The sequence below is a fragment of the Lichenostomus cassidix genome, chromosome 5 (assembly GCF_008360975.1).
Source record: "Lichenostomus cassidix isolate B80296 chromosome 5, HeHo_3.0, whole genome shotgun sequence".
Taxonomy (NCBI): Eukaryota; Metazoa; Chordata; class Aves; order Passeriformes; family Meliphagidae; genus Lichenostomus; species Lichenostomus cassidix.
Genome location: NC_139486.1, coordinates 46439482 through 46720693, shown reverse-complemented (window position 1 = coordinate 46720693; position 281212 = coordinate 46439482). Strand labels below are relative to the sequence as shown.

The following is a 281212-nucleotide window of genomic DNA, read 5'->3' as shown; positions in this document are numbered from 1 at the left end:
GCTGCAATTAAGAAAGGGGTCATTTAGTCTATGTAGACAGTTCAGATGCAGAAGTAACTGCACTCCAATGAACACAAACCCCTTGTCAATTATAACTAATTAGCCCTTCAGTGATGCTGAACCCCAGGGCACCAACTTTGCTTTGAGATCCCCATTAACTGTGCCTTCTCTCTCTCTCCTCTGTCAAGCATCTCTAGAAACTTACATTCATGCTATACTCAGTCACAAAAAAAAAAACCCAACCAAAAAAACCCCCAAAAAAACTGAGAGACTGATTTGCTCTCTGGACAGGTCAGGGAGAACAGACTAGAAAGGCACACAGGTGACTTACCCAATATCCCACAGGCAGCCAGTGGTGAAGCTGGTATTAGCTCAAGCATTTTCCACTTCTCCCATCCCAAGCTCCAGCCCTTTCCTGCTTGATTTTGCATTCTCCACCCAGCAGTCTTTACTGAGCAGGCTTCCTACAGTGCCTTTTAGGCAGCTGTCAGGTTTGGATGAGTGTCTCCACTCCATGGAATGGGCTCCACTCCCTCTGTGCTGTCCCTGTGTGCTGTTAACCCTGATTTCCCACTGAAGTGAACAAGGAAAAACAAGGCACATAGCTCCATGGCAGCTGGATATGAGCTCACCTTTCCCTGTCCCTACAGGAGATAATTTTCTCCTCCTTTTCCCCTCTCCACTAACAGCTTTTCTAGAGACCCTTTTGTCTTCAACTCCCTCCAGGGGAAAAAAGATCCTTGTTTTCCCTCTATCCCTCTAAAAAAGGAGCTAGTTCCCTTCCTTCCAGGTCATAATCCCTCCAACAAGCTTCAGACACAGGGTTAACCCTAGAGAGCGGTGGACAGGTGACAAACAGGTCAGCCCTTATTTCTACTTTCCTCCTTAGAGGGAAAAAATAAAATTTTTAAAAATCAGTTCTACCCATTCCTTTAAGCTGCTCCATCTTAACACAGATATTTCCCCTTCCTCAGCCCCTGAACACCCTCTCTGCCTGCTGCTTGCCTCCTCTAATAACATCCCAGACTAAACAACTCTATCCCCCTTTCAGTGGCCCACCTGCCTGCTCTGGCTACTGCCTGCCTGAGCTCAGGGAAGAGACACCAGTTTCTAAGCTGTACAGGGCTCCCAGAGGGGAAGAGAAAAAAAAAAATCCTGGGAAGTGAAAAGAAAGGAAAAGGGAAAGGATTCTGTAGCAGGCTGAGAAATGGACCTGCAGATGCAGGGGAATGCAACCCTAGCAGACGAGGGCCTTATAAAAAAACCTTAACCATGCTGGCTCTTGGCAGAGGAGTGCCTGCCATCCTCAGATTTATCTCAACATCTCTGCAGCAGTAACCTCTCCAGCCACATCTCTCTCTCCCTTTACCTTACAACAGCACAGCATCTTTGCCTCAGGATCCCAAGCAGTAATGTTTAAAAAGCCTTCTGGCCCGGCTGTTGGATGCCCAGGACAAATGTAGAAACAGAGGGGAGACTGCCTGATCCCAACACAAACCTCACTCTCTGCTCAGCATTGCAGTGTGTCAGACTAAATGACTTTGTGATCTCTTCCGGCCATGAGGATCCAAGCACTGAGGGAGGTGATGGGAATCCATGCAGGAAGCTCACAAAGCATTTGCCTGAAGATACCCAACTTGCAATTCTCCAAAACTTCACAAGCAGAAAACTGCCCTGAGAAATACTAAAACAACAAACCTCAGGCTCTGAGGTTTAAATAGTAAAGGTAGGGCTAGATAAAATTTTCCTTGGTGTTACTCCCCATGGTGGAGAATGAGGCTAGCTACCTGGTGGATGCAGGGGAAAACTGCCTCCAGAACTCAACTGTGACAAAACCTGGGGCTGGATCCAAGAGGAGGGCTGTACAGAGTCCTCTGCAGGAAAGGAAGGTTTATCAAGGTCTTTTCTGTCTGCTCAGAAGCTGGTTTAGATTAAAGAAAGAATCGCCACCAGCTCCCTTGACTTACCCCAATAACACATAACACACCATCCCCATTTCCTTCCCTGCCAGTTTGCTCTAATAAAAAGCAGAATTGTGCCTGAAAAGCATGTTGCGCAAAGATGGCCCCGCCAAGCAGTCCAAGAGATGCACTCGCCAGCAGCCAGTCAGACACATGCATACCCAAATCCCTTGCTCGCCTGTAAACAAGACAGATCGCTTTCTCAGCTGCTGTATAGGAATTCCAAGCTGCTGTGGAAGAAACGTCTCTCCTCCTGGGTTTTAGTGCTGTGTGCAAGGTGATCTGGAAGGGCAGCCTTGCAGAACTACCTGTCTTTGCAAATCTGAGGTCCTGATGCCTCCTGGTCTGTGAAAACTTCTCATGGATGCCAGTGTTTTAATTTCAGACTCTAAAATTTGAATGATCTCCCCCTGAACGACCATGCAGGTCAGCACCAAGTGGAGGTCATCTCAGTGACATTCATGCGACACCTGCCAGAGCCACCCCAGTACTAGGACACCTCAAATGGTGCAGCAAGACCTTGCCATCATATGAAGCAGGCTTAGTTAAGTTAAGCACTTAAAATGTCATGCTTCTCAGACACCAGCTATTTAACACATTTATTATACCAAGAATTACAAAGGGGGCTGAAAGGAAAGTGAGGGATGGTTTCCTTCAGGGCTCTCCTGAGTAACTACCAGCAAAAAAGCTTTGACAGAGTCAGACAGATAGAGTAAAATCCTCGACAACAGCTATTTACACCATGCTACAAGTTTACAGCCCAGGGAGTAACATTTGAAAACCATTTAGTAGCATCTGCCAGGGAGAAAAGAGGAATAAATTCTATTGAATCCAGACCCAATGCCACTGCAATGCATGACAGCAAATCGATGAGACAGAGAACAGCCTCTAAATTATTTGTAACGATACGGGACACAAACATGAAGTAAGACAACCAAGTGGCATGATACCTGCCTTGTGAGGAACACCTGCACAGACAGTGGCAAGCAGCAGGAAAACTTGGCAGGACGATGAGTGCTCCTGCCCCAGGCGGGCAGAGGGAGAGGAGAGGGCTGTGAGCCATGCACACTCCCAATCACTGCTGTCAGCCCAGAGCAGTCTGCTCTCTCCTGTCGCTAATGGGGCTAGAGCCACTTCAGCAATGCAGAAGAGATGCTCCAGGAGCACAGCTGCACAGCACACAGACAGGGTCACAAAAGCTGTGTCCTCTCCCTCAGGGCAGCCAGCAGCTCCTTGTCCCTCAAGCAGAGGGACACCAGCAGAGAAGCAGCCGCCCATCACTTGGAGGTGGGGACAGTGGCTAGGAGGGGCAGAGGCTGGTGTGCAATATAATGGCGATGCTAGGGAATATCCAAACCAGCATAAAGTAAATAATCAGATAATTTGCTCTGATCAACGCTCCTGCCCTGGACCTCAGAGCCATGGCAGGCACAGCCCAGCCATGGCCAGGTGAAGGCTAAGGGAGGAAGGTTGGGGCAGCCCAACTGCAGAAGCAGTGGGGATCCAGAGTAGCCTGAGAAATTGTCACATCTTTCCTTTCCCTCCAATCCTTTCTGGCTTGTCTCCCCACTCCTCACCAGCAAGCATATCTCAGTGGTCAGGAGAAGATAAAAGTGGCCCATCCAGCAAGTTGGCTCTCCTCCCATGGGACAAGCCCCAAGGCACACTGCAAAGGGCACTTTTCCCCTTCAGCCACCCTCTGCTGCAAGCAGGCAGAAACACTGGCTCTTCTCGGTCTTTCATCTCCCTGTTTGATTTTCCTTGCTCTGGTTCTTAGAGTTTGAAGTCAGGGGACAGTTTGTTAAAAGAGAGGGAAAACAAGCCATCCCAATTCTTGAATAGCTTTACGATTAGATTCCCTTCTGGAAAGCATGACTGAACATAACAGGAAAGGTTCTCCCCAAGAGGTTTTTAATCTAGCTTTGAAACATGGGTTTTATTATATTGCCTATAACAAGGAGTGTTCTAGGGAGCAATCTAGGCATTTTATAGGTGCCTGCTCACTTTCACCAGTTCCACCCATCCAAGTATCACAAGACACGTTCAAAACATTGAGAGGCCAGCTTTAAATAATCACAAGCCCTCTATTATTTAAAACCCCAAAAGACAGACCTTCCTTTCTTTGCCATCTGTTTTTCTGAGGTTTTAAGATTTATGCCATCAAACTCTGTGTGTATAAAGGCGCGGTTTGGTTGCTTTTTTTCTGAACTCAAACGTACAGATTTCATATAAATCCTTTGACCCCAGGACCTTGGTCTTTTGAGAAGAAAAAACATCAAATACAGGAAGATTGCCCCAGAATTGACAACCCTTGTTGGTAGTTTCCTTCCCAATAAATTTTTTTGCATCTTTCTGACAGCAGGTCACAGGTTGCTCTAATCATACGGCCACAGCTATCTAGGAGGGGAAAGCATCTGGGACAAGATTTTGAAGAGGAACACTCATGGCATACACCAGAATAACAAAGTTGACATGTTCACCCAAAGTGTATCTCTCCTTCCGCTATTTTAAGACACATCAGGCATGATAAGATTATGTACAACCCATTCATGCTCTTAGTACTTGGGTGTGCCCAATTTCCTCTCAGCATTGCAATTGCACCACAGATAACAGGAAAAGTCAAGCTGGGCTCTGCTCTCACTTCTGGTACTGTGCACAGCTCCACAAATTGCCCAGCCTTACACTGGTACAATGAGCATAAAATCCACTCTGCCCTAGGTAACACTGCCAAACTTGGCCAGAAGCCTTAAACAGGATTAAGCATCGCCTAAACTTTGCAGTCTGTCTTCAGAAAGTTAGAGAAAAGCGTTGTAACAAGACCTAGACACCACCAAGGAGATACATAATGCTGCCTTACTCCATAGGTCGAGGATCATCCCAAAAAATAGAAACTAACAAGGCATGGAGTCTCTGGGATACCTAAACTTAGTATCAGCCACAGAAAAGAAAAGAAGCTGTGGCTGAACTGTTTTTTATTTCTCTTTGATCTGTGCCTGACTCTCCAGGAGTCATCAGTAACCAGAAGTAATTTATAATAAGCTTTAGGCTGCTCTGATTTGTTCTGGGAGCTGAAGCCAGGTGCAAGGAAATTCAATAGCAAGCATTTCTTGGCTTTTATCGGGGGGAGCAACACACTAAACATTAAAAATCCCCAGTGTGGCATACTGTGGGCTTCAGTACAATGGGCAAAGACAGCATATTCAGACAGCACGTAAAAAGGAATCAGACTTTTCACAAGTAGGATGAATTAATTGCTTATTGAGAGCCTTTTTTCTAGCTGCAAATCCTGACTCTGGAACAGCACTCAAATCATGCTGTGGCATTAGGAACAGAAAAATAAAAAACACTGACAAAATTAAGGGTAGAAAACAATAACCTTGATGACTTTCAAAAGGAAGAGAATGAGGTGGGGGTTCCCCATCTATTTCTTATTTCTTGACGTGATGTGCAAAAAAAAATGGACAATCCAGAGTTTGATTCAGAGAGAAGAACTTCCATTTACAAGTTGTTCATAAACAGATCCTAATTCTTCCCAAGTGAATCTACAAATTTCAAAGCTATAGCCCTGCGGGTTAGGAAGTCCACAAACATAATGGGGCCAGCAGCACCTACCTCCCTTTTACTTCCTTGAATAACTCAGACTTCACCAGCCCATTGAACAAACCCAGCTGCTCTCTTGGAGCTACCCACATGTTTTCCACATGGATTTTCACTTTTTGCTATTTAGGGCATATGACTGCTCATCAGCACTACATGGTTTGATTCTACAGAGTGAATGGATGACCAAAGATTTTTAATATATGAGAGCGAGCAAGGCTAAATGGTGAAGTTACTTACAGTTCACATTTTTTGGACAAAACAAGCTTTTGTGCTAAAGTTTGCAAAGCCTTTTAGATTCATAAACATTTTCCCCCCTGCCCAAAGGTCATCCCCATACTCATAAATAACCAATAATATAATGCTTTGGAGACCAGCAAAGCCAAGTCAAACTGAGAGTTTGCCAACATGTCCACAATACTGTTTACTCCATTAGTGCACCAGACCCTGCAATGGAGCACTTGACTCTGTTGCTTTAAAATTAAATGAATGAAAAAAAAAACAGCAAAGAGAAACCAAAATCCATCTGAATGAGTCAGAACACCATGTGATGGCTGTCCCCTTGCAGACCACTCCACAGCATGTGCTTCCACCAGCCTGTATATGAGATGTCAAACCATTTAGTCTATAAACCCACTTTATTATAAATACTAGCATCCTGTCCCGAAGGATTTGTTGATTTTTTTTTTAAGTTTTAATTCAAGCCTACTTCCATCAAAACAGAAATGTTACAATATTTCAGAAGCAAGTGGGTTTGATTTCAATCACTCCAAAAGGCAGAGGGAGAGAGACAGTAAAGAGGAACAGCTAAATCTTTTCGCTTTCTCTCCTCAGCACCATTGCGAAATCTTTCTCCAAAACATAAGAATGAAGTCATGTTTCCATGTTTTAAACAAACCATGGTGTGTTATTGTACTACACTTCTGCAACAGGGAATATAGGTCAAGAACTTTTGGACCTTTCAGATTTTAAGGTATACAAACTCTGGCAGCATCACTAACTGTACTTTTCCTTTTCCTTTCTTCCCCTCACCTTTTTTCTCTTCACCCCTGCTCTTTTCCCTCCACTCTGTACCTTTTACCCTCGCCTCTTTCCTTCCTCTTGCCTTCCCTTCCTTCTTTCCTTTTTCTCTCCATATCCCATCCTAACACTGGAAAGTTGCTACAAGATACAGCTTCAAATCAAAGGCCCTGAAAAAGCTCCCTTATGTTTATCAACCCATTTTCCACTCTCGGGTTTTCATCCGGTAGGATACAAGTATCCAAAAAATGCTCATGTGTGTGCAGATGAGCATGTATAAATGTCTGCATGCACATGTAGTGTGTGAAAACACATGAAAAGCATGCTTGCGTGCATGTCCTAATGCTTGCATGCTATTTTTTCGCCCCTTCTGCAGCCTTAGGGAAATTTGCAGGCTGGATGCCGCAGGCTGGCTCTGTGCATTACGAAGCATGTCAGGATGAATAATGGGGGCGAGCGGCTCTGCCAGCGGGTCAGGGAACAGCAAGTGCGTAAAAAGGCGGGATTGTCCAAGAAGTACACGCAATATCGGCCGGGGCTCGAAACGCACGGCCAGACGGACACCAAGATCAAGTTGTAGGCTCCAGGGCCAGGAGAAGCACGTTGCCCATTTCTGCTGACCCCTTGCAGGGGCGTGAATTACAGATTGCCACCCAGGAATACCACTAACTTTCTCCCAGCAATTCAAAGTACAAAAGCACTTAAGCAGATGTTTAAAATCAAACTGTACCTTGGACCTTGTAACAGATTGCTCTTGGTGTCTTTGAGCCACATGATCAAGTCTTCTGCTCGTAAAACCCCCGGGATTTTAACCATTTGCTCGATAATCATTTAGATGAAGATCCAGGCACAATGCTGACACCCAGTACAGGGCTATCAACTGGAAAGGAATGACTGTCTTCTGGTAAAGAGGTGACAGGCTCTTCCTGAGACTTTCAAGTGTATTTTTCCTGGAAATCGTTTTCATATATACCATTACTCCAGTTAATGAAAGATGAACACACTTCACTCAATATTTCAAACCATTTGAATAGCATATGTGTGAGAGTTCAGCATAAACCTTCTTGGGCCCAAAGTTTGCACATGAAAGGCTGGAAAAAGCAGTAGAGGAAAACACCAAGGAAAGGTTAGCACAAGAAATAGAGCAGAGAGAAAAATCCAGATGAAAATATACATTCAGTCTATACAGTACTATACCCACAAAGAATGTTACATGTCAGGAACTAGAAGTCCCATAAGTGCCAAAAACCAGGTTGTTCACGTTGCAGTAACGGGTTCCCCTGAACACGGTGGTTGTGACACAGTTTTTTCCACAGGACATCCCTGATCATTCTTTCCTGGTTCCCATCCAAGTCCTAATTTTTCTATCTGTCCCCCACCACCTGTCTTTGTTCTGCCTCATTCTATTCAGTTGCCTCCACAACTTAGTTTCTTGTCCTGTAGGATTTGGTCTTTTTTGAATTTTGAACCTGTGCTTACAAACTGGAGTTCCTTGCCCCATCAACAGCCTCAGTTGCCTTGACTTCTCACATGTGCACTCCACACCTCTCATCTCACTGTCCATCCATACAGCTCCTTTCCTGATATCAGTCTCTTCTCTTTTGGCTTTCAGTAGCATTTCAAGTTCCAGGCCTCCTGCCAGTCCTCACTTCCCCCTTTGTCTTCCCATGCCACACTTGTGTCCAGCTGCTCCCTTTGCTGCCTTCCAGCTCCCAGCATTCCTTCTGCATTTGAGCTTTGATTGCATACCTCCTCCCTGCCTCCTGGGCACTACCAGAACTGAAGCCACCAAGACTGCAGGAAGGACAGACAGCTTTTTCACCACCTCTCTAGAATCATGGTGCCATGAGAGTCATTAGGAAGGTTCAGGATGAAATATACTCTCTTGCTTTTGGGATAAGCACCACAGCAAGTTCAAGTGAACTCATCAAAGCATTTACCAGACTCTCACCACCACAAGCAGATGAGATATATTTTTGGTTTTCTTTTCTCCAAAACATATAACACAGCTGAAAACAATCAGCTTTTTGTAGGAAAAACAGCAGGCTCTTCCTCAATATCAGAGAGCTGAACTGAGACATCTGTCTAAAAATGAGGAGTCTGTTTTAAACAATTTTTCTAAACTACCTCTGTCATTAACCCCCAGGATGCAATTCATTTCACTACTATTAGGAACCTATTTTCAGGTGGGCTGATTGAACACCCTCATCTTTCTCCACAGAGGATGGAGAAATCTTAGTTCACACAAATTACCTGGGAGGAATGCCTAATAAATGGCCAGCACTAAAAAAGAGATGAGTTCTACCTCCTGGTGATTCCTCAATGACATCTCAGGCTCTTTCAGAAAGAAGAAATCAGCTGCTTTGGCAAAGTAACCCAAAAAAAAAAAAAAAAAAAAAGTATTGCATTTTGTCTGCACAGAAGGAAGAATAATGGAATTTTATCCTCATCTTGTTCCTGGAAATGAGTGAACCATTTCAGATTACACCATCCCAAGAAAACTCTAGCCTGAGTAACACGTGTAGCACCATAAACGACAGTGAGAACATTTTGAGATTGCCAAAATCATAAGCAACTGAATACAGGGTCTTATGGTAAGTGTTGAACAACTTCCCAAGAGATACTAGTCCCATTTACACCTCAAGTAGGATACAAGGAGGCAACTCTCTCGTGCTTTGATTTGCAATTTTTCTTCAATAGCACCTCCATTTCTCTTCAGAAGGTGGTGTGAAGATGGTTTCATCTTCCTTTAAACAATTGTCCCTTTTGAGAGGGGGATGGGGAAGAGAAAGGGGAGGCAGATTTGCTAAAAAACTTGGAATTCAGTTACAGGAAAAAATGTGCCTGAAAAGCAACTTTCCAAAGCCAAGAGTTTCACAGGATTCAACAGTTCTTCCAGGGGTATAGGATATACAGATACATATCACTCACAGTAACATTCTGCAGGCTCCAGACTCCACCAAATTATCAGGCAGGCTTTCCAACAATTAATGAGGGGGCTGTCAAATATTTAAAACAGAGTACAGTGACTCCTTCCAACACAGCCTGCAGAGGTGCACAGCACATCTGCATGTTTCAGCACAGGGAAAAGGGTGAATTTTGTTTCTTATATGAAACTAAAAGATAGCAAGACCAAGGAAACAACATTCCTCCTTACTCCCTTCTGGAGCTAGGTCAGTGCAGCAAGTAACAAAATGCAGCAGTGCAGGCCCACCCCTGCCTTCAGCTTCACCAGGAGAGGAGTTCTGGCCTTAACCTCAGGTTTCTCACTGACAATGGCTTTGCCAGATACGTGGTATTACTCTGCAGCACTTTAGCACATTGGCAGCACAAGCACTAGCCAAGAGAAGCCATGGGAAACCTACCCCTAGAATCAACTCAAAAGAGACAAAGAGCAAGAAAGAGCCCACTTTGCTGCCTTTCTACATATGGAGTTGGCACCAGGGACACCCCCAGAAAAACACCCAGCCATGGTGGCAAGTCTTATCCACATCTTCACTGGGTATCCAAGCCTTGTTACCAGTAGGAAATGGAAAGTCCACAACACTCTGGGCACTTCTGGATGCTACCAGACAACATCAGCTTTACACATGCCTTGCCAAGGCAGGACAGCCCTGACCTTCAACACCAGCTGCCTACGAGCTGCTCTGACAGCCAAGATTGGAGTCCCAGCCTTCTTAGCCCCACAATTGGTCTCCTTCAGTAGGAAGACCTCTTTTACAAGAAGGGACACCCAACAACATTACAGGGGAAGGTGGAGAGCCCATGAAATCCTTAGATGCTAGCTCACAGCAGGTTTGAAATACTTTTACTTCACAATAACAGAGCAAGACAATAGGTGTGTGGATAAAAGTCCAGAGAGCTGTGTTGGGTGAAAGCAGTAGATGCCAGGGAGAGAGGAACATCCACCAACCTGACAATCTTGCAACTAGTGAGAAAGCCTTGGATATAGCCCTTGCCAAGAAATCCCGTTTGGAGGAATAAACCTGTTCTGTTAGCAGCCTTCCCCTAGCAACCTTGGCTCTACACTCTGTGGCTGGTCCAAAGCATTTGCCTTGGAAGATACAGCCTTTGACAATCAAATTACCAGACACTTCAGGTTTTATTACAAGCCCTTCTGTCTTGGAAAGAGCTAATGAAGATCCCACTGTGCTCCTGGGTCTCTGAGCTCCAACACCTCATGCTTGTGGCTTGGTGGAACGTAGGTCTGCTTATAGCAGCCATGCTCTGCAGCCTTTCCACCCCCACCCCATAATCCCATAGCCTCCAGGGGAACCCTCTTTCTGACTTACAGCAGACACTTCTTTTTCTCCCTTCTCTCCCTCTCTTTTCCTCTGCATAGTTTACTCACTAACATTCAGAAAAGGGGTTTAACCTCCCAGAAAACAGGCATTTCCAAGGGCTGCCAGCTGCAAGCATGGGATAACTTCCACTCCTGTCTCGACAAACGGTGACAAGGTGTGGGTGTGTGGGAATAGGGTGGAAATCACCAGAATACCACAGCTATTCTTCAGACAGTGGAGCAAGCTTTCACGGGCTGTGCCTGGGAGGCACATGCAGGCACACATGGTGGGATCTGGGACCTGACCAAGCCCTCACAGGGCCACCAAGAGGGTGTCTCCATTTCACAGTTTTCAAGGTACCCTCCAGGGCAGCACTGTCCATCCCTTTCCCAGCTCTGCTGGACAATTTTCTCCCTGGCTTTGGGAGAGATGCAAAAAAGCTAGATCAGCACTTACCTTGCTCAAAGGCACTGGTCACTCACCTAAAGTTAAGCCCAGATCTCCCTTCACCATGCTCTTAGAGTTGTCTGGAAGCAAAAGAGCCATGTACTAGGTCTATGTCCTACTTTTTGACATCTTCAAGCCTTCCAGTCCCAGATCTACTCTGGCTTTTATGTTCTTCTACACTTCCCTGAAAGGAATTTCCATTATGCCAGACCAGGGGGCTGTGGGAAAAGCCAACACACTAATTTTAAAAGGCAAGAGCAACATCTTTAAGGTGCTGGGTTTTTTGGGAATCACTCCAAACTCCCCTTTGTATGAACTTGGGCTCAGAGCCTCCCTACTTCACATTGCTGAAGTCAGAGGACCCTCTTCATCCTCCAGAAACTGTGCAGCTTGTTCCCCACACCAGTGTTGGGAAAACTTGCCCAGTGGATCCTTGCTGAGGATAAAAACCTCAGCAAGGGCAGAACTGCTAGGGGAACTCAGGGAGTTTTGCAGCCAAGCTCCACCTTGACTGTCACAGGGGCAGGTCACTGTCCTGAAGGTTTCTGGATTCTGTCCTATTCAGAGCATACAATGAGCTGGAGGCAGAAGGACATCTCTATCCATTCCTGAAGGGGCTTCATCCCAATCCCTGCACTACCCTACTAGAGGAGCACAGCCTGCAAACAAGAGGCTGTTGGGAGAGGACTCCCCAGCCACACAGTGTGGGCATCTGTACCACAGGGAGGCTGTTCCTCCTCAACAACAACCACAAAAAAAAAAAAGGTCATTTTTCTTCTTCTCCTTCTCCCCCCACTCCTCCCTCCTTCCAGAAAGTCTTGGTTTAATCCCACTGTGGAACAAAAACAAATGCTCTAAACCGCAACATTTTTCACAAACCGGAATTTCTTGCAGTCTGGCCAGCCTTGGTGGATCAATACCAGGCATTTCTTTCCTCCTCTGCTCTGGCCTTTCCCTTCCAGCCTCCTTCCCCCCCGCCCCACTCACCGAAGGGAATAAGGGAGCCGGAGGTGTCGAATGGAGGAGTCAGGAACACTCCAGCTTGGTTTTAAAAGGGACAGAAAAAACACTGGCGTCAGCCAGAGCACCAGGGCAGGCGCTGAGACCTTGTTTTGGATTTTGCAGACACTGTCCCTGGGGAGAGCTGCCTCTTTTTTTTTTTGCTTTTTTTTTTTTTTAATGCATGGTTTTGTTTGTAAGTTAAAAGTCTCGGGATTTGCAGTCTTTGAAGCATGGTCAGCCTGCCAGATGGAATTAGTCAGTGCCTTTCTGTCGGAAATCCCAGGCAGATGAAGCAGGATGGAAGGACAGCATTTTTCTCATTTACCAGGATACCCCCTGCGCTGACACTCACAAATTCAGCCAGAGAACTCTGTGGGACCTGAAAAGCAGGCAGGACTGAAGGCAGGAAGGCAAGCAGAGGCCCAAACCTTTCACATGCATAGATCAGTGTGGCACCACTGAAGGCAGTGGCCCCCAAGCAGATTTACACTGCTCAAGATCTAGCCCAGATGTTTGTGCTGGTCCTTGCCTGAAGCTATAAGATGTCAGTGGAGTTTCCTCTGCTTAAAAGGGGTACTGAATTTGGCTGTTCCTGCCTCTGACTCACACCATCTTTCCATTTCTTCCCCCCATGACCTGTTTCAAATCTTCCTACTTGTGGACTCTGCACAGTGAGCACTCTCACTCCCAGGTGAGCAGTCTCCTTTTCCCATATATCTGAGTGAGCTTTTGCCTTCCTTCACACACACCCTCAATCTTGCAGCTAAGCCCAAGAACCCAAGTGTCATCTCTGGCACTTTACCAATTTCTCCTCTCCTATTTATATCTTTCCTGAGCCCACCATCTCAGCAGGGCTCAAATATTCAACTACTCAGTCTCTTTCCTGAGCTCCCCATGTCTCTTCTAAAAGCTTTGGGTCATTCCTCAGGCAGTCCCCTGACAAAATTACACTTGGAGAACATCCATGTATTTCCACATCATCCAAAACACCACCCAAGAGGAGAGTTACTACCACTTGTTCTAAACATGAAATGTATGGATGACAACCCATCATAAAAACATCAATGGATGTGAAAAAGTTTATGAGTGCTAGACTGGAACTGACAGTCTCCTTGCAAGAGAGCAGAGCTAATCATTCACCATCTGAGACCTCAGCTTCAGTTCTCACAAAGGTTGGAAGGGGCAGAGAGGCTTGCTGTGATGTTGGAGCACAGTGGTGCTATCAAAGTTAACCATGCAGACAAATGCAGAGACACCACATTTCACCTTTGAACTCTCCAAATCTCTCAGCAGCACGATGGTTACAGCATCAGGGTGATCCAAGAAGTACATCACTTAATTGACTACAGTGCTCAAATACTTGAGGAATGGATGGATCTCTATGACTGAGGGATGGACTTCAGTGTATGGATCTCTGAGCAAGGTCTTTTTTAACTATGCAAGAGGCAGTATCTCAAGAGCAACAAGCATGAGGCAACAAGCATATGCAGTTTATTACTGGTTTTATCATAAATTAATGAGCAACCGAAGTCAAGGCCAGTTGTTGAAACCTTTTTTCAAAAGCCTTGCAACTTCACCACCATCACACCAGCAGCAGCAGCCAACCTGTGGGATAAATGCTGGCTATCTGCAGGGATGAGCATCCTCCTTCCAGCTCCTATCACTCTCTGTACGAGGTCCTCTGAAACCCCCAGTAGATCCACAGAGTAACAGTGCCCTGTGGTGATTTAATACAGTTCCAGCCACCTGAACATCCACATCACAAAGTCCCCTGCACCACATAAAGGTAAAGAACAATGCCAAAGAGCTAGAACCAACTCACAGCCATTGCCAGCACTGTTCGTGGTACTGGTGAACACCATTAAAAACCGAGACCAGCCAAAACAAACAAAACTTATTTCCACCACTCAGAATACATGGCAGATCAACAGCTCCATCCACCTTATTCCATCAAGTCTATCCATGAGCCCAAGCTGCTGCTTCTTCAATTCCTTGCTCCACATGGTGCCTTCTCTGGGCCCCTGCTGTGCCACTGCCAGAGCCTGACTAGTTCTGCATCTTTAAATTCTGACTCAGAGCACAAACAACTGTCTTAGGAAGCCTCAAACTCCAGAAACACCGAAGCAGATCTCCAAAGGAGGCAACAGTGTGCAGCTGTCACCTGTGCTATTTGTTACTACAGGAGTAAGCTCTGAGGCTTGCTCAGCTGAGCAAGGAATGCATGCTCGGGGTGGGGAGAGCAGAAGCTAGACTCCTGCCTTTTGGTTACATTCTGGCTGCTCAGAAAGACATGCCACTGCAGAGCACAGCATTTGGCTTTCACCCACCTCACACCTTCCCCTCCACCTTGCAGCCTCCCAAACAGCCTGGCCTCACCTATACAAGGAGTCACAGAAGCACAGAAGGAGTAAGGCTGAAGAGACCACAGAGGGTCAATCTGGTCCAACCTCCCTGCTCAAGCAGGGTGACCCCAGAGCACATTGCACAGGGATGGTTCTTGAGTATCTCCAGTGAGAGAGACTCCACAATCTCTCTGGACAATCTGTTCCAGTGCTCAGTCGCCTGCACAGGACAGAAGTTCTTCCTCATGTTCAGGTGAAGCTTCCTGTGCATCAGTTTCTGCCCTTTACCTCTTCTCCTGTTGCTTGGCACCACTGAACAATGCCTGCCTCCTTCTTCTTGCCACCCTCCCTTCAGATACTGACAGACACTGATGGGGTACTCTCAGTCTTCTCTTCTTGAGGCTGAATGGGCCTAGCTCCTTCAGCCTTTCCTCATAAGAGAGATGCTCCAGACCCTTAATCATCCTTGTAGCCCTCCACTGGACCCACTCCAGGAGCTCCATGTCTGTTTTGTACTGAGGAGCCCAGAGCTCAGCACAGTACCCCAGGTGAGGCCTCACCAGGGCTGACAGAGGGACAGAATCACCTCCCTCAAACATGCTCTTTCTAATGCATCCCAGGATACCATTGGCCTTCTTGGCCACAAGGACACACTGGTGGCTCATGGACAGCTTGTTGTCTACCAAGACCTCCAGGTCCACATGCCTGCAGTGGGGAAAGCCACCCCTGGGCAGGGGCTGCCCTTACCAGCCTGCAGAGGGGCCCATATGGGCTTTGTTTCATGGCTGCAAACAGAGAGGGACCACAGAGACCACGAGTGATTTAATTTACTGGAGGTCTGGCCCCATTAGGTACTACTTTGTGCATATTTAAGGGATGCTGTGAAGCTGCCAACAAGGCCCATGGCTGGGCAGAACATGAGTAACCCTAGTTTAGAGGAAGAGGCAACAAAAGAACCTAAGAGAGGACTGAAACCAGGAAAACAGTCTTGTTTACGAAGCCAAAAAGAGAGTGCAGCATATTCCAAGACCAAGGGAATTTTTCTCGCAACATTACTTTGCCTTGGCTACCTGGCCACTCTCACATAAACAATGGAGACACACCAAGAAAGCAGGGAGACTTCACAGAGGTTATAAAAATATCACTTGTGTAATTAGACTGAATCAAAACTCATGACTTTGTGGTTGGAAGGAATGCATGTGTTTCCCCTCTCATTTCTTTTTCTCCTCTTTTCAGTTTTTTTTCCTCATAAAAATCTAGATAAACAAAAGCCCTAGGATATTGGATGGTTCCTTGCATATTGTTTTAAAAGCAGAAACAACAACAGCAGCAACAACCATGGTGAGGAGGAGTCTGTGATTGACACTGCACAGCCCCTGTTTTTCTCTGTTTGCAGGAGCTCTTCTCACCCTTGCTCTGTCCCACAAAATGTCCATCCACATGTCCATCCTGTCCCAGGACAGGATGAGGTACCTTCCCATTGCTCCATGCCTTCCCACTCTTCCCACAGCCACGGCAGCACTCCATCCATGGGTCACATGTATAACTAACTGCGCCAAATCGGATTTACATTCCTCCCTCTCTCATCAGCTTCACGGGCAATTCACTTCCTGCCTCCTTATAGACAGATAACTGTAAACAGAAGAGGGGAAAATACACCCCTCTAGACACCCTTGCCTGCCATGACTGGTTCATGAATTCTGCAAGGCAGGAACTTCCCACTGCTATGCACAAGGAGCCCACAGGCCTGCGAGACACCTCCTGGAAGATCACCCCCACACATTCTCATTCACAATAGCCACCAACATTCACCCACTTTCTAAAATGCTTTGGATAAAAAGCATGAGTGTTGCCAGCTTTCAGCTTCAAAAATGTTGTGTGTGGCTCTAGAACAGAATGATATAGGCTTCAAAATAATAAGACTTAACCAACCCAAAAGTATTTGGAGTATTTTTCATCTGTTTTCTTATTTGGACCCTCGAGGCTTCATATTTTCAAGTGAAGTTGTTTTCTTCCAGGATCAAGAGAGCTGGAAATGCTAGTCTGAAAAAATAAAAATAAATAGAAAGCTGAGAATCTCATTCAGCCTCTTGATTCCAACAGCTCAAATGAAGACCGCAAGTCTCAAATAAAATCCACAAACATCATAAGCTTCACAATGATATTCAACAAGAGATGCCAATGTTTATAAGCATGAAATGATAATTCCCACCTCACTGGATCTGGTTTTATTTTCTTTTTCTCACCTCAAATTCAATGACTGTTTTTCTGTTCCTATAAGGACTCTATTTCTAGACAAACAAATCAATTTCTTGCCATACATCAGAGGGTGTAATCCTATCTGTCTGCTAATTGCTTTTGAAATTCTTTAGCCCTTGATCCTTCATGAAAACAAACAAATAAAGAGAAGAAAAAGAAAAAAAACAAGTAATAGTCTTAATGAGAAAAACTGCATCAAAAGTCCCACAATTATCCTTTCTGTTAGTTTACTACTGCTCAGTCAGCTCTTTTGAGCCCCTAGGTTTCTGTCTCCTGAGCCAACATAAGATGGATATAGGGACAGGGTACTGGAGGGCAAAATCCTAGTAAAAAAGAGACCCTGAGCAGGAGAAACTCCAAGCTCTTCTGCCCTCCCTACCTCTGGGGGCTCAGAAGGCAGCGGCTTTAGCAGGAAGCTTCAGGGTTCCCAGCTCTGCTCAAAAGATTTTTTTCGTTTCTATTTTTTTGCCCAACTATCATAGATAAGGAGAAAAAAAACCACAAAACAATTCACATTTAGAACAACGAACATCCTGGTTTTTCTATCATCAGAGTAGCAAAAGCTCTCTCTTAAAAAAAGGGCTTAGAAAACTGGTGATCCCTGCCTTCCTTATACATTTGCTGTAAACACACTCTAAAATCATGCTGTGTTCCTTTGGGGCACATCTGGCAGTATACAGATAGAGGACCTCCATTGAAAGGGACGTAGAGACATACACTTCAGCTGGGTGACTGTATGTAGACATATCATCACTGCCTTCTAGAGGTGAAACCAAGAAAAGATAGCAGTGTGACACTGTCTCCAGCTATTCAAATTCAAGCAGCTTCAACAGCTCACAAAAGGTGTTGATCCAAAGAAAACATGAAATAGAAGTCAATGGATCTGAGTGGAAAATATTATAGCAGTCAAACAGGCTGCTCCAATAACACTACCTCTACCCACAGGTATGTTTGAAGGGGATGGGGAGAGAAGGGGAAAAGAGAGAAGGATCTGTACTGAAGATCTGAGAAATTTGGGCTTGTTTGGGGATGAGGTTTTTTCCTGCAGAAATCCCTACCACTACTAGGGAGCTGCGCAAGTCCCAGAATGCCAGAAGCTAATGGGAAATGGAAATATCCATCATGAACTGCTACAAGCAGCCACAGGACCTTCCCATAAACCACTGAAAGCTCAGAGTAGGGTCATTCGAAGTAGGGTCATTAACATATAAGAAGGTCACAGCACAACCACTTCTGAATGCTCATGGCAGAGCTGTGATGGGTAAATTCCTGCAGCATCACACTCCACCACTGGTTATCTATGCCCACCAATACCTAGCCTACTGCCAAGGGGCATGCCTCTGGGTAAAACAGTCATGTGCAAAAAAATTGTTCCACAAACAATTCAGAACAAATTTTAGACCTAAAAACTTTTTACAGGCTCTCTCACTCCAGGGAGCAACAAAATCAGTTTTACAACCAGTAGAAGGCATCCTCTTTCTAATATCTTCACACACATTCACAGAAACATCCACACCAAGCCAGACAGCCCCCAGCACGTGCCATGTGTTTGCATGAAGACATCCAGAGAACAACTCTGCAACAACCTTCGGGATCCATCAGCCAGCAGAGATGGCTGAGACACTTCACAAGAAGAAAAGCTCTGCCTGTGCAACAAGGAAGCACAGCTGCTGTGACAATGGCATTTTAGCAGGTCAGATCTGAGTCTGGAAAGCAACATTCCATCTTGACTCATCCCTGCCTGGAGGGTTAGCAGTTCACAAGAGGCTTGGTAGCATGAGGCTGCAATAGTCATGCAGCACATCTCCTCTGTTATCACAACACATGGACAGCTCCCACTAGTATGATCCACCCCTTATTTTTATATCCACCAAAATACATTGAATTCCTGCATTCCCCCTAAGAAATCCAGAGCTGGCCTAGCTCACCACCTTCTTGTTGGACAGCTCAGTCACTCCAAATTCATCCCGCCAATGCTGGTGAGAGACAAAACCAGATCCTGGGGCTCCACAGGCAAAAGCTGGTTCCCCTCCAGGTCCCTGAGAAATCCTTTGCGGTTGCAGGGACGTCACTGCTGAGGTGGGATCTACCTCAGACTGAGGAGGCTGCCTCTGGTTGTTATTAGCTGTACTAAGGATTCGAAGGACACAGAGGCATCAAGCCAGCTTCTACTCCAAAATGCAGAGATCCTACATTTGCAGAACATGCATCTGGCCTTCATTAATTCTTAAATGGTCCAACGTGGAATGCAATTGGGGGGCAGGGAGGGAGCTAACACACTCCACACTGAACAGGGGACATTCAGGCAACAGGATGTTTTGCTTTGAAGATGTTTCTGATCGAGGCGTGTCTTATCCAACAAGCACACAGCGCAGCATCAGTAGGACTGTATATGGCCCTGGGTGCTTATGTAGGACAGATAGCCTCCAGCAAGGGCTCAGCCTCAAAATTTATCATGGTGGTCATCACACACTTTAGGATGGTAGCCAGGGGGATAGGATAAGCAAGGAGATTGGAAACTCAGCCATGAAAAGGTGATGAGACGGTCTTTCATCCTGCCTAAAGGAGGAACTGGACTCAAACATATTGCCAACCCTTCAAAAGCAGATCTCAGAGCATGGGTAGGCTGGAGAAATGAGGTGTCAACATTCATCCTTTCCCTCCACATGGCTGAAGGCACGACCATCTTTTTTCCCAGGACCCAAGAATAAACGGGTAATTAATTAAACAAACACACTACAAAGATCTATGTTTCCTCCAAGAGGGAAGATCATCCCCTGACTGGAAGACACAGGGGTGGCAGATTGAATGAGAGTTTCAGTCTGGCTCACGAGAATCAGAGTCCATCTGCGAGCGTGGCTATGAGTGTGCATGGAAGGGTGATTCAGCACATATGAATATCTACATAGGTGGGTCGCTGAGCACGCAGCTGAGCATGCTTGTGTGGGCAGCAAAGCACATGGCAGAATACCAGGACACAAGCAGCCTGTGGATAAACAAGTGTGTCAGAAGTGAAAGGACACAGCAGAGCAAGGGGTGTGTTTGGAGGAAGAAGTCAAGAACTGTGCCAGCTTCTATCTTCCATTAAATCTGGAACATACCCTCGCTGTGCTGTGGCACAGCAGCCTACAGGGAGAAGCATCCACTAGCCTATATCTCGTTGGTGGCATCAGATGGTGGCCCTTGCACTGATTTGGTGCTCAGAAATGGGTCAGACCTTGGGTTGACCTGACCTCTAAATGAGCAGAATGGGAGCTGTGGGAAATGACGCTATAAACAGGAAGGCATGAGATAAATAAGAGATGGGGACGGAAGAGATCCATTTAAAGCAGCAGCTGCTTTTTAGCTTAATTTCACCTCTTCTGCTCAGCTAGAAATCAAGGCCCCCACCCTTTTCTGCTTGCCTATCAGAGCAACGTATCCTTACAACTCTTCCCTAGCTGATGCAAAGCTTGCTGCATGCCCCTGTTAACACCACAGCTGAGGTTGTCCAGGAAACTGGGGAGAACATGTCTACATGCTCCAGCAACTTGAAGGAGAAGAGTGGGTATAAGGTTTCCAGCCAGCTCCTGTCTTTAGGAGAGCCAAAGCTGTTATATACACCACAACAATGCCAGTGATCTCCTCTCCACCTCCTCCAACTGAGGTTGTGCTAGGTGCTGGACAATCACATTATGCAAGATGGGGCCTCCTCCTAAACATTTAGTGCAGTTAGAGGCAACAAAATACATCCAGGAGCAGTGACCAACTTCAAGTGATGTAGTCTAGTAACAGAGGGAACAGACAGAAGAAGAGGGAATAAGTTCTTTTCTAGTTCCATCCAGGGTTAGGTGTCTTAGGAACTGAACCTTGCTCAGCATCAGTCCAGCCTCAGCTGCTGCAGTCTGTGCCTTTTAGGGACAGTACTCTGCCCTGGTAGTCTCAGAAGAGAGACCAGTCTTTAGCATCTGCAGCTCTAACTTTAAGCCACTTTTAACATGGCAAATCTACATTTAGATATTAGACATCCACAGTTCTGTGTTCCTACTCCCAGGTCAAAAACACACTTTTCCCATTCTGATGACCTAAAAACCCGTAAAAAAGCATGGGGAACCTTTTGGTCAGCCTAAGCATTTTTGTTTCCACCTCAGAACTGGATGTTTCTTGACTAGAACAAGATTTTAGCCCTGCAATTTCTGATCACTCCTGCTGGCAACTGCCTTTCCCTTCACTCAGCTCTCCCCTGATTTCTTCCATTAGGGAAGTGGCAGAAGGCTGCACCCTATATTTCCGGGGCAAAATACAGAACTGTCACAGGACAGTGTAGAAGGGACCAGCCCCATTTATCTGGAGTGAAAAAAAGAGCCAAACCCAACCAACTCAGCCCTGTTACAGAAACCCAGTTAAGTACACAAGCTAAACAAAACACAATTAGGTTTCCTTTGGCCAGCCTGGAACATATGGTATTCGTCAGCCAGTCATGTTCCTCTCTCAATTCTGGCAGGAGATAGCGAACTTGTTCCAAGCACTGAGAAAGCTCCTGGAAAGTCAGCATGCTGAGCAAACTTTTGGAGGGGGGCTAGCTAGGGATATAATAGCTCACACAGACACAGATTTGACAGCATTTCTTCCACATTGTTCAGTGCAGCTCTAGGTTACAATGCCTCTGGCTTTAGTACATTCCTGGTTCACATTGTTCCCAGTGGTATTGCATCTGTAAGTCCTCATTTGCTAAGCACACACACAGTTTGGGGGCTGAGGGCTCCTATCAAGTAGGAAGACAGGTGTGGAAGGAAGAGAGGTTCCTGTGGATTTGGGCTCCTAAAGAAATCCTCAAATGATGAATTGCTTCAATGAACAGCACAGCAAGGCCTTTTTTACACTACCTTTCCAATGTAGGCTGAAAATGGCTGCTGCCATCCCCAGATGGATTGGTGAGCAGTTCCCCAGCAAGAAAATGACAATAAGTACTGTGGTGTCACAGAGGTTGGTGGCTGAAGAAAGGAATAGCCTCTGAATTTGGTAATCAACCAGAAAAGTGCTTGAGGAATCTGGCTCTGTGCTAGGAATAGTCTGCTCTGCTGCAGTTTACAAAGCAGTTAGCAAAGAGCTGATTCACAGAGAAATGAGCCCATGTTTTAATACAAGGAACTGGAAACCGTGCTGCGGTACAGTAATAACTGCAAAACAACTGCCACAGCAAAATCAGTTATGTCTATGGGAAAAGGAAGCTGATAAAGGACTATTGATTTATTCCAGTTTCAGACTGGAAGTAAGCAGAGCACTTCACACCTCACAGTCTAGGCCTGCATGAGAGTTTCAGCTGCTTTTTGAGTCCTCATAGTTCAGCCTCATCATTGCCAGGGCTGGTCTGACATCTCTTGCATAGGTTTGCTTGGCCTGCTGGAGGCCTTGTGCCAGCAAGGAAGCCAATTTATTCCCTCCAGTGCAGTTACAAGCCAGCACTGCCTCCAAGTTTCTGCACTACCTTTTATCTTCCCATACACAGTTGGCCTTACTGCATATCTGTTTCTCCCCTATCCTTGTTGATGGACAGCCTGGTTGGCTCCAGTCACTACAGACTCAGCCTAGTTTTCTTCAGGCAGAGAAAAAGTGGGAAATGTGTAAAGTAGAGCAAGAGGATTTCTTCTGATCATTTCTGTGCTCTTTGGCCCACCTGTTTGCTGCCAGAGTCCAGCTTTCTTCCTCATTTACCTGCTAGGCACAGCCATTCTTGTTCCTTCATTGCTGAAGACCAAGGTACTCCAACTCCCTAATACATGGCTTTCCAGTGACATTCTTGCACTGAAAAGGAGCATTTCAGTGCATCAGGAGCACTTCAGAATTACATGAGCTTTTTTATGTGCTCCTTGTAATCCTATGCTCTTTGTAGCAGGAGGTATTCCCTCATTCTATTTCCACCTTTTTGCCATCCAAGATCTGGCTAAGGCAATAAGCTTTTGTATGTCCTCACTGCATTCACCACTGACACACTTGTCAAGTTTACTGGAATTAAATGCATTGGGAAAGCATTTTCCACCCTTCTGGGTTGCTATTATGAACCAGCCACACTTGCCATGGTCACCATTTATGTGCTGAGGCACATCAAGAACTGAAGCGTTTGCTGAAAACCTTGCATCTGTTTTTTTTTTAGAGGACTGCTTAGCCCCATCACATTCAGAAATTTTGCTGCAACTCACAGCTCTAATGTGGAATTTCTTTGGGATTATCCATGTGCCCTCGGTCAGCTCTTCCACACTCTGGCGTAACAGATGTGTTGCTCTTGCTCTACCTTAAATAACAACAGGAGTGATTCTCCACTGAGGTTAATGGGCATAGCACACGGCTCACAATTATTTTTGGCACAAGCTTCACCAATGCAGCCAGACAAGCCACCTGCCCTTTGCAGGGAGAGACCAGCTGAATTATGGTCTCAGGAACTGAAGAATCTACTGCAGCTTCATCCTTCAAGAACATCATCTATCACCCCCTTAGGAGCTCTGTGGAGTGAAGCAACAGTGCATCACCATCCCCTCCCCACAGCAAGGAGGCGAGTGTGGCTGGCTTTTGTTCTTATCCACATCACAGACTTCAGTGGAGCCTGGTCACTGAAGGCCATTCATCTCTTTTGCGCTCAGGTCCTGCTCTGCAATACCCTCCTGGGCTTTCCTCATCCATCATTACTGGCAATTTCATCTCTGTCCCTTGCTGGGCACTTCCTCCCCTTGCCTTTGAATCAGAGGGGGTTTTTTCCCCTTCTTTAAAGGAGCTTGTAACATTTACTGCATGGTATTGGAATCTCTGAACTGAACAGAGTCACAGTTCAGCAAAATTAGACTGCTTCCAGCTTCCTCACAGTAGGAAACTGGTCATACTGCAGCAGTCTCCGTTTTCCTGTTTAAACCACCCCATCTTCCTAAGACTCTGTCCTCAGTGCCAGAGTAGCTGAGGCACATGGCTTCTGAAACAGGAGATGGCAGTTGCCAAAGGTTCTTTGCAAAGCCATTCAAAGCAAGAGGGGACTTCACAGTGTTTCCAATCAGTGAGCAGAGTTATAGCATTTGGCTCCTTCCTGCAGTCTCCCAGTATCTCTCATTAACACTGCTTTACTACCGCTCCTCTGGGAGCTGAGTGAAATTTCCCTGGCTTCCAGGATGGAGCTTTCTAATGCAAACCTGGTGCAATGTCCCTGCATGCCCTATTCCAGGCTATATGACTTCACCAGAGCCACAGTAGACCACAGCACCCCCTCGGTGTGCTACTTTCAGCACCATAGGACTTCTTGTATTATTTAGGTTATCTCACATGTTGGAAAGTCTCACACAGTATTTTACAGGTCTCCAAAACTGTTCAACAGATAAACAATGAAACCACACATACACAGAGATCTCAAAGGGCACCGTTATGTTGCCTAAGCCTGTGCTAACAGTTTTCAACCTGCCATGCATCCAGAATTCCTCCCCTTCCCTGTTAGCTCCTTGAAGCCACACAATTTTACATGAAAGAGCATGGTGCCAAATATTCAGGGCTGCCCAGCACGGGTTGCTCTTTGGCACGACCCAGATAGGCACAGCAGACAAGCTGCTCTTTCATGCAGCAGTGAGAGGAGCTTTCAAAGATGGACATGTGCAAACATATGCCACGTTTGTTTTCTTGTACTGGCATTACTCAGTAGTATCTGCTGCGGGGGCAGCACTTCTATGCTGTGAAAACACCTAAGCATGAACATTACTTTTATGTACATGAGCAGAAGAATTTGAAGAGCCTGTGTTAGCCACTTGTAAATGAGTGTGCCCACCTCGCTTGAAAAGCTGGCGCAGCATGCAAGTAAACGTAAGCATAATAAAAAATAATAGGAAACAGACATGCAGTAGAATTAAGAGCAGCAGCCAGCTGGGATCTTCTAACCAGTGACATCAAGGGATTGCTGAGGTAATACACTGATGGGTTTTAAATTAACTGTAACCACTCAGGAAAAAGATCTAGGCGTCACTGTGGACAGCTCAATGAAAACATCTGCTCTGTGCACAGAGGCCATCAGGAAAAAAAGAACCAAAAATGTTAGGTTGAATAGGATAAAGAACAATACCAAAAATGTTATAAATGCCACCACATAAATCAATGACACATTCACACTTTGAGAATGAGCTGAAGCCTGCTCACCCATTTCAGAGCAGGGATAACAGGAACAGAGGCCAGAGAAGGATGCCAAAAAATCGTTAGAGGCACAGAAAGGTTTCCAAGGTTGTTAGGAGGAAAGATTAAGGTCCAAAGGGTTCAATAACTTGCATTAGAAGTGTATAAAATGATGAGTGAGACAGGGCAAATGGGAAAACCTTCACTTTCTTATGCTAAAGAAATAGTGGCCACCTAAAAACACTCCGAAAACATTACTACAACAGGAAAAAGAAAGCTCATCAATATTTTGCAGCTTGCCCAGTTAACATGTGGAGCTTGATGCCACATGGTGCCAGAGAGTTAAGATCTCACCACACTGCAATCACACAACAGTGAATGAAATCTATAGGATACACACATGATGCTGGCTCAAGTGCCTGGGCAGGCACTGAACTCCTGGGCTAGAAAAAAACAGAGATACCAATGGCAATGAAGAAGGCCAGGGAGGAACTTGATACTGGCAGGACTGCAAGGAGAAGGTGGAGGAGAACAAGGTCCCTGCAAAAGGAAAATGGGAGATAAACCTCATGTAACAATCTGGAAAAAGGTATGGGGGTGTGTTGCTGTTGAGCAGCTAGCAGAGTAATGAATGCATCGGTTCTCAGTGGCAAGAAGGAATGACCTTTATTGTTTTGATTTCATCACATTTATAGAGTTCTCAAAAGTCACCCAGATTGGTCAGTCAGAAGCTTTCCCCAGGCCTGATTGGCCAGGCCTGCACTGCCCAAGTTCTGGGACACTGTTCCAAAAACATCCAAACTTTATCTTTATTTACAAAACACAAGAAAACTTCTCATGGGAAAAACTGTGCTAGCCACAGGGGTGAGGTGTTTTGTGGGATTTTATCCTTCACTCTCCAAGTAATAGAGGGGAAGTTTTTTTAAGGTACTGCTAGGCTGTCAGAGCATATGCCCCAATCCTCTGACAAAAGGAAAAGTGGAAGATGCTGACCACAGGTGAACGTTTACAACTGCAGCCAGCTGGGCTGCAGACAGAGCAGCCAAGCCATGAAGAGCTGCCCCATTCAACCCTGTTGTGCTATGCTCTAAACACCAACATCCTGGTCCATCCCCAAGTACTGCATTCCTTTTGCATCCCAGTTCACCATACAAACTTCCAAAATAAACATCTGAATATCCTGCAGATGGGGAATTTCAGGCACTATTGAGTATTTTCAGTCTATTATTTGATTCAGACAGGCATAGAGAGACCAGCTGCAGTGGTGCACATTTTGAGCAGCATGAGGAAAAAATTTTTCTTCCTAGGTTATCCACTGTGCCTCCAGTTCCACCATCCTGGAGCCTCAGAGTGTAAGTGTATCTAATAGGTAGAAAGCTGGGGTTTTCTCCATCAGGAACTTAGGACAGCACAAAGCCTCATCAGGTGCCTGCAACTCAGCAAGTACTTCTGCTATGGCAAAACTTGCACATCACTGTGCACAGTCCAAGCAGGTACTTAACTACAAGGGCCAACCAACCTCATCAGACAGTATGTTTGTTATAAGGGTCATCCTGAGCTGCACATGGCTCTGATTTCCTTTTCAAGAGTGAGCATATAGACAAGGACAGCAGAAATGGACCCTTATGGACCCACTGAAATAGAGCAATTTTTCCTTCATGTTCAAGGATTTCACTCAAGTTCTCCCCAGCTGCAGTAAGAAGAGCAGTTGGGGTAGTAATGTGAACGCATGGGAAGCATTAAAGCACAACACCACACAGCACTGAGGCCCATCCAGATTGCTCACATATTACAGAGCACGAGGTCACCTGCTCCTCTGTCCATCAATGTGCCCATGGGATGCCCATTGCAGGGCTTTCCTGTGCTTATACAGGCCTGACACTGGGGTTTTTTGCTCCACTGGGCATGGCTGGTGGTGTGGATGCCTAGTCAGGCACACCACCATGGGCCTGACCTGGAAATGTGTCACCAGGCAAGCCATTCCACAGATTTATGGTAGTGGATGTACTGGCACATGCTCATCAAGCAGCAGTCCTAGTCCTGGAATGAGACCATCCATCCCCAAAGCCATGGCACTTGCCAGCCTTTAGCCTTGGAAACAGCAGATGGGTAAGAACTTGCCCTATAGTCCCTACAGTTCTGGGACTGTGGGACTTTTTTCCTCCTTCTCCTCCCACGTGTTGCCCTCCACCTACCCTTCTCCCAGGAAGCGCAGAGCATCACAATCAGAAATAAAATCAATAACAATGCAAAACACCTAGATAATCCCCTGGCTATTCACACAACCTTTGACTTTAAGCTGCTCGTTCCTGGCTTCCCTTTCCAGCCTGGGAAGCAGGAGCCCCAGCACAGCAACCACATCACATATCACCCATTTCTCCAGCTGCTTTCCTCCACACCTCCTACTCCTAATCCCACCCGCCCTCCCTGCCCACCACTGCTCTTCCAGTGGGGAACCCCACCATCAACATGCTGTGCACACAACATAATAAAGCAACAGAGTCCAGTGTTAAGCAAGGCTTTTATGTGCAGCCAGCATTTCAAAAGACACAGTACATGCTGTATGCTCAGTGCCGTCAGACTCCAATACTGAATTCTCCAGTGTTTTAGGAAAAAGGTAAGGCAGGAGGAGAGTGTGAGAGGGGGGAACAGACCAAGCTTTGTGGAATTCTTTTTAGGAGTGTATGCATGACTGTATAAAAGGACGTTTTTTTCCTGACCTCAAAGAGACAATATTATTTCACACAGACCTGTTTCCAAGAGCAGCCAAGATATTTCTACATGAACCAGTGCCTGGTTGAGGCAGTGACTGTGAAGGGGAAACCCTCTCTCCAAGTACGACATGGAAATTCCTTGACCTCAGCTGCAAAGCCAATCAACACGCGTGCAATGGGCCAATGAAAAAGAAATTAAAATACCAGAGTGGCCACCACAGATGAGGGCAGGTGTGTAAGGGAAAAGGCACAGCCTGCTTTTTCCAGTCAAAAGGCCTGACCAAAAAAAAAAAAAAAAAAAAGCCCAGGGACATGCCAGGCTGGGAAGGCTGGGAAGAAGAGGAAAGCAGGGCAAAACCAAGGGCATTGAGACATTGGTTAGAAAAGCAAAGATGTAAAATGCCAGGCAAACAGGTTCTGAATCATATTCTACAGCCTGAAGGTAGAAAGGCAGGGCAAACAGGCACAGAAGGCAGAAATAAATATTTATTTTAGGCCATGCTATCATTTGCTGTGCTTTACGGAAAAGTTTGGGTGTTCACGATGAGCCCAGACAGAGCCAAATAAGCTCATCATCAGTCTAGACCTGGTCACACCAAGTAGTGACTACACCACAGACCTGTGCCCTACTCTAAAGCTGTGTTTGCTTCCTCCAGGCCACCGGAGAAAACACCTCCAGAGTGAAACTATTTTTCCTGACTGACATTAAGGACACACCAACATACTGTCTCCAGAAAGAGTCCCACAAACAAGTCTCCACTGGATAGAGAGCTGAATAGCAACAACTGACCCCTGTTAGCTTTCAAGTCAAGAGAGACATAGCCCTTTACTTCTTTCTTGGAGAGCTGGATATCTGGAAATAAAGCATCTGAACCCTAGAAAACGCTTGTGATCAGAGCTGAACCCTTTAGGATAGGCAAAGCAGCATTTCCCACCACAACAGCAAACTGATGTGTACCACAACCCCTCTGTGGCTCTGCAATGGGATTAAACATGCTCCACAGTCAGGTCACTCGGTGTGAACATGAGCTCACGGCACTCCTGCAGCACACCAGATGCACAGTCTGCTCACTCCATGGGATAGATGTCAGTCAGAAGGGATCTCCCACTGCCAGAATAATTTGTCTTTTTCATGGCCTGCTCCCAAGTTAACAGCAGGAAAAATGACTGCAAGGTCTGGGCCACAGACCTTCCAAGCAACCTGCATGAAGCAGAACAGCAAACACAAGAAGTACTAGTGGCATCCATAGGTCGGTTAAGGTACACACAGGGACAGGGATACACAGCTGTGCCAGGGCCATGAGCCTCTTCTCAGACCAGCCATGGATACAAGCTGCAGCTACAAGCCTTATGACAACTGTGTCTGCATTTAGAAGCAAGAGCAGTCTATATACTTTCATCCTTTTCAGAGTCCCAAGAAACTCCACTTTACAAGAGTGACATGCACTGCAGGCAACAAGTTTGCTGGTGCTTAGCTCCTCTGCATTAAAAGATAAAAGCAATCAGGTCAAAATGAGCCCTGTGCTCCAAGACCTAAAACTGTGTCAAAACCTAGTCCATCCTCAATGAGTTCTTAGAGACCCCACCAAACTGCTGTAGTTTCAGTACCTGCAGGGTTTTTCCAAGGAAAGACAAGCCTTTGAAAAACAAGAGTGACATCAAAGGAATTTGATTCAAACTGAATTTCCAACATGGGCTTCTCTGAACACAACACCAGTTTGGAATATATGGCCTTTCCTATTAGACATCTAGAGGAATTGTGGATACCGATGCAGTCTCTCCTCTTCTCCCCTGGTCACCTGCCCCTCTCCTGCTAACGTCAAACTTTCCAAGGTCCCCCAGTGCTCGTGGTCTAGGACAGAAATGTATTTATTAGGCCAAAATGAACAGAGTGTTCATGAATTAGAAAATGAGACCAGTCTGTTCAACTAGGGTTGGGCAAGCTTGTTTTGCCTGATTTAGAGGCCATTCAAACATTGTGGGTTTGAACATTACTGCATTAGTGTTTCACTTAGGAAAAACTGTGAAAAAAATAAAAGAAAGGTGAAGAGAAGGGGGAAAAATCCAATGGAAACATAAATAGTGTATAACGTATATGGGGTCTCCTCTAGTGCCAGCACAGATCTTCTAAGCCCTAACACATTGCACAGGCTTCCCGTCAGCTAGAAGTTCCCTTGGTATACACAAGAAAAAAAAAAAAGAAAAAAAAAAGTCCTGAATCACCACAAAGAGGTAGAACTGGTCAAAAGAGATGGATATACATGCCACCAACAGCTAGTCCTAAACTCTGACCTGTTTTCATTTAGACATCAAAATCAAGATCATGTAGATCAAGAACAGAGAACTAATTTGCAAAGCTCCAAGTCCCTCAGACCACCTTGGCAGAATCACAACTGCCTTCTGCATCAATAGGACATGCTGCAAACTCTCCACAGCTCCTGCTGAAGTCAGTTCATTGGCTTTCTCCATCCCTCAGCTGCACTTGGCTGCATGTAGTACTCCCAACAGCCCAGCTTTCTGGAGATAATTAGCATTAGCCATTTTACATCCCTCTGGGCACAGGATCCCCTGGTAGGTGATGTTATATTAGTACCCATCAACTAAAGAACAAGGCCTTCAGGTTCAACAGATAACCCCATCTGAGAGGACAGCTGGTCTCTTCCCAAACTTCACCTCAACGGAAGCAGAGGGGAAAGGTGTGAGACATTCTTAGTGCAGGGACTAAAAGCAAGCAGAGGACACATGATGAAAGAGAAAATTGGGCACCAGGGGAGAAATTTAAGTACTGAAGGAACAAGGCAGCAAGGCTCTCCTTGTCAACCTGACCACTTTAAACCACTTCCTCTGTCACACATCTCCATTTCAAAAGAAAAAAAAACCACAAGGAATCAAGGGGAAACCAAACTGAGAGTAGCCTACCTCCAGAGTCATTTTCTCCACATCCTAAAGGTTGATTTAGATGAAAACAGAGAGAAGAAAGAAAGAGGGACGAGGCTGGCAATGGACACTTCTTACCTGCCTGTGAGCGAGATCCAGTAGCAGAGAGCATGGCCTGACTGAGCACTTCTCCCCCATCAGCAACCTGCAGGCTTCATCATGAGATGTGCCAGCCCCAGAGACCTAGCTCAGGTGATTAACTCCACCTAAACCACCCTTCCTTCCTCCTCCCCGTTCTCCACCAAGCACTTTAAAGCCCCACAGCTGTGTGGGTTCACCCTCTGCTCCCACCTACACCTGGGCTACATTCCTCCTCACTAGCAGGTCCCATAAACTGCACCAATGAGAGAGAGGTTGTGTTTGTACCAAGAAACCACAGATAATGTACCATCACCATGTTGGGCCATCTTTTCACCCTGGCTCTGGGCCCCTTGTGCCCAGAGGATACTTTCAAGACAAGCACAGTTACACAGATGTCAGTGGGACTGCCCCAGCCCTGCCCTTGCCTGCAGTGCAGAGAAAGATGCTGTGAGCCCTACATGGCGATGACCCCACACAGGAGGAATCCCTTTTCTTCTCCATAACATCTCTGACTTTCCCCCCACCTAATCTATATTTTTTTTCCGGCCCATGTATACTTTCCAGCTCGTTTCCTCTTGCGGTTCTCATTTCCCGCTCCTAGGAGGTGAGCTCATGCGTTTCTCAATTACCAGCCAAAGAAAGAGAGAGGGAGAAAGCAATCTTACGGAAACAGATGAAGTCATGCCTGTACAGGGCCACATTACAGCTTGTGCTCACAGAGCCATGATGCAGACATTGGTGCTCCCCAACCCTGGCAGGGCAGCCCAGCTTCCCAGTCCATAGCTGAAGTCATTCTCTTTGTGCTGAGGGAAGATGCTCCACCAACATGCAGGGACTGTGGAGCATGTTTGTCTCACTGTTTTTCCCTCTCATCCCCCCTTCACCCCTGCTTTCGATCCTACCGCCCTTTTGTCCACCCCCAGTGATCCCCATGGATCTTTGACTCATTCACAGCACGCCACTGAGTCAATAGTGAGCCCACAGACCATGTGCAAGGCTCCCAGCACCGTGCGCTCTGCCTACGGCTATGCGGACGCCAGAGAAGTTACACTTGGGAAATCTAAAGGCAATTAAAAGCATAATACAAGTGGTTGTTTAGAAAAGGTGGTGGGGAGGAGAGAATAAAATTAAAATAAATAAAGGAATGTTTTAATGAGTGCAGCAGTGAAAGCAGGATTAGAGGTGCCTGAATGGCATCTCTATATTTCCCGTATGGAAGGGAGGGCCGCCTAGCGCAACCAGAGCTGACAAAAAAAATTAGCTGGGCCTCAGGCTCAGAGAAACATTTGGCTAGAAAGGAAAGAAGGTAATTGCTGCAAATGTAGACTAATTCAGGAAGCAGCCAGCCCTACACGGGGCCGGTTCTTGTGCTGTTAGAGTGCTATGGACACTTCATGAGTGCTGGCTTAGGGGTGAAAAAAAAGCACCGGGAAATACAAGGAAAAAACAAAACAAAACAAAACAAGACAGAAAACAACAAATTTCTCCTTCCCACAATACACAAGTGCTTAGTGTTTTTCTTCCCTTGCTTCTTGCCCCACAAGGACATTTAGAATCTGCTGGGGGTCCTACTCAACCTTGCCTTCACCAGCCTATCTGACAGCCATGGAGGGAGCAATCTCAGTGGCTCCCAAAGCATGGACCATACCCCTCCCTTCCCCCTGCCCCAGGAGAGGAGCAGGCTGGAAGGTGAGGCGCAGGGCACTGAGGATGTGTTTACTCTCATAACACCCCTGTGAGGTGGGGAAGTCATAGCCTCATCTGACAGATGAGGAACAGAGGCAAAGTGAGATTAAAGGATTAGCCCAAGGTCACACAGGAAAAGTTTGCAGCAGAAGTGGAAATTAAACCCAGGTCTCTCGGTCCAAAATCAGTGCCTTAAGCGCAAGACCAGACTTTCCTAGAGCTGGTCAACCTTTTATATTTGATAGTTTAATTTCAAACAGAAAAACAGTTTATTTTCTAAATACATATTTTCATAGAAAAGGGAGATGGAGGAGCTCATTTCCTGGAGGCAGGAGCTGCTTAACATCTTATTTATTTCTGTTTAACTTAATTTCTTTTAGGTTTTAGCATTTCTAATGGTGAAAAAAACACTGCAAAAATTTCAAAGCACAGGAACACATTTCTTTTCATTTATAATTCATCATGGGAAATATTTTCCACTTTCCAACCAGTTCTGCCCTGCCTCTCTTTGCCTTACCAGGTTTTCAATACCTTTTTATTATTACTATTTTTTCATAGCATTGACTAGCTTAGAAAGCTCACATCTAAACAGAGGCCTTTGTTGGACAACTACCATCACTAAAACCCTGTTGATCAGAAAGGTATTTTGCAAATGAAAACAGGCAACAGGTCCATGCCCGCACATATGTAAGCTGTAGGACAAATTTGAGTTAGACCCTAGCTGCTGCTGACTCTGCTTATCCAGTCCCTGCCCAGACCATGCCTCCCTCTGTTTCTGGCTCTGAAACTCCCTATTTTCTTCCTTTTTATTGTGCTGCCAAGTCCAGTCCTTCCAAAACACATCTTCCTCTTGGCTCTGAAAGCCCCTTGGCAGGGGAAGGCAGTCCCACGCCTCCGTACACATGGGCCAGCTGAGGTCCATGGAGGAGCAGCTACTTGTCCACGATCAACTAGACCATCAGCAGAGCTGGGGAAAGTAGATGGGTTTCATTAATACAGAGCCTCTCTCCGTTTAGACATGAGAAATTCAGCCCTCAGAGAGGCCCCTAGGAATTTACCATCACAATCCAAAAGGGGAGGTTTTTCACCCCGAGACATTAAACAGCAAGAAAGCTACATGAAACAAACATGACCTGAGGCTGGCATATTTAAAGGTGACTTGAGGACCCAGACATTCAATCCCCATGAAAACAAATGAGAATCAGTAGGCAGAAAAGGGCTGTCTTATATTCATGCCAACCAAACGGTTAAAATTAGTTACAATTGGTAAAGCATTTTGAAGAAAATGTGGAACACTTATATAAAAGCTGAGTGTTGCTCAGAAACAAAGATCTCTTTTCCTGTAATTGTGTTTAATGATCTCTGAAGAACAAGCGGACAATCCACAAGGATGACTACCACCATCACATATGTTCCTGTGACAATGAGGGAATTAGGCTGAAACAAAGACTAATATGCTATCCTTACAAGGCAGTTTTCACTTCTAGTTTGGCTCCCTCTTTACTTAAATACTTACTTACACAAGCAGGCAAACTTTTTGCATCAATGACTAAGTATTTCACCAGCAGAAAAGAAAATGTATTATGACTGGTATCAGTCCAGTTTGCCCTGAAGATATCTAAACACCTACCTACCACACACAAAAAGATTTCAGTCCCCTCCCTGACTCCCAGCTGGGCTGTCTGGTCCACAGTATGTATCCACTTCTCTCCTCTGAGCTGGGGAAGGCCAATCTAATCACAGAGCTTCAGCAGCATTGCAAGGACAGGTCCTGGATCATCTAACTACCTTCATGCACTGAAAACTCAGCTCTGAGCTCTTTTTTTTACTTTTTTCAGTCCCAAGGAAGGACAGTTTGTCCCCTCTGGGACAAGCTCCTTGAGGCTGGCTGACTTCTGCAGCACTCCAGAGAATCCTGCCAAATGAAAAGCTCACTCACAAATTTTGACTCACCTCAGTCGGTGCAGATAAGAGCAGCATAGACCACCATGTGCTACCCAAGACATGTTCAAGACCACCTGGATATTTTTGCATCTGGGCTGTGACTGCACTCTCTCTTTTTTTCCACTGCTTCCCCCACTATCACCTTAGTTAACAGTGGGTGAGAGACTAAATTTACCTGTAAGTTCATGTGCTCACATATAGGCAGCACAAGGGCAGGGTTCTTCGGCAGCTCAGTTGATTTGTTGTGGTCTGTGCCCCATGGTCAATGTTTGTTGGCTTCCTGAGGATATATGCCCACAGGGAAGAGGTGCAGAGAGGCCTGAACACATTCACAGGGCTGGAAGCTTTGGGTGCAACTGGTCCAGAGAGAGACAGGCAGGTGCTAATGAGCTGGTCTTCATCCTATTTTGAAGGTCCTGTCTGGATCTAGGACAGAAATACCCAGAGCAAAACTTCTCTAGACTGCAGCTAACATTATACAGGCAGAATGTGGTTTCTACTTCTTTGTCCCAAGTTCTGGGTAAGGTGAAGTGAATTCCTGGAAACTGAAGGGTTTGGACGCTAGAGTTGTAGGCTTGGAAAAATACTACTTCTGGCTACGATGATTTATTTATAGTTGCAATTAAAGACAAAAAACCTCTTCAGAGAGGGAGGATGAAGTGGAAACAAGGGCAGGCCTAGAAACCTAAGACTACAGGGATTCCCAGAGCAAAATTAATCAGGGAACTGAGTTGTTTTCTATTTATTTTTTTTTCCTAAAGGGTTATCTCTTTATTCTGATTATCTGGCCCACAGCTTTGCAACAAACACATTTCTGGACTTTCCCCATGAGCTTTGGAGACAGGCCAAACACTAGAATTGAGACTGGGGATGGGTCTCAAACTCACAAGAAAGACTTGTGAGCCTTCAGGCACAAATGCCATCCTACACCTCACCACTGGAGCTGTTCTCCACTCAGCCACAGCAAAGGTAGTGACAGCTTTGGGATGTGGCAGTGGAGGGAAAAAGGAGAGCCCAAAAGCACCAACTGCACAAAAGAGCAAGGAAGTACAAGGAGGCAAGAAAGAGGCCAAAAGTTCTTACATCTACAAAAAGAAATGTGTGTGGTAGGATTTTCTCTGTACCGGCCTTTGATTTACCGCCTGCCAGGGTATATATTATTCCAGCTCTTAAAAGAGTGGGTGTGGTGCAAACCCCCAGACAAACTTTTGAGATGGAGCTCTGTAGATGTCTCTCCATTTCTTTTAGGTCCAATTTTTGGCCCTGCAAATATCCCCTGATGAATAAAAGATTTGGCTCCAGCCACCATGACTTGGATAAAAAATGAGGTGGGGAACTGTAGATCAATTCAAACAGCAAGACAAGTCAAAGGTGGTACTTCTTTGCTATCCCAGTGCTTCACAACCCCTTCACAACCCCTGACCAGGGGCTTCAGTAGAGATTTCCAAGCTAGATAGGACCTCTGATCACTGCAGCAATCAGAAAAGTGCCCAGGCAGACCAAAACTCGGGACAATCTCTCACACAGAAAAGCCATGGCTGCTTTACTGTAAGAGACACTGAAGGCAGCTCTGTCTGTTCATTCCCCAGTTTGGACTCTCAGGCCTCAGCTTCCCTCTCTGGAATGGAGCAAGAGCCCTAGACAGTCTCTCTTGTCATTACCATGTGGAAGCACCTTCAGCTAAAAGGCTGCTACAGGTTTTCCCTTCAACCTGCATTGCCCTGTTTACTTATTGCATTCCAGCCTGGAAGAAGAGGCCGCTTCTCCCTGTTTATATACACTTTGCTCCAGGAGATGTTTTTTCAGTCTCTTAGAGCTGCCTGACTTCCACACTGTGACACTGCATGCACCACATCTCTGCTACTTTTCATGCACCTTTCCCCACACACTGCATCCACTGAAACATGTGTGGACTACCAGCAGCAGTTCTCTCTAGACAGGTGCAAGACACACTGCTAAAACCCACGGCAGAAAGGTAGAAGAAGCAAGACTGGATGGTCTTTAACTCACAGGATTTATAGGACTGGCTGAAACAATTAGCAATTACCTATGTGTCTCTTATCAAGCATGTCTGAGGTGCACAACTGAGAGAACAAAGCAAATTTTATGCCTAAAATTAAGTAAGCCTGTGGATTGCAAAAAGAAGAAAAGTCAGGTTAGCTACAATTCCCAGGGAAAAAAGTCTGAAACATAAATAAATAATGAATAAATACCAAAAGTATTCGTAAGCACAGAAGATAACAAAGCAAAGTCTTAAGCTAATATGGATTTAATCAGAAATAATTTGGATCCAACTAAGCTAATTTCCCTCTATGACAGGCCACATAGATAGCAGAGAGGCCGTTACATGTCTTGACTTATAAAGCTTCAGATGCATAACATCCTCCTAAGAGATGAAATAAATGCTCTCAAATAAACTTTCACAGAGCAGATGCAAAAGTGACTGGAAATATGATATTTGGACGCTAACTATCAATGGGTCACTGTCAAAATGAAGGGATTAACCCAGCAGAGCTGTACTGTGATTGTTGTGAGTCCAGATTTCTTCAAAGTTTTCTCTAACAACTTGGGCCATTATATAGATTGCACGCTTGTAAAACACACAGCTGCTATGTAGCTGGGAAGAACTGCCTGAAGACAGGCTTGAGTTCTGATCTTGACAGTTGGGGAAAATGTCTGAAAAAAAATTGGACCCCATTCAGTACAGATAAGGATAGGGAAAAACTGTCCACAATTCCTCAGAAAATTATGGAGAGCTTTGAGATGGACCGCAAGCTTAATAGGAGTCAGACATGTCTCATGGCTACAGACAAAAGACAAATGCTGTCCTGGGTTGTACAAACATGAGTCCAGCCTGTAAAACATATGGAGAAACCGTTCTGCTCTGGTCCACATGACAAGGCCTTAGCCAGAGTGTTCCATCTAGTCTCAGGACAGTGAACTCCAAAAAGATGCACATTGACTGAAAATACTCTGAAGGAAAGCAACAGGAACAAATGAAGATTTAAGACAACCTCACCTGAATGGAGAGCTTTGAACAAAGTGGGGTTGTCGTTCACAAAAGAGAAACCATCAGGAGATAATATACAGCAAGAGTTTTCAGATTCCTGAAAGTCTCACCTGCCTTTCCAAGCCCAGGCACTGGACACCCTCCACCTCAGAAACACGGAGCAGGTAATCAGTACACACTTCAAGAAAATATGGCATGTGATAGAGGGTGGTCCAGTGAAGACCACAGTGTACGCAAGAACTTTTGGCCCACAAAGAGCAGGAGCTACTGAATACCCTTTGCCTCCAACAGCCCACCCAAAAAGCATCACAGTGGAAGGCAGTTTGTACATCCTGCGAGAGCAGCTGGGCCAGAGTGCGTGTGAGACCTTGATTAAAAACAGGCTGCTGTTCACATTTCAGCTCTGCTTCTGGCGATCTGTGAGAACTTCCTCATTCCTAGAGGGTCTCCTCATCCCAGATGAGGGAGCTGGTGTCTGGGGAAGACCTTTAGTATTCATTACAAAAATGCTTCAACCCCCTTGTCAGTCTCTCCTCACTTCACCAAAGCATGCAGACAATCTTATTTTTCAGAAGCACCCACCAGCTCTCCCTTGACTGGCTGCTACTCGAATGCCTGACTCACCCCTACTGCTGCCAATGGAAAAGGCTTCCACTGAAGTAAAGCACTGCACAGGTTTCAGTGGAACCTGTACAGGACCCCAAAGCAATGGTACCAGAATGTGAGGAACCCACAGCTTCCACAAGTGACTCATGAGACTGAAGAGTAGGGGGAAAACGCTGAGATACAAGTGGAAGAGCATTACACTGGACCAGAATCATGCAGAAGGCACAGCAAGACCAAGCCACACAGCTCTGTGGGTTTGGGAGTGATCTCCCCTCCCCAGGCACACCAAAATGAAGAGGCAAAATGGCTGCTCTCCTGGGGAAAGGATGGAATGCCAGTCCCTGGTGGAGCTGGAGATTCCCATCCTCAGTCACAGTGGATGAAATATGCCATGCTCCCAGCTAGAGGGAGAGAAACATCCCCGAACACCAAGGGAGGAGCATCTCCAGTGCTTAAAAAGTCTAGAGGAAGGTCCAGACAACAAGAACAGCAAACAGTCACCAAAGCTCTGTGGAATATGAAAGGAAGAAATAAGTAAAAGCAGATGTAGTTGTGCCACAGAGGGCTTTTCCCTTGCATCTCCAGCATTCCGAAAATGGTCACCTCCCCTGCCCAGATGGTCTCTGTCTTCACTGAACTGGGTAACTCTGCTGTCAGCTCTGTCTGGCAGCCCTTGTCCATGGGGAACGCTAAACCTCAAAGCCCCAACACACACATTGCAGACAAATTTTTAACCACTTCCCTTGCTCCAAAGCAAATCCAACTGCACTGGAGTCTCAGCACAATGAAAGCATAACACAGGTATAAAGCTTCATAACACCGGCCAAACACCTTTGAAATTTCATAAAGTTTGTTATCCCCATTGCTTTTCCAGGTAGGTTCAAACATGGTCGCAGGTATTCTGGTCTAACCATTAATTTAATATCACTTAATGCAGAAGTTCACATTGGCTCAGTTATATCAGGGCAAAGACTGATCCAAGCAGGGTCCATTTGGCCTGAACCATTTTCTGATTCATCCACAGAGTATTGATCAGGGATGTGACTGAGTTCCTTAATAATAACTTCCACTTAACAAATGCAAGTTTTTGTACAGGTCAATTCTAACCAGTGGCTGGGCTGGACTGGAAAGGTCTCTGTATGTTGTATGTTGCTGTAGATGTGTTTCTAGTACAATAACAACATCCCAAGCAGACACAGACCACGCCTGTACTCTCAGTGAAATACTGGTGTTACTGCATCATGACAAGAAGTTATATTGCTTTAAAGGCAGCAGCCCAGAGCAGTATAAATTTTTTGCACAAACTCTCAGATCTTTCCCTGAAAGCAGGGGACAGCAATTATTCCTGAACCAAAACAACCATGCAACAGTGGCAGTGAAGGATTTGATTTGTTTTCTGGAAAATGCTGTGTTAAAGCCAGGCCCATAAAAGTGATCCAGTATCCAAGGCATTTTTGCCATTTGTTAAAAATGCCGAATAGTCCTTCCAGCTAATTTATTAGCATAACATTCAGTACATTTTAATTGCTGACTAATTTGCAGAGATCTTACTGGGCTTGTGTCTTAGGTACACTCTGAAGAAAGCAACTATCATAATTGTCTGGGAAAGACCAAGATGGCCTGCAGCCATGAAGGAAACACCTCACCAGCATGAGAAGTTTGGCTGTATCTCATTGGCAGCTGATGGAAGTCCATGTAGAAGCAAGTGCACTCATAAATGTATCTCCACACTAGTCATTGCCCAGTTGAAGGTGAGGAAACTCTGCTGCCCATTGCAGAGCTGAGAGTCTTCTTCAAAGAGTAGACACACATAATTTCCCAGCTGAGCATTTTATATGCGCGCAGCATTGCAAAGTCCACTATTGTAATTTGATTTGTGTGAAAACAATGGCTTCTGAGGGATATAGATATGGGCTCAACAAAAGACACTAAACAATTCTCCTGGTCTATTAATCATCTTTAGTAGATTTTAGGTGAAGATTCTTCCAGTCATGACTTAACACCCTTATACCAAATGTCTGGCTAGCACCAATTGCTGTTGTTGTACCACCTTTGGTGCTGATCCCTGCTAACCATCAATACAGCATGATGTTTTTAGGTAGCTGCCCTATGCAAGTAGCTGCCTTAAACAAAGTTTACAAAATAGGCATACAGAGAAATTTCAGGTACAATTTAAGGTTATCATGACAGTAAAGGGAAATGACACTTCTGATGTTGCTCACTGCTATGCAGATGTGGAAGAGACGAGTCCAGGTGCATCAAACCTAGCATATATATGTGTCTGGATGACAAAGTCACAAAATAAACAGCCCAGGAGAATCACCTACCACCTTCTGGCCACCAGAGATTCACATGCTCAGCTCACGGGAGCAACAATTCCTCATGGAGATTCCCTGAGCTGCCTCCAAACAAGCTGGGACATCCAGCCAGGGTGGTAGAGGCCTGTGTGGAGAAGACCAGATTATTCTGAGCCACATGAGCATGGCCCACAACCAAGCCCAGCCAGCCTCCTGAGCTGTCTGGCTCAGCTGTGGTATCACACTGACAAAACTACAGCCCTCCAAGGGCTGGAGCCACCCTGGGTGCTGCATCACACAGGGCAGAGGTACTCAGAGGGATCACATGTAACAGACAAAGGACAGGAAAGAGAACAGAGACTTGGAGTCCCTTAGCTGAGGTTGCAGAGCAGGTCAGCCACTGAGACAGGTACTGCACCCAAATCCAGCCTGCTGTCCACTTGCCCATGCTGTCAGTCTGCCAGTGGAGAGTTCAAAGCACAGTTTCAGCTGCTCACACACATATGGTTGCTGGCACGTGGCTCAGGAGGAGGAAGATAATAACAGATCATCTAAGGATAACATAACACTGTATATCAGATCATGCTGAAAGGGGCCCAAGCCAAGTAAGCTTTTTTTTCCCCTCTTCCATGGAATTTCCTCGTGTATGCATGTTTTATTCCGAAGATGACATTTGTTTGCCTAGAAGAGGGGATTATTCTGCAGACTATTTTCTTTGAAGAAAAGAAATAGAGTCTTCCAGATCCCTAGAAAAAAATTACAAGTTTCTTTTAAAAAAGAGACAAAATGCAAGAAAGGCACACAGTGCGCATAAAGTGAAATAAAAGAAATAAATTAATCCTTTAGGTTTGCAGATTACCCATGCATTTTCTCAGCCATGCTTAAGTCATGTATCGTTTAATATCCTGGTTCTCTTCTGCATCTAGGTCCACCTGACACTGCCAGAGAAGGTCCTTCCACACTTCCCCTGAACAGAAACATGAGTGAGCAGTTGTCATGGGTTTTATATTTTCAGCCAAGAGCACACCTTCTACTCTTTCACCTCTATTTCCTGTCCCCATAGTCAAATCATGAACTCATCAGGGACAGACATGTCCATAGAAAAAAAAAAGGACTAAGAACAGTCTCCCCCACAGCACTTTACAAAGATCATTTCAGCTGCATGTTCACTGTTTCTCAGCCTGAAGAGTCCTACTCTTTGTTTCAGCCCTTTTTGACTGCTAAAGGTTCTTCCAGTAGATGCATCCTCTGCAAATGGAAATTCACAGACAGTATATTTACTTTTCTTATCAACCTTTCACCCCTAGACTGTAGGCTTTTCAAACACTGGTCAAAAACTACTTATCTAGTTTCTCTCCCTCACATCCTTCCAGCACTCAAGCAATTTAATCCAATTCATCATGCTTGTCAAGCATGTCTGAACCTCGTATAACTTTGCAATCAAATACTATTTTAGTTTCATCACATTCTTCCCCTACACCTCAAAAAGTGGTACACCTTAGTATCAGAGACCATTACAAGTCACAAAGGACCTCCTGAAATCATCCAGTCCCACGTCCCATTTGAAGCAGGGCCAACTAAGTGCAGTGTGGGCTGGACCTTGTCCATTCAGGTTCAGAATATCCCCAAGGATATCAGTCCCACAATATCTGTGGGCTCCTCATGTGTTCCACAGTCCTCACAGTGACAGGCTTTTTTTTCCTAGTATCTAATACAAATTGCCATTTTTGGAACTTGTGTCCACTGCCAACCCTGTCACTGTCCACCTCTGAATCAAACAGCCTGGTTCTCCAGGCTCCTTTTGGGTACTTCTAACATGTATAATGCTCACACAGCAATTTCAGTCTCAGAATTGGACTTTGATTAGGAAATGAGAGCAGTTCCTTCCACATCAGCAAAGGAAAGCTGAATGCTAGAAGAACAATGCAAAAGAATTCCGAACCAAAATTTAGTGAAATAACTGGGAGTCTTCCCATCACAATCAATAAGCTTAGAGTTAAATCCTGGAAGTGGAGTGCTAGCACAGTGAGAGAAGGTTTAGAGATGCATTTTCCTAATGGCTTAAGGCAAACTGGTTTTAAAATTTGTCCCTGCAAGCATGGATTGTGTATCAGAACCCTTTCTAATTCCTATCTGCAAAAGCAAGCAATAAAGAAATTTCTCACAAATTTGTCATTTGGTACTCAAAGAATGCTTGACATAAGTTGGAGAGGATATGGTAGAATTTTTCATGAGTAATAAATGTTTAAGTCATGCCTGAAGTGCAAAATTCAATTCAACTTTAATTAGAGAGGCGTCACTAAAGCTCTTATTATGATTTTATGGGCCACAGAGGAGAGCAGATCAAATTCTCAAGTTACACTGAATGGGACAGAGAAGGCAAAGGAGAGATCATATGTGGGACAATTCAGCTGATCAACACTGCTATTTATGTGCTCCTCTTATAATCTACCTGATCCAGAAATTACTCCTTTTTAAGGACTCCTGGTACAGGCTGTGACATTACTATACAGCAGGGCTTCAAAAGCACTGCTCCCTGGCCTACACCATGCCATGGATTAAATCTTTTGGAGGAGCTGGGACATGTTGGGCAAACACTGCTCAAATGCCTTTCCAGCTGCAGCAGCATCAGCTTTGCCATAGCCTAAGGCTGTTGGTACATGTGCCTCTTTTTTTTTCCACTCCCCCAAAAAAAAGGACACACCTGCAGAGCAAAGCCAGTAACTGTTGAGATGGTGAGCCAGAACCCCAGCAACTGCTGTTGAGGAAAAGATATGGAAAATATATCACAATGCACTATCTGGACTGTTTGCTGAGATTAGGAGATAGTATTTCTGTTTAAAAATAAAGTGCTGGGACAACAGGGACACAGCTGCAGGTATGACATCTCTGGTGACCCCCAGAATTCATGTGTTAGAGGGACATAAGGCTCCACCATTTTTTCTTTTCTTCTGCCACTTAGGCCATAATTAATCTCTTAACACTGGCTGAAGACACATGATTTTATGGGAAACCCAAATCAAGACAGTGCGGGTTTTAAAGGCTGACAGGATTACTTTTTTTTTAATATTAAATAGTTTTATTTTGAAAATATTTGCAGCAAAATGGCCTTGTACCCACATCAAGTCCTGCAATAATTTTTGTTCACTTTTTTGCAAGTGTTGCAAGAAGAGCTGTAGTATAGGGGGAAAAAAAGAAAAAGAAAGCAGAGAAATGTACAGTAAACCATAGAAAAAGCAGAAAAATGATGGTACAGAAAATACACCAGTAGGTGTAACTGTGATGCAGTCAGGCCAGATAGGATAAGAAACCATACCTTGGACATGTCCCTGTAAAAACAGACAGGTTCATGTTGCACAGGCCTATTCTGCAATTCCTGAGAAGTCAAGCAGCAAAGTGGGTTCTCCCTGGCTCCTGGGCTCCAACAACAGGACAGCTGAAACAAAAGAAAGATTGAAGGAAGGGAAGACTGGAGAAAAAAAAAGAGAGAAAAACCACACACTCTTTGCTATTAACGCCTTACAAAACACTGCATTAAGAAGTGGACTCGTCCACAGGTAAAATCAGGGAATGACAGATTAAAACCCTTCCCTTCATGGTAAGTAAAGGCAGACTCCTGGGAGCAGCAGTAGTAGCATAGCCATGGAGTTTAGAGAGCAAGGTGTGGGAGGTGATAAAATGACCTTATTTTGCATATAGGTCCAACCTGCACAATTATGTCCACTATCTCTACTTTGAAGAAGCTATCTACAAGGAGAAGACAATGAAGAGCATTACCATACCAGGAAGGATGCTTCCTCTCAGTTATTCCTCCTTTCTCATTATGTGCCTTTGCAGTTAGTGTTTGCTCAGCAGCAGAATCCCTAGCAAGTAAGTATTGACAGCAATAGATCAGGAAGGTTATTCCCACCAATATTCACCTTGAAAGAAGCTGGTCCCTATGCTGGAGTTGCCTTGTCCCATTCCACACACAGAAGGACGTATGCATGTTCAGCACATTTCCTTGGCAAACTAAGATCTGCACATTTTTGCCACTAAAATAGGTAGTAAGGCTCCAAATGCTATCAAGCACTAGAACCAGGATGAGAACTTGGTACTTTGATCCCTCTCACCCATCTAGATCCCATTGCAACTTACCACAATTTGTGGTGACTTCCTTCTCCCACCACACATCACATTTTCCACCCGGTTAAATGCTGTGCTCCTACATTCCCTCTCTGTTGCTTATATGAGAACCAATTAGTTAAAGCAATGCACTGAAACAATTAGGCAACTTGCTCACCTAATCCAGGAGAGCTGGCTAGTAAAAGAGAACTACTGAAAACTTTGCAGACAGATATGTAAGAAAGATCAGTGTTTCTTACCCAATCTTTCTCCTGGGATCAGAGAGTATGGTTGTGAAATATATCAGAATTCTGTTTTCTTCTTTCCTTTCCTAAGTTTCTGTCTCAGGGCTTAATTTTTATTGGGATGGTGTTGCAAACAAGCCAGCCAGGGGCTTCAGAAAATGTCTCTATCCTTGATCCTTCACAAGTGTGTCCAAACATTCTTCAGTTGGTCTTTGGAAATTATCTGAGGCAAAGGGGCTCTAACTCTGATGTGGACATGGTTAAAAGCTGTAAGAAGCTCCCTGGGCTGGAATGGCACCTACAGGCTTAACGTATTTACATTAATCAAGATTCAATCAAAGGCTTATTGGCACTCTCAGTCTGTATGCCTGCATTACAAATAGCAATCCAGATTTCTGGGAAGGTTTAGTCAAGGCCTTAGCATAACTTCCAGCTACAGTACAAAAATACATAAACCATATAAGGTTACACAGTTCATTAAATGTTAGCAATATGCTTAAAACTAAAACTAAGGCATGCACTTTATATACAATTTTGATTGTCTATAATCCGTGTCAACACAGCTGTGCTACAGACCTCCTAAGTCACTGTTAGCAAGTCCATCTGCTTCACTGAGCTGTGTCTAGTTTTCAAATAATGGCAATTTCTTTAACATTTTATGATTCCTGACTGTGAAAACTGCCTCTTGCGTGAGCCCGTGTCAAAATCTGACTAATGTTGCAAACTGTGTGGTGCAATGAGATTTTGTTGGCAGTTGGAGAAACATAAAAATGTTAAGACACTTCGCAAAAGTTTCACAAAGGAGTCACTGAATAAATCTTTTAATCTCAAGTAGCACGTACTTCATTACATCAGCATTTTTCAAGGAATGTTCCTATTGTCAATGAAAATTAGCTCCAAGAATCTGAAAGCAAGAGGACTTAACAAGGGAACCAGAATCCCAGAATTATGGCTTGTGTGTCAAGCATTCTGTAAAAAAACAGACTTCTGAAAAGCCGGCTCTTCCGCTTTACAAACACAGGCCTTTACTACTCCAATAAGACCAAAGCAGATGATCTTTACAGGAAGATTTGTGATAGTACTCACTTAGAGAAATGTCATCATTCCCATCTGTTTTGCTGTATACTATTTCCACGGAAACTTCCCATCACTGGTCACAGGACTAGCTCTGGGACCTTAACTCCCAGCCTAGATTTCCTACATGCCCTGCAAGAGTGAGTGTTTATAATGGTGCTCAGGATTTTTGTATTTTCCTCAGCAGTAGTCACTATCCAAGTTATTGAGGAGATTTAACTATGCAAAGACTTTGAAGAGCTGATGATAAGTTGTTTCTGAGTAGAATAAACACATATATCAGATTCCTAAATCAGAATAATTTTTCATAACTTAGTGATCAAAGAGCTATTTTCTTCCCTCCCTTGACTTCCTTGAAGTGTTGTCATTTGCCCTCAGAATGGTCTGGCAAGTCTAAAATCAAACCTAGGTTTCCCAAGGATAGATAAAAGCTGTAACAGAACATTGCATAGAAGCAGGTTGCAACTTGCCTTAAAGTCAGCATTTCCCCCTACCAACAAGGTCTTTAAATAATTCAGTCACATAAAACAAGAGGCCACGTAGCTGCCACCTCTTAAAAGTAACCTTTATGTGGCAAACAAAACAACAAATCCAACCTATTTGCAGACTCAGCAATGGCTGTGGACGTTCATTCTGCCTGATGTATGGGCCCTGGTCAGTGCTGTAGGTGTGCTCTCAGAGACAATCTGTTGCCTTTTGCCTTTTGGACTTCATCTGTTCCTTTCAGGAAGCCTAGACATTTATACCTTCAGTAGAAATCTCAAATAAAATTAATAATATCTGGCCAGCTCACTGCTGCAATAAGAGAACCAAGAAAAGCAATGTGAGTGACTCAGCAGCTACAGCTAGTGCTCGTATGTGGATATGGTGTCTACGCCTGAGCCCAGGGTATCACATGCATGGAGGGAGGTCTGTCTCTCTGTGCCATGTGCATAGTGGGCTGATCATTACTAAAAAGGCCTTTCCCCTTGCCAAGGACTAACTTGCAGGGCGACAGAAGTTCTCTTGGTGTGAAGGCCAAGATGATGCTGCAAGAGCTTCACAGCTTGGCAGGAGGTACCATCAAACACAGCAACTCTGGGCAGAGGGTGTTTCAATCACCCCTCCAGTCTCTCCCCATTTCCCTGTTCCAAAGAGAAAGACTCCATTGCTTCACTGTTTCATGCAAAACAGCTCCCCCCACCTGGGCCTCTGCTTTTCTCCTTGGGAACAGAGGGGTAGAGCAGGCAGAGCAGAAGCCCTTTTCCCTCCTGCACCCACCTGACTCACTGCCACGAGACATCCTACCCTTCAAGCTGTGCTGTGACCAGCCTTGTGCTCAGAACAGGAGAGCAGAGGGAACGACTCACATGCTGCCTTTCTGGCACAGCTGTCAGGTGTGCCAACAGAGCTTTTCACAATATCTGCTTTGTCACACCCTAATTTCTTCCCTGAGTGCACACAAAGACAAGCTAGACCATTAAAAAGGGATTTTTCAGGGAACAAATTATTTAAATGTCAACCTCTCTTCTGCTCTTCTACTTTCTCCACCCTTCTCCCATGGGAATAAGTTCACCTATAACTTCCCCTACCCTGGCTCTTTGGACACCGAAGGCAAATATCTCCTGGGAGATCCCAGGAATGCTGGGAAAACATAAAGCACCCCACTCCGTCACAAACCATAAAACCACCTCATCAAATCGCTTTTGCAGTTCTCAGAAAGGGGACGTACTTGGAGTAACTGGAAAGACCTTGACCTGGATGCAATGGCCCAGTGGTACTGCTCAGGCTGAGATCAGAGAGAGGCAGAGGCAGCACTCCAAGAGGACTGTGCTGCAAGCCAAGATACACACTGAGACTTGGGACCTGTTTTAATTATTGTTTCATTTCTTTCACTGCTCAGGAACATGTAACAAGCTGAAATGTGCGTTGTGCCTGTAAACATTTACTTTCCTTTGGTCTTGTGCAATGCTATGTCTCATTCTCTTGGATGGTGCCTGGAATGCAGGAATAGCCATAACAGATCAGCTGAATGACTGTCAACTCAACCGTCCATCTCCGACAGTGACCAGCACAAGCTGCTTTGAAGGAAGTTGCTAGAAACCCCACATCAGGCAGTTGTGATTAAATTGCCTCCAAGGGAAGTTTCTCCTTTCTGCCATGCGATTAGTGTTTGACTCATGCTCTAAAAAAATCAGGAAAGTCTGCCTGCCCATCCAATAACTATTTTTTTCCCATGCCAATTCATGCACACTCAGGGTGCTTTCCACTGGTGCGCCTGCCAGCTCCTTTTGGTGGAGCACGACACAGGGCTGTGCAGGTTAATCACGCCCCACTCGCAGAACTGCGGACCTCGCACGGTCAGACACGTGGGGCTGCAGTTGCCGTAAGCCTGATGGCTCACAGACACAGAAATCTGAGTCAGTGTCGGCACACTCTCCGCAGATGCACTCTGGCCCTTTGTACTCAGAGCCTGTGAGCATGAGGCGTTTGGGGATCCTGCCCCTCTTGCTTGCAAGAACAGTTGTTTTTGAACGGCGCAAGAGAAGGGGCATGCACGCCATCAACAACTTGTGATCTTCCCCAGGCCTTTGGCAGAGAAATTATCTTGCAATTTGGCAAACCTCACCAGATGCACAAGAGGCCGGCTGGGGCCACAGCAAAGAGTAGGCCAGTCCGGGAGCACCAGCCTCCCCCAGCCCTCCGGCAGGGCTGTCTGCCTCGCACTGAAAAGGAAAAGAACCTTTGCCCCTTCTTCTGGGTCCGAAGGAGCATCTGCAGGACTGAAACCAATCAAAGCCAGCTGTGAAAAATGAAGGGGAGAAGGCAGGGAAACACTGATTATTATGACTAGGAAAAACGCTATTAAAAAAAATAAAGAAAAGGGAAAAACTGATCCCATATGGGAGGCAAATGAAAGACAAATTCAAAACAGGCCATTACGCAGTGTCTCCTGTAAGGCTGCCGCGCTGTGGGCTGTGTTCACGTGTCAAGATGCAGTGCCCCTGGGACCTCTGCAGACACCCCTCCGGTCTGCAGCAGGATTAGCGTTTCCTCGGAGCATCCTGGGCTGTGACTCGCATGGGACTGTTGATCAGACAGCCCCTGCACACTGACCAAGGAGTTATTCAACTCCCCTGCAGATACACACATAGAGTAACCTCAGGTCTAATCATTCCACCAACCCTTTTCTGCCTCAGCCTCAGCCTCATATTCCAGGCAACTTTGCTGCCAGTTCCTCCCTTCTTTTGAAATGAGTTCTTCCCCTCCTCCACTCCCACGGGGTCAACCACACAGCTGCACTTTTGTCACTCCTCTTCTCATTCCCCACTTCCCCTTCTTCAGCAGATCATCTCCATCACCCGTTCCATCTGCCTACCCAACGTGTGCCTTTCAAGCTGTTTCTGAGCTACTGCCAAGCCCCCGAAGCCAGGCGCTCGGGGGCAAACTGTCTTCACTGACAAGGAGGCTTTTGGGGTGCAGTCCAAGCTCAATCCCCTTTTACATTCCCAGGAGGGAGGGAAATGCCCACCCTGTACCCAGGCATACTGTGAGGCTCATTCACAATGTTACTGGACCAAGGGGACCAAAAGCCAGCTTTTGCTTCTCATGTGTTTCTTCCACTGCTCTTGAAGCACAAGGAGATTCAGCACAATGGAGGCTCATTTCTTTTGGTAGTGGTGGTGACAATCATTCACCCACAGAAGGAAAACTGGAGGACAGCAACATGACTTCCTATATCTGTGGGCTGTGCTCTTCAAAGATAAAAGACTCTCCAGATCTTGAGGGACAGATGGTTAAAGGGTGGGTTGCTCAGTCTGCCCTGCTCTTGTGATTCTGTCAAAGACACAAAATATTTGGTACTTACTTCTTTTTTCTTTTCAAGAGGCCCCTGCTCATAAGTGAGTCTCAGTGTCTATTTAAAAGACAAAGAAAGTAATTTCTTGCATACTGTAATGGAGAGAAAACATACAAAAATGTGAACTTCAGAGTTCAAACGACAGAAGGATAAATGAGTCTCTTTAAGAAAATTCGTAGGAAACCCTCCCACTATAAGCCAATCTCACATTTTTGGAGTCCAGCTCAGATGGAATAAAATCCCCATGCCTGCTAATATGAGGATAGGAGGCACTTCAGCTATTCAGAGGCACAGTTCTACAGACCTTCCCAAGCCTAGCTTCTTTGCCCACTCTGTGCCAGGGCCTGGGCAACATGGACCTGCTTTTTGAGAGCTGTCTCTCTGGTGTCTGGATCTGGGGGAGAAGCAGGAAGAGAGGGGGCCCTGAAGGCACTCCATTTTCTCAGTACTAGAGTGCTCCACAACATACCCAGGGCCACAGCCAAATGCATTAGACCACAGCACTCCCAGATCCTACTCAAGAGTCTTCATAATTCCTCTTCTCAAGCCAAGAAAAACAGCAAGCAGAAAACAAATAACAGTGGGCAAGGAGCATTTGTCCCTTACTACAATGGCCTTAAGCAATCAGAGAGGTAGGGCTGATGAACCTTTAATTACTTGTGCAATAATGACCTCTGTTTCCAGCATTCCTTGGCAGGCAGGAAGTGGCTGGAGCAGTCACGGACCTGTTATGCTCTTTTCTCCACAGGCTTGAAATTGATACGAAGGCCCCTCGCCCAGCTGGTCACAAGTTTCAAGATACGCTCCTCACAGAGGTTGTTTATAGCTATTAAAAGCAGTGAAAATACAATAAAAACAAAACAGCTCTTTTACTGAGTAGTTGTTACTGAATACCATGACTCTACAGCTAAGGTGTTCAAAGCTCCTCTGCTACTTTTTCCAGATAGCTAAAAGAGTGGGGAAAAAAAAAAAGCAAATTATGAAACAGCTTTCAACCTCAGTACATCAATATTTTCTGCAGTGTGTCATACTCTACCAAAGAGGGAAAGGAGGGGGCACTTTTCACTAAAGATGCTTAGATATTAGCTAGAAAGACAAGTGGGGTACAGAGGAGAGTGATCACCATTAGATAATTTCTATGACACAAAATGAAGACAGAAAGAAATGTTATGGAGTTGACCCAAGCTCAGCTGAATACAGTTTGGGAATTCACTCTCCTGATTCCCAGGCCACAGAAATGAGCTTTCTTTTGGGGGCAGGGGGAAATCAAGACATTCCCAACTGGCAGCTGAAGAACGCAGAAGGGTGCTCTACCTCCCCACAGGGTCTACCACACAACTGGGCATACTGTAGCTGAGACAGCTGCCAAACCTGATGTCTTTCCCAAGCTCCATCTCGGCTGGGATTCTGCAACACAACAGAGGCTGATCCAAAGGTCAGAAAAAGAAACCCTGTAAGAGACAGCTCACAGGCGATTTCACTTCCGAAATAAGTAAGTCTCTTCCTATCCCCATCTCCATCTGCTGGAGTCGGCTTGCGCCTTGACGCATGTGGCACTGACAACTTCCCAAAACTCTTGTTCTTTTAATATTACCATTAGCTCTCTGATATCTTGGTTATCCACAGAAACAGTCAGAGTGTGTCTGCATCCAGCAAAGTTCTTGGCCCTGATATTTTGTGGCAAAGAATTGCACAACACTAATCTAACCCTGTTGAGTGAAAACATTTTATGTCAGTTTCTATCTTGCCTTCTTTTTTGTTTCTCTGACAGTCCCCATTCCCATATATCATAAAGGGAGGTACTTCTGCGTAGTCCATCTCTAATTATATTGCTTCTCATTTCTCCCTCTTCTAGAATTAGTATTTTACAGGCTTTTCAATGTCTTATCACAACGGGTCTTTCTCGATACAATCACAGCTGGTTCCTTAACTCCCCCTCCTCTTGGACACAAAGTGGCCAAAAAACCATGGTGGTCCCAGTATTTAAAGGAACATTTGCAACACAGAAAGATGTCCTGGGATTGCTGAGCAGCTTTCCCTTCAATTAAAACAGGGAACAGAGAGATAAAAGGAGACACCTCCTTCTGTTTATTGAAATTTCTCTGTTCTGTGATGCCATTAGGGCAATACAGAAGTGACATGGGTTAGGAAATAGCTGCTTTGAACACAAGACTGAGGCTATAGACAGACCCATCAGTCCCTGCCCGCTTTCATCAGTCAAAAATCATAAGAAAACTCCAAATGGCAGAACACTACTTAGCTCCAAAGTCTGAACCAGAGGAATTATCTATTGCTTTCATTAGCCATTCCCTTGCCCTGCCTCACACTGTAGAACTCTGCCTCCCACATGCCACTTCTCTCACTGCCCAGAACCTAGAAGAATGCACATGCAAGAACTAACCACAGGGATGTGCCCATTTGTTAATCTAAAGACATTCACCCCACCTGTGCAGCACCCTTAGTTTCCTTTTTAGTTGTTTCAGCATTGTAAGATATGAAGAAGATCCAGCTGGACAAAGCTGCCTCATCCATGGAGATGCCAACAAGCGTAAGTAATGCAGATCTCCGCTTTCCCTGCTCTGTTGGATCTCCAGTCAAGTCACAATCACTATTAAGCCCATCTGGAGAAACTGAAGTATTCAGTTCACTGAGTCATCAAAAGCAACAAACAGCAGCAGCAGCAGGCTGCCACACAGCTCTGGAAAAGTCCCCTTCAAAACACTAAATCCCTGGAATGAAGGGCTGCCTTGGCTCATCCATGAGATTATTTTAATGGCACGTTCATGAATTCATCCCAAACTTCATTCAGAAGAGTCAACTGGGAGGTGCTGGGAGAGAGGAGCACCATCTCCAGTTTGAAAGCCACCTACCAGGAGAGATCCCATGGGCAGAGTGGGGGCCGTCACAGTGTTAGAGAGCTATTCAGAGTTTCAACATCAAGTCTTAGGGCTTCTTAGGCCTCCTCACACTGATCCTGTAAAGATTTGCCTGACCAGCCCTAACAACCAGACCCATCTTTGAAGTCCAGGGCCCAGCTACGGCTGCACAAGCAGTAGCAGCATCAGGCCCAACATAGATTGGGCAAAGAAGCAAAAGAAACAGCCCACCTCTGTTTCAAAAGGCTTGAAAGTTCCAGCCCTTCTCTTCCTCTAGCCCCTTCCATAAAAACTTTGCATGCAGAGCAGTGTCTCTTGGGTCCCTCATTCTCTTGAGCAAAGTAAACAGACCTCCCATGCAGCGACAAATGAACAACAAACAAGAGGGAGAAGAAGAAAAAAATCTTGCTGCCAACTTGAAGACTTTTTTCTTGGCATGTTTAATTTAAAAAAAAATAAAATATGCAAGCTGTGCCCGCAGGGTGACCCTGCATAAAGCTTTCTGGCAGCTCCAATGTCTGCCATTTCCTCCTCACATCACCACAGACACCCCATCTCTTCCTGCGCTCTTACCCTGATGCACATACACACATACAAAATCCTAAGAATCCTGGCACCCAGACGTCTTTTTTCTTTTTCAAGCATGCCAAAACAAGCTCAGCTCCTAAATCCCTTTTAGAATTTGGGCTTGTGTGGAAATGTGTTTGCCTCCATCCTATGTTTATTTTCTTTTGTTTTCAGGTTTGTTAGCCCAAGGGCAAATGTTGTTCCTAGCACCAGTTTTGGGGCTGGGTTTTGTTTTGGTTTTTTTTTTTGGTATTTATCTTTCAATCAAGTGTTCCTCCTTGCAAGGATAAACAGGATGTTTAGAGACTCTGGGTATGACGACCAGTCTTTGACAGCTGTTGTGAGACACCACACACTGGGTTTGCCATGTGTGCAAGCGCTGGCACGGCTCAATCTGCAGCAGGCTCTCTTCACGACCTAAGAAACCTTCAACAGCTCTGTGTTTTCAGCACAGGCTCACAAGCAATGCACCACACAGACATGATCCAGAACAACTCCCTGGCTTCTCCCTCTATTTAGGAGGATAACACCTGCCCACCCCACAGCCATTCCCTTTCTAGTCAGCTCATCTCACTTGTTTAGGTACACTGAACTATCCCCTGCCTCTGAGAAATTTTTCTTTTCCTAGTATATACTGACAGACAAGAGTCAAAATACTTCTAAATCACAAATCAACAGAGGGAGTTTCCCAAGCCTTTTTTTAGGAACGGAAGTTTTCCAAGCCTTGAATCACTGGCATTGGTCTGACTCCTAAAACAAGAACTTTGGAAAATGAAACAGAGACAGCCCTAAGGGCCAGATCCCAAACAAGACATACCTGTCTAGAACACCATATGTGACATCTCCAACATGCCAGTCACAGAAGAAAATGCACTGCCTAATTCTGCACTGTACAAATTGTCCAAAACCTTAATCACTTTTCATTTGCACCATTTTCTAACAGCAGACAGCAGGAAAAGTCAAGAGACTGATAATTAGTCCTGTTTTGTAATTAAAAACAATTAATTTTGCACCAGGCCTTAATTACTGTGTTCTTAAGACAGAGAATAAGTGACTGTAATATATTTCCCAAATTCTACAAGCTGGGCGTGTCCACAACAGCAGCACACACTTTGATAAGCCATACTATACACAAAGAGCTAAATGCTGTCTAAACAGTCATAAATCACTTGAGAAGAAATTGTTCAACCACTATGTCATCTTATCTAGTCTAAAACTTTTTGCATTTAAAGAAAATAATATTTACAGAAATTACCTCTTTTCTCTACAAAAACACATGATTCCTGAGCAGCGATGCTCAGTTTTCCCCATTACAGCCACTTTGTGTACGTCACAGGACAAATGACATGTTGGTGACTTTCATGCTGTTTGGGCCCAGCTTATTCAAGGAAAATGACTTGGTCCTGCAATGCTTGTCAAGTTCAAGCCTTGAAATCTATTCCAGGTAACATTCAACCACAAGCTTCTGGTCTATGCACAGAAAGTACAGCATGAAATTTTATGGTGTGTGTCATTCAGGAGGTCAAAAGGGATTATCACAATATTCCTTTTTAGCCATGGTAGTTACAAGCCTGGCATATAAGCCACCCTGGAAAGTCATTCTCAGACAACTGCTTTAAATTGGACTCTGAGCAGTCCTTGAACTCTACTTAAGGAGAAAGCAGCATTGTCAAGATAAAGGTTTTATAGCTTTCAGTCCTCCCAGGAAAAATAGTGCTTGCTTTGTGTACTTTTCTCTGTTGCACACACTGAGCAGACGTCATCTATCCAAGCCTCACCACTCTCTGTGAGCTGTTCCACAAATAGGCCAGAGCTGAAGAAGCAACAGTCTGTCCTACAACCTGAAAATTCAAGTAAGTAAAATGGTTTTCCTGAAATAAAAACCCCAACTTTGATGTTATTGGGATAACCTGGATGGAGCAGAAATTCCCCAGCCATGAAGACATTTTCCACAGCAAATCCACCTTGGATAAATTAAGCCAAATTTTCCTACTGCTTCATTCATTCAGCACTGCTAATGGCAGTGGGTCAACAGTGGATCAAATCACTAAATACGTTTTTCTGTCACCCAATGCATAATTTGGAGGTCCCAGTATGGGAGCAGGTATCAGAAACTCTGGATTACCCCTTCTCAGGCATGTTCAGCCATGAAAGCCAGCCATCTACCTTCCCTGTGCTTTGCCCTTCCTTTGCCCAGAACAAGATCATTTGTTAAAGGGATTAGCATACTCCTTTTCTGGATGGAATCTACTGCAGGGTTATACTTACTTCTTCCTTTAGCCTTTTCTCTTTTAAGCACCAGTAGCCTGACAAACAGGGAATAATGTCCAGCACTGTAAAACTGATGCCACCAATGTGCAGGTCACATCTAATCTTTAACATAGGGGGGTTAACATCTTTAACATGTTATGTAATCTTAACATAACATCTTTAACATAACATCTTTAACACAGTCCCTCAGGGGTCTGTACTGGGACCAGTTCTGTTCAATGTCTTCATCAGTGACATAAACAGTGGCACCAAGTGTGCCCATGGCAAGTTTGCAGAATAACACCAATCTGAGGGATGCACTGACACACCCAAGGTATGAGATGCCATTCAGAGGGACCTGGACAAGATCAAGAAGTGGACCTATGGGAACCTTGTGAGATTCAGCAAGCCCAGGTGCAAGGTCCTGCTCCTGAGTTGGGGCGTGAAGATGATTAGAGGGATGGAACACCTCTCCTGTGAGAAAAGGCTGAGAGTTGGCGTTGTTCAGCCTGGAGAAGACTCTGTGGAAACCTTATTGCAGTCTTTCAGTACTGAAAGGGGGCCTATAAGAAAGGGATAGATTTTTTAGCAGGGTCTTTTACAATTGGACCAGGGATAATGATTTGAAACTAAAAAAGGGTCAATGTAGATTAGATTTAAGGAAAATTTTCACAATATGGAAGGGAAAACACTGGAACAGGTTTCCCAGAGAGGTGGTGGATGCCCCATTCCTAAAAACATTCAAGGACAGGTTGGACTGGGCTCTAAGCAATGTGATCTAGTTGAAGACATCCCTGCTCACTACAAGATTGTTGGACTAGATGATTTTTAAAGGTCCCTTCCAATCCAAACAATTCTATGATTCTAAATTTTGGGTAACACAGAAGACAAAGTTACCAGAGCTTTACATCTAACAACTTACCAGCTCAGCTACACTCTCTGAGGTCACATAGCAAGGCTCAGGTGGTGACAAATGGTTACAAGACTCAGTAATTTTGTTATCTGCAGGAACCTGTCCCCAGCACCCACCAGACCACTACCTACAACACAAAACTCATTTCTAAAGTGTAACGTTAGGGGAGTCAGATAGTCACCTCTGCACTTGTCTCTGCAATTCATTTTGGTTTGTTTCAAAAAAACCAGAACCAATTGTGTGCTCCCTCTGAAGTGTCCTGGTATTGCTGGGACAGCGCTCATCGTAGCTGGATGGTATTGCTGGCATAGCACTCCAGATGATATTGCTGGGATAGCACTTACCATTAGCCAGATGCTTTTCTCCACCAGACCAGCCAGCACAGCCAACTGCACATCCGCCGGCTGTTCAGCACTTTACTCTCTTTGGGAGGGTTGCACACGTTCAGAGAGGAAACAAACTGCATTCAGCATCTCCCTTGCACGTCAGAGAAACCAGCAGCTGCAGAGCTGTGCATGCCAAGTGCAGGACGTGGCTTCTCCTGCACCACAGTGAACATCAGTTTCTTCAACCAAGTCATTACTTTGGTCCTTGGAGAAGTTATTCACGTGTCATCCACATCCTTGGCCCACAGGTATGGCCCCTGACATAGCCAAGGACAGCTCGACACCTCTGACAGCAGGGCTAGAGGGGACTTCACAGGAGCTGCTGATCCATTACATCACCCAAAACAAACACAGCACACTGAACAAAACTCAGAAAAAACTCTGAGTCTCTGTCCTAGTTTCAGCACTCGTTTGCTGTACTTCTCTCTGGTACCTCTGATACCAGATGTACCAGATCTGTGCCTTCATATTAAAGTATCATCTCTGTTATCTTTTAGCCTACCCATACAGCTTGGGAGATGGGATTTGTGAAGCAGTGAAGCACCAAATCATATTAACCACTAGCACTTCCTCAGAAACACTGCTCAACAAGGGACCAGGAAAGACTCGAGATCTTTTTAATCCCACTTCCACAGCAATCAGGAGCGTTAAAGCAAATAATGTTGGGTCAGGGACATTTTTTTCTTTAATCTTACCTTACAGTAACAGAAACAGTATTCACAGGAGTACTGTTTTAGAGGTAGCTGGTAACATTGAGGAATGAGTCCTGGCCCAATAACAGTGGCTTGGAACTAGGTGATCTTCTAGGTCACTTCTAATTCAAACCCTTCTATAGGATTCCATGATTGCTCTTAGCATCATAGCTTTAGCATCATAGAATGCCAGAATTTGGTTACAGCGACTTCACAGATCGGGTGTATTTGTATCTCTGTTTCTTCCCTTTTGTGCCACTCTAGACAGAAACCTGCCTTGAACATGAGATAGAAATTAATTGCCCATGGAGGAATCACAGAGCAGCAAAGCATGGTAGACCTACACAGGGGCTTTTGACACCCACTGAGCCTAGAGCACATTTAGGACTGCAAATAAATTTCCCTCATCTTGGGTCCTCAACACCAGTAAAGAAGCTGACTCCTCCTGACCATTAACAGGGAAGCCAGAGGGTGATGGTTAAATCTATCTTTGATGTTACACCTAACACATCTAACGCAGCTTCATTTACCCAGGACTAACATACCTGACTGTGTGCTTGCTCAAGGCTGACCAACCAGCTAGGAAGACATATGGCAGCACTAGATGAGTTCTTTCTATCTTCACCATGGTGAAAAAGATGGCATTACCTACATTGGAGATAACCACAAAAAGAAGTGAAGGAAATATAGCAAACTCCATATTATATTGATTGAAGGAACAAAACCCAAGTTGCAATATAGGTCATCTCCACACTGATCTGTGAGTTTGAGAAACAGTGCCTTTCAAAAATGTATTAAACAAAGGAGAGGGGGCAGGAGGCTGTGTACAGCAGAAGAGAGACCCTTGCACCTAGACAAATTCAGTCACCCTACTTTAAAACTGCAAGCCAGCGCCTGATTTAACCTGGAGTTTCACCTCACTATGAAACTCTGGAAGTGTTGCCTTTGTAGATATGCCAAACATATGAAATGTTTTCAGTGAAGTTAGTATTTTTCCACATCTACTATTGTAACTCTGCTGGCAGGCTGGGAATAGCAAATCCTCCCTTATCTCCCTCCTCTCTAAGAGCATCTCTCTGTTTAAGTACCAACTAACTTAGATCATACACAATCCCCCTTGGAAAGTGGAGAAAGAGGGGGGTGTAAACAATAAACCACAGAAGGAGGTGGACTGTCCTGCACAAGGGAAGTAGCAGGGAGAAAGAGGTGACTAATGAACAGAAGGGGGTGCGTAAAATCCTACTTGGATTGACTCTCTGGAGAACAGCTGTTTCCTTGTAAACATCTTGCTAGCTGTCCAAACAAGAAGTTCAGATACAGAACAATAAAGGAGAGCACCCGGCTAGAAGCGTTGAAGGCATGGGCTCATTCACTACCCTGCCAATTGCTCCAAGTGGCAGAATTTAAAAGCCAGGGAAACATTAGCTATACATTTAACCCTGCATGTGCAGTGTCGTAGCAAACAGCCTGCAGAAATATCCTTCTCCATCTAAGTCCTTCCTAGCCCTCCTTCTCCCCCACTATTTCTGACACCACAGCAGAACACATTACTTGACAAAGGAGAAGAGGAAATATCCTCATCAGAGCGATAAGAAACAGCCACAGAGCCAAGAAATGAAAACACTGAACGTGGCAGCCCAGAAGGCCTAGAAAAGTTCTACCACTGCCCTGGCATCAGCAACTTGGAAGTACAGGGACTTACACCAGAAAAAGTAAAAAGAGTCTTTATTTGCCCTCATCACAAAACAAGCTACACTGGCAGAAGCACTTCTATGCCAATACAACTGTGTCCACACAGGACACTTGCCAGTACTGCAAAGTGAGGGGAAGGAATACCAGCATAACCATGCCAGTAAACATTCTTAAGGCAGGCTGGTCACAGAAGGCAGCTACCTGCACTGCACAACAGAAAGCAGAGACATGCACCATCTTTGTCTGCTCCTTGATGCTTAAGGGGATCAAACACATACGTGCCCCATCACAAACCTGTCCTATAAACCCTGTCCCCAGAATGCCACACAACTTTTACAAGAGTTTACAAAGAAGGTTACAACCTCCAGGAAATCTCCAGGGAAGGAGGGGTCACTGCAAGGAAGGCAACAGGATAGTATGACACAGTAAGTGACAATAAGAGAACCCTATGTCCTGAGCCTACAGTCCAGTTATCTACACCAATGATGTCCACCTCTGACTAACTTGTCTTAGCTTTTATATATCCTATTAAATACAAATGGCACATATCCTAGGAAATTAAATGCCACCTATTTCTACTCAAAACAAACCGCAGCAGCACAAAGAAGGTAAACACAATGACACTCTCATAGTCAGAAATGACAACAAGGAATTCCATGTTTTAGAAATAGTCCACAAGTTCACAGAAAAGACCTGATGCAGTCAGATTTATTTTACCTCTTTATTTTTTCAGGGCCATTTTGTTGTACTCATGCACAAACAGCCAGAAAAAAAGACACACTAGCAAGGGCTGCTCAAGAATAAACAGTCAGTCATTATGAGAAGGGAAGAGTGTAAGCTGTGCTAATCAAAATCCCTCTGAGTCTAAAGGAAGGTAGCTGGCTTGTCGCATCAAAGTCCAAACCAATCAGGGACTCCACCTCGTCTGGGGTCTCCTTCCTCCTTCTGCTTCTCTTTCTCCATATATTTATCCCTGAAGTCATCGAAAGAGCGAGTTTCTGTGTCTTGTTCTTTCTCTGGAAATAGGTTGGGAAACTGAAAGGTTTGTCCTTGGCCCTAAAGAGAAAACAAATGGTCAGAGAGACATTCCAGCCTTTCTGCAGTAGCTATGATGCATACACTTACAGTGAAAGACCACCCTGAATTTTCAGCTGGTGCAAAATGGTACCTCTTGACCTCCCAAGATCTCTTTCCACTCATGTCCCCAAGATACAAGTAATTCCCTTACCCCCAAAAGCTAACTTTCAGCCTCTCCTCTTCTGTGTGCTACTTAAGACAATGTTTTTTTTTACAGAGGAATGATCAGGAGATGGCCATCTCTTCAAAGACTTTGAACCAGCTCAGAGATGTTGTGTGAGTCATACAGTGAGAGCAAGATGCACAAAATAAGTGATTTTGTTAAAGTAACACCACCAGAGAAATACACAGTGGAGCAGGCATTCATTCTGTTAACACACAGGATATGAGTAGTGGTTGTAGTTGTTTAGATCTCAGCTAAGGATAAGAGAAAACAGTCCTAGCAGCTGTTACTGTAGGGTGTAATGTGGGAATACAGAATAACAGATATCAGAGGTCTCTTATCAACAGACATAAAGACTTTGGTGTAAAACAATTACAGTGGGAACAATCTGTCTAATATATCACTAATGAGATTAAAGTGATTACATCTGCATCAGTCATTCTGCCTAATAGAGAAGTCATTTTAGTGCAACATCACCATCAGATCTATGTCTCCCACTTGGAAAATAAACATTTGCTTGGTCTCTGGTTTTTATCTAACAGCAGGAAACCATTTTTCTGGAAATGTACTATGCCATTAACATTACCTACTTATTTTTAGTGGCGTTTGCTCTAAGCACAACTTCATTAAACTCAACAATATCAGCCTTTCCATTCTATATAGGACATTGAAAAATAAAACTTGTAAGTGGTCATCCAGAACTCTAAAATTACTCTCCAAAATACTCATAAGTTACCATACATTAACTTCTTTAGCAGTATTCTGCGTACAGAAATCTCAAGAAAAGCATTTAACTGCTTCACATATAAACATGTAGGTTTAGTTTTTTTTCCCATCAGTCAGTCTTTAAATTTATGCAATAAATATAACCAAACAAGAGGCTCAGTTATGAAATGGTTCTACAAAGGACATCAAAGGAGCTTTCCCCAACATACCTACTATGCATTTTGGGATCAAAAATGTGACATAAATAAATCCAATAGAACCGTCACCGCATCCCTGACCCAGCTGAATGTGTGCTATGTTTCATTTAATCATATATGCTCAATCTGGCAAATAACAGGTGTGAAAAAAATCTAAACCTCATATGCTTTGGAGAGAAAAAAGCATGACTTATCCCAGATGAGATTAACCAGACTGAAATCTACAAAATACCAACTCTACCCAGCAATGCTCCGGTTGTTTTTGTAGTGCATACTTCTTGGGGGTTTCCTAAGAGCCTGACCATACTACAAAAACAACAAAGGAGCGCTGCTGTGTACATTGCTCTTTCCTTGATTCTAGCCTGGATAAGCTCAACTGGAACATATCAAGGTTTTCCTTTCCATTGCTTTACACTCTGGGGTTTCAGCTGTTTTGTACCTTGAAATTACCAAAAAGTATCCTTGTCATAGCTGTCCTTTGACAACTCAAGCACATTCCCATTTCATGGCACAGAAACTGGCCTTACCAGTGTCCTTGAGCAAGCCCAAAGCTGCAGCCTACTGAACCTCTTCCCGTAGCAGGGTCAGCAACAAGCACCCTCGAGGCCAAATGCTGCTAAGGATTTTAGCACACTGAAGCATTTGGGAAAAAAATTGCTAATATTACAAAAAATTGCTGTATTTTAACTGTGCTGTGGGCAGGTCACTCAGCCCTGTGGTACCTATAGAACAGACAGGGCCCATACTAAAGACCCGGCTGCCCCGGAGGGGAAGCCATTTTAGTTAAACAAATCAGAAAACAACTCAGGCTAACATGGTAGGCACGCCACCTCCACTGAAAATCTGAGAACTATTTATATTGGTAACAGTGTAGTAAGGGACTGTTCTTGTTATGAAGCACTTTCATTCTGGTACGCTTCCAGGACCAATGCATTTCCCTTATTGGAGAATGAAGGAAAGCTGTCCCTAAAGCATACTAATAACATCCATGGTAATTCACTAAGCATTGCAAAACAGTTATTATTTTAAAAAGAGAGAAGAAAACAAAAAACATACACACAGAGACTGTAGCAAAACCATACAAACCTTTAAGCTGTTTATCAGAGTGCTCACAGTTCCCATTTCAAGGCTGGTGAAAGTCAAATATTGAGCTGAAAACGTCAATCTGTATCTGGAGTCTTTTAATAAATCAAAATCAGCACAGACAAGTTGGCTCTTTCCAGCTCTTGTTTTGTGAAGAAATTCTGATTTTGGCTGGCAGCCAAACACGATTCAAAACAGCCAAGACATTACACCCTGAGAACTGAAGGTTGATAAATCTTAAGTAACAATACTCTGCAGTAATACTGCACTGTAAGGCTCTGGAGTGATGAAAGCTGTATGAAAAATAGCTGTTGTGCATGCTCAGTAGCTAGTTTTCAGAAGAAGCCTGTATCTTGGGTATTTCAAAATTTCAAAAATACCAAAAGGCATCAACTTACATAAAGGATTGTGAGGCTGTTCAGGCATATTTACACTCAGTGGATCTTCCACATAATGACAGAGGCTACTGAGGTTCAAGCTCATATGCCACCTCCTCAAAAAAATGCCTAACAAAGGAACAGAGGGATTGTCACTCCTTTACACAGTGTTGCTTTTTCTTACACTTTTTCTTTGTAAAAGGTTTCCCTTCTATACAGCAACCATTTGACAACCATATGATAAATGCATCCTCAGAATGAAATCCTCAATGGAACAAAGCAAACAATTTTTACTAAGTTCATCAGGGTTTATCTGGTTTACAGACTGCTAGAACATGAAGTGCTGGCATATTCAACCGGAAAGGTAGATTCTGGCTTTCTTGAAAACCTTGCATTTGTTCACAGTTTTACCTTTTGCAAGCTATTTATCCATGGTATTCCTTTCAATTGCTGAATTATTGAAATTCTCATAAGCTCAAGTAATCTCTAAAAAGGCTGGAACTTGCTTCTACTATAGAACTTCTGCCAGCATAATTACCTTAGAAGCAGAGAAAGGGGGAGAAAACAATACTACCTTTCTACTCAACATAGCTGTGCTAAAGGAAAACCCTGTAAAACAGACACGGGAAAAAAATTTGCTTGGATAATTTAGTCTGTCTTGGAACTGGGTGGTGCACCAACAGCAAATGATCTTTTTCACCAATGTGATGTGATCCCCTGATATTCTGGAATTTGTCAGAATAAGCTCTACCACCATATGCTCTCACCTCGCTCTTAAGTGAGACCTAACAATAACAAAAAAAAAGAACAAAAACCCCCAAATAAAGCAAGTCAGAGAGGTGGCATTGAACACCTAAAAAAATAAAGGCAACATGATGATGCATCACTCTTCTCCACGTAGAGTCTTCCCAGAGACCTCCCTTTTTCTTACAAATTCTAAGGTTATGCAGAAAGGAGATGAGTGGTCCAGTGCTCAGATAACAGAAATGGGACCCATTAAACTTCTACTCCTGACCAACTCCAATCCTCAATTCAGCATTACCCAAATGTAAAAGTGAGTTATAGACAAGGCCTTATAAGGATCCATTTGTTAAATGCTAATAACATCCTTCACAATAAAAAGTGACCTAAGCATCAAACATTTATTTTCCCTTTAGATTTCAAGCTTTTGTCGGTCAGAAAGGGTAAAAAAACACCTTGTTCTTGGAGTCTGTCTAAGGAGTTATCACATGGAGTGGTACAAATTGCCTCCATTCATTTTAATGAGAGGTTAAGTGACCATAATTAAGCCTGTGAAGTCAAGTGCTGGCCTTTCCACTGCTGAGCCTCACGTCAGAAAACTGCTGGAAGGATTATCCAGCACAAATTCACTTATACTTCTCTGACCTTTGCATCCCTCAAAAAGTTTAGAAATGGAAGGTCAGCACAGATATTACTGTTCAGCAATGATGCAGCAAACACCGATCATGTAAACAACTGTGAACAACTGTGAGATCTTCTGGTTATTTGGATAATTGAAGCACTTACTGCTGTCCTTCAGAATTAGCAGAAAGCTGATGTTTATCATATCATTAACTACAAAAATGTTGGACTCCCAAAAGCATGGGATTCAATCCAGCAGTAGCAGCAAATCCCGCTAAGTTTAATAATCCAGTGCATTTGAACAATTCTCCTACTATAGCAGTGGTAACATCTGATGCTAAAACATATGGCAAAACAGCACAGAAAACAACTTCAAAAATCCATTCAGGAGCGACACTGCATTTGGATCATCCAAGTTTCCTCTGAATTCAAAAGAAAACTGCTGTCACATCTGATGTGCAAATAGGTTAATTACTATGAATGTACAGGATACTCTAAACAGGGGTTGAGGAGAAAGCATTTGCAAAAATGTTCCCACCGGTGCCATCACTCAAACAGCTAAATAGGTGTTAGTCCTAACGCTGACAAGGTCAGACTCCTTTTTACAGCCATCTCCACCAGCTTTTTCAAAACAGGTTTAATTAAAAATAGGCCTGGATTCCAGAGGCTTGTCTACAGTTGTGCTCCCACGGGTACTAACACCTGTTAAGCTAAACCAGTGAGAATACTGAAGGAGGAGAAGGAGGGGATGCTGTTGTTTTTTTTTAATTTCCCTGATGTTAATGCAACTGCAAAGTTTCCCACTGGCTTTCTTCCTTTTTTTTTTCTTCTCATTGTGATAATTATAGTTGTATTAGAGTCAAGAGAATGGCTGCTGTATTACAGTTATTTTATCTAGTCTGTAAAGAGGTAAAACTCGCATTTAATTTAAAAAACAGAACAGTGTAGAAAAGTAGCATTTGATACACAGGGCCATAAGTTTCTAACTTAAACCTTTCTCACCACATTCCAGAAGGGAAAAAAAGGCAGGCAGGCTCTGGAATGGCACGATATTGTTGATCCACAGCCTTCTATGATTTGAGGTATTTTTTTAGTGTGAAAATATTATGCTTGGACAGATCACGTATTTGTCCAGTTACCGCCTGAGAATAAAGTAAACAGCTCAGAATCTCCAAGAAATAGTATTTGGAAAAGAAAGGACAACAATTCTTACATGTGGAACAGCTGGGGCACTAGTCTGACACCTAAGGGCACGTTGACCATGACTTCATATACCTTCCACCTTTGAGACACTCGCAGTAAGTCAATGGATATGTGTGTTGCACTGGGACACATAAGGTGATGCTTTATGAAGCAGGGAAATGTAACTGGTCATGAAAATAAACTCAATTTCATTCAGGTGAACTGCACCACAGCGGCCAAGTCACGCTGGAAAGAGCAATACTTCCACCTAGTGGGCAACAGAAAAATCAACCCAAGACCTTCCAAAAACACATCCATATTTTTCCAGTCATAAGCAGTTTTAACTTGAAACTGGATTAATGAGAGAAAACACAGCTGGTAAAAATGGTGGGAAAGCCCAGCTACTCTGACTCATGGCAGATGCAAACTAATTCTCATGAAAATAAGGATTTTACAGTGGTTACCAAAGACTTTCCTAAATTAGGCAGATATTAACAATGGACTGCATGGGGCCTGTAATGGCCTGAATCGCACCATGAATGAGAACGAGGGCAAACCCTTTAGATTCAGAAATGAAATTGGTTTCTGGCTTCACCCACTGTTTAAAGCTGGTGTGAACACAGAGCTGGGAGCTCATTGTCTGAGACAGCAGAGCTAGTGATGAAAAGCAACAAACAAAAGGAAAAAGAGAAAGGGGGAGGAATAAAGAAATCTAAATGTTAATGGAATTAACAGACCACAACAACAATAGGAAAAAAAAAGAGACCAAAGAGACCAGGAATGAGGTGAGGAAAAAATACAGAGACCAAGCTTCACTGGCAAGAGTTTAGCAAATGGTCTGGATTCCCCACCTTGACATGAAAAACAACACCAAAAAATGGTACCCTGACCCTATTGATGGGAGAGATGGACAACATGGCATTCCTTAGGAACTTATTATGGTAACAACAGTATAAGGTAGAAAGGGACTCTTGCTGTCCCATATACTAAGAGACTTCAGCCACAGCGTAACAGGGCTCCATGCATTGCCCAGAAGACAAAATGGGAGGCTGGAAGAATGACCAAACTACTCCTGTGCAGCTGCCTCAAATACCAGCTCTTTTAGGTAAATCTCCACACCTCTGCTGAACAACCATTAAGGTAATGGCAACTATTCTAGACTGAGAGGCCGAATGTGAAATAAATGCACAAAGGCACTGCCTTAAATAAGTGTCTTCCTCCAACAGAGCAGCAGCATTCTGCTTCCCACTCCTTCCCCCTGACTGTCTATGGGTTGCAGACTACCTCCTTCTCAACTTCACAAAGGACACAAGACTGCATTACAGTGAACTAAAATTTAAGAACTGACTACAGTTCACTAGACCAGTGTCTGCTGCAGTCTTGGGAAACAAGTTTCTAAAAGCAAAGTAGTCACAAGCAGGGGGCTGTGGCAATGGAAAGTGCCTGCAACTACCTACAAAGGAACAACACTGAGAGAAAGCAACTTGTGAGATACAATATAATCACTCCAAGCATTCAATTCCTAATTGTACAGTTGTAATCTATGGCAAACAAAAACCTTGCACAGACAATCCAGGAGGGAGAATTTGCTCACCAAAGCAGTGACTCTTCCTTGAAAAAGGAATGCACATTTTAGCCATCATAATGTAAAATCCTCACACAGATGAAGTTGCATTTAATTTCAGCAGAGTAAATCAAAGTTAGTCCTCATCAAAATATAACTGATACTTTCTAGTAACACTGTACTTTATAGTGTTTTTTTAAATTAGGTTAACAGCTGTCTAGAAAAACACACCATCCTCACTTTTCTTTCTACCCCCTCCACAGAAGGGGCTTAGAAAAAAACTTCAAGCATATTCAAACTTTGAAGTATTAAAAATCAGATTTCCCATTGTTTGGGCCTCTTGGATTTGACCCCAAGTCCACATGAAGTCTTAGCCAGTCTTTAAGATCACAGAGTGTTCCCCCAACACTGAACCCTTGTCCCAAGGCGGAGCAACAGTGATGTTGTGTCACCAACTGCAATTTTGAGCTTATGGTTTTACAACCATAAATAGGATCCCTTTAATGTAATTTTGGTATGTGAAGGGGTTTTCTGTCACTGGTTACACTTCTTTTTTGCATTAAGACAGGTAAGCCCAAGACAAGCCTTAACTATAATATGCTCTTGTTATGAAAGAAATTTATAAGAACATGAACCTCCTTTTCCACCGGGCAACCAACATGTTTCAGAATCCAGTTCAGCCACAAAGCATGCTTGTTTAGACATGACTAAAGGCTCTCCAAGGAATAAGCCTTAGTCTTCTCTGAAATTCAAAGACCTTTAATAAGAAGTTCCCTACCCTCACAATATATTCTTTCACTTACTGGACATTTCAGCAATCAACCACACAAGTCGTGAACCTTCCAGCACAGAGAGTACAGGGTCAGCATGAAATTCTGGCAAAGCAGCACCCTATGACATCAGACCACAACCTACATACAGACCTCAAACCAACACAGGACTTGAAAACTAACCATTTGCTTGAATTTGATCTTTAGACCAAGTCATTTAAATCTCTTTACATTCTGGAATGTATGAAAGAAACTGTCATTATTAGAGGATTGGCAGAAATATTCAGGCAACCAGGACAACTCACTGGACACTACTTTCAGCTTGGCTGGTTAACAATCCCTTTCTCTTTCCTCACAAGCATCTGTGTTAACTCACCAGCTGTACATAGGCAACCTTGTAATCTGGCTTCTTCACTCGCTGATTCCTGTGATTCCTCTTGTTATTTGCACCTGCAGAAATGAAGAGAATCCCACTTTTTTACTTCCCAGGACTTCTGAGCTCTTCAAAGCAAGGCAAAGCTGAAGGGGGGACTTGGCTAGCTCTGATTTATTGTTAAGAGGAATACTCTTCCTTCACCACCAGCACAGCACTATAATGATTAAAGTTTAGTGAAACTGGTGGGCACTGCTCTCTTCATTTTCAAGCAAGGAACCAAGGAATCACCAGGCTGCTGCCACTGTGCCTTCACATCACACACAAAGTCTGCAAAGAAGCAAGGAGAAAAGTGTCCCAGAGAGGGGCAGGGGTGATAAACTGTCTTCCCAATATCCACAGCTTCAGAAAGAAAAGGAGAAAAAATGACCACTAAACAGCCTTAAACTTGACAATTTTTACTACTCAGCTGATGAGCTGGATCTACTGTTTATACACCACGAAATTATACTCCACATGCAAACAAACCAAAGCACCTCAACCTTCTCCAAGTATGCTGGTCACAACTGAGTGGGAAGTACAACTTACCCCCTGCATGTTAGGCAGACATTAAAGCTCTCAAATTATTAGGCATTCTAACCCTCTTTTATCCCTCACTATATACCATCACTTAAAATTAGCAATGAAGGACAACATAGTTATAAGGACAAGCATGACTATTTTTCAGAGCTGCTTGGAACCACCTGTGGTTGGTATTTAAGACTTCATTTAATGCTGTTTTTCACACAAGCATGTTACAGATATTTCCAGGTTTTTTCTTCCTTTATATGTTCTGAGTTTTACAACCTTATTTTGAAGCTTTTTTCTTTCATCCTCCATTTTTCATTACTACAGGTCCTTTTTCCCATTCTTTTAAAATTCATCTCTAATCTTACCATTATAAACACATAATTTCTTTCAGAGAGTCACTACATGAAAAATGAAAAACCCAGACATCAAAGATGTCCTGGCCAATATGTCACTTCGGGTATTTGGATTTCTGTTGGGTTTTTCGTGGGTTTTGGTGGGTTTTTGGATGGTTTTTTGTTGTTGTTTCTAAGGGTTGTACAGGAGAGAAACAGCACAAATGGAAACACTGAAGTCTGCAGAAATCTGGTAACAACAGGTGATAAAAACATGAAACTTTCTCAAGAAAGTTTTCTGAAATTATCTACCTGTTCAACTGAATATTTTGCTTTTCTCTATAAACTTTGTCTTTTGTTAGACTATAACACGTCCTCTGTGTGCATGCAAGGTAACCTCAGCTCATTTTTTAAACAAAGACTATGGCTGAAATTAAGTTTAATTACTACTTGTATTAAATCACATGAAGCAGTTCCTTCTGAAGGGAGACACCCACTGGTCTTCAAGGAGAAACATTACCAACTACAAAAGCACAAGCTAGATAACTGTTAGGATGATTTGGCTTTTTAAACTCAGATTTTTCTTCTTAGAGTGAAACTTACATCATACTTTAATCAAAGCATTCCAGTATGAAGTGCTGCATGTTCATTTGAAGGGATGAATAAACAACTAAGCTAGCAGACGTCACCACTGCACCTGGAACCACTGGAGCCAAAGTCTGCTGTAATCTAACAGACCTTTTGAGAGGTAAAGTCTGCTCTGGCTGTGAAGGGATGCTGTATTCACCCCTTTAGATTACTCACTTATGCACTTACCATACTGTATCCTCGTCCTCACAGCAGCTACTGGTACATTGTATATTCTTTCAAGGTAATTCTTGATATCCACTTTTGTCATTCTAGGCAATGAAAAAACATTTTGGGGAAAGAAAGAAGAAAATGTATAAATATTTAAAGAAAATAAACCACAGACTGGTTGATACTGTGGAATAAATACATCTTCTTCTTGTTTTAACCACGACAGATTTACTACATGAAAGTATAAACTCAGCCTAGACCACACACTGCTACAGCCATAAACTTTAACAATTATCAAATATTTCATCCTCCGTCGCCTCAACATTCAGAATGCCAGGTATATTCTGTGTTCAGCAGGCTTTCTCACTGCCCAACCTGAGAAGCCTTTCTTTATACTGAGTAGGAGCTGCTCATCTTCCCAGAACCTGCCACAGGCTTGTGGCCTCCAATGTGTGCCAGCAGACTGGTCAAGTTGAGAGAGTCCTGACAAATAACTGGATACGACCTTACTCGCTCTGGATCAAATCCATAAGCACTTCCTTCTTGCTAAGCCCGTCCGTGGGAAGGCTGAGCCTCGCTAACACCCGGGCAGAGAAGCCACGCAAAGCTCGTCATTAAATCAGTGCCCTCGCCGCCCTCTGCAAGGTCTCGTTGATGCAGAAGCCCCTTCCCTGCCCCGGCACTCGGCCCTCGCGGCCCTCAGCCAACAGCCCAGCTGCCGAGCCCGCACTCACTCCATGGAGACGCGGAACTGCACGGTGTCCTCGGGCTGGGGCACGCCGGGCCGCACCGCCAGCATGAAGAAGTTGGGACGGAAGATCCGCAGCTGCGGGCCGCCCCTCTGGAACAGCGGGTACCTGCGGAGACACGCCGCTGCTCACTGACCGGCCGGACGCCCACCCCGCTTCCCCGGCCGAGCGCCACCGGCCCCACATCCCACCCCACGCCGCCCCCGGCCGCCCGCCCCGCTCACACGGCCCTCCTGGCGCCCGCCGCCATGGCCCAGCCCCGCGGGAAGCGCCCGCGCCAGAGCGGCTCCGCCGGGCCGGCGGCGGCGGCGCCCCCTGCTGGAGCGGAGGAGCGCGGCGGGGCTGTGGGGCTGCCCTGGCGCGGGGAGGGCACAGCGGGACAGGAGTGTCCCCAGCAGGAGCTGCCAGGCCGGGACAGGCGCTGGGAAGTGCCTGCAAAAGGCCTCATCTAGAGTGCTGTGCCCAGCTCTGGGCTCCTCAGCGCAAGAGAGACAAAGAGCTACAAGAGAGGGTCCAGCAGAGGGTCATGAAGATGATGAGGGGTCTGGAGCATCTCTCTTACGAGGAGACATTGTGGGAGCTGGGCCTGTTTAGTGCAGAGAAGACTCAGAGGAGATCCCATCATTGCATACAAATATCTCAAAGGCCAAGGGCTCAAGGGTGCCAAGAGGATGATGCCAGACACTTTTCAGTGCTGCCTAGTGACAGGATGAGGAGCAGTGGTCATAAACTAAAACACAAGAAGTTCCACCTCAACGTGAGGAAGAACATCTTTACACTGCAGGTGGCAGAGCTGGAACAGGCTGGCTAGGGACAACATGGAATCTTACTCTCTGGAGACATTCAAAACCCACCTGGACACATGCCTGTGTCACCTGCTCTAGGTGACCCTGCCTTGGCGGGGGCACTGGACTGGATGATCTCCAGAGGTCCCTTCCAACCCTAACAATTCTGTGAGACTTTGCAGTGGTGTCTGCCTTTCACAGGACCTTGTCCTGATGATATCAGGAGGGAGATGACTCTCCTGTCCTCCACACTGGTGAGACCCCAGTGCAGTCCAGCCCAGGGATCCCCAGCACAACAGACAAGGGATTGTTGAAGCTAGTCCAGAGGAGGCCGCAGAGATGCTGGAATGACTGGGATACCTCCCTTGTGAGGACAGGCACAGAGCTGGGCTTGTGCAGCCAGGAGAAGGGAGGACTCTAGGAAGACCTTATTCTGACCTTTCAGTATGTAAGGCAGCTTTATAAGAAAGACAGAGACTTTTTACCAAGGTATATCGTGACAGGACAAGGGGCAACTTTTAAACTGAGGCAGAGCAGGTTTATATTAGACATTGGGAAGAAATTCTTTACTGAGAGGGTGGGGAAGTACTAGAAGAGGTTGCCCAGAAGAAGCTGTGGTAGTGTTCAAGGCCGGGTTGGATGGAGTTCTGAGGAACCTGGTCTAGTGAGAGCATCCCTGCCCATGGCAGGGGAGTTGGGACTGTATGATCTTTAAGGCCTCTCCACACCTAAACCACTCATGACTCCATGACACCTCAGCATGTGCCAACAGAGAGGTGGAGCATGCACAAAGGCATCAGAAACAGACAGAAGTTTGGAGATATGGGAGAGACCCTGCTGGACTTCCCTCCACCAGGGCAGTTCAAGGGTTGGCAAAGACAAGAGGCCCTACAGAATAGCTCACACCTCAAATTTAGTAACAGCCACTTATGTTTTGACATCTACACTGAATTAACCAAGTAATTCACACTTCAGTATTGGGCTTTAATATTGTATGCAGGCTAATGGCCTCAATAAATATTTTAATGTAATATATGAATGAATCATTCTCTATTGCCCTTGTCTGCATTTAATAAAAGCTATGTGCTGAAAACTACCACTTCTGGAGATTTGTTCCTTTATTCCCAATTCTTTGATTCACTTCATCACTCAAACTTTGAAGTCAGTTTCAACTACATTTGGCAACCAGGTTATGAGCTCCCTGAGAACAGTCACCTCTTGGTATCTGTGTGTATGATGGCTTAAAACAGGCCCCCAGTCCTGAGTCTTTGCTGATGATACTGAGCCTATTCCCTGTTGTAGAGACAGATCAAATGATATTAAATAAGGGTTTGGACCAACTTCCAAATCCTTGGAAAATGAGAAGGCATTAAATAATATACAAAACACCATTCCAGAGGGCTGCCATTGGAGTAGGTACTGGTTGTGCTTTATTTACAAAATCCAGAGATTTGTACACAGCAATCTACAGGACAGCATAGGGCTGGAATTAGGAGGATAAGGAACATGCTCAGCAGGAATTGAAGATGCCAGCAAGGAGTCATCCCAGTTCCATAGGGAACCTGCTTCCCCTTGACTGAGGAAGCCACCAGACCCCTCCAGGAAGAAAAGCAGCAGCAATAGCCAATCCAGGCTGATGCGATTTTTGTTATCATTGAGGCATGAGAACACAAGTGATCGGTGAAGCAGGAAAGAGGAGACCAGCAGGGGTTCAGCACACCACTAAAGGCCATCCTGCCTGGTTCTTTACTTCCAGCGCCCACCAACCTTGCCCTTGGCTCCTGCCTTCTTGCTGCTACAATGCAAAAGGAAAGAAAAACATGTCAGCATGATGGAAGAAGTAGGCCTCTGTGGCCACTCTACATTTCTGACTCTTAGATTAGGTTTGAGCTGCTTCAGCTTCTCACAGGTTGGGCACACCTGCCATATACCACATCCTGAGAAAAATATTGTTGATATTGTGGAAAAATATTCCGCCTGGGGTTCTTAGTATGAAAGGCCAGGATGTGCATGCTTGAAAGAGGTGGGCCCTTCCAGACTCCTGCATTTCATCAGGGTAGAAATCCAGGTGGTCTCAAAAACAAGTCATAGCCACAGACATATGTTTTCTGAATTCAATTCTGCTATGATCTGATTTTTAGGATTTAGAGCTCTATCTAGAGAAATTTGCTCAGCATGAAAGAGCTCTGATCAAATTCTCCAGATGCTCTGTTCAGTAGCAGAGGCAAAAAGCTAAACACTAATTTAAATACAACTAAGAATTGCTTTGCTCTAGCAAAGGCAGAGTGGCTCCTTATATCTGGAGAGCAAGAGCCTCCAAAACAACCCAAACAACTTTTTAGGCCTGGTCTTATATCAGTATCCCTGTCTTGCTTATAGTGTGTGGGAGCAGTCCAGCTCCACTCCCCACTCCAAGCACCTGAGGCAAACTCTCTCCAAGAGTTCTTTGCACGCAGAAGGGCAATCTTACATGCAAGCCACTTACCTTCTGCCTGAGAAGCCTGGACTCAGAATGGGACTAGGCAGGAAGTTAGTTGAGTTAGATTCTTTACTAGTTCCTGTTAGCAGCACCTTGGCTCAGGGGGCTCAGCACACCCCCAGACCTTTCCATCTCACACACACAGTGATGAGGCTGCTTCTTGAACCAAAGCACATGCAAAGTGGGGGCAGCTCTCTGACATGGCAGAGCGTGGGGTTGGGGACCAAGCACAAGGTGGTGGGGCCTTGCTGTCAACAGAGGCCTTCTTCAGAAGCACTGGTTCCTCCAGAAGGGAGAAAAGCATGGGGACATCATGTCTGGGGAGATTTTTGTTGTGCTGCCCCATGGATTGCTTCAAGAGCACCAGCCATATTTACAGAAGAATGTAGCACAGAGACAGAGACACACTATGGATACTAAACTGTGGATACACACTGTGGATACTAAAGTATCCACATAGTGGATACTTTACCTTTGACCAAGATAGGCTTGGTCTATTTGAAAAAAAATTATTTACATCAAAGAGAGCATGCATTTTTGCTCATCTTAAATTAATCTCAATGTCCCTTTTGCCAGCCTTTCTGAAGGTTCAAAACCCAGCGTAGGAACTGCATAGCTCCTCAAACAAAGGCGAAATCCTTTTATATCCACAAGCACCTGTGCTGTTTGATGTTACATCTAACCTTTAGAGTGTGCTTAAGGAGATTTAATAAAGTCTGATGCAAAAGACTCATTTGATCCTTGTATAACTGGCAGGCACTGCTATGGAATGATAGTGTCTAGTGTGGATAGAAATTTAACCACACAGAAATCTCATTAGCTCTGGGCTTCTCAGTGCAACCTTTTCAAATGGTGTCCTGATAGAGTATCATGTCTTTTGAGGGAACAAGCATGCAGTGGCCTGTGGTGGGTGTTGTGGTAGTGCCCTGTAAGAGCAGCAATGCCCAGACGAATCATGGCATCCTTCTGCAGCTGCACATTCTGCTGAGGTTTATCAGCCTACAGCTCTGTACAGAAAATACCACGGGAAGGTCAAGCCTTATGTTTGGCACTACAGACAACAGAACCCCCAGTGTTACATTCATTCGATAAGTCAGGGTGTCTTGGGAAAGTGGGAAGGCAGTAACTGGTCACTCCTATCATCCAAAGATATCACCAAAGGCCACTGCTTCATTCCAGGCATGACTTTGCTAGAAAGGTACAGACACACAGAGAAGGATAAACCCACCACTGGAGGGCTCTCCTCCCTTTCTTCCCTGCAGTTCCTTCTCTCTGAGTGTTAGTATTCTACATGTCCTGACCCCCAGGCTTTGTCTACCCTAATGTCTCGTAAATTCATTTAAAATACCTAGAATAAAGATATTATACTATAAAAAAAAAGGGGTTAAATAGTCTTCTGGTAAACGAAAGTGGGAGAGAGATGATGAGTGAAAAGAACTCACAACAGTAATCCCATTATGTTAGTGTTGTTACATACCATTCCTCATAAGCTTAGCAACCACTTGTTTATCCTTCATAAACAAGGGTTGTATTTCCTCAGGTATTCAAAGCACCTCAGTCAGGTGTTTGAAAAACCCAACAATAAGCAGAGGAAAAATTTGAAGATATGGTGTGAAGAAACATATATTTTTTTCTTGTTAAGTGTTACATTCACTTCAGTTTCCCCTTCATTTTCTCAGTGTGAGGCAGGATGGGAGTGGCCCTTCCAATCTCTAGCCCCATTTCATTGCAACAAGAAAACGTCAGTGTTGAAGCTGAAGTGACTCATTTGAACACTAAGAGATATCCCCAAGCCAGGAGCTAGGAAGGGGATATAAATACTTACTGCTTCTGGGCCTGATCAATCCGGTTTCTGAGGGTGACAATCTGCAAATAACATACATGACCAGGGTTTTTAGAGACAAAGAAACCTTGTTCCCTCAAAGAGAGGGGACTTTTACCTGCTGAAGTGCTAGAAACAGTACTTCCTTTGAAATAAAGGCTCACCCATGGTTGAAGGAGAGAAACGTTACTTCTTGGCAATAACTCTGCAAGCCACATTCACAAGTCAAGAGACAGAAGAGGTAGAATTTTATAACCCTTACTAGAAGTGTTTCTTTTTACCTAAATTAATCTCCTATGAACTCACAGGTCAAACTGCAGGCAGGTGAATCTGAATGAGTGTTATCTTGACCAGCTGGAAATCTCTTGGATGCCTCCATCACCTGCATGTGTCAATCTCACCATCTCACTCTTTCCTTACTCATATATATCAGGAAGTGTGTAAGCCCAAAGAGCTTCAGTGGTCTTTGGATGGGGACCTCAAGAATGGAAGATGGGTATCACATCCTCCTGGAGTACATTTTGCTGGCTGGCAGAGCAGGAGGTGAGGAGATTGCAGCAGTCACCACCTTCCCAGCCACTCATTTAATAAACACTTTTTAATGGGCTGAAGAAGAAAATATTCAAGGGGACCTGCAACAGAGGAAAAAGTTGAACTGGGGGCTTTTAAGACCTTCACAAGCTCTGTTGATGACTGCAAGCCTTTAGAGTGTCTGTCCCACAAGATGAAGCATCTATTTTTTTAGCCATGAGTAAAATGCATATTTCAAACTGATGCATTGGAAAGCAAACACCTACCTTGCATGGGATAAACACCTTATAGCCTGACTTAACACCTTAGTTTGGTTGTAGGTCTGGACTTGCTACTGAAATCCTGGGACTCAGATACTGGAAAAGCCTACAAAACACTAGGGTGTCATACACCTTTTACCACTTCATCTTCTCATTTGTAACTGAGTTTTCCTAGACTGAAGGAATGCCTTTGCCAAGATGTATACTTTGCCTCTGCTTTTGGTGCAATTCAAAATTCTGTGCTGACTCTGCCGGTCCAAGAACTGGTGACCCAAATTTCTCATTTTTAAAGTCACACTTGACATTCCCCATGTGCAAAAAAAGAAAAACAGAAGTCCACATTTCGGTTGTCCCAAGAACTGGTAATTCCTGGCTCACATCTTTCCATGGCAAACAGAAACAAAATAAGAGACTGAAATGTTACCAAAAACAGAACAACACAAGCAAGGAAATATCAACAGATCACTTGCTTTTGTACTTACTCATGGAAGTTTTAGTATTTGCCACAGCAGTTTAAACTGCTTTTTTCCAACCAAGTATTTTCTCCAAGTGTGGAGGAGAACCAGTTGTCTTCAGTTTGACCCAAGGACTTAAGACTTACCTTCGGTGATAACCTTATGATGGTGACTATAACACTCACTCTCCAATGCAGCACCAAAGAGCAAAAGACAGTAGAGCTAAAGAATGGCTCTACCTCTGTGTGTCCCACTTCCTTCCTTTGTCTCTCCCTTGCATCCTTGCTTGTGTCTCCTTTGTCTTCCCTGTTTTCACTTACCTTTCTCCTCAATTTTTTCATGCTCTCATCTTCCCTTAATTCTTCCACTTCTACCACCTTAGCTGTGCATTTCCCTTCTGTTTTGCTCATTCTTTGTACTTTGCTTTTCATCAGCAGGCACCCACCTCTTTATGCAGAGGTTTCATTACCGTAACACGTGCCCATCCCTGGCACTGCCTTATTTCCTGTTTTTCCACACCCACTTGACCTGTTATCCTTAAGCTAACCCTCTCAAATATTTTGGATCTAAATAACCATGTGCCATGAGGTGGAGATGCTTTCCAAACCCCATAATATTCTCTATATACTGTAGTCGAAGCTATTACACGTGTATCCCTAAGCTTTTGCATGTGTCCCAGGTGCATCAGGGTGATGCCCCCATGCACACAATACCAGAGCTTCAGAGAGGGAATCATTTTAGGGTGCTCTCAGTAGATTGCATGCTCAGTTCTGTAACCAAATCCCAGTAGGACTCTTGACTCATTTCCTAAATTATCATTTTATATCTTTTCAAAGAATGGAAAGGGAGAGAAAAAGGAAGTAAATGGAGAGACACAAGATCCATTTTTCTCTTTCCTCTCTGCACTTGGAGCCAAGTGCCAGCTCCCGTCTGGCACCTGGCTCTGACCATGCGGCAGGCTCATGCATTGGGTAGCCTTTGCTGCTGCTGTTACACAGGCAAGTTCATTGTACTTACAACTTGGAAAGCTCCTGCAGCCTGCAACGCATTGTTAAAATCTAAGAGAGATTGAGATAGTTACATTGGGGTTGCTCACTCCCTGTCAGCATGTGTCTGTGTCATTGGGAATTAAAAGGAGAGTGAGACAGAGAGATAACCAGTAGGGTTTCTCAGGTACTGAAACCTAACGTGGGTGAGTGTAGTCCTATCCAGTGACTATGTGAAGGAAACATGTCCACTTTCTGTTACCATATGAAACTTCAGTCAGATGCTCCTGTCTGGAGACAGTTTTCAGTGACTCCAGAGAGCTCAATCCACAGGTAATCTGTCTGGGATGGAATAAACCTTGCAACATTCAAGTTTGAAATCGAAGATGGATCTAAAAATATTACTTTGCAGTGGAGGTGCGTGAACTGAGAGTTACTGAATTTTCAGGCTACAGTTACCTATAGATAAACAAGGAAGAACCAGATGTGTTTCAGCAGAGGGCAGGAAGCCCATTTTCCATTGGGATTGTCTTTCCATGGGGCACTGAAATCCTTAAAAGTTATCTATTCAATTTCAGCCTAAAATGTGAAATCCAGCTCAAGTACATATGTTAGGGGAATGCAGTTCCAAGCATCTTGCTGCTTAAATATTACAAAGGGGCATAGGAGGCCCAAATAATGTCACAACATGACTTTTGCCAGAGGAATCCCAAAGATTTTTAGATTTTGGGCCCAATGTAGTAAAATGGCCTCTCAACTCACCTCATATTTTTTCCTCTTGATCTGCTCTGTAAAGTCATACTTTTCAGTCTCCAGCTGATATAACCAGTCCCACAGTTCCTTAGCTTTGTCCCTGTGTGTTTATGGGGAAAAGAAGATGGAAAAAACGCATGACATCAGATATTTTCATTAATGGTTTTCACATTAGTAGCAATGAATTTTATTTAATGCTGTTCAGACATCTTCCTGTATACCATTTCTGTTCTCTGAAAGCTACTCATAATTTTCAAGGTCACTTTTTTTCACCTTCTTACCTTCAAACTATTGAGACTTGCAGTCTTGCATGTGTCACACATTAACATAATTTCTCTAATTTTCCCCCCTAACTCCTAATGAAAGATAAGACTACAGTGGAATCAGACAAGAAGGAAAGACGTCTCTGAAGATCACCCAGATAGGCAGAGCAGTTGCCATTGTGAAATCTCATCTGTTATCAGGGTTAAGGTCATCAACCTCATCTTTTAATCATATGAAAACTCCAGCATGTGCAGTACAGACTATCATCTGGTGACTGCTCTGCACCAGAACACTTAGCTTCCATACCTCCAGCCTTCCTGGAGATCTGTATTCACACCTTAGCAGCATTAGCTCACCCCTGGGAATGCTGCAGACACCACTCTGTAGGCTTGTAGAGCTAATCCTAATCCTAAATTGCTAATCCTATTTGGCAGGAGAGACTATGCCAGGAGCACAGCTAGAGGGCTACCAAACCATTTCAGCACTTCTCTACAGCCCCATTTTTCTTCCATTCTCCAGGTTATGCAAGGGCACATCTTAACAGAGTCCCATGATGAATTTGAAGGAAGTCGTGTCGTTCCCCCCGCCCCCCCTTATCACTAGAGAAGACTTCAAGACAGTAAGACAAAATTTCAGTGGATTACATTCCATAAATTAGGATAAGCATGTTACCTCAGCTTGTCTTCACTAAGGTGGTCAATGTTGAGGGGCTTGCGCCTCTCTGCCAGGACCTTCTTCTTCGTCTCTCTAGCTGTTTGCTTCTTTCCTCTCTTCTGGTCAGCCTATTTTCAGAACATCAATTAACATCACACTGCAGAAATTAGGCCTGAATGAAACTATTTCAGTGACAGAGCAAGTAAGACAAAGTGCTGGTGATCCGGAAGAACAAACATTGGGCCATTTTCTCAGCTTCTAATGAATACTGTTCCCAGTCAACCTAATAATTTAATGGTTTCATATTTCTTTCCTCGATCCATGATTTTTACCTTAGCCAGATAACTGCTGTAATTTGCACCCATGGAAGACAGAGCCTTCTTCTTCTTCAGATCATCCTCAGCTTTTCTCTTGGCATCTTCTTCCTCTCTTCTTGCCTTTTCCTCCTGTGGAGGGCAATGCACAGAACAAGTTATTCTAGGGAAGACTCGCATCTTCCCCAGCAGCCAGTGTCAGTGCAGGGAATGTGATCAGAGAAGTACATTGATGAGAATTAGCAACTCCTGTTTTCTGCCCTTGCTTTAAGAGGGTGGTCGTTTCCTCTTCAGACTGAGGCAGGCAGAACCTGTAGTTCTGTCTCTAGAGATCTCTCCTGTTTGATGTGGAGACAAGAAGAGGGAAGCAAAGACACTTACCGCAAGCCTTGCCTGACGCTCCTTCTCCTTCTCAGCCCGGATTCTCTGCTGCTCTGCTCTTTCAGCTCTGCGCTTCTCCTGCAAGGAGCAGTAGCAGAGGCATTGGATCATCACTGTGTCTATACCTGCCTCCACTATTACAACCCACTACCAAGAGATTTGTTTCATAGAGTGTGAGCCACCCTCTCTCTTTCTAGAACATGCAGAAGGGTCTCTTGTACAATTCTCAGATATAAAACAAGGAGCTAAGAAAGGGGACAGATGGGGGGAGAAGCCATTTGATGATGACTTGAGCAGTCACTTCTGTACGTGACAGCACAGATTTCTGTCAAAGTCTCACAGTGGATTAATGGTTTCATCTTCTCATCTACAGATGATCTCTCAGTCTAGTACAGGGAAATGGCAGTACAAGGACTCACAATTCTCTCCTTGAGGGCAACCAGCTCTTCCTCTTCCTTTCTTCTGGCTTCAAAGTGGCTGTCAATCAAGGCCTGCAGTTCAATCAGGTCTTTGTTCTGCCTTTTCTTTTGGATGTCCTAGAAAAGCAGGAAAATGCATTAAGTCCATATTCCTCTAGTGTTGTGTCCTGGACGTTGCCAGCACCCTGCATACACAGAGAAACAAAATCAGAAAGTGTCTGTAGATATCCATGGAAATCTATGGCATTAGCTTAAATGGCTGCTGGTGCAATCACACACTCATCCAGGCAACAATCAGGAGTCCAGAAGTGTAAAGAATTCAACTCTCCCATTCCCCTACACCATCTTTTATCCCTGGCTTTGCTTATGCACCTATCTTTGCATATACTTAGCTGCCTCCTTTTTGCTTTGTAATACAAATCTTACCTAGAAAATATTCCTGCATTTTGGGGAAAGCAAATATTTCTATAGAAGTTTTCAACACCAGAATGTCTTCATTTTTCTAGCAACTTTCTAGGAAGGTATTTGTATCTCTACTTATTATTGTAATTTTACCTAGTGTTTCTCAGCAACAGATGAGGACCTGCAACTTTCAAGCCATTGACAACAATGGGACAGAGGACCTGAGATCTCTGAAACACTCACTTTCTTGTTCTTATATTGGCTTCAAAGATTCAAGGAGACCAAAAAAAAATACATTATTTTAGTTTAGTCACATTATCAGTGAATGCATTTAGACAGCTTCAGGGAGTTGAGAGTAGCCTTTTGCTGAAATCAAGTAGCAAAATCAACCATACTTTTGTCTTTGACTTTACCCTCATCAATATCCAATACAGGAGGAGTTATGTGGGTTTGCACTCATTCCTATTATCAGGTACAAAGGACAAACACAGCCAGTCTTAGGAATACTTACATCAAAATCTACTTTCTCACCCTCTGGTATTTTAGGAGCAGTTAGTCTGCAGACAGTCAAAAACAAAACAAAAAGAAAATTAAAGAAGAATAAAGGATTTCATCTTAAAGAATATGCAATTTTTAATAGCCTATCCCTCCCTGCCCTTGGGAACCATGCTGACAAGGAGGAATGTTGGTGGAGATACAGAGGGATAGAAGAGCACATCAGTGGAACACTACTCCAGACTAGTACTAAGGACCACTGTCCTTCCTGGAAAGTTGTGCAGGGCAGGGAGTTACACCTGATCCCCCTTTTTATTCCCAAAACCTATGGTAATTCCCTACCACATGGAAAGATATTGGCCTGTGAGTCTGGCTGTGCAGAGCTGTATATTCCATCCTGGGCAGTTGGCAGAGTGGGAAGGGAAGGTGCTGGAGCCCAGAGCCAGCAGGTCCACAGAAAACCTTAGTTAAGCTCAACTCAGCCCAGCCCAACATTTGCCACCCTTCCTGCTGTCAGCAATCGTGGATGGAAGGGCACTTTCCCAGCCATGGCCTCCTACAGAGGATTTACTGTTGAGCTGCCTATATTTTGGGGTACTGTGAGACCTCTGCATATCAGCCCACAAGTTGTCTGACTCTACCAGGAGCAGGTCTTAAAACCCAGGCTGTAAAACTGCCACTAAGGCATCCTCTGAAGGAAGCAGACATTCTCGAAAGGCATGAAGGAACAAACAGATGGATGTTGCATGAGGGAGAGTTGGATAAAGGCTTCTAGTGGCTATTTGCCTAATAGAGAATCTAAGGGCTTCTGCTAGATCAGGAAAATTATCCCAGGGTTTTGAAACCCTGCCCATCATACTTACTTTATTCTGGGCTTCTCCTCTGTGTTTGGAAGGATGTAGCAAAACAGGAAGGGAAAAAGAGGAAGAAAGTTAAAACAACAGAGATCACGCCAGCTGCTAAAGTAAAAGGAGGGGAGGGAAATTTAATCTTAGAGGAAACATCCAGAGAAACTGGTTAAATCTCAAGCACTTCCAAAAGAAATACACACACTCACACACCCCTTTTGCTAGGAGTGAACCTGTTTTTACCCTCGAAACAGAATTTGGCAGAAAATAATCAAGAGACTGTATAAAAGTCCCAAACATAGCATCTGAGAAGCAATGCTTTTGTATAAATGCAAAATTATTTTTCTCAAACTATCCTGACCAAAGCTCTAAGGAGGACAGCTGGGCTGGAGGGTAGAAGAAAATTATGCCTTTTTCAACCAGCACTTTTTTTGCCAAAATTAATTTGAATTCACAGTATCATATCTCAGTGATAACTGGGGTTTGCCAGTTTTGTTTAAATGCCTCATGTGGCAGCCAGGAGGGGAAAGCCTTTATGACACACATTTTCTCCAGGTGCACTGGCCTCCAAGACAGCTTAGGGCACATGTCCCTGAGATGCCTTGGTGCCATAGAGAAGATGCTTATTCTTCTGCACTGTGTGGTGCTCCTCAAACCCAGCTTGGAAAGCATCCTCTCTTAGCAAGCATCCTCTCCTGCTGAGGTGCATGCAAAATTCCCATGGGCATTAATAAGAATGATCTTTTCATCTCCAGGAGAGGCAAAATACCCTGATAGGCAAACTAAACCATCACAGAGACTGCCAGCCTGAGCCCTCTGGCAGTCAGAATTGTTCCCTTGCAACAAGTGACCTTTCCCTGGCTCTCAGACATGTGCTGGTCTTATGAGTTACTTGCTTAACATTTGTGCTTGTGATCAACTCCCCTCCCTGCTATTCTTTTAAAACTTTAGTTATTAACTCCAGCGTAATGCCAGCAAGTTCAGTGCTGTTACTCTCACAAACAGAAATAAATTAAACCTATATGTTTATTCTGGCCCATTCTCTCAGAGACCCAGTCTGACTTTCATAAGCACACACCACATTTGAACTTTCAGGGATGCTGATGGATTCTGTGGTACAAGACTCTCCCTGTGTTGGCTCAGTGGGAGGAACTGAAGTAAAAAAGCCCACAGCATACTGAATCTGGTAAAAAAAAATTGCAAAATTAAAAGTAAAAATAAACTCTTCAGTAGTGCGTGCATGAGCCTGGTTATCAATATTATAATACAGTAAGATATTACATTTTTTCAAATGCTTATTTGCATGCAGCAGTTTTGGGAATGATGGAGGGAATTTGGAATAGCAAATAGAAAAAAGTAGGAAAATATAAAATGAAATATTATAAGAGGGAAAAATAGCAAAAACTTACACTGGAAAAAAAATTATTGAGGCAATCAGATATAAGGGTGTTGGATAAGAAAAAACTGAGAAAGTGGTTGGAAATGGGTTGTTGAGATAATCAACAGAAAAGATGTGAGAGATGTGTAAAAGAAATCAGAAACTGACATTTCCTTTTTCTCACTCTTTCCCATACAAATTTCATTAATGACATTTTTCGGGGTAGACTTTTCTCATTTACTGCAAGAACACTGCCTGCCAAAACATATCTCAGTTGAGGCCTCCAGATGCCAGAGCAATGCTAAAAAAATAAACAGCATGTAATTAGAAATGTGTTTTAGACTGCTCCACTACAAAGGAAGTCCCAAATCACTCCTGAAGAAAAATACCATTAGCCAACAGCATGCTTCTGTATTTCTCCAGTTTTTTTTTTTTATTATTTGTTTTGCTTTTCAAATAGCCAGCAAGCTTCTTAACATGTTAGCTAAATTGCCTTTTACCTGGAGAGAGGAAAAGTAATCATGATTAACCAGTCTATCAGGTATGTTATTTGCACAGGATTCCTTTCCTTCATGACATACCCAGATAATTTTCATAGACATTCCTGTTTAGCTTAAAGCTGCCAGTTAGAAACACTTCAGAGAGAAGGGGGGAAAAAAGAGTAGACAGGAAATGACTGCTTTTGTTTGTTGACCTTGGTTGCCAGGATCGACACCTGTCTGTCAATAACTGTGTGAATTTGGTTTCAGCTGCCACCAAATCAGCACTCCAACAAACAATTGCAAAAATAGAAAAAAAAAATCAAGATTAGTTCTTCTTGAAATAAGAAATTGTAGTTAGAATTCTTCAAGGTACCTCCAGAAAACCAGAAAAAGGGGTATTTTATTAAAAAATAAACAGTAAAAAATCAATCCTCTACAGTGCATGACCCAGCATTTGTCCATACTGTGTGAACCAAAAGCAGGGATGGGATTTATTTTTAAATGCCCCTTCTTTCAAGACACTGAGATAAGGAACTGGGCCAAAATTTGTAGACAAGCAGGAATTGTCAAAGCAAATTCCTGCTCCTGTGGTGGATTTTGACTGACATTCTGGTCATTCTAACTGTGAGCCATAGGGCTGCAACAAAATCCCCACATACAACCCTGCCAAAAGAAGGCAAGAGACACTGGAAATCCAAGTTCACTGCCCTGGTGAATAAAGAGTCTTTGAGTTTCTGGTTTCCAAAAGGCTTAGTGCAGGGAGAGGATACATCACCAAAATACCACCACCCTTCTTTCTCCTGCCCAGTCTATGAGATATTCACACGGTGCTCTCCTTCTCTGGAAATCCATCTGAACTGCCTTCACTTCACTCATAAATCCCTAAACACCCTCCCTTAATCCCACTTCTCAGAAGCAACATATCTAACTCACACTGTGTCCTTGGGAAAAAAAGGAAATCAATATGCTATTAAAAATAAAAGAAAAGAATGAGAAAAAGAAAGACAGAGAGGGGCTCAGGAAGGTCCTCAGGGTATTTCCCTAAATTAAAAAAGAAGCCTGGAAAGTGAGCAAGAAAATTAAAACCAAAGAAAAAAAACAACCAAAAAAAATCCCTACAAAAGCAAAAAGAAACAAAACAAGGAAGCACAGAAAATGCAGGGTGTTTTCAAGTGACACTGGGCTTTGTCCTTTGAAGCAGCTGCCTGGGTGTTCTAGGGACAGTCAGGAAGAACCCATTGTCTTCAACAACCTCTAAAACTCCATTAGAACAGTTTTATACATTCAAACTGGCCAGGGAGGGGCTGAGATATCTTATGCAAGAGCAACACTGACCCTGCACACATTCAGATTTGGTCCTTTCACATGAGTCTTGTCCCTACCTGTGTGCTCCAGCACCCACTCAACCAAGTATTACAACTAGACTATCTCCAGCCTATGGCCTGCTCCACCCATCTGAATAAATTGACTCACATGCTTAATGTTTAACACAATTTTAAGTGCATGGCTTGAACAGAAGTTTACATTTCTATAGATGCAGGCCTGGAACCCATGACCCTCTAAAGCTGAGTGAGGGATGCCTGTCTATGCAGGGCTCAGCTCCATTTTCAAGTATGCCACTATGATTTAAGAGGTTCTTTCCTGATTTTTTGGGGATAGAGATATTTTGCTGATGAGAGCTAAGACACAACAGATTCTGGCTAAAAGACAAGTCCAGAGCAAGCTTCTAGAGCTTGATTTTCACCATCTACTATCCTAATTAGGATGTAGAGCTTGCTCAATACACTAATGACTCCCCAAGGGTGATTGGATATGCACAGTGAGTGATTCTTTGCAGCAGAGATGTTTTGGCCCAGTTCCTGAGTTTAAAATAAAGTGAGGAACAAATACAGACACATAAAAGAGAGTGAGATGTTAGAAAGATGACTTTGTTGTTCTAAGACAACACTGAGCTACCATCATTGTATTCGCCTTCTTCATTGGCTGTAGGTTGAAGGACAAAAGAAAAAGAGAAGAAGCACTGTAGTCAATCCACAACCAGCACTGCCCTAAGAGCAACTATCCCCACTCCCTCCCTGTTATGCTGGGAACCTTGGACTCTCCGGAGAGGGAACAAGAAGAAAAAACACCTTTTTGGTGATTTGATTTGGCTAACATACAGTCCTTTCTCCATGTTCATCAAAATCCATCTAGAAAGATAATTTCCCTCCCATCCTCTCTTTTCTCTTGAACAATGTCAGTGTTTCTGACACTGTTTCCCCAGCACTGAAAGAGAAAAAGGATGAGAGTCTGTAGGTTCATCACATACCTTCCTCATGAGCTTCCTCGGCTGGGGTCATGGTGCAAGCAGTGATGGAAAGACAGGAAATAGGAAAAAAAAAGACAGAACAGTTATTTAAAGCTCTTGAAAGCCTGAGAAAGAGACCAGGGAATGCATGAAAGGGGAAAAAAATAAAGGAATTAATGAACTAAGGCAGCTAGAAAAAGTATCTGGAGAGACTGTCAGGACTTTAAAATGCTGTAATGTTAAAGTAGCAGTAAGCATGGAAGTTAAAGGAAAAGAGGGCTGCAAATGATCATTTGTGGTTAATATTTGTTTCTCTTGTTTTCTTCTCTTCTACCAGCCCAGGACTCCTGTTCTCTCCCTCTCTCACACACATACACACTTCCATGTTGCACCTAGGTGGAGGAAACCAGAAGTCGTGTCACATACCTGGCTCGTGAACTTCAGGTGTGAAGTGTCATGGAACAAGTTGCGATGGAAAACAAGAGAATGAGAACAAAAAAACCTGTTATTTCACACACCAAAAGAGCTTTTGAGCCAACGGGGAGGAGGGGAGAGAGGAAAAGGGGAGCCAAGAGTGAAATTAAGAAGTAAACAGGTAAAATAATTACAATTGAAGTAACACATAAAGAGAAGTCACAGAACAGGAAAGGTAAAAGAGGCAGTTTTATGATAATGGTGCATTGCTAAAAAAAACCTTCTAATTATCATATGACATAAAGCACAACCTGACAGCACAGTGTACCAAGGTTTGCCTTGATTGGAAATATGCACATGAACATAGCCAGCACTCTCAAAGCACTATTGGACCCATCCTTTACTACAGCAGTATTTCAGCCGTTTGAAATAAACACAGTGTGGTTCAGAAACCTGCTGAAATACTTGCCATAACTCATCATCAACGTTCAGCTAACTTCCAAAGAAGCTCAGTTCCCTTCTAGATCTATGGCTCAGGCCATTTTCTTCCTTGAAGTCAACTTTGATGTCTATATAAATGTTATAAACTGCTGCTCTTCAAATCCATTTGCAATGTAAAATTACAAACAGATTACTTCATAGGAAGAAAAGGTTCATTAGAAGTCTGTGCAAGTCTACATGTCATTCTTCTGGGTTTTGGCAAAGCAAGAATAGATCAGCAATGTGAATTTGCAGGGCAGATTTTGCTTTTCAGCCATACACACACACACCCCACCAAATATTTTGCAAAGCAGGCATAAAAAAACCCACGAACTCTCACAGTGTTTATAGTCCCTGTGTACAGTCAGTGGGTAAACTTCTGCCCTGAGATTTGAAATAAATCTTTCTCTGTAGGAAGAAACATTCATTCTCACATCACAGGGCAGAATTTAAAACATTCCACAAGGAGACCTTTTGCTGAGCTACCCTTCCACAATAGTATATGTGTGTTTCCCCAGTTTCCAGTAAAATTTTCATGCAACGAGTAAGTTTCCTCCTCTTTACTGCTGATTACACTCTACTGAGAAAAAAACGTTAAACTAAAATAGAACCACCCCAAAGGCATGCAAGTTATATTCCATCATTAACTGATAGGTTGTTATCCCCTGTCACCTTGTATTCACTTCTTACACACATCATCCCAGCAGACACACACCAGGGAGTTTAGAAGTTAAATCACATACCTGGAGGGGGGGCTTCATTTAGTAGGAAGTGTCAGGGGAAAAACACAGGAAAGGAAGATAAAAGAATTAGAAATAAGTTATTCAGGAAGGGATCACCTCAAACTTTGGTAAGACTGGGTTGAAGAAGTATAATTTGCAGACCAGGTTATAGGGATGGACTGTTAATCAGAGTGGAAAAGGAGTGTAATTACAGTGGAGTATGAAGTAAATAGGGAGGAGATGCCATAGAAACAAAAGATAAAGGGAATTTGAATGTTGATGATTTGCAACAGTTTAAATCATGCAAATATATAAACCATGGGCAAGTGTAGTAACACTGGTGATCCTTAAATTTGAAAGAAAACATTCCCAAGAAGAGAGTTTAACAAGCATTTAGTGTTACCTAGATTTCAGCTGCCCTTTTAGCTATCAGAGCTGGCATGAGGATGTGACAGTTACTGAAGGAGAGACTGCTTTGGATGTATCCATATTCCTGCCTCTGAAGCTCCACCATCTAAGAATCCCTTCTGGCAGATTCAGGACTTAGCTCTGCAGAACTGGCAATATTTATGCACAGAGCTTGTCTCTGCTGCAAAGGACTAGAAACTGCTTGAGTCTGTGCGCCAGGATCCTGCTGCAATCCACTCCCTGAAAGTGTAAGCAGCTTGGGTTTCTGCAGCTCAGCTACCTGCTTTCTGTCAGGGCTGTGATGTAGTCACAGCCCAAAAAATTTGCAGGGGCAACAAAAAAGTTTGTTCTAAGCTTCTTAGATGGTGGTTCTTCAGTTACAAACAATATTTATACTTTCCTATAGGGAAAATAAGTTTTAGGGAATTTCAAGAATGGATTGATTCTTCATGATTTTGGTATTTTTCAACATCTTCAGATTCCTATGTACAGAAACACTTCAAATTAATACATAGGAATTTAGATGTCACAAACATGAGCTTGGTTAGGTAGAAAGCGTCAACAAAGGAAAATGAAAGAATTAGAGCAAGAATCCCACAACAGAAACACTGTGAACTTGTGCAGGCCAAAGCTGTGACTTAGAAGATGTGGTAGGCAAAGACAGCATGAATAACAGAGAAACTAAATAATCATGCACTTACATGAAAAGCTGCGACAGTCTCCTTCTGACATAAATGGTTTTTGTTAAGCTTGTTACATTTACATTGTCTTTTGGTTTTGTTGTGCTTTATGGTAAAGAAGGAAAAGAAAGCATGGGGAGGCTGTAGGTATGGCTTTATTGTTTATCACAGGTTAATATCTTGTGTTTTGCACAAATTTCAAGCTCATCCATGTCAGTGCAAGAGAACCAACTCTCAAGCAGTGGGTAGCAGTTCAATAAATACCATGGAAAAGAGGTACAAAGGCAGGCAAAGCAGCTGTGATGGAAGCAATGACCTTTAGCTTGCGCAAATCAAAGCCAGAAAAACCTTAGGTGCAGATTAAGAGACAAGAATGAATACAGTAAAAAAGAGATGAGAAGGATGTGAGACAAGAAGCGATGAGAACAGGAGAGGTATGAGAAGCAGTGAAGAGATGAATGTTGAAGTATTAAGTCATGTAAAAATCAATCAGCTTTCACCTAACTCCAGCCCTGGCAAAAGCATTGATCTGCTCTGAACTAAGAGGCTGGTCTCCCTCTGTGGACAGCAGAGTGAAATAGCTGCAGTGGGAGGCTGCTGAGATGTGACTGCTTTAATAAAGCTACTCCAAATGGCACAGAATGATTTTCATAGACAGTTTAGAGGACACTGCAAATTCAGTTTCTGTTTTTCCAGGTAACAAACATGATAACATTCCCATACGCACTGTGAGGATGGCTCTGAGTCCAGTCAGCAGCTGCTATTACAGCTTATACATTGAGATGTTCCTCTAAAAAATAATGTTACTACATTTCTCATGCAGCAGTTAGCTTTGTCCTCATTATTAAGCATCACAGAGTGATGAGGAAATTATGACTGGTCAAAGGTGTGAGGAAGCTGGAAGTTACAGTTTATCATTAATATTTGATTTTTATGTTTACTTCCACCATCTTTGAATTCCTGAGTATAATACTAGAGTTACTGTTAAAATTTTCCAACATAAATCATAGTTTCAATTAAATTTCAATATTTCAGAACTCACATAGATTTAGCTGAGATTTTGGTTAAAAAAATTAGAAACAGTTTCACAACCATAAAGGCTACAGAGACATTAACATCTCTGGAACAAAACGTTTTCACTTTTTGCCTTGTGGCAATCTCTCATTCCAGATTTGTTCTTGCATTACACTATATATACCCCACATTATCCATAAAGGAAATGCTTCAGAAGCATCTGAAATAGAATTTTCATTTCAAAATTTGGAAATCTTCCATGGAGGAAAGAGGAAAAAAAAAGTTGGAACAAGATGTTTTAACTAAATAAAAACCATAACTTTCAATACTTCAATAGCTGTCAAACAATGTGTTCTTTTTTTTTTTGTCTTCTTTTTATTTTCTCTCTCTTTTTTTTTTTTTTTTTTGGTGGGTTGAAAAGTTTCCATTTTGTCCCAGTTCAGCACATGACCCAGTTGTGAAATTGCCAACTGGAATTGAATTTCCAGCACACAATAACCCTTCAGATTGACGCAGAGGAATTCAGAAGTCACATACCTGGTTCATGGACTTCTTTAAAAGGGAAGTAGCAAGTAGCAGGGAAGGAGATGCAAAGAAAGATAAGAGAATTAGAGCAAGAAACAGAGGATAATTAAAAATTCTGACACTTTTCTTAGCTAAGGTGGTGGAGCAGGGGTTAAAGGGATAAAAAACATTAATAAGTTTAAGTGAGAAATAGAGGGCACATATAAATATCAATTAGAATTGTGGGGAGGAAGGGAAGGGTTGCTTGGATATAAAAGATGCAGATGACTAACATATAGATTCATAATGTTATAAATCAATTGCCACTAGTAGCCTTGGTTGACAAAAAGATCACTTGTATTTAAAGCAAGTCCATTACCCATAGGTTTGAATGTGCAGAAAGGGTGTAGACAACCTGCTCTTATTCATGTGCATAGAAATCCCAGCTGCTGTGGGAATCAATGGGCTCTGAGGAGCTGGCATTGATTTCCTTGGTGCCCAGGATTTCACCACAGGTGTGTAGGGCTGCACACCGGTGTGGGAGGGTGAGTATGAGCATGTTACTGCTCTCCAACCTGCTGGATAAAGCATCCCAGGGAAGCCTGGGTGGGCAAGCAGAGAGGGGCAGGCAGAAGGGCAATTTAAAGGTAAAAGAGTTTGGGCTGCCAGGCTGATGCTTTAACAAATATGACCTCCTATTGTACCAATCATATAGATTGTCTTACCAGTTCTGGACCTTAATTCTGGTTACAAAATCAAGTAAAAACACAACCCTGCTATCCCTGTTTTTACATAGTGCACATTGACCCAGAAACATCCCAATAGTTATGGAAAAAGCAGACATTACACCTTTATTCAAATATGCTCCAACCAAAATTATTCCACTTGGTCCAACCCTTACCCCAACAGTAAAAACTAGGTATGACAAGGTGTCACTTGTTGACACACTCATGACTTTGGGTGCAAGTCTCTCCAGTTCTCCATACACTGCTGCAAAAGGGAGTTTTATCTCTGTGCAGTGGCAGGAGTACAGTGGGAGGAGATGTACCCAACTGAGGGACACAGCATTGCCTCAGGACATTATTGTCCCACCTTTAATCCCAGAGTATGGCACAGAGGAAATGGTTTTGGGAACACTATCTCTGTACCAACCGGTGTCCATAGGAATAGCCTGGCTAGAGACATCAGGTGCTGGGGAATACATAAGCAGTGCCCAGCCTGTGCTTCAGGCATTGTTTTCAAACAGCAGTTAGTACTTATTACTCATCATGCTGCTTATCCTACGAGAGCAAAGCAATGGTGCAAAAGATATTTTTGCATCGGCTCATCTTCAACCACCTCCAGAATTCCTGCACGAGTTACCAACTCCAGACAGAAACAGAGGAATTCACAAGTCATGGCACATACCTTCCTCATGAGCTTTAGCGTGTGGGAAGAGTCACAGAGCAGAGTGCAAAGGAAGATGAGAACATTAGAAACATCAGAACAACTTTCCACTGGTGCAAAATGGAGGGGGAGGGAAAGACTGAGAATATGTCGCGAGGAAATAAAATCAGTATGAAAAGCAGTACTGGAAGTGAGGGTGCAAATGGTCTGAGATATTAAAAACATAAAGCTGATTTAAGTGGCCATATCAGATGACTTTTGTCTTATACAGCCATTCCTGCAGTCCTGCACAAAGCCAGGAGCAGCACACTGTTTCATAACCCTGATGCTTGCCCAAGTGGATTTACAACCTAAGGCCAGCAGGTTTTGTGTGGCTGCAAGTACTGCCATGAAACAGTGGCCTAGAAACTCTATTATATGACAAGAAAACCACCTTTAATAATTTGCAAAGCTAAAGCATCAAATTTATCACCATTTGCTCTATACCACAGGGTTTAAGCTTAAAAAAAGGTGTGTGGAAAGGCTAATGTAAGAATGTAAGATTCAGCCAATCATGAGCATTTCTGCAAATAATCTGGAGGCAGATCCATCCCAAATGGTCCAAAATAAGCCTCCCAAGGAGATCCATCCAATCTCAGAGTAAAGGCTTTTCAACATTCATCCTTTCAAGAGGTTTACATTTCCCAGCACTTTTCAAGCTTTTTTTTTGTGCAACAATTACCACGTACATCCACAGTGCATTCAATGTCAAGACAGAACACGAAGGCAGACAGTATAAAACACAAAATGGCTGCAAGTTTTAGTCAATGTTAATATGCCTGTTTCTAAGTCCTGTTTCCTTTTGCCGTTTTATGGTTTACTGGCTAAACCAGAGCTTACTCTGAAAGACAGGAATTGAGGAGTTGTGTCACATACCTTCCTCGTGAGCTTCTTTAGGGGTGAACAGCCACGGGACAGGATGCAAAGGAATATTAATAAAAATACATTGTTACATAAACTGAAATAGGCTGAAAACCCTTCACAGGGTGAAAATTCTGCTCCGAGAGAAAAGTTTTATCCCAGTAAGGGATGTGGTAATGGTCAGGAGGGAAAGGAATTTAAGGCACGTGTGGCTGGGAAACAGCTTCATTGTGTGAAGGAAAGGGGCAAAAATATATCAGAGAGGGAAAATCTCATAGTAAGCTCAAATATCACATGCTGAAATTTCTCTCTAGTTCCAGTTTTAGAGGAAGAGCTCCTGCTCTTGCCCAGATGGGCTTTATGGTGAGCTCTGCACAGGGCAGGAATGGCAGGGTTACCCCTGAGCTGACTCTGCCAGACCTTGCACTGAGATTATTCCTGTGTGTTAGCCAGTGGCAGAGCCTGGCACAGAGGTGAGGTGGAAAGCAAAGACAACAGAAGCCATAAGGCAGAATAACTGGATCCTGCTCCTCTTGCACCACCCTGGAGCCCCCCACCACTACCAGCAAGGAGACAGCAGGGAGCAGTGTGGAAGGTGATGGCACATACCTGCTGGAGGAGCTTCATCGGGTGGGATGTGGCAGGAAGCAAAAGCAATGAGATGGAAAACAACAACAGTTAGACTGAAGAGTGTGTGAATGCAACAGTGGGTTAAAAAAAAAAAAAGCACAGGATGGATGAAATAAAGAAAGGGAGGAGGAGATGAAATGGAGACAGATGACCAAAGCACAGATACAAGAAATGTAGAACCATCTAGACTTGGATGCTGTAAAAACTCTGCAAACTGCTCAGAGTGGGTCTATTGCGGCTCTATAAACAGGTTTATCCCTGTTTAAAATAGGGACAAACAGCACAAAGCTTTGCAAATATGGAACCAACACACCCTTTGGCTCCTTGCAGCTGGAGCACCACATCCCAAACCTCTGTAGTGCAAAGGGTGAGTTTCTGTTCCAGCCCCTCTTCTGCCCTGTCTGTGCCACCTTGCGAATACTATGTGCAATGTGGGGAGCTAGTTGGGGTTACTTACCAGCATCTACATTGTTATAATTCTGCAGTATTATAACATTCTGCATATTATATATCATATGATATATTATAGCTTAAAAACTTATAACACATATATTATATGTAATATATTATAGCATGTGCACTATATAACATAGGGCTAAGCATATATTTTACCACAGATGGATTTTTTACTTCAAAATCCATCTGATCATGATCTGCCAAGTTACGTAAGAGAAGCCAGTTGACACCTGATAGAAACCTTTCTAGCCCAGTCTGTTATTCCATGGCACACAAACACCCAGGGATAAAAATCAGCCTCAGAGACTGCTGTGTCTTGCATGAAGGGATGCTATCCACATTTTCCTTGCTGCTCCCACCCCAAAACAGGAGCAGAGGTGCCTGCACAGATACTCAAGGATGTGGGGTACCCTCAGTAAAACTTGTTCAAGGGGCAAGAAAAGCTCTCTGCCTGCAGGTAGTTTGTCCCAGCATCTTTTTCTTGTCTCTTGCTTTCTTCTACCTCCTTGCAAAATCGAGGTGCACATCAGCACAAAGCCCTGCCACATGGACCAGCAGGGCTGAGATGCTGCTTCACTTACCTTCTTCCTGAGCCTCTTCTGTGGGTGGGAAATGTCACACAGCAAAAGAAATGGGAGGAGAAAATTAATACAGGAAATATGTTATTGGAACATTCCTGAGGTTTGCCAAGCTCCCAGGCCGTTATGGGCAAGAATACACAATGATGGCATTACAGGGTGAGAGAGAATTAAAAATAACATTTTTATGGGTACATTATGGGGTCATAAATGTTACTGAAATATGGGAATATGACCACAAGTGGAAACCACATAAAAAGGCATCCAATGTGTTATTCTTTATTAGAGCTGGCTAAAGTACCCTAAACCCAACTTGTGGTGAATTTTTAACCAAAAATAAAACTGCTGCATTTCTTTTGCTTTACATTTTTTCTCAAAAGGTGAAAAATTTTCACCAACATTTAACAATTTTTGAAATTTCAAACAAATTAATTCCTGAATTTTACCAGGTGAATATAAACTTTGCAGGGTGTCCCCCTCCCTTTAAAACATTCATTTTGACACCCTTGTGCCAGAAATAAGTCAAGCAGTTCAGTAAAAATGGTAGAACAAAACAAATACATATATGATTGTTTTCATATATATATATATATGCATATATACACACACCTATATGTGTATATATATATAATTATGTGTGCATGTATATTATATACATTATATATATATATATATATATATATATGCCTTGTATTTCTTTCATATATATATAAATGTTTTGGTTTGGGTTTTTTTTTTTTTTAAACAAATAAAACACGCCAAGTTTCCCACCAGCTCAATAAATGACATTAATGTCCACTATTGCATTGATGTCTGTGGCTCAAGACCGAGTCCTGGCCACCAGGTGTGAACCATTCGCTCTGAATGTCTTCACACACATTCTCCCTCCACACTGAGAGAGAAAGAAAGCAGAAGCCATGTCACATACCTTCTTCCTGAGCTTCAGGTGGCAAGTGTCATGGAACAAGAAGCAACAGCAAGCAGGAAAATGAAAACAGAAAACTGTTAGAAACTGGTGATGGAGTGAGCTAAGGCCTGGAGAAAAATGGTGGTTAGAAAATGATGGAGAAAAGTTACATGGAAAAGAAATGGATGGCTTCAGAAAGAAACACAAAGGTCAAGCAAAAGTATGGGGCAAAGAGAAGATACACCTCAGAGGAGTCAATCATGCAGATTAAAAAAAAAGTGAAAGTCACCTGCCTATTAATTTCACATCAGTCATTAAATACTTGAAAACAAAAAGTAGATGGTTAGAGAAGAAAGGAGAAAGGCAAGAAACAGTTCTCTTTTAAGAAAGGCTTGTCTGTAGGAGCAACACCCTTCGCTTGCTCTTTTGACATTTGACAAGACATGAAAGATGGAGCATGAAGAACACCTTCCCCTTCCTGGCTCTGCCACTCCATGCAGGACTAGAGAGACAGATGATGACTGAAGACAGCTCTGCAACCTATTTGGTGTCTCTATTTTCTTTTTCTTTTTTTGAGCCCTTGGTCCCTTCAGAAGCAATGCCAGGGGAAATAGGGATTTAACGATAATGTACCTTACAGCAGAAACAACTCTCAATATGACCACAAAACCTCTGTTCCCGCGACCACTGATGGGAATTTGCCTGTTGCAGAAACTTGGAGGAATCCAAGTCCAAAAATAAAATTAAAAAAAAGCAGCTCTGTATAAATCCCCAAGAGGGACATTTCCACACAGGGACAACTCCCTGTCTCTGAGCTGGTCTCATACACTCCATGAGCAAATATTCCACTTCCAGTAAAGGGTTTTCCATTTGACCCCTTAGAAGAGGCCTTAGACACTAAGGGCAGATCCTGGGAGCAATTCCAAGAGTTTGGCCCTTAGCTCTGTTCCAGATATCTTGGGAAAATGAAGGATGACAACTGGCAGCTACACTTGCCTGAACTGAAGCCAGTGTGTCAAAAGTACCCAGCAAAGACAGTGATACATCTTCAAAAACATCTTATCCCTACTGACTACAAAAGGTGAAACAGCTTGGGTGAGAAGGGTTTTTCATGCTTCATCTGTCCATATCAGCACTCTGTCTCTCACAGCTTGTCAAATCGAATTTTGCCAGCTAAAGGCATGGTAAGAAACTTCATCTTTGCCAGTTGGTTCTCTGCCTTGCCTTTTCTATCCTCAGCAGTGCCCTGTCGGCTGCTCCTCAGGAGCTGGACAACCTGCTCTTCCTTTCATTTTCAAAATTTAACCTCAATCTGTGGACATTGCCAAAATGAGAATGGCAGGATTTCACCGATGGTATGTTATATGGGCTCTGCACCAGTCCCTGCTCTAAAACGTTCCAAGTTTATGGACAGGTTTGCCCCCAGTTTTTTCACCATCCCCTCCTACAAATACTCCATTTCAGTATAACATGAAGGCTCTGCACATCACAGCCCCAGCTTGACTCATTTTTTGTTTTCCAACTGGTTTACTGATCAAGTGTTTCAGATCGCCTTTAGCAGCAAGCACCAAAGAGAAGGGTGAAGTGTAGACAAGGGAAAAGCAGGACCAAGAATCAAAGAAAGATAAATTACATTCCACTTTTTTTGTTACCTTCTTCTTCGTACTCCTCTGCATTGAAATGGGAGAGGGGGAAAAAAAAAGCAGACAAATCAACCATCAGCTTTGACACATCAGTAGGATATTACCCATGGCAGAGCCCTCTGTGCTCAGAGGGATGACAGGCAAGATGGTTTCTGAGAGCCACTTGCAACTCAGCAAGTCAAATAACAGATTAAATGAGTATGAAAATAAAAAAAGGAGTTGTAAAAAGGGGAAGAAGACAATACGGTATTGAAATTTTCCTTGGGCAATGGGAGCACAAGGTTACATGTGCATTAGAAGGAAAAAGGTAGCAGTGAGTGCCTCTGAACATAAGAAAAATTTCCATGCATATTGCTTATAAACATTGTGAGGATTTACAGTTTAAAACAAAATATATTACTTATACAAAAGCTTCAAAATAACTTGCCAGCAGATGGCAGTACCCCTACAAAAACTAGCAGCATCCCCTCCCACCAGGGCATCAATTTGGGACTGAAACCCCACAGGTTGCCCTCAGCACAAAAACGGCCAGGCTGCTGCAGGTAGTGTAAAAACACCAGAAGCTGGTGACAGTCAGACAGACAGAAGCACAAAAGAGAAACTTCAGATTTGTCTAACCATACCAGCTGATACAGCCAGCAAATGTTGAAGGCTTGCACAAAAGCAATTACAGACAGATTTAAGACTTACCCTCTCCTTGTTCCCTGTGAGAGAGGAAAAAAGGAAATTGAAACTAGATAAGTATTTATCCCGTTCTGAACTGACATCAAGCTTTAAACCTTACACTGAAGCAACCCAATGCAATGTTGTTTAAAGTCTGTTGTTTCTTCTTTCCCCCATTTTCTCTGCTCTTCCAGGAGATATGTGGTTTTCAGAGTAGTAAAGTGGCTGGGTTTGGGTTTATTTTAAATACTATTCTGATTCTGAAGGTCCATATGGATTCATATCCAGGAATAATCCTCCACGCCAGGGCTCTGACATGATACCCACACAGGAGCACTGTGCAGGGGCTGATAAGGGTGGCCCTCAGCCCCAGTGTGCCAGGCAAGCCAGCCTGCATTCAATGGCCCAAACCAACCCAGATGTGCTATGGTCTCCCTGAACCCTAGGGCTGTCTAATAAAAATCTGGTATAAAACAGGTGCTGCTAAATGTTTATCCCATGGCTGTAGCAACACAAGTCTTGTGGTCTACTCCTGTTCCTTGCCCACGCTTGCCAGCTCCTCCTGCTCTACCATCCCCTTGCATGAAACCCAAGTCCCATTGCCACCCTGGGGCCACATCCTAAAGGAAAGACATGTTCGTTGGGGATTGCCTGAAAAAGGCACCAAGTTTCATCTTTAGAAAAAAAATAAAAATTAAGAGCTGGACAGAATGAAACAGGTTGAGCTGAACTTGTCTGATAGCAGAGGAGAGGGATAAGTGACCACTGCAAGTCTGTCCATGATTCCTCTGATACCATCACTGCCCTAAATCTCCCCTCTATACCTACTGATGCAAAAATGTCAAATGACCCCATCCAGTTTGGTCATATTAGTCTAGATTTGTTAAACCAGGGCAGAAACCACTGCACTGTGGACTTTATTCCCCCTCCTCCAGGTGCAGTGCCACAGCCACGGAGGGCAGGGTGAGCTGGGTGGAGGTGTTTGGTCCTGTGTTGGACAGGGAGGGGACCTTGACATTCTAAGGCAAGATGCCCCTTCCCCACTGCCTCGGGAGGCTTCAGGCTGAGCACAGAGCAGCACCCTGCAGGGATGCCCTCACTCTGCTGTGTGGAGCCAAGCTGAGCAGAAGAACACGCAGACAACTTTCTCTCTACTTACACTTCCTCGTTATCAGACATGTTGGCAATTAGTTTCTAGACAAAAGAGAAGAAAAGGAAAACAAACAAGAAAAAGAAGAAAAAGTGTGTTATTAATGAGTGCACCTCGTAAAAAATACCAAGGCAGAAACAGATGAATTGACATTTAAGGACAGAAAAAGCCAAGCACCTGCTTTCCCACACAGCAACCAGTTCCCCACCAACACTGACATTCTGGGAGAAGCACAAACCTTTGCCAGCCATGTCAGAGGACAAGGGGAGGGGAGGAGAAAAAGATCATTGGGAAAGACATATCCCATCAGCTCAGCTGCTTCCCACAGGCAAACCCAGGGGCTGCATAGTCCTGGCTTCAAATTAAAAGATCCCCAGAGCTCAGGGACACAGGCAAGGCCAGGGTGTCCTCCTGCACCCATCTGACATTTCTGTTGTTCCAGCAAGAACAGAGAAATTTTGCCTTCTTTTGTGCTCCCACAAGCAGGAAGGTGCCAGCCCCAAAGCCTCAGTCCGAGTTAAAAACATAAGTGAAACTACCAATATACCTAGGTAAGACATAAGATAAGAGATAAGTACTTATTTGTCAACACCCTAAAGGTGTCTGGTTTATGCAACTGACGAGTGAGTGAACAATAATTTGTTGATTAGTTTAAGATGAAAACCAGCCACATGCCTGGTTAGGCAGTTCACACTGATATAACCATTTCTATGTAATGCAACACTCTGGCTTTCCTAAAAGCATCGGCTGCCCTGAGGCCAGGGGAGAAGATGAGGAAAGGCCCCCTGAAATTCCCTCCAAATCCACAGTAGATCTTAAATTAGAATGCCAGACTTCTCCTTGCTGGCCCAAACCCTGATTTTCATGACTTCATTATTCAGCTGATATATGAGAGATGTCTTGAAGGAGCAGGTGGGCTGACTTAGGTTCAAAAGGAACAACTGCAGCTCAGCAGCTTTCTATTTCAGAGGAAGGCAGTAATCCCACAGGCTCCAACCCTGCCCTATAAGGGATTCTCTCCATTCCCCAGCAATGACCTTGGGCACCATACGTTAACATCAACAGGATTTAAAACCCCCACGTTGCAAGGAGAGATAAACAGCCAACATTTTTTTTCTTCTAGTTCCTCATTTATTCTCCTTCTGAAATCAAGCATCGCCCTGGAAGCAGTGCCAGCAGTGGCTGTGTTATGACCTGACCTGAGGTGCTGGATGGAAGGATAATCTACTGCCAGAACACACAAGATTTGGTTCAGTGGTCTCTTGGTCCCAGGCTGCTTTTAACCTTGTAGCTGTGGTTGCCCACTCCTTGAGTGGAACAGCCATCCCAAGGAGTACTTTGGGGACTCTAGTCCCACCATGCAGGAAGAATAGGGGATTGGGGGGGGGGGGGGGGCGGAATTTTGTGCTGGTGAGGAATTTCGGCTTTTTTTGTGCTGCACCAATTCACACTGCTTATTCTGTTAATTGCTTGAATGCTACAACATTGCTAGTCTCCCTCCCCTGGCATTTTCAATGTAGATTTCATAAAATCTTCAGGATGAAGACTTCTACTTGCTATCTGTTCAATGGCTAGCATGTTAGCAGTCTGATTTCAGCCTCCAAAAATACAAAAATCATTACTATTAGTAAAAATGCTTGACAGTGTGTTGGTTTAAGAAGCAGAGCTTCTTCAGGCAAAAACCTGTGGAGTGAATCTGCCTAGTGCCCAGCTGTTGACTTCTTCCAAAATATACATTCTGTAAAGATTGAGGGCAATGGCCAATCCTCCCATGGATTAAGCCTTTATAAATGCAGCTTTCCTTCTTCCCAAGGTGGAGGATTTCAAAAAAAAAAAAAAAAAGACGACTTTTAAAAGGCTGTGGGCTAAACTCCTCTCTCATTCCAGTAAGAAGAAGAGTAATACCACTAAATGGTGAAGAAATCAGCTCAAGAACCTTGTGTGTGCACAAGGGGAGCGTCTGCTCCGTGCAGGGCAGGCACAGAGCGCAGCTTGTTCTTTCCCAGGCAATTGAAGTCAACGGGAGCCTTTGCAATCAGGCTTTCCATTAGCAGTTATTGGAATGAGCTCATCTAGTCTCCAATTTAGCTCTAAGGACATCTTGCTGAGGGTTGTCACACTGGCTGTTCCCCTACCCCCTTCCATATTTGTTAATCCAAGCGCTGCAAATGCGAATGGGATTTTGCATGGCATCTGTCCGTGTGCTATAAAAGCGGAGCGAGAATGCCAGCATCCCTGACACCATAAGACCCCAACCCTGAGGGGATTTCTTGGCCCCAGATAAAATGAATTAATAACAAATGCATTGGCAGACTCTGTAGAAAGATGAGTCAGATGCAGGAGCCCCACAGGCGAGGGCAGGGGGACAAAAAAATCCAGGGGAAGATCACAGATTCCAGCCTTGCAAGGGCCAAACATTCAACCAGGTTTGGTCCCTCTGTCAGGAGAAGCTGGCATTTAAGGCAGTAGCTGACTACCATTGCCCCAGCTGGAAAAGTAAAAAGGTTTAGCTTCAAGAAGAACAAGGTGTCTGTCCACTTCATGGCATTCAAAAGCCATCTGGTCCCTTAAAGCCAGGGGCAGCATGCAGACTGTCATAGCTACAGCCACCCAAGACAAGAAAGGCTCTTTGATGCCCAGCACTATCCACATAGATAACTCTGCGGTCAAAGCAGCCAGCAAAATTAGACTATATTTACATCCAAAAGGCAATAAAGAAAGCAATCTGTTAAGAGCGGCAGTTTTTGCAGTCAGGATTACGTTCGCCCGAAGGCAATGGAAAGTCTCCAGTTGGCTCGGGATTACCCTTTGGTGGAAATTACTTTACACACAGCAAATGCAGCCCAGGATTAAGGCTGTTAGCACCTTCAGGCAATAATTGGGCTTTGTTTGTGTAGTGGCAGAAAAATGGATTTTGGTCTTGAAGCCCTGGTCTTGACTGAGGTTTAAGGATGTAATAAAATCAATTAGTTAATACTGCCTACCCTTTGGAAGGAAATCAAAACACATGGGAAAGTTTCACCAGACAGAAAACTTCCTGCCTGCTCCCACCCCTTAAAGATGAAAGCAAAGGTTATTTTCTGCATTTTATTCAAGGCAAGAAGGTCACTGGAAGGACAAATACACCGATCCTTAGCCCCAGGTGGACAGGAGCACCATATCCCTTTTGGCCCCAATTGCTCCTGGCCTCAGCTGAAAAAGCAGAGCCAGCACATCCCAAGAAGCCTCTTAGCAGCTGAGAATGCACCCGGGAGGGGGAATGAGCTGCCTTGCACCTCCAGGCCATCCCTGGAAATAACCCACCCATCAATCATCCCCTCCCAAGCCAGGCCATACAAGGTAGGAAAGGTAGCAAGAGCCCTACAGAAAGGGGGCAGGACACAAGTGGCCATGCATGGGCAATGGGACATGGCAGGGACAGCTCTCAGGCAAGAGCTAGGGTTGTGATACACCAAGCACCACATAGCCACTCCTTCCCAGCAGGAGCTACTGCAAACCCAATGCATGGATTTTTTTATATATACACATATCTATATTAAAAATATGTGTATTATACATATATAGGAAATACAGACATATATGCATATACATCTACTTTTTTTAATATATATTTCTTCCAACCCTCTGCCTCCTCCCTTTGTTTCTGAGCTGCTCAGTACTTTCCAGCAGAAAGAGGTTGGAAGGTGAAGCACCCAGCACAGCACTGATGCTGAAACACAGTAGCAGGACCCAAGCACTGTGCAGGGTCCACTGACACATAGCAAAATCCCAGTTCCCTGTCCCAAAATGTACCCTTTATCCTTGTCTTCAGGGTGGTATGAGCTGTCTGATCATAGGGGGTTTCTCTAGGGATAACAAAGCTGAGACAGAGAACAAAAAGCCAATGCTCATGCTTAGCTTATATCCCCTGCCTTTCCTTGTTCTTAGAATCATCAAGGTTGCAACACACCTTGATCACAAGATCGTCCAATCCAACCATCCAATCCAACCTGGCACCACCACTGTAAGCCCTAAACCACTCAACCATATCCCCCAGGTGCCTCTTGAACATCTCTTGGGGACTCCACCACCTTCCTGGGTCTTGCCCTGCTGAGGGAAGCTGCCTGACCTGGCAATTGCCTACAGCCTCACTGGAGCTCTTCCACACTAGTGGCACAGCTCCCACCCAAATTGCTGGCACCAGAGTCACCCATGCTGGTGTCTCTCCCACCTTTGTAGGATACCCACCACCCCACAGCAAGAAGCTGATCCAAGAAACATAAATATGGTGATGGAAAACTGTCCCCTGCCACAGAAAATGAGAAAATTGTGAGAGAAATTCCCTTTGTGCACAGAGGGGCAGGAGGAGGGGATTAAATTCAGAGTGGTGATGGGATGCTCCCTGTATTCATGACTTCAAACTCCTTCACTTTGCTGGCCTGACCAGGCAAAAGTCACAATTTTCTTCTTTCCTGTGGGAGGGGGCAGTTTCCCATGACCACAATTTTTTTCTCAGATCTCCCTCTAGATCTACAGCCCTAGTCATCCACCAGCAGCTCCCTGATGGTCCTGCCCTTCATGCCTCCTGCCTTTGCTGTCCCTTTCTCTGGGTGACAGGGGAGGGAAGGTCAGCACTTTCCTCCTGCTGCTGGAGGGAGCTTTCCCCAAATGCCCCAAGAGATGACATCTCAGTTTGGAAGCATCTATTCTCCCACTACTAATCCTTGAGAGTTCAAAGCACCCAGACCTCTGAGGATGACATGAGACTTGTGAGATGCCCAACTAAAGCCAGGAGGCAGAATGGCCTTTTGCTTAGGATTCTGTGTCAGACCCCAGAACCTGTGGACCCCTGGTGCTTCTCCATTCAAACCAGGGCTCATCCCTTCTGCAGTGTTACCCCCCAGCAGCACCCCGTGCCAGGGATCCCACTTACCTGGCAGGAGTGGAGAGAAGCACCAAGCTCCCTGTCGGAGGGGACGGGCAGGCTGGGATCTGCGAGCGTCCCAAGGTGATGCAGCTCTCAACTTATAGTGACATTTGATCGTCTGGAAGAGCCGATTGGCCCCAGATTGCCTGCGCAGGGCAGGGAAGGGAAGGGAGCAGGGATGAGGCGGGGAGGGGATGAGATGGAGGGGGAAGCAGGGGTAGGGGGGAAAAAAAGGTCATACCATGTATAGGAGCAGCTGGAGGAATTGCACAGATGATGCTAAGATGGGAGGGACATGTTTGGAGAAAAAAACCTCCAGGGCTTATGTTTCTATATTTACAACCCAACAGGCAGGCAGAGCTCAAAGAGGGGTATCTGAGGCAAAGGCACCTCAGAAACAAACTGGGGGCCCCCATAGCTCTGTGGTGCATGATCACTGTTAAAAACATGGTTGTGGCACCCAGGATCTCGCAGTCTCAACACACAGCAGCAACCTCCGCTCTCCCCTGTGGGCAGGGGCTCTTCACAGCTGCCCATTCACACACGAAGGGTTTTGGCTGTGCTGCAGAGAGCCTGGGGAAAGCCTGTGCATCTTCCGCGTCCAAAGCTCTTTGTCCAGCAGTCACAAGCACGTGAGAAGGCAGAGGCACTTGGCACACATCCTCAAGTGTGTCTGTGTGAGTGCTCTGTGTCACACGCCCACCTCTCACTGACACTGCCGGGGCTCTGCCACGCACCGGGGCTTGAGGGGACCTGGAACAAAAAGCAAGAGAGCAGGAACGCAGCAAAAGCGCTTTTAAGCCATTCTTAGTGTGATATGAAAGCATTATTTAGGTAAGGACTTCTTAGGGAGGGCAAACCCCAGCTGTCTGGAGCCTGGAGTAGTTTTGCTGCCAGAGCACTCTCCACAGTTGCATGACTATTCCAGCAGAGGATTGCAGTGCCTCACACAACCCTCTGGTTCACGGTTTCCATTTCACTAAATATCCCAGGCTTCAGCTTCCCATCTCCTCCCTCCCACCCCTCTCCCCTTGGCAGGGCTCCCCAGCAACACAGCATGTGCCCTCCCGTGTGCCTGGCAGCTCCAGCACCCCCTTCCTCCCTGCCTGTAGGAGCAAAGAAGAACTTCAGGAGCTGTGGGGCCGGCGATATTTTTGGCTCAGGTCACAGATTGATTCCTGCCCACTCTTTCCCTGCTGCTTGCAAGAAAGGGTCCCCATCTGAGGATGTAGAGACAAGATTTTAAAGCCGTGGAGTGGGAGCACAGGGCTGCAGCCTCCCAGGCACCAGGTAACATGCATGACCTAAAATCTCCTCTCCAGCTTGCCTTTTCCAGCTGTCCCCCAGCTTATCCCATCACCTCCCTCCCACAACCCACCTCTAGCCAATGCTTTTGTTACTTGTCATGGGAGGGGGACAGTGTATCCATCCTCAGCACCCTGCCTTCATGTGGGAATTTGCTGGGTGGGGCAGATGGGGTGGACACCCCGTGCTGCTGAGGAGAGCAGCAGCTGCATGGGAACACACAGCCAGCCCTGCTAACATCACCTCCACTCCCATCTCCAGCTCTGCCCAAAGCAGTAACACAGCAAACCAGCTTTCACACTGTGCTTTCGGAACCGCCGAGCATTTTTGCTATCTTGCACTGGCTCATTTCCCTCAAGCGCTCCACCAGCTGGGCACGACTCCCAGAAATACCATATTTGCCCAAACCAGCAGCAGAGCAGGGATGCATGGGAGGAGAGGCTCCCAGCTGTTTCTCCTTTCATGTTCGTGGGGGGCCCAGTTTGGCAATGGCATTCACCAGCCTCCTGTGCCTGTGTGCCAGCTACAGGCTGTCCCTGCTGCTGATGGGACTCTGCAAGCCAGGTCTGTCACGCCAGGGACCAGATCAATCAGTTCAAAAGAAAGAAAGTGCATGCAAAGCCTAGGCTTCCAGCAGGGTGGTTCCCAGCAGATGTGGGCCTGAATGCTCCCCTGGGCCCATCTGCTGCCAGCCATTTGGCAGGAGCAGTGTGAGCATCTCACAGGGCTGCAGAGCCTGCACCAGAGCGGTGCTGCCTGTGCACACTGGCAGGGGAGTGCTGCAGCACTCAGGTTTCACTCTAAGCATCTTGACAAACAGGAGCTTGGTACAAGTGATGGGAGGGACAGGTAATCAGACTTCTCCCTGCTGTAGTTCCACTTTCAAATAGATGAGAAGCAAACATTGCTGCCTGCAGTATCCTCTCAGTTCCTCACCTGGACATGCCAGGCAACTGTTCTAGACAACACTGATCTTTACACCATGTGTCTTGTCCATGCTCTGTCTTCCCCATCACCATGCCCTGGGAGCATGGCCTTTCTGCTTAGTACTGTCCCAAAGGACATCTGCACATCCCATGGGCTGCCTCTGTCAGAGCACTCATGTCCATGTCATGCCTGTTGTTTCCAGTCCCAGCATGAGGTGGATCCCTGTTCCCATGGGACTGAGGGTACCTTCTCCATCCCTCCAGGAAAAGGGCTTGTCTGATACACACATCTTTACTTTTGCTCTGCTGGCACCTGGTTCACAGCCAAGGCTCATTTCTCACAGCCCGATTTATGTTTATCCTTTCTCCCCTTTGTGGGTCTCTCTATCCACTTCAGCATGTAACTATAACCTTCTCCAATATTTGTTTCATGCCTCAGCCGCATACCCTGTGCTTTTCACAGATTCTCTGAGTCCAGTCCTTATTTCACCTCTTGATTCCATCACACAGCAGTTTCATTCACAACCTACCACATTTTCATCATCAGCTTTGCCTCTTGTTACATGCTCCTGCTCTAGGATATATATTTTGTGCTGTCTTGACATCAACTCTTCTCCCTAAACCAGCAGCAAGGTTACTGAGGCTCTCTTTTGAGCTGCCACAGCACAGCCACACCAGCCTAGAGAGCAAGAAAACCACCACCAAGTACCTCACACGCCCTCCTGATCACAGAGACCAGATGAGGGAGAGATGATCCAGCTGTGCCTGCTGGGTACCAAAAGCTCCCCAGTTTCATTAGGGAAGGGTGCAGCAAGCACCCATCATGAGAGAAGCCCCCCTCTCCCACCAGCTGCCAAGTGAGGAGACAGCACCAAAGCCAGAGAGCACATGTGCAGGTCACAGACATGAACCAGGATCTCAAACCACAAAAAGTCCATCTGCCAGCTGACCTCAGCCCAGAGCCTGGCATGCTTTTACTGTGACAGCATCCACACCTGGGAGAGGGTAGAGCAAACCAGTGCCCCTCCTTGGACAGGAACTAGAGGCTGGGGCAGAGATCTAGATTTTTTCCAAAGGTAGCCTAGCCCAATGTCACATTTCTTGTTGGTAGATAGGAACACCCAGACTGGCTATTTGAGATGGGCCACAGGAATTTATTGCATTGCAGGGCTACTTGCACGGGGGCTGTAATTAGCCCTTCTCATCTTTTCTGGCTTTTGGTTGACCTACTGCAGCCGCTAGTGCACTCAGGGGAGATGATTTTACACACAGTTCACACACATTAGCCCTGATAATTTTACAAACTGCATAAAGATGGGCACTTCGGTTTGTGCTCATTTGTGTTTTGTTTAGGTTTGGTTTGGTTTTGGTGTTTTTTTTTAAATATCCTTTCCCTGTGCTCATTGCACACCAGGCAGCAGGCAGCATTTTCATGGATCATTGCCTCCCGTGGCTGGTTAATACTGAACCAGTGAGCTGAAAAAGCACTGGAAAAGTTAATCTGAAAACCTCTACAGCCCTGGAAGTCTGAAATCCTACACATTCATTCAAGACTACAGACTTTGTAAATCAAATCAACTACATTCTTCCCAAAAAACTGGCACTCTTTCACAACTGAGGAGAGATCCAGTTTCTGAGATAGGTAGTGCTTTATCTTCATGTACCCATTACTCTCCAACACTGAACAAAGGGATCTACTTCCAAAGCAGACTGTGCTTTGGCCCAGGACTTGGGCAAGAGGACCTCTTAAAGTCCTTCCTCACCCAGCCTCACCCACAGCTCTGTACTCACACCTTCATGGTAGAGCAGCAGAGACCTGACACCTTCTGTCATTCAAAAATGATTGAGTTATCCAAAGTGAATTTAGTTATGAAGAAAATGTGTTTTACTTGAGTTCACGGTCTGACTGTTTCTTTATATCCCCTCCTCTCCAAAGTCATGTTTGAATGCCTTCAAAACAACTTTTTTTACTTTTTTGCATCATACAGATATTTTGGTTTTGGCATGTTTGTCTGCTGATACAGATATACACCTTGAAATAATTGAAGGTATCCAGAAAAATGTTTTAAGCTGACTGGGAAAGTGTGGGGATGTGTTTCTGTTTTGTGACACTGTTATAAACCTTTTATCACAATTCAGAGCAGAGGGGAAATGGGAATCACAAAAGCCATTTAAGAAAGCAAAGTAAATTTTTATCCAGCTCCCCCATGCCCTTTCTTCTCTTTTTCCACCCCAGAGAAAGGAATTCTGCAGGGGGGTTTAATCAGCAGTTCAAGGTTAGAGTAGATGCCCTATGTTCATTGAACACTCTTTCCAAGTTAATTGAAGTAGCTGTCAATAAAAAGGCAGATCAGATAGTGGCTAAGTAAGTGCGCTCAGAGAAAGGACAGAATATAAATATATATATATAGAATTAATTGTTTTCTGTTCCTGGGCAAAATCCAATGACCTGTTTTATGCAGCCAGTCAAGAAGAGATCAGAATAGCCTTACACTTTATAACCAGCTCCTCTAAGTACCAGCAGACCAATGTTCTTTCACTGGGCATAACAGGATCCTGGGGAATCTGAAACAACCCAAATGGGCCGAGTAAAGACCATCTTTCCTCCCTGGCTCCTTTAATACCATTCACTTGGCACTTGGGCTCAGCACCTCTGTCCTTGGCTGCCTCTCCTCTCCCCAGAAGTGACCTGGTGTGGTGTTTGCCATGCACACTGATGCAACTCTTGCAGCAGTCACTCAGAGACAGGGAGAGCAAGCAGTTGCCAAGATGTGGGTTCACCTACCTGAATCTTGGAAGGTGGCTGGGGAACTTCAAGGTGCCAACACCTTCTCCTAATGGTGACTTCATGAAATCACAAAGGTTCGGAGGCATGACAAAGAATAAAAGGCAACAAACAAGCATTCTCTTATTAATGACCACATTATCTATGTGTGCCTCCATCTGCTTATAGGGTTGCTCTCCTCCTTGCATCTGGGGGAGGGAGTCAACCAACACTTCCATGGAGGTCTCCGGTGTGTCATCCATTTTATGAAACTCGGTAGAAATATCTGCCCATCTTATCCCCTCTTAGTCTAAGAACAGAAACTCTACATCTTTGCATAACGGAAAGGGATCCTAACACTCCCTACTTCAGCATGTGCAAACACAAGCCAGCCCTTTGCATCATTCATACAGTGCATGCTGCAAATACATGCATTAGGCTGGTGTGGTTTCAGTGGTGACAGGGGCAGAGCAGAGTAAAATGTGTCCTTGGGCACTTCTAAAATCTCTCAAAATATGCTTATTCATAATATGCAGAAACATGCAGTTTCTTAAGTTTCCAGATGGGTTGTTATTTCCTAGGATTTTTTTTCCAGCAACATCTTCAGTGCTGGGGACACACAAAGTCAGTAGCACTCCTAAAAGGCAAGGGCAGTTTTGAGACACTGAAGTTGTCAGTCAAAGAGGAGTTAATTTCATTAGGGTATTTGCATGAAGGATCAAGCACCTACCCCAAATCCTTCCACAGGTCTGCACTGCAATAAGGAGCAGCATGTCCTGCAGAGCCAGACAGGATCTCACCAGTCAGTGAGACAGAGGGGAAGAGAGCAAATGGAGAGCTCACCTCTGATATCTACCCCAAAACACCAGCACATGAATCCCCTCCCACAACAATCAGCCTCATCAGGTGGATGCAGGAAATGCTTTGCTACCTTGGTCCATGACAGAGTAATTCAAAGTTAGATTAGAGATGTATTAGTGCATGGGGTCAATGAGCAACAAGGCTTAGCAGAGAGAAGTAGCAAGAATTTGCCTTCAGAGCTAGCTTTGTCTCAAAAGTCAGATGAAACAGGCCAAGGTTAACCTGGGTGTAAACCTGCTCTGTAAATCTCCAGGACACTGCTCTCACATGCCCCATCTTCCTGGGAGCATGGTTAACCTCTCAGCTACCATGGCATTCACACTTAAAGGCTCCTGAAAGGCCATGAAAAAGCAGAACCTGGGAAATCAGCTGGAAAACGGGATGAAATGCCTTAAGGCCAAGAGGCAGTAAAAACTTGCATGGTGTCTGGCAGCTCACAGGTTGCCCAGGATGAAAGAAGGCATTGGTGCCATCCTTACCAGCTCACTTGGGCAGACTTAGCCAAGATCTTTGAGTCAAACTGCCCATATATCCCCAACCAAAATTCACCAAACTAATCAACTTCAAATGCCCTGCTCCCAGGGCAGCATTTTCTACACTTGCACCCTCTGCCCATAGCATGTCCCTTGCCAGGAACAAGTAAAGATAGAGCCAGAATTTCCTTTCTTCCTCTCTCAGGAAGGTAACAGTCAAAGCACAGCTCCAAATTTGCATTTTGCAACCCTGACTTTTGCAAAACAGTAAATCTTACCAGCCAACTTGAAAAGCCTCCAACTGGTTTCATTGCCTAGAGCTACTCTGCTAGAATAGCTGTCCTGGCACCATCACCATCCTCTGCCCTTCACCTCCCTGGTACTTGAGATGCCAAATTTGCAGGGCCAGAGCTGGGAGCACGCAATGGTGTTACTCGATAGCCCCTCTTCACGCTAATTTTAGGTGATGGAACTTTTCATGCTTTTTTAAAGTCCCTTTATTTATTTTTGAGAAACCTCTTGTACTTTCTGGCTACCATAAACACTCTTCCATCTGATGTTTTGAACTTACCCACAGGGCTCTAGAAGTCACAAGAGACCAGCACCTGACATGATCTCAAAGGAACAATCACCTGTTAATTCTGTAAATGGGAATGTGTAGCATGATGCACCCAACAGGCAAATGATTTCAGATGGAAACAAGTTACACATCAGTAAGTAACGCATTTTTTGGTTTTTCTCCAGTTATTATTGATTTCTGATTTTTGTGGTAGACTGTTCACCCATCACACGCATTTGTTTGCTTTTGGACATGTCCTTGCTGCATCTGCTTTAGAAAACTAAGGCACCATCCCTGTGGGATTCAGGACATCCTGCTTGGACATGCAAGATCTAGTATAGACATCTCTCCAAAGATAAGGGATTGGGTTTGATCATTCAAGGTATGGCCTGGGTCTCATCCTCACACTATTTACACTTAAATGGATGGGACAGGCTGGCAGTGAGGATGATGACTGAGTAACAGGATGGGAGTCAGGACCAATGCCCGGAGCTGCTGTTTTGTGTCCCCAGAGGGAGTGAGCAAGGCAGGAGATGAGTCAAGGTGCTCACAGCAACCAGTCAGTCACTCCACAACCTTGGGGAAGACCCACTACCCAACCAAGCCCCTCATTGAGTAATCACACTTGCAATTTGCTGCTTTTATGCCTTAAACTGCTCACTTGCATAAATCCCAATGATACCTTCCCCTTACTTTTCCTCAACCCTCCCCCATTCTTCCCACCATTCTCACGAGTCCCAAGTCCGTGACACTTTTTCCTATTTATTTAATGCCTGTCTTTAGCATTGCTAAACCACTGTTTCTGAAAGTTATCAGGAAGAGATTAAACACCTTTCTGAGAATTTGTGATCTAAATCAAGCCATTCTACTGCAACAAAAACCTTCAGGGAACTCAGTGCAAAATCCCAGGGAAATCACCCATAGTCTGTCTCATCATCAGGATCCTAGACATGGGTCCATTTTTAAAGTAAACCCTAGCTCCAACTGCACTTTTGTCAATGTGAGATCCATTCTTTACCTGGTAACAAATAGATACACACATATACAGCTATATATATAGATATGCACACACATATGCAGCATCAGGGAAAGTGTCTTGAGCTGGCAAGGAGCTACCAACAGACCAACCTCAGAACCTTGTTCAGCAGCATATCAGCTGCCACCTCAGTATTTATAGCCACCCTGCTCTTTGAGCTTGTTTATTTTCATTCCCAAAGGTGGTGGTGGCAGGAGGCAAGGCTCTGACATTCAGGCTCAGGTGTCCCCAAGGCTGACCTTTCCTTCAAAGAGCAGATGCTGCAGACACATTTCAAGGAACAAAGTCATTTGGAAACTCTAGACTCATGTCCATTAGCTCACTGGAGGCCCACTGCAGAGCTGCAAGCAAAGGTTGAGCAGAGATCTGTTAATTAGCAAGCACACATCTACATTAGGATAGACATAAAAATGAGCCTGTAACTATTATATACCTAGAAAGAGAACGCGATGAAGTCCAGCCCCCAGTCTTGAGGTAGGACATAGCACTCAAAACAGACTTGAGTTTTCCATTAAGTTTCCAAGTTTAAATAATGCCATTTTATGGCATTGCAAAGACTGTGGACCATGTTTTTCAATCCCATCTTGCATCATCTGAGGAATCATCTGTTAAACCCCATTGGGAAAAAAAGCAGCCCTGAAGCCTGCCACAGAAAGACAAGCAGCACATTTCAGTATCACTGGAGCCCTCAGAGATTTATTTCAGAGCAGATACTGCCAACAGGACATTCCCCTTCTGCATAATCTAGACTAAAGATAGGTAAAGAAGAAAGCATAGTGAAGAAAGTGTACCTCAAGGTATGCCCCAAATTCAGAGCACTGAGAGCCCACACAGGGGTTCCAGCCCCTCTCTTTGGGCACTGCCAACCTGCCAAGGGGATGGCAATTTGGGGTGGCATGGCAGCACAGGGGATGCATGCAGCCAGCAGATACAGGGACCAGGAAAGCATCATTCTTCTCCACCAGGCTTCAAGGGTAAGCCTAATCCTGCAAGAAAGACTCACTCAGTGTGACAGTTTGTCCTCATTATGCTCAAAATGCAGCAGTCTCAGGAGAAGATAGAGCTAAGGTCTCATAGCAAAAGCCTCTGAGATGCCAGTGCTGCAAAAACCACAATGCTGTGCAAAATGAACAGAGGAAAGATACAGAGCATTCAGCTACTGATGAGCACCAGAGCAGGAATTGCTGCAGAGTGGCATCAGCCTGCTCTCCTTCACTCACAAAAGCAGCCACAAGTCCCTACAGTTTCCTACTGAGGGAAGAAATGAGCCTCCATCCCCTCTCAGCATTGCCCAAGATGCATATCCAGAATATCTGGGCTGCAGTATCCCTCTTTTTTTCATTTTGGGGAGGTTTCAACCATTCTGGTAACCCCACTGCCACTCCCTCCACCAGGTGCACACCACATTTCTATGGGAGGAGAAGCAGCACATCATAAAGTTAATTTAACTGTGGAAACATTTCCCCTGACAGATGTAATGCCTCGTAAAGAGCTGCACACATTTGCTCCAAGCCTGTTTTTTCCCTGGCTCCTGACCACCACTAGAGAGCTCTGGTCTCCCATAACCTGCTCACTTCTCTGCTGTGACCAGAACCTGAATTACAGCAGTTGTTTACTGAAACCACATCTAGGTCCCAGTGGGCTTTAAGTGGAGAAAATACACTCTGCAAATTAACCCTCCTTAGAGAAGGGATCTCACACAAACATCCTTTGGGGCTTTCTCTGCCCTCTCCAAACTGACAGAGCACAGGAATAGTAACTGGTGATGTTTTCAGCCATCATTTCCACCAGCCAGGTGCAGAACTATGCTGAAAAATTGGTGCAACCAGTTTGCACAAACACAAAGGCAAAGCAGTGCCATTTTCACCTCAAGCCAGGACATCCATATACACCACACTCTGCTGCTCCAGCCTTACTTGAAACTCCCAGCACAGCAGAGGAAAGGCTGAAAGGAAGAAAATGGGGCCAGATGGTGATGATCCTCAGTGCTTTGAAGAACACAGGACTCCTTAAATTCCTACCTCCAGGAGATAAAGCAGAGGATGGAGAGAACAAGGGTACCAGTCAGCAGAAAGATAAGAGGAAGAAGTGTTATTGGAATTATGTTCTTCCTTAACTACACTTTGCTAAAGCATTAGGATAGCAGAAACTTTTCATTGTCTCTACACCATAAAAGTGTTATTACTTGGAAGGTCACCCCCATAAAAAGGTTTTCCATCAAAAGGTAGATAGTTCCAGATAGAGTCATCAGCTCATTAGTGTGCTGGGTTCCAGGACAGACAGCTATACTGACCTTATTGAGGCTGGATTAGCAGGATACAGAGGAATTTTTTTTTAAATAGCTGACATCACCAGTGATTTTGGTTGGAGCCTGTAAGCCTGTGATGTTGCTCAAACCTATTACCTGAGGAGTTAAGCTCTGTGCTTCTCCTAGCTGATCACTCCCTGGGAAGTCTCTGTAGGCTGCTCCATCACTCACCCAAGCACCACTCTTTCCCCTTTTAGACAAAACTACCCCCAGTGAAAAATGCAGCAAAATAACAAGGATCTAAATTGGGCAGGCAGAAAGTCCCTTTCCTGCACATGTCAAGCTCCTTTTCTTGTCACTCAGTCTGATGTTCCTTCTCCTTCACCTTACATTCATTCAAGCAGAGAGTTTCAAGGTCTCGGAAAACAGCTTTGCTGCAGAGACTCCTACATGAATAAAATTCTCAGAGCTGCCATTATTACAACATCTTCAAATTTTATTAAATGCTTACAAAAAAAGAGAAAATCCAGGGGGAAGAAAGTTTTAAGCAGAAAGCACACTGATGCAGGAGGAGTAACAAGATGCCCTCCCTCCAGGAGGGCAGAAATAAGTTGAAAAATTATGTTGGCATGGGAGGAGGGTAGGAATGAGACTTGAAAGAGGGTGTGGGGAACATGTTAACACCACAGTGTACAAAGACATGGGAGAGTTCAGAAACACCCCTAGAAGCTGCTTTGCAGACCAGAAGTGCCACTCTTTAGGGACTCAGTTTCCCCAAGGCCACAGCAAGCCTTGGCCTCCACAAACAATTCACTAGGATGCCATTTCACCAAGACAGCTTCCAGCATCAGCCATTTCCCAGATATCCTGCTCAGCTTCAGGAACATAGCTGGCAAGCTATCAAGGTGCCACCACATCTGACTTCTAGAAGTGTTTCAGTCACTGGCACTGGAGCCCACAGGTTAGAGAATAAGCAAATCACTTTCCCAGAGAAGGGAGATAATACTAATGGTCAGCACTCCTCACCTGGAAAAGGAGACCTCCAATGCATGACAGACAGGTGAAGGAAGGCAGCAGCTATCTGAAACAAAGCTGCTACTGCCCTGCTGAGACAGAAAAGTGGCAGGAATATTTTGGCATGGGTACATAACTGTGATTAAAGGATGATCTCAGAACTAATGGGAAAAAAAAAATGGATTAAGTTGAATGCAATTAGACGTACACAGACCAGTAGGTGGAAGTCCCCCAAAGCAGATGTTGTAGAGGGACAGAGGCTGCATTATAAACAGGGGAAGACCTTACCCACAGTCGACACCAACAGGGTGACAAGCAGTCCTTATACTCTCATCACACTCTCTCCTTGCAGTCTTCTCACACTCAGGACCTGCCCCCTGCCCTCCTTTAAAACACCAGTTCTTCTACCAGATTTCTGTTGAGTTCCCTCTCTGCCACCACCCAGCCACCAAGGGCCACAAATGGAGAAAATCACATAATAAAAGCCTTGCCTGCTCAGCAGGGCAGCAGATCCCTCTCGTCCAACACTTCAGAAGAGAGGAACAGAGCCACAGCCTCTCATCTCCATAGCAGAGACAGATTAAAAAAAAAAAAAAAAGCCAAAGAGTCACATAGAAAGTTAGAACAGGGATGAGTTTTGCCAGCTGATCTAGCTCCTTTCATCCATCTGGAGGCAGTGTGGGGTACTGCTCAAATGCCAAAAGGAGTCAGGCTGTACCCAAAGCAGACTGACAGCAGTCAGGAGAAGAGAAACATCCTTCAATTATCTTCTGTGGAGCAGAGGAAATAGTGGCATGGAGGGTTGCATCGAGCCAGGACCAAGCTTAGCTGCAAGACAAGAAAACAACAAGGTTATGGATACCCTTTGGCCTCTCACAAGCAACACCCTGGGCTGAACAGAGGCTATATCTTCTCTAGTAATTACAGGTGGGTTTCCCCCACCCATTTTCACAAAGCCCTGTGAACCAGCCCTTAAGGCTCCAGCATAAGCAAACCATGCTGGGAATGTCCATGCTCATGGCAGAGGGGATGCCCAGGGCTGCACTCCCACCATGCTGTGTCCCACCCCAGGAAGGAGACCAGCAGGTTTCCTCCCAAGCCACTAAAGCAGAGAGTGTTCCCACAGCCCCTGGCAGCCGCAGCTCTGTTTGGGACCATCTGCAGTGGTGTTGGGTTCCTGCAGCTCTCCATCTGCTCCACGCACAACAGCTGGTGCAGCCAAGGGACTCCAGCACACAAATGACTTTTCCATCACTTGATAAATGACTCCTGCATGCTGACGCTCTCCCCACTATTCCCAATTTGGGGCTGACTGCAAATGGAGCCAAGTCAGGAGAACAGTTGGGGTCTAAGAGTGGGTGAGCGTCCATCTGCCCAGGGGAACTCCTCCAGCAGCAGGGAAACTTAACCCTTTGAAAGCCTCTTGACTTCTAGGTTCAGGTCCTTCTAGCTTATCACAAACCCACACAAGTTTCTCAGGCAGTATTTCCCCTGTTGTCCCCAGGTTTTCAGGTCCAGCCTTTCCACTGGCAATAAAACGGGTCTGTCTGTCCCTTTACTTTTGCTTCATTAGGTAGCAAGGGGAAGACAAATCTTCCTTGTTGCAGAATTTATCCTGAGCACACAAAGCTCTGAAGGAGACTCAAAGCCAGGCATGACAGGGAAGGCAAAAAAATTAATAGCTGATTTCCTTTTGCTGTCTCTTAGCATCTCACTGCTCCATTAGTCAAGCACACAGATTCCAATACAGTCACATGCCATGACAAAAGTTACCACCCATAAAGTCTCCAAGACCCAGAGCACAGCAGGTTTCAAGTCAGATGGGATGCTGAGAGAGCAGCAAGAGTCATTTTAAGAGCACAGACGATTGAAAGAAACAATAAATCTTTAGGTTATACAGCACAAAGCAGTCTCTGACTTTGGGAGCAGAGGGAAAATTTTCCTGGTGTGTGCTTACTAAACTTTCCACTCTGAGAGCCCCCATGCCCTCCTCAGTAGCATCTGGCAGTTTGCAACAAATCCCAGCCAAGATCCTTCTCTGTCTCAGGTGGGAAACTACATTTTTCTGGAGTGCAGCAGCGCATAGTACAAGGAAAACACTCAAAGAGCTGATCAGTAGTTGGGAAGTTCACTGCCCTGCCTCTTTAGTATTCCCTACACAAGCCTGAAGCAGGTCAACCTTATAAATCTGGTTTACCAGTGCTGCTGGACCATAGCTCATCTTGTAGTACACACTGTCCATGGGACCACATTAAAAAGGAGCAGATTAAGTCATTCCACAACCAATCCTACCATCAGGTGCATGTATTTGCTCACCCTTCAGCAGATTTTTTTTTTTTTTAAGGCACAAAAAACCTCAAAAGCAATTACCAATTCCTACACAAACAGAACCAGAGCAGGGTCACACAAAAGTACATACATGTCCCTCCAACTGAGACATTTTGGCTTTCTGACCCAGAAGAATCTAAAATACCCATGAGGTTGGGGAGGAAAGTATGTAAATGACAAAGGAATGAGCTCTCAGCCTTTTTTGGGGACAGTGCAGACTTGTCTCTAACAGTACCTCCTGGAACAAAGCAAATCCTAACTGCAGCCTTGTGCCTAAGGAATGAAGCTGATAAGACACTGGGAATGCCCAACAGTTGTCACCCCCAGCTGACACAAATCCCCTCCAAGCCCCCTCACAGAAACAGCAGGTCTCTCATGCCTACAGCTAAAGTAAATCATAGAATGATAGAATAGCTTGAATGGAACCTTTAGCTGAAAGGGACCTTTAAAGGTCATCTAACACCCATGCAATGAACAGGAACATTTGCAACTAAATCAGGCTGCTCTGACCCCCATCCAGCCTGACCTTGAATGTTTCCAGGGACAGGGCATGCACCAACTCTCCGGGAAACCTGTTCCAGTGTTTCACTACCCTCATCATAAAAAAACTTCCTCCTTGTATCTAGTCTGAATCTACCCTCTTAGTTTAAAACCTTTATCCTTTGTCCTAGTGCAACACACCCTACTAAAATACCTGTCCCCACCTTTCTTACAAGCCCCCTTTACATATTAAAACCCCACAGTAAAGTGTTCCCCAGATCCTTCTCTTCTCCAGGCTGAACAACCCTAACTCTCTCGAGCCTGTCCTCATAGAAGTGTTCCATCCCTCTGATCATTTTTGTGGTCCTCCTCAAGACTTGCTCCAGCAGATCCATGTCCCTCTGGTAGTGAGTGCACCATGTGCCAGACACCAATATCCCCTCTGCTCTGGAGAACAGCTCATCCACCATGGTGAGGGCTTGACCTTGAAGCTTTTGAGCTCAACATACCACCTCTTCAGTGCTTTTATTTGCTGCTGCCTTAAAAAAAAAAAAAAAAAAGACTCATCCTTCTTCCTCCATCCCCAACCAGTTTTGGCAGACACACCACTGCTTGCTGGGTATGGATCACCTTCCCAGCCCAGTGCTGACAGCAGCACTTCAAGCCCAAAGCCAGCACTGGGCACTCAAGCACAAATAGCTGTTCTGCACTTTGGAGAGTTCTATTCAGGATACTTTTCCCGCACAGTAGGTATCTTGTTACACACCCACACTAACCAGAGCAGGCTGGGAGCCACCAGGAACAGAACACAGCACATGAAATAAACAGCCCCCCTGGGCAAGCCTGACATCACCCGGCCCTCCTCTTCCTTGTTTCAGGATGCTCAGTTGCATCCAGCACCAGGGATTAAGGGGCTCAGTGATTTATGCTTCATTTCATAGCAAAACTCAGCAACTCTGTGCTGAGCAAGAGCCAGGATAGAGTCAGATTTCCTTCCTGGGGCTGCCAAGGACTCATTGCAGGTCAGAGGCTGTTTGGTGCTCTCCAGCTTGCTCAGGAAGAAAAAGGACAGAACTGAGACTAGTTTAATCTTTCTATCCCTGCCACAGACCCTCAGCTCCACTGTGCTCACCTGACCAGTGACTCACCAGAAAGGAGGTGGTGATGAGTTAGTGACAAAGAGCAGGAAAAGCAGCCACGCATCTCTGCAGGAGCAGCCCAGTGTTGGCCAAAGGGCTGCAATTGCCATTGGAGATAAGACCTGACCCAGAGCACAGGCCATTTCTGCTTCACTCAAGAATGAGTGATGAAGCCAAGACAGCAGCAAAGCTTCACAAGAGAAAGAGAAAACTTGGTTTTATCTTGGATGAAAGTGTCCCTGTGCTTCATGCAGCAAGAAAAGACCAGCAAGAGTCAGTGCTCTGACAAAGCACTTCCTCACTGATAAACAGAGGTTTTGAGAAGCCCTGCATTTCACAGGGGTGTCTCCATGCCAGCTGAAATCAATCAAAGCCAGTGTTGACTTTGATACAATATTACATACAACAGAGCAGCCATAAACTACATGTGTCATTTGAATCAGACTATTAATAGCCAAAATTTGGAAAGCCATGAAACATTCCAGGGTTTTGCCTCTGGAGATGTTTCAAAGCTTCAAAATTTCAAATCCGCTTTGTTTCCCTTGACATTTCCTTCCAAATCCCATAAGGATTTGCCAAGACACGAACGTCTGGGGTCCCAAGGAGTTCTCACTCCTTGGGGTATTTTGTGCTAATGCCAGGAGCAGAAGGGCTCCAGGTTTGGCAATACAGCTTCCCCCCAGGACATCTCTTGCCCTGCCACACCCCTCCCAAGACTGGCTGAGGTTACCTCAGGAGAGTAACAAAACCAAGACTGATGCTCTTCTCCCACAGTGTTGACTCCATACTCATAGCTTTTAGAGAGAGGAAGAGGAGCACTTGTGTACAAATATTTCAGAATCTAGCCCAGGGCTAAGCCCACGCCAACTCTAAACTTGGTCTTTTCTTGCAGGAGATGACAATGCTGATAACAGTACCATCCTCCACCCAGCCTGCTCCCATCCACCACCCCCTTTCTCCCCCTCCCACCCTGCCAAAGCCTGGGAAGGACAACCTGCGGCTGCAGCGGCTGCTGAAGAAGGCAGCCAGGAAGAACGCCATCCTCACCTCAGAGCAGGGCAAGTCCTTCCGCTCCACCCTTTCGCCTGTGAACGAAGCCAGCCCCGACCAAGAGCGTGCTGAGAGCCCTGCCCCAGCAGAGACCCCTGAAACCACAGCACCCGCCTCTGCTCCCCTACCAACCCACCTCTCCATCAGGCCCGTCAGCCACCGTGCCCCCTCTCCATTCCGGAAGGGGAAGCCTTTCACACTGAAGGTCACCGAGCAGCGGCGCATTGCTGAACATGTCAAGCTCACAACCTGCTCAGCCATGCCCCTGTTACACAGGCCAGGAGCTCCTGACACTCCACAGCAGCCTGAAGGCACAGACTCCCACCTTCCCTCTCCATCCAACCCTTCAGAATCTGTTTTCCCCCAGCCTCCTTCTTCCAGTATACCCAGTAAAGAAAAGGCACCAGAGGTTACCTATGTCACCAAGGTGAACACTTATTTCCACAGTGTCAAGCCACCCAGGGCTAAGACTCCCACACCAAACCTGACCCAAGGAACTGTCAGCCACGAAGACAAAAGGCCTTTTTCCCCAGCACCTCAAATAAACAGCTCTGAACCACCTCCAGAGCAGACACCCACCTCACTTGAAGACAGCAAGGTCATGCCCCCCTTGCTGGAACCTCCCGTCCTTCCTGCTGCAGAGACAGAGCCTCCTGATGAAGCTCCCAAGCCTGTTCCTACTGAGATGCCCAGTGCCTCTGATGCCCCCACCAATAAGCCTACAACCCATGGAAGTGACACCGAAATACCTGGATCAGAGACAGCTCTGGAATTACCCAAGCAAGATGGAGACATCTTAAAGCCATCAACATCCAGTGCTCCCTGGAGGAAAGCACACCCAGCGACAGCAGCTCCGGCACAAGCTGGTGGTACCAGGTCCACCTCAGACAGCAAGGCAGAACAAATCCCTGAACCCCAGCTGACTCCCAGCTCACCCAACACCAGCCATCCCACCAAGGCTGAGCCAGCATCACCAGGAAAAGCAGCAACACCTCCTGGAACCAGTGCCAGTGGCTGGCATCGCCTCAGGAAGCACTTGATGGTGCAGCCAGAAGCAACCAACTTCCCAGAGTCCAAGCCAGAAAAGGTGGGACAGGAGGAAGGGAATAAAGAGGACGCTGCCCAAGCAGCCATCAAGCAAGACTGCATGCTGGTTAAATCAAGAGCCATGAGAATGTGGGATGCCATTTTATACCAGGTGGCACTCACCAAGGAGAGGAAGCAGCAAGCAGAAGAAAAGCCACCACAGAAGGAAGAAAGCGTCTTTCTCCCCCGCCGCTTACCCATCCTTCTGCACAAGCCCCGTTTTGATGCCCGGAAGCTGAAGGAACTGGCTGCCAAACCCATGACAAAGATCAGCACTGTGTTTGAGCTGAGCCGCTTCCGACCCAAAGGGGCCGAGGAGCACACCAAGAGCTTTAACAGAACGGCATCAGGATGGTCAGTCAACTGAAGCCAGGCAGCTCCACACCTCTGGAGCTCCCACAGGGCACCAAGCAAGAGGGCACCCATGACCAAGTTTACTGCCCAGTGGAGCCAAGTGTAAGGAAAAAAAGAAGTTAAACAAAACCCCTCCAAGCCAGCAGCCCCATGCTGCAGGTTTAAGGGTTATTCTCCATATGCTTAAAAGCTTAAATGCATTAACTACCACATCCACAGGTCACAGGAAAACAAACATGCACTTGTTCTAAAAAGAGTCAACAATCACTGGATGCAGTAACAGAGTGAAGGGAGGGGAGACACAGTGAAGATGACAAGTTGCCTATAGAAAAAAAGGCCAGTTTAGAGGAGGATAATGGAATCTGATTTTTTTTTTGTTGCATTTATCTAAGACAGAGATAGATCCTAGAAACAGAAACAGTTGCAGATGAGATGAAGGAATCTGGGTTGCTCCACATCTCTAGGGAGTCGTAGAAACCAAACTCAAAGAGGATACATATAATCTCTTTATCTTCTCTACTCAAAGTGCACCCAACACCCATTTGCTGAGAACAAAATGGAAACTCATCCTTTCACCCAAGGCACAGACAAGAGACAGCATAAGATATCCTGCTCTCACAAAGCAGTTCCTCTGCCTAACAAAATGGGCATCATTTGACATCCTCCCAGGCCAGTCTACTAAATAATAATGCGCAGTAGAATGGTTTTGTTTCAGTAACCAAGTTCTGTTCTGTATTTTATCATGTTTTTTCCACAACAGCTGATGGTTAATGTTTCCAGGATAACCAATACAACCCTGCTTTAGCATGGGGGTAACCAATTCTGAATTTCACAAGGTGCTGGTTTCTGAGGGGTTCTGCTAACCACATGTAGTCTCATTTTCAGGGTGAACTTCATGACAGTTACCTACCTGCTTGTACCCTAGAAAAGAGGGTATTTAAATGAAAATCCCCAACTCTGCCCATCCACAGAGACAATTGTGTTCTCCAGTATTACAGTCACCCTTTGCAACTCCACTGTCAGCAGGGTTGTGAGCATGAAAGCGGGGAGATCAGCTATTTCTGTTTCACAAGGGACTCTCTCATATCCTGGGGTGTTCCTACACAGCCAATATAGGATTGCCATGTTTAGTCCAGATAGAATATAAAGAGCTGTGTACAGTTTCCTTTTTCATGTGCAGAGGATATGGAATTGACCAAAATTTCCTCAAGCCATACTGAGAACACAGAAACAAAACAAAGAGCCCCTTTTGCCTTTTTTGAAGTCTTCCTACTTTGCAAGGATGCTGCAAGAGCAATTCAGTTAACAAACCTTCACTGAAGTTTTCACTTTGCTGGTCTTATCTCTATTTTGTAAACCTTTCCCTTGTCAAAGGGCAAAAACAGAGTAGGAAGAATAACCTGATTATCTAAAGTGGGGATTTCTTCAAACCCCCAGTTTTCAAAGAAAAAGGTAAAAAGAGATTGGAAATTTGCCAGTAATCACAAGTTGATCCTAGAGAAGCCTCTGCAGGATAATTTAACATTGCTGCAAAAGAAGGCTATATAGAAAGATCCACACAGCAGCACAAACATAAAAATTTAAAGAGTGCAGTGTAAAACACGTAATGCAGATAAAGACAATCTTACCACAGAGTGATAAATGGCACCTCACTGCAACACAGCCAGATGGATGCCTCTGCATAAAGGTCTGTATGCACAAGAGCCCCACTATTAGCACAAAGCAGAACAGGCACCATCGATTACATCTGGGAAACTAAGTGAATCTGGCCAGAGAAGGTGGTTTAAGGACCACTTGTACTTTAAAACAGCTTTTCTCCTGCAGCAAGGACAATCACCCAGAGCAAACCAGCACTTCTCACCTAAGGCTTAGGTTCTGCATCTGCTAGGCTTCCAGCCAGCCTGCATCCACACCCCAGCCCCACTGCATGTGGATGAAGGCTGGAGAAATGCCACTGGGGAGAGCAATTCCCACAAGCAGAAGGAAGGAGACAGAGAAAGGCAGGTCTGGGTGCATGGCTTAGCCCATTTACCCCAAAAGCACAGGGCAGAGGCACACAGCAAGCATGGCAAGTCCTGCAGAGACAGACTCTGACATGAGAGCATCACAAAGGAGAGGACATATCCCTGGAGGCAAGAGATTTCTACCAATAGCTCTGCATTGGAAGTTATTGCAGTGTGTTCCAGCCTGAGCTGCTGTGCTGAGCAAGAGGAGGGGAATGCCACTGGGCACAGAATTTGGTTAATTTTCAATGCCAAACAGCATCAGGCAGTTGCTAAGAGCCCAAATTGACACTTACAGAAAAATCCTTGCTCCATAGTCTGCAGTGAGGTCTTGCAGCTCAGGAAGGGAGGGGAGGAGAAAAACCACACCTGTGATTAAGCAACCAGAAAGCTGATAAGGTGGTGTAAAGCAAGTGACAGGGGTGAGCCAGAAGGGTTTGGGAGCAAAAAGGCCATGACAGTGATCCAGTTGTAGGGACAAAGGATGCATGTAATCCAGGAGGTGCAGAGGAGCTGAAGAGTAGGGAGCTCACAGCATACAAAACAGACAGCTAAGAACAGAAACAAGCCAAGCTCCTTCAGCTATCAGTCATTTTGCTATTCACAGTAAAAAAAAACCTCAAACTTCCACATGAATGAACCACCAGGGCAACAGCACTGTGCCATGGCTGTTTGGAGTGCTGGGTGGATCCTAGAGGACATCCCATGACAGTGCCTGCCTTTCAAGAAAGGATGCTGGACAAAGACCAGAGCCAAAGACACTTTTGTTTGAGCTGCTTAGAGAAACTCAGAGGAAAAAAAAACTTGCTGACAACGTAGCAAAACCTGTTTGCTGTAGAGAACTGAAGCTCAGTAGATTCCCACCTGGTGCACTGACACAGACTTCAGGAAAAAGAAGAGATTGATCAAAAAGCAGACTTTATAATAGGTTTCTGAAAGTCACAGGCAGAGCAGCAAGCTGAGAATACAAGTTCTGTGGACTGAAAACATAACTTTGGGCAGTTTTGGGCTTGTACTGTTGCATTCAAAAGGGCATCTCCTCTAAATGGGCACTACAAAAGGAAAAAAACAAACCTAAATAAACAAAATATGCAACACTCAGAAACCAGCTCCTTAAGGGTGGGGAGGAGGGAAAAGAAGGAACACAGGCCCCTGAAGAATTCAGAAACAAAAGGTGTTTTGTAGCAGGCAGAACTATTTTAACCTTGGCAATGAAATAAAGCTTTTTTTATAGTAGGAAAAAAAAAGAATGAGCTTGTTTTCACCCTCAACTTCCCCTCCACTCATTGTGCCAGGTGCTGCCCAGTTGGATCCAACCAGTTATCACCTCCCTCTACACCATTCCTCCTTATTGCCACAACCCTCTACTATCATCCACTCAAGATAACACCAGGATATCTATGAGCATAAACACAATGGGAGCATGAGATCCAAAGACCATTTCAAGAAAGCACAGAGACAGCAACTCAGCTCTGCCTTCCCCTTGCTGCACATCAGAGAACTGTCCTTTCTGCTCTGTTGGTCTACCCAGCACAGCAGATGTTCACATCCTTCCTGCTATAACCTTATTATAGACTGGTTCCAAGAGGTTACTGAAGTCACTAGAAGTTTTCTCCCTGATTAATTCAGTAAATCTGGGAATTGGACCCCAGAAACATCTGAATTTCAGAAGTACATCAGCCCCCATGCTCAGCCAGAATGACCTCCAGCTATCTACGCCTTGCAACTTGAGAGAGCATAAGGAAAGACAGCAAATAGAGACTGTTCCTTTGAACTAGCAAAGGCAAACATCTTCACCCAAACAGCAGCAGCTAAGGGACTTACCCTGCAGATTAAATTAACAGAGGTATCCAGCTTCCCAGCAGCATCAGGAAGGCAGAGACCAAAACAAACCCAACTGGGTACCCACTCCATTCCAGCCCAGACAGTCAGGCCCAGAAGCAAGGCTCCAGCTGTTCCCATGCAGCACCTTCCAACTCACCCACAGTGCTGCTGGCAGAAATAAGCCCAGCATCCTGCCAGAGCAGCCCAGGAGTTTGATACACAGTGCAGAGTCATATCCTACCTACCTGGTTAATGAGTCCTCCAGACATACTATTGCTCTGCAGCATCATCTATCAACACCTTCTTGTACTGGCCATGGCCTGTTGCAACAAATTTGTACTTTTTGCCAGAAGGAATGGACTGAACAGGAGAGAAAGAAAGAGCCAAAGTCAGTGTTTTTCCTCTGTTAAACAGGCAGTCAAAAGTCAAATAACTGAAGCCGGAGGAGCACATGATACAGTTTCCTTTAATCCCAGAGGGCTTGGAGACAGCCTACTCTGTACTCCCTTCTTGCCTCCTCCACACAAACTCTCTGCACAGATCCATCACCACTTTCTGTAAGCATAAGGGAACACAGCAAGCACAGGATATGCAACAGGAAAGAGAGGATGCAATGCAGGGATTGTGAGGGAGGGCTCATCTAAGAGCCCAGAGCCCCAGGCCAGGGTTGTTTTAATCCATAGCAAGAGATTGTGTGATTTACCAGATAATGGCAGTTTCAACACAGGAACTGACAAGATACTTTCATCTTCCTCTCCCAGCATAGACCTTTTGAGCAGTAGCTGCTTGCTGCATTTTAAAAGACATTTCCACAAGCATTCCCACAAAACCCCAGATCCATCTGCAAGCGATACTGTCTTAGGTTCAGTTCCACTTTGTTTTGCATGTTTTGTTTACTCTCAGTGCTAAAAAGCATAACCAGAGCAAAGTTACTCAAATTTGCAGTTACATTTGAGCCTGGAAGGCTGGGACTCCCAACTCATGGAGTGAGAACAACATGCTATTCAAGAGACCTTTCAGCATTACTGGACATAAAAGTATTTTGTCCCCATTTTCACTAGAGCTGAACCAAAAGCAGTTTACTGTTAGGAAGAACTCTTAAGTATGCAATTGCATTGATGGACACAGGCAGCCCTTGTCCCTACAGAAGGTCATCTTCTCAACACTTCCAGCCCAGCCAACAGCTCTTTCTTGTGTCAGCAGAGCAAGTGCTCTCATACTCACAGGCACTAACTCACCTTGATACTGCTCTCAGGCTTGGAACTGCCCTTCTGTTCCCAAAGGCTTCTTTTACTCACAATGTCTCCAGCCACAATATCCTGAGAAAATGATGTTCTCATTACTCTTCACTGCTAATGCTGCTGAACGTGTCTTTGTTCATGTCCATTTCCAACCCACACATCTGACCTTTTTTTTAAATTTATAGTACCACATCATCTGACCTATAACAGCTGCAGCTAAAACCCTTGACTGTGAAAACATCTTCCTGCTCCCAGTATATCCTATGTTTTCATATCACTCTCTTCCACAAGAGTCTGAATTAGCTCCAAGATGTTTATTTTCTTAAGTTTGTTAACTATTCAGGACATGTTAACATCAAGGCTTCTCTACTGTTAGGAATTCTGCTCTCATAAACACAAATTTGTAACCAACATGTTACTGAACCAGCCTCATCCACAACCACCAAAAGTGAAATCACTGAGAGCAAAACATAATACTCTCTGTATTTTCCAAGTTCACAGCATTTATCACCTTGGTACAAGATGCAACTTCATGCTTGACAACTGGAGCTCAGCCCAAGCCCCTGCAGGAGAGATCCTCCCCACCAGCTGATTTCATTCCCATTTCAAATCAGAGCCTCAGCCAGCATCACAGAGGCTTTCCTAGATGTACAACCATGGAACAACCTCCAAGGTACAAGGCTTTACAACATGATGGAAGACCTCTAATATAGATGCCTTTGGAGCTTGTAGAGGCCTGACAAACAAGAGGTACCAACAGGATAAACAAGGAAAATGCATGCTGTGCCCAGGGGCCAGCCCCTGCCTCTGGCACAAGCAAGGCAAGTCCTCCAAAGGCCATACCTTACAGGCTGAGGGCTTCACAGCCGATTGAGCTGTGACCTCCCCAGTCTCCCAGAGGCTTTTTGTGCTGGCTACCATCATGCTCGTGGTAGGAAGGTCAAGACAGGGCTGCCAAACAGGTTTCGAAGCCTTAGTGGAGGTCTGCAAAAGAAATGGAGACAGTTCAGCAGAGTGTCTCTTGATTACTTTCAACCCCTGTAATTGGAAGGTCCTTGGAGATTAGGGGTTGTAAAAGGACACTTGTAGAGTCCTGCTAGTTCCTGTCAGATACTCCCACTCTTTAAACAAAGAGCAATAAAAAAACAAGCATGGGACAACTTGCTAAAGAAACCTGCTTTATGCTGTGGAGGGAGATACAGACAGGAGCAAGGAGTGCTCCCATCCAAGGGAAGACAATTTAGTTGTCATCTCGCAGATGGTAAGGCTAAGAGAGTAACACCAGAAAGGAGGGCTCCTTGGAGGGTGTGGGCAGAGACAACACAGCAACCCACCTCAATAGCCTGTGTGTACTGCTCCAGCCTGTCATCAATCTTCGACACAGGGAGAGGAGGCTGACTCTTCTTTATGCTGTTACTGTAGAACAGAGAAGAGGATTAAGGTGTTCCCCCAGTGCCTTAGGCAGAAGGAAGGACTTTGAGGGCCACAGGCAGCCTGCCACTCCTGCCCTTCCCCACAGCAGGACCTGCTGACAATCTCCATTTGCAGGAAGTGACCTGCTTTACCCTGAGGCCAACCCTGGAAATACCTTTTCTGTATTGAGCGGTTCAGCGACTCAGTTCTGTCCGTGATCTGAAGGGGGAGAAAGAAGACAAAGATACAACTTTTGTCCTTATACCTCAGATGGATGCAGGTCACCTTAGCTGACCATTTCTCAGCCCCAATTCCTCACCCATATTTTGGTTATAAATGCTTCACGCAGCCCCCATGTTCCCCTACTGATCAGAGAGACAGTGAGCATTTCCTTTCCTCTTTCTTTCCAAGCAGAAGAGAATCCCAACCAATTTCAGCAGCAAACCAACAATGTGTAAACTGACTGACAGCTAAAACACCAACCAACACCATTTTCTCTACTCCCTCTGGTGACGAAGGTCTCTCTCAGACCCTTGGTTTCCCAGCCAGACAAAGAAGTGGAAACTACAAGAATGGAAAGATGAGAGGGAAAACTAGAGACTACGTCTGCAGAAGAGAAGCCAAGCATGGGAGCAGCACTGGCATGAGTTAGGTCAACTTATCCACACCAGAGAAGCACACAGACAACTCAGCACATGGAGCCACCTGCAAGGCAGCTCTTCATGTCAAGCCATCAGGAAAGAGTTTTGCACCAGAGGCAGGATCCTGTGCAATAACTCTCTTTGGCCAAGACAGGAAGGCAAGCGAGCACTTCACACCCACTACAGGAAAGGCAAGCTGAAATGTTGCTAAACCTTGTGACTCTTTCACACCCCAGAAAACAGGTATACAAAGAGAAAATCATCTTGACGCCAAAGGGGAGGCTTTCTTAACACCAGCTCCCACAGAGCCAAGAAGCAGGAACCAAGTAAAAAGGAGCCTTCTCCCCCTGTAAAACTGCTGCCTGTGCTATTGGAAACCACCTACCAAGTTAGCAGATAAAAAACAGCACTAAATGATCCTTTAAGATGCTTTCAGGATGCCAGTGCTAAATTTTAGCTAAACAAAAGACAAGACAGTGTCACAGAGAGGACACATTTGCCAGCTGTGCCCAAGAGCACGAGGCCCATTAGAGAACAACCAAACAGTGCAACCCTGGCTAACAGAGATGACCTGGGGAGAGTCACTCTGCAGGGTTCCCCCACAGCAACATGACAGAAGCCCATCAGCCAGCTCTGTCTGCCTGCTGCCAGCTCTCTCCTTTGCTTGGTGCTGCAGGAGCTGCTGCTTGTCCCTGAGCCATGACTTCAGAGGCTGGGTTGGCCACCTTGCTCCTTGATGGGCAGGGTGGTACCTCATGGGACACAGTACCAACCTGAAAGGGGAATCTGGGAGATCTTTTCCTCAGATTCCCAATCACAAGAATGCATCAACAGGAAAAAGCCCTGCCAACCCTGCTAGGGAGATAGTGTGCAGGTGCAAACCACACAGAGGTACCTCTGAAAAGGGCCTAGAAAAAGCTCTAAGTAACAATGTACCTCAGCACAAGAGTGTAGGTGGGAACAAACTTTCACTGTGCTATTTGGAGACCACCTCCCCCACCCTTGGCATTTCCTTGCAGTGAGAATTGTGCCTTTCCCTGGTCCCAAGCACTTTCCGAAGGCCAGAAGAAACCACAGTTGCTCATTCAGCCAGCCTCAAAACTCGGGGCTCACAAGAAGCCTGGGACAAAACAGGACTGGTAGACAGCTTCCCCCTTGCCACCATACACCATTTCAGCCCTCAGGTCATACTGGCCCTCTGGACCCCAAACACCCCATCACCCTACAACATCAGCCTGCCCCAAATGTGTGCACAGCCTCCACCAGCCACACCTCCAGCTGCAGATGCTTTTGTCTTTCCCGACAAGCAGGGTTCCTGCTGAGCTTCCTGTGCCAAAACACCTTCTTGGTGGCCAGTGTGTTTAGCTGTCAGCGTTCACAGAGCCCTGCTGGCTGGGGTGTAAAGATCGTCCTTCCTTTGGAAAGATTCCAGGCTCAGATTTTCCCTGAACAGCTTTACATTCAGCTTAGTGTGCGGGTGAGCTCTGACATCACCGTTATAAAACGGAGACTGTATTTTTCAGCCTTTCCCTGGGCTAATCCTAGCAGCAGAAGTTAAGCTGAGGTCAAGAAGCTATGTGTGTTTGGGGGCTGTAAGGACAGAAATTCCAGCATATAAAAGTCGCTGGAAGTATTTCCCACATTTTCCTACCAGTCTCACTTCAGGAATATGCTTTGGCTACCCCCACCACACTTTTCAAACTTTGCATTAGCACACAGCCTGCATCCAAACCCATCCTGTTTCCCCTCTTAATTTGACTATAAAAAGGATTCTCCATTAAGAGCAAGAATCTGACGGCTGTAGATGATGAAACCTTCCTCTTGCCATCTATTTGCTGATGCAAAAGGAAGTACTCATACAATCATCCCCAGTCAGGAAATATTGAGTAAGCAGCAAATAGCACAAAAACTAAATGCAAAAAACCCAAAAATTAAGCAAAGATAGTACTAACAGCAGATTAACAGGCTACACAGACTCCTCACTATTTCCCTCACTGCTATAACCAAAAAGGTTAGGGCTTACAAAGACAAAAAAAAAAAAGCATTCAGTACAGAACCACTTATCTGTATCTATTGTATTCAAAAGCACAAGCACAGAACTGAGGATTTGTAGTAAATGCAACACAAGTCACAAGATGCAATTCAGGTGGTATTAGTAGTGGAAGTTTCACAAGAGCATCAATGCAGACAGATGTGACTGAGAAGGACACAATGCTCGAGAGATCTGGAATCCCCATTTGTTTAAACAACTTAAGGCATATTTTATTCTAAGTAAGACAGAGAAATGCCACTGCTTCAATTATTGGGCTTTTTTTTTCCCTTTGGAAGGGAGATTTCATTAGGATTAAGTCCCTGGGCAGTTTTTAACAAAATTCACAAGTCGAAAGCACAGGTATCTCAGTATTACAATATTCCCTGGAGTCCTCAATGATCTTTAGACATTTAATTACTACAGCTTCCAACAGCTCAAGCAGGCAAAGTAGGAAGAGAGGATGTTCATAGCCATGAAAGAGGAGGCAAATGACTCAAGTGGTTTGTCTGAGCTGGTAGCAGGAGGAATAACAAGATTCACACCCCACATTGCTGCAAACCCTGGATAATCCTTCCTCTTCATTAGTTGGGTGCTCTGTTGTGGCAGTTGCCATGCATCCAGAGGGGCCCCAGGAACACAAACCTTTGTGGAGCACACTGCAGTGTGGTCAGAGCCCAGCTCCTCCTCTTCCAGGCTGGCAATGCTTGGGGCCTTCTGGCGCTTCTCTGGCATCTCTTCTTTCTCTCCATTTCTCCTTCTCTTCTTTTCCTGAGTGCAGAAAAAGAACAAGCCAGGAAATGAGCTCGTCAAACTGCTTATTACGCAGCAACAGTGATTTTTCCCTGTCTCCCAGGCTTCCTGCTTTACACTAAATAAACATAAAAGCACCAAAACTTTGAGTTAATGTTATCTAATTTGGAAACGTTCAGGAAGAAGCTCATGTGTCATTTGGAAGGGAGAGCAGAAATCAGAAATTTTGGAGGTTCAAGATGCCCAAATGGTATGAAAAGGGGTCCTTGCATCAGTTATAAAGGTCTCTTACCACAGCTGAAATAGAAAAATATTGATTTCTCATGTAGAGGCTAAAAGGAGAGAGAGAGACTGCCTTTAGAATAAAGGGCTGGAAAGAGTCTCACACAGTTCAAATGCAAAAATCTTACCAGCCTCAGACAGTAAAGTTATATTTGAAGTTCAGCCACCCTAACAGACTTGCACACCACTTGAGTTCCAGCTTTGTCTCTCTCCCCACCTTAACCAGGAATTATCAGAGCAACAAAAAAACCTCAGCTGGGAGCAATGCAAGGCTAAGAGATCTATCAAGACAAAGTGCTCCAAAGGTGTGATAAAGGCTGGGGAGAGAAAGACAAGCAGTATAATTTAGATTTGAGTTCTCCTGCAAAGCTACTCACTGCCCACAAACCCACAGGAGAATTAACACTTTTGTCCTTGGTATGGCAGGGCCATGGCAAAGCCACCACAAACTCCAGGAGCAAACACACCACCCTCACAAAAGGGCAGAGGCTGCAATGACCACATGAAGGCACACAGGCAAGAATGGCACCATCCCCAGGTGATGCCATGAAACCATGTCTGTGTCTACATGGGCTCAACTCCCAGCATCCATCCTGAGCTGAGACATGGGAGGGCAGCCCCCAGCATGAGCTCTCCCATCAGTCTTCTGGAAAGAAGGTCAGGTCCTTCTCATCCCACCTCTTGCTCAACTTGCTTCTCTTCCTCCTGCTCTTGGGCCTCTTCCTCCTGACACAGTCTCTCTTCCTCTCTGATAACCACATTCTCCTCCCGGATCTCCTCCGGGCTTTCCTGATCCAGCTGGATGTGCTCCAGTTTGACTTCAGCTTCCCTCACACCACTGTCCTCTTCCTCATATGACTGTCTTGGAGACCTAGAGATGGGGGAGAGATCAAAGAAGAAAAACAGTTAGCAGCCTACAGACACCATGAAGTACCTCAGACCTCTAGAAATCCAATTTTATCACTTCCCAAAGCCTGCAGCTTGCTGGGTATTCCACACCCGGGCTCACAGCCAGTTCCAGGCACCCAGATGTAACAGCAGTCACATCTCACTCCCCCACTTCAAATGTCCAAGACAGCTCAGCTAAGAGCTGTGGCAGAGCTGAAGGTATCTGCACACTGCCAGCATCACGATGGGCAAGACCCACAGGAAAGCAGAGAAGAGCCCTTTGCTCAAACCCCTGGCAGAGAGGGCACTGCTGCTATGATGTGGTGATGGCTCAATTCCCTGCCTGGCTACAGCTAAAATCCCAGCTGAACCAGAATGTCCTGTGCACAAGCACAAATCTGATGTTGCCCCCATGGCTCCCTGCAGCAATTCAATGGGGGGCACCAAGCACAGCCCTTCTCTGCCTAAATTAATCTTCCATGTTAACAGAGTCTCTTGCTGGAGGAGGATCCAACCAACAGCACATGAACACACTTCTCAAGCTGAAACTAAACTCTAGGGCAATGCTGCAGAGCCACTCCCCTGGAATCTTTCCATGTGCAAGGCATGGTGCTTCACAAGCAATGCTGTACTGACACCTCATCCCAAGCCTCACTTTTGCCCACTGGAAAAAATTACACCACTACTCACATCACTCATCTCATAGCCCAGCAAAACAAAGGAGTTCCAAAGCAGATGGGGTCACCCCTTAGCTTAGGGGTTTAAAAAACCACAATGGGGTTGGTACAAGAGAATTGCTTCAGCGCTCTGAGGCTGCAGGAGGAGACCCAGGAGTATGTTTAGGCAATCAGCTTTGCAGAAGCAGAGCAACCCATGCCTTTGGGCACAGGGACACTGGGAATGCAGAGCCCCAGAACTCTCACAGAACTCTCATGGCTGTGGTCACAGCCATGCACCAAGGTGTTATTGCCATCTTATTCTCCCTGGCCAAAAGACAGCTTCCTCCTCCCACCCAGTTCTTAGAAAATCGCCTGGCTTGAGAGAGCCCAGAGAGCCGGCTAGCAGGCAGCTGCCAAAGGGCAAGGCTGACTCACTGCTCCTCCCTCAACAGCCAGCACCAAAACACAAAAACAAGCTCAAACAAGACCTTTCCACCCACATCTCTGCTGCTAGGAAGGCAGCCCACAGGTCAGCTACCATCCAGCCCTCCACATGGAGAAAAAGATGATACATGTGCTGGCTTGCTTGACTTGTTTCTCTTCATCCTCTCACCAACAGCAAACAGGCTCTAAAGGCCCAGGAAACTAGCAGTTCTCCACCAGGATGCCAGCAATGCCTCCAGCCCAAGTGCAAGCTCATTTTAAAAATTAAGGCCATCGAACACAAGGCAGTCTATAGCATGCCTTTTCCACCACAGCAATTTTGTATGGGAGGCAGCTAGGCTAGCCCAGCTTCACCTTCTTGCACGCAGCTGATAGCATGGATCTCCCACCTCAAAGAGGAAAATCAGGACCAAAAGGAAAATGTGCCTGAGCACCAAAGCCCTCAGGGGATGCAGGAGCTGTTTTAGTTCTATCCAACAGAGAGCAGTTGTCTCCATCCATGTTTTCACAGCCACCACTTAAACATCCTTCATGTGAAAATCCAGAGTTTGTTCCACCTTCAATTCAGCAGGAGAGAGGGGAGGTGGGAAACCCTGACCACAGCACTGCTTGTCCCAGCATGGAGCACCACAGCAGACACACAACCTACCTGTGCTCACACCACACTGCAAGCTTGTCCTTCAGAGGCAGCTCCCCAAGGGCAAAGCTGCTGAAAGGACTTCACAGGGCACAGCCTCCTACTAGAAAGCAAGTCCAGCAAAAAGCCTGGCCCCAGTAAGCCCAGAGGGTCTGCACCCCTTCAGCTGCTTCTCCCACCAAGCCTCCAGACAAGCTGCCTTTTAGCTACAGCTCCTGTTTTTAAAGCACCACCTCTCACTGATGGGCTTCACCTGCCATGACCACCACCTCCCCTGCTCAGCACCTTCCCCTCCCGATACAGGATAAACATAAGCATCACATGAAAACCCAAGAAGAAACACCTGAAGGGGAAAGTGTTAATTCTAACTAATTCTCTTTTGAATGCCAAGGAGGGAATAGCAGTAGCCTTTCTTTCCAGAAAAGCCCTTTGCAAGGGAGGATGGAAAAAACAGGCAGCAAACTGAAAAGCAGATGATTTTTAATTGCTCCCACAGATGTTATAATCACGTTATGCTGGTCCTTGGAGGTGCTTGAGCAGTGCTTGTGCAGTCAGGGCTGCAAAGGTACAGTTTGCAGCGTGATTTAACCACAATGTTTGGAGCAAAGTAACAAAACCTTGAGCTCTTTTTATTTATTCAGCAGTAAATATTAATCTTAAGCATTTTTTCAGCCATAGAATAGTTTGGGTTGGAAGGGACCTTTAAAGGTCATCTAGCCCAATCCCTCTGAAATAAGCAGGGACCTTTTCAATTAGATCAGGTTTCTCAGAGCTCTGTCCAACCTGACCTTGAACGTTCCCAGGGAAGGGGCATCCACCACCTCTCTGTGCAAAGAATTCTTCAAGGTAAAGAAGAGGCTATGCCAAAAATTCCCTGCAAAATCAAGCTGCCAAGAGAGCTGAGTCACAGAGTTCATGTGCAGGTAGATGGTGTCCAAGGGAAGTGGTTAAGACAGGAGTTTGGTTTAGTTCACTAGGGGAGGAGTGATGGGAGATGGGGACTAAACAGCTTGCACTCAAGCACCTCTCAGGGCTCTCTGCTGCCTGTTCTTCCCTGCTCAAAGAGGAGTCAACCACAAGGTGGGCTGGGGCCATACCCACTGTGCTGACATGAGCCAGGAAGCAGCAATAACTTAGAACAGCTTTTTAGGCTGGCCTGGATTATGTTAGAGACCATTTCAGCCCCTGCAGCAGCTCTGGTGGCTTAAATCTGCTGTTGTCACTCCTCGAAACCCAGGCGTCCTGGCAGGCTGCCATTGCTTGGAGCACAAAGCTCAATCCAAACATCCCCAAGGCTTGGGGCCATCCCTGGGCCATTCCTCCCTGCTAGCCCAAACTGCAGGCAGAGAGCATCTGTCCCAGTGATGAGGGGTCTGTTCTGTCCTGCTGGTGCCCCAGCCTCTGGCCTCATTCCTGAGCTTTTCCTCATTCTTACATACTAGACTGGGTTTGGTCACCCTCCTCAGGGACAGTCCTTTTGCTGGGGACATGGGTGCCACTCCCCTTGGTTCATCTGTGTCCTACCCACCTCTGCTTGCGCTGCTCGAGCTTCTGGGACCAGTCACTGAAACCCTCGTCCTCCTCCAGCTCCGAAGTCCCGGATGGCTTAAAGTCATAGCTGAAACACAGCAAGAAGGAAAATTAGCAAGAGAGGCATGCAAAAAGGCCTAAACTTGGCCTGGAAGAGCTACAGCCTGACACTGTCCTTCTCTCTTTCCAGCTGTTCCATATATTCTTCTTCAAGCGAGATGCACTGTTGAAGATGGCCAAGGCAAAATCATTCCAGTATCTGTGGCCCTGGTCACAAATGTGTGCTCAGGCTAGCAGAAAAGCTCCCAGGGTGTAAGGGAGACTGGCTGAATGCTGTTAGAAAACTGGCTGCTTCCCTGTGCCCCTATGCAAACACAACCCCAGGATATGCATGAAGCCAGCACATCCCCATCATCACCACTTTAAGCTGATGTCCATCCCTCTGGCTCCCAAGAACACTCCTGTCTTTCCTGCCAACCCTCTGTTCTCCTCATCTTTTCTGTTTTTCTTTAGTGGGGGTAAGGGAGAGCAGGAGGTTCACTCAGTCCCTTTGGTGCAACAATGGGTTTGAACTAACAGGAGTGACACGGATAGGACTAGCCCCAGCGTGCGAAGAGCCACAGGAAGGAGGGGGCAGTATTTACACAAGAGAGAATGAAGCTTTTCAGGAGATTAATAGCCAGGGCTGACCCTGGCTGCATGAGCAAGCCCAGGTGGCTGTCAGCAGCTGTAAACTAAAGCAGGGAATGGCCAGGGAAAAAGAAACATCCTTCTGGTTGAGCCTGGCCCAGCAAGCTTAAGCATCATGGAGGAGGGACCAAAATCCTCCATTTTAGGAGCTGTCCTTGTCATTGCCCTCTTAAGCACTCAATTCAATGTGGGCAATGCTGATGGTCCTGTGGGGTCAGCAGTATGGCTGTGCCCATGCCAACAGGAATGGAGCCTGCAAGCTGCTGGGTCACTGGGGCTGCTGCACACTACTCTGGGCCTCAGGCTGCTCACAGCACCTCCCAGCACAGCAGAGAACAGAGACCTCATCTGCAATTTTAAACACCTTTTCAAATTATTTCCTAGCCTCCATGTGAAGGGGGGTTTGGAAAAGCTAATGATTATTATTACTTTCCAGACCTTCTGTTTGCTTTCACAGCAGACTGCAGCGGTTTTGTCTGCAGAGTATCACCGTGTGTATTTCCACAAAAGATTGTAAAGGTGTTTTGCAATGCTTTTCAATTTAAAAAAAAAAAGTCCTGGATAATTGGAATAATTTTTTAAGTATCTAAAAAAATCTTTTAATGGAAAAATAATAGGTTTTCATAAATAACTTTTGCTATTTTTCCAGTAAAATAAAGACATTGATTCTCTCTGACTATAACCCCAAAACACCACCACTTTTCCATTGTGCTCAATAGATTCAGAAATACATTGAACACATAAACAGTGGTAAGACTGAGGTCTTTGAGACAAGAATTTGGCAATTCAAAGTGAAGACTAGTTTTTGTGCTAGCCCCAGTGCTGCACAGCGTCTGGGCTGCTGAACCATGGACATGGGGAGGCTGCAGTAGGATGCAGCGTGGGATGCTGGGGATGTCATCCTATCCCTTCTCCAGGTGTTTCTTCTTTGACAGCAGATAGCTCAGCATCTCTATAGATGCCTCCTGAGCTATTTCCATTGAGGACCTGCCCCATTAAAGCATGAAGTTAATTTTAACCCTTGGAGATGTGAACTGCACAAGTGCAGGGGCTGCTTCATGCTTCCCAGTGCCAGGGCAGCATCCTCTGAGGGAGGAGTGGGAAGCCCAGCCAGGACAGGTGATTGCTTGTACCATGATCTGCCTAGGGTTGTGCATCACATCCTCAGGCACGTCTGTCTTTGCATGTGTCAGGAAACTCCATTACTTTCAATGCAGGATGACTCACAAGTTGAAATTTAACCAAGCACTGAAATCACTGGCAATCAGGACTCCCTGCCAGAGCCCAGCCTGTCCCAAGCTGTCCCAGTGTAAACTCTCAGGGCAGTAAAACACTCAGCTTCCAGCCAAAAAAAAAAAAGATCAAAGCAGGACTTCTGGGGTTTTCTGCCCAAACAAGAAAACACACTATTTGCTAGCATGGGCTAAATCCCCCAACCCAAACCTATTAGAGAACTTCCCGATCTTCCCCAAACCACCCCAAACAACAGGGACACATGCTCAGTGGATGCAGGAGTGGTTTGCAGCAAGGAGAAAAGTGTGTTGCTGAAAGATTTATCCACGGGTATTTCTTACTGGTTTTCCTGTGCCAGAGCCGCGCTCTCTGAGCAGGACACAGTGCCATTCAAGCCCTCTTCTGCCTGGGACCTCAGCTGCTTCTCCCGCTCCCGCCGCCGCCGCTCTCTCGCCGCCTCCTCCTCATCTTCCACGCTCCACTGTGCTGTCAGCCTGCCAAGACAGAGGGAAAACCCATCTTTAATGCCATCAGGCAGTCCTGTGAAACCCTGTAACAATCCTATAGGGTGTCTGGGCTCACCCCAGCAAGCAGGAGCCTTCTGCAGAGGAGCGCTCCCACCACGAGTGGTGATCCTCAAAGTGGCATCCTCACCTCCATCAGTCCCTCTGCAAAGGGATCTGGGATTGGATCCCAAATCCAATGGGCAAGGATAAGGTAGGACAGAGGGACTGGGAGAGGGGTGCAGGAGAGCCTGCCAGTCTCTACAAGGAAGACATCGTACACATCCCCTTCCTCCCAGACCAGCCACCTTCCTGTGGGCTGAAGCCAACTGAGAAGCACCAATCACTGCAAAAACAGCTTTGCACCCCAGAAGGGTTTGTAAAGGGTCTTGCAGTGCTGCAAGATACCCAACACTTTCATCTCAAGCTTTGGGCCACGGAAAGCAGGATCTGTACCTTGGGGGTGAGTTTCCTTGGGCAGCTGAGCTGCTCCTGCCTGGCCAGGAGCTGAGGAAACAGTGGCAGAGGGCAGCACCTATGTCCTGCTCTGCCCTCCTGGCTTTCTTCTACCCCTGCAGAGAAGAAAAACCTGTCCTGGCTTCTCCCAGACATCTCAACTGCTGGATAATGATGCCTCTGTCAGCAGAACAGCCTCTTGCATCCCCAAGGAAGTGATAAGGTGGATGCCACATTCCTTCTCAGGTGATAACGCCAGTCAGTCGCTCCCCACGTGGGATTGGCTCCTGCTCCACTGGCAGCACCAGCTGAGATTCAGGCAGAAAGGGACATGCCCTGGGGTGGCCACCAGTTACCCAAAGGGCCCGTGATGGCAGCTGGAGCTGGGCAGGTCTGACTTGTGGTACCCAGGATTGATTCTGGGGCACATGCCTCCTCACCCCACTTGCCCCTGGCTCAGCCAGGTCCAAAACAGACCACAAAGGCTGTTTCCTCTGGCATTTGCAAGCCTATTGACAGCAATGCTCTTCGGCAAGGCACACACGTGGGAGTCAGGAAGGTGATCTCCCACCAGCAGCAGGACCCAGCCCAACCCGCACTTTCCCCCCTCAGGCACACCCTGAGGACTGCAGTCCCTATAGGATGAACCTTCTTATTAGGAGATACAGTGCAACATGGTTCAGACTGGGGCAAAGAGCTTGTGGAAAGGAAAAGGAGGGCAGGGGTGGGACCAAACAGAAATGCCTTAGTTGAGACTGGTTTCAGCCCAGTTTGAATGAACAAGAGGCAGGTTTCAGATGATCCCAGAAGTGCCACTCTCCTAGCCTACCTGGCTTTGCCCACAGTCTGGACTATGAACCATGTGAGAGGGCCTCACTTCACCATGGGTCTCACCACAAAGCTATTTTCTTTTGAGGTTCAGGACAGATACCCCCCTCGCCCAGCAATGGGGGGAAAAAAGTCCGTTGTGAATAACTGATGAAAAATGTAGCCTTTCTAATTAGACTGTGAACCTTGTTAGCCTGTCCAGGGAATACTCCCTCGGAGCCTATTTTACTCTGCAGTGCCAGCAGGACTGTTGAGCTTAGCCTCAGTAGCATCCCTTTGCACAGTGGTCCCACCACTACCCTGTCATGAAGCTGGGGATGAGCCCAAATCACTGCCCTCCTGAACTCCCATCTGCCCCAAGGCAGCAAAGTCAGGTTGTTGAGCCCAATAAAGAAAGGTCACTCATCCCCCTGTGACCATGGAGGAGCAGGGAACAAAGCAGACCAGGACTAGCCCAAGAGAATGCTCTGCTGCCACGTAGTTACTGCCTGTAGTTACTGTAGTTATTTTCGGTGGGGTCTTTCTGCAAGCAGCAAATCCAGCTCATTCCCCTTTTACCCTCTCATCTCTCCTTGCCACCTTGGTCTCCATGAGGAACAAAGCAGATCCAGACCAGAGCCTGGGCTCCCCTCCTCCCTTCCCTACTCATCCCACACTCCTATTTATTATTTTTCCTCAGGTTCCCATAGAAACCCTTGTCTGTGGACCTGGCAGGAAGCCACCATGTTGTTGTTTTTTTTTTTTTAATATATAAATGAAGTCATTCATTAAACTCTGCCATGATCTCCCTCCCTTGTGCAGCAGCTCCAGATAGTCTCCAATTCGGAAAGGCTCTTAACCCCCTCTTGCCCATATCGCCCCAGTTATGAGAAGCAAATCCATGTTTATGCCAAAGCAAGTTATATTTCAATTAAAATCATTCACCTCCCTCCTACAGCTCCTTGGGAAGCTGCTGCAGAGGCAGTGCTGCACCAAACCCTCAGCTTGGGAGCCTGGGAGGGGGGTCCCTTCTGAACCACACGAGCTTTCCACACTGTGAGAGCAACGCTGGTTGGCAGCCCTCTCCCTCTCCCTCTCCCAGTTGGATGTGACTAACTCTCTCCCCATGACCTCACCGGCTCGCTATTCTGTCCCTGCATCCTTCGAACAGGCTGAGGACAGAGCCGGGGGCGACCGTTTTGGGGAGAAGGATTTTTCTGCAAAAGCAGTGAAATAACTTTCCCAGCTGCCTTTGCCACAGAGCAATCCAGCTTCCAAGTTGCCCACCACCGTGCTGGGATGTGCCTCAGACACTCTGAGCATCCTGGGGGGCTACGATGCTGGGAACATCATACTTCTGCTCAGCAGGAAGGGCTGCAGATAAAGCCCCCACAGATTCAAAAATACCAGCATCCTCCAGCAAACACCTAAACCCAGCTTATTTTCAGATTCTGAGCTCTCTGTCATGCTCAAACAGGCTGGTAGGGGAGCGAGGTTTAATAAGTGATGCGTTGGGGTTCAGTAATCACACCAAAAAGCAAAGGAAAAAGGGTGATTACTTTTTGACTGACCTAGCAGCACAAATATTTGTCTTTAGTGAAAAACAAACAAAACAAAATGAAGCAAAAAACATGAGCAAATGAGAAACTACGCCTTGCCAAAGTCCTTGTGTTTGGGTCAGCTACAGGGGTTTGTTGGACCCCAGACAAAATGTGCCATTTCAATTTGGACAAGCACAAGTGTGAGCAGGGGGTCAGCTGTTAAATTGCCTTTCGAAGCAAAAAGGTGGAAAGATTTAATTTCCAAATGGTTCCATTTACTAAAATAGGGCCATGGTCTCCCATTTGCTCTAATTGTTCACAACCACATTCAGAAACACAACGTGCACAGCCCCCAGTGGTATTTCACAACCATCTTTCCCAATTCTACAAATAATTACCCAGGGCTTCAGGATCAGGCTGATCCCATGCATGTCTGCCTTCACCTCCAGACAGCACTTTCCCAGGTTGGTCCCAATCTGGGGAGGTTTGGGGAAGAAGTAGACTCATAGCTGCCAGTGGGACCAAGAGTTCTCAACTTCACTTAACCCATCACAGGATAGGGAAACTGTAAGCAAGACTTGAAGCCTGAGGAGCTGCAAGATGAAGCTACAGTGTGCTACACTCCTGCATCCAGCCACTTGCCTTTATAAAACCCATATGTTGAGGGATTTTCATGCAATGTGAAAGGAAATTCACCCCCTTATGCAAACTTTAGTGGGACTGGAGGAAGGGTAGAGAGACCTCAGTGGCCCCAGCTGCCCAGAGCTGTGGCAAGACTTGCTCCAGCACGAGCTCATCACAGGGATGGGTCATTCTCTTACACAGTCCCTACATCTCTGCCAACAGTTTCTGGAGGTCTTGGTAGAGCCAAACACACTTTGTGGAAGGGGCTTCTCTCTTCCTGAGGAGATCCTGCAGGTGTAAAGATGAACTGAAGGCATCTCGGTTCAGCTGTGCCCACAGAGACACTGCTTGCCAAGCATTTGGGATGCTTAGACTTCTGCTCTGACCAGGGCCAGCTGCCCATTCCAGATCCAGCTCTTGACTTCACCTCCCTTGGATCCTCAGCCAAGGGAGGAGTTTTATTTCTGTTTGTGCTACAAAGCACATCTTCCTGCAGCACAGCAATTCAGGCACCAGCACCCTGGCTGCCCTGTTCCACATGGCCACAAACACCCGCTTCAGACAAGCCAGCAATGCTGGGAAGGTCACGTTTCCTTTGGGCAACTCCTCACCAGCACTTGAGGAGATTTTAACATTTAGGCAAGGGAAATTTCTGGCACCAGATGAGCTGTCTTTAAGGGAAAGTCTGCAGACCTGAGGAGTCTTCTGCATGGTTGACGGCTCAAAGGAAGCTTTGCTGGCCCAAACCCAACCTTCAGCACTAGAGCTAATTCCAGAAAGGAAAATCAAATGCCTCCTGGAGGCTTTGGGCTTTGCAAACCTGTGCCAGAAATACTCAGGAACCCTCTACACCAGCACACTGGACATTCCTGTCTCCTGAGCTCACCAGGGTATCAGGCCAGGAGTGCTCTGGCTTTCATTGCTGCCTCTGTTGGGTAGGTTGCCCCCGCCAAAGCCAGGGCACAAGAGGGAAGAGGTTTTGGGAACAGGATTTAGGAAAAGCCATGTGAAACCCCAGAAGATACACTGCCCCATCACCTGCAAAAAACTCAATATCCACCACAGCTCGAAATTTCACCTGAAGTGATGGGGATGCATGAATTAGGGAAGAACCAGGAAGGGCAGCCCTGCCATTGCCAGCAGCCATCCCATCGCTGCTCTGTTGAGGTTTGGGGAAAGGGAGATGCCAGAAATCAGTACAAGGGATCTTCCCCTTCCATGAAATCCACTGCAGCCTGCATTGCTTTGTCACAGCACCAGATTCAACATCAGTGCAGAATGTGGCCTAGGACTGTCAACAAGTTCATGTGCTGCTGAGAGCAGAGCTGCCAGGCTTTATTTCATATAGCATTTATAACACATTTATAAAGGGCCCTGACTACTGGCAGGAGACGTGCAGCTCACCCTGTCACATGAAAGGGAAGAGGACACCCTCAGAAGGCTACAACTCTCTCACCCACTCGACCTTCTGCCAACAAATTCATCACTTATTAGTGGCATATAATGGGTCTGTGTGACTGAGTCAAGCATGTTGAAATACCCAGATAATGCCTCCTCTCATGTCATTCAGGACCACTGGTGTCAGGCCACAACAGAAGTCATGGGTTTCCATGGCTTAGGAGTAACGTGGCTGGATAGCGAAGATTACAGCTGGGTCATCATCCCACTGAACACGGAAGGGGGTGTGGATAGCAGCACGATACAGGAAGACTGGGAAAAGAAATAAAATCAAGAATTATTATGTCACAGCCTGGAGTTTATTTCAGCCTCGCCTCGGGAGAGTTATTCTAGCTCTGAAACGGCAGCGCGTCAGTCAAAGGCAGCCAGAGATACTCCACAAGCCTCTCCCTCCCATACATTCATGTAATTCCTCAGCTGCATTGCTCCGTTCACAGTCCAGGCTACAGAGTTTGAACAAGAAGGGGGGCAGGGGGAGAGGAAAAAATGCATCGATGTGCTTCACCCTCAGCCTTTTTCTCATACCAAGCTTCCCCACCCCACACGTAGCTGTACAGTCTCAGCCACGTCTCCCTGTTTCTCCTATAAATCACAGGTCACCTTGAGGATGTGAACAGCAGGATAGAGCTGCTTCACATCCAGAAGAGCCCATCCCCATCTCCCGCTGGAACTGGGGGTGTGGAAAGGCAGCACATATGGGGTGATAAGGACACACCAAGGCATCTGAACAGAACATGATATGGCCCAAACTTTCATCAAGCAGAAATAGAAAGAAAACCACATTCAGCATGGCAGAGACCTATCTCCTTTTTAAAAATAAAAGCAACTCTTCTTTTTTAAAAGAGATCTTGGATTTCCTCCACAAAAGCAGATCCCATTTCTGCCCAGAGAAGGATGATGCAGCCATGCATCACATGTGCCACATGTAAAACTCTGTCTAATTTAGCCTCCATTAAATCCCCTGTAAAGATTGACCTGTCACTGTGGCATGACACGTCAGGGAAAGCCCCAAGATGGTAATTTACTGCTTCCAAAAGCAAAACAAGACCCACTTGAGAAAACTGGTGGCAAATGGCAGGAGCAGAGCCTAGAGGAGGGATGCAGGCAGGGCTGGTGCTTCATCATGAGCTTTGTCTGTCCCCTCCTGCCACTCACAGGACAGTGGCTCCAAAAGGGTAGATGGAATGCTCCATTCTTCCAGACGCCATAGGTGATGCACAACCACTCACAGAGGCATGAGGCAGCCAATGGGAACAACTGTTTCTTTTTATTATTATTGATTTTAATCATGGCAGACAGAATCCAAACGAATCCCCTCCAGGATGATGAATTGCACCCCCAGGACTGTGGGTCCTTAGCACACAGATAGGCTGGTGCAATAATGTATTAACATCACCGGTCAGGAATTTGGCAGGGGGGAGGAAAGGGCTGGAGCCCTAGCCTTCCACTGCATTCAGTAGGTGTGAGAAATCAGTGCTGTGTACAACCTCGTACCATGGCTCTTTCTCACGGTCTCTCCTTCTCAGCCCTAAGGTTCAAGGAATTGGAGGGTTTTTTCTAAAGGGCAGGAAGTCTGGGCTCTGTTTTTGCAAGGGAGAAGCATGTCAGAGGAGAAAATAGACTTGTCAAAGAGATGTAGGCGGCCTTACCCAGCTTTTGCATTGCATTTTTCTCCTCTTTCAGATGGAGGGAAGACTCCACAGCCTCCTGCCTTGGCTACAGTCAGCCAGCATCCTCCTTGATACACTCGTGCTGGAAAATAAATCCGAGCCTAGAAAGGTGAGCAATACCATTACCCCTGCTTCAAGCCGGGATTAAGAGCAAGATTTGTATCAGCGTGGTGCTTTTTATAGCACAGCTGGCTTGGCCCTCACTTCGCAGCCCTTGGGGCAAGGCGGTCCCCCCAACAGCAGGAGGGAGCTTGCTGTCTGAGCGCTGGCAGGAGGCAGCAGGGAGGCCGTGAGAACACACTGCTCCACTCCCTGGGAGAGTTGAGCCTCTCCTCGCTTGTGGCCATCGCTGACGAGCTGTGCTGCAGCAGGAACCAGAGTCAGCCGCAAGCCCTCGGTCCCTGCTGCGCTAAGGCATGGTGTCTTCATGAGGAAAAACAGTCTTTGCCCCAAAATACTGATCCCAAAATCCTGTGTTTGAGGGCCTGGCACCCCAGCCTCTTGCTGTGGGACAGAAACACTTGGCAGACCCAGCTGCCCTTTCCCCATCATAGAGCTGTGGGATGGTGCTGCTACTATTTGATGCCTGTTTGATGCTCCATCAAAAGAGCTAGAAATGGAGGGAGAAGGAAAAAAAATCTGGAAGCTGAAAATTAGTTTTTAGACACCATCCCAGCTGCAAAGTCTCAGGCCTCAGCTTCTCCATCCAGTGCCTCTTCTAGCTGCACCATGCTCAGATACATGTGGTGGTCCTTCTCCCCACCATCAGAGGATGCTGATAACCTGTGATTGCAGCCCTGAGGGACTCTGAGGCTCACTACAGCTTCCCAAAATTTCCATGGGTTCAAAGTTCAGGACATGAACATCCAACTGCCTGAGAGCAGGTAAAAATCTGAGTAAGGTCAGGCTAAAGGCAAACAAAAGCCATCCGCTGGTTTCTGGGAAAGGTCAACGAAAGGTGCAGTTCTGACAAAACAAACCCCAGGGCTGGGAGAATCTGGGAATGGATCCACAAAGTACTCAGAGGGGACAGATAAGCTGCTTCAGCTGGAGAGAAAGGATGAGCTGTTAGACTTGGAGGGAAAGGAGAGGGTGGGCACGTCACAAGGCACTCAGGAAGGGACTTACCAACCGTGCACTGGCTTAGCCCTTCCTTACCCTCACCCTGCCCCACAGCTCAGCTGGGCTGCAAATCCCCACATTCCTCCCGGCTTGCAAAATATGGTGCAAGCAGCTGGCACCATAGAAGCCACACTGGGATGTGGAAATCCCCCAGGCATGCCATCAGTCTCGCCCAAAGGGCTCTCCTAAATGCTCCTCTCTGCCAGCAGCCTCTGTCCATGTGTCCCTTCCCATCCACCCTCTGCTCATGGGCTCTGCAAAGGTGCCCATCAGTTCTGCCCTGGCCACGGCGAGGGATACAGAGGGAGTAAAAAAACCAAAGGCCACTAATAAAAACATCAAAATAGGGAAGATGCAAGAAGGGAAGTACTGTGGTGGGCAATCCCTGAAGAGACCATAGGGTCCTCATGACACATTGAAGCACCATTGCAAAGAACAAATCACACTGATGAAGGCTGTGTCCCCTGCTGTCCCTATGCAGCCATCCCTCCCTTCTCTTTCCACACAACACATCTGCTACTGGCTCGTTCCTACACGTTTCAGTTTCCCCATCTCCCCCTAAAGAGCTGCCCCACTTCTTCACAGCAAGAATTCCTCGCTCCCTATACCTATCCATGAGCCAGGGAGCTGGAGTAAAGTGGTGCTGCAATAGCCCCTGGAGGCAGTAGCTATCTCCCAGGCAATAAACTGTGCCCAGACCATGTCCTGGCATCAACCACACACACCCCCACCCCACAAAATACATTCTTCCCCTTCAAAGCACCATCCAGCCCTCCCAAGTGTTTCGAGCTCCTTGTTCTCAGCTCAGCACTCAGGAGGTCAAGACAGAAATACTGGAGCAGCATCTTCCCTGCTGAGACACATCCTGGCAAGCTTCGGGAAACATCGAATGCAGGCGGAAAGGAAGGCATCCTGCAGAGCTGGGCAGAGCCCCCATATCCTGATCAAACTGAATATTACACTCAGGACATGCACCAAAACTCAAGGAGTTCAGGGAATTTTAAAGCTACCCCTAGAGCTGAGGAACTCTAAGCATCACCAAGAGCATTGCTTGAAGATACAGTAATGTGTTGTCGGGAGAAAGAAGGGGCCAGGCAGCCCCCTCATGGGTGCCGAGACATGAGTGTTGGAGGTGGCATGCATCCCATCATGTACAGCAGGCCAAAACACAGAGGCATGAAATATTCATTTCAGATCTCACATTTTGGCTTCCCATGTTGATGACTCCACAGAAGATAACAAAGCAAAAATCCTGTCCTACAGAGTAATAATTAGCTCTATCCCATGATCAAATTTTTTTACTTGTTTTCTTCCCCTGAGCTTTTTCATCTTCAAGATTCAGCCCCCTTTTCCCACGGCATTATTTGCACTTCAGACTCTATGGCATTACAAAGACATATAATTAGAGACACTGGTTTATTTGTTGATTGTGCAGCAGCCATGCTCTGGAGCCCTAGTTCTGGACCAGGTCCCCATTGTGCTGGGAGGCAACGGGGTGTCATAGCATGAAAGAACACCATCCTTTTTCCCCAAGAACAAATCACAGCTCACTTCCTAATGGCACCCCAGATCCACCCACATGCTGAATAAAAACCAAACCAGCTGAGACAAGAGCGGTAGTGCTTCCAACTCACATCCACGTGCATACACACTTCACCCCACAGCTCCATGCCCCAGCCAGGCACCCACAGCCCAGATGTGGGGACACAACTGCAGCAAGCCACCACAGTCACCACAGCACTCAGTGTCAACCAAGAAGCCCAATAATCCAGTTCCAAGGAGTGGCACAGCTGCTTTACAGAGAGGCTGATTTGTAGGTTAATTAAACAGCCATATTCTTTTGTGAAACACTTGAGGCTCGATAAATAGAGGGAGAGTAAAATTCCAGCAGGAGCAGATAATGAACTGAATGAATCGACATGACAGGTGCTGGATCCCTATCTTATTTATAGGAATTCATTAGAAGGATAAGGAAAAGGAGATCGTGATAACAAGATAAAGCAGCTCATGTTTGGAGAGGACTTTAAAAAAACAGAGTCTCGTGGGCGTGTGAGGGATCATCGCTGTAAACGTGATACAAAGGGAGAAATATTTCCCCAGTGATATCCTGATAGGGAAACTATGCTGGACGAGGGGAGTGCCTGGGCACACAGGGTAAAGCAGGGAAGGTAGATATCCCTTCCAGAATAATTGTCCATTCTTCTCATACCTTTCCCAGGTAATTACTCAGCCACTCGTGCTTGGCAGTTGCAAGGCATAACCTTGGGCTCTTTCCAGCCTCCAACTTTTCAGATCTAAATGGCACATCCCTGCCTGCACCTTCTGCAAAGCCAGTGAGGAAGAAGGAGGGCTAATTTTTCTGGTCCACCTCCTGGCTGGACAGAGGTGGAAGATGTTTCCCAGAGTGCTGGCTCAGGGCTTCAGCCCCCCAGCCTCTCCAATGTATCCTGGTGCTCCCAAGCACACCAAAACACTTTGGAGCACGGTGTGCACTAGGCCTGACAGCAGTCAATGGAAAAGCCATTTCATGCAAATCTGACTCTTGGCACTGATGTCTGGGTGATGCTTCACACGTGGGCCACTTTGAAAGGCTGGGGTTTTGAATCAAGCACAAGGCAGGATGCTTAAAGCCTTGGGACTCAGCTCTTGAACCCAAAATCCACAAGACTTACACTGCTTTCAGGTCAGGAACCCTTAACCCAGCTGTTGGACAGCTGGCAAGCAGCTCCTGTAGCTGAGCAATGCTCAGAGAGGGTAATTCCCTGGTCACCCCTGCTGATGCCCTGCAGCAGGAGTAGCCAGGTAAATCCTGACACCACACTGAAATCCCCAGGGCTCACCAATATGGCTCTGAGAACTGTTTTCACTCAAGTGCTCCAGGTCTCCAATGCACTCAGACACACCAGAAGAGCCCAGGATCTACACAGTGTAACCACTCTATTGCAGTCACCTTGGGACAGATAAAAGCAGAGCAGAGCAATCTTGACAGCAACAAGGAGCCTCAAGCCATTCACTAAAGAATCTTCTTCCTGCAGCAAGGTAGCTGGGCTTGCAGAGCCAGCCCCACAGCCCATCTCAGGATCTCCACGAGAAACTGCTCTAGTACAAAACAGGCTATGGTATGTATGGAGCAGATCCTGCCTGTTCTGCTGTTGAATCCTACGAGTATGGGTGAGACTTTTTGTGTGTAAACCATGGAAATATCTCACACCCCACTCCACTCCTCATCCGTAAGCAGGACACAGCCAGAAAACAAAACCTCAATCAGATCAAGTGTAATAACCCCACTCAGAAAAAATGTCACCTCTTTAAAAAGCCCCTGTGAACCTCTCAGACACCAAAAGTCCCTTATCCACAGCAGGAGGAACTTGGAGACATCATTCAGGACAGGAAAATACCCCTGGGTTATGCTGTGCTGCGGACAGTTCTTTGGACACCCCTTTTCTGTGTGTGAAGCACATGTGCTTCCCCCTGCTCCCCCCATCTGTCACCCCGCAAAATAAATTGCCACCCAGCTGTAAGCAGGCGATTCCCACCCCCATTCATTTGCCTGGCCCTCCTCAGTACCAGCTGGCCCCAAATCTGAGCCTGTCCCTGCCTTCTGCACACACACAGAGGTTTCCCTACCCCTCACAAGCCCCTGACAAAGCCCTGTTCTGAAACAGGGATGTGTAACTGAGATCCCAGTCCCCCCGGGCTGAGACCAGGGAATGGGTCCAACAGGCCAAACAAAAGATGAACAGAGAGGAGTCAGATTCTCCTGCCCATTTTCCACCCTAGGGGCCTGTGCAACCAGTGGGAGCTTTTCTGCTAACTTCCCTGGGTCCAGAAGGGGAGAAAGTGGCAGGGACTGGATGCGCTGCAGGAACCCATTTCCCTTCCAAGGCAAGAAACTTATTTAAGAGATTAGGTTTAGGGGCTGCATTACCAGCCAAGGAGATCCCAAATTGACTGGAAAATGCGTGGTGAAATCAACCCCACCATGACATCCTCCACCTCTCAGCTGGAGACCAGCAGACAGCGAGCACAAGGGAGCCAAGAGGCACCCAAATCACAGACCCAAGCCCAGCACTCCCTAATTCCACCTCTCACCCATCCAGCTGCTCAGTTAAATATGAAGAGGTGAGAAGTGCCTCTCTTCAGCCCAGTCAGAGCCATCAGCATGGCACACCACCATCATCCAGAGGTGGATCCCAGAGACCCATGGAGGGAAGCAGCAATTCCAGCCCCCAGGGAAGAGCACAGTGACCGCATGGTAGGGAATTCCAAAGCCAGCAGACAATGTAGCCGTCCTCCCCGGCTCAGCGCCGGCTGACAAACGGGAATAAGCCCAACTGAGCCATCCACCTCCCTGCCCCGGCAATTATTCTCTGAGAGAAAGGTTCAAAGCACTATTGTGATCAATTAAATCGAAAAATGAGCAGTGTCAGCTTGCAGCCCTGGGAGGATCCGGCCCTTTACTGATCTCTGAATTAAAAACGCACATCACAGCGTGCACAACGTACAGTTCCTACGGGGAAAAAAAGAAAAATCCTTTTTCTAGGCAGAAGCGTTCAGCACTCAGGGGACACAAAAAGACACGTACTGAGACATCCCTTGCAGGGAGAGGGGAAACCAGCCGCTCAGGTGAGTGTCACAGTACAGTTGTGCTCAGTTATTTCAGTTGGGAGCTCCTGGAAAAGCCATCAGTAAGTTCAAATCTGCTTTTCTCATACAGCTTTTGGGGAGGAGAGGGAGGGTTATCTATTATCCTTCCTTCCAATGCATCGGGTCTGCTGGAAAACCAGGGTAAGGACGAAATTCAGCCCGTTTAAAGGCACACGAAGATGGTCGATGTGAAGCACACTCCCTTTCCCCCCCGGCGTCCCCCACCGCGCCCGTCGGAGCGATCCCATCCAGCGGGAGCGGGGAGCGGAGCCCCTGGGGCAGGTGGGCGCTCACCTGATGAGGTTCTGCAGGCCCTGCTTGCTGGAGTTCCTCCTCAGGATCGCGCTGGTCATGGTGGCCAAGCCGCGGCGGGCAGGGTCCCGCTGCCGCCCCCTCCCCAGCGCCGCAGGCAGCCGCCCGGCACTGCGCGCTCCCGCGGCCCCCTCTCCGCCTTCAGGAAGTTCTGCAGCTGGTTTCCTTTTGTTTCTGCTAGCCCCCCCTGCTCCACACCCCCGGCTTGTCTCCTCCACCTCTACCTCCTCCTCCTCCTCCCCCTCTGCCTCGTGGAAGTGTCACGGGAGGATCTGTGGGAGCGCAGCCGCCGGCGGGCCCCGCAGCACAAAGCCCGGCGCTCCCCACTCCCTGCCGGGGGGATTCTCCCCTCGCTTTAACTCTCTTCTTTCCCTCCCTCCTTCATCCTCTCCAGCCTCCTCCTCCTCCTCCCCCCTTCTTTTTTTTTTTTTTTTTTCTTTTTCCCCCCACCTTTACCACTGCTCTTCTGATTACACAAAGCAACTAGGGAGCAGAAATTCAGGTTGGCAACTTGCGCTCGCTGGGCTGTAAATCACTCCCGCTCCATTCACGGCAGAAGTCTTGCGTGAAGGTCTCACATCCAAACAGTCCCCACAAGTCCGAAGGTGAGCCAAGAGTCACATTAATAGGAAAGGTGCTTTGCACTGGGAAATGCCACATCAGAGGAGAATGTTCTCCTGTGATGGAGATAGCAGCTGGATTTTGGGGGAAGCCACAGAGCTGCAGCCTCGGGCAGGCAAGCAGCCTACATCCTGATTCTGCTCTCAAACATTCCCCCTCACCTGCCTGAGTGACCAACTCTCCCATGCCTCAGTTTTCCCAGCCATCAAATTGGGCAGGAGGAAAAAAAATCTGGCTAAATCTGACTTGCCTCCATAAAACACCGATATTTCTGGAGATTAAAGAAGTGTATGAGTGTTTGATGAAGAACTAACATTGCCACCTGCTAAAACAAAATGCCCATCTGCCATGCATTCAGATGGTTGTTCTTCATGCCACCTCCTCATGGGAATAGACTTGGGAAGGAAAAACAAAAGAGTCTTTTTCCCTAACCTCCCTCTCCAGGTCCACATGTGCTTTTTTTTGGGGGGGTGAGATCTTCTACTATGCCAAATCAACAGGTGCCTGTACCTAGCAAGTTCCAGCCCTGCCTTATACTTGTCCATGATGGTGCTCATGGCATGGCTTGCCCATATTCCCCAAGCTAAGTGGGAATATTCCTCTGGCTGTCTCCAAACTGGGACCAGTTATGATGGAACCACACTTCTGAGACCCTAACCTTCCTTCTGCTTTCAGTCCCTCTCATCTCATTTATATGTTTCCTATCAATCACTTCTGCAGAAATGTTTCTTGACCCCTGGTAAGCTGAAATGGAGAAGTTGCCCATGAAATACACCAAGAAATCTCAATAAAAAGGAAGTGCCTTTCCTTTCCACCCTCCTTTCCACTGTCTCTTCATTTCAAAACAGCTTATTTTTTTCTCTGCAGGTATTTACTAAGCATTGCCTAAGTGATTATGAACAACAAAAACCACAAAGCACAGACACTGATGCCAGCCTCACTCTGTGGGCTGCTCAGATGATATCACACTGCCTATTTTTTCTTTCTAAATTCAGTGAGAAGATGCAAGAGATCCACCACAAAAGATCTCTGTTGCTGAAAATGAGTTTGTCCCAGCCCTGCAAGTACTTGCAGGAGTAATTAAGTTTAAGCATGTGAACATTCTTACTGACTTCAGCACAATTGGCCAGAGTTGAAATGAAGTGTGCACCTACAGGGTTTTCTTCTTGGAGAGAATCGGCCCAAACCTGCCACTGACTCCCATGGTCCGAGCCAGACAAGGATGCAACTTGAAGGAGCCCTGGCAGGAAGAGATGTAGTTAGGAGCCATGGGCCAGCCACAACTGGGGCTGAATGAAATCACTGCAAGCGCTCTTCATTCAGGCAAAGATGCCAGATGATCCACAGGGAGCTGAGGAGGGACAAGGAGGAAGGCAGCCACTGTCACCAGAAGGCAGAGCCTACCGGAGGCAACGGGACACTGCTACCTGTTGGAAGTGAGGTTCTCAGTGCAAATGGGCAAAGGGGAAAGCTGTTAATTGCCCCAGGAAGAGAGCCTTGGCTCCACACCAGCTTTAACTCCTGGAGGATGCCAGCATAAGCTCCTCATCTGGAAAGCACTTGGCCGACTTCCACCCCAGTTCCAGGACTGACTGCCTCTCAGAGATGGGGCTTTCAATGAACAGCGCTGACAAAAGCCATGCTTGGATGATGAAATGCAGGGCCAGGGAGAGGTCATGACATTAGCTCTTACTGGTCTAAGGTGCTAAGATAATTTGGAAACACCAGAAGTGAAGTAGTGAGGAAGGGGGTCTCTTAACTGCAACAGGCAGCAGGCAGAGCTCTGTTTTGCTCCCAGGGAGAGAAATTCCTGGTACTGAACTCTGCCCAGAAAAATCTTTCAAGGTGGCTGAACCACTCAACCTCTGGGGAAGGCTTCCTGCCCTTCTCCCTGGCTTTCATCTTTGAGAAAGATATTTAATATGACAAGAAAACTCATCCTTCCTCCAGCATCAGCAGGGTCTTGCAGGACCTCAGGGAGAGGAGAGCAGAGCAGGACCCACAGGTTGCAAGAAGGGAGGGAACTGTGCACTAAGAGATACACGGACAGGGTCACTATCCCCATCTCCGTGGGGCAGGGAGCATTTAAACCCACTATTCAAAAGCACAAAGGATGTGCCCACGGAGAAAGAACAGTGCAGGAGAAATCCCACACCACTGCCTCAGAGTGCAGAGGCACCTTGGGTCCCCTCTCCTCTGCCACGTGCATCAGCGTGAGTCACACCATCTATCCAGGAACAGTAAGGTCAGCATCAGTCCCACAGCTGCTCGGATCCTTTCACAGAAAAAAACTCCCTGCTCCCACCAGGAAGCGGGTAGGAGTACAGTGGACACAGGAAGAAAAACAAAGAATTAATTCATCTGTTATTTTTTGGCACAGCTTAAGCTAGGAGAACCACCATAAATCTCTGCAGCAAAACACCACACCACTACAGGAACTGCAGCACCTAGGAGCTCATTGTGTGGCATTGGAGTTTCCCAAAGCTCTTCCCAGCTGCAGGGAAAGCAGAGAAGGTGAAATGCTGGGAGAGAGAGCAGGTCTGCCTCCACCACTGTGGGAAGGAGGGCTGGAGTCCCAGAGAGATAGGGCTGCACCAGTTCCCGTTAATTACACAATCATTCTGCTATGTAGGACTAGTTGCAAAATCAGTTGAAGGCTCACACATGGTCAAGTGAAAAAAAAAGAAAAGAAACTAAAATGCTGTAGTCCTGCTAGTGAGGAAATACAGCTCAAGCATTTCTCTCCAATACTGCTGGGATGTAAACTACTGCTAGCATAAGGCCCAAAGTGCAGTCACTGCAAGGGCCAGTCCTTTCCAAGTGCCACCGTCTGCCAGTATGGTTTCCAGAGGTCCATGCCTGCACATCAGTGGTGGGATCCCACCCCGAGAAAATATTCTCACAGGAACAGCTTCACATCTTCAGCAAGGACTAAGAGCCCTATCTCAGCTGGAGACCCTGTGCTTCCACCAGCAGCACTAGAACAGTGGAGCAGATGGGGGGCATGTCTCTGGTTTGCATCTTTCCCTCTGCCATCCCAAACCTCCCCCCCTATCCTGACATCCCACCAGCCTCTCTTCACCAGGCATATGCATCCACCACTTTGATGGTAGCCTAGCAGACATCAGCATTTGCCCAGACCCCCAGGAGCCCCAGTTCAGGGAAAAGGGCACATCGTTGGTATATCAGATGCCTAGATGGTGTGGTTTATACATTGGCCTCATGGATGGGGTTTGCCCATGTCATCTTCACCTCGAATTCCCACTTAACTCAGTCCAGCTTACTCTGCCAGCACTCCCTTTTGGGCAGCCAAATACAGAGGCCAAGACAGGCAGTCAAGAGATAATCCCAAGGAAACAGCAGGACTAGCAGCCAAAAGCAGCACATTGTCTCCTTCCCACCAGAACAGCTCTTTACAAGCACCAAAGTGTGCTGCCAGGAGGGCTGGGCGCCTCACCTCTGCAATTAGCTCAGGGTACAGGGTGAGGAGTCCAGTCCCAGTGATGCTTCCCAGCAAGCCTTCCTCTGTCCTGGCCATGAGTCAGGAGAGGATATTCCCAAGCCAATGCACGACCCCATGGGTGTTCAGGGAGGGGGTGCTGTAGGCGGGAGCTGTCTTGGCTCAGAGTTGTTGCCAGGCCCGCGAACTCAGAGGAGCACCATGAAAAACATGAATAATTGTGGGTCTAAACAGCCAGCAAACACTGTGTCATACTAAGTCTGAAATATTTGGCATGGGATCAGTGATGACTTTCTGCCTATGATATCCAAAGAGGCAGAAATGAGAGGGAATCAGAAGCCAGATCTAGGAGCATCCTACTTCCTCTACCCCACTGCTACCTCTCACCCTCACCCAGAATGGAAAAGGAACACTCCCTGGGGAACTTAAGCGATACATCCATAAACCTAAAATCCCAAGAGTTTGCTCCATTAATCAATGAGAGAGGAAGATGCAAGCTTACCAACCTTGTAAGAAAAGATGTGTTTGTTCCAGGCGTGATACACACAAGGACAAAGGATGGATTGAAAAAACAGGGGAGGGAGAGAAGCATTAACGGAGCAGCCCAGCATAGTTAAAGGAGATCTGAGCCCCTGTTGCACTAAAGGCTGTGCAAACAGTGAGAGATCACCTGAGCCACTGTGGTGAGCCACCATCCAGGTTTTCCAGACCAGGGTCAAGGCCAAGAGACTCAGCCAAGCCCTGGGGGAGTGCAGCTGGTCCAGCATGTTGAGCCAGCATCATTACTGATACTGTGCACTGCTATCTACATATTAAGCTAAATCAACAAAGCCATTGGGAAAGAGACAGGAAGACAAAACAATGGCTGCAGATAAGACACTCCCATCCCACACAGGAGGGTCATTGCAGGACAAGAGAAGGACTAATGGCCTCGAGGAGACAGGCTCCATCTCTTAGGGATGCTTCTCTACCGCAAGACCAAGAAGCAGGACAAAGGACTCCAGCCAGGATGGATAAGATATAGGCAGCTGCTGCCAAGATGTTGTCTTCCCCTAGCAGACACTGTAGGAAATGTCTAAAGAGGCCTTTTTATAGCATCACATTGCTTTGTCACTAGTCTCTGCTCAGGAAGGTTTGGAAAGCTGCTGAATGAATTTGAATTTTGAATGTCTATTTAAAATAAACAGAGTGGCCTTTGCTTTGCCTAGGTGGATTAGATAGAAACAGAGCAGCTGAAAACACCTTCAGATATCTTCCATGTTGGGTATAAGAGGTGCACAGCCTGTAACAGAAGCACCACCTTCCTTCACCAGGTGGCATCTCTGTGACATGCTTAAGCATCACCCGAAGCCATGCAGCACATTTTGTTGATGGGCTCTGAGGTGAATTCCACTGCACGAGCGCAGCCCTGTGTCAAGCCATGCTGCTCAGCTGACCACGTAGCTTTCAAGAAGTAAAATACAGCTTCTGCCCAATATAAACTTATTAGCTCATCTGCAGCTGGCTCCAGGCTCTGATGCAGCACCGTGTTGTGCAACACAAGCAGTTTTAGCAACCATTAATCTCCGCTTTACACTGCCGGGCTGTTGCTCCAGCTGGGAGTAACGGGACATGAAATGGATAAGAAGGAATTCCCAAGAACCAAAGCCATACCCTCACTTCAAGTTGCCCCTTGTCCTGAGGAAAGGCATTTAATATCAGTTTGCCCATACCCATCCATGCTTCCCTCACTAAGCTGGGCAAAAGACAGGAGCTGATTTGGAAGGGTCTGCAGAAATATCATCAGGTATCCAAAAAGCTCAAAGACACATGGCTCTGTCAAAGGGGAAGATAGTCATTAATGCTCCAAAGTGAAGCCAAAAAAAATGCCAGGAGGAGCCTTTCTGCAAAAAGGGCAGCTCATGCTGTATGCAGGAAGATGACAACTGGAGGGGAGAAGCAGCAGAAGAGACAAATGCCACCCTGAGGAAGAAGTCCCACCAGAGCAGGGGTGCACAGCCTGTGTATTACAGTAGTCTGCCCTTCAAAAGAGCTCAGCTTGGGCACAATGCTGTCAGCTAACTGCAAGGAGGCACTTATTTGAAGAGGAAATTATTATTGTCATCAATTTTATTGGAGAAGAACTCTGCCCCTCCCAAATAGCTGGCAGCTGTGATTGTTTGGGGTCTGTCAATAGTTCAGGGTTTGTCAATGCTAATGGCTCCAAAGCAAGCTTGCACTGGAAAGGAAAATGCTTCTGCAGCAGAAAAGCACAAGATGCACAAGCACAGAAGAAGAGATCATATTTTCCAAACTATCTGGCAAGGACTTGATAAAAGGCACTGCACAAACTGTCTACTCAGCTGCAGCAAGCATCAGATACCTAGAGCTGGGAAAGAGGCTTCCTTGGTAATGCAGAATGAATCACTAACAAAAAAATCTGTTTTCAAAATGAGCATATAAGCAAAAGAACCAAAGACCTCCAGCTGATGCAAACTGGCAGAGCTTTATGGCAGGCAAAAGGATGGTGCTGACATACACTGGCAAAAGCATTTGGGCCTACGTGTCTGTGCAATAGCAAGAGAAATCCAAATAAATTGAGTCCGAGTCTTGCACATCTCAAATCAGTTGCTCACAGATTACCCCAAGTTTTCAGGCCACTCAATGCAAGTCACCAACTAAGCCAAGAGAAGCCCACTGAGTGCCATTTCCATTCATTAACAAATCCAGCTGGGTTTGCTCGTGGGTGGTTCCTCTCTACCCATGTATTCCTTGGACAGTTACCAGATGCACCAGGCTGCTAGGAACCACCAGTGCTCATGAGACAGGGTGAACCCAAGTAGTTCCTGGGTTTGACACTCCCCCATATGACTGACGATGGAGCTCTGCTGCCAGCCTCAGCAGCCCATCCCAGGAGGGACTTGTTTAAAGTAGCAAATAAGAGAAAATATTTTGTCTTGCCTTGCTGCACATTCTCCTGCAGAGGATAGGGGCTGCAGGAGTGGAGCCCCCAGAAAGCCACTGGAGACCTGCCCGTGAGAAAGACAACTCTGAGTGCCGAAACCTGGGATTAAGAGACTTCAACGGCTTCCTCACACATCTGGTGTGTGTTAGGAAGGATATACTGGCAAGGAAAACATCCATGGGCTCCATGTGGGGCTGCTTAACCCACTCATGACTGAGCCTCTGTGGGACATGTGGACAGGCTGAGGACTATGTGATACCTGGCCAAGCCTCAGGAGAGCTGGGCTCAAATCTCACTAGTGGCCTGTGCTTCCTAGACGATGCTGGGAAATCAGGGAGCAGTTCAGGTGCCTAAATATAGATGTCAAGCGTGGGATGTCTTGGGTTACCTAAGGCAGGTGCCAAGGCCTGGCAGATGTCACACAGGTCCAATAGGAAACCACCTCTTCTGGGTACCAAATCCACAGTGGGCAAATCCTGCAGTCAGGGCATCCCTCCCCCTTCCTAAACATCTCAACCTCAGCTGTCTGGCCTTGCAGTAGAGTTAACCTGTCCTCTTTTCCCTGAGGCAGTAGCCACAGGCATAGCCACAGAGCACCCACCCAGGTGACACCCTGACCTTGGCTGGGCACTGTGGGTACTCCTCTAGTACCAATCAGACCAAATTCATGTCATGCAGGACAGCTGCTTTCCCAGAATGTGCAGCACCACCTAGGACATATTTTTTGACCCACACCAGATGGCCATGATCCAGAACACAGCCTGGGTAAAGAGGCCTGAGTGCCTATCATACAAATACACCTGTGTGTCTCTTTCATTAATGTACAACCCCAAGGCTTCTCCTCATAAAAGGCTTTAGAACAGAACCACACCATGAAGATCCGTTCCCTGTCCATTTGGCTTCAAAGGATACCAAAGCACTTCCTCAGTAATCCCAAAGATTTAGCTTGCTGATGACTTTATTGGACTCATATTAAGGGCACAGGAACTGCAGCTCCAGGAGGTCCAAGCTGCTGTGCTAGCAAGGGGAGCAGAGCCCTGCCTCAGCTGCTCCAGGTGAGCAGGCACTGTCCCTCCCAGGCAGGTTTGCCAAGCTGGATTGTGCCAGGAGGGCTGCATGGGGAGGATGATGTGAGATCACCGAATCCTTGTGGTGTTCCCTCTGAGCCCCTGAGCACCACTGCAGGTTTGCAGTCAGTCAGAGCCAGATTAACACTCTCGGGAGCCCGGAGGTCACACCAGTGCCTCCTGGGGCCTGGGCAACAACTTTATTTGGGCCAGGATTCCCACCCCCCACAAAGAAAAAGCAGCTCCCAATTAAAACATGGAACTGATGAGGTCTTGGAGCACCTCCTGGCCGGGTGGTCTGTCCAGATGTGAGTCAGCGACCTGATGGAGGCAGCAGCCAGGCTGGATGAGTTCCTAGCTGGGAGCAAGCCGAGCTCTGGGGAGAGCAGCAGGGCAGCAAGGAGTCAGCTCAGCCCCCAGGCAGACCCCACAGTTGGGCACACAGGTCACAGGGGTGACAGATGCAAAGGGGGATGCAGGCAGAGCATCAGTCAGGGCTGGATTAGCAAGGTCAGTGAGGGTCAGAGCAGAGGGGCCCAGGATCCCCCGGGCATGCCAAGGTTAAGCACTTCCCTGCTGCACAGCCAGCCCTTCCAGTTACCACAAGGTTTTCAGATTTGGAGGAAAGCCCTAAACCTTCTGAAGTAAGTTCACCTTACAGAATCCAGGGGCAAGAGATTCCCACAAACTTCAGAGCCAGACTTCACATCAAGAGTTTTAAAAAATCCAGCCTTCCGGCCAGTGGAGAGCCTTCTGTGTTTTAAGAAGAAAAGTGCAATTCAAATTAGGGCTGCTGGGCAATCCCTTGCTTTAACACACACTTCTCCAAACCCATAGCTTTACATAGCAAAATAAGCTCAGAGGCAAGGCAAGGCAAGGCAAGCCAGGCCTTATTTATTTTTTTTTCCCCAAGGAGAAAAGGACAGTGAAGGCACCTGATACCTCCTATAATTAGAGACAGTTCTTTATCCTTAATGCCACTGCCAGAGCACCTATATCCAATTTGGAAACCATAAGTATAGCCCAGCTTCATTAAATAATCCATCTGGCCCTCCCCTGTTAATTTCCCTACTATTTTTCCACTTTAATGAGCCCAGCTGGGTCAAACTGTGACCAGTTACTCCTGAGCAGGGATCAGCCATCCCTCCATTCCACCCCCAAGGAATCTGGTGTACTGAGGGGTCCAAAAGCTCTCCAAGTATCAGTTTTCCCAGACCTCCTTCCAACCATGGGTATACTTAGCAACAGCAGTCATTTCAGCAAAGACCCTTGAGACTCTTCTAAGGATCTGGAGAATTCAAGACAGCTGGGGATGGACATGGTAAGGAAGAGCCTGGGGCTTGCTGGCACAGCACAGGCTCTCCCCAGGCAGTGACCATACATGGGCTGCTGAGGACTCCCTGCCCTGCAGCTCATGGGGTGGGAAGCCCCAGGAGGAAGGAGACAGGGGAATTTGGGGAAAGCCGACCTCATCTCAGACCCCACAGATGAGAGAAATCTGCCGCGTAAGCTGTGCTGTCTCCCAGGTGCAGATACCCTGCAGAGCACATCCCAATGGATTTACACAGCCATGCGTATGGAAACTAAGAGCAGGGGTTACCTGGAGCCTCCAGAGCTTTAAGGAGAGAGCTCTGACTAACAGACCCAATACATACTGGGCTCCCAACCTCTCCCCATCAAGGCAGGACAACCCAAACAACCACCTCTCCAGAGCTCCCCTCCAGCTTCCTGCTTATCTGGGAAGGCTCACATCACAGCCGTTTCCCATACAGCCATTCCAGCTAATGGAAGAGAGCATAACACCAGCCAGGCTTAAGCAGTGTTACACCAGCATCAGCAGGACTTTGCCAGTATGTCCCAATTTGTGTGAGTAAGCAGAGCAGGCTATGTTCAAATTCAGATCTCTAGGATATTTGCTAATGCAAGCTCCTCTTCTATATACACTGGGCACAGTTAAATAGACAAGGTTCACTGTTTAGGGAAACACAGCACCCATGTTTTTCTCCTGACATCTCCCACTGTCCATTACACTCAGGAGCCTTGAGATTTACTTTCCTGGCAGCTCCATCACAAGATTGGCTGTTCTCAACTCCATCATGTTTTGAGCTGTCTTAAGAGCATTGTCCTAACTCCATCTGTACACAGATCAGCCTGAAAAGAGCTTTTTCATCAAGGAGAGGAGATCAGGGAGCTAAGCTAGCCACAGGGTGAGAAAAAGTAGAGCCTAACAGTAAACATTTCCTTCCTCCATTTTGGGAGTAGAAATCACCAGAGTCTTGCAAGCGTTTAAGCAGCACAAGTAAAAGCGAGAGAAATTTCTTAAAAATATGTAACTATTATACAAATTGTAAGGGAAAAGTAATTCTTCACATTTTTAAGACAAAGAGGATCTCATTTCTGGTTGCTATTTTTGCCATCAAGTTTCATATGTCATTAAGATTCTAAAACACAGCTAGAGAGGAAAGGATGTGCCACCCTGCTGTCAGTGTTCACACTCTCTTTGAACAAGGCTGTAAGGGTCTGCGTGCTACAGAACAGACTCCTCCAGACAGCCTTTTATTTAGCTGAAACTCCAGGAGGAAACAGAAAAGCAAACAAGCTGACCCAGCCCCACCAGCAGACCCCACGGGTGGCCCTGCCTGTACCAAGGTAGCTGCATTTACTGCAGCAAGAGGGGAACAGGAAGGTTTGACTGCTTTGGGCCACGCACAGCACCTCAGCTGCTGCAAGGTGAGCTGAGCCTGCAGCAGAGGCACAGCCAGGCTGGAGCAATGCTGGGAATCACATCCATCCCGGAGCTGAGGAAACCCCTGTGCTCCCCCAGCAGCCAAGGCTTCCCCTTTGTTTCGGCAGCGAGTCATGCACAGAGCCTTCCAGCACCTTTTGAAGCTTCCAGTCAAATCTTCAGCCAAGGCTAATTGCTGTCAGGTGTCAGCCGAAGCACTTGCTGCAACCACTGATGACAGGAGATGACACACCTTTCTCCTCTCATTGTCACTCAAGGGTTCTTTTTTCCTGTCAACATTAGCTGCACTGGCTCTCAGAAGCACTGGGGAGAAATGCTAATGCAAGCTTTGAAGCTGGAGGTGAAAAATCAGGCAACCTCCTAAGCTCCCTGGATGCTCAGCCTGAACCCAGTCCAAATCTGAGTACTTCTGGGTGATGCACTTTGGCCGAGCTTGTCTGCCTCCACCACAGATGGGTGTGGTCTCTGCTACTGATCTGTCTTCTTTTAGCCCCCGTAGAAAGCTGTCTGTATTCGAGTGAAGAGACCCCAAATTTTGCAGTCACTGCTGATAATGCAATAAAGCAGAGCAGAGGCACAGGGAGACATATAACTTTACAGCAGCCAGCCTGAAACATTGCCAGGTTAATTCGGCTGGAGATACAGGGGATGCACAAAAAATAAGATGTGCCCAGCAAGGAAAGGAGAGATCTGATCTCCACATTAGAGAGGTCTTAGAGATGGGGCTGATTTCAGCCACAGAGCAGCTCCAGGTCACCAGACCCCTCATTTGAGCTTGCCTGCTTCTGGAGCTGGGGTTCCCCACTTGATCAACTCCCTCCCAAGGGCTTCAAAAGGGATGAGAACTTTACAAAATAAAAGTCTTCTCCTAGCTGGAGAAGCTTTTCAAAAGCCTGGCAGAACATCTGACCCATTCCAGCCTCACGGATCGTCATTGTTCTGACTGCACATCCTCCTTTCCCACCATCATCCCCCCAGCTTCCCAGCTTCCCAGTATCCCGGGACTAGAAGGCAGCTGTGGTGTCCCCAGGCCTCACCTCTCGTTCTCCCCAGGGAATTCATCTCCCACTTGGCTCACTCCTTCTGCACCCTCCTGGCACTCCTCCGAGTCTGACATCTTGTCCCCTGGCTGGCACAGCAGCCCCACGGACAGCTCCAGCTGCCGCCGTTTCGCTTTTCCTGTGCTCAGCAGAAGTGAGCTGTGCCGGAAACTTCATGGGCTGAGGGTTTGGGGGGATGGGAGAGGGCAGAGGGAAGGTGAATCTGGGTTTTTTTTTGGTTGGGTTTTTTTTAAAAACCATTGAGACTGATTTAAGGTTTTACTTGTTGGCAGCTAGAAATTTGGAAGTGCTGGGCTAACCCAAAAGAAAAGTGGGCAACATGGACATTCCCACCATGGCAGGGAGAGGAGTGACCCAATGCTCCCCCAGCTGCCCATGCCACTTTGGTGACAGCCATCATCTCTAAACCACAATACCCTACACTGTACCAGTCCCAGGGTGCTGCTGCAGGTGCTGTGGAGGTTGTCCTGACTTCACACCTCTCAAATCCCACTGGAGCCGAAGGGTCTGCTTCTGCCCTGCAATGCCACCCCTCTCCCAGCTCTTCCACATGGCTTCCTGCTGGTGCCATCATGGGTTGAGGTTCTGCAACACATCCTGGATCTTGGACTATTATCTCTTTGTCTCTTCACAATAGGGGAAAGGCATGAGCATCTGCAGCTTTGGCGGGGGACCAACAGCAGAGAGGTTTCTCATTTCCTCAGCACAGCCCCTGCCAAAGCCTCCTCATCCCCACCAGGATCCCCACAGTGAGGCAGTCCCTGCTGGCACCATGGCACGAGTCGGGGTCTGGCCACCCAGGCAGGCAACACCCACCTCTCCCACCAAAGCTTTATTTACATCACTGCTGCTACGATGCAGCTCTTCACAAAACTAAAGAGAAATGGCACCCAGTCAGTGTCCCTGAGCCCGGTGGGGCAGCAAGGACAGTGGGGAGAGGAGGACAGGAGTGGAGAGGCAGGTGCTTAGGACTCGCCAGCCTCGAACATCTTCTTCCTGCCCTCCATGCCAGACTTCTCCTCAATGTTCTTCCTCCAGTCACCGACATCGCGGAGATCCTTCTCCTGGGGAGGGATGGTTGCATTGGTGTGAATGGTGCCCCCCAGGGTAAGAACCCACCTGGAAAGGGCCCCAGACCTGTCCACCCATAGAAACCCCCATGTCAGATAGAGGAAACCAGTTCCACCCATGCTATACATCCTTTTGAACTGCACCCTCCTGTTTCAACATCATGGGTGCCAGAGGAGGAAATACTGAGCAGGAAGAAGAAAGTTATGGAGGAAGAGTCATTCTCAACCCTGTCTATAATACAGGGAGGTGTGAGCCCTGAAGAGTGGGGGGCAAATCCTGTTAGGGAAAAGGGGAAGAGGGAAGGAATACCTTCTCAGTGTCCTCCTTCTTCACTTGCTTCAGGTTGGCTCGGAGGTCCATGCAGACCTTGTGCTTGGAGCCCAGCAGGGCCCGCAGCATGGCGTCTGCGGACATGCGCACCCTGCGCAGCGGTGGCCGCTTGAACTTGCCACGCAGGTCAAAGAGTTTCTGGCTCAAGTCTTCCAGCTGGGGGGATGAAATGAGGGAGGCAGAGAGAGAGCAGGGCATGGGTTTCATGAGATGGACACAAGCAGTGCAGGGAGGCATGAGGAATGGGGTGGAGACTCCTCAGAAGGACGGCTGCAGAGGAAACTCACCTCCTTGGTAGTCTTCTGTAGCTTCACCTCTGTGTCATACCTCTCCTCATCCACTGAGTCTATCTTGGCATGAAGCTTTTTGCACAGCTCCTGTGAGAAAAGCAGAGAGGGATGTTGGCTGCTAGGACCCACACATGTTTCCTCTCTCCTGACCACTCTGGCTCTGAAAGCCCTCAGTCCAGAAGACTAAATGGGATTGAGGTGAAGAGTGGCTCATCAGCCAGCTCCTAATCTCCATGCTACTGGCTTCACACAAATGCTGCCTCAACACATCATTTAAAACATATTTTTCCTGCCAGCCTGGTCCCTTTTCTTTGCCTGCCTCTCAAGCCAGCTGCATGTTCATCTGGCTCCAGGGCAATACAGGTGAGAAGAGGGTCAAGATGAGAAGGCCAGTCTAGATCCACCAGGCTGACTGATGGAGTCAAATCTTTTCTGCTCCATCACTTAAAGGGTTAAAGAAGTCTGTACCTGAAGTTCCTGCATGGATCCTGGAAGTGACAGAGGAGGGCAATGTTCTGCCAGGTAGTTTTGCTTTTCCACTTCTTTAGCAGCTGCTTCTTTTTCTATTTCAGTGGCAGCAAGCTGGAGCATAGCACTCTGGAAGGCAGCAGGAGAAGGGTCAGTGCAGGGTGGAGGCAAGGAAGGAGGGTAGTGGGGTCATCAGGGGAATGGAGCCCTGATGGAGAGGCAGCTTGGGGAGTTCCCATCAATACCACCATTTCCAAGCAAGGGATACAATGGAGACCCAGCAAAAAGTGGGGTGGGAGGCCCTCATGTTGTGGCCTCTTCTAGTAGGGAGAGTGCTGAGAGCTGGCTGGCTTGGGATGGTAGATGGGAATGTCAGGACACACATCACACAGCCACAGCAGTGCCACATACCTTCAGGTGCTGCCGACGGGCAGTGGCTGCCCTCCTCTTTTTCTGCAAGTGGAAGAAATGAGAGAAAAGCAGGTTATCAGGTGCCCATTCCCCTTTCCATTGCCCTTCCCCATGCAATGCCACAGTCCACCAAGGACCTGCAGCCCTGCCAGGTAGATGGCTCCAGACAGGATGAACAGCTTGACACAGTTGGTCCCCAAACCAGCAGCACTCAAGGAAGAGGCTCCCTGTTGAACCCAGCTTTGCCAACCTCCGGTACCTAAAACCTACAAGTCCCTCAGGAAAAGATAACGAGGGTGATAAACTTGAAAATATATGTATAAAATATTACTTCAGAGTTGGCTTTCTTGGGACTTTTAGCCTTTTCTCTAATTCCCTTTTCACTCAGATGTGTTTTACTTTGTGCTCAAGCTAATGACCCCTTTCTCCCTGGGCACTCAGGAGGTGTGGGATGTCTTTCTGAGCAGTCCAGGGCATGTGTCCTTGTGACACTCTGGTGACAAGGATAGCCAGGCAGGGGAAAATATGAAGGCTGTGTAATTTCTTGGAGATGAAAAGACCCATTGCAAGTGATGCTGAAGCAGAGGTTCATCACAGCTGGAGGACAGACACAACTACAGGCTGCCCTTCTCTATTTGTCATGCTGGACCAGCAGCAGCAGGACTCCTATTTATAAAAAAACCACAACTTCTGCATTTCAGCTCTTTCCTGAGCATTTCACCCAGAAGACTGAGTGAAATGTCTGAGTTGGGCTGGCCCAGGGGAAACACATCTGATATGCTGAGGGGTGCGGAGTAGAACACAGCACTTGGTTGTGGGTCTGTGCTGCGCAGAGGAGGAAGTGGATAAGGATGTGCAGAGTGAAATGTAACAAAATCTGATATGTCTTGCATATGCAAATGGTGCCAAGGTCCTCCTGACAGGGCTGGAGGGCTCTGCAGAGTAAAGGCATCCAGCTCAGAAATGCAGCACACTATTAACCATCAGATAATCAGATCCCTGGAGGGCTGTTAGTCCAGGGCTTATTCTCCATCTGAAAACTGGTACCTTAGCAAAGAGGGTTTGATGGGGAGTAAAAGAACATGTTGGATATCAGCACCATGTTGTGGAGTTTCTATGTGTCCCTGACATCCTCTTTTCTCTCAATGAGAATAAGCTTCAGCTTGCAGTGTTTCAGACATATGGCGAGATGCCAAGCAGAGATGAAGGATGGAACAATTTTCTAAGAGGAAATGTGGAGTGACAAAGCCACGAACAATCCTCCCACACCTTCCCCTGCATTTCTCCAAACGCCCCCAGCCCCACCTGGCTCTGCCAGAAGCCAGGGAAAACTTGCTAAGAATGCAACCTCCACCCTGCTCACACTCCCCTGGATCCAGGTCTCCTTGGATTGCCTTTGAGAAGTGATTTGTCAGTGCTCAGTGGGTAAAAAATGAAGGGCTAGATATGGGGAATGAGGACAGGATGCTGGGCCAAGGGCCGGATGGTGGATGGATGATAAAGGAGAGGTGGCTCTGGACCACTGCCTTCCCAGCACCATCTCGTGGCCGGCTAGGGAAGCAGGAATGGAGGGAAAAAAGGCATCTAACTCCAAGCCAGGAGGCAGAAAAGTCTTTCAAAAGGGAGTTTTCTTCTCCTTGCCATGTTTACTAGGACGAGTCAGCAAGAAAGCCTTGCCATGACCCATTCTTCCCACACACACCCCCAGCAGCTGATTTTCCTAAGGAGGAATGGTGAAGCCAGGACTGCTGCCATGAGCATTGCTAAAGGAAGAACCCCAGCAAAACACACTTACCTCTTCACTGTTCAGGAAAAGCAGATGGACAAGGAAAGGAAGGAAGAGAAAGGAGAAAGAGGGGAAAAAGGCAATTAGTTAGCATCCTAACTGGAAACAAGCAGAAGAATCTTAACAAGCATAACAAATTGGTGGTTGAACAAAAGTTTTTAAATACCAACAATATATTAGAGACAGAAAAATGGGAACTTACTCAGACATCTTGGTTTAGATGTTTGTGAGCCTGAAATGAAAACCAAGAAAAAAAATTCATAATTATTCATGCTGGTGGTCACTTTCTTGGGTTTGAAAACAAAGCAAGACACCTCCAAAAAATAAAAAGAGGAACAGGTCTGTTCTTATTTCCCAATTTCACCAATTTTTCATCATATAGGGAAGTAGGCTGCGGTTTGTAGATGAGAGGTAAACATCTCCTCGTAGCAACACAAACCTCACCATCAAGGGACTTGTGGAAAAGGCCAAATGAGGCTGAACCAGAAAAAGAGATCAGTGACAGTGATTACTGCAGGTATGTTTCTTGTCTGACCTCCAGGAAACCATTTTATTCAGCAAAGGAAGAAAAGGCAAAAGCTATTTTCAGTTTACTGCTTTACTTTGCCATTCAACCATACTTCATAAACAAGAAATACCCCAAATCCTGCAAAGGGTTGGCAGTGACCCCAGGTGACAAGGAAGGACTTCAGAGGATGCTGCTGCCTGTGTATGCACTCATTCTGTGGGACAGGGGAGCCTGTTGCAGCAACCTCAGCACAGGTAACGTAGAGCAGGGTTGGAAGTCGTGGTTCAGTTGACACAGGCACAAAAAATTTCCCCAGACAATTCCTTGCATTTGCTTTAAGTGGAAATTTTACACACACAATGCAGCGTATTGGGGGAGAGATGGAAGAGCACCTTTGCTTTGCTGTAAACTATTTCCACCTAAATTGAATTCTATTTTTCTAGCCGAGCAGTATCTGCTGCTTGCATCTCCTAAGACAGTGCTTTGCAGAGCAGACAAGACTCCAAAACAGCCGTCTGGGAGGCTCTGTCAGCAGGGGAAGTGTTAACGGGGGCTCATGCCCGAGGCAGGAGGCACAGCTTGCACGGCCAAGGAAACTTTATCCTGGAAAATGTGCAGGCCCATCACATTACTTCAGAGAGGAGGGGGGAAAAGTGCTTCTAAAAATGGCCAGGGAGCTGCAGAAGGAGCTGCAGCTGTCTCCTGGGACGGCAGCCTTTCCCCGGTGCCAGCCCCCGTGACTCAGGGAGGTGGCAGCGATGCGGCGCGCAAGCCGCCGCAGGTGGCGAGCTGCAGCTGGGGACCGAGGGACGCTGGCTATTTTTACTGACACCCCTGCCCCGCACACGCTCCCGCTCCGGCCGCGGCCACGCCGGGGAACCGAGGGGACAACGCCGGGCTGCAGCTCGCTGCCCGCGGCGTGGGCTTGGGATCACCTGTTCTGCCGGCAGGACGCCGTAAATTTGGATGTCGGTGCCTGTCCGAGGGTGTTTTTGGGGAGGAAGGCACTGCGAGGGCCGCGTAGGGAGCTGGAGGAAGGGGTGTCAGTAGGGAGTGCAGCCGAGTTACCGCAGGCAAGGATCCTGAATCCTTTGGCCCTGGGGAGGTCAGCTTGCCCTCACCATTCACACTGGGAGCAGAACCATGTAAGGGAGAGGAAAGCACGAAACCAAAAAGAAAAAAGCTCACTGGAACAGACAGAGGGAGATTTTCTGATGCACAGACCCTGTCCAACAGGCAAAGAATGGAAAAAGTTTTTTTAGCACCCCTGTTTCTCCCAGCAGGTCACTCCCACCTGGTATTTATCTCCCTAATACTCAGGTAAGTAAATCTGCTCCCCCATCACTCCCTAAGCCGGGTCATTAGGAGATATGCAAAAAGGCTCACCCAAGTCCGCAGGAGAAAATCAGTCGTGCTGGCTGGACAGGATGGACAGACAAGCCGCAGGCAGCTGGCGGAGTAAGGAGGTATAAAAGGGCTTCTCGGGTGGCTCAGCAGAAAATCCACCTTCTCTTTAAGGGCATGGAGACCTTCTCAGACCAATGATGTGCAAGAATCCGCTGTGCACCTCCCTTGGCTGGGGCAGGCCAGGCCAGCAGGAGAACAGGAGAGGGGAGCCTCCAGGGAAGGAGGGGTGGGGAGGAGGAGAACATCTTCTACCCATGGGGTCTGGAGGAGCTGGAGAGGTGTTTTTCCTCAGAAGTGCCAAGGAGGGAGCCTTCCTCTCCCTCCTCCTGCCACCAACGAGTTATAATAAATACAGCCTGGGCTCCCTGCATGCAGCCATCCATCTGCAAGGCCTCTAATAAAAATTTCCCCTTCGAACAGTGGCTTACCCATGGACAAGGGCATGACTCAGTTCGTCTCCAAGGGCTTGGAAGCAGCTCTGCCCTTCAGGAAGGAAGGAAGAGTTTGCACCCCAAAAATCCACTGCTGACAGCATATGCAAGAGCAATCCTTTAATTAGCCATCCAGCACTAGCATGCTTTTTTAACCTCACTTATTTCCCTCACATGTGAAATATTTGCAGCTCTTCCCTGTGTGAAATATTTCAACACAACTCCATTTTTTTGAAAAATAGGCTGTGGAGTTGCTGCAGGCAGCCCCAAGCCTCAAATCCAGCTGGGGGGTGGGCAGAGGCAGTGGAGCATGAGGGAGCAGCCCCATGCTGACAGCAAGAAGGGTAATCCCTCTGTGGGATGACCCAGACCCATATTTCCACGGATCTGAAGGAGAAGCAGGTGGAAGCGTAGCTGGAAATATTCGCCAGCCCTGGTCACAGCACATGTAGTGTATGTGTGTAGGGGATCCCATGGAGACAGGGACCCAAACAGCTCCTGCTCTCCTCCCCCAGGCCAGGCGCTCCCTCCTCTTCCAGCCGGGGTTTTTTAGGCTGATTCAGACATGGCCCTGACAATATTTTCCAGGCGCCTCCCAGACATTATACAGATAGTGGCAAATCCCTTGCTGCAGGCTTCCTGTTTCACCACCTTCAGCACCACACAAGTAGTGCTGCAGATGCTGCTGAAGGAAGACCAAATCCTTGGGATGGGGCTGGTTTGCCATGGTAGCAGGTGGAAGAGGGAGTGACCCCTAGCATGGGCAAGGCTGGATCCACAGGGAATTTGTCCTGCCAAAATGTTGCCACGACACATTCTGGCCACTGCTGGCCCATCAGTCCTCCAGAGAGCACCTCAGCTCTTGGTGGAGGAATCAAAACTGGAGGAGCTCTCCATTCAAAATTCCCCACAGCCAGGGAGTTTCCTTCAGCAATGTGAGGTGAAGGTGTTCTGGACCTTCTGGAGCCCAGACATGCAGCACAGCAAAAGAGATCTGCTTGGAATTCAATGTCCACTGTCCATGGCATTGATGTTCCTCAGGTGGATGCAGTCAGTTACCTGAGTGATGATGGGTCCTGTGAAGGGGCAACACACAGATTTCTGACCACTGGGCTCCTTGGGATGTGGCTTTTTCTTCCAGTTCCCCCTGAGGGTTTTCTTGGAGCTGGCATGTGGTGCAGGGGGCTGGAATTGGGCTCAGAGCCCCACAACAGTGGCAAAAAGAAGGACAAGTGAGAGCTTGGCCTTGAAGGGGAGTCTGCCAGAGAAGGCAGGGGAAGAGCAGGGGTGAGACTGGATCTGTGGGCCTGCATCAGGGACCCCATGTTGTGGACTGCCCCTCTGCTCTCAGCCTCATCCATCTGCCAAAAAATATAAAGGAAAGGATTAGTAAGACCACAAAAACTCATTTCTCCAGCTGCACGAGCGAGGAGACATGAGCTGGTAGCTGGCTCTGCCCAGAGCAGCACTTAGAGACACTAGAGGCTCTGAAGACCTTGCACATAACCAGCTCAAATGTCCAGCCATCCTGTTGCCCTGGGATAGGCACAAACATGCTGTAAAGGCTCACATGGACCTGTAGACCAATCTTGCTGGAGCAGTCATTGCCTCCTGCTAATGGTGCTAAGAAGAGTGACCAGGGTATCCTGCCAGGTTGCAGGACTATGGACACCACATCCCCATCCTTCTCTTCATGCACTTCAATTTTATATTCACCAAATTTGGACAAGTGCCTGTAGGAAGAGAACAACTCCCTTTGGACACACATAAGTACTCACACATGGCTGCTTTCAATATAAACACTGGCCTTGAAGAGAAACAAGGCATTTTAATGATCCCTTCCACTCCAAAGGGACACTTTTTGGTGTGGGCTGCTGGAAGAATTTGCAGCTCACTGCAAGCTGGAGCCTGGCAGAAGGATGGCATTTCAAAATTAAAACACAAAGGGGTGAAGAGCACTTCAGAGAGAGGGCAAAAGCCAGCAAACTCCTCTGGATTAAGCCACTTCTGACCATGGCAGCAGCCAGGGGCTTCAGTCTCCAGTGATGGAGAGTCTGTGCTCATAGCCAGGGTTAGGATCACTCAGTTCCCAGCATAGTGCTGGGCACAAACCTCACTCCTCTCAGGGTCTTTTCTCACTTTTTCCCAGGACCAGAAGCCTTGGACCCTTCCACAGTGTGGCACTTTCTCCATGACCCCGGGCTGAGCTGGCAGCTCTCTGGAAAGCAAATACCTCTGCCTAGCACTGGTCCATGCCCAGGCCTTCAGCAGTTGATGTGTCCAGGAGGTGATCCCTCTGGAATTCCCACCCAGCTTGCCCCTGGATAGTATTACCGAAGTGACCCAACACCTGATCACAATCCTTCATGTACATGCACATCCTCAAAGCCTGATTAAGACCAGGACATGACCCAGAGCATGTCTGGAGAACAAGCTGAGACCTCTGTGTGCTCAAATGAGTATGGCTGAAACATGTCTTTGCTCTCAAAAGGTCTTTCATGCTCTCTGTGCCAAGACAAAGCAGCAGCAAGAACATGGTGTTAGTTTAAAAAAAGAAATGGTCACAGAGCTCAAGAAAAACTGATAAATCACAAAGCTCTTCATCCCCCAAGATTAGCAACTGCCCTACAAACCAGTAGCCATGCAAGGAATGATTCTTCAGAATTTACCCATTTCAAGCCCTCTGGCTTTTTGTAAATGCTGTGTGACCCCAGACATGTCATTTTACAAAAAAAGAAAAAAAAGCTGTCAGCTGCTTTTTTTTTGTCAGACCTTTGGCAGCCTCACTGACTTGCACACACTGAGAGAGCCATGGGAGAAGACAGCTGCAAGGAGATGGGCCTCTGGAAGGTCTTCTGGAGGTGCTTCTCAACCGGGCTTGGGAAGGAAGGGGATGAGCTCAGAGTAGGAGAGGGTTGTACCAGGAAAACTGAACACCCAACCCCACTCAGCATCTCTCAAACCCCCAAAGCTGATTAATTCACAGGGTATCTGAGACAAGAATTTTCCTCTATGAAGGCAGACCTGAGCTTAGCATGTGTGCAAAAGTTGGGGGTGGTGTGGGATGAGTACATCCAAAGCAGAGAAACACTCAGCAGAGGCCTTTGCAGATATGAACACCTCCTTTGTCACATCCAGAGTGAACACCAAAGCCAAGTGTTTTAACTGGACTGTCTTAAGTGACAAACTGCATGCCAAGATTCAGGCTTCTATGTCTAAACTTCTCTGACTTGTATGTAAAAGAGGAAAATGTTTTCTGTCCAGGGCAAAACCAGATGCCAGCTGGGCTAGTTTCCACTCAAGACAGCTACCTCCTTCCCAGGCACGGGGCTCTTCACCAGCTCTTCCAAGAGACAATGTTTCTCTTACTGAGCCAACAATGACTGATTCACAATTCAAAGTGCCCATTTCCCACAGAGAGCTTTTTAGGTTCAGGCAGGGACATCTGCAATGTCCGTGTTCATGAGCAGGGTGATGAAACACTTGTTTGCAAACCCACCATCTTCCCAGATGCTGCTCACAGAACATAAAATATGATACAGGCTGAGTTGTTTGCAGGTCAAGGCCTCTTTTCAGCTCAGTTAAACTCCTCTTCCTAACTGACTCTCTGCTTGTTTCTGCTCAAATTGAGTGGCAATAAGTGCCTGCAGCGATTTCATCACCACTCTGTGAAGTCAGCAAAGGCTGGTTGAGAAATTCCCAGCTTGTTGACATGCAACAAGTCATCACTGATGGGTACCCATTCACCTGGAATGCCAAACTTCTCTGGGGAGCAACTGTTGCCCACCAGCATGAAAACTATTAAATCCTCATGCTGCTTCTCCCCTTGTCTGCATCCTGCCTAGACCCAAAATATGGAGAAATGGGAGGTCTGTTTTTAACAGGTCTGCCCACAAAGTTCAAATTGGAACTTTGGGAAGCACCTCTGTACACCCATTATTATTCTTGTTTCTCAGACTGAACTGTCTGGGGCAGGAGGTTTCTACCCACACAAGGAAAACCCCTGTCCCTTCCTGCCCATGGCAGGGCAAGGAACATTGAAATGTAAAGTGGTCAAAAAAATATTTCTGTACCCAGAAGCAAAACAAGCCCAGCCTGGGGCAGGAACAGTCTCGGATACAAGAGCCCCAGCAGCAGCCAGAGCAGGGGAAAGGGGCTGGGTAAAGGGAGAAGGAAACACAGGGAGAAAAGGGTAAGAAAAAGGCAATAGAGAAAGGAACCAGGGATAAGGATCCAGGAGCTAGATCTTTTAAAAAATAAACCCATGCATGACAAAAATACACACTTTGCCCATAAAATTGCAAGGCATAAATATGCTAGCTAAGGAATATTTATAAAGCAGGCATGCTTGCTCCTAGTGAGAAGAGCTTAGATGCTCTCCAGCTCTCAAAAACTCTATGACTAGCCAAAAAATCTGTGGCTGGAGGACAGCCAGCCCATACCCAGGCCGAACGATGACAGCCCATAATCATTTTTGTCTCACTGCAGACGAATGGTGACAAGCACATACGAGGTTCAGCCTTTTTCTTGTGCAGCTCTCCCATTTGATTTCCTTGAGTGCAGGGATGAATACCAAAAAAATCACTGAATGGGGGAATAATTCACTTTGGGAGGGACTTCTGGGGATCAGAAGTCTTGGATCTGGATGTAAATAATTGAGATTATAAATCTTAATAATAAACAAACACGTCAATTTTCAGCACTTCATGTCTCTTTTAACAGACCTCTGCTTGGCCCAAGCCCTGCTTTTTGCCTTGCCACCAACCTGCAAAGCTGCTAATTAAATGCAGAGAAACAAACTCCCCATCCACCACCTGGGCACCTTGCATGGCTCTGGATACTTGCTTTGGCCTCCCTTAACCCACCAGCAAAACCTTCTTTGCTCCTGTGGTGCAGGATCAGGCAAGGGCTGGCTCCTGCCTCCTGGAAAAACAGTCAGACACCTCCAGCATCGCCACATGGCTACCAACTGGCTCTGCAGCCATGGGAAGGGGCTTGCACTGCATCCCAGCTTTCTCTCCCTCTCGCACACGGGCTCCATCTCCAGAAGAAGAAATCTTGGCTGGTGAGGCTCAAACGGGGGCCACAGACCAGAGGACACAGACACCCAGCTCAGAGCACGTACCTGCTCTGCCCTCTAGATGCAGGCACGGGAATCCAGCACAGACACAAGCTGGGGAGGAGTTGGTTTTCACCCTCCTTTACTCCTCATTGCATCTTCCACATTCCAAGTGCAGGAGGAGCATTGATGAAGCAGAAGATGCTCAGACATCTGGATTTGACGGATGAGGGATAACCACCCCCGCCAAGGCCACAGGGAGGTGAAAAGGAGATGGCTTGCACACCAGACAGGGCTGTCTGCCTTCCTGCAAACAGGCTCCCGAGCAGGCTGTGTTCATTTGGGGTGAAATAAGGCATGAAATGAAGCCCAGATCCACCAGCCCTGGTTCAAACAGCAGCCGGCAGATACTAAGAGGATCCTGCCAGGGGAGGAGAGTGCTCAAAGCCATACTGTAAGCACACAAAGCTTATTGAGAAGGAGAAACGATGACAGAGGGGAAAAGCAGCCTTGGCGGTGCATTAAAAACTGGAGCTGGGTGGAGAACATCCCCACCTGCTTGCCTCTCCCTCCTGAACAAACAACTCAGTTTGCTGAGTTTTACTGCACAAAGGTTCACCCCAGAGCCAGCCCTGCTGGGTACTCACTCCCACATTCCCTGGCCTTCCCCCAGAAAGCACCACAGGCTTCCCTCACCAGCTCTGCCCACCAAGCCCTGCGCTGGCAATTCAGGCACTGAGCAGTACCAAAGCTGGAGAGAGAAGGGGCAGGCACTGGTGTGGGAGGTGATGTTTCTGAAGGAGGGGCTGTCTCTGCACCTTCTTCAACTGCATCTGTTTTGGGACTAATATGCACATACTTTTATGTCCAGCCCTGTAAATTATGCAGTGAACCTCAAGGCTATGACTTCAAAATAAGGAGACTGGAAAAAGCACACATACACATGCACACACACAAATATGAAATGCCTGCTCCAAACACCTCTGAAAGCCCTTCTGGATGCTGCATGCCCCTAAATCACCACATAGCATCACCAAAAACCAACCTGGCAATAGATTTGGAAACCCAAACCCAATTCTGAGGTGTTCCCTTCTGCACAGCCTGTTCTAGGCTGATTCTAAGGTTGAGACTGAAGGCCAAGGCTTTAAAACATCCCTTTACAAGTCTTTCTCAGGTGACTGATTTCCTCCTCCATCTCATTAGCGGCTGCCAGCAGATGCTGTTTCCCCAGCAGAAGCCACACTTCACTTGTTACAGTCATCTCAAAACCACCCTGTCATTTCTTCCCTCCTCACAGCCACAGCGAAGCCTGGAGAATATTCATCAAGAGGCAGACACAGCAGCAGCTTTTTATGGTTAAGATCAGGTCATTAATCTCTATCGAGAGTTGTCATAATCTTCCTCAGCTTCATGTTTGTTTAACTCTTTAACTCGCTCTGTGGAGCTCTGGGTAATCACAGATTAACTGCTTTTTAATATTAATGCCTTTTCATTAATGTGCCAGGCTCTCTCCCCTCCAGAGCCCAGGCAATAGCTATTAGCATTGTGCCTGCAGCTCCATGTGGTGAAAAAGACTTTTGTCTTTGGGGCCAAAATTCCACAGTATGAGCCCAGATCTTGTGTTCTGTGGCTGCTTTGCAGCAGAGGTATTTTAGTATTTTAGAGCAGGAGTAATTCCTTTCTCCTCTAGCCCAATGCAGGGAGCTTCCTCCTGCAGATGGCTCAGAGAAGCTGCTCTGGAGTCACCCCAAACTGCAGCATCCTCAAGGGCATGTAGGGGCACCACTCCAGTGCCCTCATCCTTCTAGGAGCGATCTTTGCTTAAGTAGCCCCCACCCTGAGGCCCCACAAAGCAGGGCAGGGCAGGACATGTGGCCACAAAAACCTCCCGGATTAAACACAAAACCTGCCCAGAAGTGACGTGAATGCTGCAACCCTGCCTTTCCCAGGGTGGTGTGATAATAGCATGAAAGCCTCAGCCCCTCCACCCTGGCAGGACCTCCAGTTGCCAGAGGTGCAGCCCTTGCTGTGCCACTTGTGTAGGACAATGCGGGGTAAACAGAGCCGACACCGTGCAGTCTCATCTGTGTGGTCCATGGGGATGGTCACTGATGTGTCACATCTGTGTGAGCCTGCGTCACATCTTAGCATGCACAAATCATCGTGGGCTGAAAATGGGCTAAGCGTGAAGCCACATTGCTTCTCATTTAGCCTCTAGCCAGAACACAGAGCACACATTGCAGAGGCACTAAAGAGCTAGTCATTTGTCTCCAAAACCTTTCTCATCGACCTGTACTCGTCTGCTCTCAAGCCTCTTCTGTGCTTCAATACTTTGGTCTTGCTTAAAAGCCTTCACAGGATACATAAAGCCTTTCCAAGAAGATGCTTCTTGCCAAGTTATTTACAACCAAAAAAATTTCCCACCCATGTCACTGGCATGTTAACCCTCTGCTTTATAAATATCAATGAACTCTGTTTTTGCATGAGCCTGAAGCTCCATGTATTTCCCCCCCACAGCCCACGAGCAGTTGGGATGAGTTGGCTCCTGCACCCATGCTGTTCCCTCTCGCACCCTCTGCTCCATGTCCAGCCTTGCCCTGAGATGCCAAGCTGCCCCACCCCAGGTGTTACACAGGGCATGAGCTTCACCAGCAGCCAGATCATCTCTTGGCCAGAAGGAGTCACATCCCAGTCCCCTCTTTGCTGACAATGAGCTGGGACCAACACCTCTCGAGTTTACTGAGCAGAAGCCCCTCTCACACTTCCACAAGCCCACCATCCTGCTCCCTGGGTGGAGAAGGAGACTCCCACTATCTGGAGTGCAGGGGCAGCTTGAGGTGGGTCTTCAGTCCCAGGGCTTTGTCGACCACCTCCGGGGGCTGCAGGATGTGCCACTGGGCGAGGGGCCGGCGTGGGTTGGACAGCATGTCGGACCAGTGCCGCAGCTGGTTGCCTGTGGCTCGGCAGCCCAGGAACAGTTTGCCGATGGGCTCATTCTTGGTCACTTTGTCATGATCCCAGACGGAGATGACCACATCCACATTCTGGGGGGACACAAGAAAGAGGGTCAGTGGGAGGGCCTTGCTGCAGTGGGGATCTGCTCAGCCCTGGGCACTTCAGGGAAACCCACCTGGATCTGACTGAAAGGCACCTCAAAAACAAACACCTCGTTGAAGTAAGGGCTTAAGGTGTTTTTCTTCACACTTGTCTTCTTTTTCTTCCATTTCTTCCTGTTCAGTATGAGATGCACCTTGACAAAAGGATCTGAAGAGAGAGAGAGAGGACACACCTGGCACAAGTGACAGTTTTTGACTGAAGAACTCAGCCACAAAACAGCTTTCCTGAGCCATTTTCAAGGATATCATGGCATCCCACTTGCCAGTCCTCCTGGTGAGACAGCCACGTCACAGCTCACTTCCTCCTGCCAGGCTCCCTGTACAATCCAGCCATGACATCTCCTGCTGGGAGATACTGTCCAAAGCTGGAGTATCTGTGCTGGGGGAGGCTGGGAGTCAGCCAGGGCTGGATATGGTGGTAACACCAGGAAGCAGGTCCTAACATTAAGGGCTTTCAAGGCTTTGTGGCTCTTGGTGCCACCACTGAGGCCTGGGCAGGAGTAGGAAGGTCTGAGCACAAGCAGCCCCCACTGACCTGAGAGCCCATGAGAGTCCATCCGCTTCAGCTGCCTGGCTTCCAGGATGAGCACTGTCAGCTTGCCAGTGCTGGGGACATAGCGCAGTGAGAAGCAGATCTCACCCAGGTGCTCTTCCTGATGGAGAGACACCAACAATTAGTACCAGGCAGAGGAGCCAGCTCACCTGAGGCTGGAGCACCAGGCTGGGCCCAGGTTTCCTGAGTGTCCCCCACTCTGATGCTTTCCCCTAAGGGCTTGCTTGTTGGAATGGTGGCAAGCCAAGCAACAGCACATCTCTCCCAGCAGAGTTTCCCACCCACCAGGACCAACCTCCACTTTACTGGCCACCGCCAGGTCACTCCACTGCTCAATGACATGCTGCAGGTTGACACTGGCCAGGGGCAGCCGGACCTCACCAATAATGTCATGCTTGACAAAGCGGTTGAAGTCGTAGACCTGCATCACCAGTGTGGATTTAGACAGCTCAGCCTTGGGTACCTGCAGAGGAGGACCCAAAAGCCCAGAATGACTCCTCAGTGGCAGCTTTGCCCCATGGGATGGAGTAGCAGATAAAACAACAGGAATTTCTCTCTAATACTTCCCAGTCTTTGTTGCACAAGAATCTCCCTGTCTAGAGAGGTTTTTGCCCAGGGAGCAGTGGCTATGCAACACTCCTGATGGGACCAAAAAAACATCACTGGCTATAGTTTCCTACCTGGAAAGTGAAGCTCTCATTGAAGATGGGATTCAGTGTCTTGCGGTAAACCTTGGTCTCATATCTCTTCTTCATATCAGACATGAGGTAGACAATCACATATGGATCAGATGTGCCTCCACTGTCCATGGCCTTCAGCTCAGCTGCCTGCTTAATGCCAACTTTCAACTGGAGAGGAGTGAGGCACAAAGTCACCAGGTGGAGGAGGATGGGGTCAGGCAGCTGGGGGCTCAGTGGGAAGCAAGTGAGTGCAACAGTGAGGATGCCTTCCCACAGCACAGCCATGAGAGCTGGTGGGCTGCAGGCAGGTCAGAGAGGGTAAGTCCACCTCAGTGGGCAGCAAAGAGGAACCATGAAAGAGCAAAGCTGCTTCTCTGCTTTGCCATGGCCATGAGCATCCCCACCTCCTGTTTGCGGAAGTTGTACTCCAGGGAGTACTGCAGCTTTCCTCGCCACCTCTGCTCTACTCTCTGCTCCAGATCCTCCATCTCAGGCTGGACCTGCGGCACAGAGCAACACTACCCTCAGGATGTGCTCAGCCATCTCCCTGCCATGCCATGCTCCCACCATCCCAGGGACTGGGCAGTGCAGCAGCAAACCTCTCCGGGAGGAGGGAGGTGGGATTGAGGAGAAGGCAGGACGCACAAGGCTGGTCGTGGTGGAGTTGCTGACGGCACACAAGCCAATTCTCTCCTCCTTCTTGGGCTTCTTCTTGCTACAGCAGCACCTGATGATGCAGATGAGGAAGAGAAGGAGGAGAATGGCCCCTGCCACAGCCACGGTGATGAGTGCCCATTTGGGTACTGGTTCAATGTTCAGGGAGCAGAATTGGACAGAAGAGTTAAAACCAAACAAAGCATACAGAGTACATTTAAACCCCTTACTGGTGATTCAGCATTAAGGAGCTGTACTTTCAAAATTACCCCTAGAACCCTGGACAGGACTCATGCAGAGAGGCTGTGGCTAAAGACCATTCCCCAAATGGGTAGCAAAGACACCCTCTGCTCCTGAAGTAGCACGGTACCACTATGCAGTATACCCACCCTGATGGAACCCACTAGAAAAAGGGATTTGAAGGGTGGGTGAAGTGAATACACAGCCCCAGAGTGCAGGAGCCCCACTAAATAACGCTGCCTGAGAGAGCAGGGCAAGAGCTGCTGTACTCACACGGGATCAGGCTAAGCCAGCTGTCCAGGAAGCCTGGCCAAGCCGTGGTGGTGATGCTGGTGTGTGGGAAGGCCGTAGTCCTGCCCTTCCTGGCTGCCATTGCCATGGCTAAGCTGGGGTGACCTGGGAACACAGGCAAAATTAACAGGGTGGGGATTTCCTTTCTGGTAGCACGTGTGCTGCCCGTGACCCAAGGCTCTAATGAGACCAAATGCAATTAAAATATAGAGCCCAGGGTAAGCATTTAGGGCTTGGCCGCATTGACCATGGGGTGTGAAATGGAGCGGGAGGGAGCCACTGGCAAGGAGTGCTCTGTGCCAGCCGGCCCCTCCCATACAGCCTTGTCCCTCACATCCCTGCAAGTCTGCTTGCTGAAAGGGGAGAGACTGGGGGATCAGGGGAGGCGTTTTGAGAAGAGGACTCACCTGGCTGTAGGGGACAAAAACCAAGAGCTGTTTTTTGCTGGCTTCTCCGTGTCCAGGCAGCATGAGCTGAAGGGTTTGCTCAGCTCCAGAAAAGCCCCATCGTCAGCTAACACCCCTTTTTGGCTATTTTTCCTCCTGTCACAGGGCTGAGAAGAGGAAAGGTTGGCTCCTGGGCTTGCAATAGAGCTGGTGCCCTCGTTGCCCGTGGCAGTGCTGCCACCAGGCTGGGATCACACCGGCTCGGAAACTTTCCTTGAGCCTGGCCCGTGCACAAGGCAACGCTGAGACAGCCTAAGGGAAGGGTTCACATTTAAACCAGCATTGCTTTCCCCATGGCAAGGCTCTTATTGTAGCATGAACGCTTCCTCATAGCCAAATTCCTTTCGCGTCAGCAGGAGAGGTGTGCCCGGAGCCGGGCTGCGCGGTGAGCGGGTCTGCAGCCACCACGGCACGGGTGACACGCAGCCCCAGTGCCCGGGCTGGCAGGTTTGTGCCTGTCGCCTCGGCTGCCCCAGCCTCCTACCCTGTGTCTCAGTGAGTCCCTGCTCCAGCAGCCAACTCCGCCTCGCTCTGCCTGCACTCTGCCCACGCTCTGCCCATCCCAAGGTGCTCCTTGCACGGGGATCCTCCCGGGGAGAAACCACGTCTGCATTTCTCTTCGCTGAGCCTGCGAAGCCAGCAAGAACGCTTTCTTTTCCCAGCAGTGTGCTTTACAGCATGTGGGCATAGGGCTGGAGAAACGTGGGAATTGCTGTCATCCCTGCGGCATCACTGCACTGCCGGGACAATGAGGTGCAGGTTAAGTGACTTGCCTGTGTCATTGGACACCCTAAGCACCGCTCAAGTATTTAAGAGGTGCAAGGCTGCAGTTTTGGAGAGTAGTGAAGGGTGGACAGGACAGCAGAGGTGAGCAGGCATCCACCCATCACAGAATTAGGTGTCAGTACTCTTTGCCTGCCAGACTCCCGCGGGCTATGTCACAATAGTCTAACATTGACCCTGGTTTAAAAAAAACATCTTCTCCCAGCCCTGCAGCCACCGTTTTGGGAACGATGGGGACAGCCCTGCTGCGGTCTGGGACAGGAGGCATGGTCTCAGTGGGCAGTCTGCAGGGAGCATGGAGCATCCATGTTCCTGGAAAAGGGGCTGGGGGAACCCTGATTCTCGCTCCCACCCTGTGCTGACTGGGTTCCCAAATCCAGACTTACCGACAAGTCTCCTTCCCTGTGTCAGTCTCCCTTCCCTGCTGCACAGGCTCCACTCAAGCCACCACCCGTGGCAGGGGCATGTTGTGGGCTGAGGTGGGACCCCACCAGGCACGGAGCTGAGGGTGCAGAAGGGATGGTGGCTGCACCGCACAGCCGAAACAGGAAAGTCTGCTTTGCCAGCCCAGCAACTGGGTGGCCCCAGCAGCTCCGCCGGCCCCACCTTGTCACTGACCCAAGCAGTGTTCATGCGGGTGAAAAGCCAGTGGGGAACTCCCTGCTGGACCAGGAAGCAAAACCTGCCCTCCTTCCTGCAAGAATCTGGAGGGCATTGCTGCCCAGCTCCACACACTGGGAAATTCGTTTCTCCAAGCTATCCCTGCAACAACACTGGGCTGGACTGTGTGCCTGCAGGCACTTAGTGCAAGGGAATGGACACTTGCAAGGGGATGGGTGCATGAGTGCATCCATCCCTGGTGAGCTCTGCACCTGGGGAGCCCAGCTCCTTGGCCCACAGGGTATGCACTGTGTGAGGGCCTGTGAAATGTGTGTGGATGAACGGGAATGCTCCACTCCAACCCGGCAGGGAGGACAGACAGGACAAAGGGATACTGCTTGGGTGGTTGCGTCCTGCAGCACCAACAGAAGCACCAGGCACACAGCCAGGAGCAATTTCACAGGCTTCCATTGCATTAAATTTATGCTTGTAAACTTCTTGCCTTGCTGCCAATTCAGCAAAGTCTGCCCAAAACCTGTCTTATCTCCACGTAAATTTGGGGTGGCGTCAGAAGCAGGGAGCAATACTGCAAAACTGCCAGTGCCTAATGGCTGATGTAGTCATGGAAGGAGATGCCCTGGAAACCAGACCTGTCCCAGCTCTGTCCCACCCTGGCTCGGCAGTCCTTCCAGATTTTCACATGGCTACCAAGGCGTTGCCATACCGGTGCCTAGCCAGGGGAGAGGAGCTAAGGCTGCCCCTCAGCCACCCAAAAAACAACTCTTCTTAAGGGTCCTGCACTCCTGCTGCTCAGAAACACATCATCTCCAGGAGCAGGAGATGCACGAATGATGTTGCAGGAATGATGCTACAGCAAACCTCTGGGGGAACTTTTTGCTCTAAACTGGCAATCCCAAAGTATGCACAGGAAAAATGCTTAATGGGGATAGAAGAATAGGGAATATAAAAATCAAACAGGGAATGGGGGTCTGCAGATGCACACAAAGAGCTGAGCACAGAAGTAGTCTTTTCAACTTGCTGTGTGCTAAGAGACAGCTAAAAGAGGAGAGATTTAGATTTTAGGAAGAAATTTTTTACTCAGAAGGTAATGAGGCACTGGAACAGGTCGCCCACAGAAATTGTGGCCCCATCCTGGAAGAGTTCAAGGCCAGGTTGGATGGGGCCTGAGCAGCCTGATCTGGTGCATGGCATCCCTGCTTGTGGTGGTAGGGGGTTGGACGTAGATGATCTTTAAAGTCCCTTCCAACCCCAAACCATTCCATGATTCTATGATCTTAGTGAAACCAAGCTGCACAGGACCCTGATGGCCTCACAGGACAGCATGTGAGAGATGGCTTTCAGAAGAGAAGGGGAAAGAGACCCAAAACCATTACAGCAGAATTGCAAATGCGCTGCACCCAGCCCCGCTCTGCACCTGCCTTTGCTCCCCGCATACGCTGCGAGTCACTCTGGAGCAGGTACCCCTATTTTTTCGGTCAAAAATACAACCATTCAGGAGCTGGGAAATGAGAGGACGAGAGGCACACTGTAAATACTCCGGCTGCAGAAATGCGACATCGCGGCACCACTTGTGGGCAGCGATCGGCCACTAAACACAAGCTCCCAGAGAGCTCCGGAAGCAGGAACAGCGCTGAGTCCCCTCCCCAGGGTGACCGCGGCTGTGTCCGAAGCCAGGCCCGGGTGACCATGATCCTGTGCAATGCCAGCTGGGAAATGCAGTCCGGCCCGGGCGCGATGCCAACCCCCTGGGCTGCCTACAAATCCCAGCTCGCCGAGGAGCGGAGCTGCACCCCATCCCGGCTGCCGCCTGCTTCCTGCCAGCGCGGGCAGGGGGAAATATAAACAGCACCGCCTCGGGCAGAGTTGGGATGCTGCCGCTGGACAGGCTGTGCCGGGGAGCAGAGGCAGCGCTCGGGGTGAGTTTGGGCTTTTCTCTCTAGCAGAACGCTGTGTGCAGGGGGTGACATCTGCTCCCTGCTGCGCAGCGGTAGGAAGAGCTGCGGGGACCAGCGGCACCAGCCTGGAATGTTTCCCGGGGGTCTCGCAGTGAGAAGTGTGTCCGTGCAGATCTGTGTGTCTGTATGCGAACGGCGCTGCGGGTATTTGGGGCAGGGAGATGGAAAGGAGAAGTCGGGCTTGATTTGCAGCGCTTGGAAGAGCAGAGCAGAAATTAGAGGTGGATTCTCCCACCAGGAAGGGCTGCTCAGCTCCGTTGCCTCCTTGCATTTAATTTTGACTTTCAGAAAATATTTGGCTGAGATCCTGTCAGAAGAAAGCTTCTGCCTGCGCAGCTGGGCTGGTGTTTGCCACCCTCTGCCCTGCTCTCTGGGAGGAGACCCCTTCCCAGCATGGGGCATGGTGTGGAGAAAGCAGATTATGCTCAGCAACTCCTGGCTCTCCAGGCACCCCTGGCTGGGGGAGTACGAGTAGCCCTTCTGCAGGACTTTCTACTCGTGGGGCAGTCGGGGAGTGCCCATGTAAGCATTGAGCCCCCCATGGCAAGGCTCTGGCTCTCAGAGCTGGCATCAGCCAAGAGTGTTGCCCACCGGCCCAGGCAACACTTTGCAGTCCCTGAACGGTAAACATTAATTAAAGAAAATTCGGGCAAAAGAAAGGTCTCTCCAGAGACCCTGACTTGTCCTTTTGCACTGCGTGCTGGCTTTGATCTGTGCTTGCACAGCCCCTCAACACAGTAATCAGGAAGGGCTTGACTAGTTCACAGAACAGAGAAGGGGCAGACCAACCTCATCTGGGGGGTCCCAGCCTGTATCCAAGCCCTCACCACACATCTCCACTTACTCTGGCCTTTTACAGCTGCAAATGAGCTGCTGATGTAGTGAACTCCTTTATTTGTAGATACAAATTCACCATGCCAGCAAAAGTAGTGAAAAAGGCCACAAGGATGTGAACTAGAAACCTGCCTGTAAGATCTAACCTATTTTGGCTTTTAAAAACAACCTTATTTTGCTTGGAAAAGAGCTCCACAGCAGCCTTCAGCAGTTCCACACAGAGAAAAATACTCTTGGAGAAAAACAAAAGTAAAAATAAAGCAGTGATTGGTGTTTGAAAAGCTACTTTTCCGTCATATTTAATTGGAACTATTAGAATAGTTTTTCTTGGAACTTTTCAGCAGTTTTCAGCTGCTGTCAGCAGAAACAGCTTCATGTGGATTGCTGTACTTGGTGTGTAGGATGTTTCCTGTCTCCTTTCCACTCTTCCCCCTCTCTAGATTGACTATATTATAATCTGTCAGTTTCATTTTATATTTTCTCTTAAAGGCTGAGAGTTGAAGATGGCAGAGCCTGAAAGCACGGTCATAAACACCAATGTAAAACAGGTAAAAGGCTGTTCATTACAAAGCACACATCCTGTATTGCCAGACCAAGTTTTGAAATGCCACTTCAGGAGAGAACACACCACAACCCAGAACTGTGGTGGCCTGAATTGCTCGTGCCTGGGTTTCAGCAGAAGTGCCCTTTTCCAGGGCTGCTGGGCACCTGGTCCCAGTGAGGTCCATGTGATTTCCACTTGCATGGACAGGTACATTTGCTCACACTTGAATTTTGGAGCAGCCAGGGAGAAAGCAGCATCTTCTCAACATACACAGAGACTTTACTTGACTGTCGAGAACAGATGAAGGGTAAAACCACCAGTATGTGCAGAGAAACCCACCAGTGCCCAGCTCAGCACAGACAGAGGACCATGGTTGTGCTGTGCCCACAAACAACACAATTATAAAGCAATCTCCTCTGTATGAGCTGTCCTTGGAGCATGTGGCACTTATCAGATAGGTTAAGGTTTCACAACTGCCAGCCCCATCCTTGGTGGCCTGAAGATGAAGACTGGGTGTGGTACTTCTGGCATCAGGAACTGTGACACATGGCTGATACCTCCAGCACCCAACCCCATCACTCTGGTTGGTGCCCCCTGCTCACCCCACCTGCATGAGCTCCTTCTCTGCTTTCTCCTGACTCCTCTTTCCTCCCCATCCTGCAGAAAGACCCCAGCACAGCACTGGTCATTGCTGTGACCACCAGAGCCATCTTCAACCTGGAGGAGGAGCACAAGCTCTACCTGGAGAAGGGCAAGGAGGAGTATACAAGGCACCAGCAGGCCAACCAGGACAAGCCCCTGCCACCAGGCACAGCCTTTGCCTTCATCCAGGTGAGTCCCACGCCTGCCTAGGGGCACATGCAGACACTCCCAGGATGTGGTGAAAGCTGAGCTTTCCCAGCCTTAAGTCTCAACTTCCATCAGTGGGAGCAGTTATGCACCAGAACTGGGGTGCAGTTATGCCTGTCCTGATGTTTTGGCCTCATTTCAGGGCACTGAGACTTGTGCTTCTCACCAGTCCATCTCCCTGCTGGTGAGGTGTCCTGCTCTCTGCCCTCCTGATGATGGCTTTTGCAGGATGGCTACTCTGTCTGGCTCTCTATAACAGGGCAGCCTTGCCATAGCTGACAGATGCAGCACAAACCACTAACATTAATTGCAAAAAAGCTTCTGCAAAGCCACTGTAGTCATGCCTCTTTAAAAGAGTCCCATCTTGTCCTCACAGGCAGTGCAGTATGTGAACGAGAAGATCCTGGAGAGGAACCCAGCAGAGAGGGACCTTTTTGACGTTGTGGTGCTCTCCAACAACAGCCCAGAGAGTGGCGTGCGCATCATCAACAGTGCCAAGCACTACGGTAAGGGGGATCCATCCCCAGCAGTGCCTGCTTCCCCTGGCAGGCTGCAGAGCAGATAGCCACCATGGTGCATCATCAGTGGCAAACTGAGAGCCAGGGGATACAAGGGGAAGGTGGGAAGGGGTTCTCTTGGAGCCCAGCTCCCTTCCTTTGCACCAGGAAGTCTGGCAGCATTTTGCACAGCCCAGGCATCTGCAGGCAGCTACTGAAAATAAAAAAAGTTCTTTAAAAAAACCACCCTAAATCCCAGAGTGCTGTCATGAGGAATGCTCATTTAAGAGAGGGATGGAGGGAATATTTAACTGCACTCTGCAGTTTTGTAGGAGCAACAACAGGTCAAGAAGATGCAGCAAGAACACAGGCAGGTTCCCCACACAGCACTGGGAAATTCATTGCGCTGAGCTCTTGCAGCAAAGCACACCAAGATGCAGGGAGGATGTGGGTGGCTGTGAGGAGGATGTTGCTCCATAAGACTTCACTCACATCCCTTGTCCTGAAGGCCTGGAGATCTCCAAGTTCTGCTTCGTGAGTGATGAGGACTCCACACAGTACCTGAAGTCCCATGGTGTCAAGCTGTTCCTCTCAGCTGACAGGACAGATGTCTGCAATGCCCTCCAGAGAGGTGTGTTCTCCCTTCCATCCCATGTCCCCAGCCCCACCACACTTCCAAGCAGCTCAGTACTAAGAGGCAACACTAAAGCCTGTGATTTCACAGAGGCAAGGGTGAATGGCACACTGTTTACAAGTACAGTCCTGAATGGTTCAGTCTCCTGTCCTTACTAGTAGCCTGCAAACATACCCAGGTTGTTCAGATGCTGTCACAAGTCAGTACATTATGCATAATTCTGGACATAGTTCTGCCATGGGCTGGTCCTTCTCTGCCTGACATTTGAGTGTTTCTAACCAAAGATGCAGTTCCATTCATCAATGAGAGTTTATCAGTGATTCCCAGGACTTTGTGAGGGTGCCACAGAAATTTGCTGTTTTGGTTCATGCAGAACTACTGGGTGCACCATGCTAGATGTAAGCACGTGCTTGACCTTGATTGGAGGGAGTGCAGTCTCCCCAGCTCCTCTAATGGGGTTAATCACCTTCTTATTAATTCACTTGGGTATGAACACATCAGCTGGCTACTGTCCTTCAAGGTCAGGAGCAAGACATCTACAGCCTGGACTTTCTTCACTACATAGCACATTCCTGGAACCTCCTTGAGAGCATCATTGCTCTGACAAGTGTCTCCCATCTGGGAGCCTGGGTCCACATATGAGGGTGGGCAGGGAGCAGCTTGCAGGAAGAGACTGTAATTAAGCCAATTACCACAATCAGTGGAGATGCCAGTCTGTATTTGTCACACCACAGAGTGCTAAATCTGGGTGTTAAAGATTGAGGCTTGGCAGGTTGAGCAAGCACCAGGAGGAAGGCTGCCCATGTCTTGACAACCACCCAGCATCTCTTAGCACACCTCACTATCTCCCCAGACCTTGGTTTCTGATCAGCAGTGCTTTCTCAGGGGATAACACAGCCATGGAAAGGCTGGGCTGACCCCCCCAGAAAGCTCCCTGGCATAGAGCCCCTGGCATGGTGATGTGGGACAGGGCCACAGCAGATCCGTGCGGAGCAGCTGGCTGTGCATGAGCTGCCCCCAGGAGGGGTGTCCCTCCTGACCCCACCTTGCTCTGTCTCACAGGGGTCTCATCAGCACTTGTCTTCCAGCAAGAGGTGCAGGCCCCCAGCACCCCACTGCGCGTGGTGTTCGATGGGGATGCCGTGCTCTTCTCCAGCGAGACCGACCGGATCTTCCAGGAGCAGGGGCTGGAGGGGGCAGTGCAGTACGAGCGGGCGATGGAGGCTGTGCCCATAGGAGAGGTGAGCATGCCACCTCACTTCCATGGCCACCCACAAGCTCTGCAATCTCTCCTGCTAGGACTGTGCCATGAGCAGTCAAAAAAGCGCAAATCCTAACAAATTCCCTATGTATCCACCACTCAGTCCCTGGTGTGGGCCTGATCTGGAGTCCCACTGGAAATGGGTCTGTTATCTCCTATAAGTAAGCATTAGCTCCTAAATATCTAGGATTGTGGTTACTCCCAACATCACTTCTTGTAGGCTGTGACCTCTTGCTGTCCAAGGCCCTGCACAACTCACACCCAGAGGCACTGCTTGCTGGGATGTACCTTCCTGGTCACTTTGGGATTAGGATGAGCACCACAAGGCTTACCTTTCTCCCACGGACCCCAGTGCACAGCACCCCAGTGCACTGCCTACTCCTGCAGCCCACAGGCATTCCTGTGCCCTGCAGAGCCCTGAGAAACTCTGGAAGAGGAACAAGTGGCTTGTACAGCAGAGTAGGCGCTTCCTTATTTCCCACACACTCCCAACTGTCTTGCTGTGCTTCCAGGGTCCCCTGAAGGCTTTTGCCATGCACCTTGGGAAGATGCGTAAGAAGTTCAGCCAGGAAAATTCCCCCATCCGCACCTACCTGGTGACAGCCCGCAGCGGCCGCGACATGGGCATCCGAGCCATCAAGACACTCCGGGAATGGGGTCTGCCCATCGACGAGGCTTTCTTCATGGATGGGGCTCCCAAGGGCCCCATCCTCGCCCAGATCCAGCCTCACATTTTCTTTGATGATGGGCTTCATAACATCCAAGGGGCTCAAAATGTGGGGGTACCCTCTGCCTGGGTCCCCTCCTGCTGCTGATGGGCTGCAGGCCGCCAGTCCTCCCTCCCAGCAGTACTGGAGACTGGGTCAGTTGGAGGCAAACCTGATGGAGAAGGAAAGATCTCCTAACATGCAGCAAGCAAATCTCAGGGAAAGGGGATGAGGGCATGGACTCCCATGTAAAGCATGATGTGCACTTCTGCTCCTCATATGAGGTCCTCTGCATCTTAGGATGAAGCCAAAAGATGCAACTGCTCCAGGACAGAAGGACACCTTTGCTGTGACACTGAGGACTACACCTACCTGCCCTGTAGGACCTGGGGACTTTACTCAAAGAAATAAGTGAAGCTAACGCCACACACACAAGCTGAAGGAAGCAAGAAAAAAAATGCTAGTTTTGACTGTGCTCAGATGGTATCCCAGATGGAGCAGCACAGGAAGGACATCAATCTGTTGAGCTGAGTCCAGAAGAGGGCGACCAAGATGATAAGAGGGATGGAGCACCTCTCCTGTTAGGAAGGGCTGAGAGAACTGGGATTGTTCAGCCTGGAAAAGAGAAGGCTTCAGGGTGACTTCATTGCAGCCTTCCAGGACCTGAAGGGTGCCTACAGAAAAGATGGAGAGGGATTATTCACAAGAGCATGTAGTGCAGGACAAGGGGGAATGACTTAAAACTGAACGAGGGCAGGTTTAGATTAGATATTAGGATGAAATTCTTTACTGTGAGGGTGGTGAGGCACAAGAACAGGTTGCCTGGGAAAGCTGTGGATGCCTGGAAGTGTTCAAGGCCAGGTTGGATGGAGCTCTGAGTAACCTGGTCTAGTGAAAGGTGTCCCTGCTCACACCAGGGTGGGTGAAACTTGATGATCTTTAAAGTCTCTTCCAACCCAAACCATTCTATGATTCTGTGATTTGTTCCCAGGATCTCTCCCTAAAGGGAGCCCTCAAGACCTTACCTCACCAGACATACTCAGCGTGGTTTCCTGGAGAGACTGACGTGCTAGGAAGTGCTTCAGGCAGCTCCAGCCAAACTCAGAAGAGTGAGAAAGACTTCAAAACTGTAAAGGACCTACAAACCTTTTAGAAACGAGTGAATGGATTGAAGAAAGAAAGCCTAAGCTATTCCTTCTCATAAAAGAGATTATAGCACAAGACAGCTTTCCTTAGGCATGCAGACTGCTCACAGAGTGCTCTTAGGAGACAGACCTGTAGGACAATCAGCTCCTGGAGCTGCAAGACAGGGACAAGGCTACAACCCAGCGCTGGGATCCATCTCTGAGACTGGAGAACAGCTCCAGTGTCCCACCAGGAGAGGGCACTGGAGATGGGCTGCCTGCAGCACAAGCCATGCAGGGGCTAGGGTTGCAGACCAGCTCTACAGGGGTTGGGGCAGGACTGGGTGCTGCAGCCAGCCTTAAATGGATCGCCAGGGCCATGAGTGGAGGGCATGGGTGGGCGACTGCTCCTTGTACGTGGGGTCCGTGGGTATGCTCGGTTCCCTGCCTGACATCACACCACCCACCGTACAAGGATGCCTCTCCTTTGGCAATTTGGACTCTGTTCCTAATTTTCCTGGGGAACGAGGAACCCGCAAAATTCACTTGCAGGTTTCTGTCCCCAGGGTTGGATGTGAGTTGCCACTAGAGCCCACTGTGCTGCCTGGGGACATAGCACCTCGAATCCCTGCCAGCTGTCCAGAAACGCCTCATAAAAAACCACAAACTTGATGCTCAGGCGCCAGCGGGATTACGGACAAGGAGATAAAGATGATGCTGGCTTAGTTTTTTTTAATCTCGGTAAATAAGAAAATAATTGCTTTTAAAGGCTTCACAAGTGTTGCTGTCACCAATGCTTTTTTCCCCTCAATAAATAAATAAACAAGCATCCCAGTATGAGTGCTTGTTCCTCATTCCTGTGTCTAGCAGTGTGGGAGGAAGGATGGGATAACTCACTGCTCCTTTACACACATTCATTTATTTACCAGGTGTTACACATGTTCATCAAAATGGCTTAAATACACAAGAAACCTTCAGTGGATTTTGGGTTAAGCCCCTGAATGTCATCTTGTATCTGTCTCCAAGCTCACTCCTGCTACCTTGAGCATGGGGACTCCGCACATCTTGCCCTAGCAAGGGGAACTGCTGGCCCTGCCATGTCACTGGTGCAAGTCCTGTCCCTGCCATGCCACTGCTGCAGGTCCTGTCCCTGCCATCATGGCCACCATGTGGGTCCAAACTCAGGGCTGCCAGGGCAGGGCAGGGCATGGCAGGGATGCCTGTGTGCACAGATTTGATAGGAAGCCACCTCCAAAGAAGCAAAGCTTGGCAGGGTCTTGGCACCAGCAGTCTGGCCCCTGGCCCTTTTGCTCAGAACAGATGCTGAAATTAGATGTTTCAAGGTAGCAACATCAACAACATCAGCCACTCATCATCTGCTAATAATGCTAAGCAGCCGTCAGCTGAGCAAACATTAATTACAGGATGCTCCAAACATGCCCAATAAGCAGGTGCAGATATTCGTCCCACTTTTTGTGCAGGTCAGATACCACAAGGCTCACTGCAGTGATCCAAGTGCCCACTTCCAACCCTGCTTGCCATGCACTGCCGGCTGCTTCCATGGCAACTGGTGCTGGGGACACAGACCCAGTGCTGGGGGTGACAGCAGTCCTGGGCATCCTCCACCACTCCAACCCATCACATTTGCCAATGCCTGGACGGGGCCAGCAGGAGCTTGGTCACTGCCTTGGGCGAGAGGAAATTCGCTGAGTCAAGGGTGGTGGGGACATGCCCACGTGAGCCACTGCAGTGCGTGGGATGCTGAGGCAGGGGGAAAGCGCCACATGCCTTCTTCCAGCGCTGTCAGCACAACGGGGGATAACAGGGCAAAACATGCCCAAAATAGGAAAAAAGGAAGGAAAACTCTGGGTTTGTGGGGTTGCATCATATAGGGCCAAGTGCAGCTGCTTCAGGACATGGCTCAAGCTTGTAGCATCAAAACTGCTCTTATTGCCCTGCTCCAAAGATGTGCCATCGAAACTGCCCTTTTCTGTCCTGCTCCAAAGATGGAGCATGAGAAAGACCCTCTGTCAAGGACTGCTGCAGCTTCATGCGCTGCTGCAAGGACAAACTTGCTGTTTCTGTCTTAGAGGCATCTGTAATAAATTCATTAATGCTTGGGATGCTCCTCAGGTTTTGCCTTTCTGAGGCGTCTTAAACTCCCTCCTTCAAGGGATTGCTGATGCTCCAGGGTCTTCAGGCTGCAGCACAGGCTGAAGAGGGTTTAGCTGCTGGTGCTGGTGCTCGTCATGGCATGCTTCTCTGATATCCTGGGCAAGGAGCAGGCCACACTACCATGTCACCACGACAGATAGACTCCCTTTGAACCTCGCTGGGTTTCACACCTTTCCACCCCAGGAAAAGAAATGCAAAGGGGTGCAAAGGGGGCTCTGAGGACCTGCACGTGATTCTGACCATTGCTTTCCAACAACCCCCTGTGATCCCAGCCAAAGCTGCCTGGTGTCTGGGTTCCCCTCTGAGACACCCTCCCAGTCCAGAGAAGGAAGTGGGTCCCTACTCTGCCCAGCCACCAGCAGGACAGCTGCCTCTTCTGCAGAGCCCTGTTCTGCCAGCAATGCCAAACAAGTGGCCCTTGTTTCGGGGTGGGGCGCGTGACCCCAGAGATCAGAGGCTGCAGCTGGTTGGCCCTGAGGAGTTGTAGGAGACCTTTGCCCAGGACTGTGCCCTTAATCCCCCACTCACTGCCCCCGTCAATTTAGGCTTGCAATGCTAAAACAAAACAACTCAGTGCTAAGCAAGAGAAAGGGTTTTATGAAATGGTGGTACTGCAGGGAGGGAAGATTGGCAGGTATTTATCTGCTAATAAAGATCTGCAGTGGCAGTGTCCGAGCTGTTCAGCTTCATTGACTCCTGGCTGCAGCAGGAGAGGATGCTGGAGGCTGCAGGACCTGGGCGCAGCTGCAGTGTCTGCCAGGGATGCTCCCACGCCTCTCTCCACCTATAACCTATAAGTACCTTTGATCACGAGCAGGGAGCAAGGCATCTTAACATTTTTGACCATAACCCTAACCCTAAGTCACCCTGGTGGCAGTGTGCCTTGAGAAACACTCAGGAGTTCTCAGCCAGAGAGTCCAAGATGCCACGTCCCACGCTGCAAAAAATTATTAACAGGCTGTTCTACATGTAAAAGGTCAGAGAGAGGGTGTGCAAAGCCACAGACTGTTTGCCGACATGCTTAAAACTGGGTTCAAGATCTTAACCCCAGGCAATCACACTGAAAATAGTGGCTGTGGTGGCAAGTAAAGATGGAGCTTAACAGAAAGGTGACAATAAATTATAATTCAGAGCCTTTGTGGAAATATTGACACAGCAGAAACTGCCCCAGGAGTTCCAGATTGACTCACCAAATCACCAGTGAGAGCGGGTTGCTCCCACTCCAAGAAAACACATTGCAACTTTGAAGCTGATCCTTGGGTTGCAATGGGTGTTGACCCTCATCTTTCTGAGCCCACATTCCTCTCATGATCAGAAGTCTCAATTGCTTCAGTGTTTTGTGACATGGAGGAGACATGATTGCATAAATGATGGTCTTCTTAGGGCAGCTTCTGCTGGAAACTAAAGGAAATAATTAAATGATGTCTAGTGCTGGCAAAGAAAATTAAATGGATGATGTGCTTGGATTTGGCTGGAGGCACTTGTCTCCATCATCATGGAAACCCCAGCATCATGCCAATACCCCCCCACGCCAAGCCAGGCTCACATGGGGGACAGCAGAAGGAATTGCTCAAGGTGGTGACAAGGTGAGTTGGGTCCCTGTGTTCCCCATCACATCCTGGCGTGGGTGGGGATGAATCAATACCATCATTGTCACTTACCATCCCATCCCGTCAGCCACAGGTCACGCTGCCTGCTGCCAGCGTCTGCCAGGATTGTTGTTGCCCATCCCTGGCAATTTCAACCTGCTGCAAATTAACTCAGGTGAGGCAAACAACTCAAGATCCCTGCCCTGAGGAGTAGACGGAGCTAGCAGCCGGGGAGAGGCAGGTCCCCTCCTCCCCAAGGTGGGTGCCAGGTGTGTCACCAGCCATCGGGGAGGATGGGCCAGGGGATGACGAAGGACATCCAACGCCGAGCAGGGTCAGGAGCGGGCAGGTGGTGCGGGGGCGGCAAGAGTTTGGGCAGGGCCATGGAGTGCGTGGGACACAGGGACAGGCATTGTCAAGCTTGGCAGCAGCCCACTGAGGCAAAGTAGCATGTAAGTAACCCTAGAGAAGACACCAGAGCAGCTCACAATCTTAAAGACCATAAGTATAATTCACCATAAATTCTTTCTGGTTTATTTTGGGTTTTTTGGTTTTGTTTTTTTTTAATAGCTATGGAAAAGATGGAAGAGCAAGATGTGATAGAGAAGTCCACTGGGGTGAAAACACTCCATGTTCAAAGGCTGATGCAAATGGCCCTGATGAGGATGGAGCCATGCTCAGGGCTCCTGCCTGTTGTGATACTCAGTTGTGCCACACAGCCACCAGTGAGCCACCCTCACCCAGCACCAGGTTCACAGTTTGCAGCATGAGTGACACCAAGGGAAAAATTACCACCCAGCCATGGCCTTTTGCAACTCCACTTAGCATTTCCCCAAGGTCACTGCAGCCCATGATGGCAGTCAGAACATGTTTCAGCCAGCTCTGCCTCCAAACCAGCCCCAGCCAGCCGACATGAATGGACTGGAGATTGCCACCACCCATGATGCCAAGGACATCTTCCCCAGTGCCCACAGAGCTGGGCCAGGATGGCCAGGGCCTTCATGAGTCACTTTGTTATGCTCAGTGCAACCCCTCCTCTACTCCCAGCTTTCCCATCATCCGGAGCTGCTACTAAACCACCTTTCAGGCTTGCTTTTGTGGGTGTTACCCTGAAAATGGGTGTGGTTTGGGATGTGGCAGCGCCACTGCAAAATGCGCCCTCACCTTGTGAATTGTACATCAGTTTAGGAAACGGTGTAGGGAGTGGGCGAGATCCTGGCACTGTGCCGGGAAAAAGTTACCACTGCTTCACTTAGGATCGCAGGGATGGTGAATCAGGCTTTGCTAATGAGCTGCATCCAGCACCTTCACACCAGCACTGGTGGAGGCAGAATGTTTGAAACCAGACGTGCCCAGGCTTGTGTGCCCATAGGCTCTGCTCAGCTCAGACAGAATAATAGTTTTCTCTTTTGGTAACGAGCTTCAAAATCAGAAATGCATTTTTTTTTTAATTTGAAGATGTCCTCTAAAAATCCCACCTGCAGCTGGGGAAAAAAATAATCTGCAACTCTGAGCTGAAGGTTTTCTTGCCCTGTAGGTCATTGTAGTTCATGACACTGGTACCACTGTGATAAATAAATTTAGGAAAAAACCATGGAAGAAAGGGTGAAGGCAAACACACAGGCATGTGTAAGGACAAAGAATGCTGCCAAGCTGCAAATGGGAGACCTGCTAGAGCCCCCCCAAAAATAAAGCGTTTGAAATTGAACAGGAGTCAGAGTGTGTCCAGGGGCCAAGGAGACCAGTGGCATCCTGGCCTTTATCAAAAATAGTGTGGCCAGCGGGGCTAGGGCAGGGATATTCCCTCTGTACTGGGTGCTGGTGAGGCCACACCTCAAGTCCTGTGACCAGTTCTGGGACCCTCACTACAAGAAAGACACTGAGGTGCTGGAGCATGTCCAGAGAACGGCAACAGAGCTGGTGAAGGATTTGGAGCAGAAGCCCTATGAGGAGCAGCTGAGGGAGCTGGAGGTGTTTGGCCTGGAGAAAAGGAGGCTCAGGGGAGACCTTATCAGTCTCTACAACTGCCTGAAAAGGGACTGTACTGAGATGGGGGCTTGTTTTCCCAGGTAACAAGTGACAGGATGAGAGAAAATGGCCTCAAGTTGTGCCAGGGGAGCTTTAGACTGGATATTGGAAAAACAGACTGCCCAGGAAAATGGTGGAATCGCCACCCCTGAACACATTTAAAAGCCATGCAAATGTGGCACTTAGGGACATGGTTTAGTGGTGGATTTGGCAGTGCTGGGTTAATGGTTGGACTCGATGATCTTGCAGGCCTTTTCCAACCTAAAGGATTCTATGTTTATAAACTAAGCTGCATCAGGTCCCTGCCTGTGTGGCAAAGGGCAGGTAGGACACCCTGGTGGCACTTGCAGTGGAGACCCCAATCTCCCAGAGCTGGGGCTGGGGTGCTCTTCCCAACTGGAGCTGCTTGAGCTGAGTCATTTGACCCCGCCTTGGGAATCCTCTCAAGCAGGCACTGAGGTTGCGAAAGCATGGCCCCGTCCCAAGGGTGCGTCACCCCACACCCACAGCTGTGGCTGCAGGGGACAGTGCTCTGCTTCACCCCTTGGAGCCATGGGGGATGCAGGGGTCTAGGGAGACAGACCTGCAAGGAAAGGGGTTCATCCATTGTGACAAAAATAGGAGTGAGGAGGGATAGGTCTCTCCATTGTCTCTCACACATCTCTGCCTTCTCTAGGCACCTCGGCCATGGCGCTCCCTGTTAGATCCACAAACAAGGAAAAGTGTGTAAAAAACCCCGAGCCCAGGCCTGTGCCACTCTATCTTTTTAGGATAATATGGTGCAACTCTCATGGTCCCAGCCTATAAATACCCAAACGTGCTCCCAGTTCCTGGTTAAACATTCCCGCTGTACCTCTCAAGGCTTTAACATCAGGGCAAACATTCCACAGAGGTGCTGAGGGAGCCTGAATGCAGAAATCCTGGCTCCTTGGTGAAGTCACTGGCCCCCTCAGCATGCAGGCACTACAGTGTCAGCTCCAAAACCACTCATGGCAAGGGACAGAGCCATATTAAAAACTCTGGAGATAAGCCCCCAGTCCCTTCCCATCCTGCAAGCAGCCAGGAGAGGATCAGTATTGTAACATTCCCTGACACAGTCCCTTTTTCCCTATAAGCCATTGGGAACATGGGACATGTAAGTCACTTAGAACAGCCCTCTAAAAGCAGCAACCCTCTTGCACTGGTACGAGAGAAGTCCCAGATGAGGACTCAAGCCTTGGCACCATGAAGTTCAAGCAAAGGCTCATTCATAACAGCAAAGCTTGCCTTTAATCCCTTGGAATTAGAAAAAGCAGACACAGCCTGGGTCCAGAGTTCTTTACTCTGCTGAAGCACTTTGCTGTGCACTGTATGATGGTACATGACTGGCCGGGTATGCTGTCCTCACCAGCCCATCCCTGCACACTCGAGCCCACTCCATAGCCACGGGACTCTGGGAGAGACTGGCTGAACTGGAAACACTTGAGGAGGAGCTGCTATAGGTACCCCAGCCTGGGGGCCAAGGTGCAGGTTGCCTGACTAGCTACAGTTTCCCAGCCACTTCAAAGAGAAGGAAGGACGGCTGGTACTTCAACTGCTCTTCCACAGGCTCCAGGAAATTGTGTAAAGTATGTAGGGGAGCCCTGGGCTTGGCGTCAGGACTGTCTTTTTGGTCTGCAAAGCACATTTGCAAAGGTTTAGAGCCCTTGGGGAGGGTGGGTTTGCTTGCATGGGGCCGCGGTCAGGCTGGTTTATGTCTGGCCCACTCTTGCCCGTGGGCAGCCAGGGGGACAAGAGCAGGAGACCCGCGAGCTGGAGCCCACAGCAGCAGCAGCAGCAGCAATGCCTCTGGGGTCAGGCTACAAGGTGCTGGGGACCCGCTACGCCTTGGCCCCTTGCCCGCATGAGCCACACAGGGTTTTGCTGAGTCACACCGTGCCGCGGGGCCTGTAGAGCAACGGGTTTTGCTGACTCATGGTCAGCGGCACTCAGCTTGACCACACGCCTGCGGGGCAAGGAGAGAAGCTGGCCAAAATAACGGGACCCACCAGGTCCAACCAATGCCTCCAGCCATCGCTCCAGAAAACCTCATCCCAATGGGAGCTGTGTCCCACAGGGAGGTGGCAGGTTCCCTGAAGGCCATCAGTTTGGCCAAGACGTGGTGATTTGGAGAGTTTGTGGGGCAAGATACAGCCCAGGGCAGGCATGCCCCCTAAAAACACTCAGCACAGATCACAACTGGGGGGTGGCATGCATGGACCCAGGGCAGCATGATCCTGTGTGAGGCCACGGGAGGATGAAAGAGGCTCAGAGACAGTGTGGGAAGGATATGGCGCAAGTGACATGACCCAGCAATTTTCCAGAAGCTGCATGAACATGAAGGTGATGGGACAGGGGCAGGGATCCCACTGCAAAGCCAGGTGTCCCCCACTCCAGCAATGCCCAGCTCGTCCCATAGGCTGCTGCTTTCCCATCCCTGACACTGGGCGCAAGCAGAAGCAGAAAACAAGCCCTGCTAGCCCTCAAAACTTGGAAGGGAAAATGTCTGTAAATCCGATTTCATTTTTATTGTTTTTCCAACGGGTCTCGTGGCTCTGTAAGAGCTCCATTGGGGCAATCTGGGCAGAGATTAGCTGTGTCCACTGCCTCCTGAGTAGGTGGGGTGACACCTCTGAGCCCTGTTATGATACCTGGGTGGTGGCCAAGAGCCCATCTTCGATGCTCAGTCTGCATTTTGAAGGAAGGGCAGACCACAGGGTCTGCTGGTGGCCAGTGGCCCCCCGGGCTCTGTCCTGTACCAGCACGGCTCTCGATGGCTGCAGGTGGCCCAATACCACAGTGCATTTTGAGGGGTGGCAGATATGCCTTGGCACCCCCCCCCAAAAAAAAAAAAAGCTGTGGCCTAGGATATGCTCATCTTCCCCAGAACCACCCAGCTCGGAGGGATGAGTCCCCCAAACTGGAGGTGTCCTGGGGCCAGGGAGAAACACCGGGCTGGGGGTCTGCACAATGAAACCCCCATGGTGACAGCGGCTGGGCGGCCGAGCTCCGGGACTCGGGGTCTGCTGCCTGGGGCACTGGTGTGTCGTGTAGCCCCCTCTCCACTCTCCTGGCAGAAAAAAACCTAGAAAACTTGAACAAAAAAAAAAAAACAAACCAAAACCACCCAGCAGAAGGAAGTTACAGGCAGTCCAGAAGGAGCACGCGCGGCCGGGCGGGCATCTCGTGACTGATTTCAGGGTGTTTATTCCCCTTTCCCGCGGGCTGAGTCACGGCCCGAGGCGCCGGGGGGTCAGCCCGGGGGGGCCGTGAGGCGGTGCCCCCGGCCCGGCGCTGTTCCCCGCCCCGCCCTCACGTGACGCCGCCGGTTGCAATTTTAGACCGTCAGCTGACTCCAGAAATCCGTGGAGAGGGCCGCTCTGCCTACAAAAACAGGCTCGGGAACCGAGAGCGGCGTCGCGGTCTCTCAGCGTGGGCACCTCCAGCCTCTGACCTCTCGCCGCCGCTGCCACCGCCACCAGCGCCGTCGCCGCCATGGGGCCCCGCGGCCTCCTCCTGCTGCTCGCCCTGGCGGGGTCCTGCGCCGCCCTCATCAGGTGAGACGAGGGGGTTCTTCGGGCTGCTGAGCCCCCCGAGTTGGGGAGGACATGGGAAAAGCTCCCCCGGTGCTGCTGCAGCGGTAGGCTCGGGTCTCTCACAGCCGTCCACACAAGGCGGCTCCCCCTCTATCAAACCAGACGGAGGAAGGTCCGGACCACCCCCCCAACCCCATCCTTCCCATGGAGGGGCCTCGCCCCAGCTTCCCCTACACCTGGAGACCTCTGGCAGCCCCTCGGCCTTTCCCCCCATCCTCCGGCTTTGGGGAAAACACTGAACGCAGCACGGCGAGGGGGATCTAGCGTAGGGTGCTGGCAGGAGCCCAAACCCCACCCGCTTCATGCTGGTGCATCCCCTGTTTTGAGCCGAGGGGAGCACTGCTGCCCCCCTCCCCTGGGGATCCCTTCCCTACACATCCCCTTTAACAGGTGTGTGTTTGCCCGTGCAGGATCCCCCTAACCAAGTTCCCCTCCATGCGGCGGATCCTCAACGAGGTGGGCAGTGAGATCCCAGATACGAAAGCCATCACCCAGGCCCTCAAGTTCAAGCTGGGCTTTGCCGAGGACCACGAGCCCACTCCGGAGATTTTGAAGAACTATATGGATGTGAGTAACAGCACCCCTGCAACACCCCCGTTTACCCCACCCACATACACTGCAGCAGACCCCAGAACAGTGTTGGGCAATTGGCTGTCACTTGTGGGGGTACCCATCCCAGGAGGTGGTGGGACGTCCAGCCTCCCATCAGCCAGGAAGGGAAAGGAGGGAGAGATGTTGATCCTGTAGGATAGATTCATGCACCCTCATGGCTTAGTGAGTGGGTGCCAAAAAAGGTGCTTCCCATCATTACTAAACTAAAAATACTAGTAATTATAACAACAACAACAAACAACCCGCTGCCACCCAAGCAGGAGATTTTCAGTTTGTGACCTATTTGCCTTCCTCTTTGTCAACAATTAACAATCATAAACAGGGGCCTGCACACTTACAATCCCCCCTAGCATCTTCTGGCCATTTGGACTCTACTTTTGGCAAGACAGGGGCATAAAAATCATGCTCCACTCCTTGAGGTGTTAGGGCATAAATGAGTGAGCACAGGGTAGGGGAAGAAGGCTCACATTGGGGACTAACTTACTATGGGACTGGGGATGCATGACCCTTCCTCACTATCCTTCATCTTCTGCACTGCCTTGGGAAAAGCAACCCTGTACCTCTACTTTGTTCTCAGCAACTTAGGGAGCAAAGGGACCTGTGTGGTGGTGGAAGGAGATAAAGGACATAAAGTTTGCCCTTGCCCTGCTGCCAGACACGTGTGGGGTTTACTGTTTCAGGGATCCTTACCGGGTACATTCACAGCTCTTGGCAGGGTAGAATGGGAGCACTGTCTGGTAGAAAAAAGCTGGGCCCAGATGTTTAGGCATTAATTCAGGATATATCCCCTCTGCTGTTCTTCCCCAGGGGCTCTTGTCACCTAGCCAGTGCCATCCTGTACTGGGAAGGGCTATTGGTGTTTCAGTTGGCAGTGTTGAAAGCCAGGGCAAGCGGTTGTGTCACGGTGTTGTCTCTTGTAACCACAGCTCAGAGTGCTGCTCAGAGCAGGCCTGTTCTCCCTTGTCACAGGGGCACCAACCCAACCTGGGGTGGCAGATAAGGGACCATTGAGTCCCTCCCAGCCTGGCTGAAAATGCTTTTGCTGCTGAAGGAACTTTTGGTACAGCCCGCATTAGCCTGCCTCGTATGCTCCCTACCAGCCCCTGGGACCCTTCATGGGTCTGTGTATGTGACAAATGGGGCCCCTGTACCAGGGGTTAATTTTCAAGCCCCAGCAATAATTACAGAACCATTGGAAGCAAGTGCTGCCTCCCCATTATGGCTAATTGAAATGGATTGTTAATTACGCAGCGAGCAACCCTTGCGGACTAAGCGCACAGGAGGTGAACAGCTTTGATAATCCTGTTTCCTTCTCCCCCTTCCCATCCCCCCCTCCTTAAAGTAAGTACACAGGCTGTTTGGAAAAGCTACTGGCTGACTTCCCTTGCTAGCAACATTCTCTCCAACTCCCTGCCTGTTTGGGAGGACTGGGGAAAAATGAGTCCATGTAGCACCTGCCTCGCATTCTCCTCTCCTCTATGGATAGAGAGATACCTTGCCAACAACTTAGCCATTCAGGTTTCTTCCAGTCTGAGCAGACATGCAGTTGCAGAGCAAAGGGTTATCCATTAGATACCTGTGCTATAGGGACTTCTCCCAGTCTTTCACCTTGCAGGCCCAAATCCACCTCTGATGGTGCTGCTGATGCCCTTTGCTCCCACCACTCTTCTGGTCTTCCAGCTCTTGAGACTGAGCATTTGTGTATTGCCCCCCACCCTGGGGAGCTCACCAGCAAGCACCAAAACCCCCTACAGCTGTACCTCCACCTGCAGTGGGCAGTGCTGCTGCTCGCTTCAACCCAGTTTCTCTGGGTTTCACAGTTTCTCTGTGAACCCACGAGCAAAGCAGCTTCCCAGCCAGTTTCAGCTTTTCAATAACGCAGGTGTTTTGCTTGGCTTACTTCCATCGTTTTTTCTCATCCTTGTAGTGAACTTCCTGATAGCCTGCAGACCTTCCCCCTTCTTCCCTGTCTCCTTGTCCCAAATGTCCTCCCCCGCACGCACCCATCCTACTTGTCCTCAATTTATCCTTTTCACACCCACTGTAATGAGTTGTGAACACTGAAGGGGAGCCTCCCTTCCAGAGGACATAGGCTGGGAACCCATCCGTGCCAAAAACAAGAGGAGGGTACTGTCTAGATAAGAAGCTGGTCCTCCATTCAACCCTAAGAGATTTTTTGATCTTTAACTCTTGCTTTTAGCCAGCTACCTCTGCTTATGGCTCCCTTCTTCTCCTTTGCAGGCCCAGTATTACGGCCCGATCAGCATCGGGACACCCCCCCAGAATTTCACTGTGATCTTTGACACTGGCTCCTCCAACCTCTGGGTGCCGTCTGTGCACTGTTCCATGCTGGACATCGCCTGCAGTAAGTGTCATGGGTGCCGGACACTGCTCAATAGCTTCTCCTTCCCTGCAAAATGCGGAGCCTGCATTTCAGGAGGAGAAACTGAGGCAACAGCTTGAAAGGGCTTGCCAGAGGCTGATGGGCTTTTTATGGTCAGAGCTGGAAATACAATGCCAGCTTCCTGCATCTGTTCTTCATTAGCCCTTTCCTGGGTTTTTTCCCTTCCAAGTCACCCCCACACAGGGTGACTTGGAAGGGAAAGCTCCAACAGCTTCAGCCCTCCAGCAGGGGAGCAGCATCAGCGGTTGTGATGTTTCTCCCCAAATTACAGACCAATGCTGCTGTTATCCCATTGTGCAAGGCTGACTTTTTAAGTCAGCCTCTTGCCAGATCTGATACAAACTGTCCTAGTTTCTGGTTTATTGCTGCACAGAGCATGTGCGTGCATGTTTATGGAGTTATAATTAACAAGAGCCAGGTAGGCACAATGAAATGAGAATGTCTTAGGGACTACAAGTTTTTTTTATTCTGTGGCGTTCCTATGCAATAAACCTCCACAGCTAAAGATGTCAAACATGGCTACGGCAAGAGGCTATTTAAAAGCCACTGGTTGTGCTGCTTAAGCAAAGTGGAGAAACCTGTGGAGTCAACAAATGCAACCACAAAAGGCATTCCACAGTGCTCATTGGGAATAGAGTGGAAATTTGAATTTCTTGCATGGCATTGTAGTGCCCAGAGAGAAGACAGACCTTCTTGCATATGTGAAATGAGATTTAGAACAGCAAAAGGGTGGTGAGGTCCAGACCTGGTCTGTCTTGGGGGTTCCTAATTTGTAGCAGGGAGCTGGTTTCTCATGGCAGTGCCTCAGGAGGTGCTGGGACCAAAGGGCTGTTTTATGAATATACGAGTAGCTTAACTTGCTGCCAGACTGCAATCCAAACAGGCACCCAGACAGCCTAACTGGGAAACTCCATGTGTAATGCTGTCACTTTGTGTAGGGCTTGGCTGGTTCATCCTTAGCTGCTGCCTGCACCATCAGCAACCAGCCATGGAGCTGTGCCGGACAGCTCATGACTCAGGAGGAGTCCAGGAAGGAGGAATCTGCCTGGCCATAAAACCAGGCAGATTCTTACATCTCCCAACCCACCCAAGGGGAGAAGCAGCTTAAACTAGGGGAAAGCCCTTCTCCTCTGCAAATAAAGGAATATTTTGAGCTCTCTCTCTACTAAAAACAATGTATGAAAAATTTCCAGCTACTTTTAGTAAAAGAAACAGATAAATCTATGAGATAAAAACATTCATGCCCAGAGCAGGCTATATTTAAAGCCACCCTGGTTCTCCATGGTGTGGGGAGGGACACATTTTGCTCTGCTGACTAACACACCACACCAGCCATATAACCTCTAGGCTTTTAATACCCAGTGGCCAAATCGGATTTAACTGCCTCAATTGAATCTGCCCACCTAATTCCCCAGACAGTGGAAATGTTTTGTTAAGCAGTCTGGGCTTAGTAAACACTGGGTTCAGGCCCACCTTCACATCATGAAGTGTCCATTTGTTCAGATAAGCTGGGTGGTGTTGGGTTAGGTATTGAGGAACCATAGGTATCAAGTAGCACTAATGTTGTGTGTCCCCTTGTGTCCTCCTTCCTGGCTGCAGTGGTGCACCACAAGTACGACTCCTCTAAATCCAGCACCTATGTGAAGAACGGCACCAAGTTTGCCATCCGCTATGGGACAGGGAGCCTCTCTGGGTACCTCAGCCAAGACACAGTCACGGTGAGTTACAACTGCTCCTGCCCCGTGCTGCCCCACACTGCTTTCAGTAGAGTGCTTGAAGCTGTTTGATTTCAATGGGTCTCCCTTCTTGAGTGTGCTACTCTTATAGAACATCCTTCAGTGCTTTGTTTTCACGTTACTTGAAATGACATGGTGATGATGACTCAGGTAACAATAACCATGGCAGGCAGAAAAGGGGGAAGATACTAATCTGCAGGTCAGCAGGCTGGGAGTGGGGACTGCTTGCATGGTGTCCCTGTAGACATGATCTCTGGCTATCTCTCCACCCCTCTTCCTGGTGACCCCAGAAACTTACCAGCCCAAGGACATGCCTGCATCACTGCACAGACTGCTGATGGTGCCCAGCTTGTTCCTGGCCGATATCCACACATTACTGGATGCCCACATGGGCAGCTGCCCAAACACAGACCAGAAAAGGTCTCTTTACTTCCCCATCCTGTTCTTGCATCAAGAACTGGTGCTTATGATTGTAAAAGCTGGGTAGCACCCTGGGGGGAGGTTCCCCAGCCGTGTTCAGGGCCCAGCTTGACTTAGCTGGGTGGTGGTTGCTTCATAGTTTACTTTCCAACAAGCAAAGGCTGAGCTTTCTGTCCTGTGAAGGGCAAGTGCCTTTCATGACTTCCTCCCAGGTACAGATGCTCAGGAGAGTTTGCCAGCTGCCAAACGTCAGGGGTGCATGTGCTCTCAGATTACTCGCTCTCCTGGCAGGGATAACAGCATATGTTTGCTTTGCAGGGGGGGAGAAACAAAGCAAAAGTTTTGAATAAGCAGATAAATCTGGGGATTTGGAGGTTTCTGTTCAGATTCAGCTGAAAAGTATTGGCTTATCAATTTCATCAGAAGCAAAAGAAAAGAATACAGGAGAAGCCTAAAGTGTGTGATTTCTACAAGATGTGCTCTTTAGCCCATCCTGATGGCATGAAGATTTCAGGCTAGCCTGGAATCATCAGCTATTGCCTCTATGCTGCATCCAAAGATGCAGCAAGGCAAACAGCGAACTTTATTGTCCTTAGAAAGTGTGGGCTTAATGCAGGGGCTGAAATGAGTCAGAAAGAAAATTGCAGCTTTTTTCTTTTTTTTTCTTTTGGTTTGTAATTGTCACCCTAATGCCTGCTTGCTAATTAGCTCTCCACTTCCCGGCAGCTCAGAGAAAGGATTTTGTGCCTCTGTTTGGGAAGTGGGGATGACTCTTGGCAGACAGCACAGCTTGTAGCATTTGGTTTCTGTCTGCACAGAAGCAAGAGAAACCTCTTGCATGGAGCTGAGCAGTAGTGTCCTATATGTAGTAGGTAGGAACTGGGGTGACACTGAGGATCAGGGACCTTCAGCTTGGACACCAGGATGCATCCTGTGATGCACAACATGTTGAAGGCAAGCTCCCAGTCAGTTGCAGTCTGGAAACAAAGACATTGAAATAACCTTTAGGATGACCCTCTTGGCTCCAACCATTCTGGTGGGTGGAAGCTGCCACAACAACATCTGGTAGCATTGACATCTCACCAAAATGTGCTTGTTGGCAGGTAGTCTAGAGTCCCTCAGCCCTGATTTTTTTTTTTTTTTGAGAAGGGTGATGAACTCATTTCAAACATCCTCTCCTGTTCTGGACCTTGGGATGACCTTCAGGGACAGCACAGGAAACTTAGATGGCCGTGGCACATGAGGTCTGTCCCATGACTGTAGTGCAGATACGCTGCACAGGAGATGACTTTCCTTGCCTCTTCCCTGTACCCCTGCACCCCAAGCCCTGGTGTCACATTGTGTCACAGAGGCCTTCACCTCTTGGTCTGCCTTTGCCATCCAGTGCTTGCCTGCTGGCTGAGGCCACTAACGGGGAGGCCAGGCGAGCTGTAGAGTGCTGACACCTGTCTGCAAAGTGCTGGAGGGTGGCCACCACACGGCCATCCCCTGGTCATGATTTTTGATTGCTCAGTGTCTGGGTGAGAGCTAGCCAAGGGACAGAGACAAAGGATCTGTCAGCTGGCAGCAGCATTCTGCTAAGGATGGTCTTGGGTTTCAAGCTGCACTCAGCACCTGTACTGCTGAGGGCCAAGTACAGGCAGGGTCTGCTGAGAATCCATGACTGGGCATATATCTGTCTCCCCCTTGGGCTGCACAAGCAGGGCAACATTCATACAAACCTGACACTCAGTGTTATCAGTCCATTGCATTTTACTTGTTTTTTTAAGTGGAATCTTTATTGAACTCTGAGCTGCTGAGGACCGGCCGTGCCAAGGGGTGGCTTTGGTAAACCTGCAGCACACAACTGGGGCACGCACCAGCAAGCGGATGCATTGCTGTGCACTCTTTCCCCCCACATCCTGCCCTGTGGCTTTTAGCTTTCGCAAGGCTCGATCGCCCTTTCCTCATGCAGTCCTCCGATACCATTAAAGGCAGCGCTGCTGTCCCAGCCTTGCACTGTTTAACCCTGGGGGGATATTAGTAATTTACAGAGATCGTTATCTGCCATCAGGTAGAAGAGGCCAGCTTGTCAGTCCAGCCTGGCTCACTACAGGGCTGCTAGCTGCAGGCTGAGAGGCTGAAATTGTCCTAGCGTGGATGCTAAAATTGCCTGTGGTCAGCCAGAAGCTCACAAGCCTCCTGAACTGCTAGAGCCAGGAGCCAGCAGATGCGTCCTGCTCCCCATCAGCAGAGCTATCCTGCTTTATCTGATCATCTTCTTTCTGGGGATCTGCCCTTGCAAGGCGTTTCAGCTTTCCAGTGGGGAATGCCAGTCCTCCTCATGGCTGGCAAGAGAGGTGACCTTTGAATTCTCAGTACTCTGCTTGCTATTTTTGTGCTTCAGGCTCAACCTCGCTTTCTTGGCTGGGTCTTCTCCCCTCTCATGGATGGTCTCTGCAGGCTGTTGGCTCTTTCAAGCAATTCAGCAATATCCTGGAGATGTTTCCTATGTAGGGGAGATCACAGGGATTGTGGGCAGAGGTGAGGGGGATTTGTGCTCCCAGCCAAGGATGGATGCAGCACCCAAGGAGGTAGGATACACAGATGACTTAGAAGATGTCCAGAGTGGGGAAGATTAAAGGCACAACACAAGAGCTTTTCAGACTGGGAGGAAAGGATGAAGTAGGTGATAGGGGAGGAGATGTAGGAGGGACAAAAGGATATGGGTCCTCTGTGCAAAGAGGAGGGGCTCCAGAACAGCAAGGTCAGTGCCGGGACACCACAAAAGGCTAAAGGGATTCTCCTGCTGTTAGATGTATGCTGGGCTTTGCAGGGACTCAGGAAGTTCCACTGAGCCAGAGGTACTAGTCTCTTCCCCTGACAAGAGTGGCACCAGGGTATCTGGTTTCTGCAGCTGCCTACAAATGCAATGTTGAAAGCAGGTAGGAATGTGGCAGCACACTGAGGGACATGCTACAGCCTGTGTTCAGTGAGGTTCCATTGCCACCCTGGTCCACTGAGTCAGTTTTCTTTACAATCTGCTTTTTTTTCCCCCTCCCCATCTCCCCACAGCTCGGTGACTTGAAAATCCATGGTCAGGTCTTTGGGGAGGCCATTAAGCAGCCAGGCATGACATTCATCGCTGCCAAGTTTGATGGCATCCTGGGCCTGGCATTCCCAAGGATCTCTGTGCAGAACGTCAGACCTTTCTTCGATTCCATCATGGAGCAGAAGCTGATCGATAAAAACGTGTTCTCTTTCTATCTAAACAGGTAGTGTTGGGTTTGGTGGCACACTTTGGTTGTGAGGGCAAGCCCAGCAGGCTTTTCTCTGTCTCCCAGAGGCACCTCTTGTCATCTGCTGTTTTCCACTCTGGACAGCACTTTCCAGTTGGAGAAGTCTCAGCAAGTTATGCTTGCAAGAGCAGTCAGGCCTAAATCTCTTATGTTTGCTGCTCTAAAGTAAGAAGAAGGGAAGTAGAAATGCAGCTATTTTATTGATAAAAGTTCTGTGGAGCTGTGACCAGACTTCTTAACTGATGAATAGACAGAGGATGTTTCCAGAGGAAACAGAAATAAAAATAAATAAGGCTGTGATCATGAGATTGCATGCTGCTAGTGCAGTCCCCTTTAGAGAGTTAAACAGCCCTAATCTACTGCCAAAATCTGTAAGCCATGTGGTCACCACCATGTCACCTCCCAGGCGGGCATGTCCCCCCAGGTCATCCTTAATGAGGGGGCTAATGAGGTCATCCTTAATGAGGGGGCTAATGCTCTCTCACCACTCTGGGAAATCCGCCTCTGCAGCTGCCAGCACCTTCCCACCCACTGCTGCTCCCCACAGGACACCCCATCACTTTTCTGGCACCACAGCAGTGACTCTGAACTACTTCAGCCTGAAAAGTAGCACGGCAAGAGCAGGGAGGGCAGAGAGGGCTGCTGCTGGCCATTCAAGCACCAGCCCTCCCCCATCACCATATTTCTTCCCATCTGCTCAGCAGTGAGCTCTTATCTGATGGTAACCTTGAGGATTCACTCCAGGGCTGCTGGTTGGCACAGCCTCACATGTAGATAACCTAACCCTGCATCAGCCACGTCCAGCCCTGCACAGGCGCTTTTTACAAGCTGATTTAGGGAGTCCTTGTGTCAGTGCTTAGCTCCCCTTTGCCATCCCCCTTCTCTGCCATGAGTTTCTTCAGGTGTCCGTGAGAAAGTAGCAGGTGGAAAGCTGCAGGATGCTTTGGCTGGGCCAAAATATTTCCCTTTCCCCATCCCAGCCTATCTCACAGTATCTGTCCTTACATTGACATAACATAGCACAGTGTACGTTGTCCATCTCCAATACTGTTAATGCTATGCTTCACCCCCAAACACCCCAGCATGTATTTTGGGGGTACTTGAAGTGGGTTGTTCTTGCCCTGCCCCTGATGTTGACAGGTTTGGGTATTGTTTTTCAGAGACCCCTCTGGTAATCCTGGTGGTGAGCTGCTCCTGGGAGGGACTGACCCCAAGTATTACAAGGGAAAGTTCCACTGGATGAATGTGACACGCAAGGCCTACTGGCAGATCCACATGGACGCGTAAGTTCCCCATCCATTTGACTACATATATGGGGTCACATGTGCAGACAGCACATGCCTGAGGCTTGGCTGAGACCCTTCCCGAAAAGGAATCATCCCTGCGACCCACGCACACCAAAAGAAGCGGATTAAAATCCCACTATAGGGCTGGGTTGTTTGTTGCTGGAAGGAGACGAGAGGCAGAAGCCATAAGGAGATGTTCTGCAAAATCCTTTCCTCTTGTTTACAGCTTGACCCTTAAAAAGACCTACTTGGGTCCTTGTGAAGTGGGGTAAAATGCCAGTGTATCCTCCTTGCTGGCAGGGTGAGCCCCACAGATTAAACACCAGTTTTGCTTAGTTCTCAGCAAGGCCTGATCTGTATGGCTGTCTTGCATGAAGCTCCAGAGGAGCAGGATGAGGCCTCAGGAAGCCAGCCCTTGACTGAAGGGCACGGCGCAGCAATCAGCGCGCATTGTTGGAGGCAGAGGGGAGGAGTGCAGGCTGAGCTGCCGGCCGCCAGCCCCACAGTCTATTCTGAGCTCTCCCACGTGATGGGAACTTAAAAGTGGCCTGTGATCAGAATGTGTCCTTTTCCTGGGAATCGCATCCCTCCCCAGTGTGGGGTTTTAGTTCTCATTTTACCCCAGCCCTGCAGCATTGGCAAAGTATGGCAGACCCTTGGCTAGAATGCTTTGTCTGTCTGCACTGCTGTGAAATGTGATACGGGTGAGGAAGCCAAGCAGCTCCTGTCTTGCCTTTACTCTGTACAGGAAACCTTCCCTTGGCCACTGCTGTCACACCACCCCTTTAACCCTTTGTTTTTCTGCAGTAGCACAGGCCATACATGCCCATAATTCATTGCCCTTAGCTCTCTCCCATGTCCATTAGCTGTGGTGCTTGCTCTGGAGTGCAGGTAGCAGGCAGGGTATGCAGGCAGCAACCAGGCTCTCTGCAGAAATGGGCTTACACTTCAAGGCACCTGCTCAGACATGAGCAGACAATAGGGAGCCAGGGAGTCTGTGCACTGCATTGGTGCTGTGTCAGTATTTCTGAGCATCTGTCCTTCCTGGGTGTCTGTCACAGCCCTCCCTCCCTGCAGCTTTCACTGGAAGGCCTCTAAGGGTTGTCTAATGTCTGGGCATCTCTCTGCAGGGTGAATGTTGGCAACGGGCTGACTGTGTGTGACGGGGGCTGCGAGGCCATCGTGGACACAGGAACCTCTCTCATCACTGGCCCCACCAAAGAAGTGAAGAAGATACAGGCTGCTATTGGTGCAAAACCACTCATAAAAGGCGAGGTGAGGCCGGGCTGGAAATGTAGGAATCTATGGCCATCACAGCATCTGTGCTTGTACCCTACTTTATACCCAGATGCTTGTTGAGACCCTTCTGCTCCCTCTGATCTTTGTTCCCAGCCTGTGCTCCTGGAAAAGCCACTGGCATGGCAGGGACCCCTTTATCTTTTGACCCCGGGTAGCATTCACCACCCTGCTCATGCTCATGGTAGAAAGTCCAGATCCCATGAATTTTGGGAAGCTTTGAGTCACCTCTGCCACCCATCTCTGGGAGGTGGAAGAGAAGGAATCTGAGTTGCAGCTGAGGCCAAGGATTCACATTAATGTGAGTCCAGAGACACTTTAATATAAGTATATTTCATGAAAATGGCAGACCTTTGCTGCCAAGTTTTCAGCCATCAAAGCTAATCTCACAAGGCTCTCTCTGCTCCCTGAAATTGTGGAAAAATATGGGTTACAAAGACCCTGTAGAAAAAAAATGCCCTGCTCTGAAAGCCTTCCCAAATCAGAGCCATGAGCATTTGTAGGACATTTCTGCAGTGTCAGAGACCCCAAGCTGCAGCAAGAGTTGGCTTAGACCTGCCGTCATCCCCAAGACTTGACACTGTTAATGGAACTGGCTTTGTCTGTTCATTACACGGTGAATCCCTGTGTACTGAGTCCCAGTTGCCTCTCCTCTGGTAAAGATCCCCAATTGTACCACATCATCTGTGGCACCCTGAGACTCATCAGAGCCAAAAGCTGATTTAAACATTCTTTGGCTCCATCCCTATCCATAAAGCCCTCTTGCCCCTCAGCTTAAAGCCCTAGGCAGGGAGCAGCCCACTTAACCCAGCTCAAGCTTCTCCTGCACCCTGAGATGAGCTGGTTTTGGGCAAAACCACAGCAAAGATGTAATTGTGCTCAAGGAAGACTGCGAGTGTGGGAGGTGCAGTGTAAAGCTTCTATTGTTGCAATTTCAGTATATAATCCCCTGTGAGAAAGTGCCAACGCTGCCTAACATCACGATGGTACTAGGAGGGAAGTCCTACGACCTCACAGGAGACGAGTACGTCCTCAAGGTATGTCCAGGCAGATTTTTCCAGCCTTACGCTTCTTCCCCAAAGCCTAGCTTTTGCTTCCACTGCTCCAAAACACAAGAGCAGCCAAAGCAATGCTGGAGCTGGTGCCTGGGAAGAAGTCTTGAAAGGTTGGGGTGTCAGGGTGGTAGCATTGCTGATGGATCCAGGTAACCTCATCAAAGTCTCACAGGAATGAGACTCCCTGCATAATGCTCATGAGGGATAGCAGGATGGGAGAAGGAGAGGCAATCTGTTGCATCACTTTTTACAAACATTTAGCTCTTTTCTGCTGCATTCTGGTGCCATGAGGCCAGCCTTATTATAGCAGAGGCCACCAGCCTGTCATTTACGCCATCAGAATCAACTTGCAAGGACCATCTTGTGCAGACTTTCACCAGTGTCTCTGATTCAGAACTGCATGAGTTGGGAGGTTTATGGTAATGTTGCTTGATGCTTTAGTGCTTAAGGGAGGGGGTGCTAGGTTTGGAGCCATAGAAGCAGTGGATTGGGAGTCACTTTTGCAATTTGTGAATCGCAACCTGGGAGAGGCTGAAGCATAGGCATCCTTGCAGGTGTTCTTGCCAAGCCTTCAAGGTTGAGGGAAGGGAATGACCTGCATAGCTTGAAGCTCTCACTCTTCTTCCTAGGTTTCCAGTGCAGGAGAGACGATATGCATGAGTGGCTTTTCAGGCCTGGACATCCCACCCCCTGGGGGCCCACTCTGGATCCTGGGAGATGTCTTCATTGGACCCTACTACAGCACCTTTGACCGTGATAACGACAGAGTTGGCTTTGCCCCAAGTGTCTAAACACCTGACCCCCACTGTCTCTGCCACACACACACACACACACACACACAAGCTGTAGAGAAAGGTTACCAGTATTAGAAACCCAGTGAGCGGAAAGGAGGAAAAAAAAAGAAAAAGAAATGGATCTAGATTTAAAATTACATGGAAAATAGTCATTAGTGCCCTGCTAGCTTCTTTTTCCACTCTGTTGAGTGAGTGGTGCTGGGAGGTCTCTAGCTGACAACTCCAGCTGGAGTAGTCCCTTGCTTTACTGCTATGTCTTCCAGTAGTTCTTATTCAGAATGATTCTCAGAGCTGAACAAGGCCCTTTCACATCTCCCAGCACTGGTGTCCTTCCTTGGGGGGTGCAGCTGGCTGAAGCCAGCCCTTGGCACCTCTGTTCCTGCAGAGGATGTGCTACTACTCTTGGGTTTGGGCTTCTGTGCTGGGGGAGAGGGACAAGGGAAGGCTGTCTTGCACATAAGTTCTTGCTTCTTCACTCGTGAAGTGGGGGAGTGGACAGCAGGGGGAGAATCTGTCTTTATGACCCCTCCTTGGCAGGTTAAGGCAGTGACCAGTAGGTGTTTTCTCAAGGAGGTTGTGCTGGCTTGGTCCTAGGAGAGCATGTCCTGGGCTGGGGTGATGGGGAATCATGGTAGTGTGCCCAGGGGATGAGTTTCAGAGCCTGAGGGTTCTGGTGGTGTGTTTTGTTTAGTGATGGCACTAGTGAGAGAGCTGGGAGGCATGACATCCATGTGCCTGATAAAACAGGACAAGGGTTTGTAGGGGGGCTCTAGCCAGTGGGACTTCTCAGTCAGTATGAACATTAACGGGGTCAAGATAGGTTATAATAGAGGTTATTTGAATTCAGGGCTATGAAGGTTCAGCCTTCTGCTGAGCAAAGTCATGTGGCACAAGTTCTCTCGAGTTTAGTGACCTTCTTCCAGGTTCCCCAAACAGCAAATCTTCCCAGCTTCACCCACAGCCAGTGAGTTGAGCATAATGTTTCCTGAAGCAGCTAAGTGATCTGCAAACCGAAATCAGGCTGATAAAATCCATGTTTATGTCAGCCACATAAGGCCTTTTGGAAACATGATTCACAGCATTTTGAACTGCCCAAAACTCAAGAGACAGTTAGCAGAGCCAGCAAACCTCCTGGGTAGGAGGATGCCATGGCAGCTAGTGGACTTGCATTCACTTTCCCTGCTGCCCTGTCCCAAAATCCAACTGCCTTTAACGCCCTGCTTTCTACTTTACTAACGTGGTGAGCTCTGTTCATGTCCAGCTGTGTTGCAGCGTGAGGCACAGTCCTGCTTTGGAGAGGTTGTAGCCGATTTAGCTGTGCACACAGATCCTCCCAGAGAGCTGGGATCTGCACATATGGAGCCACTTGCTGGGCTGGCACTGGTAGGCAAACAGTGGTGAAGCTGGGAGGATCATAAAATGAATTTTAAGCAGTACTGGAAAGCAGCAGAGAGCCTGCCAAAAATCCCAGCCCCTGTGCTGGGAGTAAAAGACTCTTCACTTTCCCAGTATGCTGGGTCAAGTCCTGAAGTTAAGGGAGGGGCAGCAGATGAGGAGCAAAGCTGAGAGTGGCAAAAGGGTAAGATCAGCAGCCATGACCTCAGACCAGGCTAGACAGATGGCTAAATCCTCGCTACCAAAATTCACTGATAATCTTGCCAGCAGTAGCAGTGGGGCCAATGAATTTTCTGAGAAAGGTGTTTGGGCAGTGAGTGAATAGATGGATTTGCCCTGTGAAATAAGTTTAGCATTATAACCATGCCTCACCTTGGAGGGGTCTGGCACGGACAGTGAGGACAGGTATGGGAACATTGGGACACATGCATTGCCCCCTGCAACCCCAGATGCAGTAAATGCTGCTCCCAAAGCTTGCTTCTGCCTCGTAATCTTCACCTGGAACCCTGCATCTGGACACTAAAGGACATCTATTGTAGACTGGCCAGAGAACAGGGCTCTTGCATGTCACCAAAAAAAAAATCTGCAATAGCTACTCCAACATCAGCAAATATTCAGCATCTCTCCAGAGATCTTCAGTTTCACACCAATTAAGTGCTCACAGCTCCTCCGAGTTCTGCTACATCACTTCCCAGCTGCAGGATTTCTTGAGCACGGTGAGACAGAGTTGGCCTCTTGGATACCTGCTGAACAGACCTGATGTGAGGGGGAGGCTTGACATGGACATGGCAGTGGGTTTTGAACACCTTCAGCATCGGATTACAGTGGGATGTGCAGCACAGCTCCAGCTGGAGCCCCTGGGCCGTGGCTGTTCTGGGCATGCGCTGCCCCATGTGGTCCCTGCACAGTAACAGGTGGGCTGATGTCTGTCAGCAGGCAGGAGTCTGCTCCCTGGGGGAACAGCATGGCCCAGTGTGATGCCCTGAGTGACACACTTCAGGATAGGCTGGAGGGCCAGTTCACTGCAGTTTCACCTGAATGGGTCTCCTCCCCTTGTTTTATTTGCATTTTTAAATCCATCTCTAATCGTGTGACTGGTTTTTAAAAATTACTTTGCTGTCAGAATTATTGTCTCTTCATAGAAAATTGAAAAGAAAATACAGTATTTTCCCCTTCAACTCTGAGAGTTGTCTTTCTTTTTGTAGTTTGAATTGCCAAACTCTGTTGGTGTCCAGAGACACTCTCTCCCTCACATATTGTCCCTGGACATCTGGGTTCCCACTTGTGTGGACTCGTGTGTTTCAGAAGGGCTCCTCCCCTCCTCTGTGATAAGTAAATATGCTGGGAGCCTGTCGGATTTATTTTTTTTTTCAGTGAATTAGAGCATAACCCAGCCTCTGCAAGGTGATATGATGGTGCCACCTGCCTGACCCAGCACCACTGGGGCAGCAGGCACTCCCAGCATGCCTGCTAGCCTGCAGCCTTCTCGTGAGGCCACACCTCCCTAGCTGAGTATTGCCAAGGGTAGTCCACTAACGGGGAACTCAGGCTGTCCACAGGTATTCTGGACCAGTTAGAACAAGCTCCTGCTTAGGACTTGGAGTGGTCCTGTAGCAGCCAAAGTGAAACTTCAGTTTCCAAGTCTGGCCTAAAATCCATTAAGGTGTGAAGTCTGGGGAAGTTCTGGAGCCCAGTGATGAGCATGGTGTGGGTTTTTTCAACAGTATAGGAAAAATCCATCCCTCTTGCCTAGCTGCCTAATTTTCAGTCCTAGCACTGCTGTATGGGAGCTGGAGACTCTGAAGCAGAATGAAGGCCCCATGTGCCAGGTGGAAGATAAGAGCTAATCCCTACTTTGAAAAAAGCATCATCTACATAAGCAAGATGGATGCAGCCAAGTCCCATCCCATCTTCGGAGCGCAGATCTAAGCACACAGAGAGCTTAGCTGATTTCCCTACTGGCATGTCCTGAGCCTCTGCTCCCCCAGGATGCCTAAATTCCCCAATCAGCTGTTCTCCTATGTTAAAGAGATGGATTTAACCCAAAAGGGCTGGCTGGGTCCTGAAAGCCAGTCATGCAGCCCACTGTTCCTCAATAGCCCAAGGGGAGAACAAGTCATCTGCTGCCAAATATTTATTGACAGGAATATGAGGGCCCTGTTTCTGTGGGGGGGATTTTGCCTAAGTCTTCAATTGTGCCTTGTGTACTGAACATCACATCCCAGTGGGAATAATCACAGGCTTGATCTTGGCCAAGAGCTGGAGAAGCCAAGAGCCAGAATCACCCACCCATGCTTTTCCAGCAGGGAGCAAAGCACACCCCATCCCAGGAGCACCCTGAATGCAGCCCCACGCTATCTGGCCCAGAAAGTCCTCAGGTTTACCTCAACCCCCCTGTTTACTGCACCATCTCTGCAGAACTCCATGCACATGACAATTTGATATCTCACTTTTCATTAAATGTCTCCATTGATGCAAGGAACATAAAATTTTTCATTACATGTCCCCTTAAGTAGTAGGGTGCTTGGCACTGACCCCCAGGGCTATCTTCATGGGCCTGATCCTTCTCCAAGTAATTCTGCTTAGGGCTTTACCAAAAGCCCATTAATGCAAGGAGGAGGATGAGACCCCTCGTTTATGGAAATGACTTGCTCATCTGGTTGGCTCAGCAATTTGTTCATTTGGGAAACTATTTTTACTCACCATGAATGACTAAGCACATCTTTTTGGGGGCTGATGGCTTTTCCTTTTTCCGCTCTTTCTTGGATTTATTTATTTTTAGATTTCTTTGGGAGGGAAGAGAAGCGGAGTGCAGAATGAAAGCTCAGAGAACGGGACACAGATCAAGGGAGAGTGGGAAGATGGGATATACCTCTGTGAGTCTCAGGCTGCCTTATTGCTTATGGAACTTAGCAACCCACTGAGGAATTTTATAGGGGTAATAGGAAAGGAGCATTGAGGAGGCTGTGGACTTTTTCCTTCAGAAATAAAAAAAGCAGGGTCATGTTCTGCTAATGGTTTTCTGAAGAGCTTGAGTAGGATTTGGGATGGAAGATTTTCTCACAGGTCTTACAGCAGTTGATTATGCTACAGGCCACATGTCTCTAACGTGATTACAGGAGAATTGCTTTGGGGCAGAAAACATCTTTCTGTTCTGTTTGTCCCATGCTTAGCACAAGGGGAAGCCAGCCTTGATGCCACAGTAATGCAGGCATTATTCATACTCTCCCCACCTTTTATTTGAAAGGAAAGTAGTCCTAGACCATATGGTTGACGGCTTGCATGCATGAACTTTAAAAATCCCCAGAAAATTGGAGGAGGGTTAAAATAATGCAGAATATTGAGGGGTTTTATTCCTTGCATCATTTTTTTATGTCACTTCCCTGGGGGAAGGGTCACATGAATAGTTTTTGAACCAGTGATGCTGCATATATGCCACTGTGGTCTACGCAATAAACCTCTCACCACTCACACTTGACATCGAGGAAGATGATGAATCACTCATACAAAGATCAAAAAGTGTTCTGCAAACTGTAGGGATGACCTGGTACCCAGAGAAGAGAAAATGCAGCCATTCAACCTCCATGACCTTTCTGTCCTACTCATACCAGGGAATGTAACTGTCTCTGTTGATCTCATATTCCCCTACACTACCCTGCTTCCTCCTCTTGCCTGCTCCAAACCCCTTCTGACCTTTTTTCTGCTCACTCTCCATCCCTGCCTGACATTAAGAAGAGGAGCAGCCCTACCTGCACAACTTTCCCCAGACAAACAAACAGCAGGCTCATCAGTAGCTCCAGTCTGTATCCAAGGGGTTTCACTGCTCCTCCTGAGCCTGCAGGAAGGATACTCTGCACAGCTGAATTTGTCCAAGCCCTCCAGAAAAGCTGACGACAGCTGGCCATGGCTCTGCCTCTCCTGCAAACCTCTTAATCCCACAGGAGCATCAGTCTCACCCTAGCACTGCCTCTGTTTCTTAGCAGCTTCTTGGAGGGAGACCTGGGTCTCATTACAGGCAGCTGTAGCACCAGTAAAACCTTCTTTACTTTGGCAGACCCAACGCCACTCCTACAGTGAGAAATCCTGAACCAGAGGGCAATTTGTCCTTTTTTAACCAATGCAGGCACCTTCTGAAGGATTAAACTGGTCTCATGGAAACTGGACCCCTTCCAGCTTCAGAGAGCTGTGGATGTGCAAGAAGTTGCCCCACATCACACCAACCCGTGGGGATGAACACAGTGTGGGTGCCCTGACACTGGAGCCAAACCTGCCTGTGAAGAGCTGAGTGAATTACCATCCTTATTTCTTAGCTCAGCACTTTGTGGGTAGGCTTAAGGCATTTCCAGAGGATTTCCCTTCCCTTGCAGTTTCTGCTCACACAAACTTTTCTTTTACCCACCGTTTCCAGTACTCTGGGGATTTCTCTGCTACCCTTGCCCAGCACCACAGCTGAACTGCCTGCTGCAACAAGGCCACCTGCGCCAGGCTCTGTCACTGGGGGGTGACGCGGCATGTCCTCGTGTCCTCACCCTCCCTGTGCCACGGCTGTGTCCTCCTGAGTGACCTGCAAGCTGTCCCTGCACGGCACCAGCTGCTCTCCATCATCACGTCCCTGGGGGGATGCTACCGCCGCACCCTAGAACTGGGATTGCACGCAGCTTCCAGAGTGTTAGCAGTGGGAGACAGCAAGCACATCCCTGATCCTGTGCTAAGCCTGGGCACAGCCAAATCCTCCTGGGCTTGACCAGCCTTCGTGACACCCCCACCATCCTCCCCTAAAGCAGCCACATGCCCTGCATCCTGCTGCGGGGTGTTCCCACCCCTGCTTGCACTGGGAGTTGCTCAGTGCCAGCAGGATTTATTACCTCACACACAGGATTTATCCCCTTTCCATGCCTCCCCCCACGAGCAGAGCCCGTTTTTCTTCACAGCATTGCATCACCACCACCTCCCCTCGTTAATTCCGGTTGTCCCCACGCACTCCTGACACACTTGTTTTAGTTTTTCACCCAGGTCCGTGGGAATGAACCCGCAAACAAGGCTGCAGCGAGTCCCCGCTGCAAAGGTCTCTGTGGGTGATGCTGGGGAGAACAGGGCCGACCATCCCGTTCTGATGCTCGGGAAGTCGCTCGGCCGGGGCCCAGGAGATGCCCTTCTCCAGCGGGGCGCTACCAGGATGCTCCAAGCAGGAGGTGACGTCCCAGTGGGGGGGACACGAGGAGAAGGGCTGAGACACGGAGGAGCTCTCCTGCGTGAAGCATGTTCGGGGGGAGAGAGGGGGCTGCAGGTTGACCTTCTCATCCCCTAACTCTCTCCCTGCCCACCCCTAGCTCATGGGTGCCCCCCTCCCCGCCCTCCCCTCCTCCTTCAACTCCAGCGCCGAGGAAGCCGAGCCGGAGGCAGTGCTGAGCCGGATATGCAGCGACTCCCCGCATCCCTCCTTGTGAGTATCCCTCGCTCCTCCTGATGCCTTCGGAGGAGACCGATGGGCGGACGGACGGGCAGCCAGAGGTGGAATGGTCTCTCCTTTTTGCAAAGCTAGGGTGGAGAGGAACTTCTTTCGATATCCCCTTCCCCATCCTCTGTCTTCATCCCTTCTTCCCCTCCTCCTCTCCAGCCACGATAACCTAAAGAAAAAAAAAAAAAAAGCGGGGGAAAGGGGTATTGGAAACCTGCTGGCAGGTGGAAGGAACCGGGAAATGGAATCACGTCTGGAATCCCGCAGAGACTAGGACTCAGGGAAAAAAAATCCCCCCCAAAATACCCACCCCCCTAAGGAAGGAGGGAGGGAGGGAGGGCGGAGGGGCGGGCTGCTCTGCCGCACCGGGAGACCCGCTCCGCCCGCAGCCGAGCCACCGGCTCCCATCCCGGCATGGGACGGAAAGGAGAAGGCCCCGACAGACCGACAGACACACGGGCGGGCGGGGATGGCTGCGGGGGGCTGCAGCGCGGCCGGCTGGCAACTCCCTCGCAGCCCCCCGGCGCCTCCCAAGTGTTTCTTTCTGCTTTTATTTGTCTCCTTTTTAAAGAAAAGATTATTTCCCCAGCGGTGACTGGGACGCGGGTCACGCAGGCCAGCGGGCAGCGGCGGGGGGAGGCCGTGGCAGAGGGGGAGGGAGGGAGGGATGCTGCCCGCCCTGCCCGCGCCTCTGCCCCCGCCGCGGGGCCGGGGCCGGCGGCAGCTCCGCGCCGAGGCGGCGGCGTCGTGGTCCCCGGGTGTAGCGGTGCTCCCTCCTCCCCCTCCTGCCTGCCCTACTCTCCTCCCTCTCTCCTCTGCCCACTCCCTCACTCCTCTCCCTGCTCTCTCCTCTGTCTCCCGGTCCCTCTCTCTCTCTCCTGCCTTCTCCCCACGTCTCCCCTTTCCTGCTCCTTCCCCCCTTTCTCTTCTCCCTCTGCCCCCGGCCTTTCCATCCCCTCACCCCCTTTTTTCACGGGGGGGCTTTTCGCTTTGCCAGGGCAGAGCGCGGTGACGCCGCGGCAGCCACCACGGAGAGGACACAGGACCCCCCCTTGGGCCCGCCATGCCCCTTTGAGGGGGTGGCCTGGACCCCGAGACCCCCTCAAGGCCCCCCGCAGGGCTGCTTCGCCTGCATCGCCAAGCCCCCAGCTCTCCGGCAAGCTTCGCCCGTCCTGTCTCCTTCTTCTGCCGTTTATCTCATGGAGAGCAAGAGCTGCAAAGGGGACAGCCTGCGGCCAGCGGTCCCGTGCAAGCACTCGGTGGAGAAGAAGACGATGACCAACCCCACCACCGTCATCGAAATCTACCCTGACACCACCGAGGTGAATGACTACTATCTCTGGTCCATCTTCAACTTTGTATACCTCAACTTCTGCTGCCTCGGCTTCATCGCCTTGGCCTATTCACTGAAAGTGAGTACTGAGTGCGAGGCACGGGTAAGGGGTGACCGGGCGGGGGGGAAGCGTTCGGGGGTTGTGCCTGAAGTGAAACACATCTTTACCACCCAAATGAGAGGCTGCAGACTATGGGGATGAGGATGGGAAGAGCTGAGGAGCCTGGGATGTTACTTCAGGTGGGGAAGAGGTGCTTTCACTTGTTCCAAGTACCCTCAGAGGCTCCTCTGTACCGCGGCAGCAGGGTGACAGGCAACACAGGGCTGGCTTGGCTCACGCTGCACCTGCAGGCACGCCGGCACTGGGTCCCTTATTTGGGATCCTGGCTGTCAGAGATCATCAGGATAGGACCCAGCAGCATTGCATGGTCAGGCAGGAGCAGTCAGAAGCAGTCAGCCAGGAGCAGCCATCAGCTGCCAAGTTGCAGGGGGTAAGAAGCTTACAAAGTGCAGGGCAATCCTGCCTGTTTCTCTCTTGCCCTCTCCCTAATTAAAACACCAGAGCTCGTGCCCAGCTTCCCCCACCACAAGCCCTATAAATCCCAAAACAAGCCCTGGAGACCTGCCAGCATCATGGGAATGGTGAGGAGGTGGAAGAGCGTGCAGGAGGCTTCCCACAGTGTCGGAGCTGGGGGGATACAGAGCTGTGTTGTTGGAGAGGGTGATGGTGTGGAGCACAGCCCATGATGGGAATGGGACCAGGTTATTATTCCTGATAGCTGCAGGGGAGAGCAGCCCAGCAGGGATGGTGCCTGGCAAACAGACAGCCCCTTGGCAGCTGCCAGGAGAGAGGGGCCTGGGCTGCCCTCCCCTTCCCTGCCTGCCAGATGCAAAACTAACTGAATGGATGTGCAGAGAGCCCGGGGCGGCTGGGTGGCCCGGAGAGGAGCTGGCTGATTTGTTTTGGCAGGCAGCATTTAGAGGAAGGCCAGGGTGCAGACAGGCTTCGTCACAGAAGCAGATCAATTAACCCCATACAGCTCCCGTGAGCTGGACTGTGAGCATCCAGCACTGCGAGGAGGCTCTCCCAGCACTGTCAGGGTCTCCATCAGAAAGGCTCAGAGGTCAAGTCTGTGGCCCCATGTCCTGGGCTCAACCAGCACTGGCTCTGGTGCCTGCCTCAGTTTCTCCTTCCTCAAGATGGGAGGCGAGCTCCCATCCATTGCGTGTGCAGGAGGCTTTGCTGCTGCCTGGGTGAGGCACTTAATAACTTAAATCGTGTTGGAGTGAAGCATCACCATGAGCAGGATTGACCAAAGGGCAAATCCAGTCATCAGCAGCCTAACATGAGTGGGGGGAGCAAGTCCCTTAATGCCCCCCATACCCTGATCCAGCAAGGGAAGGAAAAACTGGCTTGCTTCTTATTTTTTAAGCCTTTCCTTGTCTGTATTTGCCTTTAACCATTGACGTCTTTCCCATGGAAGAGGTTGCCATGAGTATCTGGGTGCGTGTGGTCCCTTGCTGCTGCAGCAGTGGGGGCAGGACAGCCTGAGGACAGGGCTGACCCATCCCCAGGTGACAGGACAGAGTATTGTCTGCCACCTGCAAAGTTTTTAGAGGCTGGACCCTTCCCTATCATTGACATGGGGTAGAAGGAAGGGCAAAGCCCAGAAGTAACCCAGAGCCTTGCGCTGGAACAGAGGCGTGAGCTCGGCATCTGTCTGCAAAGATCTAGAGGACATAAACTCAAGCATGAAAAAAAGAGGCAGTGGTGAGGGAGGGCAAGTGGGCAAATTTGCTCCAAATCAGAGAAAGGAGAATAGAAGATGGCTGTCAAGAACCAGCCTTGGCTTTCGGACTGAGAAGGCAGTAGCTGATGGAATGTAACCGCGGTACCCAAACAGAGGCAATGCTGAACGGGTAGAAATAACTCTGCTCTGGTTTTGGAGCTCCCCAGTGGCTGTGACTCTGTGGCAAGGGGAAAATAGAAACAAAATGTCCCTCAGAGGCAGAGGACAGAGCTAGCAAGTGGCTGAAGGGATGCCGAGTGCTCTCATGAGCTGCTGTTGGGGTGTATGGTAGAAGGCAATGCAGATGCTGGGACAGATGCAGGTCTGTCCTGGGGAAGACTGGGATGTTCAGAAGGGCAGGATCCTTTCCCACAGCTGCTGCAGGGATCTTCACAACACCCTAGCCAGGCTGGATGTTATGGTTATTTCTGCAGGAGCATGTTTTTTTCTCTTTTACCATCAATGTTTTTCCCAGAAGTTCAGAGAAAACAGGAGCAAGAAATGCCCTGAGGAGAGATATTGCTTTTAACAGACATCTTTCTGTCCTCTGCAATTAAATGTAAAGACATTTGAGCAGTAGACCTTTAAGTCCAGCCTTTCTAGGATGTCTGTGCTCTGAAGGGACTGACTAAGGTGCTACGGGAGGGAGAAGAGTGAATCTGCACCTTCCCTTCCCTGAGCCTCTTCTGGGACCGCTGACTGCAGAGCCCTCAGCCAGTGGAACACAGGTTTCCTCAAGGGCCATCAGTGCACTGGTGCCGTTAAGTGGTTCCTGGGTTACAGCTTTTACATTTCTTTTAAATTACTGAAACATCTAGCAACTTCAGGAATTATTGTTTTCATTATCAGAAATAGCATTTTCAATTCCCTGTCATAAAGGTCACTTCTGACAGATTCATACTGTTAATAAAGCAGTATCTCCTTCATGTCCCAAGTCCATGAGATGTTTCAGTACACATCTTAGCACACCCTAGTACTTCCTCTGGTTTCAGCAGCATAATGCCCACACTGGAAGAGAGATATATTCTTGGTACACTTGAATATTACTGTAAAGCTGTCTCCTTCCTCATGCCCTATTTTATTGGTTTCAGCCACATCTGGGAAAACAGGCATGTCTGCCTGGCCTTTTGCACACCAGCTACAGCCTTCTAGATTTCTTTCTGCAGGGAAATGCTTTTTCATGGTGACAGCCATTTACTAAAAAATGCCAAAACCCTCCACCCCAGCACTAAAGAATTTGTGAAGAAAGAAAGACATGAAGTCAGGTGAAGGCAGAGACTGTGACATCCAAGACAAGCACTGATGTCACAGCCAAGCACTCTGAACAGGAGTGTGGCAGCATGCTGCATCTTTATTTACCCCCATAGCAGGTCAGATCCTCAGCAAACACAGCTTGCTGGGCTGCAATGGGGTCACACAACTCATGTATCCCTCCAGGGGTCATTTCTGGCATCTCAGGCTTCTCAAGGTCAGCATCCCAGAGTGCAAGCAAGGCACTTGCATCTAATCATGCGTGCTGGATGCTGGGGGAGAAGAGATCAACAGCAAGACCAGGGAATTTAGAAACCCTAAAGTAACCCTAACCCCAGCCCCGCACAGATAAAAGTATCACTCCAGCAGCAACACTGTGGATTCAGTTGGTTTTGATCAGAAGCAAATGTTGTGGTCTGATATTCAGCAGCTCCCTCCCTTCCCCTTTCCCATCTCCAACTGGTAATGAATGATGCATCAGTGCCTGGTGGCAGGAGATCTCACTTCAGTTGTTCAGAGGTCTGTCTCTGGAGACTGTCGGGGTGAGCCAAGTCCTTCTCTGTACCCATTGTGCCATGAGGCAGTAGATCAGAGGAGCTGGGATCTGAGATGAGCCGCAGTACGGATGCCTCACTGTGGCTGTATAGAGATGAAGATGCCAAGGAGCCTTACTGGCTTTTCAAGCCTCGCCAGCAGCCCACAGCATTGCTTGCAGATTTTTCCTGCCCCTTGAGGTCATGGAACTATGCCAGGCTCTCTTGCCCACTCTCTGCCCAGCCCTTAGCACACAGCTGTGGGCACGACTGTTTGCCTTCCCCTGTTGCCACTTGTTGATCTTCCTTGTTTCAAGTGGAAGCAGACCAGCACAAATCTGCAGCTATTTATTAACCCTGAGAAGCTGCCGCACCCAACCTCTCAGGCAGGCTCTCATCCTGCTTTTCAGAAGGAGCAGTGGTTTATGGAGGTGGGTGGAATGCAGGGGTGACAGCCCCGTGATGCCAGTGCCGGTGTGGTGGAGGTACGTGGGCTGGAGAGCCCTTGAGCAATTCACAGAACAAATAAACCTGAGCATCGCCTCCAGAGCTCCTTCTGTGTAGGGACACAGAGCTCTGCATAGAAAAGGGTTTACTGACAACCAGCTGTGGACTTCCAGGCTGCCTTAAAAGCATCCTCATTAGACTCGTTATCAACAAACCATTCGTCTCCTTCTGCAAGCTGAGGCAGCACTTTTTACTAAAGCAGCAAGTTTGCTGCTCCCAAAAATGAGAGGTGCTGAGCGTCAGGGCAGAGAGAGGGAAGGTGACTGCTGGGGAAGGGAGTGGGGTGGTAGGAGCCAAGGGGAGCACTTGGAGAGGAAGCAGAAGGTAAAACCCCAGGGAAACAAAGGGCAGAGGACTGTGATAAGAGGGAGGGGAGAAAGAACCCCTCGACATTGGCCTTCTGGAGGTGTGGGAGAACACAGTGAGATGGAGAGACTGGAAGACAAGGTGAGCAGCAGGGAGGTGACAGGCAAGTTGAGATGGATGTAAAGGCCACTGCCACCTTTTCTTGGTGGGAGAGGCGAGGAGAAAGGTTTGCACGTTAGAGCACAAAAGCTGGCTGTGTTTCATGTAAGGACAGGCATGGAAGAAGAAAGAAATTGTATAGTTTGCCAACCTGGATCAGAGGTGAGCTCTGCCTTGTCCAGGGGGGAATCTCCAAAGATGCCATCACACAGTGCTTGGAGGTGCCCAGGGAAACCCCAGTCAGCAGATGTAATTATCCTCACACCCCAGTCATCTCAGTGCAAAGCAGGGCCAAAATTCCCCATCTAGTTTTAGGCAAGGTGAGAAGGGTCAAAGTGATGATGAGAGGAGCCTGTGACTAAGGAAACACCACACCTGGGTCTGGGGTGGGGGGTCAGCCTTGTGACCTTGAGGACCTGTCCCTCATCATGCTTCATCTCTCTGGCTATGGAAGGAATCATCAGGACTCCCAGAAGCTTGCGTACCAGCTGCCAGCACATTATGATGATGGTGGCCACAGGAGCATGAAAATAGGGAAAGCTGAAGCTGGGCTCTAGGAAAGACACCAGCATCTCCTTAAGGACAAAGCAGGGAAGGAGCTGAAACACTTATCTGCTCTCCAGGAGAGCTCCTCCAGAGCCTGGCTCAGTTGCCACAGTAGGATATTAAAGGGAGACATCTGGAACCATCTGGGGGTGCAAGACCGTGCAGGAGGAGGTGAGGCTGCCCTGGAGAGATGTGGGAGGCTGGAGCTGTGAGTGGTTTGTAAGGAGAAATTCCTTTTCATTGCACTTTTATGCCACAGGGGCCCTTGCACTTGTCTGGCTCTGAGAGGCTCCATTGCAATAGAAATGATTATGGGCAATCAGGGATTATTTGCATGAGGCCACTGAAGCCATTGGGATTGGCAGAAGTGTGTGGGTGGAACCAGCTGGAGGTGCACAGAGAGGAGGCAGCTGTGTGCACTTTGGTTGGAGTCAAAGGTAGCCATTGCACCATCCTTTGGACCCAAACAACAGGAAAAAGAGATGGAAGGGGCAAAAAAAGGAACTGTGAGGAAATGGTGGCACTGGGGAGAGGGCAGCCCCTCACCACAGATGCTCAGCAGCAGTAGCATGACTGGAGCAGGGCCAAAGGGAGAGCCATGGGAAAGTCAAGGAGAGGCACTGCTGAAGTGTGTCGTTGGAAAGGGCTAAAGCACCGGTCAGGGGTGTGAGCTGGTGTCAGGTGGGAGATGCTACTGGGAGAGGCTGCTGGGAGCACTGCAGAAGGCTGAGCATGGAAATTAGGGCTGTAGGGTGCCTGAGGGACAGGAGGAACAGGAGGTGACGAGTAGGAGAGAGCTCCTGGGGCCAAGAGGAACTGGCCCCACAAAGGCTTGGCTGCGGGAGGGTTGCAGAGCTCGGTTTGCCGGCCATGCCGGTCTGCTGGAGAAACCTCTGTCTGCCTGGCAAACACCACAAACGCCAGCTTGCTTGCGGCAGAGAGCACTGGGTTACCGTGGAGGAAGGGGCAAAAGGCATTTGCTCTGTGCAGGTTTTGCCTGAGGCAGCCCCACCACTGGGAAGAGAAAAGTGTGTGAGAGCTTCAAAGAGTCTTCTGGGAGCAGCAGGCAGGATTTCTGGCCTGAATCCAGAACCTCTGGGGCTTCTCACCAGCGCGTGAGGAGGTGCCAAATGCCTGGTGCTGCTGAGCCCAGGGGTTTTTGGGAGGATGTTAAACTTACTGAATAATTTCAAATGTGAGTCATCCCGGACATTCAGCTGACACAGAAAGGCATGTGGGCTCCCATGCTGCCGGCTTGCTGCCTTCCCGGAGATTATCTCCTCTGCTGAGAGCTCCAGCCAAGCATGCCCCAAAGACACATGTAGTTTGTGACTGTCCCCTCTTCTCGATCCCAGGATGCTGAGCTGAGCACTCCACAGCAGGGGAGATGGTAGATGGCCCCAGCTACAGGCTCCCAAAGCAGGGCACATCAGAGGCTGAGGACACAGCACTGTTTGATTTAATAAACGTATGAAAAAGGCTCTCATTCTTGCCTATGTGCCTGCCAGCACTGGATCCTGTGGGCCTCATGCCAACAGCAGCTTCACTAGCCACAGTTCAGAAGATCAGAGGGTGCTTGTGCAGAGAGGTCCTCATTGGCCTGATGGAGAAGAGGAACATTGCTTGAGGGTCTGAGATGAACCAGCATGGCTCAGTGGGAATGAGGGGTTCAGGAGCCCTTCCCCATGTCCAGCAGGTTGCAAAAAGCTTTCAGGACAGCCCTGTGAGTAAGCACTGCAGGAGGAAGAGAGAAATAGTCCGTAAGACGTGGTCTGAATCCATCACAGAGTCTTTTCGGAAAGCTCCAGATCGATAAAAGCCTTTTAATATTCCTCGGTCTGACTCTGGTGCTGGTTTTGCAGCCTGCCACCAACACCCAGTGTCCGGCTGGCAGTGCCCAGCGGGGCTCTCAGTGCTGGCAGCAGGGCAGGCAAAGGGCTCACAGTCCTGCTCCCCACAACCCCCACCCAAGAGCCGGCAGTGGGGCAGGCCCTGCCACACCCTGGGCAACCCCCTGGATATGGAAAATGGATAAGGGATGAAGTCTCCTTGTCCTTTTGTGCCACATCCTTGTGGCTCCAGCTGCCTGAGTCTGCTGAGCGCTGGCTGAGGGGGCAGCCTGGGGAAAGGGACATATCCTTGCTAGGAAGCCATGGAGTCTGATCCCTTCTCTGCTGGGATCATACTGCAGAGCTGCTGCTGGTGGACAGTGCCATCAGCTGCCTGGCCATGCCATCACTGCCTGCCTGGCTGTGCTGTCACTGCCCAGCTGTGCCATCTACTGCCTCATAGGACCATCTCTGCCTGCTTGTAGCACCATTGCCTGGCTGTGCCATCTGCTGCCTTGCAATGCCATCATTGCCTTACAGTGCCATGTGCTGCCTGGCTATGCCTTCTGCTGCCTGGCAGTGCCATCCACTGCCTGGTAGTGCCACATGCTGCCTGGTAATGCCACTGCTGCCTGGCAGTGTCATCTGCTGCCTTGCAGTGCCATCTGCTGCCTGGTAATGCCATCGCTAAGTTCGTCGGTAATGCCTGCTAGTGGCATCGCTGCGTAGCAGTGCCATGCACTGCCTGGCAGCCCGGAGGAGGTGGGGACAGGCCAGTGACATGGATGTGCACAATCATCACCCATTGCAGAGCTGTCCCAAGGAAAGCCCATAAAAGCCCCAGCCCGCAGGATAATGAAGGGAGCAGACTGTGGGGTCAGAATAGAAAACTGCCTGTGGCAGAGATACTACACAAGCCGCATAAGACCTGCAAGAGGAAAGGAACTCATTAACCCAGGACTGCTTAATATGCTGGAGGCTGTGTGTGCAGCTCTGGAGCTGCAGTAGGATGCTGTGCCAGGTTTCACCCGCTCAGCCCCTCAGTGCAGATGGAGGCACAGGGATGCACACCAAAACTGCAGCCAGCCTTCTCCCCTGTGGGCTGGGTGAGCTGCAGCCTGGTGCTGCAGGGCCAGGAGGCTGTGACACAGTGGGAAGTGTGTTTTAGTGCCCATGTGCCTGGAGTGCACAATGGCATCTCAGTTCCTTTGTGTACCCTCCGGATCAAAATGACACTGCCCCGCTCTGGGGACCATGGGGACCTGGTTCACCTGGTTGGTGACAACAATGGGTCACCCTTTCAGGTCTTCTCTGCTCCCAGCAATTTCCAGCCCACAGGTATTACAGTGCTTGGCTTCAGAAGCTCAACCTGTAGCAGAGACAGGGTGCAAAACTCATCTCAGGGTGTTTTATAGCACCCCAAGTGCTCAAATTCAAAGAGGCCCGGCCCAGCCCTCATCTGCTGTACAGGTAACCATGTACAGGTGCACTGGGTTTTGTGGCTGTTGCTTGGAACAAGTTATGTCTTTCATATATGTTGCAATTACTTTATTTAACTATCTTTTTGTCTCAGGTCCGGGATAAGAAACTCCTCAATGACTTAAATGGAGCAGTTGAAGATGCCAAGACAGCCCGGCTTTTTAACATCACCAGCTCAGCCCTTGCCACCTTCTGTATCATCCTTATCTTCATCTTCCTGCGATACCCTCTCACTGACTACTGAGTGAGGCCAACAGCAGCTGCCGCCGCCAAAATGCCTCTACGCCAGAAGTGTCTGCAGTTTCTTGTAGCAAGGACACACAAAACAAACCAACCACTACACCTTGATTGCCAAAAAAAAAAAAGGTTAATTAAATACATAAATAAAAGTCAAATTAGTTTATCAGCCCAGCTGAGCATACCCTTCTTGCCCTGAAATGGTATGTGAACTGCTGAAGGAAAGGGTCTCACTCTTACACATGTACAGGAAGAAATATAGAGCCAGAAATATTTATTTTATGGCCAACAAGCTGTGTGAAAAGGGGTTGCAAAGCCCGGAGCTATGCACACATAGTGGCAGACAGCTGAGCTCTGGGGAGCAGTGAGGTCCTGCAGAGCTGGAGACACATACAGTGGTGGATGGGGATCATAGCAGGGCTGGCTCACAACATATCAGGTGTGTTCAGACCACCCCACCACCCCCAGCTTGTGGGGGTTTCTTTTCCTTTTCTTCTCTTGAATTTCATCCAAACAACTCCCAACCCCCGGAGAGCTGAAGGTGTTAGGAAGTTCATGCTGGGGAGCCCCAAAGCCTCCAGAGAAACCCCAAAGTGTTAAAGGGTAGGTTTCTCCTTGGGATCTCCCAGCAGTGCTGAGAAGAAAGGCACCTTCTGGAGAACTCGCCTAAGCCACCTCTGTGGAGTGCTACTGTATTTCTGTAAACAGTCAATAAAAAGATACCTCTGATATGTGATGCTGCTGGGTTAATTCCTTCCTTAGCAGGGCTGGGCTCCTGGTCTCTATGGGCTGGCAAGAGAAAATGCAAATGCCACCAGCAGCTGCTTGGGAGAGATTTAGAGCAGGAGTGAGGGATGCTGCTGCAGGTCGGGGCCGCACGCAGCCGTGAAGGAGAGCACAGACCCAGATTTAAGAGCAGAGACCTCGGTGACTCCTTGACGGAAGATCTATGGCAAGCAGGCAAAGGCAGCTGAGCAGGCAGGACCCCCTCCCCTGCTAGGAGCAACGCTGTAGAGAGAAATAAATCGCTGCAGTCTGAACCTGCTGCTACTGCAGCACTTCCCAGGGTCATTACGAAGAGCCAGATTTCGGAGACGACGTGCGTTTGCCGCTGAATGAGGCAGGAGCTCAGAGCCCTGCCTGATAGCTGCCTGCGGCTGCCTGCGCTGCTGCAAGTCAACACACCCTGACTTGAAAACACCCATAAATGAATGGCAAGACCAGGACTAAAATACAGCCTATCAGCCCCTCTGACCCTTCATCTCATCTCATATGCCATAGCTGCCTCATCTTTTTCCAGCTGTCAGATGACCTCATGCCAAGGGACACCAATCTCTGCAGACCGGCCATGGAGCCGGGAGAGGGCATCAGGATCAACCTTTGCACCACCCTGAAAGCAAAGGTGAAGCAAGAGATGGGAAATGCAGACAGGCTGTCATGGGACACTTCATCATCTGCTGAGTGCATGGTTAAATCAGCGGGCTGTCTCTGGGCTGTGCTCAGTGAGGGATGTGCCATAGTGAGATGTGGGGACGGATCATGAAAACACTTCCCTTAAAGCCTCATGAGGTGTCACATCCTTCCTGCTCAGGTCTCCACACCTTACACCCTGTCTGGGCTTCATTTATAGGGGGAGCTATGGGCAGAAAAACCTGCAGTCCTTCCTGGTCTCCACTCACCGGAGAGCATTTCCACACCAGACCAGATCAGGGGGCTGTTTTGCAACAGTTTGGGTTGGCAGTGCACTGTATGGTGCCCTGAAAGTGTCTCAGCCATTGACATCTCTATGTTCACTCATCCAGAGGTCAATACTCTTCCCAGCCTCTCTTGGATGCTTCTTGCTACCTTCCCTGAAGCAAGACCTGAGGGATCATTGGTGTTTCCATTCTAACATATGTAGAGCTATAGGCAGTCTTTGTCCCAGGCAGAGGTAGGAGGTGGCCTGTCACAATGGCAATGCCCCCAAAGAGGGTACAGCCAAAATGACTCACATTGCAGCCACCCTGAACTGGCACCTGGTAATTGGAGCAAATTATATCCCACTGGGACAGTGCTACCTTAGGCAAGACCCAGACCAGCCATCTCAGGATCCTCTGAGGTTAGTAGAGGCACAGAGATGAGGTTGTATCCCCTTTTCCCTCCCCCTGTACCTGCACCAAGCTCACATTGGCTGTGTCCAAGGTCTTGGCTTGGTATTCTTCCCCATCACACCTCTCAAGCTTTGCAGCCCAAACACAAGCACAGCTGGATGGGCTTGGGGGATAACAGACAGGGTCACCATGTGGGCAGTGCCAGGGGTTCCAAGCTGCAGGCTTAGATCCCTGTGGGACCCGTGTCTTGGCATCTCTTGCAATAATGACTGGGTTCCTTTCATGAGATGGGACTCGTGTGAGCCACACTGCATGTGCTTTTGCACTCAGAGACCACCCCCAGCTCTATGAAATCTTGCAGGGACAATGCCACTGTCCCCATCTCCTGTGCTACACAGGAGAGAGCCGCGCTGCTTGGCATGCAGGCACGGGGCTGCTCAGATAAAGGCAGAGCTGACACAAAACTGGAAGTGACCCAAAGCCAGCCTTTTTTACATTTAACAAGTGTGACAAATGAGTTATCATCATAGCTTCCCCTGAAGGACCATCTTATCTGCAGGAAAATGGATGCTAGTTTAATGAACCAGGGGGAATATTGAACTGACTCGGCAGCATTTTTTGCATGTATAAACCATCAGAGATGGAGAGGGAGGGCTATTGTTAGTAGCCATCATATTTGTTGTTTGTCACCCACGTTCTAGGAGGTGAAATTGCTGTGCTGCAGCAGGTTGGAGGTCCACCCAGACCTGCCACAGACAAGAACAGGGTAGCAAGAAGGATGCAGTAACCCTGTGCCTGGAGGATGGGATGACTGACCCCAGCAGATGCTCAGTTCCACCACAGCCCTCACCTCGGTTCCACCTGCACCTCCGGGATGGGAGACAGCAAAGCTCCTGTGCTCTCCCTTCCTCTCTCTTAGTGTCTCCCCTTCATTTTAATGGAGTCCCTCCAAACCCACAGCACTGCCAAAATGGGGGAAATAAGGGGGACACATAGATTTCCAAGCTTGTTTAGGAGGGAAAAAAAATATTCATGCATGGGTCTTCCAAGTGCAGCAGCATCAAGGTATTAAGCATTCATTTTTCATCTCGTCAGTGTCAGGGACTCCCAAATTGAGACAGCAAAACTACATCCCCATATACTGTCAGGCAAGTACATCCCAGATTGCACCAACTGTGCTGTTAAGTGAAAGAAAGAACTTTTTTCATTTTGAGGGAACAAGGGAAAGAAAAGCAGCAGCCAAATCCGGCAGGTCCTCTAATTGCCTTTTTTTTTTTTTTTAATTTTGCAAGAAAATTCTGGAAGTTCAGGTTTTGCCAAGGCTGCCACCCGCCGCGGCAGAAGGCAGGCTTTCAAGAGTTGCTTCTCTGCCTTTTCACTTCTGCCACTCACAACGTCGCGCCGCGCTCTCCAAATCGCACTTTTTTTGGCTGCGAAGCCGCAGCCTCTGTTGCACTCCGCGGCGGGAGGGAGAACTGTGGGGAGGGGGTGGAAGGGAGGAACAGCCGAACGCAGCTTGAGAAGCATCTTTTGAGATGGGGAAGAGCTGACGGTCACGTTGCCATTTAAAGATTTAATTGTATTCCTTCGGGAAACTGAGACTGACAGCTTGACGAGGGTTGCTTTTTGCTTTTTGTTTAGCTCGGGGGGAGCGATTGTTCCCTGTTAGGCGACATCGTGCAATTGCGTCTAAGACACCTGTGCTGTCTTTGTGCCCCTGGCAGCTGATAGGCGTTTGGGGTGAGCCTGGAAAAAGGCCACCGAGGCTGGTGAGGCGCACCCTCGTCCGGGGAAGAGATGCTGCGGGACGGGGCTCGTCCAGCCCCGCGATGAAATGCCTGAGGGGGGACCCTGAGGACAGCGCCAGCACCCAGGAGGAGGTCAGGGAGGCAGGGAGAGGGGTGTCCGAGCCGAGCTGGAGCTGCCAGGCTGCGGGAGGCAGGCAGAGGGCTCTCTCTCACCGCTGCAGCGCAGCCGGCAGCGCACCGCCCATCTCGGCGCCGGGCGCTCTGCCCCCAGCAAGGAGCGCAGGTCCGGCCGCGCTGCCCCGGCACTCCCCGCCCCGAGCAGCGCCGCGGAGTTGTGAGCCTCTGCACAGGGCAAGCGCCGGCTTGTGCAAGAAGCGGTTGTGAGCTCAGGGTGGCTCCTAAAAGCAGCCAGGAGCGGGTCCCCAGCCCTGCGCAGGGATGTGCCTCTCCGTGCCAGCCGGGATGTGTGCGGCAGGGGAGGCTCCGGGCGCCGGTACACTTGTATCCTCCACGCTGGCAGGCAAAGGTGGCTGGGAGCCAGGCAGAGCCTTGTGAGCAAACCCTGCCGTGCTTACGCAAGTCCCGGCGCTCACCCGAGCCTCTGCCCCCGCTGCCACGCAGGGCTCGGGGATGCCACCTCTGCGCGAATGCCACCGAGCCAGTTTGCAGGCAGCAGCGCATCGAGTCCTAGCCGGGATGAACTGGTTTGGGTTTGGCTGGTAAATGCCACCCCGCAATTCTTCTTTATCTATGGGCTGGCAGGAATAAACATGAGATGGAGCTCATTCAGGTAAGGACCTCCCGGCTCAGTGTTGACATCCAACAGTTCCTCTGCCTGGGATGAGCTGCCAGGCATGCATGGTGAGTCAGGCCTGGAGCAGCCCTCACCCTGGATACCCAAATTAACAGTCAGAGAGAGATGCAAATGGCAACCTCTATTCTGCTGTGCGGTGTGTAATCCACCAGCAAAGGCAGACTACGCTGTAGCATCACAACCCTGCTTCCCAGGCATTCCATGGGCCAGGAGGCAGAGTCACACTGCCAGCAAGCAGCAACCTCACCTCCCTTCCCACCCATGTGCTGAAGCCCTGGATGACCTTACCAAAGCCCTTTCATCTCTGATTTCCCCTCCAACACTCTCTCATGGCTTGATGGCTTCTCAGAGGAGGAACTGCAGCCTCAATTAGAGCCATCAGGTTCTGGGACCTTGGCACTGTGGGTATCCTGTGATGGGTACAATCAGCAGTGCCCAGATATGGTCAGCAGACACGGGGAAGAGCAGGGCGCTGATGGAGCTGCCTCTTCCCTCCTGTCCATCCCCTCATCCGTGTGCAGGTTAGACAGTGAAGAGCTCTGCAGGCAGACGATGGCGGTGCACAGCCCTGCCGGGGGGAGGAGGGGGAGGCACAGATGGCAGCAGATGCTCTCATCAGTGAAAATGATTGAAGCAAAACAAAAAAAACCCTAGCAACTGGTGAGCAGCCTAACAAAAACCAGCACAACGGTAGAGAGAAAGGGTCTGGACCTGACAGACCCTTGCATGGAGCCTAGCTCCGTGCTGCTTTCTGGCCCAGGATAATGTTTTTCCCAACCCCAATTCACGTACTGAAAAGAAAGACCATGTCTTGTCCCAGAGCATTGGACAGTGATTATTTTTTAAGACCTGGATATACTAAAATGAACCCCTTTGGTTTCCCTCCCATTCCCCTGTCCCTGTCCTCTCTCTTGTCCCTTTCCCTCTGCCTTCAGAGGGGTGAATATGACCCTGGACAGCTTCTAGGCACATCTAAGCTTCTAAGCCCCTCATCTACCCTCACTACCCATGGCAAGTCTTAATGTGGGCCAACACAGCACTCCATTTCGGCACTGGGGGCAAAGAACTCTTCCTGCACCTGAGGGGTGTTACTGTAAAGCCTCCGTGCAGCTTGGTTGCTGCTGCCAGCCTCAGCTCCTCTGTCGTGATAGCTTCGTGCCAGTGCAAAGGTCCTGCTCCTCCACCCCTCCCATCCCATCCCATCCCCTGACTTTGACCCATCATGCCAGTGCTCAGCAATCATGCCCAGCATTTGGCACATCTCCATGCTCCTGCCCAGCTTTCCTCCAATATGTTTGGGGCAGAGGGAAGCAGAGGGAATTTATTCAGTGCATGATGGTTTACTTTTCCTTTTTCCCTTTGGCAGGAGCGCCTCGCGGCACAGTGAGAGCTACAGAATGAATGCTCCTGCAGCATGTGCTGAGCTGAATGGCACAGCAAGCAGCCCTCCAGCCTGCTCCTTCTGCGATTAATTGCACAGTAGCTGCTCTTGCGACGTGCATGCACAGCTCTGCACGCTGTGAGGGCTGAGCCACGCTGCACACAGGAAGATACTCCTATCAGGAAAATGGAGACAGATCCAGGGCAGCCCCCGTGTGACAAACACACCTGCCTGGTGATGCTGCAAGTGCCTTTTGCCTGCTCAAGCACGACAGCTCTCTTCACTGAGTGACACCATTTTGGGCTTTGCAGGAAGAAGGTGGCGTGCACAGGGATCTGGTGAGGTGGGAGAGCTGGGGAGAACCTGGGCAGGTGCCAAAGAGGGGAGTGATGCCCTTCTTAAAGGTGATGCAGAGTTCACCGTAGTCAATACATTTCTTTACAGATCAGGGAGATACAAAGCCTGACAAGCCTCTTCCTCCAGCACCATGTTGTGCCCCAGTCCAGGGCATCACAAGGGTGACAGGCACACATGTGGTGGAACAAACCAAGCCTGGAATAGGCAGAGCCATGTCAGCCCAAGGGTTGGCTCTGGCCTCAGCTATCAGTTTTGAGGTGCCAATACCGCCTGCAGTGGGAACATAGTGTCCTGTGCCACAGCCAGCCCTGCTGATCGAGGGTGATGGGAGGCTGGCTCAGCCAGTGGTCTGAGGAACTGCACCTCAAAAACCAAGATAGGTTAAAAAAATACTTATTTGGCCATTTAAAGAAACTGCAGGTTAAAGAAAGTCTCTCCTTTTTGGTGGATAAGAAAGTTTGTTAGGCAGCAATTCCTTTTTCCTAGTTTTAGTTTCCTTCATGATCGGGTTCTGATTTTAATCCCTGCACGATGCATGCAGGAAGCTCTGCTGTGCTCTTCTGCACTTGGCTGGCCATGGCAATTAGGGGGCTTGGAAACGTTTTAGCAAGATCTATTACGTGTACAAGTGTAACTTGCATTTGAAACATGTATTGCATACTTGCATTTGGGATGCAATCCATCTTTGGATGTGCCTGAAATCTGGGAAAGAGGAAAAACCAGAGTGGGGTGAATTATTTTTTAAGTGCTTTACCTGAAACAAAGCGCTTTTCTGTAGCAATAAGGAACTTGCTGTGTAATTTTTGCTCAGCTGATGATGGCTGTGATGGAGAGGGGGCTGTGATGGCCCTGGGGCTGAAACAATAGATTCACATCTGGTAGATGGAGCTTAGAGACGAGGCTGCTTTGTTCTGCCTGCCTGACCATTACAGCATTGCCCTGGCTCTCCCGGCTTAATTTCCCCTGGGGAAAATGGGGGTAATAGGGATGACCCGAGCCACCCAGAGCTGGCCAGGTGTGCCTGCAGCGCTGCCCTCACTCAGGCTGGCTGCCCACTTCCATGTAGCCTAATGCCAGAATATCAAGTTGAGCAGGATTGGGATCTAAACAGGGTTAGCTCCCAGCTTTGAGAGGCAGGTGAGGTTTTGCAAGCCTCTGTCACTGCCTGCTCCTGGCCCCTGTGATCCCGGGAGCAGTTTAGCAGCAGTGAATCATTTGTTTTGGTTTCTCCCCACCAGGCTCTTGGCTGCAGCGCCTCGTGCAGAAGCAGTGGGCGTGGGAGAGATGCAGGGCTCGTGGGCTGGAGCCTCTCCCATGGCTGTGAGAACCCGTGTCCAACTGGTCCCCAGCCCTGCTGGAGCAGCTCCTGTTGGCTCCCAATGGGGATTTTGTGTGGGTCAAGTCTCCTGTGTCCTCATCATCCCGGGCTGCAGCAGGGGGGTCCATGGATTAGCTGAGGAGAGGTTGCCAGCGCTGAAGGCTCAAGAGGATGCTCAGCTTGGTCTCTTGCTGGAATAAACAGTCCAAGGCAGCCCCTCAGGACACCCCATCCTCTGCCTCTTCCTCATCACCTCCCCATCCCTTGCCTGCTGAAAGCTTGACATCCTTCTCCCATTTGCTTCCCACTCTCCTCCCTTGTGCCGTGCCACTGGATGGACAGAGAGCAACCTTCCCGACAGCTGATCTGTGATGTTCTTCTGTGATGTGCCAGGTTCAGTATTGGAAACATTGATTTTAACTGGAGTTTGGAAAAAATCTGTTGAAATCCTCTTCCTTCAGCAGGCTTTGTGAGCTCATGGCTCTCTGCCTGGATAACAGCTTTTATGAGGAAGTTTTGGGATTTTCAGACCCATTCTTTTCTCCCTCTCTTTTCCTATTTTACCCCTGAAAAGGAGTGTTGGATAGGGGAGGAAAAAGCCTGAAGCTGAGGCAAGACAAGTCTTTCTCAGTTTTTCCCTGTCAGGGTGCTTTGCAAGGCTGCAGGAAGGGAACTGTGCAGGAAAATCAGCAGGAAAAGCTTCGTTTCAGCCATGCCAGTCATGCTCCTGCCCCAGCTCCCACCAGGACCAAGTGTTCCCTTGCCATTGATTGTGATAACTGGGCCAAAACCCACAAGTTTAGGTAGAATAGCCCTGGTTTTGTAAAAGCTTCCCTGCTGACAGTTTTGGGTGAGCTGATTTTCTGCGGTAGAAGGGCATGAACTCGGTGTTGCTTATGCAATGGGGAGAGTGAGACTTTCTAGCATCCCAGGGTTTTATACCTCTGGTACTTTATGAGAAATGACATTTCTGGGAAAGATTTTGCCGCTAGTTACTGCGGGAGCTCAACCTTCTTCTAGAGCAAGCTGCCGGCCGCGTGTCTGGAGAGATGAGAGTTAATTTTAAAACATCCGGCATCCGTATCGGCAGGGAGGAAGGTTCCCTTCATTTCCTAAGCACCAGCAAAACCTAAGCTTCTAAACCCTAATCCCTCTCTAAGCTGGAGCTGCCAGGCCAGGGCCAAGGGCAGAGAAAAAACCCTGCCGTGTAACCAGGCCAGTTGCTCATCCCGCAGCAGGATGGGGGTGAGCCCACTCTGAGCGCCCAGGAGCCAACCTGCGGGTCAAGCTCCTCCTGAGCCCCCAGCTTTTTGGTCACACTTCGCCATGCCACCCTCCAAGACCGCGCTGCCTCTGTGCCTGTCCTTCTCCAGCCTGGGCACCCCGGCAGGAATGAGTCCCGCGGGGGTCCCGCTGCTCCCAGCTCAGCACGCAGGGCGCTGACAGGCGGCAGGGGTGGCCTCACCTGCGGGAGAGCTGCCGGCTCAACCTCGCAACACAGGGCAGCCCGCGAACCACGCCTGACCCACAAATACGCGGCAGCGCGTTTTCTGCCAGGAGCAGCGCGGCTCCGGAGGTGTCCCGGGGCCCTGGGCGGCCCGGAGGGTCACCCCAGGAGCGGCTCGCCGCTCGGGCCGCTCTCCCCGCGGGTTCCCCGTCACCCAGCCGCTCAGGGCGCCGGGCCGGGAGCGCAGCGCTCGCTCCCTCCGCGCCGCTCCGCTCCGCGCCCGCGGGGCTGACGTCACCCTGCCCTGCGCCGCCCGCGCTGATTGGCTGCGGGTGACGTCAACGCTGTCTCTTTTTTTTCCCTTTTTTTTTTTTTTTTTTCCCTTTTCCCCTCACCCCCCCGCCCGCTCCCGAGGCATGACCTCATCGCCGGCGCATTCCCGGCGGCGCGCGGAGCAGCGCGGAGCAGCGCGGAGCGGGCTGCCCCCCTCCCGCCCGCCGCGGCATGCGGGCCCTGCGGCGCCGGCAGCGGCCGCGCCAGCGGACAGTCCGCGGAGCGGGGCGGCCGCCCGCGCCCGCCGCGCCGGGTCAGTGCGCGTCCCTCCGCGTCCGCGCCGTGTCCGAGCGGGACGGGCCCGTGCGCCCCGGGGGAGGCGGGGAGGGGAGCCCGCGTGTGCGGAGCGGAGCCGGCATCGCGCCCTGAGGCGGCGGACAGCGCGACAGCATGTGCCGGTGTATGTGCGCGTCTGTGCGCGCACCTAGGGACAGCGCTCGGCGGGGACTGGTGCGAGGGAGGATAATGTGTGTGCGGTGCTGGGGCTGGGAAGGGAGCAGCCCCGCTGCGGGGATTGGGGAAAGGGGGGGGGGGCTGGCGCTCCGCGGCCGCGCATGTCGGGGATGCTGCGCTGGTTTTCGGGGCGGGGGGGTGCTGGAAATCCCACCCTGCCTTGGCGGTGTGCGCTGGTCGGGCTGCCGTGGTGCAGGTGAGGAGGGGGCTTGGGGAGCTCCGGGGAATAGCCGCTGTCCTGCCGGGCTGGGGGGCGCGGGTGGAAGGGTTTTCTGGCGGGGCTGAGGGCTGGTGTTTGAGGACCCGGTGTTAACAGCGCTGTGGTTTTTCTGATGATGAAAGAGCTTGGAGTGTCGCCCTGTGTCCTTGGCGTTTAAACGAAGCCGGCATGTGTTCAGCAGCGGGGGTTTTCATGCAACACTTCACTGCGGCGGCTCCAAAAACGCTGCTCGCGATTAATGAGTTAAGCTGCTCGTTTAAAATAATCCTTTCCACCTCCCCTAATGTGGCTGGACCGATTGATCACCCCCCACGCACCCTCAATCATTATACAGTGATAAATGTTGCTTTCTGTGCTGAGCGTTGTTTGTTTTCAAAGATTCCTGGTTATTTCCCTTATTGATAAATAAGTTCCTTCTCCTTCCTGCTCCCCCCTCCCTTTTCTCCTCCCCCAGAATTAAATTCCTGAGCAACAGCAAAAGCTGATGTCAGTGCTTCAGCTTGCATTGGGGGAGCTCTGTGCACAGGTCAGTAATTTGCCGTTTCGTTAGGAAGAAGAACGCGGTGCAGTGCTGTTCTGTTAGGAATATTTGGATTTTTCTAGTCATGGATGCGTTTATCGTTCATATTGTGGTAGATATCGACAGCTTCCTGGTGGAAGCTGGGTGCTGTACAAGCATATGTAGGAGAAACCATCCCTGTCCCAAGCAGCTGGCGATGACGAATGCATTGGGAATGGTTGCCAGAGGTTCCATCTCCCTCTGATTTGAGGGAATAAGGCAGACCCCTCTCCCACAGGAAAGGGTCGGGATTTCCGAGCAGCCCGAACAGGTAGCGCTGAGGATTGCGCCTGGCAGTGCAGGGGCCATGATAACCTTGAGAGCAGCTTGCCCGTGGAGCGGTGTTTGACGTTCGCTCGCATTGTCTCATCCTCCTGCGCTGAGGCAAAGGCTCGGGGCACGGCTGCCTACGCGCCCCAGCGCGGCTGCGGAGAGCTTTGTTTTCCGAAGGACTTGATGCGCAGGAATTGGTGCTTTTGGGTTTGGCCTTGGCTCTGTGTGCCTCTGCTTGTGCTGTCGGAGAGCATCCGTGCCGGGAAGGACTCTCTGCAGAAGAGGTTTGTTGTGCGTTTGGGTCTGCATGGGGGTTCCTGCACTTGCTTTGATTTCTCTTGTGACAGCTCCCAAAACGAAATAAGATGTGGCACCAAGAAAATCCTCCTGGCCATAGCGTATTTGGGATTTTAAAATGCCCTCAAGGACTTTGCAGGTGTCTTGTCCCCAGTTTTGCCTGGCACAGCCACAGTGGCAGAGCTTAGATGTGCAGGGTTGTCCAAATGGCTGTGACCACAGCAGACAGGCAAGAGTGTGAGCAGCACAGGAATGCCCAGATGTCTCTTTGCAGTGGCAGTAGGTAGATATTTCTGCCCTCAGCCCACTGGCAAAACAATTGAGAGGCACAAACCTGAGGCTGGAAGGTTTCCGAGCTGAGATGACAGCAGCTCACACTGAAGGTCTTCTAACCCAGCAGATTTGCCTCACATGGCTTTCAGTTGTCCCTGCTCAGCCTTAAGGTAAGGAAAACCTGGATCTAGCATTGTTATTTAAAATCTAGCCTCAGCTAAGCTTGGGAGAGCTGAGCACAGTGGTCAGAGTCCTTAGGAGCATTCACTGGGGACTCTGCATGGAGATTATTCTTGCAAATACTGCACCGTGTTCATCTGCAGTGTGTTTTTGCTGGGTGCCAGGCACCTTGCTGAGAAAGCCACTGAGCCTTTGGAGAGCTTATATTCACCTAAAATTAAATGCAACGTCACTTTTACTATGAAAACACCCCTGAGGGCTGGGTGAGACTAAGCAGTAGTGTCTGTCCCATGCTGCCAAATTGGATCTTAAAGGGTGGGAGAAAACTCGATGCTCTCCTTTGCAACCCTGTCCTCCCCCAGCAAACATCCCCAAAGGCTGGAAACTCCCCAGAAGGCTGGAAACTCCCCTCCATTGTGGCTGTGGATTTCTGAAATGACTTCTCTTGGCACAAATATATGAGTGAGTCTCCACTCCATCCCAACCCCTTACCTCTGCACGAGCTGCTGTAATCTACATGAGGGAGAGGGGGTGTATTATAGGTGGTTTTCCTCTTTGGATTTGCTTCCTTGCCTTTAAACAAGGCTGTTCTTTGGGATCAGAGGTTAATTTCTCTCGTGTGCAGCTCAGCTCCCAAAGCCCTGGGCACAGTTAGGTGCAGAGCATGTTCACACTATCAGGAATTGAAGGAGGAAAAGGAGGTGCTCCAGCAGTTGGCAGCCCTGCTTTATGGTGCAGGCTCATAGGACGCTGCCATCATACTGAAACAGTGCCAGCAAGGTGAGTCTGGTGGAAAGGAGGTGATAAAGACAAGGAGCTTGTGGATACTGACTCCTCTATCCTAGCAGGACAGCCAGGATGCTGCACTGGGAGAGAGTCTGTAGGCCTTTTTGCCCTCTGCCATGTGTTTAATGGCAGTGTGAAGGGGGAGATGGTTGCAGAAACACCCGGGTGCTCACGGTCCCTGAGTCTCACTGCACTCTTTTCCTTGCTGCTATGCAGAGAAACTCCTGCAGCCAGAGCGGCAATGCAGTCATCCTGTGGGGAAAGCTTCAACACTCCTCTGCATCCCCATGCCCTCTGGGTTTTAAAACCTGTTTTTCAAGCTTTACATTTCTTCTCTGAAGATACACCTGTCCTGCCTGATGCCAGTGGGAAGGAGGCATCTGACGTAATTATGGCAGGCTGAGGAAGGGAGGTGAGTGGCCTGGGAGCATTCATCAGATAAGAAGCTAAACAAGCTCTCTGCTCAAGATTTTCTCAAGCTTACTCAGGAGACCTGGGTGTACTTTTGTGTGCAGGATTATAACACAGCCAGGGGAGTGTGAGGGAGGGTAAAAACTGACTGTGCCGAGACACTGTGCACTACTGGCATCAGGGGCTGCTGTCAACGCCAGGTAATGCAGGCTCCTGCAGGGACAGTGGGTGGTGAAGTGTACCCTGGTGATGGCTTTGTCTGGTCATCTGATGGAGGGGGAGACCATGTCATGTGTCTTGTCCCCACGGGAGAGCTGCTTTGCCAGAAGTGGGCCAGCAGCTGAGAGCATACCCAGCTCTGGTCATAGTCTGTGCCTTGGTCACCCTGTCTCCTCTTTAGCATGAGTTCATTGAGAGGAAGACAGTCTTAACTCTTCTAAGAGATATTTGTAGACTTTCTACCCCAAACCTTTGGGTCCATGCTGTCCAAGAGGCTCCTTTGGCTCTCAACTATTTCCACTTCAAGCAAGGAGAGTAAGACTGGTGGGGCACACTGGGGGGCTGTGCATGGCACAGAGCTCTGCCCAGACTATGCTGCCAACTGCCATGGCTCCTGTAGGATGGCTGGCTCCATCTCTCTGCTATTTGGCTCTTCCTCTGAGGTCTTCTAGACCCGACTGGACAAAATAATCTTGGCTGGTGTGCAGGAGGCTTCCTCCCTTGCTTTGCCCAGGGCTTCTGTGGGGTTGGTTTTGCTGCTTTGGATCTTCAGTTTCCCAAAGTGACAGGGATTGTTTGCATGGTAGCTTGGAAGGACCAGCATTTCAGAAGACAGGTGAAGTGCTAGCCTAGGCTGGGTTTAGAGGAGAACCTGGAGGTGCTTGCTGGAAGCTGGTCCAGTATAGAGTCTCCTGTTGTAAACAGGGAGCAGTAACAGGACAGAAATGCAGTGACTGTGTGCATTAAGCTGAAACTTGCTTAAGAGGCTCCCATCTAGGGTTGGAAATCCTTCTTCGATTCCCTCTTTTCTTTCCAGTCCTCTCATGCCTTTTTCCATGTTGTTTTTTTTGTGTGGAAAGCACTTGTGGTTCCCCGATCTGTGTGTGCATGTTTTGTCTGCCTTCATTGTATTTTTTTTAAACAAAGCCTTCTTTTGGGCCAGAGACCTTGTGTTCTTCAGGAATTCCTCCTGAGTCCTTCAGGGCCCTGTAGCAATTTGCAAAAAAGGCTCTCTGTGTATGGTTTCTGCATGCTGAGTTATGGGGAGCATTATTTCTGAGTCCACAGATGACTGAGAGCAGGTCACTTGGTGACCAGAAGGGCAAGACAACCTGTTCTGGTGTTGGTGCTCCTTCTCCTTTAAGAGAGAGAGGGGTTGGACCAGCTGAACTCCTGATGTCCCTTTAAACCTAAATTATTGCATGACTAGTCCATAAATACCCACCATCCTGCTTCTCCCAGGCTTTTGTAGGATACCTGTTATTAGGCAGTGCTGGTGAGGGGACATGAATGAGGTGGACCACTGCTTTGATCCTGTATGGAGATTCCAGTGACAGCATGACCCTGGCATGCTCTCCTCCACCACGTCCTCCAGCCCTGCTAATGATGCAGTGCGTCTTTCCGGTCCGTCTCTGTCAACCCACATTACTCATCCGGCACGGAGGTGCGCAGTGTGCCTGCATCCCGGCTTTTCAGCTCGCCTCTTTTGAGCCTTTTCATCAGGGATTTAGGTCTTTGAGGAGCTCTGCTGTCTACAGCTAACACATGGTAATTCAGCTGATGCAGCAGAAGCTCTGGGAGAAATTCCAGTCTATTAGGGGATTGCAGGGGTTTTTTTTTTGCATCGAGCAAGTCAATCCTTTCCACACTGTGAACCTGTGCCTGCGTAAATCACACATCTCCCATTGAAATCCAGACCCTCCAGACAAAGAGGGTCCATCCATCTCTGGGGCATGCTGCTGAAAAGAAGCAACCAAGAAGTATCTACAACATCTGATTGTTTCTGCATTGCCTCTAACAACCCTCATTTCCAAACTTGCGATGGCAGCCTGGTCCTCCTTGAGCCGTGGCTTGAGTGGAGTTATTCATGCCATCTTCATCTGCCTTGGCCGGCAGCCCTGCGTGGGGAGCAGACGGGCGCAGCCGGAGCCTCGCTTGGCACTTGAGGCTGTTGAGTGGAGGGCTGGTGCAGAGAGGGTGCCAGCACTGCTGACTGGAGCTAGCCCACGAAAAGCCACGTTAACCACTTTGCTGCTGTAAGGGACCTCACAGAGATGTCCCCAGCAGCTGTGCTGGCTCAGCAGGGCTGACACCCAGAAGCCAAGCAAGCCTGGAGCTGTCCTTTACACCCTACCTGCTGCTCGCCTCAGGTTCAGCCCTTCTGGTGGAAAGTCAGAAGGATGCAGCAGGGCAGAAAGGTGACCCAGAGGGATGAACCTCCAGCCAAAACTGAGCCAGGGCCCTCTGAATTGCTCTGTGGGGTGGTGAAGAGACAAAATGCCTCCCACACATCAAGGGAAGTTGACTGCTGCAAAAAAACCCGAATGCAAATCTCTGACTGGGCAGAATCTCCCCAGACACATCCTTTTGTAAAGCACTCTCATTGTACCATTAAAAATAGATCGGCGCGTTCTCTGCTTGCTTGCTGAATGCTGATGCCTGTTAATTCAGTGTCATCCTCGCAATCCCTTCTGCTTTGAGCTTGGCTGCCTCTTTGTCTGGCACCTGAGCAAGGTTCATTCAGCAGTACCTGATGCAAAGATAAGACTGAGCTCTGTTAGAGTCCAGCAGGACAGGTGGGAAGGTGAGGGTGACTGGGCTGGCCTTAGTTTGGGGTCAGCCAGCCCAAAGGGGGCAATGCTCGGTGTCATCACCACAGCTTTCACTTGCATGGTCAGAAGCAGGGCTGAGTGAGACCTGGAGATGAGTTGGAGGATGTTTAAGCTCTGGGTGGATGTCATGATATATCTCTGGGGCTTTTTTAAACTGGGGTTAAAGTACATGTATACGCCATATTTAACATCTGCCTGGAGTTGGTGAGGGGAATATTGCTGCCTATTTCCTCCAGCAAATGAGTCCATGTAGTTTGTCACCCACAATAGCAGTGATAATATGGATTTAGAGAGAAGACCCATGTTACAAAATGCTGCAATATGCAGCTCTCAGCTGGGAGGCCAGGCTGCAGGATTTCATACACAAAGAGCTGAGGCATCTGACCAGCCAGCTGTGGCTCGACAGGGTGGTGAGGATGGAGGAAGACCTGCAAACCACTTTGTTTGACCCCTGTGTCACCTCAGATTAAGAGCAAAATCAGCTGGTAATGAATCATGGCCCCCAAGGGAAAAGGAGAAGAGTAGGGTTGGAGCATCAGCTTGGGCTTAGCCTGTCTTTTGTGTTTTTTCTAGATAAAGGTAATCCTCCGAAACTCAGCTGGTGTCTCCTCGTTGGGGTTGTGGTAGGAAGTGGAACCTGAGCTGACATGTGCTAATTCATCCCAAACCTGTGAGCAATTTGGCTATTGTGTGTAAATAGGAAGTTCAGCAAGCCTTGAACCAGGTCAGAAAAATCTTGTAAAATGTGTTTGCTGCCCTGGGGAATGTCTCATCCCACAGCAAACCAGCACAGACCCTTGCATTTGCATTGAATTCTGGATCTCCTAGGGAGAGTCACAGTTTTGTGGGCATAGGGTGGCATAACTGTGGACATTGGCTTCTGCTATTTGGAAACCTGTGCTGGGATCTGCACCTCGGTTTGCGGTGGTACTCACCAGAAACTGCAGACAACCTGACCAAAAGCACCAACATCATTATCCTTCAGTGAGGCAGGGGTCCTGTTTGTCATTGGAATATGGGAGGGGTAATGACACTGACTGTCCCCAGTGCTCTGCTGAGATGGACAAGTTCCTGTCACTGGGGATTGTGCTTAAGAAGTGAAATGCTGGGTTTATCTGCAGCCATAAAGAACCACAGCTTAATCCTGTGCTTTCTTTCACTTGGTGTGTAGGAGTTGTGGGAAAATAAGACCCAGGTCCTGGAGACCCTTTCTCCAGGAGACTGCAAATGCACCCAGCAGGTATTTATGGTGTTTGTTGTCTTAGGACAAGAGAGCCAGACCAGCCCTGCAGAAGTATCTCACTGCATACCTTTCTGGGCTGCCTCTGTCTGCTCTTGTTGTAAAAAGGCAAAGTAGCACCATATCCCCAGGAAAAGCCTGCTGGGCTCCTGGGGTCATGCAGCAAATGGTGGGGATGCCAGGCAGTGGGGAACAAGGGCCCTTGAAGATCAACAGGACTAGATTTCCCTTCTCCAGCATGACATGTCCTCTGTGATGTGTGCCAAGCTGCTCAGAGCAGAAGGTGCTTTTAGCTCTGCGATGAGAATGTGGCCAGCTCTCGGTTTGGCAGGGTGAGAATAGAAATGGGATAGCTTTGGTATTAGAAAGCAGCATGCTTGGGAGCAATATCCTCAGCATGGGCAAAGGCACTGATTAAATGGCTGGCTGGTCATGGATAACCTTTGGTCATGGCTTTTGTAGGCATTAAAATGAAAGCTTGTATTTGTACTAAAGGAGAAAACCATATAGATCAGGTTAAAAGCACAAGTCTAAGAGGAGGAGATACTGCCCTTGTCATTTAGACTGCAGCTGAATTCCTTTCTCTGCTGTCCCCATTGGCTTTTCCTGACTGGATCTCCAAATTTACCACCATGACTGCAGTCAGAAATTTTTCTGGGAGTGGCCAGTCTATAAATCTGCACTTTTCTGGTGGAAACAGGCTAGGAGGCTATTATATTTGCAGTCATAACCCGTCCAAAGCTGCTGGCACAACATCAGGTGGTGGGAGAGGATGAGGGATCCCTTTGCTTGGCTGAACTGCAACCAGAAGAGCCAGTCTGCCTTGTGGGGTTAGGAGTGCATGGGAAAGATTCCCTTGCAGCTGGGTACAACTTGTCCCCTTTCCTTTCGTCCCTGAGCTGTCCCATGCTGCCAGCCATGTACCCAAGGCTGAGCACCCCCATGCCAGCACTGCCTTGTGGCTTCACGCCACGTCCCGTGTCCAGTGTGAGTGCACCATCTGGCATTTTGCTGAAGGACATCCTGGCCCTTCAGCCACATCCTCTGGTGGAAAACACCTTCTGGACCACAGGGTGCAGGTGCAGAGGGCAGTGGGAGAAGTGGGGAGGTGAGTGGGTGCTGTTTGGTTGCATACAGCTCCTTGCAGCACTCTCTGGCATGCTGCTTCCAGCCTACAGGAATTGAAAGGAGGCTGCGGCATAGAAAGGAGGAGAAAAAAAAATTAAAGAAATCATGAGATCAGCAAGCTTGAAGCCCTTGGCAAAAGTGCTATGGCTGCCTCCATGTGATGTGCTGTGGGAAAAAGGGAATGGTGCCCTTTCCCTCCTTCCTGAAGTGCTCCCTGCATGGAGTGGCATGTGCAGGAGCTCTTGTCCCAGGAGCAATGTGCCTGGGGTGTGCAGGGAGCCAAGATGGGGTTGTAAGATCAGTGTGGATGAGGCTGTGGGGGAGTCCTTTGTCGGCCATGTGGGGGTCAGGGGTTAGAACAGGGCAGTGGATCTCAATTTGGCTTATCTGACTGCAGAAAAGTCATTGCCATCTCCCCTGGATCTTCATACTGCTGGGGCTTGGGAGATGTCGTTCCTCCCCATCTCTGAGATTCACTAGGGAAAGGTGGACAAGCAGATTTTGTGTCTGAGTTAGTGGATGTGGTTAGTGGTGTTTCCCAGCCTCCTTTTAAGGAGCAAAGGAAAAAAAACCCACTCCATTTTTCCATCATCAAGCAGAGAAATCTTTTGTGCTGCCTCTTAAAGGGACCTTGAGTAACTGCTGAGAAATCGTCATCGGTTACATCACCTCCAAAACGGCTGCTGCAGGCACCTGACAGCTTTGTCCCACTGTTACTCTGGGGAATCATTATGCTCCAAATTCCTCGCCCTTGGAGAAAGCCTGCATGGCTCGCTGGGAGGGAGGAGCCGCTGCGCAGTTTATGATGCTGTGAGTGGCAGAACAGGATCAGGAAGATGGGCTGAGGTTTCCAGCAGATGGGGTAGAGCAGGAGACACATCCTGGAGTTTCCTAACCTCATCCCACTGGCCAAGCTGGGTTCATCAACCCCTGCAGGACCTGAGCATCTTTCTGGGAATGAGCTGAAGGCGCTGCAGTAGCATCGCCTCGGGCCGGAGAGCCGCCGTTGCCTGGCAGCTGCAGGTTTCCAGGGAAACCAGAGGTGCTAACTTGTTAATGAGCCCCGCGTCCCTGATTGCTGCTGCAAAATAATAATTAGTAATGGTCCTGTGATTTAGGAATCCCTCAAACAGCATGAGCCAGCCGAGGGGAGTTTGCTAAGTGCTGAAGCACTTGAAAGAAATGAGGGGATGAGGAAGGAAAAAGGGTGTGGGGCTTGGAAAAACTGCTGCGTTTTGCATCTCAGTAAGTGTCTGGGGTGCTGGGGTCTGGTGGGGTCCTGCCAGCATCCCAGCAGTAAGCCTAGGGCTTGTGGTAGGGCTGACATGGATGGATGGATGGATGGATGGATGGATGGATGAGCCCTGACCAGGCAGTATCTCAGTGCAGGGCTCAGAAAGCTCAGCTGTTTCCCCCAGCCCCCAGGTCTGCAGGGGGAAAAGCCAAATCACTTAGGTCAGTGCCACTGAGTGAGTCCCTGGTGGAGATGGCAGTTCTTCAGGAATGGCTGCTTTCAGATTTCTGGGAAGAAATGAGCAGGTGTTTCTCTGTGGTGCTCTTATCCCTTGTTAAACTCAAGGTGGAGATCCCACCAGAAGAGTGTGCTCCTGGGATGAGCACCACAGGGAGTGTGCTTTAGCTCCAGTCTCGCTGGCATGATGGAGATGTGTTCCTGCAGCAAGGCTGGCCTGCCTTGGCAGTGGGGGGAGCATCTCCTCCACTGGGCTGCCTGTGGAGGGTAGAGCTCTCCAGGACACAACACTAGCTTGGTTCAAAGGGAGGACATACTGATTAGTGAGGTTTGGGGTTGCTGTAGAGACCTGCTGCCCTAACTGTTGATGTCTCCAGTGAAAGAGAAACCAGATCTGTGCCCTTCCCATGTCACATCTCTCAGCTGGGGGCCTTGTGCAAGGTGAGAAATTGAGGGAAGTGGCCTCCATCTGGGTGATCCTTGTTGGGCCAGCACAGGGATGAGTTCCTGTGGTCTCTTATGCCACATGGATAGACTCAGGCTGAGGTGTGTTCTGGGTTTTCTTGCTCTCTTGACTGGCCTGCCCAGAAGAAAGTCAAACTACAAACACTTGCCTTTAGCCTGGCTTGCTGTATGCATCTCTGCCATGCTTGTGACTCATGTGGCCCGCTCCCCTCACTGTCACACGCATTTGTGGAGGTGACACCAGGGACAGAGTCCCATTGAGTGGGCAGTTGGCCCAGCCCTGTGCTAATCTCTGTCCATCTTTCTATCCCTTGGCTGCAGTGTGGCCTCTCCTGCTGGTTGTCCCCATTCAGCTAAGCCATGTGCCCATCTCCTCATTACAGGCACTCCAGGGAGAGGTGGGATTAAAGGATTATGATAATGTTCTTCAGGAACACTCAAGAAGATTAAGATGGCTTTAATAAACTGATAAGAGAGGAACACAGCTATGTTTCTGAAACCCTAATTTGGGTTCCAGGTTAACCTTTTCCCCTGGTCTCCTCTCACCATGGTGAGATTTCTTACTTCAGCAGTGCTCCATGGCTAAGCCTTTTCCTTCAGTTTTCCCTCTGATCCACCTGAGCAGAAGCAGAAAGACATCCTCCCTCCTTCTCATGTCTTCCCAGGTATGGGGACATGACAGCTCATTCTTCTCAGAGACCATCTCACATACAGCCTGTGAGGTACTGTGAAGTTCTCATAGCCTCTGCTGGCACCTGGGGATGAGCTCGCCACCCCTCAGTCTGACTTCAAAATGTCCTGTGGTTGCTATCAGAGAAGTTGCTTGTCTGCCTTTGACCTGGCTAAACATATGCAGAGAAGTCGCCGTGTCTTGGTTCTAATGCCAAGGTTAGAGCTCCCTGTGACCACAGTGAGCTGGCCAACTCCATCCCCTGTACAGGAAAGAGGGAGAGAATGGACTAACCTTGCCCTGCCTTCCCCCACACCTTTTGGGTGGAGCTGGGAGTGGGACCTGTTTGATGTGTCACATGTGTCTACAGAGGTTTATCTGGATGTTCTGCAGGAGGGCGATTATTAGCTGACCTGGGAAACCTCTGTCTTCTCCAATCTCTTCCACGCAAGCTTCTGGTCATCTGCTGGAACTTCGTGAAGGCCTCTTGTGAGTTTCTTTTAGAGTCATAAGGTGATTAGGATCTGTTCTCTTTCCTAGACTCCTCTGTGTCTGACAGCCCCAAAGTTTACCCCTTGCTCAGTATCTGGAGATTGGATACGATGTTGTCTCCAGAGGAACTGTGCAATGTTGGATCACTCCTTCCTCCCACTTCACTCATCCCTCTGCCACAGTATTATCCTACAGTTTTTGTCTGTCAAGTCTTTGTATTCCGTTTTTATTTCTTGGATGTAATTGGAAGAGCCAAGAAGCATTCACAGCCTGGTGTCCTGATGGGTAAGGGAGGCAGAAAGTGATTTGGGGAGTGGGGTGTGAAAGGAAGACGCAGGGGAAAAGCTGGCTAATTTGCATCGTCTCTGAGTGCCCTGGCTCTATAGCCAAGGGCCAGCAGGGGGGCTTCTGGCAAGGCGGTAGCGACGTAATGAGGTGTGTCATATCCCAGCAGGAGCCAGCCTCGCTCCCCCTCAGACCCCCTAATTAGAACTGTTTCAATTTTTAAGCCCCCCTGAGGAGAGCTGGGGGGAGCGGGGCTCCTGCAGCGGGGGGACCGCCCGACGCCCACCGAGGGGGCTGCTCTAATTGGAGTTGTGGCGAGGAGCCGCAGAGCGCTCCGTGGGGCCGGGGACAGCGATGCCATGGTGCCAGGGGCTGCCAAAATGCTTTGTGCCAGGAGGGGCCGTCACTACCGCAGCTTTTAGGGTTTTTTTTCTCTCCCGTAATTTGTATTAACACGTTGGCAGAGGCAGCAGGGGTGTGATACAAGGGCAGAGAAGTACTGTACATCCTAATGTGGCTTCCTGTTGGGAGCTTGGATCCTGAGGCTGAAGCCTGGGACATCTACTCCTGCTTTGGGATGCAGGTCTGGTAATCCAGGGAAGTTGGGGCTATTAATGCTGGAGTCACAAGCCAGAGCAAATGCGGGAACTCCCCTCCTGACATTCTGTGGCTTTCCATCCTTTTCCTTCCAGCTGGCAGTGTCCTCCGGGTTTGGTGCCTGGTAACTGAGGTTCCTGTCATGTCACCCAGTAGTGTGTGGGACTCAAGCATCTTTTTTGTATCTGGAGCTACCATTGCAGTAGGTGCCTGCAGGTGTAAGAGCTTATGGGAACTGCTGTCTTACTCAGATCAGAGAGACTCGTAAGCCTCCTGTAGTCCAGGAACCAAATCCTGATCCTGCAGAAGTCAATGAAAATCTTTACGCTGGCCTTTTCAGGCATGTTATTCATAGTCCTCCTAATTCAGATGCATTAAAGCTTCCATGAAGCAGCTTGTGGGTTCTCTAAAGCACCGTCTGGCAGGAATAGAGGAGCCTGGTAGTAGCCCAGGCTTATTTTCTGAATGACTGCAGTGGCATTAAAACCTAATGCCATTAAAACATGCCTGCAATGACGTGTTCCATTAAAACTTAAGAGGACACCCTGAGCTGAATGCTCCCTAGCCTGCCTAGTGCTCTTGCAGACCTCATGGGCTGGACATGGAGGAATTTTGTTCTTCACCTCAAAGAGCACCAGGGTCAACCCCCCCGCCCCAGCTCCTAAGGTGGAAACACAGGGTATTTGTGTGCAGAGTACTCCTGTATATGAACTCCCTTTCTGTGTCTGTGCAAGTTAGATGCAGAAAAGCAAAAGGCTCTCCTGGGCCGTCTCAATCCAAGTGCAGCTTCTCAGCACCTCTGCCTTGATGCCTGGCCTGTTTCTTGAAGACAAGAGTAAAGGTCAGCTTGACTTCTTGTCTTCCAAGAGAAGTTGTCTTCACTTGACTTGTCAGGAGGCAAGCTGGCAAAGATACCCATGAGCAGGCTCTGATAAACAGGCAGGTGAAATCCAGTGTGAAGTGCTGAACATGAGTGAGCAAACCTGATTTGGTGGTGTGTCTGATGGGTCCTAAACAAGCTTTTACCATGCAGCAGCAGAACCTTAGAGCTGATCTAAGCTGCTTCTGTGAAGCCATTAGCTCTGGGCTTGGCAGAGGTCAGAAAAAGCAAATTGAGTGCAAGGAGCTGTTGGGCTGGGAATAGGGAAAGGAGGTGACATCTTGCCCCATGCAGGTCCCTGATGTGCCTGCCTCTCAAACATGGCACACTGGGGCTGGCCAGCATGGCAAAAGGTGTCTGTCTGTGTAACTGGCGGCTTTGTAGATGCTTTGACCTGAAAAGCTCCTTAAATTAGGTCTAAATGTGGTAAGAACTGTGGAGAAGATTAGGGAACAGGCATATGTGGCCTTTTCTGGTGCGAGTCTTAAGGGTCACCCAGAGGAGACATCAGTTAGCAGATTTGGAGCAAACCAGGGGTAGGACTTCTTCAGTGTAACTGGCAACACATTCTACTCCCTGCCACTGGCCACTGTGCCTGTTGAATTAAAAGTTGACATGGCTTCAGAAAGCGATTAGACAAATTCATGGAAGAAAGTTCCACTGAGGGCTATTAAACACAAAGAGAAAACCTGTGGCTTGGGCAGCTCTGGAGCCACACATGCCAGCAGGCTGGGAGAACACACCTGGAAAGTGTGGCTTGTTGCGCTCTTAGGTTCTTCTGAAGACATCCAGATGTCATCCTGCCCAGCTGATGGGTTGTCGTCTCCTTTCTTCTCTTTCCAGGTTCAGCACAATGAGTTGGCATTCTGGGCATTAGCAGCGTGAGGAGAATAGGACGGGTGCTGCCCTGCTCACCCCTCACCCCTCGCCCATTCCCCTTGGGGAGACGGGTGCTGGCGTCCCTGCCCTGCCCTTCCACCCCTCACTCCCCGCTCGCCACAGAGGGGACTGGCCCGTTATGGCTGGGGACAGGCTCCCACGCAAGGTGATGGACCCCAAGAAGCTGGCCAGCCTCCTGAGGAACGGGGCAGAGGGCACCCTGGTCATCGACAGCCGCTCCTTCGTGGAGTACAACTCCTGGCACGTCCTCAGCTCCGTCAACATCTGCTGCTCCAAGCTCGTCAAGAGAAGGCTCCAGCAGGACAAAGTCTCCATCACGGAGCTCATCCAGCCTGCCTCCAAGATGAAGGTAAGGGATCTGACCCTCACCTTTCCTGCTGGATGCTCGCACCCTCTTCTCTTGTGGGATGCAGACTGGCCTAAAGGATAGGAATACGTGGATCCTTCCCCTCCATCCCTTGACTGCAGTATCTGCCAGCATCTCTTTGACACCCTTTGGAGAGCTGGTGTGAGCTCATTTGGCCACAGGGCTGTCTTCAGGGACCTCATTGCCCCCACCCCACTGACGTGGCTTCCTGCTCCAGGAGCCCTCCCCAAGCAAGTCTAACAGGTATATCAGCCTTAGGACTTGTCTTACGCCAGCAAACAACCCCCCAAAGCCTTCCTGGAGCTGTAAACTTAATCCCCTGCTAAAAACTCTTCCCCTCCCCTCTGTCATCTCTAACTCCATTCAGGGACATGTAATCCTCCTCCCCTGTGACGCCAGAAGCTCTTATCCGGTGTCATGGCATATTATCTCTCCCAGGCTCCTCTCTCTATCGCTCCTGGTTAAATAATAGAGGTGGCTCTGAGCCACGGAGCTGGGCTGGAGCCCCGGCCAGAGCAGTGCGGGCTGTCCCCGTGGAGCCGTGGGCTGGTCCTGCCCTCCGCCGAGGTGCTGCCAGGGGCTGTGCCGGTGGGTGCCGAGATGCCGCCGGAGGGCTGCGCCGCTGGGTCCCGCGGGACGAGTGGTCGCGGGACGAGCCCGAGGGTGGCTCGCCATCCGAAGGCTGGTTTGCCATCGCAGCCCGCCCTCCTGCCAGTTCGCTCCCACCGTTCCCCCGCTCCCGCCTTGTAATTTTATGGCAAAGCGAGGGTAATTCAGGCGATTAATCAAATGCTGGGCCCAGCTGGAGCCATCTGCGTCGTGTCCCCCCCTCCGCCACCCCGAGAAGCCACCGCTGCCCGCATTGGCTGCCGGTGACATCACCCCGCGGGATCAAGGGGACTGGCAGTGCGGGGGGGCCGGCTCTCGCCAATCTGCTTCGGTGATGCTCTGGGCTGGGCGATTTGGAGGGGATTGCGGAGACTGATTCCTGAACGGCTTTAGCTGCTCTTAAATCCCCTGGAGAATAAAGCAGAATAATCAGTTTTTCGCAAGCTCCGAGGAGAGCTGAGCGGCCGCCCTCCTCCCGGCGAGGGTCACCTCTGCAGTGGCCGCTGTCACGTGGAGCGGCAGCAGCAGCAGAAAAAGCGATGCGCAAGCGGGAGGAAGAAGAGGAGGGTGATAGGGAAGGGGGAGGCATGGAAGAGTTAACATCATCTGATGCCATCCGCCTGCAAACCTGCAGCTCGCCAGCTGCAGCGGAGCAGTGGGCTCCCAAAGGGGCCGGCTGGTCCTTCCTGGCGTTCCCTGCTCTGTCCCCATAGCAGGAGCACAGAAGGATCGTTTTCTCCTTGCTCCTGGATCATTGCATAATGGTCCACGTACTGGCTGGGGACGTGATTATAACCAGGGATGCCAGGGGAAGAGAAGAGAGGCGTTGCCATCGTCTTTAATTCCTTTTTGCCTTTCTTTTCGATACGGCTGGAATCCCTCCTGGCGCATCCATGGGCAGGCATGTCCCCACTGCTGCTGCTCTGCACAGCCCCTGCCATGCCCACCGCTTGCTGGCTCTCACAGCTCATGCAGCCCAGGAATTAATTAAGCTTCAGGACACCCTTGAGAGGTTAAGCCACTTGTCCTGGGAAGCTGGAGTGGGTGGGACTGAGGGGGATCATTGCCATATTCTCATCTGGCATAAAGCAGGGGTGGTGGTTGTGGCTCGGGGTGTCCAAGCCTTTCTGTGCATGCATTTGTGTGTTTGCATTTTGGGGTGATGAACTCTCTTCTCACCCTTTCTCCTTCTCCCTGCCTCCCATTTCAGTCACTCGGGTCATGACTCTATTTTGGGACTCCCAGAAATCAATATGGTCTGCTGCCTCGAGGTGCACAGATCCTCAGAAGAGGATGCTGAAAGCTGGTTTACACCTCCGATACCCTGTGTCATTTCCCTGCCTCCACTGCCACCGCTGGTCAACACCCCCAGCCCTGCTCTGCCCTTGGCTCCCCGCACCGGGGCTAGGGGGCGGGGGGCACGGCTGGCGTGGGGAGCAGATGGCAGGAAGGGTGACATCAGTAGCGCGATTGTCCGGCCCCATTATTCCTCCTGACGGGCCTCCCGCCCTCCTCCTGTTTCCTGCTCCCGGCCGGCGGGGGCTGCCGAGACAAAGGCGGCTGGCAGCGACGCGGGGCTGCCCGGGCAGCCAAAGGGCAGCCCCGAGCCCTCGCCTCATCCCACTCCTCCTCATCTCCAGCAAAGAGAGCTGAACCTGCTCATCCCACCCCGGCCGTTCTAAGGGTGGTGTTCGCCTTTTGGGGAAGGAGACAGGGGCTGATACAGGGCAAAGTATTTGGGCAAATCCCACCTGGCCTCCAGCTCTGTTCCTTCTGCCTGCGTGGAGGTGCAGATGGGGATGTGAGAATTTGTCTAAATCTCTTTTTCCAGTGCTTATTCTCCTCTTTTCCATGTCGTGGTTAAGGAAGGGTGTGAGAGAATTTGTCTGATTTGCTTTTCCCAGTGCTTATTCTTCTCTTTTCCATGTTGCTGTTAAGGAAGGGTACCATTAACAGTGCTCCTGGGGGCTGCAGTTTGGGGCAATGCTGTGGGATAAAAGCAGCTGCTGGCTTTTTTTTTTTTGTGTAAGGAGAGGAAAGAAGAAATGGAGGCATTTAAATGGGAGAAAATAAGAAATTGAGACATTTAAAATCCCTTCCGTTTTTTCAATGAAATATGCCAATGATCCTACAATTGTGGCAGCTATAGCTGCCATAGCTAAGCCACTGCTCCCCAAGCCCTGGTGTGGACCACCTTCCTGTGGTGCCTGATCTGGGAAAAGCTGCTGCAGCAGTTCCTCTCACAGTAGTTTGTGCCACACAAAAATGGTACCAACATAACTTCTCCCATTGGTTTTGAACCCTTCTCCCAGTGCTGACAATAATAAATTCTCACAATAATAAATTCCGATAAGTGGAATAATTCAGCTCCTCAGTGCAGTTTGGGAAGCAGAGGTTATGGGAAATTCCTGTTTGGGGTTTTCACTAGCATTTCTTTAGGGAAATGCTGAAAATCTTACTTCTTCAAGATCCCCGTGGAAAGTCCACCTCTCAACCACTTCTCGCTTCCTGAAATGGAGCAATCTCCAGAGCAGCTATAGCCATGCTTTGAGGCAAGTCAAGGGTCTCTTCAGGCGATGGGAATATTTATTTATTTGCATTAGGAGTTTGGCTCTGCAAGCAGCTGTTTTGCTTGAGGGAAAGCCGGAGCTTATTTTTGAGCTGTGTGCCTGGCTGCTCTTTGTGTTGATGGAAGCCCTGTTATTTCAGTGGGGTGATTCACTGTGTTTTGAAACAATACGTGACTGAGATGTCAGTAGTAATTGGGATAATAATAATAGCTCGCTCTTATCTTAGCCTAGATCACCTGTAGAGCATCATTATCCCTGCTTGGCAGCTGGGAAGAGATGGGGCTGGGACCCCAGCTGTGTCAAACCACACAGTGCTGGGGACTAATATCCATATGGGAGTTACCTCCAGCCAGAGCTGGGGACGGTGATGGGGAGCACAGGGCTTGGCACAAAGGTGATGAATGGATGGTCTCAGCTGGCGTTTGGTAGGACCTGTTGGCCAGGTGGTCCTTGCTTCAGGCTGGTCATACCCCTCCAGCCAAGATTTTAGCAGGGAGGAGGTTTGTTCTTGGCAAGTTGCACTGGGGCACCTTCAGCACTGTAGTAGTCCAGCAGCTTTTCAAAGGCATGCATTGGTTTGCAAGCCCTGCTCAACACATACTTGGAGCCAAAAGACTTGCTGCATCTTGGCTCTGCTGTCCCTTGCTGGTTGGATGTGGGGACCTTGTGGAGAGTGATGCCTGGGGTTACGTCAGCAGTCTTGGGGTGATGGCAACCCCCATGGAAGTGTTACTTTTCATAAGGACACCTCTGTTGTCAGCTGTGTCCCTGCCCTATGCCAGCACCTGGCAGAAACAGGAATCTAGTATGGAGCATCTCTTCAGCTTTACCCTCCTCCTCTGCCCCAGTTAACTTTTAGCGTCCCTATGCTTAAGGCCATACCAGGAGGGCACAAGATGAATGGGAGACCCATGTACTTGATTAAACATCTCTGTCTTATTTCCCTTTGTGGTGAGAAGCCAGGATGCCTGTGCAGGCTCCTTGTGTGCTCCATGAGGGCTCCTCAGGACCATCCTGCAGGTATCCTCACCCCAGCAAGCCGGGTATTTATTTTCTGCAGCCAGGCCATGTGAGGCCAGTGCTTGTTTGGCATTTACATTGAGTGAAACCTTATAACTTTAATAAGATGTAAACCGTGTCGCACATCTCTGCCGTCGCTCAGCAACCCTGCAGTAATGGCCCAAACAAAGCCTTCCCATGCAGAGGGAACACTAAATCCTATTGTGGGATAACTCTGCTCAGCCAGAGCTGGTATCTCTCCTGCAGCCGCCTTGGCCAGGACTGTGCAGCTGAGATGAGCCCCTGCCCCACTGCAGAGTGGTTCCTGCCTCACCATGCTTTTGGGGGAGATGTTTTTGCTTCAGCCTGAGAACTGGGTCTTTGGGATGGGCTAGGTGGCTGCTAAGGACTGGTAGGTTCCCAGTTCCAGATTGGCTTGTCAGCCACTGTGTTTCCCTCCAGCTGTGCTTGGATGACCTCCCACAAAAGTGCTGCTTCAGGATTGGCTGAGGAAAACACGCTGGGGTAGATCCTCATCTGGTTTATCCCAGGTGGCTTCAGTCATTTTTCACTGTCTCATTTTAGAATTCCCATGTCCTTTTCTCTTCCCTCTTATCCTGCTCTTTCATCCCTCCTGTCATCTTGTTGAGCCATGGGGCCAGTTTGGCCTTCCAGTCCCCAGTGCCAGGCTGGGGACAGGTGGGTCCTTTGAGCCCCCCTTTCCTTGTGCAGAGCTGTGCGTGGTACCCCGACGGGGATTTCTGTTGGTGCGGGGCTGTCCTTCCGCTGCGGCGCAGAGATGTGATGAGCTCAGCTAAATCAGTGCTCCCTGCAGTTTTATTTGGATGGTGCTCACGTTGCTGAGCAGGGAAGCACCTGCAGCAGGGTGTGAAAGCAGCATTAATAGTGACGGCAGCACTGAGCGAATCTGCTCTGGTGGTGAGCTAGGGCTTGGCAGTGAGACAGCAGAAGGAGGCGGGCGTCCATGAGCGGCACCGTGTTCAAGTGGTCTCCTAAAGGCATCTTGGAGAGGGCTTGGCACAGGGTGGCCAGTGGGCAGCTCCAGCACTAGCTGGAGAAGAGAGTGGCTTGCACACATTCCCTCCTTCCCTGCTTGCCACTGCCTCCCCTTCCTCCCATGATGTGATGGATGTGCTTTACCCCACCAGCTGGGAGGGCAGGCGGATGCCATACGCCCAGCTCTTCAGCAGATGAGTTGAGCTGTGCCTCTGGGAGGGTTTTTGTCTTCTTTTAGTGCATGGACCTTCAGGTAGGTGTGGGAATGTCTGGCTGTGCCTTCAGTGCTCTTGTTGCAATCCAGTCATCACCGGGTGTGGGGGGACTCCTGCCTGCAGACATTTGCCTGCCTGCAGATTATGCCACCATCTCACCTGCCCTAGAGGCCCTGCAGTGGTGGGCAGCTGGGTGCTGTTTGTTGCATGTAAAATTGTGTGAGAGCAGCCCAGCCCTTCCTTTGCCTCTCCTCCCTGCAATGTGCAGGCCCCAGCACACATTACAAAAGGAAAAAAGAGCATCACCATGAACATCCACCAAGCAAAATAAGAGATTTTTTCCCTCTCCTTCAGCACTTAGGGGTGACCTGCAGGTTTGGGGTGAGGCATAGTGCCTATGGAGGTGTTTCTGTGCTAGGCCTGGTGTCTCCAGGGTGAGCCCTGAAGAGATGTTCATCTAGCCCCACTGACTCCAGCCACAGCACAAGGGCTGTGCTGGGAGCACCCCTGCCTGCAGAACCACTCCCAAATCCCTGTGACACCAGCCAGGCTGAAGAGGAGTGAGTATCTGAGGGCAAAAGTTGTCTGAGGAGGAGGTGGTGGAAGAAGTCGTGGCGATTTCTGGGATGCAGTTAAGTAACAGCAAGCTGAGTGTGGGCAATGGGAAAGAGTGACCCTATTTTGGGTAAGATGCTCAAAAGCACTCACTGTTGGGGCTGCTCCAGTGGGCATCTCTACTGACACATTTGCTTGTAGCCGTGGTGCAGAGTCCCAGCCTGGCTGGACACTTCATTCAGTGCTCAAAACCAGCTTGAGGAAATGGTGTGGAGCTGCAATTTCCTGCCTGTGTGACCACTAAATTCAGCTTTGTTTCTCATGGTGGTGTGGACAGCAGCATCCTCAGTGCTCAGCCTATTTCTCTGATGCCTGCTTTTTGCTGCTCCCCTGCAGGTGGAGGCGGAGGACCACCAGGACGTGGTGGTCTATGACCAGAGCACACGGGATGTGACCGGCTTGGCTGCCGACAGCTTCCTCTCCATCCTCCTGGGCAAGTTGGACAGCTGTTTCCACAGTGTCTCCATCCTCACAGGTAGGAGCCCTGGCTTACCACTTCATCTGATGCTTGTGCATCACTCCTTGGCCTGGAGTGATGGAGCTGTGGCCATCCGTGTCCACCTGCTTTACTGGCCACCAGTGGCTGTGGTGGGGGAAGGCAGCCCTGCATGTCGGCTGAGGAGGCTCAGCCCACGCTGGCATCACTGGGTCCTCCCCATGCCTTCGTTCCTTGCACTGTCTGTCTCCCCGCCGCTGCACCCACAGCCAGGGTGAATGAAAGAGGAGGGTGCAGAGGGATTGTGGTGGCATGGATCCAGCTGTCCAAAAGCTGCCCTTTGTTCTCTCATCCCTATGTTGCTTCATCTCTGGTGAATGTGCCAAGGACCAGACCTGGTTCAGGCACTCTGCTCCCTCTTGCTGCTGTTAAAGGGAGGGCAGGAGAAGAAATCCATGGATGTACTGGAAAGAAGGATGGCAGGGCCAGAGGGTCATCACTGAGTGAGTCAGGGTCTGATGGAGATGATGCTCTCCAGGCACAAGTGTGCAGGCAGGAGGAGGCACATGCTGCCCTAATTACGGCCCTTCTGCAGTGCAAAATGTGAGGCAGGAGACTGATCAATGAAAAGCTCCCACCCAGCAGAGAGGAGAGAGGCAGCGAACTGCCTAAGGGAGAGCTGCAGCTGCCTTTAATTCCCCGTGGCTAAGACAGCTGGGCATCTCAGGGTACCAACCTCTGTGCCCTGGGGCACCACAGGGATGGAGGGAACTGCCACACCTGCAGAGTTACAGACCCTAGGAAGGGGTAAGTGTGAGGGGGAAGGTAGCACAGGCAAGTGGCATTCAGGGAGCCCTGCCCATGCTAGGCAGGGTAAGTGCTGTTGAATTAGAGCCGCAGCGTTGTGGTGTGGAGAACAGAAAAGAGAAACAGCAGGATTAAACACCCTCAGTTCAGGCAACAAAAGCAAGCAGGGACTACATGAAATCACTTTAAAACTAATTATTGTGGCCTGGGTTGCAGGAGCTCTGCTGAGGCCAGTGCTGGAGGATGCCTCTCTGATCTTGCTGTGGCAGCCCCTAGCCTGCCTCAGTAGCTGTGCCTGCAGTTCCAAGGTCGTTGTGGCATAAACAAGGGCACAGCTTGGCATATGGTGCAGGAGAAGGAAAAGGTGGATTCGGTTGCATCTGGGAAGGAACCTGCTTAGTCATGGGGATGGTCAGGAAACAGCCTCGGCAGTGTGACCCTGGCACCCCCTAACCCCCCGCCACTTTCCCAGGGCTGGGTGGAGAGCAGTGCTGTGCACTGGATGCAAACCCCTGCCCCACCCCAAGTCCTCCTGGAGCCAGGACAGGGCTGGGTGAGGTGGCCCTCAAAGGCCACCTCAGCCTTTTCCTGCCTGGTAAGGCAAGCAGAGGCTTGGGGGAGCCTCACAGTCCCAGCGTCCCCCAGCTGCATGCACAACATGCACCAGCAGCGTGCCACCCCCTCAGCCATCAGCACCGCCACCACCAAACCCCCTGCCAGCAAACCTGTTGTCCCCTACTTGGGCACATACATCCTCCATCATCAGGGCAGCCATTTCCATCCCCCTGGGCTGCAGGAGCCCAGAGCCCCAAGCAGAAGTGTGGCTGTGCTAGGCACCAAGCAAAGCTCAAGCCTCCCAAAATAAAAGCTCAGCAGGGCCTCTGCCTGATGTGGAACACAGGCTACCAGCAGGTGGAAAAAACTGGAACCGAAATGTAGAACACTGGGTTTACTGGGTCATGGCGGCGGTGTTTCACATGGAAATCATGACTGGAATGGCTCTGCAGAGCGTCCAGGGGAGGCTGGGCACACTTGCTGACAGGCACAGCTTCCTCCTGCCTGAACTGCAGGCAGCAACAGGCTGGTGTAGAGGCAATTCTGGAGTGCTTGGGGGGTCTGGGGCAGGATGTGTGAGTGGGCTTGATTCTGAACCCTTGTCCTTGTGGGGTGTATTCACTCTGGTCTCAAGCACCTTGTTCTGCCCCAACCCATTTCATGTCTCAGGAGAGGTGCCTGGGTCCTCCTTGGAGGTGCATTGTGACCCCAATGGGTTGGCAAGGGCTGCTGAAATCTTAGCCTGTCCCTCAGTGGATGGCATTACCCCAGGGAACCCTGTCCTGAGGGTCCCCAATTCAGTGGGACAGCCCTACACAGCCCCTCTGTGCTACCCAGCTCTCTCAGCCCCAGCAGATGCCACAGTCCACACCTCCGTGTCCCCATCTCATGCAAGCACCAGGCTTGGCTGTTCTTGCACAGCTCCAGGCCATTGACCTTCTGACCCTTGAAGCAGCTGATGGAGGCTGATGGGTGAGGACAAGGGAACTGGGGTGGCAGGACTGGTGCCAGGGACTCCTCAAGGGTTAACAGCCCAGAAGCAGCAATTCCAGTGGCTGGCAAGGAAGAATCTGAGTCAATTATTCCCAGTCTTGGAAATCATCGGCTTCTCTTCTTTCTTCTTTTTTTTTTTTAATTGTGTAAGTATAAATAGTGCTGCTTGCTTGCCCTCCATCCGTGGGAGCAGAAAGACTGTTGATTTATATGGTTTTCCTGACATCACATGAAGTGGTGGAAAACTGAATGGAGCCAACATTTTTCCTGCATTACGTAATGCCCCCTCCCTCCCAGCCCAGCTCTGCTATTCCTGCAGGAGCTTGACTGTTCTTTAACCTTTGTTTACTTCAGCACAAACCCTTGCTTTTTTGTTTTTTTCTCTTTTTTTACTTTTTTTGCTTTTTTTTGCTTTTTTTTTAAACTTTGCTATTTCCCACCTCCCCCCCCTTATTCTTCCCCTTTGCAATCACCCACTTGGTTTTTGTTAACAGGCATTATTTGCTTGTGAAGCAGCAGCAGCAGTCTGGCTCCATTGCTCCCTGACGGCTCCCATGTGCCAGCTCTGGTATTGTGGCCTGTCCAGAGCTGTGTGTGGGGCTGAGCTGGTGGGTGCTGAGCTTCACCAGCTCCTCTCCGTTTGTCCAGCTGCAGTGGACAGTGTGGAGATTTTCTTTTATTCCTATTCAGTGGCTGAAAGTGACAGCTAAGGGCTTGGGATGCTGGTCCAGATGGTGCTCAGTCACTCATCCTGTCCCTACTTCTGGTCCCTAGGCTGAGCACGGGGCTCCTCTCCTGTGCTTGAAGCCGTGTTCCAGCTGGAGATGAATCCAGGATGGCAGTGTGGCCAGCAGTGGTGGCCCCAGAGCCTTGGCTGCGGGGCTTGGGACCTCCCTTGCACGACAGGCTCTTTTTGCTGTGTTTGATGTGCTGGGGGAGCTTTACTGCTGTGATATCGTGCTCCGACCTGAAACAGGCCCCTCAATTGCTTTCTGAACTCGAGTCATGAGCTTTTCATCTGGCTCGGGAGCACGTGTGAGATCATCTTCAGCGCCCCCCTCCCCCCGCTTTTGTACCAATTCTTCAAGGAATGTTTAAATTTTCCAGTCCTGTTCTTTCTAAATTTGGAGCGTCTGTTTACTCCCAGGATTCGGAAAGAATGTAACAATATCATCAGCGACAAATCCCTCCCAGCCCTTCACGCACCATCCTCCTCAGTGAGCAGGCTGGCCATGACCCAGGTCCTCTCCAGCCCAGCAGTGCCATGGCCATCCAGCTCAGCTGCAGAGAGCTGTAATTGCATGGCTGCAGCGATCTCGAGGGGGCTGAGGTTTGGGGGATTTTGGGGGAATCTACCAAAGGCAGGTGACTTCGCCGTGGGCAAAATGAAGTAGGGAAAAAGGAAAGGGGATTTCCATTGCAGGAACTGACTTGGGCTGCCCAGGCATGAGTGGGTTCAGCACTGAAGCACTGGCTGGAATTATTTTAGACACAAGGACTCAGAGACAGATTATTTTAATAAAAGAATAAAAAAGAAAGAAGGGAAGAAAAAACACTTCCTTTCTTTTTTTTTTTTTTCTGTGTAGGGACAGTCCTAAAAAGAGGTTAAACATCAGGGCAACCGAATGTGACTTTGCTCATCCTTAGCTGAAAATTCCATAATGCTTTCTCATGTCATGTCAGTGAGAAGCCACATGCCAGCCACACAACTTCTTTGTTGCCTGCTCCTCTTGAAGCATATTGGGGCTGGGGCTGTTCTGGAGGAGAAGATGAATGAAAAAAGCCAAGCTAGGCAGATGTAAAAGCAGCACACAGACAGGGCAGAGCAGAGGGGACTTGCCTTGAGTCCAAGTCTCAGAGGCTGGAGACAGCATGTGCATCCTAAAGGCAGGAAAAATACAAATGCATCTGCAGTGCTTGTCATGGCCTATGCTGAAGATAAAAGCTTAGCAGGATCCAGAACCAGGACTGAGGTGTCTTTACAAACCCGGTGTAAGGAAAAAAAAAGAAAAAAACAAAAGCCTAAGAAAGAAAATAGCCCAAATACCCACATTGTGGTTACAGAATCACAGAATATTCTGAGTTGGAAGGGACCTACAAGGATCATCAAGTCCAACTCTTAAATTAATGACCCATACAGGGATCAAACCTTCAAACCCACAGCCTTGGCTGTCATTAGCACCATTCTCTAACCAGGTGAGCGAATCTCAGGGTTCATCAGCCACAAGCTGTCTGATGAGAGTGGGGAGGCAGGACCTGACTGCAGCTGGCAATTTGATGGTCATATTCTTCATGACCCGCTCTGCACAGCATCACAATTTCACCGTGAGTTTGGGGTGTGAGTGTGCCTGCTGGGGACTTAGCATGTACAGAATGCACTAGCTGGTGCATTTTGTCCCCGACTCCATCAGTGTCAGCTCGATATATGGGCCTGAAGGTGCCCTTGTAGGTGAAGCATTAAGGCTATTTCAGATACCCTCAGGCTGTAATGTCTAAAAGCACCCGTGGACTTGCTGGCATGAATCCATCAGATGTACCTACAAGATTTTCCTTTAAGTCTGATTATTGTCTCTGAACCTCCTGCAAGCACCTCTGTCCACCTGTGGTCATCTCCATCCTGCAGCATACTGCAAGGAACAAAATGAAGTAGATGCTTGGCTGGCAAGAGTGTGGGATGAGACAGGAAGAAGAGCTCCTATAGGACTCTCAATTTCTTGCTTCTCCCAGATTGGGGAGTTTGAAAGCACCAGCTTTGAAAATAATGTGAATGGGGATTTTGGTTGTTCTTCATCAACCAACTGCCCACATGAGGGTCAGGAATGGAAGAAGGATAAGGGCTGTGCAGGGGGTTACATCCAGCTTCAGGCTGTTGGCGGTGGGGTGCAGGGAGCTTCCCTGTGGTGATGTTTTTCTTTTGACTGTCCAGAGGACTGGAGGTAGGACACTGATACCAGCCTAAAGGGAAAGGCATTTTCTAAAAAATCAAATGGAAACACCAAGGTTTGTGATTTTTACAGTCCTAGAGTTTTAGGTAACTCTCACAACCACCCTCCCTCTCATGCAAAAGATCCCTGGAGGAGTTCCTTCCTTTCCTATGGCAGAGGGATCTAGGATAATTTAGCCAGGGCAGGACTGTGTTTTTTTTGCCCTCTAGCCCCTCTTCAGTGGGTGCTGACATCCAGCTTCAGACACCCAGCCTGCCCTAGAGAGTGCTCCCAGTCTCCTCAGTCCAAGGCATGGAGGTGGAGTAAGGTGCCCCCTTCTCACCCTGAACCACAACCAGAAGATGCCTGGGAGGGTTTTGGCCCTGGTGGGACCAGTGACTGCATCCCTGGGAGGGGTTAAGCCAGGTCATGTATGTGCAAGGCTGATTGTATTCCAGACCTATGCTCTAAACCTCCCTGTTTAGCAACGCTGTCGTCAGACAACTTGTTTTCCCGATTCTATAATTACCCTGAGGAGCTTCCCCTCCCCCTCCAGCCGTGTTTTTAACCATTGGACCCAGAAAAGGCAAGCAAAAGGGTCAAAGGCAGAGTGGGACAGAGGAGAAGGGGCTTAGGGAAAAGCAGCCCTCTGGCTGCTATGACTTAGAAAACTGCTGTGTAATTTCATTTCTCATTTCTGGAAGGTCAGTGGGAGGAAGGCAACTTCCCCAGTAAGAGATCCTGATGGGCAGGAGCCACTGCCCAGTTACAGTTTCCTTCCTTTTGAGAAATCTGCCTCCCCTCATCCGCCTCATCCGCCTCCCCCTTTCCCTGGGCTTGCGCTGCATGCTTGCAAAAGGTCGTCACTGGCAATTATTACCACGTCCCAGTGCTGGGTGGAGAGAGGAACCTCTGGCCCTACCCAGCTGGTCTTGTGCCAGGCTATAGGTACTGTCCTGGCAGGGTATGTAGGTGCTGAACAGGGACTCATCCTGCTCCAATGCTCTTGCAGGAGGATTACTTGAGTCTCTCCAACCCGTTGCAGCAGATGACCAGATGTTTTTTCCAGTGAGTCCTGAGGCAATGAGAGCAAAGTGAGGCTGCTGGGGCTGGGCATCTCTCCCTGGGTGATGCACCTCTGTCTGCGAAATAGGGGCTGGAGGCAGGATGGGTGACATCCTGGCCAGGAGGAGCACCTGGGAAAAAGGGCCAAGGGGCAGAAGCTGATATGTGGGATGTATTTCTGCACTATGGACGTTGCCTTTTAACTCTCTGCTTGCCTGCTGCCCACTACCCCCGGTGCCAGCCCCTATACTGGTCCTGGGAAAAGGGTGAAGAAAATGGGGAGAGACTAGAGATGGGGAGGATGCTGCCTGGGGAATGGTGGCTGCTGGTGGCATCTCCAGTGGGGCTGGACTTTACACTGGTGGAAGAACGGGGTTGCTGGCTGGCTGCGCTTGCTTGTCTTTTGCTTGAGGATCAGGGCAGTGTGGGACACTGGTAATCCTCCTGCATTGAGGTCCACTTGGCGGTATCATGTCCAGCTTCCCACTGGGCTCCCAGTAGCCCTGAACTGAAAACTCAGTCCAAGCACATCCTGGAGGACCCTGATATTACCAAAATAATTTGTGCTTAGGGTTCTTGGAAGCTTGAGGGAGATGGACAACCAGAGGGCTGTGAGGAAAGGCAAATACATGATTGTGCCCTTCTGGGTCAGGGGCAGGTTGAGTATTGCACCCCCTAATTCACCACTTGCTTCCTGCAGCATCCCCCTTGGCCACTGCCGCTGCATGACCTAGTGACCCCAACAGAGTCATTAGGTCCACCACAGTAGACCCCCAACCACAGCCACTGGTGTGGGTCACGGCTGGATCGCCCACCAGCATGGGTAGAGCACTGCTGGCACAGAGGCAGTGGGACATCTCTGTCCCTGGCAAATGTTGGCATTGGCCACCAGCATCATGTGCCCTCCCTTGTAGTGACAGTGGTGGCAAATGTGGGGGACCACTGATCCCCCTGGGGACCTGCTGTGGTAGTCACTTCCCCAGCATGGCTTGTGGGGGAAGGCTGCTTCTTTCTCTTCCAGCCTACTTGGAGCAGGCTTTGAATTTTATCCAACCTCTGACCCACATCTGATAATAATCAAACCATATTTGTTACAACAACAAGGCTCGTTAGGAGGCTGGCTCCGCTCAGGGTGGGGGGGAGGAGACAGCACTTAGTTAATGCCAATGACCTCATCTCATGTGATGTCATTCAAAGGAAAAACACTGAAGTCACTCACATATGGCTCAGCCTGGGGTTTTTCAGCCCATAAAGCTTCAGATTTTCAAAGGCACAATGCATGCCCCCCCTTCTCTCCCCCGCTTACTATAATCCTGAATGATTTTTCTGGAGGCCTGGGCTCAGACCAGTAAACTCGTAAGGAGCTGTGTGGAGATGTATTAAAGAGTCCTGCGGGTGGGAAGTGGGGGACAAGTAATTTTGTCCCCCAGAACAAATGTGAAGAAGATAACACAAGTCCATGTGCTTCAGAAGCCCCTAGAGATGGATAGACCCCCAGTGAGATTAGGAAAGCCCATTCCTACATGTCCCCTCTTGCTGGAGTTTTGCACATGAGAAGGTTTTGGCAGAGGGTACATCTCCTCCAGATCCTGGTCCTGCTCTGCTGGGACCAGTCAGATAATTCCATCTGACATGGCCACGCACAGGTGTGAGCAGCCCAGTGCCAGCCCCTTTTCCTGCCAGCTGTTGGGACCCATTCATCTCCAGCTGTTTGGGACCACTCCAGACTGAGCATCTTCCTGGGTGATGCTCTCAGTGGAAACATTAATGGACAAGATGAGCTGGTCATTAAGGACCTGCTGTCTTGTCCCCAGCTCTGCCCTGCAGCAGAGAACCCCAGAGAAGTTATTTAATCTTTTGTGGCTCAGTTTCCCTCTTGGGAAACTGAGATCATGGCATTGCCCTTCCTGGTGCTGGGGTTCAGAGTTAAACATCGCACAGGGGATGCACGTTGGTCCTGCCAGGAGCAGCTATGGGGAGGAGGCACAGCTATGGGGTGCCCTCACCAGATGAGGAGCAGCAGGGAGCTGGGATGGAGGGTGGTGCTGCATCCCCCCTTCGTCGTGGGGGTTTGATCGCACACCGCCCCGGCAGGTGCTAAAACGAGGTGTGGGCATGAGCTTCCTCCCACCACGTTCCCATCCCATATTAGCTGCGCGGGGCCAAAGCCGGCGTGGTGCAGTGATCCATCTCCCGGCGCGGCCGCTCGCTGCGGGGGGCTTTGGGCAGGCGAGAAAATCGCGGTTGCGCCTTTAAGCAGGGAGCGAAGCATATGTCAGGCCGGCGTTGTGCTGCGTGTCTGTGTGCTGAGTAAGGAATGCGGCCGCATGCCTGACCCGTTAGCTATGAGCGCGGTACGGGCGCGCAGCGAGCGCGGCGGCGGATGGGGCGGCTGCTCCCGGGCTGAGCTCACTCGGGCTGGAGCGGGCGGCGAAGAGGGGGGCGGCTGGGGAAAGGGGGCTACGCCGAGCCCCCAACCCCGCTCGGCTTTTTTTTAATGCTTTTTATTTTATCAGCCTGAAGGCTGGAGCCTAGGGGAGGCTGGCGTTGCTCTGCCGCAGGGGCGCTTTTTTGGTTTTTTTAGAATTTTTTGGTTTGCCCGCCAGCTGTTGTTTGGCGACGGTGAGAGGTGCCCCCGCGAGCCGCAGCCCAGCTGCCTGGATGCCCGTGGATGTAATGATTGCTCCCTCCGAGGACCAGTTCTGGACAGACATGCGCGAGGGGCAGATGAAGCTGAAAATAAGGGTGCGGAGAATGAAGGAGAGCAGGGACAAGAGAGGTTTGTCAGCCGGCCCGGCGCCTTTCCTTCCGATGGGGACGGAGCGGGAAGAGGGGGCTGCGCCGCCGGAGCCCTGCTTTGCCCGGGGGGCCGGAGATCGCCTTTGCCGACCGGCCGGCGGGGAGCGGAGCGCGGTGCTGGCGATACAAAGAGCGCAGGCAGCTGGCGAGCGGGGAGATGGAAGCGAGCGGGGAGCGTGCGGAGGGGAGCGGAGCGGAGCGATGGCCGGTCCCCAGCCAGGGGCGATGTGCGCAGTGCTGGCGGAGGCGGCCGGGCTGGGACGGGAGCTGCACAGAGAAGGCAGCTCCTTCAGGCAGGTGAGCGGCTGCCTGCAGCAGGCAGAGGCATCTGCAGAGGCCCCGGCGCTAAGCAGCCTTCCCACCTGGTGCGGGGTAAGGTGAGACTGCCTGGCCGCGGGGACCGCTCTGGGCTCTCTTAAACCCTTCGCCGTCCAGGCAAGCTTGGCGAGGGCACGGACGGAGCGGAGAACGAGGAAAGCTGCGGGAGCCGGGGCAGGATCTGCCGCCAGCATCTCTGCGCCCTCGGGCACCGGGCTGCGGGGGCGGAGGGGCACCGGGCAGGGGAGAGTGCGCGGGGCAAGGACGGGCGAGGACGGCGGGGAGAGCAAGGAGCCATCGGCTCAGAGCGCTGCGTTGCTGCCCGCAGCCAGGCAGCTGCCCGCCGGAGCCATTTCACTTCACCAGCGCTGCCCTGCCTGCCCATCTTGGGTGGTTTGCTTCAGAAAGGGCTTTTGCAGTCTTTTCACCCCCCAGTGTCAGGGCGAAGGGCACGCGGAGGAAGGGGATATTAACTGGAGCAGCTTAAAAATATGCCGATCTTGGGATGACCTAGATTACCGAAGGGTTGAATCAAGCAACTTCCCCTCCATCACCACTTAAAATGGGAGGCTGCTAAAAGTGCTTGACAGGTTTTTGTGGCATGAAGCACATAACCCAGTGATGGTGTCATTAGTAATAAGTCACTCCTGGAAATGACACATTTTTCTTTACTTAGAACGAGTAAGGCTCGTCCAAAGCAGGCACAGTCACCAGAGGAAAATCAACCCCAACAGCTCAAGGAGTGTGTCCGTGCTTGTGTGGGCGGAGGGCTTCCTTTCTGCTGCTTTTCCTTTTTTTAATATTTTTGCTTTCTTTGGGAGAATGGGAGCAGGGTCTGGGACCAGCCTGCCAGGCATGGGGGGCTGGCAGGCTGGGAGACAGCAGATGGACAGAGGCTGTTCGGGGTGACCATTGGGGAAACAGGGAATGCACATGAATCCATAATAGGGCTGATTCATCAGCTTTCTCATCCCCACTGCCTGGGGAAAAAAAAAAAAGAAAAAAAACCGAGCCTGCAGTGGGGTGATGAAATTTTATGCCAAATGAGGGAATGGTGAAACCTGGGCAGGGGAGTGAGGGAGTGGAAAAAGAGACTAGTTGAAAACTGGACATCTCTTCAATGCACCGAGGTGGGGAGGACGTAAAAGAGCATCAGCCAGGAGAGGGCAAGCTGGGCAGGCTGCAGAGCACCAGGATTTCACCAGGCTTGTGGGAAGGATGTGCAAGCAAATGGGCTGTGTCCACATCAGGCATTGCTGGGAGGGATGGGTAAAATCAAAGGGAACTACAGTGCCCAGGAAAACAGTGAGGATGGAGGCAGGGGGAAAATTCAGACATGTCCCAGGCAGCAGGAAATGCTGACAAAGCCCCGGAGCTCCCTGGAGCACAGTGAGTAAGGGTGGCAGTAAGCAGTGTTTCATCATACCGCCCGGCTTAGCTGCCGGCACCAACAGGCTCCCACCCAGCACGAGAGCCAGGGAGATGGTGTTTTGCAAAGAAGGATTTTTCCCAGCGGCTTTGGGGGTGAACATCTTGCCAAGGCACTCCATTTTCTGTCCTTCAACCTGCCATAGAGATGCTCGGCCAAGCACTCAGGCTCATTGTCATAAGAAGGCCGAGCATGACGCAGGTGAGGACTGGGGTTTTGCAGGTCCCCCCAGCTCTTGCCATCTCCTGCTGAATCTCAGTTCAGCAAGGTGCTTTAACACTTGAGGATGGATGTGTCAGAGTGCTGGGAGTAGCATGTCCCCAAGGGGCTGTGCTGATGAGGAGGGGTATCCAGGCTCCATCCTGGCCACCAAGACAACGCAGCAGTGAGGGAGCCATGTCGGCGTGGCGGCTGCTCCAGCAGCAAGCCGAGGCGCGTGCTCGCTTGCATGCCCTGCTGCTCCTTGCCACGTGCCGCCCTGGCAGCAGCTCTCAGCCACCACAGGCATTTTAATGAGAGCTGGGCAGAGCCTGGCCTCTCTCAGCCCCCTCAGCTGCCAGGAGCTTTAGCGGGGAGAGGGTCTCCAGCATGAGCACAAGCGCAAAACCCACTGGTGAGGTTGCGGGCTGCCGCAAAACCTCCAGCAGCTGCAAGGGGAGTTGGTGTCTGAATAGCTCTGGCTGCTGCTCTCTAACTCATTATTGCAGTGATGAGGGTGGGCTGTAAAACACATCTTTAATACCCCTGTAGGTCTCCTGCCAGCTTCCAGTGTGAGAGCTGGGGGTGAGGAGTGGGGTGTGGTAGCTGCTGGCCCAGGGAGGATTTCCAGCTCTGGATGTGGCTGTTCCCCTGCTCCTTGCTGCTACAAACTGATGGCATGGCAGAGTGACATGTCACCTCTTCACTGTTTCTTGGTGGGGACCTTTGAGCCTGCAATACACAGGGGAGGCTGCTGAACAGGACATGCTACTTGGTGTGTCCCTAGGGCAACTTTTATGAGACTCACAAAGCTGGGGGTGTTCAAGAGGCTTGTGGCTCTCTTGAAGAGCAGTTTTGAAGTGAGGCAGGTGCTGTGGGCAGCCTTTAGCAGCTTCTTACAGTCAGTGGGTAACAACATCAAGGCCAGAGCTGTTGGGTTGTTTCAGAGGATGCTGAAGGAGGTGGTGAGTCCACGGGGCTGGAGATGAACGGGGAGAGTGCAGCCATCAGAGCAAGGTGTGAGCAGCTTTTCAAGCCTCATCTCTACTTTACACCTCCAGCCGAGAAAGATGGTCTTGGTGCAGGGAGGGACACAGGGAACAGCAGGGAGTTGGGATATCCGTGCTTCATGTGTCCTACACCTTCCTTTTATCTTCAGCAGTGTCTCTGTTAACATCTCATTGCAGCTTAATGGATTGTAAATCCCTAAAGCTGGGGCTTACCACCAGAAGGAAAATAATGCCATACCACATCCCTGTCTCTAGCCAGGACTTTGTCACCTTCTGTGTCATCTTCTCTGCACCACCACTGCTGCCCAGCCTTGGCAGAGAAGGGCACAGTGCAACTTGCAGGTGATAGATTTTGTCTGAGATGTTGACAGCTATGACTAGGATGTCCCCAGAGACCACCTGAAGGTGACAGCCAGGGCAGCAGAGGGGTCCCCAGGTGTATCAGGATCCCAGCTCGGGGTTCCAACTTCTCTGTCCATGCACCTTGTCATCTCCTCCCATGTCTGTCTTTTTGCTGATTTTGTTTACAGCCGTCTCAGGGCCCTACACAGACACTGGTGCAGGGACTGGCAAAGGGCCTCCTCACTGTGCAGTTTGCTGCTCGAGGGGAGGAGTCACTCACAGGGCTCCCAACAGCTGCGGCAGTGCGGGTACCACAGAAGCCTATTCAAAGATGCTGCTGGCATCTTCCCCCTGGCCTGATGGACTGGCTCCGGGAGGATTCCCAGGCTGTTTGCCTTCCCTCTGCAGCATCTGTTCTCACAATAAATACAGTTTCACTGGGAGGTTATTATAGACGTTCAGCTGGAAAATGTGCAGAGGGGAGGGCCTGGCAAAGATAGGGGTAGGGGAGAAGTTGAGGGGTTTCCCCCTCTCCTCTGTTTGACAGAAGGGCCATGCAGAGCAGGGTTTGGGGCTGGCCCAGAAGGGTCTCTGCAGGGCACAGCAGAAGTGGAAGGGTTGTCAGCACCCTGTGAATGAAACCTGGGATGGGGGAGATACAAGGTCTCCGTTGTTGCACTCTTCTGACACTAAGTTTCTGCAACAGCCCATGCCTCAGTTTCCCTCTTTTCTCTGGCATGTGACAGCACTGCCCTCCCTCCTGAAAGGTGCATTTCTCTTAAGCCTCACCATAAGCTTGACATCACACAGAATTTTTATGTCTTTGGGGACGTTGCTGAATGAACCCCCCAAAAGTGGGAGGGTGATTTTCACTTCCTAGCCCTCCCAGAACCTGCCTGATGCTGGTTCTTGGTTCCTTTTTCCTCCATTTTCAGCAGGAGCAGTGCAAGCATTCCCAGTTTTGTTCTGGTTCCCTTTCCTTCTGGTTCCCGCTTCTCCTGGGCACCATCTCTGCCTTAGGTAATTGCAGTAGTCAGGAAGACACCGTTTTTTCCAGAGAAGGGTTTTGAGAGCCCTCCGTGCTGGAGCCATGAGCTCACTGGGCTGTGCCACACAAGGACCAGCTCTTCCCCAATAAGCCCTCACCTGGGGAGGGGAGTATCCAGAAGAAACCAGAGATTCCCAAATGCCTGCTCCATGACAGATACAAATCCTTTCTGAGCTTAATTCCATGTGTCAAGAGAAATGGTGTTCCTGGCACCAGCACTGTGAATAAAAGAGGAAAGGCTTGAACTGGTGCTACCCTGGCTCCTCACCTCATTGGGCTCTGCTGCTCTCTCCCAGTAAAATCTGGGATTCATGGCCTGGGGCTTAGAGGGGAGGAAAGCCCAGGTATCAGCTGGAGCCCAGCCAGGGACATTCACTGCCTTTGGGATTGTTTTGAAGAGCTGCCTTGCTTTCTAAAAATGAAAGGCATGCTGGAGCAGCCGCTACAGGGTGGGGTGAGTGTCACTTCCATGTTGGGGTGGTGTCGGATACCCAGCCCCATCTCTAGGGTTTCCCCGAAGCCCAGGCTGCCCTCAGCAGCTGCAAATATGGGGGAAATGAGGACAGGTGGGCTGGGAGCATGCCTGGACTCCTGGACACAGGGTTGAGGCTTTGCTTGAGGTGAGCTGTGGGCATCATTTCAGGTGCCAGCGTCCTCCAGTTGTGGCCGCCTGCCCAGGTAGGCAGTGCCACTGAAGGTACTGCTGCCAGTCTGCTAACATCCCTGCCTGCTTGACAGCCCCCTCAGCTCCTGCCTGGGCTTCCCCAGGCTGGGCTGGCAGAGGATCTGCTGCTGGGTGACTGCTGGCGGAGGTGGGCAATGGGGAGAGAGCAGCATACTCTGACCTGCTTGAACTATGAGATCACCTTAAAGTCATACAAACCCATCCACTGCCCTGGGCAGCTCCTGATGGCTGGGAGTGAGCATGAGAGGCTGGGGACCTACGAACCAGAGCAGCCATTGGTCCCCAAGGTTGCATTTATGTGCACCCTTCTCCCCAAAAATGTGCCATGTTCCTTCAGAAAAATTCCCATGTTGTTTCGCACAAGCCCAGGGATCAGATCTGTGCCCCACTTAAACCCAAGTGCTACAGGCTTCTCCAGGGGCAACTGAAGGAAATACTTCCCATGGGGTTTCTGCCCCAGCATCCCCCAGGCACCAGCACGGGGCAAAGCAGGGAGGTCACATGTGTCCATGCAGAGCTCTGGCTAGTGATGGACACTCCTTGGCAATGGGGACACAGTGCAGGGATGAGCAGTAACCAGAGCTATGCTGCACCTGTGCTGGGCCTCCTGCTTGTGCTCTGGTTTAATGTCCCAGTTGAGAGGTGATGTCATTTTGGAGGGAGCCAGAGAAAAGGAAGTGCTGGAAAAGATAAGGTGCATTAACTCCATCCCTCCCATCTTGACTGGGTTTTGAAGCTGGGAGCTGTGTTAGCTGCCACACAGGAAAACATAAGAGAGGAAAGAGGAAAGACAACCCACCTTCCCCTTGGGCCAGCGGGAGCTGACACCAGGAGGTGCTGAGATGGAGTGTGATGGAGGACCTTGGATGTTGCCAGGTGGTGTGAGCACGATTTTGTGCACTGCTCTGGCTTCTCCATGACCTTCATCTCACAAACGTGTCAGGTGGGTTGTCTGCAGCAGCAGGCATGCCTCTTCAGAGTGTGGATGCCACACCAGCAGCCAGAAAGTTGCACCAGGAGGCTCAGCAGAAATTTTGCCAAAGTGCTGGAGAAGATAAATTGAGAATATGCCAAGGCTGCCCTGCTTCTGAAGGGGAGAGAGACTGGCTCGTTAAAAGGTCTTGTTTAGCTGTGGAGATAGGCCAGGAATTCCCATGGTGCTCAGTCCAGAGACTTGGGCTTTCAGAAGGATCTTGTGGGAGCATCTTGGTGCCTTTGACAGCCAAAGGCAGTCAAGCCCCCAAGTCCTCTCTGCCCTTTGGGTGATGTCAAGCTGCATCTGCTCGTTCGCATGCGTGGGAAAACCGCAAGGGAGGCTTGAGGCAGATATGACTCAAGCTCCTCTCCATCACATGAAGCTGCCACCCAGATGTCCTCAGCTGGAGGGGAGTGAAGTTGGGCCACTGCTAGACCTGGCTCTACCCTGGAGTACAGGATCAGTGAGTGAGAGCAAATCAGGATCACCAGTGGTCTTATGCAACCGTGCAGGACGTGCGACAGCACCAGGGGGGTTCCAGCTCCCCTTGCTCCCACTGTGCACGCAGGGCAATGCTTGCAGCCCTACTCAATTCAGGGCTCTCCTTTTGAGCTGGGGACTGGCTTTCAGGATTTTGACCATGCCAGACACTGTGACAATAGCTCTGGCTGTCACATGCCACCTACTGCAGTCTCAGCTGGGGGTTTTCTTTCTGCACTGGGCTTCAACATGCTCAAACTGAGTGTGACTGCCCAACAGCTTGGTGCAGTAAACTGGACACTGCTTGCTGTCACATTCAGTAAGGTCAGAGAATGAAAAACTGCAGTGGCATGCAGGTACCATTATGCCACCATGGTGTGGCAGAAATCATGGGCTTGGCAGGGCTGGGCAGAGGGGGCATCTCTCAGAAACCACAGTGTGTAAGTGTAGCCAATGCGGTGAGGTTTGGGCTGACCTCCTGGACCCCAGGAGCTTTGCATCTCAGTGGGCTTGCTTGTTGTCATCCTGCCCTTATGCTTTTTGCTATCAAAAGGGGACCCTGTCCTCAGAATAGTAGGGAGCCAAGAAAAGGACTGTCTTTTCCTGTTACTTGTCTGAATGAAGCTGAGAAGAGCCAACTTCATTGTAGAGGGTATGGAGTGCCTCACATGTGCATTACTATCCAGCTGCAACAGGAAAAACCAGAGCTGGGTCTCCATTCCTTTCTCCCCGCGTGTGTGACGGACATCACAATGTACCTACACTGGTTAGTGGTGGCTGGTGGCTTATTGTTCCTCGGGGCTCTGTTCTCAGTGCTGCAGGGTTGTCACTGCTTTGTCCCCAGCCTGGGCCTCGGGGTGCCAGGTACTGATGATGGTGACCTTGCCGCTATGAGCTCAATGTCCCCATTTTCTCCACAGGAGGCTTTGCCACCTTCTCATCGTGCTTCCCAGGGCTCTGCGAGGGGAAGCCAGCTGCCATCCTGCCGATGAGCATCTCCCAGCCATGCTTGCCTGTGGCCAACGTCGGCCCCACGCGCATCCTGCCACATCTCTACCTAGGCTCCCAGAAGGATGTCCTGAACAAGGTACAGCCCTGTTGAGGGGACACATCTGCCCTGTCCCCTTGGGGACCCCAGTCATGCAGAAGTGTGAAAATATTAGGGGCTCCTCTCCTTCCCAGTGGGAATACCACACAGTGCCCTTGTAAAGGTGCCAGAAAGGCTGTGCTGTGATGTCACACCAGGGAAGGAATTTTGTTTAAAGGAAAAGTAATGATGAGAAAAAGGAAAGAGGAGCTGCAGTTAAAGTGCTGCCAGGCGTCTGCCCACTGTGGCCATGAGGGAGCCAGCCAGACATCCTTATCCAAGGCAGGCAAGAAGGGAAAGGGACCATGACACCAGAGGGGAGTTAGAGACAGAAGGAGGGAAAGAGAAATTATGTACGGGGAGTAGAAGGAAATGAAAGAGAAAAATTGCAAGAATGTGAGCCTGGGAGCTGGACTGGCTCCACCAAGCCTGCTGGGGCGGGCAGGAACTGGCCACTGGGGAGCCAGGCATAAAATTCTGAGGACCCAATGCCAGGCAGGAAAATTGATGGTTTCCTTCCTTCCCCACCTCCTTGGACGGGAGAAGCATTGCCCATGCATGGCCTCCACACTTGACCTCTCTCTGTTGCCTATGGATAGAGCATCTTCTGGCCACATTGGTTAATGTAGGGTGCTGTGCCCAGAGTGGAGTGACTCACTCCACTCTGTTGGTATGTCTCCTTTCTCCCTTAGCTGATACTTTCACAGCTTTCAGCCAGAGTTTTTGCTAATATTCTTTCTTGTATTGTCCTGTTCCTCTCATACTGAGGTTCTTGAGTTTCTTCCTCTGGAATCCCTTTCCAGGTGTGTTTGGCCTTGCTTACTTTTACTTGGACCAAAATTAATATCTGCTGAGGTTCAAACGTGTGTCATTTAAATTGACACAACCTGTTCAGCTGGTCACTGCTGTATTATCATCAACCAGGCCAAGGGAAAAGACAGGAAGTGTGCATGGCAAGACAGATCTTCGGCACTTGGCGCTGGCTGAACTCAGCTGATCATTTGATGGCTTCTTTCCCACCAGGACTTGATGACACAGAATGGGATAAGCTATGTCCTAAACGCCAGCAACTCCTGTCCCAAGCCAGACTTCATCTGTGATAGTCACTTCATGCGCATTCCTGTCAATGACAACTACTGTGAGAAGCTGCTCCCCTGGCTGGACAAGTCCATTGAATTCATTGGTGAGCTTTTCTTACAATGATTGCAGACCCTCCAGTCTGCAGCCTCCACAACTTGAACTCTTCTCCTGTTGTCCATGGTCTTGATCCCAGTAACTATTGTCCTCTCACACAAAGGGCCTGAGGGTTGGGGAGGCTAGAGCCATTTTGGTCACCATCACTGTTCTCTCTGTTTCCTCTGCCATGCTCCAGACAAAGCCAAGGTGTCCAGCTGCCAGGTGATCGTGCACTGCTTGGCTGGGATCTCCCGGTCGGCCACCATTGCCATTGCCTACATCATGAAGACCATGGGCATGTCATCAGACGATGCTTACAGGTGAGTTTTCCCCTGAGGGTGGGGGGATTATGCCAGTATGTTTCACTCCAGGGAAAGAAGGCAGGCTGAGCCCAGATGGAGAGGATCAGGGCTCCTTGAAGGTCTGTCTTACCTTAGCTGGGTCTCAGTAAACCAAACCAAACCTCCCCTCATAAAGTGCATGCAACAAGGTATGGTTGGGAGTGGTAAAAGGGAGTGGGGAGGCAGTCCCAGCTCTTTAATCCTGGGGCATCCCAAGTTCCCCAAGACCCTTTTCTTTGGAGGGCTTGGTCAGAAGGTTCTCGATGATGCTTCTTCTTCCTAAAAGAGGCTGAGAGAGAATGGGTGGCCCACTGAAGGACCAAACGCCAGCGGGGCTGTCTGTGCCTCTTGGCAGGTTTGTTAAGGACCGTCGCCCATCCATCTCGCCCAACTTCAACTTCCTGGGCCAGCTCTTGGAGTATGAGAGGAGCCTGAAGCTCCTCAAGGCCCTGAAGACAAAGGGAGACCGGGGCGAGGGGGACACCCAGCAGGACCCAGCAGAGGTGGCCGAGGGCAGCCGGCATCCCCTAACACCTACCTCAGAGAAGGCCGAGGATGTACCGAGGAGCACCGGCTCGGCGTCCCCCCCCAGCGACCCCGAGCGGCAGGGTGGGACCCCGAAGGTCCTGTCTCCCACCACCCTGCAGCAGGGGCTCAACGGCTTGCACCTCTCCTCTGAGCGCATCCAGGATACCAACCGCCTGAAACGCTCCTTCTCCCTGGACATCAAGTCTGCCTACTCCCCCGGCCTGCGGCAGGACCCCCCTGGGCCCGCTGGACCCGGGGAAGCCCCCAAACTCTGCAAGCTGGACAGCCCCTCGGGCCCGGGCAGCCTCAGCCCCTTCTCCCCGGGGGCGGAGAGCCCCGACCGGCCCACGGGGCCCGAGCTCCTGCTGGAGGCCAAGGTGAGGCAGCGGCGGAAGCACCGGCACCCGGCGGGCTCGCCGGCCCACGGGCTCAGCCTCAACGTCGGCGGGACCTGCGCCACACGCAAGAGCCCCGGCGCCGAGGACGGGCTGCCGCCGCGGCTCGGCCAGCCGGCCGCCGCGCCCGGTGCCGCCACCGCCGCCGCTGCCTGGAGCGGGGTGCACCTGGAGTCCCCCAGCACTCCCTCGGGCGAGGCTGGCTGGTACTTCGGCAAGGACTCCGGCGGCACCGGTGGCGGCGGCGGGGGCCTGTTTCCCAGCGCCGGCCCGTACCCGACGCCGTTCGGCTGCGGCGCGGTGGCGGCTGGATGCGAGATCAGACTGAGGGACAAGGCGCGGGCCGAGCCGCGGGACGGGCGGCACAGCTGGCACGAGGAGGCCGGCGCCGAGAAGCAATTCAAGCGGAGGAGCTGCCAGATGGAATTCGAGGAGACCATGTCCGAGGGCAGGGCTCGGGAAGAGCTGGGCAAAATCAGCAAACAGTCCAGCTTTTCGGGCAGCATGGAGATTATCGAGGTGTCCTGACACTCACTCGGGGTGCCTGGAGACCTGGGTCGGGGCTGGGGTGGGGGGATATTTAAGCTGGGGGGAGCGGGACGGGGGGCGGCGGGGTCGGGGGGTGTATTTATACTTGCGCGTGCATTTTCGGGAGCGCAAGCGCTGAAACCGAAGCGGAGGTGGATGAGTCTTTCCAGAGTCGGGAAACATAGCGGCGGATGCTTAGTGTCCCTCCTGCACTCGCCCTGCTCCTTCCCGCCCATCCCCAGGGCGTCCCAGCCCTCGGGAACCCGCACGCAAAATTTGGGCCTAAAACTCAAGTGGGAACAGGCGGGGGTTGCAATTTTGGCTGCGGTGATGGGGCACAGCACCTGGAGGGGGGACCACTGCTGCCCCTTCCCTGCACCCCGGTGCACTAAGCATGCTCCCCTGTGTTTCTCTGGCTAAGTATCCTAAAAATGCTGCACTGGAGCAGCCCTATACATATATAAATATATATTATATATAATATAAAGAAAAAAAACTCGAAAACACACACACAAAAGAAAAGGTAAATGGTTTTACTGCAATTTTTATTGAGACGTAAATAATATTTCAATTTTTTGTTTTGTTTTTAATTTATTGAAGCTGTTCATTCTGGCAATGATTTGCAGACAATGTGGGGCGGTACTTTCAGCTCTATTTTTACTGTGTATGGTATTTAAATCTGAAATATGAGTTTCTAAGCAATATCTGAGGCCTGTGGCTCCTTCTATAGTTAATGTCCACAACATAGATTTTCCCCCTTCTCTCTGGGCATACCAACAAGGGGACAGGAGACTCTTCTGGGCACTTTTTCTAGAAATGAACAAGTAAATGGGCAAACCATAAAACCTTCTTATGACACAAACTGAGCCAGAAAACTCTTCTGGAAGCTGCTGCCTCTTCTTCCCACCTTGGTCTCTGTTTGTTTCTCCTCATCTCCATCCCAGCCAGTACCACCATCCCAGCCACTTCCACCATCCCAGCCATCATCCCACCCTAGGCATTGTCCCCATCCTGGCAGTCACCCAATCCCAGCCACACTCCCTTCCCGTCCCTCCTTTCGGCTGCCCATCCTCGCTGGAGAGGGAAAGGTGGAAGTCACCTTAAGTGGATGAAAGGCTGCAGGATGTCACCTCCAGCTGCATGGGGAAGGCGTCAGAGGGTGCCACAGCAGAGGGAGGGATGGGAAGCTGGTGGTAGTTGGGATTTCTTGTTGGGAGGTGTCTTGCCTGCCTGCCCCAGCCCCTCAGCTCCCCCTCCCCTCAGCTACTTTTCTTGGGAAGTATAGGCACTGCTTTCCCTTTGGGGGCAGCCATTCTTCTGGCTTCCCATGTCCTTTGTTTCACATCTGAGAAACTCGGGGAGCATGTTGGTGGGTGCCAGGACTGCCCTGGTCCTGTTGCCCTCCAGGCTGGCTCCCCTCCATCCAGCGGATGATAAGCTGTCCAGACATGAAGCTCTGCAAGCACATGGAGGGGCACAACTCAGAGATGGTTGGTTGCTTCCTCCCATCTGGTG

At 48.8% G+C, this 281212-nt stretch overlaps 10 protein-coding genes and 2 long non-coding RNA genes across 43 annotated transcripts; 6 read left to right on the top strand and 6 right to left on the bottom strand.

The window, feature by feature from the left end:
* Window positions 1-59645: 59645 nt before the first annotated feature.
* On the bottom strand, window positions 59646-70588 carry MRPL23 (mitochondrial ribosomal protein L23). Its single transcript, XM_085062875.1, has 5 exons — window positions 70486-70588; window positions 70247-70369; window positions 69531-69613; window positions 67816-67889; window positions 59646-59994 (listed from the first exon to the last, which is right to left on the bottom strand). The coding sequence occupies exons 1-5, from the start codon at window positions 70509-70511 to the stop codon at window positions 59830-59832; spliced, it is 471 nt and encodes a 156-aa protein (XP_084919001.1). The 5' UTR covers window positions 70512-70588; the 3' UTR covers window positions 59646-59829.
* Window positions 70589-72448: 1860 nt separating this feature from the next.
* TNNT3 (troponin T3, fast skeletal type) lies at window positions 72449-103852 on the bottom strand. Of its 22 annotated transcripts, XM_085062851.1 has the most exons (19): window positions 103704-103851; window positions 98801-98835; window positions 97669-97682; window positions 96988-97005; window positions 95357-95368; window positions 94432-94449; window positions 90512-90526; window positions 87894-87905; window positions 86683-86694; window positions 86278-86298; window positions 82125-82143; window positions 81278-81323; window positions 80365-80481; window positions 79946-80023; window positions 79583-79696; window positions 79269-79378; window positions 78342-78432; window positions 77611-77651; window positions 72449-72841 (listed from the first exon to the last, which is right to left on the bottom strand). In XM_085062851.1, the coding sequence occupies exons 2-19, from the start codon at window positions 98818-98820 to the stop codon at window positions 72793-72795; spliced, it is 807 nt and encodes a 268-aa protein (XP_084918977.1). In that variant the 5' UTR covers window positions 98821-98835; window positions 103704-103851; the 3' UTR covers window positions 72449-72792. The 22 variants fall into 22 exon arrangements, with proteins under 22 accessions (XP_084918977.1, XP_084918980.1, XP_084918979.1 ...); XM_085062854.1 differs by lacking the exons at window positions 77611-77651; window positions 95357-95368 and adding an exon at window positions 75351-75391 and having other exon boundaries at window positions 96976-97005; window positions 103704-103852; XM_085062853.1 differs by lacking the exons at window positions 87894-87905; window positions 95357-95368 and adding an exon at window positions 91886-91897 and having other exon boundaries at window positions 96976-97005.
* Window positions 103853-104733: 881 nt separating this feature from the next.
* PRR33 (proline rich 33) lies at window positions 104734-124573 on the top strand. Of its 2 annotated transcripts, none has more exons than XM_085062846.1 (3): window positions 104734-104987; window positions 110604-110739; window positions 119723-124573. In XM_085062846.1, the coding sequence occupies exons 2-3, from the start codon at window positions 110719-110721 to the stop codon at window positions 121331-121333; spliced, it is 1632 nt and encodes a 543-aa protein (XP_084918972.1). In that variant the 5' UTR covers window positions 104734-104987; window positions 110604-110718; the 3' UTR covers window positions 121334-124573. The 2 variants fall into 2 exon arrangements, with proteins under 2 accessions (XP_084918972.1, XP_084918973.1); XM_085062847.1 differs by lacking the exon at window positions 104734-104987 and adding an exon at window positions 108904-108942.
* Window positions 114345-163332, bottom strand: LSP1 (lymphocyte specific protein 1). 2 transcript variants are annotated; one of them, XM_085062848.1, is made up of 11 exons: window positions 162603-163332; window positions 137929-138081; window positions 135663-135752; window positions 132185-132377; window positions 131117-131242; window positions 127977-128020; window positions 127723-127804; window positions 127232-127372; window positions 126386-126466; window positions 125393-125507; window positions 114345-115711 (listed from the first exon to the last, which is right to left on the bottom strand). In XM_085062848.1, exons 1-10 carry the CDS (start codon window positions 162680-162682, stop codon window positions 125418-125420), a joined length of 1080 nt encoding a protein of 359 aa, XP_084918974.1. In that variant the 5' UTR covers window positions 162683-163332; the 3' UTR covers window positions 114345-115711; window positions 125393-125417. The 2 variants fall into 2 exon arrangements, with proteins under 2 accessions (XP_084918974.1, XP_084918975.1); XM_085062849.1 differs by lacking the exon at window positions 162603-163332 and adding an exon at window positions 150710-150920.
* Window positions 148878-152152, top strand: LOC146436540 (uncharacterized). Its single transcript, XR_014852698.1, has 2 exons — window positions 148878-150023; window positions 150312-152152. It is a non-coding gene; the product is annotated as an uncharacterized LOC146436540 (long non-coding RNA).
* A 111-nt stretch (window positions 163333-163443) lies between the features above and the next one.
* TNNI2 (troponin I2, fast skeletal type) lies at window positions 163444-165317 on the bottom strand. Its single transcript, XM_085062876.1, has 5 exons — window positions 165197-165317; window positions 164786-164914; window positions 164315-164404; window positions 164007-164183; window positions 163444-163690 (listed from the first exon to the last, which is right to left on the bottom strand). The coding sequence occupies exons 2-5, from the start codon at window positions 164906-164908 to the stop codon at window positions 163592-163594; spliced, it is 489 nt and encodes a 162-aa protein (XP_084919002.1). The 5' UTR covers window positions 164909-164914; window positions 165197-165317; the 3' UTR covers window positions 163444-163591.
* A 1862-nt stretch (window positions 165318-167179) lies between these two features.
* Window positions 167180-169921, bottom strand: LOC146436537 (uncharacterized). Its single transcript, XR_014852697.1, has 2 exons — window positions 168877-169921; window positions 167180-167214 (listed from the first exon to the last, which is right to left on the bottom strand). It is a non-coding gene; the product is annotated as an uncharacterized LOC146436537 (long non-coding RNA).
* A 5853-nt stretch (window positions 169922-175774) lies between these two features.
* Window positions 175775-181626, bottom strand: SYT8 (synaptotagmin 8). 2 transcript variants are annotated; one of them, XM_085062844.1, is made up of 9 exons: window positions 181537-181626; window positions 179904-180026; window positions 179382-179539; window positions 179141-179236; window positions 178737-178904; window positions 178352-178519; window positions 178039-178156; window positions 177518-177651; window positions 175775-177431 (listed from the first exon to the last, which is right to left on the bottom strand). In XM_085062844.1, the coding sequence occupies exons 2-9, from the start codon at window positions 180007-180009 to the stop codon at window positions 177198-177200; spliced, it is 1182 nt and encodes a 393-aa protein (XP_084918970.1). In that variant the 5' UTR covers window positions 180010-180026; window positions 181537-181626; the 3' UTR covers window positions 175775-177197. The 2 variants fall into 2 exon arrangements, with proteins under 2 accessions (XP_084918970.1, XP_084918971.1); XM_085062845.1 differs by having other exon boundaries at window positions 179336-179463.
* Window positions 181627-183419: 1793 nt separating this feature from the next.
* On the top strand, window positions 183420-191013 carry LOC146436535 (cytosolic 5'-nucleotidase 1A-like). 3 transcript variants are annotated; one of them, XM_085062840.1, is made up of 7 exons: window positions 183424-183687; window positions 185050-185108; window positions 185768-185935; window positions 186330-186459; window positions 186959-187081; window positions 188147-188325; window positions 188858-191013. In XM_085062840.1, the coding sequence occupies exons 2-7, from the start codon at window positions 185064-185066 to the stop codon at window positions 189158-189160; spliced, it is 948 nt and encodes a 315-aa protein (XP_084918966.1). In that variant the 5' UTR covers window positions 183424-183687; window positions 185050-185063; the 3' UTR covers window positions 189161-191013. The 3 variants fall into 3 exon arrangements, with proteins under 3 accessions (XP_084918968.1, XP_084918967.1, XP_084918966.1); XM_085062842.1 differs by lacking the exon at window positions 185768-185935 and having other exon boundaries at window positions 183420-183687; XM_085062841.1 differs by lacking the exon at window positions 186959-187081 and having other exon boundaries at window positions 183423-183687.
* Window positions 191014-199222: 8209 nt separating this feature from the next.
* On the top strand, window positions 199223-215036 carry CTSD (cathepsin D). Its single transcript, XM_085062839.1, has 9 exons — window positions 199223-199543; window positions 199993-200149; window positions 202436-202559; window positions 204198-204316; window positions 207809-208008; window positions 209193-209315; window positions 210449-210593; window positions 211553-211651; window positions 212299-215036. Exons 1-9 carry the CDS (start codon window positions 199482-199484, stop codon window positions 212458-212460), a joined length of 1191 nt encoding a protein of 396 aa, XP_084918965.1. The 5' UTR covers window positions 199223-199481; the 3' UTR covers window positions 212461-215036.
* Window positions 215037-219058: 4022 nt separating this feature from the next.
* Window positions 219059-230015, top strand: IFITM10 (interferon induced transmembrane protein 10). 2 transcript variants are annotated; one of them, XM_085062837.1, is made up of 3 exons: window positions 219059-219301; window positions 220314-220728; window positions 229144-230015. In XM_085062837.1, the coding sequence occupies exons 1-3, from the start codon at window positions 219192-219194 to the stop codon at window positions 229291-229293; spliced, it is 675 nt and encodes a 224-aa protein (XP_084918963.1). In that variant the 5' UTR covers window positions 219059-219191; the 3' UTR covers window positions 229294-230015. The 2 variants fall into 2 exon arrangements, with proteins under 2 accessions (XP_084918963.1, XP_084918964.1); XM_085062838.1 differs by lacking the exon at window positions 219059-219301 and adding an exon at window positions 219302-219401.
* An 8866-nt stretch (window positions 230016-238881) lies between these two features.
* DUSP8 (dual specificity phosphatase 8) lies at window positions 238882-279737 on the top strand. Of its 5 annotated transcripts, none has more exons than XM_085062832.1 (7): window positions 238882-239027; window positions 253129-253534; window positions 259914-260052; window positions 276563-276729; window positions 277753-277912; window positions 278102-278225; window positions 278602-279737. In XM_085062832.1, the coding sequence occupies exons 2-7, from the start codon at window positions 253304-253306 to the stop codon at window positions 279695-279697; spliced, it is 1917 nt and encodes a 638-aa protein (XP_084918958.1). In that variant the 5' UTR covers window positions 238882-239027; window positions 253129-253303; the 3' UTR covers window positions 279698-279737. The 5 variants fall into 5 exon arrangements, with proteins under 5 accessions (XP_084918958.1, XP_084918961.1, XP_084918960.1 ...); XM_085062835.1 differs by lacking the exon at window positions 238882-239027 and adding an exon at window positions 239061-239174; XM_085062834.1 differs by lacking the exon at window positions 238882-239027 and adding an exon at window positions 239553-239973.
* Window positions 279738-281212: the final 1475 nt, after the last annotated feature.

Excerpts from the sequence above, each read along its gene's own strand:
- MRPL23 (XM_085062875.1), bottom strand. The coding sequence starts at position 70,511 with ATGGCGGCGGGCGCCAGGAGGGCCGT. Across the intron at positions 70,370-70,485 it reads GCGGGCGCCAGGAGGGCCGT|GTACCCGCTGTTCCAGAGGG; the intron begins GTGAGCGGGGCG and ends GTGTCTCCGCAG. Across the intron at positions 69,614-70,246 it reads CAGTTCCGCGTCTCCATGGA|AATGACAAAAGTGGATATCA; the intron begins GTGAGTGCGGGC and ends TTCATTGCCTAG.
- TNNT3 (XM_085062854.1), bottom strand. The coding sequence starts at position 98,820 with ATGTCTGATAACGAGGAAGT. Across the intron at positions 79,379-79,582 it reads ACAGCAGTTATCTGGCTAAG|GCTGACCAGAAGAGAGGAAA; the intron begins GTAAAAATCATG and ends TTCTGAAAATAG. Across the intron at positions 75,392-78,341 it reads TCAAGAGGAAAAAATATGAG|ATTGTCACCCTCAGAAACCG; the intron begins GTGAGTTGAGAG and ends TGTTATTTGCAG.
- PRR33 (XM_085062846.1), top strand. The coding sequence starts at position 110,719 with ATGGAAACAAGTTACACATCA. Across the intron at positions 110,740-119,722 it reads TGGAAACAAGTTACACATCA|GAGATGACAATGCTGATAAC; the intron begins GTAAGTAACGCA and ends CTTTTCTTGCAG.
- LSP1 (XM_085062848.1), bottom strand. The coding sequence starts at position 162,682 with ATGTCAGACTCGGAGGAGTGCCAGGAGGGTGCAGAAGGAGTGAGCCAA. Across the intron at positions 132,378-135,662 it reads CTCGAGCAGCGCAAGCAGAG|GTCTCCAAGACAGTCATATG; the intron begins GTGGGTAGGACA and ends CCCCATCTCTAG. Across the intron at positions 131,243-132,184 it reads AGAAGCAAGTTGAGCAAGAG|GAAAAGAAGAGAAGGAGAAA; the intron begins GTGGGATGAGAA and ends TTCTGCACTCAG.
- TNNI2 (XM_085062876.1), bottom strand. The coding sequence starts at position 164,908 with ATGCTCCAGCTTGCTGCCACTGAAATAGAAAAAGAAGCAGCTGCTAAA. Across the intron at positions 164,405-164,785 it reads GATCCATGCAGGAACTTCAG|GAGCTGTGCAAAAAGCTTCA; the intron begins GTACAGACTTCT and ends CTTTTCTCACAG. Across the intron at positions 164,184-164,314 it reads TACAGAAGACTACCAAGGAG|CTGGAAGACTTGAGCCAGAA; the intron begins GTGAGTTTCCTC and ends TCATCCCCCCAG.
- SYT8 (XM_085062844.1), bottom strand. The coding sequence starts at position 180,009 with ATGGCAATGGCAGCCAGGAAGGGCAGGACTACGGCCTTCCCACACACC. Across the intron at positions 179,237-179,381 it reads ACTCCACCACGACCAGCCTT|GTCCAGCCTGAGATGGAGGA; the intron begins GTGCGTCCTGCC and ends TCTGTGCCGCAG. Across the intron at positions 178,157-178,351 it reads CGGTGGCCAGTAAAGTGGAG|GAAGAGCACCTGGGTGAGAT; the intron begins GTTGGTCCTGGT and ends TCTCTCCATCAG.
- LOC146436535 (XM_085062840.1), top strand. The coding sequence starts at position 185,064 with ATGGCAGAGCCTGAAAGCACGGTCATAAACACCAATGTAAAACAG. Across the intron at positions 186,460-186,958 it reads CAACAGTGCCAAGCACTACG|GCCTGGAGATCTCCAAGTTC; the intron begins GTAAGGGGGATC and ends CTTGTCCTGAAG. Across the intron at positions 188,326-188,857 it reads AGGCTGTGCCCATAGGAGAG|GGTCCCCTGAAGGCTTTTGC; the intron begins GTGAGCATGCCA and ends CTGTGCTTCCAG.
- CTSD (XM_085062839.1), top strand. The coding sequence starts at position 199,482 with ATGGGGCCCCGCGGCCTCCTCCTGCTGCTCGCCCTGGCGGGGTCCTGC. Across the intron at positions 200,150-202,435 it reads TTTTGAAGAACTATATGGAT|GCCCAGTATTACGGCCCGAT; the intron begins GTGAGTAACAGC and ends TCTCCTTTGCAG. Across the intron at positions 202,560-204,197 it reads CATGCTGGACATCGCCTGCA|TGGTGCACCACAAGTACGAC; the intron begins GTAAGTGTCATG and ends TCCTGGCTGCAG.
- IFITM10 (XM_085062837.1), top strand. The coding sequence starts at position 219,192 with ATGGGTGCCCCCCTCCCCGCCCTCCCCTCCTCCTTCAACTCCAGCGCC. Across the intron at positions 219,302-220,313 it reads GACTCCCCGCATCCCTCCTT|GGCAGAGCGCGGTGACGCCG; the intron begins GTGAGTATCCCT and ends TCGCTTTGCCAG. Across the intron at positions 220,729-229,143 it reads CCTTGGCCTATTCACTGAAA|GTCCGGGATAAGAAACTCCT; the intron begins GTGAGTACTGAG and ends TTTTTGTCTCAG.
- DUSP8 (XM_085062832.1), top strand. The coding sequence starts at position 253,304 with ATGGCTGGGGACAGGCTCCCACGCAAGGTGATGGACCCCAAGAAGCTG. Across the intron at positions 260,053-276,562 it reads CAGTGTCTCCATCCTCACAG|GAGGCTTTGCCACCTTCTCA; the intron begins GTAGGAGCCCTG and ends TTTTCTCCACAG. Across the intron at positions 278,226-278,601 it reads TCATCAGACGATGCTTACAG|GTTTGTTAAGGACCGTCGCC; the intron begins GTGAGTTTTCCC and ends GCCTCTTGGCAG.